The 235,232-nt window shown below is 41.5% G+C and overlaps 2 protein-coding genes, 1 long non-coding RNA gene and 1 pseudogene across 11 annotated transcripts; 1 reads left to right on the plus strand and 3 right to left on the minus strand.

Moving 5' to 3' along the window:
• Positions 1–20,460: 20,460 nt before the first annotated feature.
• On the minus strand, positions 20,461–58,996 carry QSOX1 (quiescin sulfhydryl oxidase 1). 2 transcript variants are annotated; one of them, XM_032463612.1, is made up of 13 exons: positions 58,656–58,993; positions 49,354–49,454; positions 41,208–41,253; positions 40,575–40,677; positions 38,185–38,275; positions 36,034–36,179; positions 34,309–34,443; positions 32,332–32,461; positions 28,954–29,076; positions 28,027–28,174; positions 24,328–24,507; positions 22,097–22,320; positions 20,461–21,266 (listed from the first exon to the last, which is right to left on the minus strand). In XM_032463612.1, exons 1-13 carry the CDS (start codon positions 58,915–58,917, stop codon positions 21,258–21,260), a joined length of 1,698 nt encoding a protein of 565 aa, XP_032319503.1. In that variant the 5' UTR covers positions 58,918–58,993; the 3' UTR covers positions 20,461–21,257. The 2 variants fall into 2 exon arrangements, with proteins under 2 accessions (XP_032319503.1, XP_032319502.1); XM_032463611.1 differs by having other exon boundaries at positions 20,461–22,320; positions 58,656–58,996.
• A 105-nt stretch (positions 58,997–59,101) lies between these two features.
• LOC116658631 lies at positions 59,102–106,082 on the plus strand. 4 transcript variants are annotated; one of them, XR_004313850.1, is made up of 5 exons: positions 59,102–59,234; positions 61,693–61,744; positions 65,378–65,581; positions 88,934–89,102; positions 105,827–106,082. It is a non-coding gene; the product is annotated as an uncharacterized LOC116658631 (long non-coding RNA). The 4 variants fall into 4 exon arrangements; XR_004313851.1 differs by having other exon boundaries at positions 88,934–89,087; XR_004313852.1 differs by lacking the exon at positions 105,827–106,082 and adding an exon at positions 92,688–92,910.
• Positions 91,828–92,488, minus strand: LOC102521142 (annotated as a pseudogene).
• Positions 106,083–106,163: 81 nt separating the features above from the next.
• CEP350 (centrosomal protein 350) lies at positions 106,164–228,818 on the minus strand. Of its 5 annotated transcripts, none has more exons than XM_032463607.1 (39): positions 228,440–228,818; positions 207,323–207,408; positions 206,256–206,299; positions 204,334–204,448; positions 203,333–203,492; positions 199,746–200,368; positions 193,693–193,806; positions 190,894–191,007; positions 187,252–187,398; positions 185,315–185,976; positions 184,407–184,528; positions 180,295–181,349; positions 178,735–178,885; positions 177,207–177,379; positions 171,056–171,242; positions 168,478–168,698; positions 167,838–168,001; positions 164,940–165,050; positions 164,320–164,460; positions 162,996–163,132; positions 162,052–162,174; positions 158,619–158,788; positions 154,100–154,296; positions 153,156–153,340; positions 152,587–152,674; positions 146,460–146,606; positions 143,565–143,725; positions 138,336–138,458; positions 137,024–137,223; positions 132,790–133,001; positions 130,600–130,744; positions 127,000–127,160; positions 124,022–124,158; positions 121,628–121,710; positions 118,605–120,607; positions 117,331–117,738; positions 117,080–117,226; positions 114,409–114,531; positions 106,164–110,033 (listed from the first exon to the last, which is right to left on the minus strand). In XM_032463607.1, exons 2-39 carry the CDS (start codon positions 207,393–207,395, stop codon positions 109,869–109,871), a joined length of 9,492 nt encoding a protein of 3,163 aa, XP_032319498.1. In that variant the 5' UTR covers positions 207,396–207,408; positions 228,440–228,818; the 3' UTR covers positions 106,164–109,868. The 5 variants fall into 5 exon arrangements, with proteins under 5 accessions (XP_032319498.1, XP_032319497.1, XP_032319496.1 ...); XM_032463606.1 differs by having other exon boundaries at positions 185,318–185,976; positions 206,256–206,302; XM_032463605.1 differs by having other exon boundaries at positions 206,256–206,302.
• Positions 228,819–235,232: the final 6,414 nt, after the last annotated feature.

The following is a 235,232-nucleotide window of genomic DNA, read 5'->3' on the forward strand; positions in this document are numbered from 1 at the left end:
GTACTGGGTTGGCATCATCTCTTGCCCTGTTTACCTTCGAGGTAACTCCAGTGGGCAAGAAAAAAGCCAAGAACCTGGTGACATTTTTAGCGTTTACCAAAATGTTTTCTATAAAAATTTAAGTAGTAAATGCGGGGAATTTCTAGCCTCATTAACAGTCAAAAAAATCGTAGTGCATACTTCTTTTTGTCTGTTCAATGAAAAACTGGGTAGAGGGGGAGGGAATCGTAGAACTCAGTGCTGGTGAAGGTGCTTCGAGACTGGTACCCTCACAAATATTGCTCGTGTTTTTATAAACTCTTCAATTCGTTTGGAAAGCAGCTAGGCATTATGTATCAAACCCATACATTTTTTCATTCCCTTTAGCCCATGTAATTCCACTTTTTAGTGTCTGTTCCACAGAAATAATAAAATTTGAAAAAAAGTTTCATTCAGGAAGATGCTTATTACAGCATTTCATCTTGGAGAAAATACAGCATTACGTTTTGGAGAAAAATAAATATTCAACAAAAGAAAAGAAACAATTATTGAAACATTATGAAACCTAGCAACATGGAAATGCTTGTGAAACACTAGATTTTTAAAAAGCAGGATGCAATATTGTATGATTATAAGTATGTAAAAATGTTAGTCAAAGATAAAAGCGGTGATAATACCCATTGTTAGGTAGGGTGTGCGGAAATTAGAAAACAATTTCCTGGTGGGTATGCAAAGACGGACAATGTCTTCTGAAGGCATTTTGGCAATATCTTTTATAGCCTAACAGTGTGATGGATTTGACCCAATCCATATAGAAATGTATCCATAAAGAATAAACAAGAATATTTATAACGATATAGTAGCAAGGATGTTTATAACATTAAAAAAGAGAATAACCTACATGCCCAACAATAGGGGATTATTAAATAGAATTAAATGGAATATTATAGTCATTAGAAAATACAACAGAAGGATATTTAATAATTAGAAAAGTTTGAAATTTATTAGGAAGTGAAGGGGAAAAGAAATCTGAAGCAGTATGCACTTTAGGATAATTTTTTAAAAAGATGCATAGAAAAATTGCTAAAATATAAAAGTGGTTATCAGTACATTGCAATTTTAATTTTCTTCTTTTTGCCTTTTTCATTTTCCTCAATGAGTACATTATTTTATAAAGCAGAACAAAACTAATAAAAATTATTTTCAAGAATACTGGGAGAAAACTGAAAGGAAATATGTCACAATGCTATTCAGAAGTATATTAGGGGGAAAAGTATATTAGGGAGATGTATTTTATGGAAGTTTTTCTTTTTTCCAGATTTCCTGTAAAGTTGTTATATGTTTTCAGTAATATTCATAAAAGATAAAATACTTATATACAGTGAAATGTAGAGCATATGTGGTAATTACTTTTATAATTTAATATTATATTTTTCAAATGCTCTCTGCAGCTCCTGCTCCCTGGTATGAACCTGTCCAGGTCCTGCCCTCTTCCCACTACATGTCACTAACCTGTCACCAGGTCAGGGGCAGCATTACTATGGTAGGGACTCGCTTGTGCCCAGGGCTGATTCAGGGGATGCCACTTTCAATTTCATTCAGTGGCAGAAGAGCCCTGGGAGGTCCACTTGGCTTTCAGTTCTTGACCTTGTGGGCAGCAGCTCCCCGTTACCCCTCTGTGTTCCCAAAAGTACACACAATGCAGCTCTGCCAATAAATGCCCTTTTCACATTGCTAGACTTTTCTAGAGGTATCTACCTCCTGATATGAGCTGAGTCTCATTCTCATGCTCTTCCACTAATATCTACACCTGCTAGGTCATTTCATTTTCCTCCTGGGGCCGCAGCTTTCCCATGTAATAATGGAACCCCTTTAAATAGAGAGCTTCCCTTAAATGTATTTAAGTGTATTTTTAGTGCCTACTGCTACAGATAGCAGTAATAATAATAACAACAACATAATAGCATATGGTGGTAATAATAAGGACCAACATTTATTGAAAGTTTAAAACTGTGCCAGGCACCGAGGTAAGTGCTTCTACCTGTATAATTTCATCTATTGCTCACAACAATCCAGTAAGTGGTATTGGTGGACGAAAAAACTGAGGCTAACAGGGGCTAAGCTACTCCCCAGCCCTGCAGAGAGTGAAAGGATGGCTGATTCCCACAGAGAGCAGGTAATCACTGTGGAACACCCCAGGAAGACCATCAGGATAGATCTGTTTGGACTTAAACCTCCGAGATGACTCAGGGCTTTTCCCATTGAAGGCTGCCCGTGGCTGGCAGGTGACCTCTCAGGAGCAGTGGTCCTCAGAGCCTACATCAGACCTGTGCCGTTTGGCTACAACCTGATGGGAGGGTGGGTACCAAAGGATGGGCTGGTGGCGATGTGGCTTTCCCAGCCAGGTCCACATTCTGTCAGGGCAGTTGGTCAGTAGCCAGTAAAATATCCAGTACTTTCTGAATATTCACATATTACATTTCTGGGAACCAAACCCAACATGTTAGTGGATCCAATTCTGAGGGAAGACTCTCCAGAAACCCAATTTAAGAAAATAATTAAAGCTTGCATTTGTCTAGCACTTTACATTTTACAAAGTTCCTCCACATATTTTAAGCTCATTTCATCTTCATAATCAAGCCTGGGCTTGGGTATGATTATCAGGAAACGGAGAAGTTAAGTGGTTTGTCTAAGGTCACACTGCTAATAAGTTGCAGAGCCAACTGGAAATTAAATCCAGCCTTTGACTCCCAATCTGGTGCTCTTTCCACGCCGCACAGCAGACTTGTGCGTCTTCTAATCCTTGCATTTTAGGAACCTCACAGAGGGGGCGAGTTCACCCTCAGATGCCAAGAATCCTGAACCCCAGCCTCTTTCTCCACTGAGGAAGGAATTCCCTGCCCCTGCTCCTTGTCACCCCATCCCCAATCATCTCCTCCTTGTCCTTACTCCTCTCAAACCCTCTTTTATCATTTGCATTTCGAAACTGTTTCCTTAATTATTCTCCTGCTGTTGGAAACCTGCTCTCCCCCTCTCTGTGGCATCCTTTGATTTATCTCTGTCTGGATAACAGCTCCCCGATTCTCCTTGGGGAATTCAATTTTCATTCATTTTTCTGCTGGGCTAGATTGATATAGACCCTCTGCCCTGGTCCATATTACTCATCCCAGCAGAGAAAACCAGGGAGACCAACCCTTAGCCCAGCCCCTGGGGAGCCACTGTCTTGTTCAGGGAGCCACAAGGAGTTCTCCAATAAAAGGACAGGGGCCTTTGCTCTTCTCCATCTGTCCACCCAGTCCTCCCAACCATTTGTCACAGGCCCCTTTCGTGAGCCCACCACTTTGTCATTTGTCTCCTTCTCTTCCCAGAATCTTCCAGGGATCTCTCCCCTCTGGGATGCTGATCAGAAGGCAGCTGCTGCTCATCTTAAACCTGCCCTGTGTCCTTGACATAGGGATTTAAGGGACATGGAAAAGAGATGGTCCTGTACTTGGGCATCTAATTCTCAAAAAGAGATTCTGAGTCAGTAAGTGGCTGAGAAACAGAGTAAGAAAAGGCACTGGGATCCTTAGAGGAAGAAGGAAATTGACCACGGCTAACATTTATATCACCAGCATGGCTCTGAGTGCTCCACGTGTATTAACTCACTTCATCCTCACAGATCCCTTGAAGCAGGAACTATTATTATCATCCCCATTTTACAAATGAAGAAATTGAGTCAGCACAGAGAGGTCAAATGATGTGCCCAAGGTTGCACAGGTAGTAAGCAGTGGAGCCAGGGTATGATCACAGGTAGTCTGGCTCTATTTTTGCCAACACCACCAGCATCATCAGATAACTTTTATCTGAAGGTCCCTGCGGGTAGTCAGGTGGTGGGTCCATGCAGAGCATATGACCCAGCAAGGCCAAGTCCTCTGAGGTCCATCTGTGTAGCCGTCAACCCCATGGCCTCTGTGTATGGGGAACTGGGGAATGACTCAGGGAATTTGGTCTCATCCTAATCTCAGGATTTATTCTTTTTACTTCCTATCAAAAATCTAGAGTATTTTAGGTTATTGCTTAATTCATGCATGTATTGAACATCTGTTGAATGCCAGCTTCTTGCTAGGCCCTGGAAGACAATGACGGGGAGCTTAAAGTGCAGACAGTCCATAGCTTACTTTGCTCTGGGATTCCCAGCATGCCTGGGAAATTTTGTCAGCAAAGGCCCCCAGGTGCATGTACCTTAGAGAATGAGTTAGCAGAACAGTGGGCTCCAGGCTCAGAGCACCTGCCTTCAAATCCCAACTTGTGTGCATCCTCACTGGGGTAACCTCTGGCAGCTTGCTTCCTTTGCCTTCTCACTGGCTAAATAACGAGAGAACTTGCCTCACAGATGGTCACCTGAAGCACCTAGGAAGCTTTTCTCCAGGAAAGTTGGCTGGCATCATTACTGTACCCACTCTGTAGTGGTTTGCCTGTTTTTCTTGTTTTATATTTCTGGGAGAAATCAGGGGACAGGAAACTCTCTTGGATACTATCAAGCAAGGACAAGAACTTGGGAGCTCTTCTTTCCTGGAAATGTGAGTTGGGAGAGAGAGAACCATGATCGTGGGATCAACCATTGTTTTTCTTTCCCTCTGGGGGTGGAGGAGACCTACTCTCTCAACAAGGTCCCAGGCTGAAGTCAAGGTGCCAAAATTCCTCCTCGGGTGAAATTTTAGCTATCTTGTGAAAAGCTCCTACTCCATTACGGAAACAGGTAGCTTTTGTACCAAGCGAAAGGGACAGGAAGGCACAGCTGGGTGCTGGCTGGGAGATTTTCCTGAAAAGAGTCTTCTGCTGCAATGGGTCAGACCCTCAGGGCTCACCTGACGCCTAGGGAAAGTTACTTAATCTTGCCGACTTCATTTTCCTCATCTGCAAAATGGGGACAACCCTCTCCACATTGTAGGGTGTTTACTGGATTAGAGGTAATGCATATAAACCCCAGAGCCCAGCGCTCAACACACAGAAGGCACTTCAATGTCCTTGTGCTGGTTGTTAATAAAGGTGGCCCACAGTTGGAAACAGTCATTGGGCTCTGCTTCCTCTTCCTGCTCTCCACGTCCCACTGAGATACTCAGTTCCGTACTTTCTCTTCAGAGTTACGCTCTCCTTGCCTTTGTTTTTAAAGTTGACCAAATAGCCAAGTTCATTTAAAGAAAGAACTTGGACTCCAGCTGTAGCAGAGCTGACACCTTTTCTCCTTTCCCTGTCTCCCTCTGCAATCGCCAGGGCTCAGAGGCATCCTGAATCCAAGGATGACCCAGTGGCCAGTGTCTTCATGGTGCATTACAGTTTAACCAACTGTAGGGCCTTCACACACCTCCTCTCACCCAGGCCTCACAAGGTAGGTGGGGCTTATCATACACGGCCCACTTTACCCAGGAGGAGGCAGTGGGGAACGCAGGACCGCCTGCACTACTGCACCAGGGCCCAGTCCCAGAGCCTCCAGCTGGATGATCCATTTTCATAGCTTCTAAAGAGGAGGCTGTAAGTGGGGAGGTGGAGGAGGGGTGGAAAGTCCAGCCTGGCTCCATTTGAAAGTAGCTGCAGGTGTCAAGGCTAATCTATAAAACAACTCCGTCATCATCTTGGCGAAAGATGTTTTTACTGGAGGAGCTTAACTCAGCAGTTTCCTCTCAGGAACTGACTTACAACCAAAAAATGTGAATGTGCTAAATGTGGGCAGAGGCGACGGGAGAAAGGCCCGGGATGGGGGGGGGGGGGGGTTCATGTAAGAAGCAGTGGGGCAGGGGTCTGACACCCAGCCCCGGAACCAGAGGGACTTCAGTGTCACTGCCTGCTGGGAGGGGACCCACTCTGAGCCTCCACTTACTGACCAGTACGTGGAGAGCGACAGCTCCTGCCTGACAGAACTGTCACAGGAGGGCGACAGCTGTGAGCACAGGGCCTGGCACATAGAAAGTCCTGCACAAATGCCAGCCATCAGGAGTGTATAGGGACAAAGAACTTGGCCCCTTTGACATCTCTCATGGCTTGGCTTTCTCTCTTCACAGTTCTGGTTCACTGTGAACGGGCCTGCCCTTGGTCACCAAAGCTTTCTGCTAGAAAACATTGGCTCTCAGTGAAGGGACCAGGGCACACTGTGACTACGGCCACTTTTGATGGTCAAGGAAGAAAGACTGAGAGCTTTGAGGGGGCAAAGGATTTCCCCAAGACCTCATCAAGGAAGCGTTCTGTGGAAGACATACCCTGGATCTACTCTGCATCTGAGCTTCATGGCTGTGAGAAGTCGAACTCTCTGAGTCTGTTTTCCTGTGTTAGTTGGGGATGATAATACTCAGATAATTCTCCTGAGAAGGGGTTGTTGGGGATCATATGAGATCTAACACAAAAAGCCCCTATAGAGGTTTTCGGCAAATGCTTTAGTAAATTCTCTGTGAATGTTCATTCTATTCCCTGGGCCCCCTCCTCCCTGCCCCTAGCCTCTCAGATTTACAATGCTCATAAATCACTTGGGTATTTTGCTTAAATACAGATTCTGATTCAGCAGGTCTGGGACCTGAGATTCTACATTTCTAACATGTTTGCAGGCGATGCTGGCCCATGGACCACACTGTGTGTGGGACTGCTCTAATACGGAAGCTGCGAATCACATGTGGCTACTGAGAAAAGTGGCTGGTCAGAAATGCTGTGTGCTATTAATGTCAATTACATGTTGGATTTCAAAGCTTTAATACAAAGAAAATTGTGTAAGAGTGTAAATTATCTCATTAAGTTTTTTTAACTTTTATTACATGTTGAAATGACAATCTTTTGGATATATTGGGTTAAATAACATTGATTGATTAATCTCACCTCTTTCTTTTATTAGCATGGCTACTGGAAAACCTAAAATTACTCAAGTGTCTGGCATTATATTTCTCTTGGACAGTGCTGTTCCCAGGAGTTTTGACTTGCCTGGACTGTGCACACACGCACACACGTGCAAGCAGCAGTGCTCCCCCACCCCGCCGCAGCACCTAGCACAGACTCTGGCAGCGAGTAAGGGACTAACATGCATTTGTCAGGTGAATGAGTGGGGAGGATGCCCTCAAATGGAGCCCCAAGAGAGGTGGCCCTGCACACTGGTGAGGAGACCTCAGCTGCACAAGGAGTGGCGGGCTGAGCAGGTGGCTGTGCCCGAAGAATGACCATCTCCCCCTTGCAGTTGACCCTGACCTGCCACCCATCCATTCTCCGTCATCCTCAGCCCCCTCCTCTGCTCTTGTCAAGGCTTTGATGACAAAGGAAAAGGAATTCTAGTGTTCCCTCCCCAGCGCTTGCCAGATATGGAGGATGGTCACAGAATTGCCTAAATCCAGCAAACAGTCTGTGCCCCCCAGTCTTCCTGCATTCCCTGAAAGCCACCTCAGCTAACCCCAGGGGCCCCACCCCTTTCCTGTTTTCCTCCCCCAGGGTTCTCTTTGTGATGCTTGTCCCATCCCTGCTGGGAGGGGTGGGTGGGGGATGGGGAGAAGTCCAAGACCAAGGGCACAGGCCCGGTGTGAACCTGCACAGAACTCCCTGAGCCCCCATCGCAGCCTGAGGGGGTCTTAGAGAAAGAGATGGCAAGTAGCTTCTAAAGATACTCCCCCACTTCCACCCTGAAAGTAGCTGGACGACTCAGAGCCTGGATTCCCATATTTTCCGATTCTCCCAATGGCCAGAGTCAGGTTTCAGGACACTGCAGTCTGAGATCTGGGAGTGCAGGGAGAGGAAGACGAGTCCAGAAGAGGCCCTGGTGGGCCAGGGAGGTCCCCAGGGTGCTCAGAGCTGGGCTCTGCCCCAAACCGCAGGGCTCTGAGCCAATTTCTGCCCCCTCCACCGGGGCCCTCGTGTGTGTACACGTGAGCCCATACCCTCCCACTTCAACATCTCCGTCACCCTCCTCCTGACTGCTTCCCCTCCAGGCCTGTGACACTAAGCAGGACAAAGACAATTCTCGAAGCATGTGAACTTACCAGAGGTCGGGGGAAGAGTCTGCCTTCATGGTGAGGATGGAAGGCTGGGAGCGGCTGTTCTCACTGAGCCTGAGCGCAGGCGTCTCTAGAGGAAAGTCAGAAAGTGTCAGGGAGGGGAGCAGCACCCCATCCAGGGTGGGAGCTGGGGGAGGGCCATGGCGGGTGGGGTGGGGGCTTTTCCAGAGGAGGGGGCCAAACAGATCGGGACAGAGCCCAGACAGAGGTGGCCCTTCTCCTCTTTTCTCTGAGAGAAGGTGCTCTGCTCCCCCTTGGAAGCTGGGGAAATGAGGGTCTGTCTGGGGGAGGGAGGCAGAGGGGCTGGAGACCGCCTCAGAGAAAATTAAATTGCACTTGAGGGCAAATTCTATTAGGGAATAGAGCCTGTCTCTCAACAGCCTGCGTCCATTTAGGTGATTAGCTCAGCCCAGCACCTCTACCCCAGGGCCTGGAGAGCTCCTTCCCTCGGCTGGGGGTGCTGGGCCTGCGGCCTGTGTGGGCCCACCGCCCCTGCTCCCCTCTCCTGCCCCCCAGCCCGCCCTGGGAGGACCCTCCTCTCACTACTCACAGCCCCACGGGCTCTTTGAAATTGGCCAAGAGGGCATGAGCACCTGGCTGTTCTCCTAGAGGACAAGCAGGAAACGAGGACAGGCGAGGACAGAGCCGGGATTTATGCTGTTTAAGCCTGGGGCAGGGATGAGGGAGGTCAGAGGTCAGATGAGGGCGACCCCTGGACACCAGGTGGTCAGATGGCTAGAAGACAGGAAGGATCTGGATAGGTGGAGAAGGGAGAAGAGAAGGCGATCTGGTACGTGAAAGGGAGCAAGTAAAAGTGAGGAGGTGGACAAGAGGCAGGGTTTGAATTGGTAGAATTTGGAACCAGGGAGTAGACAGAGAAATACAAGTGGCTGACTTTGGGAGAACGTCCACTGTAACGATAAATTAATGTAGTGGTAAACGGTAAAATAAATTCATCTGTATAATGAACATAATAATAACACGTATCTTATGGGGCTGTTGTGCTGCTTAAGTGCACATACTGAGTTCAACAAATGTTCTGGGTTCTAAGCAGGTGTTGGCTGTGTGTTAATACACTTCACACCATATTCGAGCTTTGGCAGAAGGGTGTAAATTGAGGCCCCCCACCCCGTGATTGAGGTCCACTGACGGCTCCCTATTTCCTAGCACCAGTGGCACCTGATTCACAAGTGGTAAGTCCCTAATTCTCAGACAAGTCTCAACCAGCTGGACCAGCCTCTGGACCCCACTGGCCATCGGGTGCATGGAGAGATGGGCCCTCCTCTCCTTCATATTGAAAGAGTTTGCTGGATTTCCTTCGGTTTCTTGCTGTAAAATTATTTCATTTGCTTGACAAAGGCACCTGAAACGTATCATGAGGAGAGTCAGTGAAGTTTCCAGAACAAAGAGAAACATTAGTACATGCAAAATGAAAATCAGTGCGTAAAATGAGTTCTGAGAAACTGTAACAGTGTCTAAAGCATCATCTCTAACCTGTGGCATGAATTAGTCTAGTGTATGTGGCCCTCCTCTCACAGGCTCGTCTAAGGCTCCTCCAAGTGCCCCGGGGACACAGAATTTCAGCCCCAGGTGAGCTTGATTTTTAAACCAAGTGTCAAACCCTGTATTTATATTGATGGGGAAGTTGCACCAGCCCAAAGAGCAAGAAATTTCAGTTCTCTGGGGAGGGCAGACGAGGGGGTGTTCAGAAAGGAAAGACCCCCAGGGAGAGAAAGAGACGTTGGGTGGTGTGCTGGGTACAGGACGTATGCTGTTTGTTGTGACAGGAAGGGAGAAGCCCTGCACTGCTCTGCGCATGCCCTCCAGCCAGGGCCTCTCTTGGAGAAGACACCCCTGCCCAGGGATGGGCTCCAGTGAGCCCCACCCACCCCTGCCTCCTGCCCGATGTCAGAGCACGGGTTTAGCCGCTGAAGGTGCTGGTGAGCCCTGGGAGCTGGCTAGTATTGCAGATAGCCTGGCACCCTGCCCGTAGAGGCTGCCCGGGTCCCCCAGGGTCCAGGCTTTCTGGCCTCAGACACACCAACTAGTGCGGACAAGGCCCCTCCTCCCTGAGAATACCCTCCCCCATCCCTGTGCTGACAGAGGCAGGTTCCTCCTGGGGTTCCAGCATCTTCGTGACAGCAACATCCCTGGTAATACACAGTCCTGCCCTTGACCACATTTGGGTGCCCCAATCTTGTCCAAGTCACCCAGTCACGGGGACCCTCTTGGGCGACTTGAGAAGGAGTTTAAGGACAGTTGATTCTCATCAGTCTGCTCTCCAAAGGCGACCTTATTTACAAGGGGCCTCAGTGCCAGAGACCTTGGGCAAGTTACTCAACCTCAGGAAATTGGAGAGAGTAACACCTACCTCTCAGGATTGCATGTGAAATGATTGTGCTCAGGGCCTGGCCCTTAACAGGTGCTCTGTGCATAGATGGTAATAAATGTTGTTCTGAAGTCCTCAGGCCCCCCTTTCTTGACACCTCTCTACTGACAGTAAAGAAACTGTCTTGTTGGCCATTCTGTCTCCCGCTCCAAGGGTAGGGGCCCAGCATATGATGGTATCTTAGAAAATTTATGTTACGTGAAAGGATGAAGGAGCGAGGGAGTTTGTACACAATCCACTTCTGCGGCCCGAGGACCGGAGGAGCACATCCTCTCAGCAGCTGCTCCCGGAGTGGCCACGTGGCCCTGTCAGGCCTGGTTAGGCTGCCGGGTCTGCTATCGGTGTGGTCGCTGGCTGGGGACTCACGCTTACTCAGCTGTCAGGGCCCCACTTACCTCTCACCCCTAATGGCCCCTGGCTTTTTATGTACTTCCTGCTCTCTGGTGGCTCTCTTCGAACTTTATTACATATGCCACGTGGTCGCTGTGATGAGAGTTAAAGAAGAAATGGAAGGCCTGGGATTACGACCCCGGACACCAAGGTACAGGAAAAACCACAGCCGCCTCCCGCTTCAGTGCTGTTCCCTGGGATGAGGCGGGGGCGGGGTGGGGGGGTTCCTGCCTGCCAGCCCTCAGGGTGCTTGCTGTCCTAGGCCCAGGGTGCATGCTGCTTCTTTCCTCCTTTCCAAGTCTTGGCCCCTCCTCAAAGCCACCTCTGGCATCGCAGGACCAGATCCTCAGGCTGGAAACATCAGACAGGACTTCTAGCCCATCGCCTGAGCCTGCAGAATTAGGTCTGCATGCCCCTGCCCGGCGGGCATCTGACCTCTGTGTGGACACAGCACGTGTCAGGCGGCCCCCTTTCCAGAGGCAGCCAGGACCGTTTTCAGGCAGTTCTGCTCGGGACTATTACTTCCCACAAAGTTTTGCTTTTGAATAAAATTAGCTGAAAGTGTGCTTTTGCTAGTGTGTGTCACATATGTTTCGTAGTCAGTGCCGAAATTACTGTAAACACTTTCAAAATAACTTCACCACCTGGAGTCACTTGCTTCTCCCTCGTGTCTTTCACCTGTAATGATAAGAGGTGAGCTCCAAAATTCACAGTGAGATCTTTGCCTTTTCAAAGTGGCTTGCGATTTTTACCAATGTTAGGTTCTTGACTATTTCCTGAAAACACAAAAATGAATTGCTCTCAAAGATTCGGTTGCCATTTATATGACCACACCCTTAGAGAGTACACACACCACACCACAGCCTCATGCTTGATGTAGGCCTCTGGGGTGTATACTAGTGGTCACGTGGCCACGTGGTTGTGTGTCCCACAGTGGTGCCTAGTATCTGCGCCCTTGTAAAGTCCCCTCCCCTTGAATCTGGGCGGGGCCTGTGACTTACTTTAATCAATGGAATGCAGCAGAGGTGACACTGGGCCTGTTCTGGGACTAAACTTTAAGAAGTCATGGCATTTTGGGGGGCTTGGGACCCCTGTGTATGTAAGATGTTCAACTGTTCTGCTGGGAGACCATGTGCAAGCTTGCCAAAGAGGGTCTACCAACGGACAAATCTTACGGTGCTTTAGGCCGGAGAACCTAAATCTTTTTTAAAAAATACTTTTTGGCATCTTTCCTCTCCCTGGGGTACTGAGTGCCTGGGACAGAGAGATGAGTCCTCACAAAATCAGGAAGTACCGTACTTACCACGCATTCATTCATCAGTCACTCGCTGAGCAGCCGGGCTGACGAACGAAGAGATGCAGGGATGGACAGGATGCAGCCCTGCCTTCTCGGAGTTCGCAGTCTGGTGGGGGAGGCCATGTGGTCAGCACACACGTTCAGCAATGGGATGGGAGCAACAAGAGAGGAAAAGAATGGTGCTTACTGTGGCCTGCACAGGGAGGGGAGGAAAAGCCTGGCTGTCAGGCAGTGTGGGGAGGGCCAAGGAAGGCTTCTCAGGGAAGGTGACATAGGAACGCAGATTGGAGCTTGATGTGGAAGGATATCGGGCGGGGAGAAGATCACACATGAAGGCTTGTGGAGAGAGAGATCCTGAGACTTGGGGGGCCCACAAGTCCTTCTGTCCAGCCTGGGGAGGGGGTGCCCATGGGGGTGGCCGGAGAAGCAGCTGGAGAGGTGGGCAGGCATCAGAGCATAGATGGACAACTGCACCAAGGCTTCAAGTGTTACTGGCTGAGGTGAGCTTGGACCTCGGGCCGGAACCGTTCCCACCAGGGATATCTTGCTGAAAAATACCCGAGACCATGCCCTCTCCTGCTGAAACACCCCACCAGCCTCTACTGCCTGCTGGATCAGGCCCGGATTTCCAGGCTGTCCCTTCAGTCCCCTGCTTAGGCCACCTCCCCGCTGCTCACCCTTAGTGCTCCCCGCCATCCTTCCCCCACCCCCACCCCTGGCTAACTTCCAGGTGAACCCCGCCCCTCTTGCATGACTCCCGGCTCTCTCCCCACTGAAGAAGAGGCAACTGCTCAGGGCTCAGCAAGCGCCTTAGCCACTCTGTGGCTGAATTATAACGGGACCCTCTCTCTCTCTCTTTTTTTAATTGAAGCATACTCAGTTTACAATGTTGTGTCAATTTCTGGTGTACAGCATAATGTTTCAGTCATACACAGACATACATATATTCGTTCTCATATTCTTTTTTATTATAGGTTATTACAAGGTATTGAATACAGTTCCCTGTACTTACATGGTAGGACCTTGTTGTTTATCTGTATTATACCTAGTAGCTAGTACCTGCAAATCCTGAACGCCCAATTTATCTCTTCTCACCTCCTTTTCCCCTGGTAACTGTAAGTCTGTTTTTTATGTCTGTGAATCTATCTCTGTTTTATAAATAAGTTCATTTGTGTCAATATACAACGGAGACAAGACAGTCTCTTTGGCAAGCGTTGTTGGGAAAACTGGACAGCTGCATGTACATCAATGAAGCTAGAACACTCCCTCACTCCATACACAACAATAAACTAAAAATGGCTTAAAGACTTAACCATAAGACAAGGCACTATAAACCTCCTAGAAGAAAACATAGGCAAAACGTTTTCTGACATAAGTCTTAGCAATGTTCTCCTAGGACAGTCTACCCAGACAATAGAAACAAAAGCAAAAATAAATGAATGGGACCTAATTAAACACAATGAGACTCTCTACCAGTGGGTCTCCCCTTCTAGACTCCATGCTCCTTGAGGGCAGGGCACCATATTCATGTTCACTCTGGACGTTACTGCCTCTCAGGAGAAGCACCCCCAAAGCTCTCCCCTGGAAGGGGGCTGAAGTGAGAGGAGCAGCCTTTCCATAGGAGACTGTCCCCCACTCTGCAGCCTGTGTGGCAGCAGCCTGCTGTAGCCAGTCCCACCTCGTCCCCAAAACACACACACAACATCGATTCAGTCTTTTCAGCCACAGTAACAGGGCGGTGGTGACAGAAAGTGTTGCTCAGGCCACAGGCTGGACACAGAAAGGAATTCTCCCAGGAAGAAACAGAATTAGCCCCACTCTCTCCCTCACGCCTGGAGGTGACAGCTTCCTTTAGGCGGGTAATCCACCATGAAGGCCGCATTCCACACTAGCCGCTCTGGACTAGGCCTGGGGGAATTGCTCCTGGAGAGTGACAAGTGGGACTCGTCTGGGTAATTTGTCCATCGCACCACACGCAATTCAGGCTGGTGCTCCTGGTCTGACCTGGTGCTGGCTGTGAATGAAATTGGCCTCAGACAGGTCGAGTGCTGGACCCCGCTCGCCCTTGGCTGGGAGCGAGCTTGGACAGCTGACTGGCCGACCGGCACGTGGCTGCCGGCCTAGCCCAGTCCTTTGCCTGCTGTGCCGTCTGAGTTGTTCACCTCAGAGCCCTGTCCCTCCCTCATCGGGGCGAGGAGACCCTCCTGCCAGGCCTTCCTCATAGGGTTGTCACTGAGTGCACACCAGATGATGACAAAGGCGGGTGTGGACCCTGCAAGTATGTCCTCTCAGTCGGCAGTCTCTGCTCACTTGCCCGAGGTGCCCTCCGCTGAACAGAAACTGTTCCGTGTGACGTCAGAAGCCTGTTCACACTTCTCAGGGTTGTGGTTTTGGGTCTTTCCCGCCACTAGGTCGCAATGATATTCTCTCATATTTTCCTTTATTAGCTTTGGAATTTTTGATCTTTTGTCTGTAGGTTTTTAGTCTGTCTTGAGTCCATCTTCGCTATGAGACAGAGGTCCAGTTTTCTTTTTCTCCATAGAGTGAGCCAGTTTCTCCAGCACCATCAACTGTCCTGTCAATTTATGTTGCTGCCTTTATCATATCTCATATTTCCATATATTCACGGGTCTTCCTCTGAACTCCTCATTATGATCCATTGGCCTGTTTATGTGGTCCTATGGTAAAATCGCGCTTTAAAAAATTCCTCACCGGGCGAGCCCCTACTTTGTTCTCTCCACCTCCAAACTGACTTAGGAATCCATGGACCATAAATCACCCATAGAATAAAATTTTAGAATAAAGTTGCTGAGATCTACCAAAAGAATCCATCTGGACTTTTGATTGGTGTTACATTGAATTTTAGGTTAATTGGAGGAGAACGTCCATTTCTGTCATGCTGAGCTCCTCATGCACAGCCATAGACTGTCTCTCTGCTTAGTGAGACCTCTTCTATGTCCTTTATAAGATGTCCCCATTTTATTTCCTCCATAGCATTGTCACTATGTGATCATTCTTATTCATTGATTTCTTTACCTGATTACAGTCTGTCTCTTCCTACCATCTGGCCATAAAACATAATCAGAGATCCCTCTTTTATTTACCTGTGTCCCCAGTGGCTACCTATCACTGACCCTATTTTACTGTGGAAAGAAACTGAGGCTCTGAAGGGTTGAACTTCCCAAGGTCACAGAGGTTGTCTGCCACAGAGCTAGATTCACAATGGAAGAGAAGTGAGGAAACGCATCTTGGGGTCAGACAGTGGAGGGCATGGTACTAAGGAAGCATTTGGCCCTTATCCCTGTAGGAAAAAGGAGATTCTAGGAGACTGTGAACAGGGGGCAGGAAATTGGAAAGGGAGAGTCAGACGCTCCAACAGGCAGTGGGGCAGAGGCCAGAGAAGGTGGGGTTCAGGACATGGGGCAGAGATCCCTGTGAAGGGGAATGGAGAGAATTCATCCAGAGGAAGGGAAACAGGCTTCCAGTCCTGGGGAGGGGGGAAAGGAACCCTGCTGGCTGTCAAGACAGGGAACAGGCTTGGGAATGACTTTTAACATTTAGGTGTATACATCCCAGGTTTTCATCCCTGCATTCTGTATCTGTAAGTATATATATATTTTCCTTTTTAAAAATAAGATCATACTATACAGAACTACTTTTGAAATTTCATATTTTCATTTACCAATATAGTGTGGAAATATTTTCAGGTTAAAACATAGACATTCAAATCATTTCTGTTGGCTGCGTTGTATTCCATTGTAATGATGTACCAGAATGCAATCAACCTCCTGTTTTAGACTTTAGGTTAATCTTATTTTGATATTATAAATATTCATTATGTAGTAAATCTCAGTAAACATCATCAAAAAATTACTTCCCTAGGATAAATTCCAGAAATGGAATGGTTGGATCAAAGGTTATATATATTTTTAAAGCTTTTAAAACTTATTATCAGTTACATTAAAAATTACCTATTTCCCAAAATTTGTGTCAGTTTGTACTACCACTAGCAGTGTTTGAGAGTGCTCTGTGGCAGATTGCACTAAGGTGACCTCAACAATCTCTTCCATCTTCCATAGTTTCCCAGAACTTTATCGCTGCCCCATCAAAAGGTGGAGCCTAGGGCTCCCCTTCTTGGACCCATGCAGGGCTTTGTATCTGCATCCTGCGTAAGCCTTTATGAAGTCCGGCAAAAGTTATGCTGTTTGACTTTTGAGACTAGCACCTAAAAATGCCAAGCCCTTCCAGCTTGCTCTCTTTGGATGCTTGCTCTTGGAAACCAGTGCCATGGTATGAAGAAACCCAAACAGCCCATGGAGAGACCCACACAGAGAGGAACTGAGGCCCTCTGCCCACTGCCTAGCTGAGCTTCCAGGTGACAGCCAGCATCGACCTGCCAGATGGACCACACCCAGATACACTGCATGGAGCAGAGATGAGCTGTTCGCTGCTAAATTCTGTTCAAGGTGCAGATTCATGATCAAAGTAAGTGATGTCGTCTCACACTGCTGAGCTTTGGAGTGGTCTGTTAAGCAGCAGTGGATAACTGACACAGCTCATTTCTCCCCGCTCTACCTGCCACTATTTTTTTTTCCCTTTCATTTTTGCCAATAGGATAGAGGAAAGTGGCATTTCTCATTTGGTTTCAATACTTTGGCGCATTATTTTCAGCAGAGTTTTAGTGATTTTCTTATTTACAATAGAACTTTAAGATACTTTAATTCTGTTTATTTTACTTGTCATTTTTTTCTTTTCAAAAGAAATGTTGATAGCAAAAATTAAAAACCATACTTAAGTATTTAAGTCAGAGCCAGGACGAGGGTGAGGCTACAGAGGGACCTGGGCACCACATTTAAGGAGGCACTCACTCTCAGGTGCGGACCTCACTGGTGGGGCCCTGAAGATAAGTGTCTCCTTCAATTTTGCACCTTCCCTTGCTCACACGAGTCGCAGCCCTGTTTTAAGTCCACCCAGCCTCACTTTCTAGATATAACTGCACTGGTCATAGTACGGTGTATATTCTTCAGGACTTCTTCTAGACAAACATTAACACATATATAGCAATGTTACAAATTACACTATTAATATATATGAATTATTATATTACATTTAATAATTTACTACATTTACATTAAATCACATTTAATAATTACATTATTATATATTTAGTAATAAAGATAGTAGTAGATAGTAATATTTATGTTTACAGAAATGTATCCTTGGAAATCTTATGTCAATGCTTGCAGACTAATCTCATTTTAAAAAAATTTATCTATTTATTTGGGGAGGGAGGTAATTTGGTTATTTATTTTTTAAATGGAGAGACTGGAGATTGAACCCAGGATCTCGTGCATGCCAAGCAGGCACTCTACCACTGATCTATACCCTCTCCCAAACTGATCTCATTCTTAAGATGGTATACGTTGTAATAGTTACCCCTTTGCTATGTTTATGGCATATATTTTCCCAATTTTTAAATATGTAGCTTGACTTTCTTTTTAATTTATTTTTAAAAATTAATGTTAAGTAGATTAAACTCTCACCTTAGTTATACTTTCCTTCATTTTTATATTTTTCCCATCTACATATTTTCCATTTATATATTTTTCAAAATTTTTATGCTTACAAAGACGGTATTCAGCTATATTTTCCTATACCTTAGTTTTACATCCCTGGGGTTTATTTTGGTGTATGGTGTGAAAATGGGATATTTCTGGGTTTTCCTTAAATAATCAATATTCTTAATATCATTTGCTGAACTCTGTGACCATTGGAAGTGTTGAGGGTTGAGGACTTGACAGGGACAGTGCAGAGCAGATTCAGGCTGGAGGAGGTTTTCGGTCCCTTCCAACCACAAGTGACAATTCTTGCGGCAGAGGCTTCCAGGCAGGCAGTCACTGGTGAGGGGAAGGACATGCCATCATGATGGTGGAGGAAGGAGGTTAACAGGCAGCATTGAGGCCCACTCTCCTCTGGGAGAACCCTGCCGCCCCAGGGAAAGGCCTTTTGCTCTCTCAGTATAGAGGTAAGCAAGTCTTGCCAAAGAAGCACCTGGAAATTTGCCAGCCCGGCCAGGTAGATTTCACCCTAGACTCTATAAACAGATGCTTCTTGAGTCTTCTTCAACACTCCCAAGGCCAATGCCCCCAGGGACCACCACCTTAGCTTTACCCCGTTGTATTGGCAGAGGTCCCCCACCTTTGCCTTGTGACTTCTAGACTCTTTCTTCCCTGCCTGGTACCCACACCTGGCACACACTCTCCCAGGCACAGAGGGAAGGGGCAGAGAGGGTGAGCAGAGAGACTGAGCCATCTGACCCTCCTGGAGGCCATGGTACCCCACTCACAGGGGTGACTTCTCTTCAGGGCAGAGACCAAGGTCTGGGGAGGAGATCCCCCTGTGAACAGTCTCCACAGCTCCCCTACCCCACTCTGTCAGGGAGGAGCCAGGCCAGAGGTGGACCACCTCTTGGGGACCTCTGCAGCCCAGTGATGGCTTCTGAATGAAGCACCCCATAAGCCTGTGGTCCCTCCAACCCTGCTCATGAAACCCCTTCGTGGTTTTCCTTCCTTCAGGTCTCGGGGAAGCCTCCCCCACCCCCAGGCCATTCTCTATCCTTCAGAGCACTTACCGCAATCTGTCATTTTCTTCTCACTGGTCTGTCATTTCCTCTAGGGTGTAAGTGCCATAACAGCACGTCTCTCTGCTCTGCTTAACCCCAGCTTCCAGCCCAGCGCAGCATTGAAAAACATCCTTGTATTTTTTTAAAAGAGTTTTTCGCTTAGACTTTCTCGTATTCACTGCTTTGCTGGACTTGGCCTGTGCTCTCTGCTCCGCCTGTGGTGCCTGCTTCCTCCTCACTTTCCTTGCTAACACCCACTCATCTGTCAAAACCCAGCTCAGCTGCCTCCTCCTTTAGGAAATCATTCCTGAACTCAGTACGTAACACCCCAGGCAGAGATGAGCTGCTCTGTCCGGCCCCAGAACCAGGAACCTTTGCTTTGCAGGGCTCCTTAAGGACTCTCTCCTGCACAGGAGCTCTTCCAAGGTGCAGAGAACAATCTAGAAACGGGAGGGCAGTGTTCAAGTCACAGAAGCCCCAGCTCCCAGCTTGGCAGCCTGGGTGGGGGAGGGGACCAGCTGGTGGGCGAAGCCGGTTTATCGATGCTGCTGGGAGCCCTAGGGAAATCAAGGTGAAAGGCAGCAGTTCGCTAAGGGGGAGGCTCACCCCTGTTTATCAATCAGAGGGGCTGGGGCAGAGTGAAAAGATGTTCGGCTGCCTGCCAGAGGCCACCCTAACGAAGGTGACTCACAGCCCAGCCACCACCAGGGCCCTGATGGCCTCAAGTAAGACCCTGCCTCCTGCCTTGGGCACTGTGAGCAGATACCGCTGCCCCCGAAGGCTTTTTCAGCCTAGTCCTAATTCTAAAAACCCAAGCCTGGTTTTAGAAAACATGGTCGCTGGAGCCAGAAGGGCTGGCTAGGAGAAATCCCCTGCTCTTGGCATCATGTCAGGTACCAGGTGGCCCGGTGGGCGCTGGCCCCGGGAGCCTCATTCACCCTTTTGTGGGCCTGTCAGTCCCTCAGCCTCTCAGCCAGGGCCTGGTAGAGCAGGGTGGGATGAGCAGAGCCAGCCTAGGAGGATGGAGGAGCAGGTGCGTGACTAGAGCAGGGACACACAGAGGAGACACCAGAGGCCTGCTATCCGCCCGAGGAGCCAGGCAGCTGAAGAGGTAACACAGGGCTAACCCAAGCAGGGAAGGAGGGGTGGACCCTTGCCTGCCCCCGTCTACCCTCCCCACCCAGCTGCACCAGCAGAGGGAGCTCGCTTGGCACCCCACCTGCTCTACCCAGTGCTGGGGCCATCTGAGCAGAGTGAAGATGTCAAAGAGAAAACCCCAAATCGGATTGAGGCTCCTGTTCCCCCTTAATGAGGTTCATTACCGGCTGCTCTGATCCTTGTAAAACCCAGCAGGCCGGATTGAGGGCAGGCTCTCTAATCGGGCTGACTCCTCCCCGCTGAGCAGCCAGCCCAGGCCAGCGGCTCTGGGCTCTCACAAACAAGCCGTCTCCTTCCTGGAGACGTAGGAGACCTGGCTGACGATGGCCAGGCAGCTGCAGGCAAGGTTCCTGGAGCAGAACTGAGAGCCCTGAGGCAGGTGCTCCCCGGGAGGGTGGGGGCAGAAGGAGGCGGGATTGCGGGGCTAGAGGCACAGAGAGCTCTGTGGGCAGTGGAGGGGGGCGCCCATCCAGGAGAGAGGGGCTGGGACAAGGGCACCTTGTTCCCCGCAGGCCAGGGGCTAAGTGAGCTGGCTGGATCCCAGGTGAGGCTGGGTTTTGCGCATTCTATCCAGACCTGGACACTATGTCTCCAAGTAGCAAGTTAAAGAACACACCGGTGCTTGCCTTAACGAAAATAATTTATTCCACAGCCTCCCTAACAGTGGGGTAGCGTGGGAATCAGCATGTGTACAGCGCTGTCCTCCTCCTCTCTGAAGCTTTTAACCTCTACACGATGGCAGGTGGGCCCGCAAGGGGAACACTCCCGTCATTCCAGCTCCCTCCACATTCAAAGATGAGCATCTATTTCGGAGACTAAAATCAAAGGCCAAAAGACCCAGCTCTGAGAAGGGTGGAGACCAATAGGGAGAAACCAAAGCACATTCAAAGCAAACGCTTCACTGGACCTCTCAAAGCTAAGGCACTAGAGGCCCCACCAGCTCTCCCTAGACCCCACACCACCTGCTGGTCAGGGCCCGCTGAGCCAGCCACTCCCCGCGCCCAGTGCCACCACACCAGCTCCAGCCTGTGCCCGTCCTGCAGCAGAGGTTTGAGAAGGAGCCAGCCAGAGGCTCTCCTCCCATAGACCTCACCTGGGAGACCAGCATGACTTCCAGAAGCTTCCATACCCCACCCTAAAGCCAAACCCCGCCCAGGGGGTCTGAGGGGCTGCAGGACAGGCAAGCGCAGAGGCCAGAGGTAGTCCTTCCTTCTCTGGTGCAAAAAGTTCTTCATATCCAGAAGGGAGCAGGATGGACGGAGTCCCGGGATGCGGGGAGGAGTTCCACTCCAGGTCCCCCAGCCCCAGGGCCCCTCCTCGGGAGATGGGAAACTTTGGAAACTGTGGCCTCACTTGCCCCAGTTTAGGGCCAACACCAAGCGGGAGACATTGAAGCTTCAGCGAGAATGAGGCAGGACTTCAAATAAGCTGAAAAAGAGGAATTTGGTGCTGAGAGGCCAAGGATGGAGCCGCCCAACCCCATTGCCCAAGGCTGCCCTCCCCCTGTGCTAGCAGATGACCCTGGGTCCTGTGCATGTCTTCGTGTCTATGGAACACCCCTTTCCAGAAGGTGCCAGGAGGTTCACTAGAGCAACTGGTTTTCCTGGATTTCCTTGGACAAGGAGCAAGGGAGGAGGGGAAGAGGGTAGGGGGCGGGAAGAGTCCCTGGATGGCAGCTCCCTCTCTTGCCCCCTCCCAAGTTGGACAGTTCAGGCTGTGAGGTGGCTGGCATGGCCCTTCAGGGCCCTCATCCTGGTCCGGAAGTAGGTGTACACGGCCAGCAGGCCCATGAAGGACAGGGAGTAGAGCCCCACACAGAGGCTGATGTCCAGGTGGGAGATGTTCCCTTCCAGCACCTGCAGCCACTGGCCCTGCCTGGCCCCCGCCTCGGGCTCCCCCTCAGGGATGCTGGCCAGCTGCTTGGAGCTGCGGCCCACTCGCCTCAGCTCTGCAGGGCCTCTAGGGAGGTTCTTCTCGGCCAGGAACTCAGCCAGCAACACGGCTCCTGTGTCTTGCCTGGTCAAACGTTCCTGCCCTTTTGGCTGCTGAAGCTCTGCTATGTGCTCAGGAGGTCCCCAGTCTGGCTCAGCTGTGGCTGTGCCAAGGCCAGGGTGCACCTCCTGGGGGTGACTTGCCCCAAGTCCCTCTGCTGGAACATCTGAGACAGTGGCTCCAGGGAGCTTTGTCCCTGGGTCCACAGTGGCCTCAGCCTTCTCAGGGCCCAGAGTAAAATTGCCAGTCGCCAGCTCCAGCTCCACCTGCTTTGGGGGGACTCCCATCCTCTGTGCACCCCTCCGGGGGCTCAGCCCAGCTGAAGGAAGGTCCAGGACGATGTTGCTTGGGGAGAAGTGGGTCTTGAGGAAGGTGAGGGTGTTGCCCAGGTCCCACACGGGTGCACCCCGGAGTTCGTTGTGGCAGGCAGAACAGAGCTCGCGGGGCGGCCACTGCACCTTGGGGAACTGGGGGTCCTCGCTGGGGGCACCTGGGGAGGAAGCACACACAGGCTGGCTGTGACCCACTGGCCACCCGACAACGCAGACCTCATTCTTCCATTTAGAACGGTAGTTTCCCCATCTGCAAAAATGGGGCACGAGAGGGCAGATGAAAAACCTAGCACAGGGCCTGGCCCACAGTGGAGCCCAATAATAGGGCCTTGCTGGGCGCCGGGCAAGAAGGACTCCTTCTTGCCCCTCCCTGCCCCAGGACCACTGCAGTTTCCCTTCCAGTCCCTTCCCCGTGTTAACCCACAGTCTCCCTTTGCGGACCTCGCTGCTGGCCTGTACCCCGGGACCAGATGTGGAAGAGAGCAGGGAGACTCAGATGACCTGTCTCCCAGTCTTTGGTTGGTCTGCTAGTATTTATCTTTTTGTGTGTTTTCTGAAATTTCCCAAGTCTTATACAGTGGAGATACATTCATTTTGTAATTAAAGGGAAGATGTTTTTAGAACAAGAGTTCAAGGCACAAGGTAGTTATGAGGCATTCTCCTTTACCCCCCTCTCCCCCGGCAGCCCTCTGGGGTAGGGAAGAGTTAGTGGAATTTCTGCCTCAGGTGGGCCCCAGGGGGTGGGGTGTGGGGGTGTGGGGAGGCCTGGCGCCTGGACGGGGGTGGGTGGGGGAAGAGCACTCAGTCAGGAAGTTGCCCTGCCCACCAGGCTTTTGGAACCCCAAGCAGGGCCGGTACCGTGGGCAGAAGCCCAGGCTGCGTCCCAGAGGGCCTGCCACGGGCCCCTGGCCCAGCGCCACCTGGGGAATGCCAGTCAGCCCACGTCTCTCGGAGGAGGCCCCTCTTCTAGGGAATTTAATAGTGGAGGGAAAGGTGCTGGCCAGAATGAAGCAGCAGTAGCAAGTGACGTGAAAAACAGAATGGTTATTTTGGGGAGGGAGCAACGAGCAGATTCCGAGGCTCTGGCGGGAAGCGATGCTGACCGGGCCCTGCAGTGTGAGCGCTCCGCTTGCACCTGCTCACTGTTACTAGCTGATCTGAAAGGAGCCCTGTAGAGAGAGCAGGCTACCGCCTTCCTTCCGAGCCCCTCAGCAAGCAGCATAGGCGGCAGCAGCTGGGCTCTGAGGGAAGCTGGGAGCCTGCCTGCTGAGGTCATGGGGCTGGAGGGTCAAAGGGAGCATTTGGTGGCAGGGGTGGGGCAGGAGGAGAAGGGGAGGGGGGAGACACAGGCATGTGTCTGCTTTTCAAAGTCCACCAGGAGGCCCCAGGAGATGAAGACCAAGTGCAGCCCCTGCACGGCCACCTGCTCCGCTGCTCCTTCAACCCCAGCCCCGCCCCCGGCCTCACCCCCGCGTCCCACCCCTGAGGGGTCTGTGGCAGCCAAGCCCACTTCCTCTCTCCCCACAGACAAGCCCAGGCTCCCACCTGCAGATGGCTCCCTCCCCACCCACCAGCTTCTGGCCACCCCCATCCCCAACCCCAGTTTAATGCCTTTGCCTGTCAGACCCATCAGACTCCTGTGCACGGGGAACAGAGAACACTGTAAATGAGGGCAACTCAGAAGATAAGGGTCCCCGCTGATATCTCTAGGAAGGACCTGGTTTTTCTTTTCAAGCACATTTTATCAGTAGACCCCTCCCAGGGGGTGGAAAGGCCCAGTTTTCTCCTCTCTATTGGTTTGAGTAAGGGACCAATGGCCAGAAACCTCAGCAGAGGAGGCAGGAAGGGACCCCAACAGGCCAGAGGGAGGGGCCCTGGTGAGGGGGAGAGAGTGAACAATGGCGTCGGCACTGGAAGACCAGAATCTCGGGGTGTCAAAGCTCTGTTTCCTCATCTAGAAGATGGGTCTGATGATACTGACATGCGTCAGCAGGGCTGGCAGAGCGCGCGAAAGGGCTCCGGGCCTGAGGGGCACCGTGAAACATGGGGTGTCACCTGTGGGCAACAAAGTTCCCGTCTCCTGCCTCTGGTCCAAGACTCCAAAGTTCCCCCACCTCATCCTCCCCCTGCAGGTGACCCCAGCCTTGGAGGTGGCCCTTCCTTACCTGCGAGGCGGGCATTGACCTTGTTGTGGCTAGACCAGAACCAGAGGGCGGCGCTGTTGGGACTGGCCACCAGGTGCATGGAGGCAGAGGCCATCTGCTCGAAGTGGCGCGCGCAGTCCCGGCAGCCGAAGAAGAAGCGGACGTAGCCCCGGATGGCCTGCAGCACCTCCTGGGCCTTGGCTGCAGGGGAGAGGACACGCCAGTCACGGGCTGCTTGCTGCTGCCGGCCCCAACGCTGCCCCCGCCACAGGCCCTCCGTGGTCACCCCTGCTCAGGGAACACATACCCCAGCACATCTATGAGGGGCCCAGGGTCTCCGTGCCTACTTCACCTCCCAGGGGTCGCTTTGAGTTGATCCCATCTCCTCCCAAACTCTTAAACCTCAGCCTCTCTTTTCTGGCACTTATCCAGGCCCGCATCACTTACTGACAGGATAAAGTCCAAACCCATCGTTGACATGCTCAGGCTCTTTGAGATGTGGCTGGAGAGGAAGGCGGGGCCAGAGTGCCCACCACCCAAACCCTGGGCCTCTACTCTGCCCCTCCTGCTTTAGGCTTCCTGTTCCAACTTGCTCCCCATCATGCCTCCTCCCCAGGGCACTACAACCAGAGTCCCTCCTGATCTGGCTCTGCACACCCCCTAATTTGTCTCCATCTCCACTCGGCCCCCTATTCCCTCCCACTGGGCCCTCTGGATTGGCATCAGCACAGGCTCTGAACACCCTCCACCTTCTTGCTCTGACACCTGGCTCCTCCCTGAAGACACCGCAGTTCCCCCAACCCACCCCTCCTAAACCCCTTTGTCTTCCACACTTCAAATAGCTCAGGGCTGGAGGTGGTGGGAGTACCCTCCCTCCCTGCTGTTGGCTGCTTCCAAACTCTCTCTCCTTCCTGCTGCAAAACTCCTTAAAAGCCCATCTCCTACTCTCACCCCTCCATCCACTGGGACTCCAGCACCCTGCTCTCTGTCCTGCCTACCCTCATTCCCTGCACCATCAGGCAACTTCAGGGCCCACACCAATCCACGCCTCAATTTTCACCTCCGCGTCCCCCTCGGCTCCTGCATCTACCTCTGCCACCACCCCACCGCCTGCCCTGCAGCTTACAGACTCACCTCCCACCTGCCCTCACGCTCTGGACCTCACCTGCTCTCACCTCCTCCAAGATTTTACTCCTGTAAATATTTTCTTTTGTTATGACATCATCAACTTCTCCCTCGCGTGGAAGAACGTATACCAACAGGGTAAAAACAACTACAATAGAGAAACCCCTTCTCTGATCCCAGTGACACCCAAATCGCTCCCTCATTATCCTCAATTTCTCCCCTGCTCTTCTCTTCAGCCCAATCCACCCAGGCCTTTCTCTCCTCTCATCCACCAGAACAGCTCTGGCCAGGGAGGTCCTCACCTGGCACCCCCCTCCCCGGCGCAGCGCTCTCCCTCTTGGAACTCTCTATTTGGGGAGCCCTCTTCAAACCGCAATGGCTGCTGCTTCTTCGTCGCCTTTGCTGGCCCCGGGTCCCCTAGCAGAGGTCTGGGTGCTGAATGCCCCAGAGCACAGGCCTCAGCATTCTTTTCTGCCCACCCACTAATGGGCTCAGCCAGTCCGAGGCCACGGGATTTGTATCGCTACCCTGGACCTCTCCCCAGAGCTCCAGACTCAGCTGTCTCCATCTCCGTGCAGATGCCCACAGGCACAGACCATTAAACATGCCCTCCCCCATCTACTCCCCCCCACCCCTGAGCCTTCTCATTTCTCGGCCCACAGGACCGGCATCCACCCGACGTTCAGGCCCAACAAGTCCACGGTCCAACCAAAGTCTCTGATCTTGCATTTTCTTCATCACTGAGTCCTATCAGCTCTATCTTTAAAATACCCCCCAAATATTTCATGTGCACACCTACTGCTCTAGTCCCGGCCACCACCACTAGTCTCCTGGGCCAGTTCCACAACTTCCCAATTGGCTGTCCTGCCTCCATCATGAGCCCTGTGGCCCACCCTCCACCCAGTAATCATCTCTAAAGCATTGATCGTCTGTATCACTCCCCTGCTTGAGGTCTCCAGGAGATTCTCATAATGCAGAAACTGAAATCCAGCTCCCTCCTTCACCAGGACCTCCATGTGCCCACCCCTTTTGCCTCCCCCACTCCCAGGCCCTGCCACACCGGCCTCCTGTGGGTGCTGCAAACACGCCAGACACGTGCCCTGCGCTTGCTAGTCCCTGATCTGTGTTTCGGGCTGCACAGCGTCCTCTGAAATTCTCAGGCTGAAGTCCTAACCCCAGTACTTCAGAATGTGACTGCATTTGGACAGAGGGTCTTTAAAGAGGTGACTCAGTGAGAATGAGGTCATCGGGGTGTATCCTGATCCGATGTGACTGGTGTCCTGGTAAGGAGAGGAAATTTGGACCCAGACAGGCACACACACAGTGAGGACCACGTGAAGATGCAGGGTGAAGATGGCCATCTATAAAACCAAGGAGAGGCCTCAGCAGAACGGACCCTGCCAACACTTTCGTCATGGACTTCCAGCCTCCAGAACCGAGCAAATGCATTTCTGTTGTGCAGGCCACCCGGGGTACAGCGCTCTGCTATGTGGCCTGAGTGGACTCAGCCAGGAAGGCTCGTGGCCTGGATGTCCCACTGCTGCCCCCCTCTCACCAGTCGGGTCTCAGCACAGGGGCACTGCCCCAGAGAAGCCTTCCCCAGCCAGCCAGCCTGTCTAAACACAGCAGCCCCTCCCCAGCCCCTCTCCCGCACCACTTGGCTCTGTCTTCTTCACAGATTTATCATCACACCTGAAATGATCTATCTGTGTGTTTACTGTCTGCCTCCTGCCACTGGAATACTGTCCCCTTGAGGTAGGGACTTCTGGCTGCATGCACCGCCATACCCCACCCCCAGAGCAGGTTTGGTTCTCGGAGACACTTCATAAATACTGGCTGACAGACTGATGGCTGTCCGTGTGCCCAGCAGCTCCTCTAATTCCCCCTGCCTCTGCACAGGCTGTCCCCTCTGTTGGGGACCCTGTCCATCAGCTGACTTTTACTTACATCCTCTTGCCCCTCCAGACAGCGTGGAACACCCTCCTCTCCCCCTTGGCCCTGGGCCCTGCAGGGCAGCCCTCGGCCCACCTGTCTCACAGTCCACTGGGAGAAGGGACATTTCCTGTCTACCTCTGTATCCTCCAGGCTGAGCCAGGGCCTGGTCCCCCAGTGAACGTGGACTGAATTGGACGTCCACCTGTTCGGCTGTTACGTGTGGCTGTGAGACAGTGTGGGTCATGGAGAACAGCTGTGTGGTTTGGGGACAAAACAGGGCAAAGAGGGCAGAGTGTTTCCCATAGAAAATGATTTTTTCAGTGGGAAATACAGTAAAATTGTTCAGAGTCCATGGTATCAGCCACATAAATTGTGAAAGAGACCAAATTCTTTTATGGGAGTATAAAAAAATAGAACCACAAATTTTTCATGAAGACTAAAAATAAAGCAAGCTTGCGGCTATGAGAAATCCAGGGATAAGCTACACACCCCCGAGTCTGGTGGCTACTCCAGGCCCGCCCCACTCTGGTTCCACGCTGGTCGTGTGTGGACAGCTGCAAACGCAGACTGCCCTAAGTCCAGGCCTGCAGCAGGGAGCCAGGGGAGGGCAGGGCAGGGCGGGGCGGGCTGAGGCACGGGGTGCACAGGCCCCAGACTCACCTGTCTCTTGTGAGGGGTCGACATTCTGCCGAGCTGCCTGCACGGTCAGGAAGTGGAAGAGGAGCCACAGGGAGCAGGGAAAGCCCCGGAAATGCGGCTCGCTCCCCTGGCAGCCGACCCAGTTCACCTTCTTGGCAATCACACTGCCCTAAGGGACACATCTGAGTGTGAGTGCATATATAGAGAAGAAAAAGGAGCTGGCATGGGGGGTGGGGAGAGTGGCTTGCAGGAGACTCAGAGGTCAGCACACAGTCTGAAGACAAACGGTCCCTCTCTCAGTCTGTCAGTTTGACAGTGGCATTTCCCTTTCACTGGCTACGTCTGTCAAAGGAGCAGCAGATCTGAAAACCCAAGACACAGGTCAAGCCATGTCCTTATTCCAGCCTCAACTTTCCCATCTATAGAAGGGGTTGATCTCCGAGGTCCCTTCAAGCTTTGACATTGCACACGTCTGCAAGGTTTTGTGCCTCTGCTGGCTGACACGGCCCACCTGTGTCAACAGCTGTGTGAGCAGGAGCCCAGAGAGCTGCCCATGGAGAGAACCAGAGCGGATGAGCAGGATGGGCCTGGAGGCAGCAGAGAGCTGTAGTTAAAATCTCTCTCACACCGGTGGTCTCACAATTGGTTCTAAACCTCAGCGCAACCGCTTACGGGCTGTATGATCTTAGACAAGTTGCTGGACCTCAGTGTCATCATCTGCTAAAGGGGGCTATGTCTGCCTTCCCCCAGCGTGGTGAGGATTGCATGAGGTATGCGGAGACAGCTCAGTAAGGAGCAGGTTACTAATTACTAATGGAAGGACCCAACCAAGATCACTGACTCCTTCCTGAATGCAGGCTGGTGACGGAGGAGAGAGGTGACAGGGTTAACCCCTTCCACTCCCAGAGATGGAGATCTTCCTTCACCCCCAGCCCACCCCGGACTCACCTCCTTCCTGTTGTCCAGGGCAGTTTTAAAGAAACCGTAGGGGATTTTCCTTCTCTGCTGTTTCCTCAGCCAGTCATTCACGGAGTGCAGGAAGTTCTGGACTAAGGGCTGGCCAGGGTAGTACTGCAGGAGGAACAGGCGGGCTGCAGGGTGAGACGCCATCCCTGCGGAGTCCCACAGTCCCGGGGAGGGCAGGGGGCCAGGCTGAGCTGGGCTGGACCTGTCTTTTGGGGATGTTACAAAACTACTAGGAACACATTCTGCCTAAGACTCAAACGCGGGCTCCTCCCTACCTTTACTCTGGGGCGCCCAGGAAGGCACGGGGGAGGGGTGGCAGAGGCTCTCAGTGGCCCTCTCCAGGCTGCAGGCGCCTGGGCTGACCCCTGACCACATGCCCACTGGGAGGAAGGCTGAGCACACGGTCCTCTGCTCAGGTGATCTGCTAGAGCGGCCGACTCGCTGGCTAACTGGCCGGCTGGGCTAGGCGGGCAAATGGGCTTTCATTTGCATTCCACGGGCTGCCAGTGGGCACAAGGGAGCCCAGGGGCTTACAGCCGAGATCCAGATCTTGATGGGAACTCCCAACAGTCTCTGAGGAGCATGAAAAGCTACTCTGACAATAAGTCAACCCAAATCTGATTAGTATCAGCGCTTTAAAACCACAAGGACTCCAGGGAGGAGGACGGGTGCGTGTGCACACGTGTGGGCAGGCACAAACACACCCAGGGTGGGGGGCGGGGGAGAGAGAGAGGAGGACGCCTAGCAGAGCAGGTCAGATAAACCACCAAGAGGCAGGTCAGGAGGACAACAAGCAGAAACTTGGAGGGAAAAGAGCAAAGAAAACATTTTCGAGAAGAAGGGTGCTGGAGACAGGAATGATCACTTAACAGAAAAACCTGCCAGGGGACCCAGTCCTCTGAGAAAGCCATGGTGTACTCTTATCAAACCTCCAGGCTGTCCCCCAGCGGGAAAAGTGGCCAGAAGGAGCCCTGCGCTTTGATGTGCTCCCTCTCGGTCACTTACACGAGCCTCGGGGCTCTCAACCCAGATTTACAGCTTCAAGTCAGCGTTTCTCACTGACCTTCACCCACTGTCCTGACTTGGATAGATGACGCCCTTCAAGGCCACAGTGTCAGAAGGAAAGATGAATTAAGGGGCTCTGGACTACGGGGAGTCACGGTCTACCCAGAACAGGGAAACCCTGGTGACCGCACGCCACCCAGTGGCCAGTCGTGCCAGCTGCTTCCATGAGGGAGCAGGGAGACCCCGGCCGCAGGGCAGTGCCACAGCTGACAGTTCCCCAAGGCTGAGTGGGCAGAGTGGGCTCTGTTACCCTCCAGGGTTTCCGTGCCCCACGCACGTCGTGGGTAAGGGCATGGGTTAGACGAGACGTGGGTGCACATCTCAGCTCAGCCGCTCACTGGCTGGAGGACCTTGGACAAGGTGCTTTACCCCTCTGGGCCTCCATTTCCCCTCTCTGTGACGGGGTAACGCTAGTTCCCACCCCCTGGAGTTTGCTCTGAGAAATACAGATAAGCTAAAACACAGAGGAGCACTTTGCAGAGTCTGACACCCTGTGAGAGCTCAAGAAATGCTAGCTGCTACTTATTACTACTCAGCAAGAAGCTACCCAAGCCAGGGGAGGCCGGAGTCCTCGCGGTCTCCGGGCTGTGCTGCACAGCTCAAAGAGAGCCCCCCCAACAGCCCGCGCCCCGGGCCTCTGCTCCTACGTGGCGTACGCCTCTGCCCTGAGGCCAGCCCGGTCCTCTCAGGCTTCTGGCGGGGAGCACGGCTTCACCCCCAACTCCCGTGGGCAGCTCAGCAGGACCACGGAGAGGGTGGTCCTGTCTGTCCCACTCAGACATTTCCTGAGCCTCATTCTCTCCCCTCACGCTGGCTGCAATGGCCCCACTAGGGGCCAGACCAAAACCAGCTTTGAGTCCAGCTGTGAGATGCAAACAGCAGGCAAGAAACAGCTCCCCTGGGGAGAGTCCTTCAGCGTGGACTGGACTGGGGGCTGTGGGTCCCTCTCGGCACTCGGCGGCCCCTCATATGCCAGGAAGGACAACACACAGAACTGCTGGAGGCGTTTCCCTCTGATTCTCTGGGCTGGCCACCCCAGGCCCCAGCGACCTGGGGACCAAGCGGCTCTCAGGGACTCTGAGGAAAGGCTCTAGTATCAGACTGGGCTGAAGAGCAGGGCCCAGTCTGTGTGGGAGGGACGTCTGACTGCCTCAGACTCCACAGCACTATGATGAGCGCCCACCACCCCACGGGCTGGGGCCTCAGTGTAACCACACGTGCGTGTGACTAAGCCAAGGGCGCCAGGGGCGAGGGGCTGGCAGTTCCCAAGGGAAGGCCATAGATGACCCCCAGAGGTAGCCCCAGCTGCCCACAGACCTGCACTGAGAAGGAGGGGCTCAGACCTGGCACCCAGGGCCAAGGGTGGCTGAGTCAGCACTCAGCCTCCGAAAGGGACCAGAGCCCGCATCTGACTCAGCAGTCCTGGGCAGCCAGAGCATGGGCTTTAAGTAGGGCAGCGCTGGCAGTGGACCCGGAGCCAGAGGCTGGGAGGTGGCGGCAGCAGGTGCAGAGGGAAGAGGCAGTCTGCATCTCACCTTCAGACATGAGGGAAGAGCAAGGCAGAGAAAGGGCACAGGCTCTAAACCTGGGACCTCAGGTCAAATCTGGGCACACCTCCTAACCAGAGGCCTAGGGCAGACCATTTGAGCAACCTGTGCCTCTTAACTGAGGGTAACACTTGCCACCCTGTGTCGAGATTAAGAGGGTTAAATGCCTGACACATATCAGGTCCTCAGTAAGCAGGAGCTACACTTCCTGGAGTAGCCATGCTGGCAGGAAACTGTACAGGAATAAGGAAGGCATGGCTAAGGCCAGGGAGCTGGGTCAGACTCTGGCCAGTGTTTGGGATGGAAAAGAGTAGATTCAGAAAAGCCTTCTTTCCTTCACTGTGGGGTCCATGGGTCCTGCTTTCCCAAGGACCACAGTGGGGAGTGAGAGGCCACACTCCAGACTCAGCCTGAGGTAGAGACTCAGGCAGGCAGAGCCACAGGCACTGAATTGGCTGGGAACATCCCCAGACAGGGAATACCTGGCCCTGTGTCCCACCCACCGCCCTGCACAGGGTGGGGTGGGGGGAGGGGGTCGTCCCTGGAGGTGCAGGGCCGGCGTTGGGTGTGGCTGAGGCTGCAGGGTAGCAGCCCGTGGTGGACCGGTACAGCTACGGGTCCAGATGTCCAGCCAGACCACCAGCCCCTGACGGAGGAGTTGGGCTGACTCCTCCAGGCGCCTGCATGCAGGGATGTGCACTGACCCTGGGTGGAGCTGCCGGACAAAGGAGGCCAGGGCCCTGCTCACCTGCGCCAGCACTGCCATGAACTTTTTCAGGGCCACCAGGCGTTGCCCCTCCAGGATGGAGAACTTGCCCACTTCTACCCGGAGTATGTAGTGCAGGGCAGATTCCAGGTCAGCCATGTAGATCTTAGAGCTGAGGACCCAGAGGGAGCCAGAGAGAGAAAAGGGTATTAACCACAGGGCAAGGGCTGGGAAGGTGCACTCAGGGCCAAAGGAGAGAAGAGGAGGCACTACTGATAGTCACAGAGTCCTGTAAGTTAGCACTTGACTCAGACAGTAACTAGCTGTGTGACCTTGGGTGAATTATCTAACTTCTCTGAGCCTGAATTCCTCATCTATAATATGGGGATAATAAATTGCTCACAGGTAGGCTGCTGAGAGAATTAAATGAAAGCACAAATGCAAAACTCTCAGCAGCTCCTGGTACAGAGTGAAGTTCCCCCTCCACAGGTCAGCCCCTCCCATCACTCACTAAAGCTGTTTTAATCAGGCCACTAGTGGAAAGTTGAGCTTCATTCTCTGTTCTGAACAAAGACCCCTAGGGACAGACAAGTAGACTAACAGGGGCACCCACACAACACAGTTCTGGAGAAGCCGGGCCTCTTGGAAAGGCCAAGGGTTTGGCTGCCCACCAAGGCTGGGCACAGGGTGTGGGGGGTGAGCAGAGCACAGTCCCTATTTATTTGGGGGCTGATCCCAGCCCCGATGGAAGGGTTGCAGGCTCCAAGTTCGCTGCTCCACCCCGTGCCCATCATGCTTGTGGGATCTGGGCTCGGGGCCCCGATGGGAATGGCTGCTCCTCTACCCCTGCCTCCTGACGCCTGGCGTGCATTCTCACCTTGTCCTACAGTGGGCTTGCTCTGGGAGCTCAGTCAATTCAATCCAACCCTCCAGCCTCAGTGCCTCACCTGCAAAATGAACCACTCACTCCTGCCCCACCTGCCTCCTGAGGTGGCGGGGAGCCAACAAGCAGCTAAGCAGTGAGTACTGTGGCCACTTGCCCTTCATTTGCTGCCAAAGTCCCCTCTCTCTGCTCCACTTCTGTGTCCTTGGGCCTCAGTTTACCTCTCCGTTCCTGTGTTCTACCTCAAGAGCAGCCCTCTGAGTAAAGGAGAAATTGGACAAAGTACCCAGCAGAGCCTGGCATTTAAGGCTAGAAGTGTCAGCTAGCGTAGCAATTTGAATGACCTGAATAATCATAATGACCATTCCCACCTCTTGGCTTCTCTTTCCTTCTTACCTGATTTACTAAAAAACCTCTTCATAAGCACTTTCCACTCTTAGAGTCCCTCATGCCAGGATGCAAAATCCTTCCCGAAACCAGATGGCCCAGCCCCCAATCCTCTTGTGCAGCCCCCTGATGGGGCCACCTTCTGGACTCAGCTCTGAGCTTCCTAGTCAGCCATGTCCACCTGGCATCCTCGTGTTTACAACTGTGCAGGAAGACACGGGCTACCTCAAAGAGTAGTGAGCTCCCCGACACCAGAGGCATTCAAGTGAGATCAGGTGTCTTCCTAAAAGCGATGCTGTGAAGGCCCTGCATCTGCCCTGCACAACTGATATTCATGGTGTCCAGCGCATTGCAGCTCTTCAAAAGTATTTGAAGAAATACGTGCTTGGTTGGAAAGTTGTTTGGAGGCTGCAGATTATCATTCCAAGCTGATTCTACTTGCTTTTGAATAGAATTAAGCTTAAGGAATGTGGGCATCATAAAGTATTCGTTCCAACATGAAGGGTACAGTCGGCAGACATCGGGGACACTGCCAGTGGACACTGCTGCTCCCACCATATCTAAGACTCTCCTGTGTATGGCTGGCAGCCGGGGGCCCCCAAAGTCCAAGACCAGCACTCAAGCGTCTGGGCTCAGGGTGGCATGTGCCAACTCATGACAAGGAACGGAGTGTGTGAGGAAGGGGAGGTCTGTGATCAGAGGAGGGGGTGGGGAGGGGAAGGGAGGAGGAGGACCAGGTGCCGCCTTACCGATCTGCAACTTTCCACACGGTGGGAGCTACCATACTAGTGGTGGTTGGTGCAGTCGTGGTTCGCACAGCCTCCCGGGTGCCCCTGGACAACCTCTGCAGGTAAGCGGTGTAGAAGGGCCTGGATTCCACAAGTCTGTCAGGGAAGGGAACAGTGGAGGAGCGGCAGTGAGCATGGAGAAACAAAACCTCAGAGCTAACTCACGTCACGAGAGGAAGCGGGTGGCTCATCTGATGAAAATGTTTATTTGAACTTGGTTCGGTCCTATGCTGGGTGAGGTCAAAATCAGGGCACCCCTGCCTCATGTTAATCCTTCTATTCACTGCTCATGCCGTGGGAAGCCTCCCTGATGACAGACTGAAGTGAAAATCCCTCCTGGGAAAGAGGCTGGGCCCGTGAATTCCTCAACCTGCCCCGGAGAGGCAGTGGGACAGGGCACCTTCAGGAACAGGTGGGCCCTCTGGGGACAATGGGACTTCTGCCCAAGGACTGGATGATGGGTGTAGCGACCCTTCCTGGAGACCAGAGGTGCAAAGTGGCAGGGCGCCTCCAGGAAGCTCGCAAGCCTGCTCCAAAGTACCATAGGTGACATCACTCCCCAGGACAGTCAAGGGAGGTTGATACGCAGGTTTAAAAAACAGATAGCAATGACAACACCCCAAAGCCACTAAAATCCTCAAATATGTTATAATCCTTTTGATTTTGTTCTCTGTTCTGATAGAGAGGAGTCCTCAAGGGCCAGAGCCGCCTCCTGGTCAGGGCCACCGGAGGGCGGGCTGTGAAGCCTAGCAGCGCGACAGGACACCCGGGGGAGCTGGCATCGGGAAGCACTGCTCTCCCCTCCGCCACCCCGGCCCCATGTCTATCCACGAGCAGATGGCTCCCAAGTGCGTCGTCACAATCAATTTTCCCCTCCACCAACTCCAAGTGAGGAAACAATGCCTCCCCTCCCTGTCCCTGCAGCCAGCTCGCTTCTGTCCCCAGCAGGACTCCCCCTGACAGGGCCTGGCCCGGTGCCGCAGGGTGACGGGGGCCGGCGAGGGCGAGCGGCCGCGCGGCCCAGCCCCGGTGCAGGAGGGCGCTAATGGCCCTGCGGGGCGGCTCCCAGACATCCCGGGCCAGCCTTGGTCTCCCCGGCCCGCACGCAGGGCCCGGCGGACGTCAATCACCTGCCCGGGTAGGGCACCGAGGCACCATCTGGTGCCATTTAACGGGCCATTCAGCAGCGGGAGCCTGACAGGGGCTGCGGCTGGCCAGATTGTTTTCTCTTGGCATTTTGGAACTGGCTATTGTCTGGCTCCTAATGAACTTTTCTGCAATTAGAAAACCAAAGGGAGGGAGGGTCAGGCATATCTGAGTGCTTGCCAGGCCCGCAGCCTGCCAGCGAGTCCGTCTGTGAGGAGACGAGGATGGGGGAAGAGGGCCAGGGCCGCGGTGGGGATGGTGCAGAAGCGCCGGGACCCGGAGTGCGGGAGCCGGGTAGGGATGGGGGGCGGCCGGGGAGGGGGCGGCGTCCTGGGCCCCGCCTCCTGGCTGCAGAGGCCCTGCCCACCCCCGCAGGCAGACATCCGCTTCTCCTGCAGAGGGCGCTCCTCGCCAGCCCATGGACTCCTCGGGTGACTTGCAGGAGACTGTCAGCCCCTATGAAAGGCTGGCAGCCTCTCCAGGTAGGAAGAAAAGGAGGAACAGCAGGTAGAGGGGAGAGGCAGGCAGAGAGACACTCACACGGGGATCCGGGAGAAAGAGCCGTTCCGAAACAGCAGGTAGCAAGATGGGAAGTCGGTGACACCAAACTTGTTCACCACGGCACGCTCTGTGTTCAGGACCCTGCGCACCGCTATGCCTTGGCGCTGGGACAGGTCCAGAGTCACCTGCAGAGACAGTAGGGCATCTGGAGCGGGACAAGCCATTGGGCAGAGGGAGTCCCAGGCAGGCACCTGGGTGCCGCTGTGCTCTATCCAGGCTCTAAACCTTTCAAAGAGTAGACAGACTCTTGTAATGAATGTCTCCTGCCACCAACCGCATCTACCCCATGGTAGGAGAGCACCCACTGCCTGCTTGAAACTGTGCAGACCACACATCTTGGATCTCCTAGGACAGTCCCGATTTAATATAATTTTCTTTCCAATGAAAACAATTTGTAAAAGGCATAACAAAATGTGGTTTCATTTTTGCTCTTTTATCTGTAAGGCTTTCTATCTATAATACAAACCAGAAAAACATAGATATGATGATTTTATTTTTAGGAGGAATTAAGGAGAAATATAATATTAGCTAGTACTTATTGAGTATGTATTATATTCTGTATATAGATTGCCTCGTTTAATCTTCAAAATAGCACTTACTATGAACTAGGGACAGTTACTAGGAGATCAAACGAGGTGGCAGTGTATACCATGGCTGCTTGGGTGTGAATCCTGGCCCCACCAGACTAAACCTCTACCAGCCTGGATTCCCTTACTTGAAAAGTTGTAATAATAACAATACCAATCTCTAGGGGGCTGTGAAGAGGATTGAATGGGTTAATTTTTATCCAAGTGCTTCTAACAATGACTAGCAAATAGTAAATATGTAAGTATTTGTTTAAAAAAATAAAATTCCTACTGTACACTAGACACAAACCCTGAGGCTTAGCAGTGAAATCGTGAGACTAGGTCACACAGGTATATCAAGTGCCTGAGCTGGGCTATAAATCCCAGTTCCATCTGCCTCCAGAGCCGGGGCTTTTAGCCACTGGGCCCTCCAGCATCTCCAATTACCCATTTGCATGGACACGGGGCCCCTGCCCCTGGTTACCAGGGGACTTGGGGGAGGGCAGGGGGAAGAGTTGATTCTAATGAGCATTTATTAATTACCTCTATTGACAGGCTTGACCCCAGGCCTGGAATGGGACCCCAGAAGGTCAGGGTCAGGCACTCCTTCAGCAAAGCTCCCCGCCCCCTCCCACCACCACGCTTCCCCTCTCGGGGCTGAGAGGTCTGGAGACAGCTCAGAGGGCTCAGCTGTGCTTGGTGAGTTTCAGGAGGAAAACCATTCAGGGCCAATAGCGGCGTTTCATTTCATCCCCGCTCTATCTCCTTGCACTGCCTTGGAATGCCTCCCAGGCACTGGCCCATGCCTTCTCTGTCTGCATCTGGGAGAAGCCCAGTACCATGAGGCAGTGAAGGAATGGCAGTCTCCCTACATTAGACTGAGGATGGATCTTTATAAAGCACCTACTCTGTGCCAGCTGCTCAGCCAGGTTCTTCCCCTAAACTGCCTCATCTAACGTTTCCAAAAATGCTCTGAAGAAAGGTGATAATCACCACTTCATAGGGAAATGAGGCTCAGAAACGTTAAGCAGTATGATCACAGACATTTCTCCTAAGTGATGGAGTAGATTCCAACCTGCCTGGTTTGTTTTCTGCTTCACCTGGTGAGGGACCCCATTTCCTCATAAGGGACCGGATGCTCTCTGATGCTCCCTCCCCACCAAATTTTTTCACTCCAATTCTGCAGGGTTGGGGCAGTGTGGAAAAAACATGGGCTTTGGAGGAAGGGAGACCTGGTTTGAAGTCCTGCTCTATCAATTCACTGGCTGCATGATCTTCGACCTGTTATTTGACTACCTTCATTACATGTAAAATTAGCAACTACATGTGTCAGCAATCTAGTGCAATGCTCAATAAACAGCAGCTGTTACCATATTCAGTTTTATTAAGGAAGATCAAAGCAGAAAAGCTTTAGACAGAAAGGTCAAGTGCCTGCACTTCCCATTTCCCCCAGCAGGGGTCAGGCCAGTGCTGGGCTAAGAGGAACACAGGAACAGCCCTGCACTGGAACTCACTGGGCTCTCTCCCAATAGCTGGAGTTGCCGGAACCCTGCGGGCAGCTCACCTCTCTACCCACGTAGGAGCCTTCCTTTTCAAAGATCAGGGCCAGGTACTCTTCACTGTTTCTTGTAAAGAATCCAGTAATCTCCTCCAGCCTGCAAGAGACAATGCTGGCGATCACTCTCCACAGTCTGGCCGTGGGAATAAAGCAAACCTGCAGGTGACAGCAGACGTGGCTGACCCGCCACACACACCTTCGCCTCTGTTTGCACACAAAGCTTCACAAAAGTCTCTTCATGCCAGGCCTCCGGCCAGAGTAAACCAGACTTTCACTCTCAAAAGACTCTGCCTGTTACCTAAACTGGTTCTTCATTTCACCCACCTGTTTGGGGTATTGTTTCAGAGCCAGCAGGGAGTGTAGGCGGCCTGGGGAGGGGACCTGGGAAGGCATGCTCTGAAGCTGTCTCTATGCTCTGGGTAAGGCCCAGGCTTAGAGGGCAGTTTTCATTGGACCCCTAAGAGACTGGTGTTTACTACCAGCCAGGCACACGCTGTGATCTGTGCCAAGTCACTACCAACTGGGAGGTTTGCTGTTTCCTCTCCTGGAGCAGGCATAAAAAAGGAATGAAAGGATCAGAAAGTCCTCAGGGCAGGAGATCTTAGAAGTCATCTAATCTACCCTCCTTATTTTAAGACGTGGAAACTTGGGCCCCAGGACAAAGGTGGAAATTAATAAGAAGGCAAATGTTATTACCCACCCCCAAATCAAAGAATTCAGATACAAGTGATTTTCAAAACCAAGAGTTTCAACAGAAAACAATTGCATAATATAAAAATGATATTTCCTTATTCCAATTAAAAGCAGAACATCAGCAGACGATTATTGGGACATGGCATCTTCTTTTTATCCCCATCCTGATGACCCATGTCCCACCTCTGGATCCAGTGACAAGGCAACAGTCACCTCCAAACAGAAGGCACAGCACAGGCCAATGAAGCCCAGCCCAGGGATCGTACAAATGGATATGCTAGTGAGGTGGGGGCCAGAGTGTACCCTAGTGGGTGGTGTCATGGATACCGACAGCTTCTGGGGTGGTAGTGGGTGGCCTCTCAACTTCACCAGATCTCCCCTCGGAGGGCAGAAGAGCAAGCCCCATGAAGCAGCTGTCCCTGGAGCCCATCCCCGACCCCATCCACTCCCGCCCGGACTTCTCGGACAGGCGTCCGCCTTTCATCACACAGCTCTGCCTCCACCCTGAAGCTCTTTAGAAGGACCACTTTGAGAGAAGATGGCGAGTTTACCTGCTTGGTTGCTTTTGAGATTCCCTCTGGGCTGAAAAGGCACCATGAGGGAGGTGTGGGTGTAGGAAAGAGAGAGACAGAGACAAGGTCGTTGAGAAATGGAAGTAGTAAGGAGCAGGGGTGTTTCCTGAGGGATGGGGTCTGGCTGTGGAGCTCCAAGCCGCACCAAGACTGTACACCAGGTCCAGGGGCTCCGCGAGGCCCTCTGGGAGGATGGAGAATTGGGGAGGATGATAAAAGAATCATTGTGAGTTGGAACCAACTGCCACTTGGAAACAATCTCTCAGCAGGGCTATGGCTTTCAAGACACCAGCACACAAACTTATAGGGCCTTGAGCACCAGTGCCAGCTTCTCGGCACCTGGAACCCCCGCTGTGTTCTGTGGCTGGGCTCCCTCTAGGAGTCCCAGGTGGTGCTTGGGTTTGTTCCTTCTTGGCCTCTTAAGGTGGGCTTTTCTCCTGCCCAGAATTCTCACCCAAAAGGGCAGGACTTCATGTCTTCAGTCTACCTGTCCCCTCTCTAGGAGAGTTAGGGCAAGAGACCGCGCACCTCATTGTCCTGATTGCCTAGAACAGAGGCAATCCTAGAAGCCTGCCTGGGAGGCAGACACAGGACGTCAGCTGGGAGTAGAGTCACCTCCCCATCCCCCAGTCACAGCCACTGCTCAGGAAAGGGCCACCTTCACTTTACAGGGCTTTGTGCTCCTCAGCCCCCCATCCCCTTTCCTCTAAAGTGCATCTGGTCTCCCTTTCTCCTCTCCATGCCCACCCTTCTCAGTGACCCTTCCTGGGTGAGATCATGTGAAATCTTGCTGCATCCCCCAAATGTACCTGAGCACAGGCTGTAAGCAGCAGCAGCAGGTGTGACCCAAGAAGCCCTGCCGTCCTCTCCTTCCCAGCCAGTGGGATGGGCCCTTGTACTCCCGACAGCCTCAGGAAGCTGGGGCTCCTCGGGTAGGACCTCCTACTCCTGCACTGGGAAGCCCTCCCCCAGCTGCTCCAAGCGGCCCCAGGGTCTGGCCCACTGGGACGTCTGCTACACAGGCAACAGGAAGAATCAACCTGGTCCCCGGCCCTGCTGTCCCCGCCGCCCTCTCTGGGTCAGGCCTGTGACCCTGCCACACTGCCCCGGGCCTGTCCCAACCCCCAGTACCTGGCAGGTTCCAGTGGGGGACAGGCGGAGGGCCACGTGTCACTGTGGGACTCCAGGGCGTCAATGAGCCTCTCCCGCAGCGTCTGCACATCGGCACCAGCCACTGGAAGGGAAGGTGGACACGGGAGGGGTGTGAGGAGGGGAGAGCGAGCCCCAGCACTCCCGCCGGCTTCCCTCACAGAAGCAGAGGGCCCAGGGTGCGAGCTAGTCCTGGGCGGATCAGAGCAGTCAGTCCTCCTCTGCCCAAGGCAGGTGGGGGGGGCGCACCCCAGGGGCCCTAAGCACTGCAAGGGGACCCGTCCCTCAGGGCAGGAGACAGTCCCTCAGACCTGGGCCCCAAGGGCCCTCCCCACGCGCTCTGGCTGCCCCTGTGATGCCAGCCCCGCTTTGACATGAACAGCTATTCCAGGAACGCGGGACCCTCCTCCCTTCCCAGGACGGGTCCGAACGGAAGGGATTTTTCAGCCTTGTTTCCCCAGAGGCATCCACCAGGCTGGCCGGGAAGGACACTTCTAGGAAAACACAGATTTGGCTGTCACGTGGGGAACTCCTCACCCCACGAGAAACCCAGGTGAAAGAGGGAGAGGAAGATGCTGACAAGACCAACGGGCCCACGCGAGCGGGGACACCCACCTGACAGAGTAGCTCCTGAGCCGTCCTTGGAAAAGGCCTTAAAGAACTGGAAGCAAACATACAGGCCAGAGTCAGTGATCCACACAGAGCCCAGCACAACACCCGGCCAGACGGGTCTGCATTTGAGACCCAGGAAGGGGACGGCTGTAGGGGAATCACCCAATTTTTGTAAGCCTCAGTTTCTTCATCTGTAAAGTGGGAACAGGAGGTCTCTGCTCTTGCAGGGGGACACTGGTTCCTCCCCCTCGGGTCCCCACGCCCGATCCTAGCCCCCACAGCCCCGAAGCACCCAGGGAGCTCAGACACTTCACTAATGGTGGGCTGTTTCTACAAAGCATTGGCACCGAGCACGTAGTTACATAACTGGAAAATAGTTATTCTGTGAATGAATGATGTAGATCCATGTGAAAAAATAAAATGAAGTCATTTCATACCTCACCCCCCCAACACAGAAAATGTTAGCTGCCCTCTGAGGTGATCTGTCCTTGCCTCTTATCTTTGAAGTGGGGCAGGGAGGCTGGCGTCTCTGGCCACTGAGGACTCCTGGCCTGGCTCAACAGACACTCCAGAAAGGAGGGGTCTCCAGTTCGGTGCTGTTGAGGGGTGGGCCTGAGCCCCTGAAGAGACCTTGTTACAGATGGTTCAGTGTAACTTTTTCCCCATATCATTGACACCCAGGCCCAGTCTGTCACCTCCCTGGGAGAGAGGACAGAGAAAACAGAGCACAACTCCTTAGAATCTGAGCTCCTGTCTCAGTGGTAAGCACTGCCAGAACGCTGGCCTGTGCTCTCCTGGGCTCAGGAGGGAACCGAGTTCAGCTGTCCTGTCAGACGGCCCCTTAACTGCCTGGGGAAGGGCCTGTAGGCTGGGAAGAGGCCTCTTCCTGAGGCCTAACTTCAGGGCCACCTGTACCCATCTTGGGCCTCTGCCTCCAACAGTGTGGCCATTTGGCCTTATCCCAAGCCGGTGGCTGAGTGTAGGCCCTGGGGTCTAGCTGACCTGGCTGACTGCACTATGCTCTTGCTGTGTGACCTTGGGCAATCAATTAACCTCTCTGAACCTTCTCATCTTTAAGATGAGGATGATACCATCTACCTTGGAGAGTTGCTATGAGGATTCAACAACAATACATCTAAAGTGCTTAGCATGGCACCTGGTGCCTACAGTAAGAAATCAATAAATGTTATCATCATTATTCCCTTCCCCTGATCCTACCTTTTAAACACCAGGAAACAATGATCAGCTAGATTTGTTTGTTTCAGCCATTTGTAGGCAGAAAACTAAAATCTGGGGGCCAGCTGCCCCCCTTTCCCACAAAGATGCAGAGAAACTGCCCACTTCTCCCCACCTGCAACCTTCTCCTGCTGCCTCTGACCTCACCTGGACCCTGACTCCTGCTCACAGCTTTATTCTCTCTCTATTTAGAGCAGTAATATAAACTTTTACTCTGGGTGAAAACCATCCACTGATACAGGTCATGTATATTCATAAAGTGTTCTCTGCAGTTACTGAACACGTTATGAATTAATAAAATTATGTTATCCTCATGCTTGTAAAAACGAGCACAGATTTCCTGGATTGTGGCTTGAGATCAAGCAGATAAAGCACATTAAGGCAGTTATGGACCAATGTTGTTTCTCAGAAACAAAATGAAAGATGCACCTATCTGGGGGTTGGTTTGCTCACAAATAGTAACCCAGAGGAAGATCTTTATATCTGCAGCTTTTCGCAGTGACAGTGCCCTGGCTTCTGTACAGACAGAACAGACTTCGACTTGCTTCCACAGACATAAAAACACTGACATCATGCGGCCTTAAACCACGTGGCTTTCCCATAGCTGCTACAATCGCCACTGTCAGTTACTGAAAAGTAGCACGGTAACTCTTCTTCTCCAACCATCAGGTCACCCAAATCTGAGTAGGTGCCATATTCAAAGGGGCTGGCATTACCTCCATCAAACAGTGGCGTCCCCAGACCCCGCTGAGCCCCGGGCAGCGTGGAGATGGACAGGAGCCTCTGTTAGGGGAGGGCAGGAACTCTGAGAGCTCCCCTCCTTCACGAGATGCAGGGCTACAGGGACGGCCTCCCACCTCCCTCCAGTTGCTTCTGCCATGCAGCCTTCCCTTCTGTCCCCAGAAGCTTCCCAGCCACCTTCCAGAACACTGTCTCCCCCTGAGCTCTGGTTCCCTCACCGCACACTCCATAGAATGTTTTCCTATCAGTTAATTTGTCTTCTTTCTCCTTATCTGCCAGCTCCTTCCTATGTCTACAAATAGATTCAAATCCTCCTGAAGGTAAAAAAAAAAAAAAAGAAAAAGAAAAAGAAAGGACAGGAAGGGAAGGAGGATGGGAACAGAGAGGCTGGCCCTCCTTCAGTTGCTGCATGTCCCCTGTCTATCCGCTCTCACTCCCCGGACGTCCTCTCTCTCCCTTCCCATGAAACGGGCTGTGGCTCATGCCCCCACCACGCAGCCGTGACTGCTCTAGGACAGCCCAGCTGCCCTTCTCTTTGGCGGGTCCCCTGACCCTCCGGCCCCTCCTGCTCTCTCTGCAGTATCTGACGCTGTCGCAGCCTGCTTCTCCCGCCTCGGCCGGGGTTTGTCATTTTCTGTGCCACATCTTCCCAGCGCTCTCCTTCTGTGCCTTCATGCCACCGCCCTCCCGTGGTTTGCCTGACACTTCCCAGCCTTCTTGGCCACCTTCACAGCCTTCCCCTCACCCTTGTCCCAGCCTCGCCCTGGACTCCTCTCCTGTGCTGTGGCCCTTGCCATCTCCTGTCCCCAATCTCTTCTCCAGCCACAAGTCAGGTCATGACACTCTTCTGTTTAAAAAGCCCTGGGAGGCACTGCCACAGATGAGGGGCTCAATCTGTACTACTGAATGAATAAGTGAATGAATGGGTGAACGTACAGACCCGTCGTTTGCCTCCCTTGTCAAAGTCGCCTACTTGGTCTAAACGGTTTGTGATCTGAACCATCTGTCTCAGGCCCTCTCCTGTCTTAACTTCTGTTGCTTCCAGATGTCAGGGGACCCTCCCCCAGTAAACACACTCTCCAAGACTGAGTCGCACCTCCCCCAACCTGTTTCTCCACCTGTGTTCCTTATCTCACGAGTGATCATTCTCCTCCCTGTCACCCAGACCAGCAGCTCCCTCTCCCACGACCCCATCACCCAGTCAGTCGACAGGTTCTCCCAAATTGACCTTTGTGATCCTTCTGCAGTCTCTGAGACCAGTTGCCTTATCTAGACCAGGACCTACTTTCTGGACTCCTGCAATTGTCTCCACCTGTGCTGCCCTCACGACCTCAGCAATGTTAACATGCTCTATCTTTTCATTCTGCAGCCTCACTGCCACCCTGCTTAGGTCTCTAAGGGATTATTCTGGTCTGATCATGTCACCCTCTCCTCAAATCCCTTCCACAACTCCCCACTGCCAGTGAATAATGGCCTTCCAGGGTCTGACACCACTTACCTCCCACTGCCCCTCAATTCCCTTCATTTCAGCTACGGTGGACTTGAACCTGAACATTCCACCCATCCACCTCCCACCTGGGAGGGCAGGACCATAGCTTATTCAACCCTACAAGCCCCACAGCGCCTGGCACAGTGTCTAAGACGTGGAAACACTCAAAGGACATCTGTTCAGTTGAACAGAGAATCTCTGCCCTTTGATCATCTTGGAAACTCATGTAAAAATCACATCAAAATCGAGTCAGGGCACATTTTTGTCCTCTTATTAATATGCATCCTTGTTAAGTCAGCTGTTGGAGGCGTATGCCCTACGCAAGAGAAAACACCACCACTCCTTGGAAACCGGCAATTAAAGCTCCAGCAGTGAGCTTTCTTTCCTCCAGAAGTCAGTGCCCGGTCCCTTTCCTCTCAACACTTTACACAGGAGCTTCTGCCTTCCCCATCCGTGAAGACTCTCAAATCCTCCACGTCTCCCCACAGGCTGGTGGCCAGACAGCATTGGGCAGAACTTTACCAACCTATCCAGCAGCAGCCCCACTCCCGGGGGTCAAGTAAGGCTAAACAGAAAGCACACTTTCCAGTGGTGACCGTCAATGGCATTGAATCCAAGCTCTTAAAACAAGTTTTAAGAAAAATGATCTAGTCTCCAAATGTCTTCTAGGCCTGCAAGGACCTACAAGCTTAAGCATTCCTACCTCGTGGACCGTCAGTGGAGGAGATGCCTGGGAGAGGGCAGGTGACTGCTGAGAGGAGGCCTATTTCCTTTTTCTAGAGAGAGGCAGGAGACGTCTTTCTGAGTCCTGTCCCCTCCCCGACATCTCACCATCTAGCAAGAGCCACATAAAGTAACAGCCCAGGCTCCGTACTCCCCATTCCCAGCCTTGAACTCAAGGACATGCCTTCACTGGGCTCCCTCCTTCCGGAGCCCTGCCTCAGGCCTGCACAGGAGCCTCTGCTCCAGCCAGACCAGCCTTCTCAACACACCGTGGAGCTCCGCCCACATCCTCTGCTCTGACATCCTCCCCTGCCCATGCCCCTCCGCTCTCCTAGCCAAACCCTATCCATCCTTAACACCACGTGGAAGCCCCCCTCCTCTCACATGCATGCCTCTCTGATGTGGGTGTGAAAGAGCTCAGTGAGGCCAGGCAGACCCCTCCCAGTGTTCACATGTGCACGTCCCTCCCTGCCTGCCAACTAGCTGGGAAGCTCCACCTGCCCCTGTGCACAGCACTTTCCTGCCTGGCTGGCCTCGCATATGTTTCTGGCCATGGCTTATGTGCCTGGCCTCTGTGTGATGGAGAGCACAGGGCCGCACCCCCAGCAAACATTCACCCAACAGCGGCTGATGGATGGACTGCTTCAAATGCGGTAGCACACAGGGGCCACCACGAGCCCAGAGGGCAGCAGGAAGAAAGACAGCTAATGTTTATGGAACTGTGAGTGACGCCACAGTGTCTCTCACTTCACACTTGGCAACAATCCCGTTAGACAGACAGTATCATCTCATTTCTCAGACAAGGAAACTGAGGCCTGTGGCTGGGGCACTGTTAAGTGACTTCCTGAGTCACTGTCAGTGAGCAGTGGAGCCAGGATATGGACCCACATCAATTACCTCCTCAGAATCTTGCAAAGGGAGGACATCCGCCCTCTCCCACCCCCATACTGCTGCTTCCTATAAACTCGATCCCAACCAGGTCTTTGGCTACACACAGTCCTGTACCATTACCCACTGAGGGGTATTCCTGGGGCCCATGGCAAAGCTCCTCCCCCAGAGGTTCCAGCCTCTGGGCCCCCAAGCACAGCCAGAACCTGCTGCAAGCTAGGCCCGCCCTCTCTCCTGCCCTCTCTCTGTTCCCTTCCAGCTAGGCACCGGCTCCAGTCCTATGGGCCCTGACACAGCCGGCCCGCCCCGCAGGGCCTGGTGTTTGCTCAACAGGCTGGGCTGGTGGAAGCTCACTGTTTGCTCATGGTGACAAGGGGCAGGAGGCAGAGGAAAGGGAAGATGACACATGTCACTGGGGGTGGCCAGACTCTTGCGTGAGCACGTCCCCAACACACCAGCAATGCTCTCTCTTCCCTTGTTCAGCACATGTCCCCATCTTAGAGCTCTCACAGCCGTTATGGGTATGAGCGAGGACAGGCTCCAGTCCCCAGGGGACAGCAGACAGGGGAACGGGGCAGTCTCTCTGGCCTGCTGGCAGCCAGGCCCACCTCCAGGGTCTGCACTGCTTTCTAGGGAGTCCAGCCACGCGGCCCACAGGCACACCCGGCTCCTAGTGGGTCAGACTCTCTGAAGATCTGGAATCTGAGCAGTGCTTTCCAAACACTAGGAGCAATCCAGTGGTGAGTTGTAAAATCAATTTAGTGACTCAGTAGTTTTGAAAAATAAATAGGACAAAATATCAGCGTGTCCTGCACTTACTAAGAATATTGTTCTATGAATCATTTGTTTTAGGGATAGCAGATACAAACCAACTTCTGGAGCTCACTGTAAGTATTGTAGGTCACAATAACAAGTGTTTGAAAGCCACTGTAGCGGGCCTTAGAGCAGAGCCCCGGCTTGAGCCACTAGCACCCTGGACCGGAGCCCCAGGGACAGGGCACCGAGGGCCTCTCCCTGCTGAGCTCAACTGCAGGCTCTTTGGGAAAGGCAGGGAGGGCTTGGCCGTGGGAGGTCACAACACTGGTCTGTGAAGCTCTTAAGAAGTGGACAGGTGACTACCAGCCCAGCTCAGCTCAGCCAGGTGCCACCCTGTATGGAGGCAGGGCAAGGTCAAGGAGACTGGCTCAGGGCCCTCCCAGCTCCCCTCCCACAGCCGGCCGGGCGGTTGGGAAGATGATTAACCACTCGAGGCATTCAGGCTGCGTGTGCTGCGTGACTCGAGCGGGCGCTGAGGAGCCAGATCTCCTGACGTCCCTGGGCCGCTTCCTTCACACCCACTGGGCCCCAGCGTCTCCCAGGCAGAAACAGAAAGCCCTAGATGCCAGGCCTTGGGGAGGCACCACAGGATGTCCTGACCTGGCCATAGGACCAATGTCGACCCGCCTTCCCAGGGGCTGGGCAGTGGCCCGACCCCTGTGCGGAGTCCCCACTGGGAGAAAAACACCGGCCTGTGAACAGAGACTCCTGCTGTCACAGTGGTGTCCCCCCCCCCCCCACCACCACCCCCTAGCCTCCCACGAGGCCGCTGCTGCTGGGCCAGGCTCCGCAGAAGGAACAGAGTGCCCCAGCCTCCCTCAGGGGAGTAATTTTGAATATTTTAAGTTACACATCTCGAGGCCAAGGAGAGGGCAAGGGCTCTGCCGGGAATTCTTTTACTTGAAAGAGATGATTGATAAACAACATTTCCACTGCCACTTCTAACCGATACTGCTCACAACGTGTCCCCAGGCCAGTCTGGCCCCGGCTGAAAGGGGCCTTGGGCCCTGACCCTAGGTGGTAACAGGAGCACAGGAGGGAGCTCCAAGGAGCCATGGCAACCCTGAGCCCAGCAGGACTTCACTGACTGTGAGAACAGAAAGGTCACATGGAGTTAGAGCTGGAAGACGCTGGGGGAGCCTGGAGCCTTGCTCTCCAGACGAATTTCTCGGCGTCATTAGCCTCAGACAGGGCTCATGGCTCTGCCTGGAAACAGAAGCCCCCGTACTCAGAGCTTGTTCCAGGACAGTTTTCAGAGGCATTTCCTGATCATTAATGGTACAGGGGAAACTGCTTTTCTAGATGCCATTCTGGTGGGAGCACACTAATTACTTATAGCTGGAGGTAGAGAGAGCACAATCGGATTTGGATTCTTCCATTTTTCTAAGGGAACTAATTGGATTACAGCCGGGCCTGAGCCCCGGGGAGGGCGCTAAGTATAACGGCATAGCCTTGCTGCTCTGGGCTTCCCAGAGCCTCCGACATGAGAGCCTTGGAAGTTGTCCAGATGTTAATTAAGTGGTGATGCCCCGCGGTGGGCAGGCTGGCAGGCAAGGCACCATCAGAGACCTCGTGCTACTTTCAGAGCCAGGGTGACGGGGCCTCATGTGTTGGGTGTGACGACTCCCATGATGGGGATCCCTGCAGCCTGAGGCATCAGGGTAAGGCTCTCCTGACAGGTCACTTCCAAGCCACTTGGGTTCAAGGCTACTCACCTGATGAGGACGAGGCTTGAGAGTGTTTCTGGGGTCCTTTCCTAGGGGACCATGAGACCCCCCCTGAGTCTGATTCTGCCCACGGATGTGTCAGAGCCTGAACCCTGGTCTTATAGGGTTTAAATCAGCCCTCTAAGGCTGGGAGGTCAGGTGGAAGAGAACTGGAAAGAGGCCCCTGGGAAATGGGAGCTCTCACCAGCCTGGGTGATGATCACTGCACGGCTGAACTCTGCCCATCCCAACACACCCACACAGCCCCTTGCCCTTAGAAACGGGAGAATGTGCCAGACCAAGTGAACCTCTTTCTCTTCTGCTTCCCAATTCATATCCCTTTCTGCCTCTAAAACAGGTGTCTCATCCAGGCACAGTGTTCCAGGGGCTGTGACTTAAACAAGTTGAGCCCAGACGCCTGGGAGGATCCCCCCACCCCGCCCCTCCCAGAGCTCAGCAGCCAGGTGGATGCCAGGGAGGCACGGGGCAGCTGGCAACGAGCCCCAACAGCGCTGTCCCCCAGGCCCGCTCTCCCCTCCGAGTCACACACCCTCACAGTCGGGAAGCCAAGGATGTTGAAGTCTCTGCAGACGGCACTGTTGGTCTCATCCGCACAGTCCAGGACAGCAAGATTCAGGGCTGGCCTCCAGCCTGGAAGGACAAAGAAAAAACGCCCCCCAAAACCCAAGGTAAGTAAGAGGGACTGGCCCCTCTGCCTGCTCACCCTGCCCCCATGGCACCTGCTCCAAACTCTTATGAGAAAGGCCACTGCTTCCTCAAACAAGGACCTCTGAGATAGTCGGGTTATTCTGCCTTTGGCCCATGCTTAGGACACAGTTAAACAGCACCAGCAACCCACTCAGGACAGCAGTGCTGTCTTGTAATCACATCCGTGTTCTGCATTATTCTACAGTGGGGGAGGGGCGCAGGGGCTGGAGGAGCTGAAGAGAGGTGCGAGATGAGCCTGCCCTCCTGGTGAAAGGCCTCTGGGACACTGCCTCTGTCCCCGCTGTCCTCTACAGAGGATCAGTTCTAGATGGGTGAAGAGCAAGCCTCAGGAGTTTAGGATTCCCCAGGGGACCCTTGGTGAAGACTTCTGCAGCCAGAGGAACTGGCAGCCAGCCCAGCTTGGGTGGATGGGACATAGAGTGTTGGGGACTGGCTCCCTGCCAGAGATGGAGGCAGGAAGTCTAGGGGAGGAAGGGGAAGACACCTGGGATCTAGAAGCCACAGCAAAGAAGCCCTGAGGCCAGAATCTGGAAGGAGGTGAATAGCTCTCAAGGCTGGCTGCCTGGGCACCCTGCTCCTTCATCCCAGCCCTAGGCCACAAGCCCTCCCTCGGCTGGAACTTACTGGCAGAGAGAATAATGGCACGGTCCAGGGCCACCGCCCAGGATCTGGGAAACAGAAAACAAACTCATCTACTGGTCAGGCCTCCTGAGCTCTGGTTCCAGCTCAGGTGCCCCTGGAGCACCCACCGAAGTGCCACGTCACAGTGAGGCTGTTCCCGCTGCCGGGGAACATGCACAGGAAGGCCGCACAGATGTGAGGTGGCTATGGACTGGTGCCATGCTGTGTGGCCACAGGAGAGATCAGCCCTGGAGATCATGAAGGGGCCTGGCAGGAAAGGTGGAAATCAAGCAGAGCCTTGACTGTCAGTTGAGGTGACAGGGGACCAGGAAACCAGGGACCCAGGCAAGCAGTTGAGGAGGGGAGAATGGAACAGGCAGACTAAGGACTCTGACAAGACCTGGCGGGGCTGCAGAGGCTGTCGCCAGCTGGGAGTGGCAGCCCAGGGGTTCTGGGCTGACTCCCACAGGACCCCGGAGCACGGGCATCTCTGGGCAGATGAGGGAAGGGGGAAGCCTACCCGAGGGGTGTGGGGGCACATATGCTCCCCAGAGGGCCGTACTCCTCCCTTCTGGAGTACAGGATGGGGTAGGGGTATTTACACAGGCAGCCAACCAGAACCCACTAATTACAGGAGACTAATATCCAAATAACACCCCTGAGACCACAGCTTCGCGAGGACCTTTTACCTCGCCCCAGAACCTGTCCCTTATGACAACTGAAAAATCACTACTTCCGAAGGCATCAGAGCTCCCAAGAACCTTTTATGCCCAGCGGAGGAGTGTTACCCTCACTTCCACGACAGACACACGAAGAGCCAGGATACCTCCCAGACACCCCTGACCCATCACCATCCCTCAAAGGAAAGGTTCCGAAGGTTCAGAGCAACTAAACTGGTCCTTCTTTGGGCGACACAAGGGAGGGGCTTTGGGGCTGTGAGGCAGGCTGGCTGTCCCTCCTCCTCCTCTCCTTTCTTGCTAGCAGTCTACCCTTGGCACTGAATCCTGGCATGAGGGACGCAGTGGGGACAGGGTGGGCTAGTGGGTGAACGGAAGTGTTCAGCAGAGACTGGTGAGCCACATCCTATGATGCCATTTCCCCAACACTCCCGACCCCTCACCTCAGCAAACCCCTTCTGCGGAGCTCTCCGCTCCCCTGGCACAGGAGGGCAGCGTTTTGAGCTGCAAATACCTGCCAGCCCAACTGGCCCGTGTCCTTCAGCTTTACATCCAGCTGGCAGGGCAGCCTGTATAAACACAGCTGCGGGCAGCGGTCAGGGTCTGCTCCACACCAGGCTTGGACAGCATCCCTCCCACCCTTCCTGACACTCTGCTCTCCCCCCACAGTCAGCACCACGTGGGAGGGGCAGAGTCAGGCCGTCCAGCCACACGGAACCGCTGATCCCAGCCAGCTTCCGTGTCCTGTCCATCTTCCCTCCCAGGTCTCTTCCTGCCCACGCCCACATCTCCTCTCCCTGCTCCTACATTCTCTACCTCTAACCACCCTCCTAGTGAGCTAGTGCCGGGTTTCTTAGGACAGCACCTGTCCAGATGAAATGTCTTATTTCCCTCCTGGCCGAGGTTCCAGTATGCTCTATCGGTAGCCTACCCGGTCCCCGGTGACCTTTTCCATCTGTGGATCTGACTGCATCACTCTCTACTCAATATTCTTTGATGGCTCCCATTGCCTTTAGAAGAAAACCTGCAGGCCTAAGACCATTCTTGATCTGGTCCCTCCCCACCCACCCAGTCTCCTCGTAACTTCCCCCAATTATGTTCCAGGAATCCTGTGGGTCTTCTTCCTTGAAAGCACAATGCTTGTCCAGGCCACTCCCACAGCCACCCTTACCCACCCAACAAACTTCCGTTTGTCAGGTACGACTCAGTCTGAACAAGATTCTTCCCCAGGAAGAGTTGCCTTCCAAGCGCCAGGCTCAGGCCCTGTTCTTGTTTCTACCACTCGGTTACAAACCTGTCCATCCCTAAGTGTCTCTTCGTTCTCACATCCTCACTGCCTAGCTTCACCACTGTCCTGCGCACAAGAGGTGCTCAGTGACTACTGTCTGAATGAGACAGTCCACCCAGCCCAGGGGCTGCTCTAGTGTTGGAGCATCTTCTCTCAGCCTCAGTCTGTCCTCAGATCCAGGTAGGGGGTGAGGCTAATGCCAGTCACCTGCCAATGCAGGAGAAGCGAGCTGCCCAGGGGCAGGGTTTTGCCTGGATCACAGCAGAGCACCCCAGGCCTCCGTTCTATGACTTCTCCCTTGCCTGGAGGCAGGGAGCCCAAGGGAGGATGGGAAACACAGGTCACCCCACAGAGCCATCTGGCACATTCCAGGCTTGGCTGCTTTGGTTCTGCACCCAGGGCTCTGGTCACTTTGTTTGGGGAGACCCACAGGAGAGGCCAGCTGTTCTCAAAAGTCAGTAAATCGATTAGACATACGGGTGGCAGAGAGGCAAGCTTATGTCCCTCCACCAGTGAGGGCCCCTGGCAGCGGCTCTCACAAGGCCAACTTGGCAGGGTGACCAGGGACAGCAGGCCTCAATCGCTCCTGTCCTCCCTGAGAGAGCAGGCACCATCCCTCGGGCCAGAGGGATGACTGGGGCACGGAGACTCCAGAAACGGGAGGGGAGAGGACCGAAAGCTAGCGTCCAGTGAGCTCCGGGCCACACTCTAGACTTTCTCACTCCACCACCCCATTGGGGGTGGCCACCATGTCCCCCACTTTACAAATGACAACAGAGACCAAGAGGTCTCCAAGTTGTCCAAGGGCTACCAGACTCAAAACCCACTTTCTTCCCTCTGCCTCACCAGGGTCACACGCTACCTTTATATTTTTGCTGTCTGCTCCAACCACAATCTTTCCGGTGAGAGAAAGAATGGTATAAACAGTCTTATCTTCTAGTTACATACCATTCTCTGTAACCCACAGCAGTCGGTCAGGATCACAGACTCAGCCCTTTCTTAGATGAGGATGATACCGCGCACACAGAGGGTTTACCGAGTGCCTAATTTACATAGTTTAGTGCCTGCAGCTACACTGTGAGGAAAGTAAGAAGGAATTTTTCCTTTGCCCGGCTTTCCTGGACTGTAAAATAGAGATCAGATAACTGTGCCCAAGGCACATAACTAACCAGCAGTGAATGCGGGATCTGAACCCAGGATTTGAGCCTCCCTGCTGGTCTCAAGAGGGCCCGGGACACAAAAGAGAGAAGCTCTGTTGCTTCCCAACCAGGAAACTCAAGAGGCGGTGGGTGGGGTGGGCGTTAGTAATGGGGGACAAGGGGGAGCTGATGCCTGGGAATTCTCAGCCCCTGGCTCCTGGAAGGTCTTTGATTCCTCTTTATGCCTTGATTCCCGGGACCTCTGTGAAACAGAACATGCCTCCTCTTACCAGCCTCAGCCCCAGGGAGAGGTGGAGGGGGAGACTGGGGCCAGTCAGGTGCTGGGAGATTCCTGGCTGAGGAATGTTTCTCAGGAATATCAATGTCAATACCTTAATGAGCCATAATGACCTACAAAGATCTGGTCCGACACTAATCACGGCGGGCCTGACTATTCATCATGCTAACAGTACCGGGAACAGAGAGCACCCTTATCTGGGTGCTCCACTGCTAAAGCAAAGCTGCATTTCAAACGAAGTGCACTGCTGTCAAAAGAGGCACAGAACTGGGTGAGAGAGGCTTTTTAAAGTGACTTACTACCACAGCCTGCACACCTGACACCAAAAGAATCAGCAGGCTCTTGGGGAGGAAAAACTTTCCTGGTGCAATTACTGCACCAGCGAAGTAATCTCTCCACCGGCAACAGAGTAAATGAGCAAATGGAGGGGGGAGGCAGGGAGGCAAGCGTAGGTGGGACAGCTGTGGGCTTTGGGGTGGTGGGGGAGGGGACACGGTGATGAAGGGGGATGGGATCCTGCTGGAGCCACAGGCAGTGCCCCCACCCCCACTCACAAGGCCAGGAAGGGGCACTAGACTCAGAGTCACAAGATTTGCTTATAGCTATTAGTGGTCAAAGCACCATCAGCTCCACATGTCCCCTCTCTGGGCCTCAGTTTCCCAGGATGGAGGTCTCTCAAGTCCTATCCAGCCCTCTCTGACAACCACTCAGGTGCTGGACGGCAAAACACTCTTGCCAAGAAGGGACGTGAGGCCTCTGAGCATTAAGCAGCCTGGTCCTCTGCTAAGGCAGACGCCGGACCCTCCGCAACCACCAAGAGCCAGTCGGGTTGAGAGACATCTCTGGGAACCCTCCCGGCACAGGGAGTTGGCCAGTGCTACGCCGTCACCATATCCCTTCCTCCTTGTTGCGGGCAGGCTTCTGGGCAGTGAGGTCATGACATGGACAAAATGCCTTCCCTACCCCTCACACCCGGCTGACACCCCAGGTCTGAGTCAAGAGGAGCCACAGCAATAGCAGAAGGCCTGGTTACTCACAGCCTCATCTGGAATCCCTCGAGGCTCACAGCATTGGTCTGCCTGAGTGTTCAGTGGCTGCTACCCTGGACCAGGCCCTGTGCCAGGACCGCAGGGGTACAAGCAGGACAGGTGAACCATGCCCTGGGAAAGAAAGGGGGGCAAACCCACACTGCTCACTGTCACTCAACATCCCTGCCTTACAAACCTCATCTCCACGGCTCTGCGCAGGCCAAAACTTCTCCCACCTGGAGTATCCTTCCTCCTCCCCCAACTCTCCACCTGCCCAGGCTCTGGAGAGGCAGAAAGCTGGGCTCTAGAACCTCCTCCAGCATCTATGTACACTTAATCAAGTTACTTATCTGTTAAAAAAGGCTATCTATTGCTCAGATGTTTTTCACAAAGATTATATATAACAGTGGCCTATAAAGGCCCTTACCTCAGTGCCTGGCGTAAGGCAAGTGTGTAGTAAGTAACTTCCTGGATGAAGGCCTTTGGTGACCAGGCTGTGACTTTCTCTTTCCCTGAATTCCCACAACAGGAAATGGCTGAGCTAACTTCTTTGACCCTTTTCAAACACAGCTTCTCATCGGTGCCAATTTCCCTGCTTTGTGATGTGTATTTACTCAATAGTAATGTAAACAATGCTTTGCACACAGAGGTCACTCAACAAATATTTGCTGATTGATTAGCAAGTGAAGTGGACTGAAGGTCTAAAATGAACACAATCAATTTCCCAAACATATTGTGAGGCAGTAAGAGCTGCTCTGGAATAGGAAGGAGTGAGCCAGGTCATCAGAAACAAGTGTTGGGCCCCAGGGTAACAACTGCCCCAGAGAACCTAGCCCACAGCTACTGAAGAAATGAGCCCTGGCCAATCAGATTAAATGCCTGAGGCCAGCTGGGCAGGACTGAAAAATTCTTCTCTCCCCCCAATGACCTTCCATCATCTCACAGCTCCCACCCAAGATGCCCATACCAACGGCAGAGGGCAGGGGCCACAGGCCCACGGTGGTGTGAGGGCAGCCCTCTGCTGGCCCACAACCAAATGTTCTCAAGGACCCTCAGAATGCAGAGATGTTGATGGGTCTCGCCAGGGAACACCCCTTGGATGGGAGTGGAAGCATTCCTTATCACTGCAGGCCAACACCAGAGCTGGCCAGTGCCCTCCCCCGACATCTTCTTGCTCAGGGGACTGACACCCAATGGCTCATGGGAGACCTCCAGTTTTCACCTAAACCTCCCATTTCTCATGGGCCGTGGTTCATCTCCACAGACATTTTCCTTTCTGAGGTTAAGTTTTAATTTTGCTTTTTTTTTTTTTTTTTGCGGGGGTGGGGGGACTGTCATTCCATGCACTGGAGAGAAGACTCCTTTGGGAAGTGGCAAACCTCAAGCAGGAGCAGGTTGGGTCAGTACCTGGATGTACAGTTCATTGGAAAATTCTGGGTTGCAAGAGGCCAAACTCATGAGTCAGATGTAAGCTAATCTTTCTGTCCAGCACTCTCCAGATACAAGAATCTTCTAGGTTGAGTCCATCAGCAGCCATTAAGGACCTCTTATGGCCTCAAAGTGGAAACTGATCTAGGGATTTTTATGATGTTCAGGCCCACAGTGTCCCTTGAACACCTAGGTGTTTCAAGTCCACATTCTTCCTACCTCCTGCCCTGATCAGATGTGTTGACATCACTGAAATAGTGTGAAGAGCTGCTGAGAAATGGCACATTCAGGTGATGGGACCAGAGAGGCATGCAGACAAACGTCACCTTGTAATTTGGAGGGAAAATGGTTTATCAGTTTTGTTTAAAAATAACTTTTCAATGCTCATTATCTCTAATTATCAGAGAAATGCAAATCAAAGTGGCCATCATTAAAAAGTCCACAAACATTAAATGCTGGAGAGGGTGTGGAGAAAAGGGAACCCTCCTCCACTGTTGGTGGGAATGTAATTTGATGCAGCCACTATGGAAAACAGTATGAAGTTTTTTTTTAACTCAAAATAGAGTTACCATATGTTCCAGCAATCCCAATCCTGGGGATACATCTGGAGAATATTCTAACTCAAAAAGATACATGCACCCCAATGTTCATAGCAGCACTATTTACAATAGCCAAAACATGGAAGCAACCTAAATGTTCATCAACAGATGACTGGATAAAAAAGATGTGGTATATATATACAATGGAATACTACTCAGTCATAAAAAAGAACGAAATTATGCTATTTGCAGCAACATGGATGGACCTAGAGATTATCATACTAAGTTAAGTAAGTCAGACAGAGAAAGACAAATATCATATGATATCACTTATACGTGGAATCTGAAAAATGATACAAATGAACTGATTTACAAAACAGAGACAGGCACACAGACATAGAAAACAGACTTTAGGTTACCAAAGGGGAAAGGAGGGTGAAGGGATAAATTAGGAGTTTGGGATTGACATATACACACTACTATGTATAAAACAGATAAAATAATAAGGTTTTACTATATAGCACAGGGAACTATATTCAATATCTTGTAATAACTTGTAATAAAAAAGAATATGAAAAAGAATATATATATATCTGTATAACTGAATCATTATGCTGTACACCAGAAGCTAACACAATATTGTAAATCAACTATACCTCAATTTTCAAAAAAAGTCACACACAAAAAAATAACTTTCCAAGACCATATGGCTAACAGATGGGTACATTTCTTCATCCAGCCACCTGAGGAACCACTGCGCAAACTGCTCAAGGGAAGAGGTAGCCTAAGTTTGAAAACCAACATCTACAAATGCCCTACTCTACTGCAAACAGCTGGGTTTATCAAGCGCACAGCAGGGGAACAATGGTTCCAGTCCTCCTCTCTTCAGGAAGAGGCCAGTTCCCTAAGATGCCCACAGTCCTCATTCAGTGACCACTGAAGGTCAGAGTTTAGCACCACAATCAGGAAGCAGCTCCATTCAGAGGCAGCAAATCAGAAGCAAACCACTACCACTACACCACACCTGCCCCCCAAATACCTACTACCTGGGCTAGGCAGATGTATGACACCACAGGGATCTTTAACTGGGGAAAGGACACTCTGAGATAATGTATGTCAAGGAAGGTGTCTGATGTACCATATAGTAAGTACTCAATAAATACTGATTATTATTGTTGCCATATTTACTCAGCTCCAAATGTTATGTTTTTTAAAATGCTAACATTTCTGTAATATAGTACACTTTAAATCTCTATACATCTATTAGTGGTCGTCTTTTCCCTCTACCTCTCAGGCTTTTAGTAAATGAACGGTGGGGCTCACAACTCTTAGAATCTCTTAGAATCAAGGAAATACGGTATTAGTGGTCAGGCCAATGAACGGGGAAATGGAGCAAGGGCCAAACACCTGAGTCGCGCCTCTGGGTTCATAGGGTTAAAGCAGAAGGATCTGAGAGGGCGCGTGGACGCAGCGAAGACGGAGAAGGGTGTGACCCAGAAGCAAAGGGGCTGGAGGCAGCAGGTCAGGAGAGGCCTGGAGTCGAGTCAGGGAAACTCTGTCTCAAAGACAAGGCTGAGAAAGAGTCTATGGACCAGCTGGGTCAACTAGGGGTGAAGAAAGAGGCAAGGGAGTAGGGATAGGGCAACGGCGGAATAAGTATCAGTTCCTTTTCTCTCCAGCACTGATCTCACCGCAGCTGGGGAACTTGGTAGGAAGAGGGACGGCCACAAGGTTGGACTAGAGGAAGCCATAAGGTGTCACCGAGGAGGAACAAAGGAGACCACGTCGCAGGGATGGGGGCAGTAAGCCGGCAGAGGAGTGACTGGAAAAGAAGAGCAGGTCTGGGTACCCAGGCCGCGGAAAGGGGAGAGAAACTCCGGGCACTGGCCAAGGGGAAAGACAGGGAGAAGCAGGAGCTAAAGATGGAATTAAGGGCCGCGAGACTGGGCGGGGGAGGGGGAGAAGAGGGGGGGCAGAGAGGAAGACAGGCGGAGGTGATGGGCAAGGGGAAGTGGGCGGTGCCGGAGGGGCCTCCGCCGGGCAGGTGGGAGCATCTGTCCCCGTGGGGCGAGGGGAGCGGGCCTCCCTCGCCTCCGGCTTCTCACCTTTGACGTCGTCGGCCAGCGCCTTCCACGTCGGGGCGAAGGCGATGCAGTGTCCGCACCAGGAGGCGAAGAACTCCACCGCCCAGGCGCTGCGGGAGCCCTGCACGGCGCGGTGCACGGTGTCCGCCCGCAGCAGCGTCAGCGGGTCGGAGGCCGAGTAGAGCGCCGAACGCGGGGCCGCGCCAGCGCCGGGTACCGCCAGCAGCAGCAACAGCAGCAGCAGCGACGGCGGCGGCCCAGAGCCGCGGCCGCAACACCCCATCCTCGGCGACTGCGCCCACCACCGCGCACAAGTTTCGGATGAGTTGGTGTCGGGCGGCACCGCGGCACCTACTGCCTCCGTCGGGAGGCGGAGCCACGTGGCCCCGCCCACCGCGGGCGGGTACCGCCCCTGCCCCGCCCCGCCCTCCCTCCTGTGGGCGGGAGCTGGGGCCCGGAGTTCCCGGCTGGCGGCGAGCGCCTCCTTCGCCGTCCGCTGAGCCCTCAGAGCCAGGCCGGTTCCCGCCTCGGCGCTAGTAGCGAAGGAGCGCAGCCCAGGGGGCGCAGCCCGGAACCTGGAGCCCACCCGCCAGATGAAAGGTGTGAGACGTCCGCGGGGCAGAGCCCGGGACCCGCGTTTCGGCCGCCGCTGGGGACTCGGGGAAGTCGTTTGGCTTCTCACAGGCCCCGTATCCAACGGACAAAGAGTCCGTTGGAAGATTGGACCGATTTATGCTGTCCTAGGGAAGTTCTGGGGATCCCACCAAGCGATAAGATGGTGTGAATTAGAAGCCTGTGGGAGAGAAGAGGGACAGGTGCTGTCTCTGAGTCTGTGACCACAGTGACCCCACGGGGATCAGATGTGCCCACCCCTGGAGGCCTGTGACCGTCCAAGGAAAGCATTATTTCAGGGCTTCCTAGTCATAGATGAGAATCCCTCTTATTTTAAGCTGGGCTGGATTGGCGTGGCCATTGGGTGGAATCAGGGTTTCCTCAGCACACAAGTCTGGCCGCCCTAAGGTTGTTAGAACGATGCCTCCAACTGGGGCTCCTAGCAGCCCGGATCCCCCACACTTGACTCTCCAGCCTACTCACAGAGCTCCATATATTCACCTACGTGGCGCTCTCACAAGTAACCTGATAACTGATCTTGCGTTCATGTGTACTAAGGAGTTAATGTTTAATTTTCCCTGGTCGACCTTGTGTAGCTCCAAAGCTGAGTTATTTTAAGGGGATCAGGCGTTCCTCAGAGGACTGTCACAAGTGATCTTTTTTCTTGTGTCTTCTGGATTAGCCCACCTCACCTGTAAGCCATCTGAGACTAGATTTGCTATTCATTCAACATTTACTGTGTGGTTTCTTTGTGCCAGGCACTGTTCTTGGTACTAAGGATAAGGCAGTAAATAAAACCAAGTCATGGAACTTACATTCTAGTGGGTGTAGGGATAGAGAGATGATCCGCAAGTAAATGTAGCTCTATGGTGACAAAGGCTATGAAGAAATATACAGTAGGGTAAGAATAGGGTGACAGAAGAAGTGGTATTTTATTTTATACAGGGAGGTCAGGGATGGGCCCATCCCTCATATTTGCAGGGCCTGGGCCAACAGGACAAATGGAAGCCCACATATCATATGTCCACATATTTAAAAATTATAAACCAAGTTACACTTATGTAAAATTCCTATCCTTTTATTTTGACAGGTATAACTTCATAATAATATGGAGGGCCAGATTTAAGTTTAGAATTCTTGGACTCTCCTAAGATGTGCACTGGAATGGGGCCACTTAACTGGTCCCTGGCCCTCAACTTTACTGCTGCTCTTTGCATCTCAGCTGTATCCCATACTCAAGATGCCTGCACCTATAACATCCCTGTCTAACATCTGAGCTCCTTTCACACCTACCCCAAATAGCTACTCCTTGACTCCTCAAGAGGACAGATCTTGGGAAAAGGCTGATACAGTCACCAGAAGCTGGCCTGGTGCTATTGGGGCAGTGAAGTTTAGGGTCTCAGGTACCAGCAGTATGATCTAAGAAGAGGTGATAAACAGGAGCTTTGGGTGGGCACTTCCCCTTGGCCCGTGGGCTTCCAGCTCTATGGAAAGGGACGTGGCTGGAAGAGAGCTGGAGAGCTCAGAAACGAAGGCAGAGGCTCCTCTTGCTCCAGTCTTAAGGCAGTTCTAATGACATAACATTTGCGCCAAAGACCCAAATGAAGAATGGGAGGGAAACTTGTGGTGATCTGGGATAAGAGCATTCCAGGCAGAGATCTGGAGGTTGGTGCTTTTACTCCCTTTATGCATTCATATTCTCTGTGCCAAAGTCTTGAACTCCATAAAGAAATTACATGTCGACCAGTTAGTACCTCCCAACCCGGATGCTGGGTGCTCCTGCCTGAGAGTCAGCCCCTGTACAGCTTCTGCCTCCCACTTCCCTCACTCCTAGCAGGCCTGGCCTGGGGTCATCTGGATAGATAGTCCCCTAGCAACCTTAGATTCCAAGGGTTGGAAGTACTCCAGCAGCTAGATCAGGTGCCAGTAAGGGTCAGGTGCCTTCAGTTGTTAAGCAGTGTTGTAGTTACCTTCCCCAGGGGATTCCCTGGGAGTTAAGGGGACAATGTCTGCTGAATGTGCAGAGCACCTGGCAAGAACAGCCCACGCAAATGCACAAAGATTTGCTTGTTCACACATCTATTTCAGAACATCAGAAATGGGAAAGAATGCAAACGACTTGAATGGAGTAGATAAAGTTTCTTGGCAAATGGGGCCAAAGAAATTAGCACTGAGAGTTGTCAAACGTGGGGCTTCAGTATCTCAGAACAGCAATACAGGGATTTTCAACTTGAAGTCTTGGAAGTCTGTTCAAACAGAATCTTAAAAGGAGTCTTAAAGAGACAAAAGAAAGCTGAAGGGTGTGACCTACGGCAATATCCACTTTCTGTGGTCCATGGAGCTTCTTGGGAACCTCAGGGCTCCCCAGGCCACCATTCGAAAACCACTGGTCTAGAACCGAAAGCAGAAAACATAAATATCACAACTTCCCTTCTTGCCTTTCCAGGAGCTTCCTGGGATGAAAAGGTGGCAGAGGATGAAATCTACTCAGGAATGAGGTATGGAGGGGGAAGATGTGCTGAGGAAAGCAAGCATTAAAAGTGGGGCAAAGGGGGACTTTGGAATTCCTACTCAGGTCCCCTGTTGCTCTTCCTGCATACAAGCTGTAGGAAAGTGAGCCAAGATAAATCAGATGAGAGAACAAGAACAATATTGACTAATAGTTTGCACCTGCTGTTCTGAGCACTTATTAGATGTTGCTCATTTAATCCTCACACCAACCCGGAAGTTGAGAGTGTCATTGTCCCATTTTTACAGATGACCGAGTTCCAAGAAACCCTGTTGACTTTCCCACTTGTGAATCATTTGTGTGTTATGTGTGAATAAAAGAGAGGGAATTTGGGAGTCTGTCAACCAAAAATGAGATAGATGGTAAGAGGAATGTAGTTCATACACCAATACAGATAATTATGGTTCACAACAGAATAGTGTTTGGTAAAATGTGTCAGCTGGTAGCAGAGCATTAGATGACCTTCCACCTCCTCATTAGCACCGAGGATCAGAGAGGGGGTGTGCAGCTGGAAGGCAAGTGCCCAGCAGCGGAGAAGGGATCTCAGCTTTGTCTCTTCAGAACTCACCTCTTGATCTTCCAGATGAACCTTCCCATAGCTGGGGTCTGTTAGAATATCAATTCCTAAAGTCAGAAGAGAGTAAGAGTCTGTACTGTTAGATATGGCAGGAAAGAGAAGGCACATTCCAAAATTTGCTGATGGGGATTTAATGGATGGACTATTTACAGAGGGGTATGCAGGGTAGAGGGAACTGACAAGAGATGTGAGGTCCCTAATGACTGAAAACCGGAAGAAGTCCTTTGAGCACTCCTCCACGGAGGAGGCAAGGGGAGCGAACTGTGTGGAAAACCAGTGGGAGCTGAAGTCGGGGAAGAGGGGCCACCCAACCTGAGCCATGACCGCAAAATGCCACCACTGCCAAGGACACAGCAGGGAGGAGAGCAGGGAGGCACCGGGAATGTCTCACTTCCACCTCCATCTCCTCCAGTCCTGGATGTCTTGCCAGCGCCTCCCACTGGCCAAACCCAATCAGATCTAGAGGTGAGAGTGTGCTGATTATAGTCCACAGAAGTAGGCTTCCAAGACAAAAGGTGGGGTAGAGGAGGATGGAGAATGCAGAATACTGTATCCAAACTTGGGCCCTTCAAGACCTTGGAAATGAAAATGGAAGACACGAAAATCCTTGATGGTCCTTCTCTGAGTCTCCTGGGTGGGAGCAGGGAACTAGAAATCTACACGCCCACCAGAGAGCCAGCACAAGAGAGCTGCTAAGCAGTTCCTTCCAGCTTCTCACTCCTTCCTGTTCACACTCAGTCCAGTTGTCTTATTCTTCATCTGTCGAGGAGACTGAAGCCCAGAAAGGTAAAGGGACTTGCTCAAGGCCACACAGCAAGGTGATGGTGGAATCCATTTCTGTCAGGCTTTCCAACATAGCTATTGAAGTATTGGGAGCCTCAGTGCAAGGGATATTTAGGGCAGAACCCCATGTTCAGGTAGAGCTTCCCTGGTCTCCAGGTCACTTGTTGGCAATTCAAAAGGAATAGGCAACCCTCCCTCAATGTCTCTCACCCCCTGTGCACTTACCCTCTTCCCCACCAAAGACGAATTCTTTAAAGTGGAATGAAGCTATGAGACTGTACAGTCAAGGCCTTCTTGTCTGGGCTCTCTGGCCAATACCAGGAGTGAAGCCTTTTGGGAACCTGCAAGTCATCAAATGAGGCCTGAAGTCAAAAGCAAGAAGGCCACATTGCTGGGGTGCTGGGGTGGAGGGTGTCCAATCTTCCCCATAGGAGGCTTCGGGGCCCTGCCAGCTTTGTGATTCTGTGAGATTGATCTGGGGGAACTTTAGGCTTCCAGAGTAGAGGTCCTAATTTTAAATAGTTCCTGCCACGACTTAAGGGTGTCTCCTGGAGTTCTTGCATAGACAATAAATGTACATAACTATAAGTATAACACTATTTCTGTGAAAGGACAGAGTTTATAAACTTTATACATATGTATATATAAAACAGGACCATTCTCAGGATTTGCCTGAAGAGAAATATAATGAGGTCAGCATGTCAGTGGCTGCACTATGCATGTGGGTGCAGAGGGAAAGGGGTGGGAGGAGCAGGGACAGGTTGGAAGTGGGCCATCAGCTGAGGCTAGGATGGGGACACTTCTTCCCCAAAGCCACTGGTTTTGGAACTTGCTTGGAAGGTGCTGGGGTGTGGTAGTTGAACAGAGGTTATTTTAAGTGTGGAGTTCTCATCTATGAATGCCATGGTGATCATATCTTATTCATCTGTGGTTCCACAAGTCCTCAGACCAGTTTTACCAGTCCAAGGGTGAAAATTTTTTTTTCATTTTGAAATTATGTATTTCTTAAATATTTCTTTTAAAGATGAAATAATTAAGAGATGAATAGAGCACAGAAAATTCTTAGAGCAGTGCAACTACTCCGTCAGATACTATAATGGTGGATGCATGCCATTATACATTTGTCCAACATCACCAAGAGAGAACCATACTGTAACCTGTAGACTCAGTGTTATGATGTGTCACTGTAGGTTCATTGACTGTAACAAAGGTACCGCTCTGGTGGGGACACTGGTAATGGGAGAGGCATGTGTAGGGGCGGGGGTATGGAAGAACTCTGTACTTTCTACTTAATTTTGCTGCCAACTTAAAACTGCTGTAAAAAATAAAGTGAATAAAAAATGAAATAATAATGGACAGGTAACTTAAAAAAAGTTATACTTAATAGAAAAATCAAATTTGGTACCCTATTTGATCCCTGAAGTATTTTGGGAAACATTGCTGGCCTATGACAATCACAAAGAGTTTATGAGATTGACTTGTTGAATGTGTAAAGCTCAGGCCACACTTGGCTGGCTCTTGCCATCAGAGTGAGAGCCTTTCTAGTGCCAATTGCCCACCTGCAGAAAGACATTGTCCACGATCTGGAATTCAGAGCTTGGGTGAATTGTATAGAGGGCATTCAACTGTCATGGATCTGAGCAGAAAGCTAACAGCAATCACCTCCCAGTTTGGAATTACTGAGTCTTACTATGGACCAAGCACTGCGCTAAGTAAAGGGGCTTGGGGGGGGGGGTACGGGTGTATGTGTCAGCGAATAACACCCCTGTGTCCCCTCTCAAGTAAGGAACAAGCATAAGAAACAAATAGACTAGAACTCCTCCACTTCCTTACAGATGAAGCTGAATGGAGAATGTGGCTTAGACGTGCTTCCACAGAGAATCCCTAATTGAGCATAAATGCCAACTGCAGGCCCTCTCCGCGGGGGCTGCGCCTGGCTGGGGAGCCGGCTGAACAAATGAGGAGACACCAGGAGGCACCTGCCCGCACGCTGGCAGGTCCCAGGGAAGGAGACTCTGGCAGGGACTGAGCCACACTGTTGATTGAGTGCCTTTCCCTAGATTTACCGATTAAGCCCCCTGTCCTCCCGCTCAGCAAGGTGAGTGAGGACCAGGGAGAAGCCGGGCGTGTCATTCCTTGGCTCGTTCTCTTTCAGGGAGGGGATGGAGTGGAAATCCCACTTGTCAACCCTGAGTGTTTTGCATGTTTTATCTCACTTAATCCTCAGAACTGTCCTATGATGCTGTGATCTCCACTTTGCAGACATGGCCACTGAGTTACAGAGAGCTAAATACCTTGCCCAAGGTCACACAGCTATAAGAGGGCAGAGCTGGATTTCAGCACCAGATCTCTGTGTCTCCAAAGCTCGTGCTTAACCGCAGATCTGCACTGGCCTCCAGGATGTCCTGGATGGAGCCCCTGAGACCATGCCCTCCAAATTCAGCGATGCTGGTCAAAACGGCTAAGGTACATATCACAGTTCTATATCTATAAATATATCTTACAGCTGTACCTGTGCAAATGTCTACAGGCCTAGGAAGGCCACCCTGGGTCCCACATGAAGGGTGAATCATAGGACCCTGCTCTTAATGCCTTATAAACCATCCTGAAGATGTCCCTGCGCACAAAGAAACTTAATACACGTGTTAAAACTGGAAATCTGAATGTCTGAAGCCCAGCTGTCGGTACAGGGCCAGCTCTAGCTGTTGTAGGGGTTCAGGGGTTGCTTTTCTCTTTCTTGTCATACAGCCGTTAAAACAGTGAGGTGGACTTACGTTAATGACACAGAAAGGTACCCAAGATGATTTAAGTGAAAAAAGTAAGTGGCAGGACAATACGTATCACATGATCATGTTTGTGTAAATATTTCAAAGATATGCATGCATATACGTGCATTATTCTTAAATAAATGTGCCTCTGAATTTATAGAAAACCTTTGGTTAACTTACCAGCATTGCCTGTTGTATTACCTCTTGGGTGGCCATGGTAGGAAGGACATTTTTTATTTTGTGACTGTTTTATTTGAAAAAAATTTTCATGCTCATAAATTCACTTTAAAAAAATCAACTTTACTGAGGTATAATTTACACACAATAGAATTCACTCATCTTCAGTGTACATTTCAATGTGTTTTAAGAAATGGTGTGTACCTACATAGCTAACAGTGGAATCAAAATAGAGAACACGTCTGTCTCCACATAAAGTTCACTTGTACACTTTAAAGTTCAGCCTTCCTACCCCTGCACCCCCAAGCCCCAGCCCCAGGCAACCCCTGATCTGCTTTTTGTCACTATAGTTTAGTTTTGCTTATTCTAGAACTTTATACAAATGGGACCATACAGACGAAACTGTTTTGGTTTTAGCTGGTTTTGCTCGGCATAATGTTTTGAGATTCATTCTTCTTGTGGCATTTCCTCAAAAAGTTCAACACAGAGTTTATCCATTTTTCATTTTTCAGTTTTATTAGGTAGAATTGTTACAGTTTGACTGCACATGTACAATATATTGTGTGTAAATACATATACACAATATACTGCACATATTTTTAAACTTACATATATGTACTGTTTATTGTTTCTAAGAACATTTAGAGCCTTAGCTTTTTGAACTTACATAGTTGTCAAAGGAATAATTGCCAAGATAGATCCATTTATCATTTGATGGACATCTAGGTTATTTCCACCTTTTGGCTATTGTGCATAATGAACATTCATGTGCAAGTTTTTTATATGAATTTTTCAATTCTCTTGGATATATTCCTAGCAGTGAAATTGCTAGGATATATGGTAACTCTATGTTTAACTTTTTGAGGAATTGCTATAGTAAGTCTTTAATTAGAAAAAAATCACCTAATTTTGTTTCACTTTTTCAAAATTGTCTTGGCTATTTTAGTCCTTTGCATTTCTTTTTTTTTTTTTTTTATTGAGGTATAGTCATTTTACAATGCTGTGTCAAATTCCAGTGTGAGCACAATTTTTCAGTTATACATGAACATACATACAATCATTGTCACATTCTCTTTCGCTGTGAGCCACCACAAGATCCTGTTCCTTTGCATTTCTAAGTGAATTTTAGAATCAGCTTGTCAATTCTAAAATTTAAAAAAAGCTTGCTGGGATTTTGTTTGGGAGTGCATTGCATCTATAAATCCACTTGGTTTGCTACATTTTAATATTTTTTTAATTTAACTTATTTTTCAAACAATGCTTTCTAGGTGGAGTCAGACTCGTAGCTAGGAAGCAAGGACTCCAGGCTGAGTTGCTGAAACCTTTTGCCACATCTTCAGGGTTAGAGTGAAGCAATTTCAAGATAGCTCGTGCAGTAAGACAGGCCCGCAGAGCCTGGAGTAAGCCAGTGGAAGCCTTCTGTAATCATGTCTGTTTTGTACATTTATTACCTCATTTGTTTGCTTGCTGTTAACCCTCAGAATTTTAGACATCTTTGAAAATTCCAGCCTATCGAAGTGGTGCTAAGAGAAATGTTTAGTCCAGGACTATGAGCTGAAGCCAGTGTGGTGGGTGTAGCTGCAGAGGAAGCAAGAGAATTTCAAGGGGATGTCAAAACTCAGAGGAACAGGATCTGAGCCTCTCGGTCAGCTTTAGAAAGGGCTGCCTGAGATTCTGGGACTTGTCTGAATGAAGGAGAACCTTCGGAGGATTCTTGGTTATACCCAACAAAATCCTAAACTGAACTAACTGAAGCAGGAAAGGGGCATCGATTGCCTCATAGAACCAAGTCGAGGGTAAGGCAAAGCCATACCTGACCTCAGAGATGCCGTGACACCACCTGGCTCTGCACTTCTAGTCTCTGTACGTCGGTTTTATTCTCTCAGCCAGGCGCTTCCACAAGTTCAGAGCTCTAGTCGTTAGCTTTTGTCTTTGAGGTCAGAGGGAAAAAGACATAACTTCTCTCCCCTACCCTAGTTTGAAAAATACTGAGGGAAAACTCTGGCTGGGCTGGGATTACATGTTCATTCCTAGATCAGTCACTGTGATCAGGGAGGTGGGGTGTCACCACTGGCTCATCTGGGCAATGCGCCCATTCCTATCAGTAGACAGGTGAGCGTGGTCATTGGCGTCCCCAACCAAAACTACATTTTTGGAGTAAGAAAGGATCAATTTTCCAAAGAAATAGGAGTACTGTTATCAGGGGAAGAGGGAAGGTGGCGCGGCGCAGACCACAGTGGATGATGACCAGGAGGAGAGGTGTAGGATCAACCGGGAGAATGTGAGTCTAGCACCATGTCCGGGACAGCAGGGCTCAACTAACACTTTTTTTTTAATAGTAGGAAAGGCTGAGGTCTGAGTACCTATGGAGGTCACAATTCCTATGTCAAGACGTGTCATGAATGCACCAGAAATTTTCAGGTGTCCAAATAAACTTGACTTAAGCCATTTAGTTGCAAAAAGGGGGAGAAACACATATGACGAAGAAAGGATATCTTGCAAGAATTTGCCTAGCCCACAGTCAGCACTCAATTAATGCTTGTTGCATGAATTGCGCAAATGAAATGCTGAGTGTTTTTGTGTTCCCAGGTGACCATATCAGCATCCAGATGTTGCATTCTTATTTTATGATGACTTTGCTCTCAGCAGACACCCTGAAGGACTTCACAAGGCTCTACCCCTCCTTCCTTGTGAAATCTACTTTTCTCCTTGCTGTTGTCCATGGTTCAGCCACATGGTTTCTACCCTCCTGCCCAGCCCCTTGAGAAGATGCTTCTGTTGGGAAGATGGGTGTTCTAGATTGGCTGTGCCAGACATAGCCACCATATCTCCCGAGGTGCCAGGCTTTGCGGTTTGGTGGCTGGCCCTGCCTCACCTGTAGCCGGGCACTGTGACCTCTGGACTAGAAAGGGAGTTGGAATGCATTGTCTGCTCCTGAACTTTCGTAGAAACATAAATGCCCAGTCAGCTACTTGATGAGCCTGAATTTTCTGAGCCGACCTTCACGGTCTCCTCTTCCCAGCTTTGTCTTACCATCAAACAGAAGTTACCCATCTTCCAGTCCTTTCTGGAAACATGTTTATATGATTGTCTTAAAAGTAATCATGCTTGTGATGGTCTCCTTATTCACTGACCGTGGGATGTGAAATCTCTCTCCTCCTCTCTTGTCTCTGCATCTTCTGGCTGGTGCTCAGGTTGTCAGTAAGAGAAAAGATAGTCATTATCATTATTGCAGCTATGAATCATTGAGCACCTACTGTATAACCAGCATGGCGCTAGGTGCTGGGAATATGGCGATGAACAGAGGTGGGCACACTGGGCAGCTAAGGAAGATGAAGCTTCAGGAGCCTCACCCGCACCACCTGTGTGAGTGCTGGGAGTTGTAAGGTGTTCTGGGCAGGAAGAGGAAGCCTGGTGACCATCAGGAAGCATTTCTATGTGAGTATTTCTACTAAATTGTTTCAATGAGCACCTCAGAAGGGACTTAGATCTCCTAAGCTCTAGGAATTAGTGGCAATTTCTCTTCTCACTCTAAATGAATATTCATTTATAGTTAATTTTATATTTATAATTGTATATTTATTTTCTTAAAGAGGCCCCCCTCAAATGATAAAATCTTCAGCCCCCACAAAACCTGCCCCTGGTAGTGAACACAAGACATGATCCTTGCTCTCAAGGAGTTTACAGTTTAGAGGAAGAGACACTGATCAAAGAATTGCACAAGTAAATATACAGTATTAAAGTGAGAAAGGGTATGAAGGAGAACTGCGGAGTGTCATGAGTGCAACAATAGAGAAGGGGTAGGAGGGGCTTCCCTGGCTGAAAGCTGAAGAGGGAGTAGACTGAAATTAGGCAGCGGGTGGGGGCGGATTCTTAATGCTTCTGCTGCACTGGCCCTGATCTGAGGCGCTGTCCTGGACAGAGGCAGAGGCTGTCCTAGCCGGTCAGTTATAGACTTCTTCCTGGTCTTGTTCCTGGTGGATGATGTAGCTGGTGTCCAGGCTCTCCTCCTGTCCCAGAAAGAATTCAGAGACAAGATGCAGAGGTTAAGAAAGTAAAGTGGGGATGTATTAAGGGATGGATTGTACACTCTCAAGGGGAGAGCGGGCAGACTCAGGTGAGCGGCTGCCCTGAGTTTCTTTGGCAAGTTGGTTACTTAGGGTGTAAAAATGAATGCGTGGAATATTCACTGGGGAGGAAAGGGCTTGGGGTCATATTCCCTGATTTTCATCCCAACTCCACCTTCCCGAAAGGAGGAGGGAATTTCATCTTTATTTAACCTGGATTGAAATTGTCCTCATGTCGGTGCATGATAGGAACTTCTAATCTGCAAGGCTTATTTTATTGAAACGAGGGCATAATGAGCAAAAGGTTACACTCAGACACTGGAAATTCCTGCCTTTTCCCACTTTTCTTTGTCAGCCTCCAGGCCGCTCATCACCCCAAAATGTGTGACCACTTATCAGCCCCAAATTTCCTGCTTCTCTTTCTCTGCTCAGGGACCCCTGGTGCTTACATGATGTATGGTTTCCTGTACTTGACCTGTGCCCCTCCTTTCTGCCCAGTTCCTGCCATCTGGCCTCTGTCCCCCTTTCTCTGCTCATATCTATCTATCTGCCCGCTCTAACAGTCTCTCTCCTCTAGATCCTTTCTCAGAACAACCTCATTCCCTGCTTAAAACCTTCCAGTGACTTCCCGTGCACTTAAAATCCACATTCTGTACCGCAGCCTAAAGGGACTGCCTGCGCCTCAGACCCCAACTCCTGTTCCTGCTGCTGTGCCCCTCACCTACCAGGCCACAGGCCTGTGCCCACCGGGGTGGTTTTAAGACTGTCATTGGCCCAAGTAGCATTAATGTTGTAGGCATTACCCCATGTCATATCAACTGTATTTAAATGCACAAACATCACTGAATACCTTTGAATAAAATCTTTGGAAGCAATGTCTAGAATTTTGCTTTGGCAATCACCTGACCACAAGTAACTCCTTTGTTTTATAATGTGTTTTGATTTCTCAGAAAGTAATATGCATTCTGAGAAATTATTATAAAGTGAGAAAGTCTAACCAAAAAGTCAAGTTCAAATGTAGTAGTTTTTATGATTAACAAGTTGAACAAGTAGTGAAGACGTAATTACACTTATATCATTTAAATAAACATTTATTAATATTAATTTGCAGTTTCATTTTGATTTTGGAACCAGTCTCATGCCTCCCCGCGACCTTCCCCTTCAGACTAGCAGGCGTTTTTTAAAGACCTAGAAAAGTTCGTTGGCCTGGGAGCTATGCCTGTACCGCCTGCGAGGTAAAACAGTGCTGGCTCCTGACGCGGGCCTTTGTTCTCACTGCTCTTGTCTGCCTGGAGCCCTCGTCCTGTGGCCCCTTTAAGGAAGCTGGAGAGGAGGAGTCCCAGGTGCTCCTCTCCTAACTTAGCCACTTACCTACTCACTCACTCACTTCCATACGCAGTGTCTCAGTTTCTTAGGGCTGCTGGAGCAGAGTACCACGAACTGGGTGACTCGCAAAGCAGATTTAATGTCTCAGTTCCGAAGGCTACAAGTCCAAACTCAAGCAACTGAGGGTTGCTTCCCAAGGCTGTGAGCGAGAATCTGCCCCAGGCCTCTCTCCTAGCTGCTGACAGCCCGGCACTCCGTGGCTGGTGGAGGACTGTTTTCTCCCGGTGCTTCGCATCATCTTCTCTCTGTGTATGTCTGTCCCTGTGTCCAAATGTCCCCCTTTTTATAAGGGCACAGTCATGTTGGATTAGGGCCCACCCTAATTACCTCACTTTAACTTGATTACCTCTGTAAACACCTTATCTCCAAATAAGGGCGCATTCCGAGGTGCTGGGGGTTACTACTCCAAGAGCTTTTTGAGTGGGCACAATGCAACCCATAACAATGCATATTTACTTATTTGGTTCTGCATCTCCTTATTATCCAGGTCTTAGCTGGAATGTCCTCTCCAGACAGCTTGTCCTGATCAGCCTTCTAGGGCCCTTTTGTGGGATCCTATAGGGCCTTCCCGGGACAGACCCATCCCCCATATCCTCTGCTGTAGCTCCTCTCTGAGGTACCCAGAGAATAGTATCTCACGCATATTTACTGAGTTTCTCAGATGCTAAAAACCGCCACCAAATGGAAGAAATTAACGACTTGATAATCATGAGCACATAGCGTCTAGACCTGGTGCCTAAGGATTGATCACCAGCAACCAATCTGAGAACTGTGCGCAGCTGATCACATACCCTGGGACACCCTTCCCGAAACTGGCCTTTAAATATGCTCAACTGAAAACCTTTCAGGGTGTTAGGTTTTTTTTTTTTTTTTTTGAGCACGAGCCACCCTGTTCTCTTTGCTCTGCCCTGCAATTAACCTTTCTCTGCTCCAAACTCCAACATTTCAGATTGTTTGGCCTCACTGTGTGTCAGGTACTCAAACTTGTGTTCAATGAGAATTTTGGTGAGGCCGGCCTAGGAGTTTGTGTCCTTGGCAGGTCGACCTTGCCTAGGGCAGCCCCTTTCCTGAGTCCCAGCAGCTGCTGGAGCTCGCTTCTCTCCGGGGAACTGAACGAGATTCTCCCTGACAGGATCCAGCCGCCGCCACCACCCCAGGAGGTCTGGAGCCGAGAAACATCCAGAGCTGTGGTCCAAATTTGATGTCGCCTTGGGGTGAGTCACTCCAGCTTGTGAAGGCATGGCATTCTCTCCACTTCATCTGGGCTCACTGTGAGCCACTCTGGGTCTGTTCTCTTGGGAGAGCTGAGTCAGTCTGTTTGGAGGCTTCCATCTGGCCTCTGGGAGTGGAAGTGGAATTTTGAGAAGACACCTCCTCTGATTGTCTGCCTGTGAGATCAAAGCTTATTTATTGGTTGTGGTTTTGTGTGTATCGTTTTGGGGTGAGCCGCTCCAACCTGCGCAGGATGGGAGAATTCTACCCGTTCCACCTGGGCTCCTCCTCTTTCAGGAAGTGAACCATACTGCGTTCATTGGGAGCCACTCTGGGGCTGTTCTCTTTCAGGAGCCAGGCCACTCTGGAAGCCTCCATCTGGGAGTGGAAGTGGAATTTGGGGGCTACACCACATCTGATCTTTTGTTTGTGTAACGACGTCTGTTAGGGTGTGTATCTGTACTTGCATTGGCCGGCTGAGACGTCTTTGGTGGGGAACGGGGCTCGTGTGTGACACTAGGGTATCTTTCCTTATTGTGGAGACTTGGTTGGGATTTTCCCTTCCTAGTCTTGGCCACTCATTTCAGCTTCATCTCTGATCGTGCGTTGGTCGGCGTTCTCCAGTTTTAGACTGATGGGGCACTGGTTGGAATCCCTCTTTTTAGGGCTAGGGAACTGAGACCCTGAGAGACTGTTTCAAATTGTTTGCTTGAAAACTTGGTAACATCGGCCATGAATAATTAAGTATGGATGAGCAGAACTCTGTTCCAACTTTTAGTCCCCCTAGGGTATATTTTACAAAACTGGGAGGTCTTTAGCTACGCTCCCATAAATGAAAGGCAATAAAAAATATCATTTTGACACTGTGTGGGCTCCGTATCCCTGAGATCTGGAGAACAATGGCCCCTAATGGCTCTGATACTATATCAAAGTGGGTCTTTTGCAATTGCTTCGGCTTTTACCTTGGGTGTGTATGAGCGTCTGGGTGCCTGAGTCCAAATTCTGTCCTCTCTTCCTTGTTTTGCTGAAAGTCAGTCAAGTGAATGTGAGTGAATAATGTGCATATCATTGTCTATTATTGTTCTTTCTCTAAACTGAAGTGGATATTTGGGAACTGGAAAAAAAAATTCCTGAAAATAGCCAAGATGGCTGGGGTTTGTATAAGCAGTTAGAGGAGGAATTTGCATTTCTCACCCTTTGCCTTTGAGATGTAGATGATCTACCTGGGCTGTCAAGGAAAAAAAAAAAAAAAAAAAGTTAAAAAAAAAAAAACTCAAGTAGAAAAATTATGGGATCTCTGGTTCTGCCTGTCTTTACATGAAAAATTAACTTGTTAATGAGCTCTATTTAACTGACTTAAAAATAAGTGCTTATGAATTAAATACTTCTAAGTATAAAAGAAGCTAGACCAAATTTCAGGTTCATGTGATCTAGGAAATATTCAATATTGAATTGTTATCTGATAGTAAAGCCAACTCAAGCTTGTTGATACAATCAATACAGACATATCTTTTGTTGTACCTAGGTTTACTGAAGGTCAATAAGTTCATATTCAGAGTTTGTCAGCAGAAAGAAAAAAAATTAGTAACTTGTTATAATGAAATTCTTATTTTAAAATTTTTTCTTTCTTTTTTAAAAATTTAAATTAATTTTTTGGGGGTGGGGGAGAGGTAATTAGGTTTATTTATTTTTTGTAGAGGAGGTACTGGGGATTGAACCCAGGACCTTGTTTATGCTAAGCACTCTCTCTAACACTTGAGCTATGTCCTCCCCACCACTTGAGCTATGTCCTCCCCACCGATGAAATTTCTTGTAAGCGAATTGAATGCAAATGAGATAAGAGCCTTTGGGTCAACTCTTTAGAAATAATTTTGTTTTAGGAATGTATACTTACAAATGATGGTGAATGAAAAATATTGCCAGCCATATCAGTAAACAAAGGATGCCGTGACCATCAAGTCATCAGCCTTTGTTGCCTCCCCTCCCCTGACAGTGAGCGGAGGGAACTCAGGATGCAGACAAGGAGGCAGCCCAGTCTCTGCTGCCACCCCCAGTGGTGTCCCCGAGAGGGACTCAGGATGTGGAAGAAGAGGATACTGGCCCTAGACAGCTAGGAGCATATCAAAGGAATGATTTCAATAAGCCCAGATCTTTGCACCTTCCCATACATAGAAAAGCGCTAAATTCCTTAACTTGAGATGTCTAGTTTTCTTTAATTAACAGTAATCTTTTGATGTTCTGGCTAATTGGTCTTTGTGGCAAAACTCCTATATATCCTGCCTTCTCCACTGCCTCTGTGGAACAGTCCCTTAGAGCAATCTCAGAGGCTGCCTCCCGGGCTCAAGTCCTCAAAGTCTGCCAAATAAAACATAATTCTCAACTTCTAGGTTGTTCATTTTTTTCAGTTGACATGATCTTTCCAGATATTTGGTAACTGGAAATTTTGGAGTTGTGCTGAGTTAAATGATGGGAGTTTATTGAATAGCTGAATAGCGAGATCATTCTCAAACAAAAGAAGATACTGAAACATTCACTAGAAGTTGAGATTTTTTTTTTAAGAATTGAGGATCCTAATTTAAATACATAATTGAAGCTACTAAAAATAACAGGGGAAACATTACAGTAGGAAAATAGGATATGTGTTTTGGGTTTAAAAAAAAGATATGAGGAATGGAATTGCATTTTGTTAAGGGAAGGAAGAGTGGGTCCTAGAGCTAATTGTTTCTAGATGTGAAAAGAAAAAAGGGGGGGACAAACTAATATGGATACAGAAAGTTGAGGAAATTTTTTAGAAAGGGAGCCCTGAAAAAGGAGTTCTGTGCATGATCGGGCTGAGCTTAGATTAAACTTGACTAGGTAAATGGATTTTGTTATTAAAAGTAGTCTGGTGCTGAGAAGGAAAAGCCGTGCTGGGCCAACTCGCAGATCTAAGTTTAATTAGTGTCAGTAACTGATCTGTTCTTATTAGAAAAAGTTCTAGTTTACTGATTCCCTGCTTCCCTTTTGTGATATTGCTGAAATGTTTACGCCTTATTGGCCAATATACCCCAAGCTTGTAATCTACCCTTTAAAGCCTCACGCACGCGTCTTAGAGGTGCTCGGAGCCCCGAGTGTTAGTCCCTCCGAGCCTGCTGGCGTAATAAACCTGAGTACTCCAACCCTCCGAGTGCTGTTTGTTTCTAGGCTGGCCTGTCGTTTCTGTAACAGTGCAGGACTAGATTTGGTTCCTCTTTGCTAAGAAAACAAGTTTATTTAGAATGCTTCTGATAACAGATTGTGTGAAACTTTTTGTTATTTTTGACAAACTTCCTATCAAATTCTAATTAAAGTTCTTTTGACTTCAGCTAACTTTGGGATGCTCCAGAGGGCCCCTGAGACATCTCAGAGAAACATACTTAACTGGGATTGGTTGATATGTTGCATTGCATAGGAAGCATTGTCAAATGAATGATAGCCTCCTTTGACTTTACGGTATGGATAAATGTTAACACAGACGTTCTATATAAAGTTTCGGAAATTTAGGTATGTCCTGGTATAATGCTGTCAGTCAGTTCTGGTCGTTATCTTGGAATGTTGCGTGTCAGAGCAACTTTATTAAGCTTCTTTGTCAAAAATATTGCAGTGAGATCTTTTATCATGCCTTTTTGGGTCTTTTGTCATTCATAGACAGTTAATGCTTTGCAAAACTACTTCATCTTTTAAGAAGTTTCACAAAAAGGGCTTTTTGACAAGTACAGGTTTCTTTTAAATCATACTGCTGAGCTGGGTAAGATATTTAAGAAGTCTAATGAAAAACTGATTTCATGACACAGTGAAAGGGATTGATAGCATAGGATTGAGTGAACTGACAAATACGGTTATAATTTTTTTATTGAAGTATTGCTGGCTTTTAATCAATGGTTTCTAATTGAACTATTTACCAAATGTTTGTCTCCCTATCAATATCGTCCCCAGTGTGTAGGATAGAAAGAGAATTCTCTAATGGATTTGTCACAGAGTATAACTCCTCATAATGTACAATAATGCTTGCTTTAAGTCTGTTGCTAAAAGCATATATACCATGCTTGTGTAACAATTGAGCATCAGTGATAAAACGTATAGCCTGTGAAGTGTTTCCCATTAACGTCCCTCTGAGCCTGCTCGTGATAGCTGATTAGTTTCCCCCCAGTGTGGGTAACTAGGCAGATATAAAGGAGGCCCAGCACCGAGGGACATGATCTAAACCTGGGGCAGGAACTACCATCCCAGCAGAGAGGGACAGATGTTTTGATCATCAGTGCTTGCTATTGAAAGATTTGCAATCAAAAAGGGACATGATGGGAAAATCTGCACATGTTGAGGTGTGAGGAAGTCATACTGGCTTATACGTGGCTTCACTTTACTGACCAAAGCAGCCTGTTTTGTGGCCTTTTGGACGTGCCTTGTTCATCTGCTTTAGCCCTGAGGAGGGGAATGCATTTGAAAGTCAAAAGGGAGCAGCTGTGGGTCAGACTTCAAAGGCAAATCTAGGTGGCCATTGTGGACGTGATTTCAGACACTTTCCTGTATTGTTGAGAACTCTCATATTCTGAGCTGTGTCACACTGGGGACGCCACCAGCCATTCTCAAAGCAGTGTCTGCTGGCAGGTGGCAGCTGCAACCTTATGACCTCAAGATCTCCTCTTATAGCTATTACATTTTTAGACAACAAATTAGATCAGAGTTTAGCAGGAAAAAGGAGACGTGTAATAGCCAATATCTCTTGTTATATACATATGTTAATACCATATCAGACGTTAAAACCTACTCAGATAAAAGTAGACAACTGGCTCCCTGGCTATGAGTCTCCCCCAAAGTGCTTTCAGGCTTATTCTCCTGAATTCCTCAGGGAATGAGATTTTATTCATACAAGACTTGGATCTAGGACTTAGAACTTGGGAACATTTCCAACTTGGTGTTCATCCCCCAAATCGAAGTAGGACTATGCCCCATTTCAGCAGAAAGTAGCCAGAGTGGTTGTCACTTCATTTGCTGAAAGATTTGGGTAGGGACAAAACAGGATTTTAGATTGAAACCAAGGTCTTCTGCTGAGTTTTTGATTAACCTCTCTACCCAAAATATTATTCTCCTTTTTGTCCAATACCTGTTCTCCTCAAGATTGAGGGGTATTAAAGAAAATGGGGGAATTGTAACTGAGCAAGACCCTGTGATGCCTTCCCAGGCTGTCCCCTCCCCCCATCCTCTCCTGCAGCTCCTCTCTGAAGTACCCAGATAATAGTATCTCACACACATTTCCCTTTCTCAGATGCTAAAAACCACCACCAAATGTAAGAAATTAACTACTTGATGATCATAGGCACGTAGCCCCCAGACCCTCTGGTGCCTGAGGATTGAGCACCATCAGCCAATCTGAGAATTGTGCACAGCTGATCACATACCCTGGGAAGCGCCTCCCTCAGCTGACCTTTAAAGATGCTCAGCTGAAACCCTTTGGGGAGCTGGAGGGGGTGGCTTGAGTACGAGCCTCAGGTTCTCTTTGCTTGGCCCAGCAATAAATCTTTCTCTGCACCAAACTCCAACACTGCAGTTTGTTTGGTCTCACTGTGTCCAGAACACGAACTTGGATTTGGTAACACTTCTCTCCAGCATTACCATATCTTAGCAATGTCACTTTGGTAAGAAGCCTATCCATCTGTATCATGAATTTCTAATTCCACGTTTAGTTGTATTTCCTCCCAACTGGCTTGGAAAATGTTTGTTCTAATTTTCCTTGTGGTATTTTCTTTGACCCATTATTATTTAGGATTATTCAGAAATGTGTTGTCTAATTTCTAAATGTTTGCGATTTCCCCAAATACCTTAATGTTGTTGATTTCTAACTTAATTTCATCAAGGTCATACTTGAAAATTTGTATGGTTTTAATCATTTTAAACTTTGTTTTACGGTCCTGCAGATGGTCTCTCCTGGTGAACATGCCACGTGGACGTTAAGGGAACATGCCTCCTACAGTTGCTGGGGGTAGAGTTCTGTAAATATCAGTTAGTTCACGGCAGTTTACGGTGTAGTTCAATCCTCTTTATTGACTCTTTGTCTAGTTCCATCAATTGCTGAAAGACAGATGTGAATCTCCTACTGTGACTGTGGAATTATTTTTCTCTACCATCAACTTTTGCTTCATGTATTTTGAGGCTCTGTTATTAAGCTTGTACACGTTTATAGCCGTTATTGCTTCCTTTTACTCTTTACCTTACACAGCGTCCATTTTTATCTTTAGTCATACTCTTTAAACCTTGGATTCTATTTTACCTGTTAGTAATACATCCTGCACAGTCTTCTCATGCCTACTGTTTGCAGGGTTTACTTTTTCTTTTCATTTACTTTGAAGTTATTTGTGTCTCCATATTCAATGTGGGTCTCTGAGACAGCATAGAATTGAGGCTTCCTTTCTTTTCTTTTTTTAATTGAAGTATAATGAGTTTACAATGTTGTATCAATTTCTGGTGTACAGCATCATGTTTCAGTCATACATACACATACATATGTTCATTTTCATATTTTTTTTCTGATAAGTTACTACAAGATACTGAATAGAGTTTCCTGTGTTATACAGTAAAAACCTGTTGTTTATTTTATATATGGTTGTTAGTATCTGCAAATCTCAAACTCCCAACTTATCCCTTCTCATCCCTTCTCCCTGCTGGTAACCATAAGTTTGTTTACTATGTCTATGAGTCTGGTTCTGTTTTGTAAATAGGTTCATCTGTGTCTTGTTTGTTTGTTTGAATTCCACATATGCAACATCATACAGTATTTTTCTTTCTCTTTCTGGCTTCCTCCAGAAATGATGATCTCCAGGTCCATCCATCTTTCAGCAAGTGGCATTATTTTATTCTTTTTTATGGCTGAGTAGTATTCCATTGAGTATATATACCACAACTTCTTTATCCAATCATCTGTCAATGGAGAATTGAGTCTTGCTTTCTCATTTATCCTCATAGTCACTGTTTTTGTTTTTTTATTGAAGTATAGTTGATTTACAATGTTGTGTTAGTTTCTGGTGTACAGCATAGTGATTCAGTTATACATACATATATATTTTCATTATAAGTTGTTACAAGTTATTGAATATAGTTTCCTGTGTGATACAGTAGGACCTTGTTGCTTATCTATTTTATATATATAATAGTTTGTAACTGCTAATCCCAAACTCCTAATTTATCCCTCCTACACCTTATCCCTTGGTAACCATAAGTTTGTTTTCTACGTCTGTGAGCCTGTTTCTGTTTTGTAAGTTCATTTGTGTTATTTTTTTAGAGTCCACATATAAGTGATATCATATAATATTTGTCTTTGTCTGACTTCACTTAATATGATAATTTCTAGGTCCATACATGTTGCTGCAGATGGCAATATTTCATTATTTTTTTTATAGCTGAGTAGTGTTCTGTTGTATATATATATCACAACTTCTTTATCCAATCATCTATCGATGGACATTTAGACTTCTTCCATGTCTTGGCTATTGTATATATTGCTATGAACATTGGTGTGCATGTATCTTTTTGAACTCCAGTTTTCTCCAGATATATGCCCAGGAGTAGGATTACTAGATCATACGGTAAATATATTTTTAGTTTTTTAAAGTAATTTCCACACTGTTTTCCATGATGGCTGCACCAAATTACATCCCCACCAACAATGTAGGAGGGTTCCTTTTTCTCCACACCCTCTCCCACCATTTATCATTTGTAGACTTTTTAATGATGGCCATTCTGACCAGTGTGAGGTAGAACTTCATTGTAGTTTTGATTTGCATTTCTCTAATAGTGATATTGAGCATCTTTCCATGTGCCTATTGGCCATATGTTTGCAGAGAACCATGAAACATTGATAAAGGAAATTAAAGGTGATTTAAAGAAATGGAAAGATATCCCATGCTCTTGGATGGGAAGAATTAATATTGTGATAATGGCCATACTACCCAAAGCAATCTACAGATTTAATGTGATCCCTATCAAATCACCCAGGACATTTTTCACAGCACTAGAATAAATAATCCTAAAATTTATATGGAATCACAAAAGACCCAGAATTGCCAAAGCAACAGTGAAGAAAAAGAATGAAGCTGGAGGCATAACCCTCCCAGACTTCAGACAACACTACAGGACTACAGTAATCAAAACAGCATGATACTGGCACAAAAACAGACATATGGATCAGTGGAACAGGATAGAGAGCCCAGAAATAAACCCACAGGCCTATGGTCAATTAATCTTTGACAAAGGAGGCAAGAATATACAATGGAGAAAAGACAGTCTCTTTGGCAAGCGGTGTTGGGAAAGCTGGACAGCTGCATGTAAATCAATGAAGTTAGAACACTCCCTCACACCATACACAAAACTAAACTCAGAAGGGCTTAAAGACTTAAACATAAGACAGGACATTATAAATCTCCTAGAAGAGAACATAGGGAAAACATTCTTTGTCATAAACATAAATAAAGCCATGTTTTCATAGGCCAGTCTCCCAAGGCAATAGGAATAAAAGCAAAAATCAATACACAGAACCTAATTAAATGTATAAGCTTTTGTACAACAAAGGAAACCAAAAACAAAATGAAAAGACAACCTATGGTCTGAGAGAAAATATTTGCAAATGATGAGACTGGCAAGGACTTAACTTCCAGAATATACGAACAGCCCACACAGATCAATGGTGAGAAAACAAAAAACCCAATCAGAAAATGTGCAGAAGACCTAAACAGACATTTTGCTGTCTTTTAGTTGGAGTGATTACCCATTAACATACAAAGTAATATCTGTACAGTTGGATTTATATTTATCATTTTGTTATTTATTTTCTATTTTTCCTCCCTTGTTTGTTCCTCTCCCTTTCATTTCTTCCTTTTGGATTATTTGAATGTTTTCTAGAATTTCATTCTCATTTACCTATTGGATTTTTAGCTCTACCCCTGCAGTTTTTAGTGGTTGTTTTAGAACACTGGCTTTTAACAGGGAGGCATTTGCCCCTCAGGGGACAGTTGGCAATGTTTGGAGACATTTTTGTTTGGTGACATTTTTATTGCAACAACTGCGAGAGCGATGCTACTGGCATTTAGTGGGTTGAGGCCAGGAATGTTTCTCAACATCCCACAATGCCCAAGGCAGCTCCCCTCAAAGAACAGTGTGGCCAGAAAGTCATTCCTGCCTCTACTGAGAGACATTGACTTTTCACAGTGCATTTAGAGTTAGCGTTATACCACTTGTAAAATATGGAAACTCTGCCACTGTGTAAGCCCTTTTGCCACCCCCCGCCTCTGTCCTTTATACCGGAGGATAGCAAACCCATGTTTAGTGGGTCAAAAGCAGCCTGCTGCCTATTTTCATACAGAGAGTTTTACTGGAACACAGCCATGCCCATTCATTTGCTCTTTGTCCACACTGCTTTCATACGACAGTGCAAGGTTGAGTACTTGTCCCAGAGATCCTATGGCCCTCAAATCCAAAATATTCTTATGTTGCCCTTTATAGGAAAAGTTTGCTGTCTCCTGCTTCGTGTTATTTTTGTCATGTGTATTAATTATATCTAGTTATAAAACCCACCTTTGGGATTCTGTCTTCATTTTCCAGTGGCTTTAGGTGCCCTAAACTATGTCTCCTGGTTCTTTTGGCCAAGAAACATTGCTGGTTTCCTATCAAAGTTTTAGCTGCTCTGCACGCAGTACCAACTGCAGCCTGCCCTCAGACTACATGCCGTAAAATGGAATACTTGATTCCATTTTGTTTCCTTCTCCCAAGCATTCACCTGCCTCCAGAATCTGCCTACCTTCTCCACTCTCCAGTGCCTACATGCAGTTCTTTTTTTCCTGGAGATTATAGCTTACTTATAAAAGGATAAATTCATAGTTTACTGGGTCATAGTGGAACACATCCAGCTTTAAACATTTTAAAATTTGTTTTAATTTAAAATTTGTTTTAAAAGACCATAGCAATAAACAGAACTCAATACAAAAGAAATCATTTATCCACAATAATCTTTTTTTCCCCAGTTTGCTCAAAGTCCCTTCCAGTTCTTGTCTTTATTCAGATCCAGTTTTAACATTGTGATGATAATCATACACATGTAATTTTGTTTCCTCTTTTATATAAAATTTTAACCAATGGTGTGCTGGAAAATGTCTAACTACTTGCTCTCTGGGGTTAGGAGTGATCCTTTATTGGTAGCCTTTGCCAATTTCCCAGGCAAAATACGGCCCCAGGGCTCATTTCATACCAGTATCACTTCATTGAATATGGAGTTGGGAAGAATGTGCGTAATTGACTCTCTCCAGTCAGTGTGGGCTGGCTCCAGCACACCGCTAACTATAGTGGGTGCATAATATTCTATCATATGAATGGATAACAATTTGCTCTGTTATTCCCCACAACACTGAATATCGTCATTGCCTTTAATGTTTCATAGTCATAAACACTTATGTGTATCTTTCGTGTTTGTATTCTTTCTTCAACAAATTAATTGGGTTAAATATATAAACAGTTTTATGGTTCATGATACACACTGTACTTTCCAAAACTGTTGTTTCAATTTCTATAAGACCACGGCTTTATACAAATGCACAAACTTTTTTTTGAAAAAGTACAACATCTTCTACCAGGGATCCCACTGTGAATATAAAATTTACACTATTATCAGCACATTCCTTCTTGTTCTATTTATTAAAATTCTAACATTAAACTTTATGCCAGAGGAAAGTTCAGTATTCAACATTCTGTTCCTCCCAGCTCCTTTTGGGAACCTTGGCCTTGAACAATATAACAAGTCCATAGAGCTGCCACATAACTGGTTTATGTCATCTAGAAATATAAAATAAATGAATAAAAAAACAAAAATGGAGGTTTTTTTAGAGATACACGTTGGAGGGGCTATCTCCTTGCTTCTTTTTATATCCCTCATCCAGTTTCTTTTATATGTGTTTCTTCTCCATTTGAATGTTTCTGTGAGATTTGAAGGAGTTCTATTTCAGCTTCATTCTCCCAGTAATTTTTCTTTTGTCTCCTGTTTCCTATTTTGGAGGGAAAAAAAAATGGTGTCATTTTCATGGCATGGGACTGGGAGGAGGAGTAGAGAGGTATTTGCAGAAGAGATCGTGGTGCCCTGTTGTTATTTATTTCCTGGTCCTTCTGTCTTCAGTGACCAGGGTCATATGTTGAGCACAGCCTGGCTTCCATGCCAGAGCATCCTCGTTTTCTATAGACCTCTGATTGCCAGTGGTTAATCACAAAAGAGCCTCTGTCCCTGTTACACTGAGGACTCACAGCCATCCAGGGGTGCACCTTTCCCCCTCCCCTACTACAAAGAGCGCCAGAACAGAAGCATGACCCGTGGTATGCAAGCACTCTGTGAAAGCTGGCGCCTTCCTTCCTCTTCCCTTTCCTGGGAAGCAGACAGGCTTGTTGGATCCCAGGAGGCAGTGCTATAGGGTAAGGGAAAAATGAGCTTGGAGTCACATAGGCCTGATTTGGACCTGCAGGTCCTCAGCTGACTTGTGTCTGACCTTGGCTGGTCAAGGTCCTCTTGCCCTGTGCTCCCTGAATTCCACTGGGAGAAAGCTCCCTTTTTTGCTCACAATGAGGTTTATTTATCTAATTTATGTAAAGTAGCCCTTCTCCAAACCCCCTACATGACATGTCCTAATCCACCAGACAGCTTTCGCAGGGAACCTGAATTGGAAGAGTTACTGTCACCCTGGGGCTACCCTAGAAAGCAGACATTCACAAAACAACAGGGCAGAACCAGCCGGGTGACAGCTGCAGATAGTATGGCTGGAGGAGCTCCCCCAGGAGAGGGAGCGCAGCACGGATTTTTACCATCTTTGCTCCAGGTACCAGGAGAAAAAACGCAAGCCTGAGCATCTCAGGCCTCCTGGGACTGGGTGGAGGTGGAAGGAATTGCTCATCTTTGGAAGGGAGTGACCTCAGAGTGTGGAGGCTGCTGCTAGACGGGCACCCTCCCCTACACTCAGCTCCGGCCTTCAGGGGATCTCCGCCTTCCCTGGCCAGGAATCATAAGCTGGGCCCCGCCCATATTGCAAGAACGCGTGTCACACTTAGACAGGGCTGACAGTCCACGAAACACTTCGGCACATGCCACCTCCTTTAATGGGAGCAGGCGGGGCCAGCCTGATGACAGTGCTGAAGCAGAGCTGAGGCTCAGGTAGGCTAAGACGGTTGCGCCAGGTTATAGGCATTACAGTGAGGAACATATTCCGGAGTCCATCCTGGACCCGACAGCCCATCCACAGCCCCGGTGCCAGGAGGAGAAGTAAGAGAAGCAAGGGCCCCTTCCTTCCTGGAGCAACACCCCGCCCCCCACCCCCGCTTCCGTGGTCAGGTGGTTTCCCGCGTTGTAAGAGAAACCATTTTCTACCTTTTTCTCTCTCAGACCTCCACCATGTCTCTCTCGGCCTCCTCCCATGCTCCCACCGCAACCCTTATGTGAGACCTCGCTTCAGTTATTTTGATGACAAAATAGAAGCCATCAGACGGGCCTTTTCCTCCCACTGTCAAACTGCAAAACCCGTGCCCCTGTGCTTATCTTCTCAGTCTCCCTTCCAGCCCTTCCCACCCACGACCCCGAATAACCCCAACCCCTCCACGTGCGCTCGGGGTCGCCCGGCTCGTGGCTCCTGACTTTGCTCGCGATCCCGTCCACCCGCCCCCGCAAGCCTCTTTCTCGGTACTAGATCGATTCCTTCAGCAAACATGCTTTCTGGCTGCCACCGAAACCCACAAAGCAAAACTCCTGGATGGACCTACACCCTCCTCCCTATACGGTCCCGTTTCCTTCCTTAGCTTCACGACCCAACTTTACAACAGAGTTGTCCGTGTTCGCCGCTTCCGCTTCCTCACCCCGCCCTGCACCCCTCAAGCCTTTCGGGTCAGGTTTCTGGTCTCACCGCGAGGCTGAAACTGCCCATCAACTGCCCTCCGCTTCGCCGGGTCCGGCGCTCCGCCTGCCTTCCTCTCACTTACACCCTTTGACTCCCTCTTTCGCGAAGCACTTTCTTCTTTGGGCTTTTAGTTGAAACCACATACATCCATTTTCTACTGCTGCAGTAACAAAATGTCACAGACTTAGTGGTTTCCAACAGTGCGCCAAATTGCTATAGTACATTTCCATCCATCAGGAGCCCAACACTTGTATCACTGGCCAACATCAAGGTGCTGGCAGTGCTGTGTTCCCTCCTGGGGGCCCTAGGGGAGAATCTGTTTTCTTGTTCCTTCGGGTTGTTGGCAAAATTAATTCCTTGCAGTTGGAAGACTGACATCCTACGTCTTGGCTGTCAGGAGAGTGTCATTCCCAGCGTTCAGAGGATACCACGTTCCTAGGGTCATCCATCTTCAAAGCCTGCAGTGGTGGGACAAGTCCCTCTTGTGTTTCACATCTTTCTGCCTCTTCCATGATCGTATTTCTCTGACCCCTTCTTCTACCTTTCTTTTCCATTTTTAAAGATTCCGGAGTAAGATTGGGCTCACCCAGATAATCCAGGATAATCTCTCCATCTCAAGGTCTTTAATCTTAATTGCATCACAGAGTCCCTTTTGCCACATCAGGTGATGTGATGCATTCACAATTTCCATGGATGAGGTGTGGACATCTTGGGGGTCCTCCCCTTCTCTCCTCCTACCTCACCAGTGCTTCCTTCTCAGTCTGCTTTCCTGGCTCTTCACCATCCTACACCCTCCCATGTTAGAAACTGCTCTCTTCCGTATCTCCTACACTTTCTCCATGAGCAGTCCCATCCACTCTTGGGCCTTTTAAATATCATCTGCAAAACAATGCTCCTAAATATTTATTTTCAACCCCAGATTCACTTTCTGACTCACATTTCCACTTTACGTGTGAGTGTCATCTCAGATCCAGCAGAGCCAAACAAACTGTGGGTTGTCTTTATAAGCCCTATCCCCCCCACCAGCCTTGGCCAAGTTAGTAAGGTGTCACCCCAACTCCTTGCTCTAGTCCCACACCTAGGAGGCATGCTCCATCCAATCAGTTAGCCAGGCATGTTGACTTGCTCTCCATCCACTTATTTGCTTCCCACTTGGTGTCCAGCATTCACTTTTCCATTCTCCACCCTACAGCCAGAGCAAGCTATAAAAATACAGCCAAATCAAGTCACGTTCCAGCTTAAGGTCATTTAAAGTCTTCTGAATGTAGTTACGATGAATTCTGTTGCCGAGAGCCTCGCTTCTCTAAGAGTGGTCCTCGGACCAGTGGGACTGGCCTAACCTGGGAGCATGTTAGGAAGGCAGTATCTCAGCCCCACTTCCAACCTTCTGAATCAGAACTTTAACAAGATCCCCAGATGATGCTTAGGCATGCTCAGTTTTGAGAAGTGCGTGATCTGGTCCCCTTCTACCCTTCTGACTTCTGTCTCCTATTACTCTTCCCTTTGTGAATTACTTTTAAGCCACACAAGTCTCTCTGTTTACATTATGTCAAGCACATGAGGACCTCAGGGCCTTTGCACTAGCCATTTTCTTTTCTTGGAACACCTTTTCCTGATCATTAAGCAGCCAGTCCCTCTTCATTGAGCAGGTCACAGTTTAACATCACCTCCTCAGAGAGGCCTTCTTAAGCATCCTACAGAAAGTGGCCCCCCCACTACCTCTCTCCCCTCACCTCCCCTCGCTAGTCATTCACGTGCCATTCACCCTGTTTGATTGCTTTCACTCTCCTTTCTCTATCTGTAATGATCATGTTTATTTATTTGCTTTCTTGTTAAATAGCTTTCTTCTCTCCCCTCCCCCTGCCCCAAGAAGGTATGATGAATGAAGGCAGGCCCCTTGTCTGTCTTGCGCACTCCGGTTACCTGGGGCCTGGAAAAGTGCCTGCCCAAGACATATTTTTTGAATGAATTAGCCAATGCTGTCACCCTTTCCGCTCCCTCCTGTTCCTGCCTTTCCAAAATTTCTGTTCTATTACATGCTCTGGCCTGAGGGCAGATCAGGCTGCCAGAGTGCCTGGCTTCTAGAATTCTCCAGGTCTCCAGGAAGAGCTCTTGCCCATCACCAGTCAAGAAATGAGTCTTTTGGCAGCACTGAGTCTGTTAACAACTTTGAGGATGCCTGACTAAGTCCAAGTAATAATTACACTTAATTGATGGCATTTACTTAACCCTTGCTATTTGCCCAGCACTGTTCTAAGGGTTTTACCCATACTGAATAAGCTACCTTATTCCTCACTTATTCCTTACTGCAATGATTTCCTTTTTTATAAATGTAGGAAACAAGGAACAGAGAGATTAGCTAATGTGCTCAAAGTTTCACAACAAGAAAGTGGCATCCTCCTTAGACCCAGATTGGAGGCGCCTCTGCCCTGGGCCTCATGGTAGAAGGCCGTGCTCTGGAGGTGTCCCTCCACACAGGGCAGAGAATCTGCTGGCCAAGGAGAAGGCCCACCCCTCTTCTAGATCACGCTTGGGTACCTGGGACTGTCTGTGGAATTCCCAACCCAAATGGCCATGAGTCTGCTCCCAGGGCCTCTCTCCAGGGTTCCTCCTCCTGAAGGTGACAGTGGTCTTGAGTAGGCCCAAATGGTGGCCAAGTGGCAGCTTTTTGCAAAAGCCATGGCCAAGCTTGAATATACAGGCCCAGTGTCCACACACATAGGGGAAGGCCCCTCACAAGGGGCCTGGGAAGAGGCGGGTTTGCCCCCCAGTGCTCCCAGCGGGATTCTGTGGGCTGTCAGGATCCATGCAGTCCTGGGAGGCGGTGGGCCTGGCCTCCCACTTCAGAATCCTCTACTTTCCTCTAAGATCATTCCACCTGTGAGCTATGCCAGTCTGTGGCCTTCCCCTTTGCTGAGAATGATTGCTGCACACACTTAAACCCACACACAGACATAGCCATGCACATTGTCTTAGGTGGTTTTTCATGGCTCAGTATCGACCTCCATTTGACAAGAGTTTAATGTTCTTATTGAGAAATGAAGGCTGCCTTTCCTCTCATTATGAAACCCATCTCAAGCAAGATGTTCCTGTGGGTAGGGTAGGATTTCTAGAGAACAGGAGGTTGAAGCTGACCTTCCTTCCTTTGTCTTCTTTGGGCGGAAGTGGAGTCTGAGTTCATAGACAGGAATCAAACCTGCAGGGCCCTAACCCAGACCCAGCGACTTTCTGAAGGACCTGGCCGTGGACCCAAGTAGTTGCTCTCTTCTCTGACGACAGGTGGAAGTGAGGCCTCAGCAGCCTGTTTTCAGAAAAAAACAAGCACCAAAATTCAGGACCTGGGCCCTAACCCTGGAAGGTGTCCACGGACAGATGCAATATCTGGCTCCTGACTTGATTATTCGGATTCAAATCCCGCTCCACCACTTACAAGGTGAATGACATTTGGGTGAGTTTATTACCCTATCTATATGCCAATCACTTTATCTATTAAATAGATTACTAGTAGTATCTATTTCATAGGATAATTTACAGATGAAGTAAATTAATGTACATTAAAGTTCTTCTAAGAAGCTGCAAAACACTTAGAAGGGCTTCTAAATACTCTGTTGTGTTGCTTATCATTATCCCTAACCATCCAAGGAGTCCAGGCAGAGGCTTGGGAAATGGTGCAACCACATTATTTTTTTTTTTAATTGAAATGTAGTTGATTTACAATGTTGTGTTAGTTTCTGATGTACAGCATAGTCATTCAGTTATATGTGGAGTTTTTAATGACGGCCATTTGTATGTCTTCATCAAGAAATGTCTGTTTATGTCTTCTGCCCACTCTCAGATTGGATTGTTTGTGTTTTTGTTATTGAGTTGTGTGGGCTGTTTGTATATTCTGGAAGTTAAGCCTTTGTCAGTCTTATCATTTGCAAATATTTTCTCCCAACCCCTAGGTTGCTTTTTTGTTTATGGTTTCCTTTGCTGTGCAAAAGCTTATAAGTTTAATTAGGTCCCATTTATTTTTTATTTTATTTCTACTGCCTTGGGAGACTGACCTAGGAAAACATTGCTTTATTTATGTTTATGACAAAGAATGTTTTCCCTATGTTCTCTTCTAGGAGATTTATGATGTCCTATCTTGTATTTAAGTCTTTAAGCCCTTCTGAGTTTATTTTTGTGCATGGTGTGAGGGAGTGTTCTAACTTCACTGATTTACATGCAGCTGTTCAGCTTTCCCAACACCACTTGCCAAAGAGACTATCTTTTCTCCATTGTATATACTTGTCTCTTTTGTCAAAGATTAATTGACCGTAGGCCTGTGGGTTTATTTCTGGTCTCTCCATTGTGTTCCATTAATCCATATGTCTGTTTTTGTGCCAATACCATGCTGTTTTGATTACCGTAGCTCTGTACTATCATGTGAAATCTAGGAAGGTTATGCTTCCAGCTTTGTTCTTTTTCTTCAGTGTTGTACTGGCAATTCTGAGTCTTTTGTGTTTCCGTATAAATTTTAGGGTAATTTGTTCTAGTGCTGTGAAAAATGTCCTAGGTAATTTAATAGGGATCACATTAAATCTGTAGATTGCTTTGGGTAGTATGGCCATTATAACAATATTAATTCTTCCAATCCAAGAGTATGGGATATCTTTTCATTTCTTTAAATCACTTTTAATTTCCTTCATCAGTGGTTTATAGTTCTCAGCATATAAGTCTTTCTCCTTCTTTGTCAGATTTATTCCTAAGTATTTTTGGTTTTTGATGCAATTTTAAAAAGGATTAATTTTTTCCCTGTCCTTTTCTGATATTTCACTGTTAGTGTAAAGAAGTGCAACAGGTTTCTGTCTGCGAATCTTGTAACCTGATACCCTGCTGAATTCGTTTATCAGCTCGAGTTGTTTTGTGTGGAGTCTTTAGGGTTTTCTATGTATAGTATCATGTCATCTGCATTTACTGACAATTTGACCTCTTCCTTTCCAGTTTGGATCTCTTTTAGTTATTTTTCTTGTCTGATTGCTATGGCTAGGATTTCCAATACCACATCACAGTTTTAATCATCCCCTAGTGAGCCCAATGTTGACCTGAGTGCAGGTGGATGATGAGGTCCTGAGCCCAGGCTGTGGGGCTTTGCAGCCTGTGCTGATGGGTTTGTTTCTCTTCTGAACCAGTGGGAAGATATTTAAAGATTTTAATTTTGCTGTTGACAGTTCCTGGGGTCTTCTCAGGATGTGGTGAACCTCAGTTTCCTCACCCCTAAAGTGAAGCCTACCTCATAATGTGGTTGGGAGGACAAAATCCGATGATGTCTACACAGTGCTGAGCACATAGGAAGCTATTGTTCAATGAACTGTCCTGTTTGTTGTTATGGCTTTTGTTGGAGAGTCTGAGAAGCAAACTCAGCATTGTGGGGCTCAGTGCTGTCGAGGAGGGAGAGGCTGAATGGAGGTGGGGCCAGTCCAGGCATCAGGGGGCGAGCATTTTCTGGGCCCCCAATGCCAGCATGGAATGTCCCTCCAGACTTCAGCTCCCCTCCACACTCACCAAACTCACTTTTTCTTTTTCCTTTAAAAATAACTTATTAGCTTTGGATTACAAAACAGAGGGAAGTCACAAGGGTGAGGCCTGTGACCCCCTGGTGGCAGTTTCTTTCCATAAACACATCTGTAGACTCCAGACTCCTGCTGCCCAAGCATTCGCTCTGGTCCTAACAGCCGTGCAGCATAGTACCCGCCCTGCGGGGGGTTTGAAAAGGGGCCCCTTGCTGTCAGTCTCCCAGCCCCTTGTTACCGGTCCTGACGCCGCGCTGGTGGTTCTGTCCCAGATGAGTCGGCCACAGCCCAACTATGCCTGCACACCCTTTAGAGCTCTCTCTGTCCAGTTTTAAGTGGCTTTTCCTAAATAAACATGGCACGGGTAGTGTTGCCCATGAGGCCAGCTCCTCCCTCTCCCTTCTGGAAATGCGAACCAGGGAATTATCTCATTTTGGCTTAGGCTACGTCCAGCTGAATTTCTATCATTTGAATGGAAGACAGTAAATAAAATGAAACCCACGAATGAATGAATGAAAAAAATAGCCTTTCCTAAGCAGCACTAGGGTCCCTTTGGTGTCCCCACATCCTATGGTGGCAATGGACGAAGGGCAGGCCAGGCCAAGTGTGGAGAATAAACAGTCAATTTTACTGGGCTCAGACTAGCAGTCCGTGGGTCTTGGGGACCTCTGCAGATTTGTCAGCTTTCCCCTCTCTGTTCTTTTTGGCCTGCTTCCGTAGCCTTGTGAGCTGCTGCTTCTTCGGTAATGGGTCTTGGCCTTCTCCTTCCTCTTCCCCTCCAGGGTGGCTGTTACTGCCTGGTGCTTCTAGCCAACCTCCTGAGCCCGGCGCCCTAGGTAGGCAAACTTCCGTGTGGGCTTCAGACGCACGACCTTGAGGGCGACAGGAACCACCATCCGCCTTTTCTTGTCATACAGTGGCAGGATCCCATCAGACACCTTGGGGCAGTCCGGGGCGGCCTGGCCTCGCTTGGTCTTGTGGGGCAGCATGCCTCACACTGTCCGCCAGAAGATGCGGTGGTGGGCTCGGAAGTGGTAGGGGCCACAGGAAGGGTTGGTGTTCATGAGCTTGTAGAGGAAGGCCAGGTACTTCAACTTGTTTCTGTAGAAATTGCCAGAAATGTTGATGCCCTCACAGTGCATGACCACCACCTTCTGGCCCAGAAGCACCTGCTAGGCCACAATGGCTGCTCAGTGGCCCAGGAGATGGCCTCAGCCGTCGAGTACCAGGACCTGCCCCTCCGCCATCTTCAGCAGCCACTTGGGAAAGCCAAGCTCACTTCTGATTAACCCTGCAGCTTCTGGGAATGGGGAAGGGAGGGGGCACGGCCTTGGATGGAAGATGGAGGTGTTCGGCTCTTTGGAAGATGATACCCCTTTAAGTCAGTAAGGAGGCTTTCTGGTTTATGCTTCAATTTATGAAACTTACCCTAATTTCTCTGGAGAAACTGCTCATCTCTGGGAGAACTGATACATTCCTGTTTCTCCACCTCTCAGGTTGGGGAACAGACCCCTGGCTGTGGTCAGTTACCCGAAGTGATTAATGCCCCTTCATGAGGCCTCTTGGCAGGGGCCAGTGGACCCTCCCCTGAGGCTGCCCACCGTCCAGATGCTCCTCGCTGCCGCACAGTGGTCACCCTGTGCTCAAGAACTGACGAGAGGAATCGTTTACTAAATGAAATTAAAAATGGCCAGTGTGTGGTCTCATCACGTCTCTCCAACCCCATCCTCCCCACTTCGGTGAACCCTGCTCCAATTCGGCAGCCGCCTTTCCACTTGTGCTCATGTTTTCCTGCTGCGTGAGGCTTCCTTTTAGCCCTCTCTTTGTCGGGACCCACTCCCTTCTGAGACGTTTCTTTGGTAGCACAGACCACGGTTGTCCTCGCCACCTCTGAGTACCTGAAGTGACAAGTGCCTCCAAGCCCGGCCTTCCTCATCTCCGTCAGTGGCCCACCAGCCACGGACGTCAGGCCAAAGCCCGCCTTGCCATCAGCACCCCGTTTTGCCCAGCAGCAGTCCTGCAGCCTCTGCTCTAAGAGGCGGCCCCTCGCTCTCCTGATCTCCCTTTACAGCTCACTCTCCAGTCCACGTCACCGTCTTCCCCTGCGACAGCTTCTTAATTCGTTGTTCGTCTTCACCACTTGCCCCATTAAAATCCATCCTGCACCCAGCAGCCGGAGAGAGCTTTTAGCTATCAGGTATAAATAAGCTACAAGGCTGTGATGTACAACACGGGGAACACAGCCAATACTTTATAATAACTGTAAATGGAGTATAGCCTTTAAAAATTGTGAATCACTATATCACACACCTGTAACTTACATAATATTGTACAGCAACTATACTTCAATTAAAACAATTTTTTAAGTGGGGGGAAGGTATAGCTCAATGGTAGACTGTGTGCTTAGCATGCACATCTTGGGTTCAATCCCCAGTACCGCCATTAAATAAATGAAGAAAGAAATAAACCTAATTACCTCCTGTCCCCCCCAAAAAGTAAAATAGACCAAATTTTTTTTAAAGATTTGATTGTGTCACTCCCTTGGCTACAATTGTCCAAGGAGATGTACTGTTCCATGAATAAATCCCAGCCCAGAAGCACGGCCTGCAAGGCCCTTTGTGCGACGAGCCCGTCTCGGCATCTCCCACTCTCCCTTGCTCATGGTGCTGCAGCCACACCTGTCTGTTTTCTATTCCTCATTCCCACCTCAGAGGGCTGCTCCCTCTGCCTGCAGTGCTTTTCCCTTAGGTCTCATGGTGGCTCTTTCCCGTCATCCAGCTACCCTCATAACACATGGCTTTTCTTGTTTATTATCTGTCTCCTCACGCTAGAATGTAAGCAATTAGAAAAGGGACCTTCTTGTTTTCTGTTTGGATCCACAGTGCATAGAATGGTGCCAGAAAGTCATGGACATTTGCAGAATGAATGAACGGGTGGATGAACCTAGCTGTGGATGGGCATTATCTGATGGTGTTCTTTACTTAACACATGTGTGTTTTGGCTTCACACCCTGATCAGAGCCCATGCAAGGGAAATTTGAAGACCTGGATGATGAATGAGACCAGGAATAATGGCTTCTTCTCTGGTGCTTTTCAAGCTGGAGAAGTTGCTCCATTTGGGGGCTATCTGGCATGTGGCTGTGCCCCAGGGTGGAGGGATGGAGAAGTCGAGTGCTCAAGGCCTTCTGGTCATAGTAGGGCACAATGGTGACACAACAGTCAGCAGGTGCTACTCATTTACACCTTTATTTAGTCACAAATTCATCATTTTGTCAAGAAAGTCAGCAGCTTGTGATACACACATTCACAGACACCACTGGTTGTGAAATAAACAGCTGCAGCCCCATTCCTCTCCCTTACCTGTGCAGCCCGCCCTCAGAAACTGAGAATTCCGGATGCTCGCTTTCTGAGTCTCACTTACAATTTGAGGACGGCGTTGTGGCCGGTGACACTTTGGGGGAAGTTTTCTTGGACTTAGGGGAATCATTTACAATATTTTTTAAGTTAAAAATGTTGAACTTTGAACTTTCTTTGCTCACATAAGCATGTGTTTCTTTTTTGCTTATATGGGTAACTTCTCAGTTCTTTCTTTTCTCACTGAAACATTTAATGGACAAAAAAGTTACAATAGCGGAGAAAATAATAACAATAAAGATAAATTAGAAGAAGTGGGAGTCAGGGTGGAAAAAAGTACAAAGGCCTTGGTCCCTTGGCTTCAGGGAACACGTATTCATTCTCTAACATCATTTTAAATGAATTACCCACTGTAATCTCTGGGAATAATTTCACTCACTGACTAGAAGAGAATAAGGTTACATAGTGTCCTTTCCCTCCCTTCTCACTTTGAATGTTGTGTGAGGACAAGGTACTCAGAGCTGCTCTGGCTACCCAGCCGTCATGAGCAAGAGAATCAAAGGGAATCAGGTTGACACAAAGCTCTGACATCCTGCAGCCTCTGACCCCCTGGTGCTGTCTGCCTCTGGATTCCTCGTTCTGCGAGAAGTGTAAGCCCCTCTCGTTGATCTACTCTGAGTCAAGTATTCTGTTATTGGCAGTCAAATGCATATTAGCTGCTGTTTCTTCTCAGTAAAATTCATTTTTCATATTGGTTATTCCATACACTGAGATCTTTAGCTCTTTTTATAAGCAAAGATGTAGGTCTTGTTTCTGATCATTGGGCCCTCTTTGAAGAGCAAAACTCTTAAATGGTTCATCATCTGCACCAGAAACTAGCAGATTCTCCTGTCTTCCATTCTAAGCCCCCCAAAATGATAAAAACAGGACAGATACTTCTTAAGACAAACTCTGATACTATGTATATTTGGGGCAGATCTACTGTGAGGAAAGTAGAATTAACAAGATAAGGATCTCACTAATTTATATAAAATAGATGAACAATAAATTCATACTGTACAGCACAGGGAACTATATTCAATATCTTGTAGTAACTTATGGTGAAAAAGAATATGAAAACAAATACATGTATATTCATGTATGGCTAAAGCATTATGCTGTACACCAGAAACTGACACCACACTGTAAGCTGACTACAGTTCAATTAAAAAAAATATATTTTATATATATACACACACACACATTTAAAAAAGAAGATGAGGCTCTCAAAGGCCAGAAACAGGGATGATCAATATTGCTGCTCCCAAAGAATTCTTGAATAAATGCCTTTTCTACCCCTTTTTCCCTAATTGAGGAAATGCCACCTTGAGACTCACGGTAGGAATTTGGCGTTTTAAAATTCCACTTAGATCATCTAATTGTTTAAATTAATTTTCTCAAAATAGTAGTAATAACACTGACAGACCAGTTAGGGAAGTTATTTAGATGATTATTATTTTTCAAAATATTTTGACTGTGTTTAAAATGGGTCATCACACCTGCCTCTTTGTGCTGTGGAAACTCAGAAGCCTGGAATGTGTTTGGAGCTTAAAGAGTGGTTTTGAGTTTCCTGATGTGTATTCTTAAGACAACTTGCATAAAATGTGTTTTTAAGTGATACTCTTATTCAAAACAAAAGCACAAGAAAATTTGATACCTGCTTGCTGAAGATGCCAGTATCAGGACAACAAAATAAATTTTAAGAGGTTATAGAGTCATAGAGCCGAGGGAAGCTTTGGCCTCCTGAGTATAGTTCTGCACAGGTTGACACACTGAGGCCACTAGTTGGTGACATAATGAGACGATTCTTTTCCCTACACTGTCCACCTACAATCAAACACACATCTTTAATCTTTTGTTATAGACAAAACTACCAAAATAGTTTAAATTATGTTAAGTGCACTACTCAAATTATGCATGACAGCAACACTTTTTAATTACTTTGAGTCTAATTCTTAGCTGAAATGATAAATATTTAGGTTGAAAAGCTGTGGCTCAAAGTTAACTTCTGTAGGCAACAGTACTGACTAGTGTTGAAGTTATAAAATGAAAGGGGATATACAATTCTGTCTAAATGTGCCCTGTGCACATTTAGGGAAGCAAATGAAGAGAGGCTGAATATGTCCTTTCTGGTGATGCTTTATTTTTAGGGAAAGAGAATATTAGTTTTCCTTACCAAGGTGATACTTGTTCATAGGGAAGAAAGACTTTTAATTAAACACACACACGGAGCAGTCTTCCGTCTCATTCTGCTTTTTCCATCACCCAGAGGCACCCTTTGTCCATCACTTCATTTCAGCATCTTTGTGCTGGTCTTTACCTTGGTATTCTTATCCTTTAGCTATTGACTTCCTGTATTCCTCAGGGTTCTCCAGAGAAGTGGAACCAATGGAATGTGTGTGTGTAGAGAGAGAGATGGACTAAGGAATTGGCTTGTGCAATTGTAGGAGTTGGCAAGTACAAAATCTACAAAAGCAAGCCGGCAAGCTGGAGACCTAGGGAAGAGCTGATATTGTAACTTGAATCCAGAGGCAATTTTGGGGGCAAAATTCCCTCTTCCCTGTGGGACCTCAGTCTTTTTCCCCTCCTCACTCTTAAGTCCTTCACCTGATTGGACAAGGCCCACCACATTGTGAAGGATAATCAGCTTTATTCAAAGTTTACTGATTTAAATGTTAATTTTTTAAAATTGAAGTACAGTCAATTACAATGTATCAATTTCTGATGTACAGCACAATCCCACTTACACATATACATCCATATATTTGTTTTCATATTAAATGTTGATCTTATCTTAGAAATACTTTCATAGAGACATCTAGGTTGGTGTTGGATCAAATATCTGGGTACTGTGGCCTGGCCAAGTTGACACATAACCATCAGACTTGCTGATATGGTAGATGCAGATTTCGCTCTCTGATATATCCCTGCCCTTCCCCCATCCACTCAATATGATAATATCACAATATTCAATGTTTACATTATTGTAACTGTAAATATTGTTCATAGCTGAGCCAAGAAGTGTATCGTGATTTTTCCCTATTTGTACCAAACTGTTTTTCCTCATTTTTTCATTACTCACTCTTCTTTGAACCTACTACCAAGTCTTCCCTCACCTTCCAACAGCTTCCCAATTAGGTTTCACGTTGTTAAACCATCAGGTTATTTACTCATCTCTCTTCCCTCTTCCTTCCCACCTGTAGACCTTCCTTCTGGAGCTCTGGCCCCTCTGCTCCAGTCTGGACGGACGGCTCCCTGGGTGTGCAGGACGCCTGTCATGCTGGGAGTGCCCTTCCACGTCATCCTGGGAGTCTCCCTCAGTCTTCCTGGAGTAGATCCCTTGTTTCTGGGTCTCAGGTCTTTACCTTTCATGGTTTATGAAAAAGGACGCTTGAGAGGTAGAGACCTAGCGTTTCTGAACGTGTCCGCATTCTGCTTTAACACGTGATTCATCATTTGGCCGAGCACAGACTTTTGGATGAAAAAAATTTTCAGTCAGTTTTTGAAAATTCTGCTGTATTTTCTTTAGGACTCCAGTGTTTTTTTGCTCAAGAGAGTGGTGACATTTTTGTTCATCATCTCTGATATGCAATGTTTGATTTTTCTCTACAAACTTTTAGAATAATTTCTTTACCCACAGAGTCCTGATGGTTCCCAATGACATGCATTCCTGGGGGGTTATTTATTGTGCTGGGCGCTCACTGGACTCACTTCCAACAGAAAACTCAGATATGGAAGTTCCAGAATATTTTTTGTATAATTTCCTCCTGTTTCCTCTGTTCTTACTAAATGTCCAATTAGTTAGATGTTGCATTTCCTGGATTGGTTCTCTAGTTTTGTTTCTTTCCTGTTTCTTAGCTACTTTTTGTTTTACTTTCTAGGAGATTTCCTCAACTTTATCTTCTAACTTTTTTACTGAATTTAAAATTATGGCTACTATACTTTTAATTTCCAAGAGCTGTATCTTTCTGTCTGACTCTTTTCCTCTTTTACAGCATCTCATTCCTATTTTATGGATACAGGAGTGTTTCTGCTATCTCAGGATTTTAATTTTAATGACAGTTTTTGTTCCGTGTGATGGTTTCTTCTGTGCCATGCATTGTCTCACCAGAATTCCTTTTTTTTTCGTTTGGTCTATTTCACATAGGAGGCTTCCTTCAGTTGTCTGGAGATGATTGGCTGATGGTTCACGTGTGGGTGATGCGCTAAAAATGTGATGAGTAACTCAGGGTGCGTGGGTGGGTCCTTGGACTGGCCAGCTTTACTGGAAGGAAATCGGGTAGCTGTCCAACTTCTTCTCAGGCGGAATCTCCAGACGTCAGTAACTATGGGTTTTTCCTCCAAGGCCATTCCGTCTTCCCAGAGGAGGGTCCTCCCCTCTTCTTCCTGGGGCGGGGGCTCTGAATAAACCTCACTGGATTCTTCCATTCAGTTCACAGACTTTAATCCTTATTTTCAGGCTGTTGCCTCATTTTTGTGCTTTGTTGTACCCGGAGTCCTCGAGTCCAGGGCCTCTCCGGTTCAGTGTCTGCAGAGAATAATCTTCCCCCGAGGGCACTGACAGGGGGATCATCAGTGACCCGGGTCCTCTAGGTAAAGGCGGGCAACAGGGGAGTCTGCCCGCTCCTTTCAGACTTCATTCGGTTTCTCTGTCTTCATCCTTGTTGGGAAACAGAGTCACACAAGGCTTCGCGCCTCCTGCACGGTCACAGAAGAATGGGCCTCGGGCCTGGAACACTTCCTTACCAAGAGGTGGAGTCCTCACAGCCAGTGCCTGGCTTATCACATTGCGGCAAGTCCCCTTCCCTGCCTCAGACTCAGGGCGTGCTCCTTCGCTCTGCTTAAGCGCATGCGTCAGTGGCCCCCAGGCACGCCCCCAGCTTTCAGTATTTCAGACCCCACAGGGGCCATTGGGGTCCTTCCACTGCAGCACCGAGTGGGGTGATACTGGCTTCAGAGTGGACCCACTGGCCGCGGGGAACCAAGGGACTGGATCTTGTGCACTTTATCTCCGCTCTTTCTGTAGGGAAACGGTGCCAATGAGCCTTGGGTGCAGTTGTCTATTCTCCGCAACCTCCTTGATTTCTTCCCCGGGTGGCACTTACTTGCCTTTGACCTTGGCCCCATGGTCTGGCCACTCACTGAGTGAGCAGGTGAAGCAGATCTGGTGCTGTGAGCAGGGCTGCTGAGAAGGCATGGTGGAAGCGGAAGGACTTGTCCCCCGTCACCCCGTTCCAGAGTAATGCCAGCTCCCTGCGGGTCCTGAGGCTTCGGAGGAGGTCTTAGGTACCCTTTGCCAACAGAGCAACTGGGGTCCCACGAGTCTGCCTGTGCACCTTGATGCGTTAACTGGATGGATGAGGGTGGAGACATAAGAGGTGGCCCTAGAAAGACAGGAAAACTACACCTGGGCTCTTGGCTGACTTCACACTCCCACGCTACCTGCCAACCCCTGCGGTTTCCCAGAGGTCACAGAAGACGAAGACCTCCCAGGGAAATCAGGGGCCCCAGGGAGCTGCACCGGGTCCAGGTCACTTGCAGGCCTCAAGTAAGATCTATTTTCTCCGAATACAAAACCACTCATGGCATTGCTGGAAACAATACTGGTTTTTTTTATTGGAGTATCATCAATTACAATGTCAAAGTCAATTTCTAGTGTACAGCATAATGTTTCAGTCATACATATACATCTATTCCCTTTCATATTCTTTTTCATCATAGGTTACTGTAAGATATTGAATTGATAATTCCCTGTACTATACAAAAGAAATTTGTTTTTTTAATCTATTCTATATATAGTAATTAATATTTGCAAGTCTCAAGTTCCCAATTTATCCCTAATTTTTGTTTGTTTTTTTTGGGGGGGGTTATTAGTTTTATTTATTTGTTTATTTTAATGGAGGTATTGGGGATTGAAACTTGTGCATACAAAACTGTTAAGATGAGGTCTTTCTCTGAAAATAAAATACAAAAGCTGAAACACAGATATGGATCAGAGCCAGGGAGTCTGCTGTAGCCTAGTTGGTATGTCTGTTGCTAAAGGAGCGCTGAAACCCAAATGGCCCAGGCCGGATGGCACGGCTAGGGATGGGCCAAGGTCTCTGTCCCCATCGGGGATAAGCAGCCCTATAGCCCTGTTAGGATGAAAAAAGGCGGGGATTCAGACGTTCATGGAGTTTTTAAGATACTGTTGCCCAAATTTTAATAATCACAGGTTCCCGCAGGGGTGGCAGTAAGCTGATGGATTTGGGGATAAACTTGGTGACCACAGCAGACGGGTTCACATGTGCTTTGGGCCATTTCGAATGCTGGTGACCATGGCTCCCACCACTGATTGTTATTGACATTTTGGGAGCTCGTGACACAACATCTCTGCTGCTGGAGGGTCGATGCCCCTTCACAACAAAGAACTGTTCAGAGACGTAACAGTGGAATATCACCTCCCACCTGCCACCTGTTACCCAAACTCCAACGGAATATTCAACAGAAGCAGTGCTATATACCAGGTGGGGAAAAAGACATTACTTTGTTATTCATGTCTTGCTGCAGGCAGGGATGTTACACACCAGTTCATTGCAGCTTAACAGCCCAGTCTGGCTGGTAAAAAGGGGCCTGGAGGCTGGCAGTGGACAATCACAAATTAAATGCCAAGGTGCCACCCTTGGCCTCTCAGAACCCACCATCACTGCCGCCACCTGGGTGGCGACGGAGCACATGGGAGCCTGGTATACCTTTACTGATCTGGATGATGCCTTTTGTCAATCCCTCTGCAGGGCAAGGATCAAGGCCAGCGTGTGTTCACACGAAATGGCCTGCAGTGTACTTTGGCTGTACTTCTGCGGGGAAAGCTCACATGCCCTGCAACACGCCAACAGCGGTAGGGCTAGATCTGGAACGAGCCCAGCTACCCCCCCGAGTGCTCGTCATCCACTCTGCTGATCAGCCATCGTCACCGCCAGCTTAGCTAAGAAACAAGTTGACCAGGTCCTGCAGAAGGTCATGGGCACTGACACATGCAGGCTGGGCCATCGACCTACTGGACAACTGCTGTTCCTGGAAGCCCCAGGGCAGTAATCAAAAGAAAATTCCCAACAGGATTAAGCTAACATTGCTGTCCCTGACAGTTCCTACCCACAAAAATGAGACTCGGCAACTGGTAGGCCCACGTGGCTACTGAAGACAACGTGGACCGCGTCTGCGTATTCTTTTGGCCTCTCTTGTCAGGGTTACCCATGTTGTGGCCCTTCAACAATAGCAGGTCCCAGAGACCACACAACAAACTGTGATGCAGGCCCTGCCATTGGGCAGTGAAGCCCACCAGCCCCGTGAAAATAGGGCCTTTGGCAACTCCTACCCATGAGGGTTGGCCCCTTGGGTTTGGACACATAAATTATCCAAGGCAGCCGCCAGAGACACTCCCTCCAAATGTCAACTTCCAGGCTACTGTTGGGCTTTACTGAAAAGAGTGCCTGACCCCTGAAGTGCCCTTTGGTTCCTTGCAACCTAATCGGCCTGTCCTCACGTGGGTGCCCACCAATCCCAGTAATAAAACAGGACAGGCTGAACTAAACTCCATCATCAAATAGAAACAGCGCCTCCAAGACGGAGCCTGTCCGGGACCCTGGGGTCTGGCTGACTCCATAAACAAGGAGCTGCTTGGCCAAAGGGGGCTCTACAGCGGGAGGGGGTGCTTAATTAGGTGGGGCCCGTGGTTCAAAGATGTCCAGCTGTGGAACCCAAAGCTGGTAGAGTCTTCCAGGCCATGGTGGCCACCTTCTCCAAGGACGGCCACCTTTCCACCGAGACCAGACAAGACCACTCTGCCCAGTGGGCCAAGCTCCTTGCGATGAGGATGGCTAACAACAGGCCACTCCAACAGCGACTCCCTGCTACTTATTTGCAGACTCATGGGCTGTTACAAATGGGCTACTATATGAGCCAGTAACTGACAAATTAATAATTGAACTACTAAGGGCTTCCCTGTGTGGGGACAGGGACTGTGACAACAGTTTGTAGACTGAAGAAAAAACCATACTCATCACTCATATTAATGCTTATAATGAAGAACAAATGAAAAGACAAAACAAAACTCATGAGCTAAACTAACATGCACTCAGCAAATCACCATGGCTGCCCGTTGGGACCATATGGGGACGGAACATAAAATTCCACCTCAAATACAAAAAATGGACCAAATCACAATGACTCGATCACCAAAATGAAAGCCAAAGTCACAACAAAGTCGTGTGATTCCTGCCAGCGAGCACAGGCCGTGCAGCACGACAAACTAGGCCCCACTGAGTGGGCTTAGGCCCCACACAGATGTGGCAAATTGACCACATTGGACCACGACTCCCCAGTCATGGATTCCAGTGACTCACCACGTGGACACATATTCCACACCGTGTAGACACAGAGACCACTACTGCGGTTACTGCTGCTGAAAAAAAACACCTTTGCCATATGATAGCCAATGAACTTCCCATCTAATCAAGACACCACATTCACAGCTCCCCAAACACAGCGGTGGACCTGTTCCTGTGACCTGGCTGGAGCGTTCATGCTCCCCATCACCCTGGACAGACGGGGCGAGAAAACACCGAAGGGAGCAGCTCAAGCAACAACTACATACACAAAGGCCATCAAAAAACCCCAACTGGCTGGATGATACGCCCGCTTAAGAAAAATCATTTGAACATGAAGCACTGACTCTCCGACACATGGCAGGTGACACTGAACTTGGAGTGGGTGGAGGACCAGGCAGTTGCCTGATTAGGCTGCACCGGCTGAATCCCAACCCCAGTAAACCCAATCATCCTTCTTCTCCGGCTGGAGCACACTTCCTGGGGGTGACTTGTGATCGGGGCCACAGGGACGTCCCCAGTAGGGCCCCTCCAGTTCAAACGTGGAGACACTGCTACCTTTGGCACCTCCCTCCTGGGAGACACCACGGGGTTGGGGGTGGGATGACAGAACCTGGGGCACTAGGATTTCCCCTCGTCATGCTGGGACCTCTGACTCAAGAGGGCGGCATTACAGGGTATGGCAGGTTCACGCAGGTGTGGCTTCCTCCCCGGGTGGATGACTGGGCTGAAAGGTTTGGGTCAAGCAACAGGGGCGGTGGATTCCACAGAAGTGGTAAAGGAGAGCATCTCTGGCTTCCGGAGATTCCTGGAGCGGAGTGAAATGGGAACTCTGACCTGTCTTCTGGCTTCTAAGATGCCTCTGAGGTGCCTGCGCGACATGCTGATAAGAATCAGCGCGGCCAGGGGGAGAGGCGGCGAACTCAACAGCGCCGGGCTTGTTGTCCCAGAACAAGGTCCCTCTTGTCCCACAGTCCCATTTAAATGGCTCGGCTGGTACACAGTGACTTGGACTATCCTCTAGACCAATAAGAATCACGACACAGTAGCCATTAGCCCTGAATGGCCCTCAATTCTCTGCTGGCAGAACGGGGTGGCGTTTGTGTTATTGCCAATGCCTTTTGCTGCAGGTGTATCTGCAACATGGGGAAGGAGAAGCTGCTTGCTCGGGAGGGATGGTTATCGTCTGTGCACGTGCAGCCCCCTCCCCCCGCCCTCAGGCTCAATTTTTCTCCTCTTTGGTTGGCTTAGTCCAGGCACGGGGGTTTCTGGTTAAGGACGGTCCTCCAGGAAGGCCTGATCATTGTCCTGGGTCTGGTTCTCTTAGTGACCCTGGTAAAGAACCGTCTCAAAGTGACAGGGAGGCTCTGCGAGCAAACTGTATCCATGCGGGTTGTTCAGGGGCCCATCAGCCCAGCTCCACCTACACGTTTGGGGCAAATGACGGCCCTACCGGATCTGATGTGCTTTATCTGCTATGTGGGTGGCTGAGCGGTGTGGGTGGGTGCACCGTTGGGGAAGGCAGTCACGTGCAACTTCTCGCCTCCTGCACAGTCACGTAAGAACGGGCCTGGGCTGCTGCTTTATCGAGACAGAGCCCTCAGCCCGAGCCGGGCTCATTGCCTTTCCCGTTTCAGGCTCAGTGTGTGCTCCTTTCGCCTGCATCGGTGGCCCTCAGGCATGCTCCCAGGGTTCTGTATTTCATACTCCATGGGAGAGGCTGGTGTCCCTCCCTGCAGCACCGTGCTGGGTGTGTTCGCCCCCTGAGGCTTTGGATGGACCTGCCAGCCGCGGGGGAGCCGTGCGTTGTGAGGGGCTGGATCTCGTGCGCTTCCTCTCCGCTCTCTCTGTAAGGAAACGTGGTACTTGAGCCTGGGCTGCCATTGTCTGTTCTCAGGGGCCTTGATTTTGTCCCTGGGTGGCACTTACTGCCTTTTAACCTTGGTGCCACAGCCTGGCCACCCAGTGAACAGTGAAACACTCCCATGCTTCACAACTCTCTCTGTGGCCGTCACTGCCTGCACTTCCAGAGTTTTCTGGGATTTTGTAGGACACTGGCTTAATTTCTCCAGCGTTCACCTCTGTCGGCCCTCACCATTGCAGGTCTCATCAAGGTTGGCCTCACCATCCTTGGCTCTGCTGTATCAACTGCCATCCTCCCATCTCTTAATTTTCATACATGTTGACTCAAGGATACAGTGCTTTGGTCTTTTCCCCAAGATTCAAGCTGACATTACTACTGTGACTCACCAACAAACATAGTACCTGGCACATAGTGGGCACTCAAATCTGTTTGATGGGTCAAAGCATTTCTTAGAACTGGCTGCTGTGTGGGATGGGACCTTTTCCTGAGAATTTCTTTAATGTTCACAGTTGTGCTAGGAGTTAAAGGTGTAGTGAAGACAGCCACGAGGAAGCTACCAGAGGAATTTAGGTGAGATGATGGTGGTTACTTCTTACTTGTTGGACCAGAGATGATTCATTGTCCTGAACGCCACCGAGTCCCACCTTTGAAATTCTGTTATTCTTCTGTATTTCTAGCTCCATTCTTCTCCAAGCTCGTATTTCTAGAAACTATAGCCACCATGCCTTGTCATCAGATGGTTGTTCTTCTTTGTGACCCGCTTAATTGTGTGACTGTCCCATACGTGTTACTTTGTAAGGGCGATCAGAATTCAAGTCATTTGGGGAAAATTTGCCATGAATTACAGGGAAGAAGCCCACAGATACAGAACACGAAGTAACAATTTATCAAGGAACTCTTCTCTGAGCCACCCCCCCACCCTTTCTGGGTCCTTTTATGATGTATTTCAACCTGTGACTGCCTCCTTTGCAGCACGTACTGCAGTTTGTCATGCATTGGTTTTGAAATTATTTTAGGTGACTATCTTTCATTAGACCTGAAGCTCCACAAGGTCAGGGACCACGTCCGTCGTCTGCTCTCTCCCCAGCCCTGGGCACAGCGCTCAGAACAGGAAGGTGTGCTCAACGGCTGCTGAGTGAGTGAGTGAGTGGTCACTGCCAAGGCCCAGGCTGCTCGGGTGGACTTGTGGGTGGCATCTCCATAAGCAGCTCCTGGACACAGCTCGGCTGACTCTCTTGCCTGAGCAGCAGCCCTCTGCTACCCAGTAAGAAATGAGAAGTAAGTGAATCTTAACGGAGACTAGCTTTCTAGACTTGGCTCAAAGGGTGAAAAAATGAACACCTGACGTGAAACTAAGTTATAAATCAGTTTATTTACAGATTTTATCTTTCCTTAAAGTACATTTCAGTTAACAAATCTATTTACACAGGTGTACATGGGAGCGCATCCCAGTTATTTTACATATCATACTTACAAACCACACCCTACGTCTTCTGTGCAAAGTTGCACTGGATGTGTCTATTGGCTGAAAATGGCCTGATGATCAGGCTATTTACACATACACAGTAAACGGGTTTGTTTTTCATGTCTGCACAATACAGTACACACACGGAGGCCAGGCCTCCCAGGGGACGCTTTGCAATGTGTTTACGGAGAAGGCTTTGCAAAGTTCGGAAGGAAAAGCTATTAAACACAGGTTAATTAAAATGACAGTACCTCCTTTACATCGGTTTACATGTTTTTCTTCACATTTTTATAATACAAAGATACTTTATTGAATTGCTGCACAACCAGTTTAAGATGATTTGTAAACATGTAAATTTCTACAATTTGCATTAAACATCATTGTAGTTTCTATCATTTGCTCTTTGAATTAATGTTTTATTCACTAGTATTCTTAAGGTAGTAAAAGAAGATGTAAGTTTGAACTTCTTGCAGAAAAGTTATGAGTCTCTAACGCTGTGCGAGTACACACTTTATTCAAGTATTGCAAAAAGCTAAGGCCACTTTTTTTCAAGACAAGAAAGTGAACAAAATTGTTTTCTATCAATAGGCCACAACACTCTTATGAGCAATGAAATCTCTTTTGAAAGATAATTTCTCAGAGACCTGTAGTCACAGAAGGAATTTTCCTTTCTTTTCGCTAAAAGAAAAACAAAGTACCTTCCTCATTAACTACTTTTGAGCTCTTCCCACTTTTTCCCTAGAGTAAAAATTCCTGTTTAGACCTGAAGAGGGACTCTATACCCTGTACTTGTTAACCCAGAGTGCAGTACCCTGGATAGCACAAATTATTTCGGACTCAGAAATAAATCTGAAGCCTGTATGTTGGTTTACTACTAAGTTCTGATAGTGCTTTTCTAAAAGATATTACTGCTGATGCAAAGATCTTTTTCTTAGAGGAATTATGAAGAAAGAGTAAAAGGATGGGAGTGTGGGGAGAAGGAACGAAGGTTACAAAGAGGGGTTGTTTAGATTCTTGGTTAAGAGGCAGAACTTGATTAAAAAGATCCCAGTATGGAGCGAGTGGCGGGGTATCTGTGTGTTATCCCTAATCCTCGCAATAAACCGCTTTTTAATGATAACCAAATAGTTAAAATAATAAGAAATCTGCTAATTATAGATTCTTTTCTTTTCTGCTACCAAACTATGGACAATCTTTTCTAGCAAAGAGTAAGACTGAGCCATCCCTGCCTCTCATCTGGAACCCAGGGTCCTCAAGAGAGTCAAGACACCTGGGGCACGTCAGGACTACCCCCGCCACATGCTGCGCCGCATTCTGACCAGGGAACTTGGAGTCCAGACTGCTGATCCCACAGACTTCTATCACTTTTTTTCCTTTTCTGGAATCATAATGTCATAAAGAGTAAAGACAAACTTTATTAAAAATTGACTTAGGGCCAAACAATGAGGATGTAGAAAAACAACCTATATTCCTATTATATTATTTTTATATTCATTTATAAAAAACTTACAGCAGCTGTAATCATAAGGACAGTTTAATCCTACAAATAGCCAAAGGATGTAGACAAGACGTTTCTCCGCTTTCCAAATAACATAGACTGAAAAGAACAGCCTTTGCTTTTCCTTGGCCACATGAAAATAGTATCTCCACACTACTGGTTAACAACCCCAAGAAACCCTAGCTTCTCTTAGTTTGCTCGTTATGGCTACAAGGCTAGAGTTCAACAGCAAAAGCCCAGAAGAAATGCTGGCGACATCGATCTGAGCATCTCTTGAGACCCAATCACATTTCAGTGCTTCCCTTATTTGTCAAGAGCTATCACACCAGTCATTGTGCAAAATGCAAATATTCCAATGATTATTTCAGTAAGTTTCTCATAATGACAAGATGAAACCAGAGAGGAAGTGTGCATAGTGAAACACTAGAGACGCAAAGGCAAGTTTGGAGGAAAGATGCAGAAATGAATGGATGTGCACACTTAAAGATTATACCATCTTTGGGGTTTTCCTAACACGTTTTGAAGCGAGATTAACATTCCAGGATGTTTTTAAGTATGAATCCAGTGGATGTCTTGTATCATGCTTCTAATCAGGACCTTCAATGTTAAGGCATTTACATTCACGCCTAAGATTATCCACATTCTTCTAGATAACTTGAAGAAGGATGGGACTGATTAAGAGAAACCAGTCAAGAAGGCAGGTTACTGAGGTCCCAGAAGAGCATCAGATATGCTCTGATGTAGCAGCTGGAGTCTGTACTTTTTTTCCCCAGGTAATAGTTGTGAGAAGCAATGCTGCAAGAGAGGCAGAATTGGATTTTACAGTGTCTGTAAGTCATGTTATCCCATTCCTGCTACTGCAGGTGATCTTGGAAGAGCTCATCTTCGTTTCACTGAATTAAACTGCTTTCTTCAATATGTGTATGGGCTTGTTAAAACCATAGATTTCCTGTGCAAAGACTACGAACCATAGAAGCTTCAAGACAGAAGTTTTACTATTACAGGAAGAATCTTTCACTTCTGAATAGGGACATACATTTTCAACTTAATAATTTATCTTAAAATAAATTAAAAAAATGCTCTGTAGCACAAAACAAGCACACAAACAATCGACAGTATCTGTTTGTCTTTGGTGCACACACTCATTTCCCAAATCATTCAAGTAACAGCGTCTCTGACTTCTTGGGGAGAGATGGGAGTTGAAAGTTTGAAGGCCAAAATGAATTATCTCCACTTCTGCCGTGCCTGGATGCCTGAGATGGTCCTGAGGATCTGTGATTCTGGGAGCAGCTGGTAGAGGTTCAGAAGGAGTAAGAAAAGTGCAGGGGCAGACAAGGGGTAGAAGAACCAGCCCTGCACCAGTCCCGTGAGCCCAGTCTTCAGCGGGGGCGCTTTTCTGTTTCCATGCCCACAGAGAGAAAACGAAAAATAATGCAAAAGTTTGAAATTCTTTAGATGGTGCTCAGAAAGCAAGGCTACCACTGACTTCTGTTAACTTGACAGTCCACTTGGTGCTGCTCAAATTGCAACAATGGAAGAAAATGGTCTTCAAAAAGAAATGAAATGAACTCCAGAATGTGGAAGAGGCGCACACGATTAAGCCTGCCTATCTGAAAGCGGTTCAGGCGTTAATACTGCCTGGAGACTATCATGTCTACTTAGCGACTTTCGTGGTATAAACCAGGATTACATTTCAAAAACGGTATGATGCACTTATCTGTAAACCTCTGTTGCCTGGCTTCAGACTCAAGGTAGGTGATACCCTAGTCTAAGCTAAGAGGTAAGTCTGGTGTTTTCAGCCCTCATCGGAGACCCGGCAGGGATGCTAACAAGAGGTGTAGGAATAGGCTGTGTCAACATCAGGAGTGCAACCCTGCCCACCAAAAATACCCAATTAATCCAGTGGACGTCTCTAAAGGCAAAGGCTGTAATACCAGATATACCGCATTGTCCCGTGAACTCCAAACCAGTAGTCTTTAAGAACAGGTACAAGGTCCGGAAGCACTCTTGCTGTGATGGAGATGGGGTGTGTATCAGGAGGCAGAAAGGCCCAGGACGCATATTAGCACTCAGTGTTCGATTTATTTGCAAGATGTCACACAAGTAGCATTCTCCCCTGTTTTTCACTGATCTGATTCAGAACATCAATAGTATCTCGGATCAAGGTCTCAAAGATCCCATCGGCTAGCTGCATCTTCACACACAACTCGTCCTCATCATAGTTCACCCACTGTGCCTCCTCCTCGTGGAGCTCCTGTACCTAGAATTCAGAAAACAAAAAGGTTAGAAAATTACTCTCACACAAACGCTAGGAAACGCATGATATTTGCCCCATCCATGGAACTACAGTCCCAGGAAATAAGAGAAAAAAGGTAAGATATGAGGACATCAAATACCCCTTTAAAAGTTGCAAAAAGTTAGAAAAAATTCAACTGTCAAATAAAAGTGGCTTCAAATCTGCCAAAATGGAGTCTGACAATACTCCAGGATTTTATAGACATTAAGGATTACAAGTACGCTGTCTATATCCACAATTACATGCTTCTCAAGCTGTGCTGAGCGAGAAGCATGTCTGGGAAAGCTAAGAAGCATGTGCCCTATAGAAGATTCACGTCTCCCATGAATTTATCTGTTCAAAGTTGCACAGCTTTCCTTTTTACGAGTTCTCTCAGCCTTCAGTATTAAATCTGTTCTTTGACTAACTTCCTCCTCAATGATAAAATTTAGGAAGCACTGTCCTAATGAAATCATTTTTGCCCCTATGGCAGAAACATGTACGCTCAGGACATTACCCATTATACCTCTCAGCGAAACCGAGATGAGCCCCCGCCAGTGCCCTTGTCGATAAGCAAAAGCTTGGCTCCTCTATAAGAGCAGGAAACGTTTTCCTCTCAGCCGGTGAGAACTAACATCACATTTTCTTTTTCACGTTGGCCATCAGAAAGCATAAAGCCCAGCCTGCGACCTCAGTTACGGCAACTGAAGAATCTCACAGCCTGAAAATCTGCCTCCATTTTCTTCTTTTAGTTTTCGGAGTCTGTTCCATTCAATGACACATTTCCCCTGCTGCTGCTCCTGAAGATGTGTGTATGCATGTATGTACATTAGTATATACTATGTATTAAAAAGTTGCATTAAAAAGTCAGTCTAACAATAGCTTTTTTTTTTTTTTGGACAGGGTCTTAGGCTGGTAGTAAAGAGAAATATAAATAGAATGTGGCCAGATTTAAGCAAGTATGTATGTCAGGGCCTTTCATCATATTCTTGTGAACAAGATGGGGAAATACAGATAGATGTAGCAGATATACGTATTTTTTGGATTAAAGGACAACTAGCAACCTGGAAGGAAGTTCCTGCCTGGAAGAAGACTCAGGAGCTTTTTCCTCTGTGATCTCAGTCCATCTTGTTCATATTCCACTGCAGTAATTATCCTGCAGAATTTTGTATTTGATGTATTTGTTCTCCCAATAGGCTGTGAACTCAAGATTTTTCTTTTTATTTTCTATTTATTAATTTCCAGTGACCATGACAGTGCAAATAGAAGGTGTTGAGTAAATAACTGACATACAGATTTTTTAGTGAGTGTTTTAAAGCTTGTTTTTGGCTCTGTCCAGTTCATTTTTAGCAGTGACTTAGATGAAGGCTAGATGAAGGCAGGTACCTCAATTTTAGAGGTAAAATGAAAGTTGGGAAACATAATAGCAATATTAAAAGAAAGAACCTTAAAAATGTGTTGATAAGCTTGAAATGATGGGCCAAATTTAACAAGATTAAGGAGTGAAATAAGGTCCTGTACTTGGACCAAAAAAATAACTACAAAAGGTTGAGATTTTAATCTTTAAATTTTCCTAAGCTTTTGTGAGTCCCATGGGAATGATATAACTAAAAATAAATGAAACAAATGTGATTATAAACTGCATTAACCAAAGCACAGTATCCAGAAGGAAGAAGGAGGTTATACAATTTTACTAATTAAGCAATGCACAAAATATTACAGGCATACCTCAGAGATATTGTGGGTTCAGTTCCAGACCACTTCAATAAAGCTAGTCACACAAATTTTCTGGTTTCTCAGTGCATGTAAAAGTTATGTGTACATGATACTGTAGTCTATTAAATGTGCAATAGCATTATGTCTAAAAATCAATATATATACTTTAAAAATACTTTATTAAAAAAACTTAATTGCTAAAAAAAAATCTAACCATTATCTGATAATGCAGTTACCACAAACTTTAAATTTGTAAAAACAAAAACAAAAAAAAACCCACAAAAGAAACAAAATCCCCCCCAAACCATACCTATGAAGCACAATAAAGTAAAGTGCAATAAAATGAGCTGTGCCTGGACATGGTCAGCTCCGAGCACCGGAAGAGCTAAAGCGGACGATGCTGAAAATCAGACAACGGGGGGAGAATCCTAACGGTGAACAGGGAGAAAAAGGCTAAGACTCAAATGAAACATTACAGCCACTTCAAAGGTGCGTCGGGAAAATTAAAATGGTTACATAAAGTCTCAAAGCTATAGAAGCAAATTATAATTAATTACATGAGAACCAATTTACACTTAGCATGAGAGAGAACTTAACAGTTACGCAGAAACTCGGGAGCTACTGAGTACCTTACCAGGTCATAAGCTGTAAAGGAGTTTCAATCATTAGCCATGTGGTTTCACTACAGGATTTGTCATTTTAAGTGCAATTTTACCTCTAGTAGGGAGATTTTCTGTACATAAAGGATATACAAAAGTTGGTCTAAATACTTGTTACTCATTCTACATCATGTATACTTTGGGAATGCGTTGCTAAAAATGTCTCATAATATTCTTGGCTAACCTAAGATGTAAATTAATATCTTTGTGAAGTGGTAAAGGAACAGTGACTGGGAACTAGAGCTGAAAGAAGATTTCTCTGCTCTTCTGACTAACAAGGCCTTAAATGTTAAACGCTCTTCATACTTTACTTACCTCAAATGATGCCTAAAAACACAAAGACTGATTAGGGATTTTCCTAGTCCAAGCAGCAACAGCTAAATTATATACCTTTTCCTAATCTGGAAGAAGCCACGGTTTATTATGAAATATTTAATGTAATAGTTGATCATGTTAGCAGTGTTTTAAAAGGGCAATACCCAGTGCGAGGCCAGCCTGCCCTGTGCGGCCTCCCTCCGTGTCTGCTCAGGGAGACTGCTCCAGCAGTGCTCCTCGCTCCTCTGCATCGCCACAATTTCTCTATGGAATTATTCCCATCAGCATATTTCTTTCCAACTAAAAGAATCCTCTCGTCACCATTTCATCTCCATTTTTCTCTTTACAAAAAAACTCCTTTGAAAGTCCCAGTTTTGCTCTCTTAATTTCTCTCATTCTCTCTTGAAATCCACTCAAATCAAGTTTTAACCTCATTCATGCCACCAAAACTACTTGTATTGATGTTAAAACAAACACCTCCACATTGCTAAATCCAGTCAGAATTTTTCAGTTATCTCACTTGACTACTGAGCAGCACGTAACACAGCTGATTGATTCATCCTTCCTCCCTGAAGACTTTCACCTGCTGCCAGGACCGCACACTCTCCTGGCTCTACCTCACTAGCAGTTCCTTCTTAGTCTCTTTTGTTGGTTTCTCGTCACCTTCTTAACCCTTGAAAGACTGGAATGTGTGGAATATGTCAAGACTCAGACCTTGGGCCGCCTCTCTATTGGCCTACACTCTTTTTCTTGGTCCCATGGCTTTGACTACCATCTGTATGTTTGCCACCCCTGAATTCTTATCTCCAGCCTGCATCTCTTGCCTGAGCTCCAGACTCGTATACCTAATTACCTGCTCAGTATCTCCATTTGAAGGTTTATTAGACATTTCAAATTAAACACATTCAAAACAGAACTCTCGATATTTTTTCCGAACCTGCTTCTTTCAGTCTTCCTCAAATCAGCAAAAGGCAATTCCTCAGCTACTCAGGCCAACCCAATGGAGTTATTCTTGGCACCTCTCTTTCTCTTACATTCCACATTCAGTGTATCAGCAATTCTGTTCTATTTTGAAAACTGTTCTCACCACCTCCAATACCACCAACCTGGTCGTAGCCACTATTATCACTTGCCTGGATTATTCCAATAGCCTCCTGGTTTCCTTACTCCCACCTGTGCTACCCTTACTTCAGTATACTTGCAACACTGCAGCCAGAGGGATGCTGTTAAAATGTAAGTCATACAGAATTAATACACAGAAATCTGCTGTATTTCTATACACCAACAACAAAATAGAAAAAGAAATTAAGGAAACAATCATACTTACCATCACATCAAAAAATAAAATACCTAGGAATAAACCTACTTAAGGAGGCAAAAGACCTGTACTCCAAAAACTGTAAGATGCTGATGAAAGAAACTGAAGATGACACAAACAGATGGAAAGATATACCATGTTACTGGAAGAATCAAAATTCTTAAAATGGCCGTATTACCCAAGGCAAGATACAGATTCAACGCAATCCTTACTAAATCACCAAATGGCATCTTCCACAGAACTTAACTGTCATAGACTTAAGATTAATTATATTCCTTTTCTTAGAATCTAACTACATTCTGATTTTTGAAAAGATGATCAAAATAAAAATAGTTCAGTTATATACACTGACCAGGATATGATCCACTCGGTCTCTTTTCTTTCTTCCAAATTTCATCATTTTCTGCCAATCTGTTTTGTGGTTTGGCTCCTTTTTAAGACTGAACAACTTGAGTACTTCTGTTGCTATAAAGTTCTGTGAAAATAAGAGGAATGAATGAAACACAGCAGAGTTCTTGTGATTTAGTGCTTATGATGCAGTAAACAGATTTATGCTAAGAATACAATATTTATAAAAGATCATACAAATTTCTTCCATTTATAGTACAACTTAGCACAGTGAAGAGAAAAGCATGCCAAAATGCTCAAACTTTATTCACTTACAGAATTTCTGTTTACACAACATACAAAAGTAAAACCCGTTGATGAATCCGCAAAGAAAAATCACTTTGGAGTCCCTGCTACTCAAGAACCACCATTAGCTAACTTCAAGCTGGCAAAAGAAAGCATAAAATAAACGGCTGAACCTGAAACATGAACTTTGCCTGGGATAGTTTACTCTGAAGCAGCAAGATTTAAATACATTAAAAAAAATTAATTAACACTTCAGTATGAGAAGCATGGTACTTTTATTGCTAACAATATTAGAATGCTCACCCTTAAAAAATACTTTTAAAAATGCTATAGCAATATTAAAATTGGTAGGCAGCATCACCGAGTGTTATATTGATGTATGCATTCTGATGATTGCTGCTATATATTATGTATCTTGTCTTATTTCAACATATTTGTTCTTTATTATTAATAAATAATTTGGGGTTTTATTACTTTTTATAGTTATTCTATTAAAGATAAACATCATCTTAATGGGGAAAAGGACACATTTATGAATCAGAATCACTTGAGAAGATTCTCAAACCACCAGTGTGCCCCCAAACTGCACTGCTCCCCACCTATACACACACATGTTGATACATTCAAGGATGTGTCAACTGCTGGGAGCTGAAAGAAATGAAGTACACCAATGTTCTGAAAAAGTTCCCCAGGTGGTTCTGATGCTTTATTCCTCAAAGTTGAAAATCATTTAAAAAGTCTTTTTAAAAAATGCATCAAGTCAATATTTGAACACTTTTTTTTTCCTGCTTACTTTAAGCAGGAGTCAGCAAACTTTCTCTGTAAAGGATCAGACTATAAATATTTCAGGTTTTGCAGGCCATATGGTCTCTACTGTGACTACTCAACTCTGCTGTTGTAGCAGGAAAGCAGCCACGGACAATACGTAAACAACCAGGTACGGCCGTGGTCTAATAGAACTTTACAGAAACTTGGAGGGCTGGATTTGGCTGCTTGGCCATAGTTTGCCTACCTTTGATGTAAGCACAGATTACATCTCACAAATTCTGTTAGTGCAAAATATTTTTAAAAGCTTTCCATAGTTAACAACACTGTAGTGTATATTTCAAAGGCGCTAACAGTGGAAATCTTAAAAGTTCTTATCACACACACAAAAAATTTTAACCATGTGTGGTGATAGAGGTTAACCAGACTTATTGTGGTGATCTCTTCACAACATACACAAATATTGGGGAAGGATGTAGCTCAGAGGTAGAGCACATGCCTAGCATGCACGAGGTCCTGGGTTCAATCCCCAGTACCTCCATTAAAATAAATAAATAAATAAACCTAATTACCTACTCCCCACAAAAAACCCCCACAATACATACAAATATCAAATCATTAACGTTGCATACCTGAACCTAATATGTTATATGTCAATTATACCTCAAAGAGTAAATCATTTAGACAATGCCTCCATGTTATATACCAGAATAATGTATATATACCTTTAATGTATTTTGATACTCCACATATACTACTGGATGATTTAAGAAAATACACCAGTAACGTAAGTAATTGGAAATATGTTCCCCGCGGAGAGAACAAAAGCCTTCTATGATCAAGTAAGTTTAGGAAACATACTCTAGAGCCTTGCTACTCAAAGTGTTCTAGGATCAAAAGCATCAGCATCACTTGGGAGCTTGTTAGAAGTGCAGAATTCTGGTCCTACTCCAGATCCACTCAGTAAGAACCTCCATTTTACCAAAATCCCCAGATGACTCAGATGCACATTAAAGTTGGAGAGGCACGGCAAGGGAAGTATAACCTTCGCTACATTAGGAAAATAGGTGAGTAGGCTGAGACACGTCCACCAATGTGACTTTAAAATTGGTTTGCTGAGAGTCCTTACAGCCTCCGGCACTTCTTAGACAAGCAATATTTTTTATATATCGTGTTACTATCCCACATATTTCAAAACCACATTATCAATTTGAAACCTCCAAAATCAAAGGTGGAAAGGTAACACCTATGGACATGTTTTCAGGTGTACTTCTAGACTACCTACCTCTAAATTATTAAAAATTCACCTAAAACTTCTATGAGTTGCAATAATGTATCTCCCTGAGTATTTGCTAATTTTTTCTTAAATATTATAAAATATATATATGAAATGACTTTTGTTTTGTAAAAATTGAGGATTCAGAATTTCCTCTCACCCCTATCCCTCCACTGCTCATAGATTCAATGAATCAACAGGAATTTATTAAATACCTACAATGGGACAGCCCTTGAGGACAAAATGGTGAATAAACAGAAGAGCGCCCGCTTTTACCTCAAGCATTTATAGATCCGTATAAAGGAACAGCAAGTTAAGAAAGGAGATACTCTATTAGTTTGCAGTTTACCTTGATTTCATCAAGGTTATTTGGATTTTTCACTCGTCGGAAATAACTAGAGTTCATTCTACATGGCTTCATCCAGACAGGTTGATTCAAGTTGGGATCCTCAGCAAATATTTCCTCAAAAATCTCTTTTGTTAAATCAAAAACCGCCTTGATAGAGAAAAATAGAACAAAATAAAAATGGCTAAGAATCCAAATTTCAGACAACAGAGAGAAGTTTAGAAAAGTGAGAACCACCCCGCCATGTTCCATACCTGTCTGTACACCCTTTTACTAGTGCTCTCTATGTCCAGACCCTTGCTGGCACAGCCCAGCAGCTTGGCGGGGATGCTGATGCTATGAAGATCATGACCTAATTCCTTCCATTTCCAGAGTTCTTCTGCTGCATTGTGTACAAGAGTTTCCACTTCCTCCACAGTATGCGGGACTGCCAACAATGTTTCACACGGCTTTGGGGGAGCTCTTTTAGGTTCTGCCATTAGAGGTACAATGGTTTCTTCTGCCTTATTTTTTTGGATCTTGTGAGAAGAGCTCAAACCAAAGTCTTCATCAAACCAGTCTTGATCATCTCCTAACACGCTCAGGAACTCTCGGCTGATCTCAAGTTCAGCAAGTCTCTTAGCGAGCTCTTCCTGCCCACTGGCACCGAATACTGGACTCTCCTATAGAAAAGGAACCAATCAAACAACACTATTCAGTGACCTCAGATCACTTAACACGCTTGGGGTTTTTGTTTTTGTTTTTTAAGAAAAAGCAAATGCATTACTTGTATACTTACTATTTCTCTATAAATAAACAAAAGAAAAATAATATGGTGGCTATTAATGAATGATTTAAGAAAAAACTAGCCTGTTTCCTGTAATTCTGCTTACATAAGCCTTATAGCTGAATTCTTATAAACTGCTTATTGACTTATTTTATTCTTTTTTGTATCATCATTATTCTGTTTCTGAAGGACTGTCTTGCTTCTGGGATATGGAAATGAGACATACAACTTCTCACCTTTGGTGATTATCTGGCTCAAGTTACTCAAAATCATTACTGTTGTTCCACTGTCCATAGGCAAGTTAAACAAGTTGATGGGCTAAGCATATGTCATAGTGGATTTATTTCAGTTTTACCAGAACCAACATCACAGCTGATAATTTCTGCAAGGCAACTATGACTGAGGAAATATGTTAACAAATAATTTCATACGCAAAAAAGTACTGGGTTGAGAACCAGTGGGAATCTCCATGGAATAAATTTGTTCACTGCATCTGGAAGGCAATCTAGTCTGTGGACAGTATACAGGGGTTTTCAATTTAATATAAGCCTGTCAGTGTTTGTGACAACCCTATAGTGACCACTCATGACATAACAAAGGACAATGATACTTCAGACAGAAAAACAGCTACATGGCCTTTAAAAACTAGTGGAGTGATTTTTAGCTAATAAACAACCCATCACCAAAAAACTTACCAGGATCTATGAAATGAAAATGTACGATAAAGGGAAGGTTGACACTTTTTCTGGACAAGATACTTACAGGTCTGGGACACAGATCTGGTGAGGAAATCTCTTCTTTCTCATCTTCCAGTTCAGACCTTACGAAGCAGCCTAGAGCCCTTGGTGACTGTTCCTCAAGATCTGGGGACAGGTCTTGGGGTGGTACTTTCTTTTGATCATCATCAAGAAGCTCTTGATTGCTAAGCTGGATTTTCTCATTCCTAGCTTTTTGGATTTGTTGTAGTTGACTGACTGTGTCATTCAAAAAGACTTTTAGTAAACTGTCTGTCAGTAAGCTGACTGTTTCTAGCTGTTCCTTTGACTTTTTTTCCTCACTTAGTGATGACTTCAGCTGGGCCTCCAATTGGTTCTTTTCTCTTGTTAAAAGATCCAGAAGTGGGGTAGAAAGCTTTTCTGAAACTTCGGGATATAGGTTCTCTTCCTTTTCTATAAACTGCTGTTGCTTCTTTAATTCTTCAGAAAAGGTATTATCTAAAGTATCATCTTCTAGAGCAATGGAAACCTCTTCTGTGGCTCCGGAAACAAGGTCTTTGTTTTCCTTTGAAGAAATCAGTGAATCCACGGAAGACTGCTGGTGAATATGGGCTTCAAGTGCCCCAGAAATGTTCTGTATATTGTCTGCTTCTATTTTAAGGCTTTTATCAACTGAGGCCTCTGTGTCCTTCATACTAGGGAGAGATTTCTCATAAAAATACTCAACTGCATCCTTTTCTCTTTCAAACTTGGGAGCCTCTGTATCTTTTTGTTCTTGATTATAGTATTGATATTGTTCATCTGAATAAGAGTCTTCATCTTCATTTATGTCTATATAGTCATCGAAGTTTTCTGGAATGTGAGATATTTTTTGAGGAGGAGCAAAAATCCCATGCTTCTCTCTGCACACAAAGTATACAATGCCATCATATGTTCCATTGTTATTTCCTTCAGGTTTATCCAATTCCACTCCAGCCCAAAATCCTTTAGCAAAGCTAGTCACACCTTTGAATCGAAGAGTTCCCGGCTGCACATTGCCAATTAACACCCTATCACCAATGTGGAAATCAAATAACTCATCTGCAGCAGCAGCTGACACCAAGGAAGGCGATTCGGTAACTCCCTGTTCATGCTCTACATCGCTGCGCTCCTTACTTTTCATAAGCTCAGTGGGGGATTTAAGTTCTAACAGCCTTTCAGAGTGAAGACTGCTGTGAACAGAAAGGCTTTTCTCACTGAGGCACTCACTGATTTCATCATCGCTACCCAAGCTAGTGGCTCTACTTCTAGAGCTCCTTGCTGGCTGTGACTTCTCTCTGCAAGACTGAGAGTCTCTCCTGAGTGACAACAAAGATGCCACCTCAAAGTCATCTTTGTACAATTCAGCTGAAATGTCTTTCTTACAAGAAGATACTTCAAAATCTTCAGAGTATGGTATCTCTTTAGGAGCAAAAAGACGTTCTGACCAAGACGAGTCCCTATCCTTGATGTTCTTTTGTACATGAGTGTCTTTTTCTGATTGGATGTTTGGACTATGATCCACATCTTGATCTGACTGTCTCTCTTCCAACTCTTCTTTATGAAGATTTCCCATGGCTAATCTAACTAAGTCTTTCTGAACATTTACAGAATCTAAAGGAAGATCTTTCCTTGAAAGAATTTCAGGTGAATCTCCCTGTTCCAGGTCTAGTTTCAGGAAGACATCAGACTTCCTAGATTGTTTAGAATAGGCATCTTCAATTGCACTCTCCTCCAATTTTGCATATTCTACTTCCTGTATTTCTGATTTTTTACTAAATTCTTCTTCAACCTTGGCATCAGACACATCCAGAATTCTATTAGAGGTATTTAATTCTTTGAGAAGAGGTGATGAAGGGACATTTTCTAGAGAATCTCCAGACTCAGCTCTGGTTTTCCTTGATGATCTGACAATTGGAGAGGAAGTCTGAAAATGCTCTTCTGTTCGACTGTCCAATTCAATCATTCTCTTTGTATATGAAGATAAAGACCTTTCTGATATTGATCTCTCAGAACCTGCTAATGCAGCATCTTAAAGGGGAAAACAAAATCACATCAAAATTATCAAATCACAACTTTCAATTTCTGGAACCAAAGTTTAAATAAAAGCCAAATATTAGAAAAACTCTGGTCAATAAACATGACCTGTTTTGTTTACCATATTAGGTAAGTTTTTCCTTTTAATGGAATATACTATACCAACAGAACATTTTAAATGACTAAAAACTTACAGTTTGGAATAATTTTTTTAACTATTATGTTAACTTATAAAGAAAAATGGCTCAAAGTTTATGGAGACACTGATTTTCAAATCATGCAAAAACAGAATTGTATGATGGGTATCACATACATTCTTCAAATAGGAAAACAATGAAAGAACAACAAATGTACTTCTTTATTTACTTCTAAAAGAACGAACTTTCCCAGGGGCTTCAGCTAACCTCTTGAAAGTAAAAAAAAAAAAAGGCAGGGGGAATCAATTGTTTCTGCAAATATAGCACTTTAAGAGCTAACATTACAAAATAATAAGAAAATAAGACTTGAGGAGCTAACAAACCAAGAATTAAAAGTTTTGAATACAAATCTCTATTATGTCATTGTTACTAGGTAAGTTTTTTCATGCCTCAGTTTTATTTCCTTATTAAATTTATACTTTATTTTTAATAATTCTTACCTTTCTCTGGATTAAATTTTTTTTAAATTTATATAACTACCTACCCTGAGAAATAGTACAGGCTAAAAATATACATAATCAGATACAAAATCTGATTAAGGGAGAATTTAGAGATGCTGACGATATACTCACAGCCATTTTAGACCAGTATCTCATGGCCTTTTTCTCAGTTATTGGAACAATAAAAACTGCTTCACATAGCTTAGGCATAACCAATAAATCACTTTAAAATATAAAAGTAACTTAAAATGTTAAACAAGTTATTATCTTTAAGAAATTCATTTTAAAACAAAAGCTGTAGAGGTAGAATTGTGGCGGCATTTGTATAAATCCTTAGTCCACGTAGATACAGTGTGATTATTTTTCTAGTTACTCACCAACATGTTCAGCAATAGACTCCAGGGATCCTCTGGAACGTTCTGACTCTGTCAGTGATTTCCAATTCTTTGTTGTTTCAGATCTGGAGTGGAAAAATTAATGAACAGAAATAAATGTACTGTTGATACCATAATTAACTGGTTACAAAAGGTAGTCAATTCTTAGACAACTACTTCTTTCTTCTCCACGGGAAGAATTCCAACCTTCGCCACTTTCATCAAGCCTATTTCTGGCTCTCATCACTCTCGGCAGATGATCCTGCCTCTTTTAATGAGAAAAACAGAGGCCATCAGCATGAACTTTCTCATCTTTAACTTGATTACCTACAAATTTATCTATATTCACAGCTATCCCAACTGCCTTTCCTCCTGTGTGCAGGGAAGAAAAGGGTGTATCTCTCAAACTTGTTCAATCCATCTTTCTTTCCCAAATCCCATACACTTCCACAGCCTCACTGATGGTACTCCTCAACTGTCCATTCTTTTTCCTACACTCTTTAGTCCTTCAATCTGCAGATTTTTTCCTGTCGGCTTACATGTATGCCTCAAGCCTCAAAAAAAACTTCCTTCCTCAATTCTTCATTCTTCCACCTCATGCTGTCTGTCCTCTCTTCCTCTTTAACAGAAAGAGCTACATTCATCATCTTCATTTTCTTGCTTTCTTTTTATTTGCTAAGTCATAAGACTTGGCCTCTATTCCTACGTCCTTACAATGCCCTTAAATGTTGCCATTTTATCATATTTAGTATTTGGCTCCCATTTATTCTCTCTGAGTGGATACCTTCTCTGGGTGAAGACGGTTCACCCAGCTGTTGCTGTATTTATGGCTTCCATCACCATCTACATGCTGATCATCCCCAGATATCTAACCCTGACATCTTTCCTGAATAATTCCACTTAGATGAACTACAGGTACCTCAAAATTAACAATTAAAAAAAATCAGAAGCTTCCCACCAAAGAACACCTATCTTTCATTTTGGTTAGTGGAACTCTGACCCAGCCAACTACTATTGAAGAGAAACATGGGCGTCATCCTAGCTTTCCCCTGCTTCCCTACCTAGCACTTTAATTAGTCTAGTACACTCCTTAAGTATTCCTAAAATCTATCTCCTGCTCTCTGTTATCATTACCGAGGATTATTTGAAGCCTGGCTTAGACTACTGTTCTCCCTGCTTCCAAACTTACTCCTTTCTAGCTTGTCTTCATAGCGTGGTCAGAAAGATCTCTCTAAACAGAAATCTGATTCTATCATTCTCTGGTTAAAATCCCTTAATGATGATTAATACATAGTGCTGTGTGCTAGGCCCTGTTCTAAGTTAAGTCCTGTAGCCCTCATAACAAGTTTATTAGTCAGGTGTTGTTACAGGGACATAAATCCCTATTAAAAAACTAAAGCACAGGGAAGTTAAGTAACTCGCCCAAAATTAAATAGCTAGCTCGGACCCAGGTAATGCTAAAGTAACTATAATGAGCCTATATAACATCTGTAAGAAACAAACAAAAAAAACCCTAAATATGTTTTATTTAAAGAAAACTTTAAGGGCGTCACACCAGCTAAAAAGTAAATCAGAAACTACTAAGAATGAGTGAGTATAAGGTTATCACAATTTGTTCTTTATTTTTCCAGTTTCTTCTAACTCCAGCAACATCCTGTCATGTTCAGTTTCTATGATATGCCAAGCTCTCTGTTGCTTGTGGTCATTCATGAGTTCCCTTCTCTCCGAAATGTTCCCTATTCTCAGTCCCACTGACCTACCTAACCTCCACTCATTGTTCAAAATTTAGTTTAAATATTAAAACCTGACTTTTTAACATACCGTATATATATTTAATGTTGCTACATTGTATCTTCTGTATTTGCATTAACTGGCTGCATAATATTCTACCCCTGGAACAATCATTTACTGGGCTGTTCATCCATTTTTGGACATAAAGACTGCTTCTAATGTTCTATTCATATAGAAGGTATTATGATAAACATATTCATGCAAACAGGTATTTTTGGTAGACCATATTTTCTCAAGCTAAATTTCCAGAAGTGGAATTACTGAGGCAAAGTTACAGATTGTTTTTGACTTCTGAAACACTGCCAAATTGTTTTTCGAAAGAACTATACTAACTTATGACACTATTACCAGCAATGCTGGAGAGTACTGTTTTCACTGCACCCACCAGATTTCAGGATTCAAAATATATTTTCAAACCTGTACTTATAAAATGATTTGTGATTATATCATACATGATGACTTTACTTTAGTAAAACTAAAGATATAAACCAGTAATTTTTACTTCTTCAATTTCACAGCCACTTAAAAGATAGCTTCTACTAAAAATTTTTCCTTATTCCTTTCTCAAATAAGGCAGCAAATAGGTAAGTCATCGAAAATTTCTACCTGTGCAGTGGAAGGGATTTGATCTTGGGTTTTTCAGAAGCTGAGGAGAGCGTTTTAATCTGAGGCTTGGCGGTTGGTGATGTTTCCAAATCTCGGCTAAGCTCGGCTTCAGTTTTCTTAATGAATTCATCATATGACTAAGTGTAGAAAAATCAGAGTCACTCTACAGAATTTTTAAAAACTGTCTTAAATTATACAATAGTATATTATGGTGAAATATCCAAACAGAAAAGAAGATGTGAAAATCTTCCCCCAGTATCAGTATCATTCCCCAGAGCTCTATAAACAGTTACTTGTATGTCCCTTCTTAAAATAGTCTACACATTAGCAAGATGTATAATTGTAACACTAGTATCAACTAGGAAATGATAGGCTCAATCTACAGGAGTTTAATACTTACAAAGCAATAATTCAGGCCCTGCTACACTAATAAACTTCTTTAGCTGATTATATAATTACTCTTTAAAGAGTATCCTAATACTTGCCTGGTATTTTTAGGAAGTTCAGCCATTACACTGAGTTTCAATGGCAGTAAGCTTAAGGGGCAAGCACTTTAGGAACACAAACCTTGAGCAGAGCAAAGGGTATGGTTGGGAGTATGACAGTACAGAAATGCAAAAAGCCTTTCCTAGTTGTTAGCCATTTTGTAAGCAAAACTTCACTAATTTATAATTTGTATGAAATTTAAGGGAAGTTCTTCTATTAGAAAATTCTCCTTCATTTTCCCTACTTTTATGTCTCTCACATTTAAGTGATATCTTAAATATCTCTCGCATTTAAGACTGTTTTGTGCAACACTGTATGTGCAATACCTATTCACAGTGTCTGGCACAAAGCAGGCTGACAACCAGTATTATAGAATGAAAGAATGAGCAGATGGATGTTTGTCAATTGCTACAGATCCCTAAAACTTGGCCTAAAATTCCTACTTTTACAACTTTGACCATCTATGTTACCTTTTTCTGAAATCTCAATGTTTTGATAAAGTAACTTCTGGTATTAAGTATACTACAGCTAGATGATCTGACTAGCTAGACATATATGAAGACTATGACTGAAAAGCTACACTTACACGAGTATAGTTCATTTTTAAATGTGTGATCAAATAAAAATCCAAAAGCTTTTTTTTGCATGACTTTCTATGTATTATTTACTTTCTGATCATATGCATAATTATAAAATCTAAATACAGAACTTTCTTTTGTCTTTACTTAAACCATTTAATAAAATGTTGACTGAGTTGAATCCTTATGGCATTTCTCTAGAGATCTTTCTGCTTGACATAACGATTAATGAACATTTTTGAACAACGCTATTCAACCCAATAGTGTTTCATTCAGTTTTCAATGGCTCCTCATGACCTACAGTAGTTTTTCTAAATCCTGGCTCCCACCCTAGACCAATTAAATCAGAATCTCTGGGAGTAAGCGTGGATATTTTTATTTCTCAAAAATTTCCTCAGTTAGCTCTAATGTACAGTCAGGCTGAGCATCACAGACCTGCAGACTGAAGTCCAAGCTCATCAGGCTTTTTTAAGGCCCTGAGCAGGATCTCCATTTTTAAATTTTGTTGCCACAACTTTCTAACACAGACTTCTCAGTAAGGCCACTGAATCTTAATCACTTTTCTTACTTCTAAACATTTGTGCAAGTTAAAATCCCTGTTCCCATTTCTGTCTTTCATGTACCTATGTAAGTGTCTGTCTTCTCCAGATCTGTTAGCTGGCCTAACTTCTACGTGGAAGATGGTGCAGTAGAGCGGTAAGGGCACAGAATCTGGAATTTGGGCCAGACTAAAATCCTAGCTTTACCACATGTGAGCTGTGTGTCCCTAGATATTACTAGTCTCACTCACAGTTTCCTCACCTGTAAAACAGGGATAGTAACAGTCACACGTTGTTGCTTTGAGGATAAAATGAAAAATATGTGTAACGTAATTAGCAGATTTCCTAACACATAAATAGGAGCCTAAATATTTAATATTAATAAATCCAGGAGGAACACAATTAGTGTTACCACACAAGGACAATTAAAAGGACAGAAATTTTGGCTAAACGTACAAGGAGCTTTCTAACACTTAGAGCACCTAGAGTCCAACAATGATACCAACTGTCCTGAAAATCTGAACTTCCCTATTACTGGGAACGTCTGGGTAGAAACTGAATGGCCTTCCCTGGTGACGCCACAAGAAACCGTTCCCATGATGAGTAGGACGTTCAGACTGATTCTATAACGAGTGTGGTGTTTAGGAACACGAGGCTGGCAGACCGTATGTAAGCAACAGGGAAGCAACCAGAGGCAGGGACATCTAAGAGGCTCTGCAGGTAACAGAGACAAGAGGTCATAAGGGCCCCAAATAGCTTGACAGCAATAAGAATGAAAAGGGACAAGAAGATTTATATAAAAAAAAAGTCAATGGGATCTGGTGACTGAATGGACAGGAGAAAATAGAATGAGGAAGACATAAAAACCAGGTCTCTAGGGAAGAATCAAGGAAATCTGCTAGAGCTTGGGAGGAAAGTCAAGTTTAGAGTTACCATTTAGAAGCCATTCAAACAGTACAAAGAGTCATGTTAATAAGTTGTGAGGCATGCAGCATCATTTTGCCAAAAAAGAAAAAAAAAAGGCAGTAACAGTTCCAGTAGCTAGGATTATTTAAATGGGTCTTTGCTTAGGAGGGCATGGATATCAGACTTTCTTTCGCAGACCCAATCTTTCCTATTTAGAAAAATACTTTATTTAAATACCCTTTTTATTATTTACTTTAATACTTGATATTATAATACTTAATATTTTAATTTAATATTTAATGTTTCAAGCAAGAGTTTGTTTAGATAGCCTCAGATTTTTTTTAAAGAAGTAGGTTAAAACGTGGCACAAAACTAACATTGAAAAATCTTAATCCATTACTTTACTAAAAACATGAAAAACATTTTAGACTTCACATATACATTAAAACCCCTTCTTCCCATGTCTAACCTCCAGCTGTTTGATCAGACTGGCTTCTTGGGCTTTCAGTCTTTCCTTTTGCCTTTTTTTCTGTTCCTTCTTCAGCTGGTCCACAACTGATTTTCTTTTCCGCAGCTCATCCTTCAGGGCTCTGATCCTACCTTCAATGTCACTCTGGTCAGATGTAGTTTCTGAAAGAGATATACAATCTTTTTATTTAATTTCAACTTAAGACTAAAGTTAACTCAGTAACTATTAATAAAAAGTAGCAATGTAATACTCCATTTAAATAAAGTCAATCTAATATTTAAAACTTAGAAATACGAGCTTCTGAAAATTTTTTTTAAGTGATTATCGCATCCCTCCTGTCCCCTAAATCCCTATGGGGGGAGGGTCCCCCTATTTGTCTTCACTTTCTAGTCGCACCATTTAAAACTGTAAATAAATATCAAGGTGTGCTGTCTTGATAAGATAAGCTGCTGGAAGCTGGAAAACTTTTGGTTAGTGAAATCTGGACATTCCGTAAGGATTTATTTCCTGGTGACAAGACAGCCATATTTAAATGTACCTCCTCTTTGTTATTAATAGTTTGATAGTTTTTAAGTCATATTAAAACCAAATGGAATTTTACCATTTTAAACTGATTGTGAGTCATCAGCTGGTGTCTTAACATCACATAAAAGGAGACAGAGACATTACAAAGAAATATACTCTGCAGTAACCTTTCTCTGGAAGTTCTTAAAATATTTAAAATAACTGAAATGAAGCTAGTTAAATCTTACTCTCATCCTCCAAGTTCATACACATATATGCACACACACAAAGCAGATGTCCAGTCACTGCACAATTATGGAAAAGACACCTCACTGTGTCATGCTCATCCTATGAAAATAAGCATCATTTAAAGACACTGCTTATACTCCAATACACATGGAAATTACACTGACTAAAAAATGACTATTCCTTACACCTCCTCCTTGAATCACCCAGTGGTGTCATTTCCACACACTAACGATGAATGTGACATTTAATAGCCTTACAAGAGAAATACTATTATATACAAGCCTGAAGACTGAGATGTACACTACAACATTACATCATAAACAACAAGGCTTTTTCCAAGAGCCTCAGATTAAATTGCTTAGAACTAGTTACAGCATTTATTTAAACACAGAAGAACAACAGTCTTTTTTGCAATGTGATCTAAATGTCTGGATAAGAAATGAAATCTAAGTTCCTGTCACTTCTGTGTCCTGACTTAAGGTATACTAGGGAAGTTATACCCATCTTGTAACAGTAGCGGCATCATACTGAGCCCTTAGCATGGGCAAAGCTCACTACTGATCAATATTCATACAATGAAGCAGTAACAAAGCCCATTTTCAACTCTGGATCTACTACTAGTAATCAGCAACATGTTTTGATGCTTACAGATTTCCCGAATTGATGTGAAAATTAAGTAAGGTATACAAGGCACATAGCACAGCACCTGGACTAGTATAAAAGCTCGACAAATGGTGGGAGCAGTGATACACATGAAACAAACATGTTCACGTAGCCTGACTTTATGGTTTAAAACTGAAAAAGCTGGTGATAAGGAGAGAGCAACTGAATATCCTCCTCATGCTTTCTTTTCATTTCTGAAGAAAATAATCAATTGGTTTCAGGGTTAAAAGGCTCTGACCCATGGTGGTAGGCTTTATAGTGATTTAATTGGTGATTCTAGTACAATGATTGTGGGTAGGAGAGCAAGCTGAGCTAAAAACATCTAAGCAACATCGAAGAGAATCTCTAGAAATTTTTTTTTTTTAACCCAAGCAACTCTCTAGATGAATATATTGTCTTTATGGAATTCTATCCTGTAGGGTTTTTTGGGAGGTGGGGGAGAGGGGCGGTGGCAGATAAATGATACTTCAGTTTATTGAAATACATCAAGACAGAATAACCTGATGGACAGAATAACTTAATAACTTAATCAAAAATTAAGTTTCTGATAATTTTATATATTCTGACTGTATTAATTTGGCTGACAAACTCTCTATCACTTGAGAAAGGTAGTATATAACTCCATTACATTAAAATTCACCACTTCCATAAACACTGCATATAATATCATCAGGAATAGGTAGATGGCACCTGCAGTTTAGAAATCTTAGAGCAATTTTTCTAAAATTGTTCTTACTTGAATATGTTTTACTAATAAAACAGTATTTTATAGATATTATCATTAATCCTTGTTGTACAGCTCATACAAGGATGGTTAAGACATTATTCCATTGCTACAAATAGAAAAGATTATCTTATGGGAAAGAAACTTGAATGGTCACCAGTAAGAAACAGAGCCATGGTGAGAATCCAAGTTTCCAAGTATCAAGTTTATGTCCACTGACATGGTACTCTACTGGCAGTAACTTTTCACCAGAGTACATGAAAGCAAATATATAAAATATTAGTCATTTTCAACAGATGAACATGACAGACAAAATTCTTCACCTGACTTGACCTAGTAATTCCAGGTCTAAGAATTTACTCCTAGTGAAATATCCAACAGGAATGTATCTAAATGAAGATGTCCATTATAGAACTATTTGAAATTTTGAAAATTTTGAGAAAATGTATACAACCATCACCAGGGAAACTGTTAAATAAATTATGGTATATCTACTCCTTGAAATATTATACAGTTACTCAAAGAATAAGGGAAATCCGTAAATATGGGCATGGGAAAACCTTGACTTATCATTGTTTAAAACACTGAAAACAAAGGGGGTATAAAATAGGATCAAAGACCAAAAAACAATATTTTTCACTTTTCCTTTACTAAATGTCTACTCTCAAAAGAAAACTGAAAATGAGCTCAAAAGACATATATTCAATACGGTATTAATCTTCCCCAGAACCCTACATAAACCAAGTATTGCCTGTCTAGATATGTTTCCCAAGGTCAGCTAACTCCTTGAATCAAGTCCTTTAGAGTAAAGGCTGTTCATGCGTTCATCTATATTACTACACAGATTTATAGTAGGTTGAGGTTATGGGAAAACATACAATACTGCCATTTGCAGTCTCTTCTCTACTGTTCTTCCTTTGAAATTTATACTGTCTTGTTCTACCACTTCCTATTTCTTCTCATGACCATTATTAAATCATTCAAGAAACATTTAATAAATACCTACTGTGTGTAATGCTAAGTACCTGCTAGGGTCTGGTGTTACAATTGTTAACAAAATAGACTCTCTTTGCACCAGCCTACATTCTAGCAGGTGAGACCTGCTGGGTAAAGTTTGGTTACAATTTATGTGTTGCCTGGTATGACAAGTTGAAGCACAGAGCACTATGGGAACACATAAGCAGTGCCTTATGCGAAACACAGAAAAAAATTAAATGATGTCTGATGAATAAATGACTATCCATTAACACCCAAGTATATAACAATTTGTCATAGTTTATATAATTAGAGATATAAGTAATTATCAATAAAAAGCAAAGAACTGTGCAATTTAATCTTATCAAGAAAAAAGCCTTTACAAATGAAACAAAGAATAAGACTAGCATACAGTCAGATGAAGCTTATTAAAGAGGAATTCAAATACAGTACAAAGAAAACTAACTCCTCTGTGTTAGTCTTACCTGACTGTGTCATAGACAATGACTCATCTGACCAACTGTAACAGTGCTGATGGGACTTGGTGGATAGACGACACTGTCCTCCATTCCTATGACCTCCTTTGCTAGACTCCTGCTTTGACAAAGATGTGCAGCTTTTGGGAGGTGACTGTTCAAACAGAAAATCAAATGGGAACTGTTTTGTGATATAGTTGTATGTAAAATTCTATTTAAAATTCAAGATACTAACCAGTTAAAAGATAATATTTACAAAGAGTTTTAGATAATTCTATGAAAGAAAGTGAAAAAAAAACAGTTTGCAAATTATACAAAGGATAGGATCTCAATTTTTTTAGAGGTACAGAAAAAAAGTTGTAAAAAAGCATACTTTTTAAGATGTTTATAATAAACTAGGAGTGGCTATTACGTAAGTGATATTTACCCCCTTTTTCTTTTTAAAAATACTAAATACGGGAATGCAGATATCCCTTTGGCAGAGTGACATCACTCCCTTCAGATATATATCCAGAGGTGGAAGTGCTGGACCATCTGGCAGTTCTCCATGACAGATGAGTGGACTAAGAAGATGTCTCACACACACACACACACACACACACACACACACACATACTATTCAGCCATTAAAAAAAGTAAGTCATTTGAGACAACATGGATGGATCTTGAGGGTATTGTGCTAAATGAAATAAGTCAAACAGAGAAAGACAAATACTGTATAATTTCACTTATATGTGGAATCTGAAAAAAACCTAAACTCATAGGAAAAGAGATCAGATTTGTGGTTACCAGAGGTGGGGGTCTGGGGGGTGGGAGAACTGGGTGACGGTGGTCAAAAGCTACAAGCTTTCAGTTATAAAATATTTAAGTACTGGGGATGTAACGTACAGCATGACTATAGTTACACTGCTGGTATGGTATATTTGAAAGCTGCTAAAAGAGTAGATCCTAAAAGTTCCCATCACAAAGAAAAAAATTTTTTTTCTGTAGCTGTATAAGGTGGTAGATGTTAACTAACTTTACTGTGGTAATCACATCACAGTATACGTGTGTCAAGTCATTAAGCTGCACACTTTAAACTAATATAGTGCTTTATGTCAATTAAATCTCCATAAAACTAAAAAAAATTTAAATATTAAATACGTACTACTTTCATGGAAGGAAGAAAGGGAAGAGGGAAGGAAAGAAAATAGAGCATAAGAAGACTGCCCACAAGAGATTGTTACAAAGGGCATTTCTACCTTGCTATTAAGTAGAAGTGAGAATGTCTGATTTGATTCCTCGCTGTCATCACCTTCTATCCCTGTGACTTCAGGTAAGCTTTCTAGCCTGCTAAGCTTCAGACTGAGGCTTAAAACAGTATCTAAAGAACTGTTGTGAGGACAACTCACATAAGGTATTCAGCATACTACCTGGCAGTTGATAAGTAAGTGCTCAATAAATAACACTTTTCATTATAAAAACATTTAAGACATACTGGTTTTGATTTCCTTGACATGTTCTATTCTAAATTTAGGCAGGTTATTTTTTTTAAACACAAAGAGGCTTTAACAATGTTTGTGTTCACTTATAATATTTAATATTATGTTAATCCCCTCATATACTTTATAAAATCAAGTCTAAAAATAAAGACAGTCACATTTCTAGCTTAAGTTTTTACCAGATAGTTTTTTAATGACGTATAGGATTAAGGATAACCTGGAAAACGTTCTTACTCTAATAGTGACCTTTATTCTAATTTAGAATCTATATCCATGTAAGATCTGCCTTAAAGAGATGAAACCACTACTTTATTCTGATTAAAAGTTATAGAGCAGTTACTAAACTATAGAAAAGGCAAACCAGTATTGTTTAAGGCCTTATTGTTTCTATTATATGACAAAACACACTTTAATAAGAACTTGTGTTGTCCCACATACTATCTTCATTAAAGTCTTCAGAAGTTCCTGTTCCCTAAAAATTAAAGACTTAATAGCACACAATTTTATAACTGCCACTAAAGTTAAAATTCATATATTTATAAATCTTTAGACATCAATGAAAAGCTTTATTTCTACTCAAATATCATACACTGTATGTTACAGGTATGGGTGATAGTCAATGCTATCCTTTAACAGCAGAAATATAAATGTTAATAACATACCTTTCAGATATGTTTTCTTTCTCAAGAAGCTTTAAGATAAATATACATTAACTTACATGTTTACCAGGAGAGGTAGAGGATTCCAGTTCTTGTGAAAAAACCATTTCTTCAGTAAGTACACTGTGATCTGGACTCCCCGGCTGCTCCTGAACTATAGACTCAGATGGTAGATATTCCACGGCAGGGCTACCTAATTCTTCTGGAATAGAACTTTCACTGTGTAGATGAGAGTAGGAAGGTACTGGAGATTCTGTCTCACTCGCTATTTCTAGAAGAGGGGTTGAAAACAAGAAAAAGTACACAATCTTGGTCAGGGGAAATGTATCTGTTACACTTTACATTTGCTTTTAACATAATCTAACTAGTTGCATTTAGATATAATTTTTAATCCCATCACTCAATAAGTCACATTTACTATAACGTCTGTTAGTCTAAGAATTTTGCCTGACACAAACGGAAAGAAGGTATCTGTAACACATAATCAGCAATGACAGTGACTGACAACCTGAGTGTTTGTGAAGACGGTGAGAAATTACAACTCATATTTGCTTAGGGATGGAAAGCTGGTCCAACCACTTTGGAAAACAATTTGGTAGTATTTGGCAAAGATGAAAATACTGTATGATCTAACAATTCCACTCCTAGGTTTACATCCTAGAGAAATCTTGTACATATGCAGCAGGAGACACGTACATGGTTACTAGCAGGATTGTTACAATAGTCAAAAACTAAGAAAAATGAATAAATGGTGGTATATTTATACAATGCAATGCTACACAGCAATAAACATGAATGAACTAGAGCTGCATGCATCGATGGAGATACACTATGAGCTTTATTGAGCACTTTCAGAATTTGTAGCACTGCCTTGCCTCCGGAATTTCCTGTCCACTGTGGCCTCTGCTCTAAGAAAACAAATATTTTTGACACTAAATAGAAAATTCTTGACATTATACTCGCATCTTAAGAATGACACTGCTTTCTTTGTTTGTCTCTATGGATATAATGCCCCACAAAGTTTAGGTTATATCACACTTTGGGTCAATACTGATAACATTCAATATACTCAATTCAAAAATATCACTTAAGATGTTGGGCCTGAAATCTGTAAAGTAAGTTTATTTAATGCAGGAAATACCTATACCCCCAAGAATGTTTTACTTTAATAAACAAAGATGACCTGACATTTAAAAGCACTTCAGTTAAAAATTTAAAAACACATATTTTTTATATTATGTATGTGTGTAGTATAATTAGAATGACTGAATGAATAATGAAGGAATTCTATGAAGGAATTCTAAAAATCCTCAAGGATATTCACCTATTCCAAGATAGAATGTGGATACAATTTAAAATGATTAAGAAAATGATTTAATTTTTAGGTAGTAGGGAATAAAAGAATCCTCTACATTTCTGCTTTATACCCCTCAATGTATTTTATTTGTGTTCAATAAGTAACATATACTAATTTTAAAAGTTCAAACAATATAAAAATTGTATAAAGAAGAAAATGGAAGTCACATGTACCCCTACCTCCTGAGAGATAACCACTGAATCTTCTCCAATCTGATGTCTTTGTGGAAGACTTCATTTTGGAAATCTTCATTTTTTGCCCTTTCCCCTTTTTAAAATTATAAAGTAGTACAAGAATGTCATTTTTAAACAAATTTAAAATAGCACAGAAGGCTGTAAAGTGATTACTTCACATGCCCGTCTCCACTTCCATCTGCCCAGTTTCCTCCGTCAAAGGTAAACCGATGGCAGTCAGGTATGACTGGTGTGTGTCTTCCCAGACCTTTTCTTATACTCCCTGACTTTTCAAAAATGCATTTTTAAAAACTGTGGTAAAATACACATAACATAAAATTTACCATCTTGACCACTTTTAAGTGCACAGTTCAGTGGCATTAAGTACATTCACACTGTTGTGTGACCATCACTTCCATCCATCTCCAGAACTTTTTCATCTTTCCGAACTGCAACTCTATACTCATTAAATAAGAACACCCTATGCTCTCCTCTCTCCAACCCCTAGCAACTAACACTCTACTTTTTGTCTCTATGGTTGACTACTCATGTACCTCACATAGGTGGAATCATACAATATTTGCCTTTCTGAAGACTTAAAACATGGATGAACCTTGAAGACATTATGTCAATATGTGCCAGAATCTCCTTCCTTTTTAAGGCTGTATACATACACCATATTTTGTTTATCCATTCATTTGTTGATAGAAACTTGGGCTGTTTTCAACTTTTGCTACTGTGAATGCTACTATAAAAAATACAGGTATACAAATTATCTATTTGAGAACATTTCAATTCTGTTCAGTATATACCCAGAAGTGGAATTTCTAGATAATATGGTAATTCTATTTTTAACTTTTTGAGGCACTGCTGTCCTATTTCCATAGCAGCAACAACAATTTTTACATTTCCCACCAGCACTACACAAAGGCTTGCTATCATTTCATTATAATGTATTTTGTTCTTTTCCTTAATTTTTCTTTTATGTCATTTAACTTATTATAAATAAACTACTACTCCTAAGCTCTAATTGATGAGATTAAAACTGCATTAATATTGCCTTTTTTAAATCACATTAACCCAGTAACACTTTCCATGACTACGTAGGCCAACAGTTCCTGATAAAATGGAGGCTTGAACAATGACAACTAGTCTTGATTTGTCTTCTACTTATAGTCAGAAATGTTTTCTACTTCTAGTACAGCCCATGATGAAATCTGAGAAATTCAATCTCTTTTCAAGATGGAGAAGTCTGTAGAAGAATATGAGGCTACAGAATGAGAATGAGTTAAGGTGACACAGAAGTAAACCTCTGCTGAATAAACTAAAAAAAAAAATTGAGGAAAAAAAACCTTCACGTGAACTATTTACTGCATCATTGGTTTTCCTTATGTGTGGTCTATACCTCGCTTGGTATGTACAGCTAAATAATGTATTACTTAGATTTGTATGCTTTTGAATTTTCTGTAAAAATAATCAAACTGCTTGTAGTCTTCTGTGATTTGTTTTGAGATTCTTGTATGTTGATTTGTATAGCTATAACTTTCTTCTTCACTGAGCATGCTATAATACATAAATATACTACAATTTATTTATCCATTCTCCTACTGATGGGGGTGGTTTCCTTTTTTCTCCTGCTATTTCAAATATTGCTGCTATGAACAATGTCAGTATACCTCCTAGTATAAATAAACATCTGTAGATATCTTCATGTATATATCTCTACAAGTACAGGTATTTACAGATAGATATACTTATATCAATCTACTATCTATTTATCTCTCTATGTAAAAGTTCTCTAAAACAGTGGCTTTCAGATTTTTTACTTTAATCATAGAGAATTAACATCTTTATGACCCTGAATATATCTGTGAATATGGAAAAGATCTATTTATTTTGGTCTTCTCTAATGTCTCCTAATAGAAAAATTGTCTAAATTTTTCTCCATAAAGATCTTGTATACTTTTCATAAAATTTATTCTCAAGTACTCCATATTTTTTATTATAAATGGCAACTCTTAAAAAAATTAGGTTTTTCTAACCAATTTCTGATGACCTACAGACATGCAGTTAGGTTTTGTTAATGGATTTTATACCCAGCAACCTTGCTAAACTCACTTATTAATTCTAATAACTGACATATAAATGCTGGATTTTCTATGTGCATAGCCTTAACACCTGCAATAATGACAGTTTTGCTTTTTCCCTCCTTTCACTCTGTAGGTGAAAATAAGTATTTTCGTCTTATCTACAAATTCAAAGGGAAAACTTTCTATGTTTTATCATAACATATGAAGTTCGCTGCAGGTTTGGTTTTTCTGTTTTTGTTAAAAGATATCCCGTATCAGATAGAGAAAGTCCCCTTCTGTCATTACTTTGATCTGAGATTTGTTTTATTACAGATGCTTTTTTGGGTTTTATCAGGTGCCTTTTCTGAATCCACTGAGGTATCATGTAACTCTTCTCCTTTAATCCGTTTAAGTAATTCACCACATTATCAATTTTTAGTATGTGTTAAATCCCACTTGGTCCTGGAATAATCCACTTCCATTTCATGGAATTTATTCATTTCTTCTAAGTTTTCAAGTACATTAGAATAAAGTTATTCACAATATTCTCTTGATCATTCCAATTTCTGTAGCATTTACAGTTGTATCACCTTTTTCACCCTGAATCATTCACATTTTTTAAAATCATGAAGTAAATCTTTCAGTTATGTTAGGCTTTAGTGTATAGTCTGAACAGAGTTAGAATTTTTTTTACCTTTCTGTTCTGTTCTCTGGTCCTCCAGTTCTTTCTTAGGAGTTTTAGGTTTTATCAATTCTTTGTCCCAGGCGGCCAAAGCTTGTTTTTCCATTTGACGAATTTCTGCTTCTTCTGCATCTAAACGTCTCTTCCACTCTAGTAGCTCCTCTGCGTGTTGTCGCCGCTGCATTAGTTTTTGCTCCCGCTTTGTCAGAAACCTATGGTCACACCATGAAGAACAGTGAGAGGACAAATCTACAGGCAAAAATTACTTTGAGAGGTCTATTACTCATTACCTCATCAACAGGCTGTGTAAAAACAGGACATTCATAAAACTCCTCTGAAAAAAGTTTGAGATCATAGAAGCTTTGATAAGTGAACTTATTCAGAAAATGAGAGAACTTATGCTTTACTTATAATTAACTGTAAGATTAGCAAATTGAAAAATACTGGTAAATTCAGAAAAATGAAATCTTCAGACTGTCTGGTCAACCATGACTGATAATACTTATGTATTCATTCTTCATAAGTAATTCTTTCTTATAACAGAAGATATAAGGAATCTATTCTGAAGGCTCAGACCAGAAGACACACAAACTCAAAACAACAAAGTCAAAACAACAAAAAACAACCTCCAAAGCATCAAACAAGCAAGCAAACAAAAACATGTTCCTGTCCCTTTTTGACTTTTATTTTCAAATTCAATCTGGTTTTGCTTCAGGTATGGTGAGTTTGGTTCCCATTACCTAACAGATGCATAGTCACGTGATAATCTGTTTTTCATGGAAAGAACACTGAGCACCATTGTCAGATGCCTTATGTGTATAAACATAACCATTTATTTACTTGAGTAAAAGGATGCAACAAATGCCTCAAATTTTTCAATTTAACCCAATCTCTGAAATTAAATAGCCTGATATATCTTAGCTCCAAAGGGTTAGGAGATATTACTGATTAAGGGAAAGCTATTTGAGTAGCTAAAAAGCCACTGCTAAGCTCTCCTCAAATGCACACGCCCCAGCTAAATAAAAGGTGGGCTGCTCATTTTACAAGTGTTAAATCTGTAGTTGTAGCTAAGCAACAAAAATGCATTCACACATCCAACAAACACTTAATAAAAAGCACAAGAACTGTCACTCCACCTCTTACACAATCAGCATGTCAAATTAATGTGGGAACAGAAAGGTAAAATTTATGGGACATTTGACAAGAGGCCTCTAGGATGTTAGGGAAAAAAAAGAAATAAACAACAACGACAAAAAAACCAAAACAAACAAAAAGAACAGAGCATGCTCTATCAAAGAGTGCACTGAAAAAGGTGCAAAGTTACCTGACCAACTGGTTGTAGATATACAGCTGGAATTTGGGATGAAGGTTGGGAAAACAGACACTGAGAGAGGCCCAGTGATGAGACGTAAAGACAGAGAAGAAGTAGTGAACAGGAGAGCAGTGTCTACAAAATAAGGAGGAAGATTTTAAAACCAAGAGATCAAGAGGCAGAAAGAATGAGAAAGGGAAAGCACAAGAGCTAAGAGAAGAAATTTTCGTATGCTTCCTGAATAACATTATAAGCTACCCAGTTAAAGCAAGCGTTACACTTTGTGTGACGTATAAAACATGGTACTTTTATAGATCTTACCGATGATTTCTGAGTAAACTTGCCTTTCTTCTCAGATGTCACTTAACCATCATCTATATTTTCAGGTAAATTTATTTGTTTGTGAGTGAAGTAATGAGAAGTAGAGTGTGGAGCTAAGTAAGTTATGAGAAACTTTAACATACAGTACAACAATTATGGCCATGAACCTAGCACATCAACAATTCTATACACATAAGTAATTCTGGACAAGTAATTTTTATATCTGTACCTTGTCATATATTTTAAGCTTTAACTTAAATTAAATTTAAATTTAAATTAAAAAAGCACTACATTTGCCTTATTTAACCTTACCATCATAATCTAGCTTGAAAATAGTTATATAGTTTAAAATATCAATTTATAGTAAAAACACCTTGTTCACCTCAACAATATAAAACTTAACTGCTGACAGGGACTACTGGAGGCATCTTGCTTTATATTTAATAAAGGCCCTCTTAATTAATAATATGGAAATACAATACCCATTCGAAAATACAATACCCATTCTACAAAATATCAGGATGCATAATTAAGAATAGACTAAGCGACTTCCAATAAATACTGCCAGTGGTAAAATTTTTTAAAAATCACGCTGTGGACAGTTCAATCATAAGGTTAAAAGTAAGAAGAAAATTCCGCATGTTAAACTTACAAAAGTAAAAAAAAAAAGAAAACCACTGGTTTCTCCCCTTTTTAAATAGTTAACAGATCACTGTATACAGTAAATGATAAATATGTCTAGTAATAGGTTTGGAAAGGTTAATTCTCTTTGACAGAGCATGCTCCTGTTCACATGCACACAACAGTAACTTGTAGATCAAGGCAACATTTTTTTGCCTTGGAAGGGCAAGGAATAATACCAGCAAGTCAGAAGTGAGAAAATCTAGGTATAAATCCAGCCACTCATTTGGATTTTTAAAAGTATGCAGAATCTTGACTACACATGTATCTTTAAGCAGACTACTTCAATGTCTGTTTCCCAATATACAACTTAATATTTCACCTCCTCTTCATTTACTTATAAACACACACACACACCCATATTCCTTCTCTCTCTCTCTCTTTTGTATCTGGATTGCCTTGATTTTCTGCGTTGATGTTCAAGGAAAAACAACTTGGCCAAATTCCAGTAAGACACTGCAATCTTCCTTGCCATTCTTTATGAATGTATAATAAACTTATTTTCATGCCAATTATCAAAATACTATGCAAAAACAAGTGTACTTGGAAAAAAGTCCAAAAAAATCTATTCATAACATTCAAATATCACCCACCCTCTTAAGCATACAACTGCTAAATGCATGCATGACCTAGTACAAAAAGTAGAATATTGGAACATGTGAAATAAACTGTAAAATAAATACATATTAAATTTTTTTTGCCTAGCCCAATATAGAGCATCATTTTCTCTATTGGAACAAGTATTGATCATTTACTTTTCATTTCTAAAGATTAGGCATATTCAAGAGCTCTAGGTTAGAAATGCACAACAAAAGAAATGGCTAAGAAAAAATGGAAAATAGTTTAAGAAATAGTGTAAAAAAAGGTTTAACTTAAAGTTGGGACTTCTTCCCAGAAACACGTTCCTTATTTAACATACGTACAGTCTGGAAATCAAGTGTCCTTTAAAGGCTGAATAAAACTGAGATAAAAGAAGCAGTAGTACTTCACACTAGAGTTAACAATCTTTCAAGATGCTGCACAAGTAAGAAATAAAATTTGTGAATGATGGAGACATAAATGCCTACTAATAGCATGGATAGCTGTCAAGGCATTCCCCAATAAGGCCTCTGATGGTAACAGAACACTGGACTTGGATTAGATATATAACAGATTTAATCTAGTGTGGCAATCACTACGGTCCTATAATGTTTAAGCTTAAGAAATTCAAAAGCAATTAATTCACTTTTAAAGTCACACTCTAAACTAGCTGTGCAGCTATTCCTTCAACTCTCGTTATCAGCCACCAGAGCACTTTTCCAGTTTCAATAAATACTATTTAGAAGGGTCATTTTTTACTGAGGTAACTTTAAGTCATCAATGTAGTTTAAAAAAAAAAAAAAACTACAAGGTTAGAAGCAGATATGCTAACTCAGTTTTGACTTTAGCTGGCTGAAGTCCAGAGGGCAGGGTTCTAGTTTTAGCTCTGTCATTATGCTACATGTGGTGACCTGGGACAAGACACCATCTCTGTGGGCCTCAATTTCTTTCTGTAAGACCAAGGCACTATACTAGATGACTTCTCTAAGAACTCTCTAGTTCCAACAGTGTATAATTCTTTCTTTCTGCATGTAAGTACCTCCTCACAATTTTTAAAATACACACGTCAACACACTGCCAGACCACGTGACATAAATGAGAACTCTTTTTTCCCACAGAGCTAACATAATTGCTAAATATGCTATAATTTGAAAAAGCAAAATTATGATCTAAATTTTAAGTAAGCCTTCCAGGTCTAAAAATCATTTGATTCTGAAAGGCAGTAAACAAAACAAACAAAAACCTACTACCTTAAATTATTTTAAAATTCTTTTCAATCTAAACAGTTCTTTAATTCTATACTGTTATAGGTAAAAATAAAACATAGCACTTTTAATTTTCAAATGGATCAATTCTTTCAAGTTCTTAAACATTTTTAATGATGCTCCAAAAGGAAGATAAATGAAGATATGGACAGTACTGACCTAAAGGAAAATGTGATCTATTTTTTCCTACAGCAAAATCTACTTTATTACTTTACACTAATAATTTGCATATAATTAAGTAAACAAAATAATACAGGTACATTATCCCTAATCTAGGAAGTAAAGAAAATAAAAAGACATTATCAGACAAGCAGGATGTATTCATCTACTACACTTAGTCTAGAACATTCTCTAAGAAAATTATATTTCTACCTTAAGATAATGATCTTAATATGTTATTTAAAATCCTAATAAAAAATGTCTTCTTTAATGGAACAGTAAAAGCTTTCACTTGCAAATCCTTAACTTTCTTTTTTTTTAAATATATTTTTATTGAAGTATAGTCAGTTTACAACGTTGTGTCAATTTCTGGTGTACAGCACAATGCTTCAGTCATATAGGAAGATACAAAATTCGTTTTCATATTCTTTTTAACCATAAGTTACTACAAGGTATTGACTATAGTTCCCTGTGCCATACAGTATAAACTTGTTGTTTATCTATTTTATATACAGTAGTTAGTATCTGTAAATTGCAACCTTAACTTTCAAATCCTTAACTTTTAAAAATGAGCAGAGTAATGGTGAATATTTCAATGCTGATCAGATAATATCATAAATATTTTTAGATAGAGCTATGACACACAGCATTTATCTGTTTAACTTTTTTAGTATTTGAAACCAAATAAGTTAACTTGCTCCTTTAACAATTTCTAAGCTAACTGGAAATATTTTTAAGTATTTAAAATATTTTTAAAAATGTTTCAGAAGTTTTGTGACTATAAGCTTTATTTTTCCATGTTCCTTGGTCTGTAATGATCAAACCAAAAAATAACTGTTATGTTTGCAGGGTGTTTTTTTGATTCTTCTTATGCTATACTTTCTAATTCAAAAGTATTTTTAACTCTGAACCCTCATTCATGAAAATTTCTTTGATATAATCTTTTCAGTAAAAATTTCTTCCTCTTCTGAACCTCTTAAGCAACTGATTATACTTCTCTAAAGAAGTCTGATATTTGTTCCTTTTTCCACCTAGATTTTTAAGATTTTCAAGGGCAAGGTTTATGTCTCCTCAGAGCCCTCGAAAATTAGCATATTCACACATTTCCCAATAAATAATTGCTGAAAGAGTAGTATGTAATTAATAAATAATATGGAAGAACAAGTGCTAGTAACAAATGAAAGAAAAAATGCACTGTGTCCTATTTTAAGACTAAAGAGGAAGGTAACACCATCCTTCCAGTGTTTCATTTGCTCAGTAAATAATTTTTATAAAACAGAATGCAATTTCAGTTAAACAATGAAGTGCCAGTATACAACCCTGTACCTATAGTAAGGTTTGACTTACAATTGCTTAACTGTTCAGAAACTAATTCAATCATAGGTTGCTGTCACATATAAATACAGAGCATTATTAAATTTGGTGTTGGGTGGTACACTGCCAAGGATATCAAAGTACAACTTAAGTTCAATCTCTTGTTCAAACGGCTAACTTAAAATAGCAGTCAACAAAAATTTTAATGGACTTCTCTTCCATGTTTAAAGAAGGTAGGGAATAGTCCACAAGCAGCTACTTCATAAGCGTATTTAATTAAATGCATGCCCAAAAGAGTAAACTCTCTTGTAAATGTCATTTGTATGGTCAAAGCTGACATACAACTAAGCTATATCTAAGTAGGAGTAGCTGTATTTAAAGAGCCTTTAAAAAGTAATAGAAATGTTTTAGAATAGTGGACTGCCAAATCATTCAATATCTCAGGAGAATTTCATACTTTCTGGTTTCATTTGAGCAATCCAGACCCACTCACAAAGTTAAAATTTCACTCTTCTATTTGAATAAGCCTGAGAGCTGTCAGGGAGTCACAGGATGAGATATCAAGATGTATCATTAAATTGCTCCTCCAAGTGAGTAGACATGTCTTCAGATTTCAGAGAAGGTAAAAATTTCACACTTAGTCATAACTTTAAATAAAGGAGAAAACACTGTCATGGGTATATGCAAATACTACATTGGTTTTTTAAAATAAGAAACCTAGCTGTATTTAAAATCAAGAAAATCTGTTTTAAAAATAAGATCTGCAGTTAACTGACTTCTAGGTTGGTTTAATAACTCTGCTAAAGTGCAACTGAATCCGTAAAATACACTGTACCCATCTAGTCTAATCAAATACATTAAAAACATTACTTGTTGCTACTACTTTCAGTGTAAACAGGAGATATTTATAAAAATGAATTACTTTTCGTCCATGCGGCTTCTCATTTTCTTCAGTTTCTGCATAATGCTGCTAGTTTCACTGCTGGAGATTGAAATGGGGGAAGGACTGCGGGTCTCCAAGTCAGTCGGACCAGGACTAGTTGTTGCCTTATTATCCTTTGTATCATCATCACTATGAGAGTCCTGTAAACAGAAAGGGGTAAAGTGTTATAATTTGGTGGAATTTAAGATCTCAAAGTGATTTGAACGTTGTCATTTCAAAATTTAGTTTATCTTCAAAACAATATTTGTAAAATAGCTGAAATTAAGGACAAAATTATATCACACATTTAAAAATGGCTAATACATAAATTTTATGTTTATATATATTTTATATATTATCTAATATAAATCACAAAGTATAATAATTTTTTAAAAGATGTTAAAAAAATTCAAAAACCTTCTGCTACCAGTAACCTAGTAACTGAAGTCCTCTCTAATTACTTAAAACTGAACCATTCAAAAGGAATATAAAATGACAGACGCTATCACTACATAAAATATACATGGACAGGCACAAAGAATGAAGGGAACACAAAACTCATTTTAGTCATACTGAGGGATGGACTTTTTTTTCTTTAAATATTTCTTATGGAAAACAATTATTTCCACAAATTATAAAGTTTATAATGAAAACATTTACGAACCACTGGCTTAATCAATACATTGTTTCTGATGAACAACAACAAAACTTTAATTGCTTAGTAAGCCTGTTCCACAAACAGTTGTTTATTCTCATAACTTTTTAGGAAGATGAACAACACAAACAAAGCACAGTCCTTCTTTCCTTTCTACTTCCTGAATGATTCAGTCCTCAAGTCATTAGATGGAACAGAACTAGGTGAGTGTCCACGAAGAGGGGGGAGGGAAACAAGGCAGGCAGGAGCGGGGTACCCAACTGGAGCGGGATGAGGAGAGCATCTAATGCAGGAAAGCGGCCTGTGTGGAGTGAAGAGTCCAGGCTGGGTGATGAGGATGTGCACATGGGAGTGGTCCTACATGCAAGCCGTAAGCCCTAACAGTGAGGTGGCCTTCCCACAGAGAGCAGAGTAAGTTACCCAAACAGGGTAAGGAGGGCATGGGGGGGTGTGGTGAAGAGCTTGACTGGGGAGTCAAAGAGCCCACGTGGGATGAGAGGGTCATTCACATGAAGAAGAGGGGGCAGCGGTTATGGGAGATGGGCCAGTCAGGAGAAATGACCAAATCATTAACATTATTAAGAGAAATGTGAATCAGTTATCAGTCAGAGAAGGAAATTCCAAATGAGAGATAAACTAGAATGAACTTTGTGGTGCTGTATTGAAATTGGAAGGATCAGTATGAACTCCTGATTTATCAGTATGAACTCATGATATATGCACACTTTATATGTGGGTGTGTGTGTACATATATATATAGGAAAAAAATGCACGGGTAAAATGTACATACATGTATTTATATAGTCCCTAGATTTGTTGCTTAGGAGGAACAAAACCTGAATAGCAATAAGCCTGCCTAGCACCAGAGCTTGGTTCCTAATAAATATTCTCCTTGAAGAAATGGCTGAATCCAAGGCTGAGGTAAAAGATGACCCCGAAACATCTTGTTCCAGAAAACAAGGAAGTGCTCAAAGATTGATGGGTACATGTCAAAAGGACACAGAAACCTGCTCAAAGAGGCCTCCGTGGCCCAATTTGGGACAAAGTGAGCAACAAAACAATGATAGTAACAGATTATAATGCTGAGCAAAATAGGAATGAATCTGTGAGACCCTAATGATATAAACAAAGAATAAATTTAAGTTTGATTAAGAACAGAAATTTATGTAGTCTTAAAATACCTTCTTGCAAAGTACTTATTAATTACAAAGGGAAAGAGCAACTTTACAGTGAAGTATAAGATGCCACCTTAATCAAGTGATTAAGCCATCATCAGTAACAAGACAAATCAAAATCAGGCGCCACTGATCCATTGCCAAGAGAAGAACACAGCATCACTTGTGTGATATTCCTGCCAAAGATGCACAACCTGAACCTAATTATGAGGAAACATCAGACAACCCAAGTCGAGGACCATCCCATAACAAAATAACTGGCATGTAATCTTCCAAAGTGTCAAGGTCATGAAAGTCAAGGAATTTTTCCAGACGGAAAGAGATATGAAAACTAATTGCCACATATGCTTCTGAACTTAACTTCTGATATAAAGAACACTATTTTGACAACTGGAGAAATTTGAATGATACCTGCAGATTAAATGGTAGTAATGTATCAATATTAATTTGTTGGCAGCATACTCAATGCAGGAAAACAGTTATTTGTACTGTGTTTGAAATTTTCTATAAATTTGAGACTGTTTAAAAATTTAAAGTGTATTTTAAAAATCAAAACAGTGAATATTAGAGATTTATTTAACTATACTGCTATACAGTCTGGGTTTTCCAACAGTAGATTGACACTTTATAGTAATTCAGAGTAGGTCCAAATTTTGTTCTTGTCTGAGTATTTCCTTTGAATCTTGTATCATTATATTAGACATGAGACAGCTGAGATACATATCATATAAAGAGCAAAAATAGTCTCTTCTGTTAATTGTTAGAATACATTTTTATTGATAAGCAAAAGCAAGGCTCTCTGTTTAACTGTGTTAATAAATGGAAAACACTTTTAAACTAATATATGAGCTATGTTTCTTTCAAAACTTGAATATTCCATGGGGAAAAAAACTAAAAACTCTCACTTTACATAAAGGCACATACATAGAACTTTATCTTAGTACAGTATTGTATCATAGTGCTAGAATGAACATACTCATATTGGAAGATGAGGTCGGGTTAGGTATCAATTAGCAAGCAACATGAGGCAGAAAATAAAACTAATAATAATCTCATGTAATTTACCAATTTATTCTCCCCTGCAGACTTCAACTTCTCCTGCAGTTTTATGGTGGTCTGCCGGATCCTTTCTATCTCCTCCTGCTGTTTCAGAATCAGCTGTCTTTCCTTCCGAGCTGCCTTATTGGCTTCTTGAAGACGTTTAATTTCTGCCTAAAGTTTAAAGAGTTAGGAGAAGGACTGAAATTTGGAGACAAGTCCAAAGTAATATTTTAAAAAGAAAATCCAATCATCATATGTATCAAAAATACATGCAGTCTTAGAAGATAAAAGTAGTAACACTAAGAAATTTTTAAGCAGTGAAGAAGGAAAACAGTCACATAACTCCATCACTCTAAAATAATTCAACATGATCCCTTAATTTAAATAACTATAATTATAACAGACTAATAATTTCATATCCCCTTTTAAACTTAACATACACTTCATATTTTTCCATAGTGCCATTCAGTCTGCATTATCAAGTAAACTAATTAATGTAACCAGTATTTTATTGCTAAACTCTATCCCCCCAAAATGCTTTAATGCCTATAATTGTTTCATATTATGGATTAGTTCCTTAGGAGAGATTCCAAAAAGTAAGAAAAATAAGTCAAAGGGAATGAATTATTTCATGGTCCTTAAAATAATTTTTTAAACTGCTTTCAAAAAAGAATTGCCTCCATATAAAATGCCACCAGAAATATTTAAGACTACATTGCACCAAATTCTCTCCACTCAGGATTTTATTTTGTTGCTAATTAAGTGGGCAAAAGATGAAACAGTTCACTGTTAACAATTGTAAAATTTAAGAAGGACTATCCTTTGTTTCCACAAATTTATTGTAATCTGTTTCCTTGCCAATAAAATAAGCATAATAAAGATATTAATAACTTGTTACTATAATTTCTTTTTATCATGTTTTGAAGATTTTTGAAACTATCTGAAAATGCAGAAAAGTGCATAATAAACATCTAATTTCCAAATCCCAAATTAACAACTGTTAATAGTCTGTCATATTTTCTCCTAGTCTTCAATTTCATAAAGAAATAAAAACATTACATATAAAACCAGTCTGCAGTCCCCTGTTCCAACTCCTTAGAAGTAACCACTATCATGGTACATATCCTTCTAGCACATTCTTTTAAAATTCTTCTACAATCATTTGTACTTAGCAGCAAAAATGTATGTACACTGTTTGGTCTGCATTTTTTAAAATATTTTATAAATAATATCATAATACACATTTGCAATCTTCCTTTATTTACTAAACGTTGTTTTTATACATCTCCATGTTATTTATACCTAAATGTTGCATAACATTACACTGGAGATTTATATATTTCCTTTATCTATTACCTCTATGGCTAGATAAAACTGCTGTCTACTATTACAAACAATGCTATCATCAACAGCCTTACACTCTTCTCCTTTGGCACATATGTGAATTCCTCTCAAGCACCAGTTCTCAAAGTGTGGCCCATGGATGTTTAAGGGTTCCTGAGACCCTTTCAGAAGACTCTCGGGGTCAAACTATCTTCATAATACTAAGACATTATTTGCTCTTTTTCACGCTCATTCTTTCATGTGTATACAATGGCACTGTTTGCATTTTTAAGAAAATAACTATATTTTCCCAAACAAACAAAATTAGTGAAAAGAGCAGCATTTGAATGTTTGCAGATCTCTTTGTCTGGCTTGATTTTTGTTTGTTTGTTTGTTTAATTGAAGTATAGTTGATTTACAATCCTGTGTTAGTTTCAGGCATATAGCAAAGTGATTCAGTTATATATTTATATTTTTTCAGATTATTTACCATTATAGGTTACTACAAGATATTGAATACAGTTCCCTTTGCTATAGAGTAAATACTTGTTGTTTATGTATTTTATGTATAGTAGTAGTTTGTATCTGTTAATCCCATACTTCTAATTTATCCCTGCCTCTCCCTCGCTTGATTTTTTTAACACCATGTATTGGTCATTTGGCAAATGTTTAGTTCACTGAGTTATGCAGATCTTCTAAATGTTGACATATTTCACTATACAATACCAAAAAATCACATTCATTAATATCACTGTGATCTCAAAAGAAAAATTATTTAGTATTAGGTGGTAGACAGAAATTTTTCAAAATTCTGACATTTGCTTGAAAGTTTGAATTTTATCACTGACAACAAACACTGTCAATTGCCCTCTTTAAAGTAATAAGCACACTTTGTTCATTTTTGAGAAAATGTTGAATACCCTACTCTGAATAAGCACAGTTTGTCTCTGAATAACTCTGAAGTAAAAATGGTATTTCACAAGAAAACGTGGCTAGTTCAGTTTGCAATTCAAACAAGGGCACAAATGCTCTCCCCTGAGCTCATCACCATTCTCTGGTACCTAGCAGAAGTGCTTCATTGTGGGCTTCCCATTCCCATCACACAGAATATGCAAACAAGTACTCAAAGGTCAACACAATAAAATTAACCATTTTTACTACTTAATCAGGACATTCGTTAGTGAAACTAGCTTTTTTTTAGCTGGAGGAGCGTGGCAGTGATGACTATTAATAGTTTGGTGCCACTGCCTTGATCTGTGCTAAGGCACCAGCAATTTTACCCACCATTGTTTCTGCACGATTTAATACAAATGTCAACATATAAAAAGGGCAAATTCACAACTCACTATCATTAGGAAAATAGTTTTGATCTCCCTGACCCATGGAAGGGTCTCAGGGACGCCCAGAGCTCTACAGAACACATTTTGAAAACTGCTACCAGCTTAGGCTTGAGTTTCAAAACAAATTAATGTATAATTTACCCAATCCAAGCCTAGAAGAAAAGACTTTTAAAGAGGATTCTTTAGAAGAGGTTTGCATCTCTCGTAATAAGCCATATGATTGTACAAGCAAATTGTTCACCTTAAAATAGTTAATAGTGTATTCAATTTAAAATGGTTATTTTGTTATGTGAATTTCACCTCAAAAAAAAAAAAAGAATAGGGAAAACATGGGAGTTTTTTCGACACAGTTGTGCAAAGATATGTGGCCAAATTGCTTATAGCTATCTCACTACCTGTCAAAATAGTTCCTATTGATACAACTGCGGTATCTTAGTATATATTTTTGTCCTCAAACTCTGCTGCTTTTATTTCTGTAGGGCGACTTTCTAGGGGTAGCCAGTGGATCAAAGAGTGTTTTTTACATATTTACTTAAAAAACATTCTGAAGTACTATAAATATAGTTTGCAGAAAAATTAGTCACTCAAATCCTCACCACTAGGATTGAACAGTTTGCCATATTTATTTCAAATGTTTCAAAATTAAATCATTACAAATGAAGCTAAATCCTGCCCCAATCTCTTCTTCCATTTCCTCCCCTGATGTATATATCATTCCTACATGTCTGTCTGATTTTGATGCATGAGTGATTCCATGGAACATGTATTACTAATTGGTGACTTAAAAATCTACAAGAATGGTATCATATGCTGCGTATTCTTTTGTATCATGCTTATCTGTAAAAACTAGTAGTATGAATTCTGATAAGTGAATATCTACTGATGCACTGTTCAATATGGTAGTCAAAAGCTACATTTAGCTATTTGAAATTAAGATTAATTAAATTAAATGTAATTAAAAATTTCAGTTTCTCAGCTGCACTAGCCACACTTTAAGTACTCAAAAGCTACATGTGGCTAGAAGCTACTGAATTGGAGAGCAGAGATACAGAACATTACCATTATTGGACAGTTCTGATGTTCAATGTATTCATTTTCCTGCAGTGGTACATTTTCTTGCAGAAATGTGCTTTGTTTCCTCTATTCTCCTACTAAAGAATTTAAGTTGTTTCTCCTTTCTCCTGCACAGTGTGAAAGGTTCTCTGGGATATATACCAAGACAAAGAACTGCTGAGTCACAGATTACATGTATCTTCAGCTTAACAAAATAAAGTCAAACTGCTCTGAAAGTGGTCACACCAGTTAACACTCCCACCAGTTAACAGAGAACCAAAGTAACAAAACTGGAGACCTAAGACTTAAAACATAAGACTTAAGGCTTCAAACTCAGTCTCCTCCTCAGAGTATTTGCCAATTCTGAAGCAGCATAGACAAAAAGGCTAAGGAGCTAAGCCTGAAACCTCTTGATGGGACAGCAGAAATCCCCAGTCTCCTGTGCTGGTAATAAAAAGGTTTACCTGGCTTTCATTGGAAATCCCTGCAGGGTCACAACCTAGGGTCAATGCAAAACAGAAGTAGACTGAGCCTTACCAACTCTACAAACCAACGCTAACCTAACTCAGCCCTTAAGTGGAATAAAGTGAACAGCTGACCACTTTAACTGCTTAGCAGAGAAAAGGATAAAGGATAAATCTTCCTTAGGGGAAGATAACATTATCTGGATCCTTTGCAGTTGTTTATACACAGTGTCTAGCATTCAATAAAAAAAATTACTAGGCATGCAAAGAAAAAGGGTCATATGATAATAAAAAATAAAAACAGACAATAGTAGCAGATACACAGATGTCCAAATGATGGAGTCAGCAGATAAGGAAGTTAAAATAACTATGAATAATGTGTTCAAAAATAAATAAATAAATAACAGGAAAAGACAGAAAAATAGATGAAAAGACAGAGAATTTCAAGAGGAATTAAAATTTATTAAAAAGAACAAAATAGATACTATAGAAGTAAAGATAAATCAAATTAAGAACTCATTAGAGACACAACATTGTAAAATGACTATAACTCAATAAAAAAAAAGTTAAAAAAAAAAAAAAAGAACTCATTAGATAGATTTAGCAGTATACATCACAGTGTAGAAGACATAATTAATGAACTCCAAGACAGGTCAATAAAAACTTCCCATGTGAAGGAAGCACAGTGGGTTTTTTTTTTAAATTATTGTTTTAAAGAATGATATAAGAACAAAACAGGGGGGAGGGTATAGTTCAGTGGTAGAGTGCGTGCCTAACATGCACAAGGTCCTGGGTTCAATTTCCGGTACCTCCATTAAAAATAAATAAATAAAAACCTAATTACCTCCCCCAAAACAAAACAGAGCAGAACAGAGATGTGGTAAATGGTCCAAAGGTCTAACATTTGTCTACTTGGAGCCACTGAAGGAAAAGAATGAAAGAATAAGGCAAAAGCAACGCCTGAAGACATAATTTTCAAAAACTGGTGAAATACAACAAACAACAGACTCAAGTAGCTCCAAACTAAACAGTATCACACCTAGGCACATCACAGTGAACCTCGTTTAATCCTCACAACCACCATGTGAAGCATAATCTCACTCCTACAGATGAGGAAATTAAGTCTCTCAGAGTTACTTAAACTTGACCATAATTACACAGTTGCAACTGACAAAGCTGGAATTTAAATAATAACTAATAACTAACATTCATTTATTGAGCACTTATCATTATGCCAAGGTCTGTTTTAAGTTTAGTACATATATTAACTCATTATTCCTCTCAACAACCTTACAAAGTATGTCATCATTATTATGCTCAGTTTATAAATAAGGAAACTGAGGCACAGAGAAGTTAAGTAACTTTTAAGATTATAAAACTAATAACTGGTAGATTTGAGATTTTAACCTAGGCAATCTGACTCTAGAATCTGAATTCTTTTTTTTTTTTTGTATACATATTTTTATTGAAGAAAGTCAGTTTACAATGTTGTATCAATTTCTGGTGTATAGCTAAAGCCTGCATTCTTAACCACTACACCATGCTGCCTCTCCACAATTCAAATCCCAGGTCTTTCTGAGTTCACTAAGCCTAAATATTAGTCCATTTGTGATTAATATGTCTTAAAAATCTATTTGGGGAAACAATGACTAAAAAATTAATCCAAATAGACTCATAAATACCTTAATTTTTAAAATATGCATTTCAAAACACAATTTTATTTTACATACTAAATAAAGGCAGAAGTTTGCCTCTATATTGTATTACGATAGCAGTGAAGCACAATCCTAATTTAGGAGAAATATGGTAGACTACTAAGCAACTCCTGTAATTACAGTAGTAGGCAGAAAGAGTGGTAAATATTAACTAAATCTCATTTACGGTGATAATATGAAAAAGAGCTTAGACAAAATAATAGATTCCACAATCTAAGTTGTCACTTCTCTTAAAGGAGTGTTTTTCCTAACATACCTTTTCTTGCTGCAACCTTAAGAGCAAACCACGCTGTTTCTTCCGGAGTGGGGGCATTTTATCATCTTCTCCTTTATCTCGTAGATGTCTGCAATTATTTCCCATTGAGACAAAGATTACATTAAATTTCTATTTTAATGTCAAGAACTCTCAACCACTAAAAAGTGTCTTAACCAGTTTAACATTTTCAAATGTGGAAAACAGTTGATGTACGCAGTAATTCCTACCCCAACAAATATTTCACTGTGTACATAATGTATGCAAGCCCTAGATATGTTCTTTAAAGATAAAATAGGTTTGAGAAATTCACAATGTAGTAAAGGAAGTAAGTATAATATAACAATATAAGAGTCAGTTACGTGATAAAAGAGAAATGCAAAGGAAATGTTATATGAGTAGGTCTTGAAAGCAACATGACTCAAGGACGGCTGCTCTATTTCTAACTTCAGAAACTGAGCTGATCAAATCAAATTAAATGAGGAAACAAAAACATCTTTAAAAACAAAGCATTTCCTTTTCATGAAAGGAGAAACTGAACAGTCAGAACTATGCTCACTGAAAGAACTTACTTTTTCTGATGCTCTAACCAGGCTAATTCAGCTTTCGTTTTCTCCTTCAAGGCCTTTTCCCGGAGACGCAGGAGTGAGGACTGGTGCGCTGCCCTCATCTCCTCTTCTTTCATATACTGACGAACCATCTCCATAGTAAATTTAGAAAAGCTGTCTTGTCCTCCTGAAAATGGCATGCTTAGCTCCTAAAGCAGAGAGTTTATGTCATGTTTATCACCATCCAAATCTTTTGGAACTTAATTAACTTCATTAGAAGAGGTATGTATGCACTTATAAAAATAAATTATGTATGTAAAAAGGCTGCCAACCATGAAAGAGAGCAGTCTTCAAAAATAGCCACATGAAAGGTAGTAACATTCATCTGCTAATTTATTCACCCAATAAAATTTAAAAAAACGACTACTGTAAGCCAGGTACTGTCCCAGGGATGTAAAGCTGGGTAAGAATTTGTTCCTGTTTTCCAAAAGGCTTGCAATTTAATAAGAAGAATGATACAAATGCAATTTTTAATTACTTTTTTATTTTGGGGGGGGTAATTATATTTACTTATCCATTAATTTTTAGAGGAGGTACTGGAGATTGAATCCAGGACCTTGTGTATGCTAAGTATGCACTCTACCACTGACCTATACTCTCTCCCCCAAATGCAATTTTTTAAACAAAATAAGGTGTTCTAAGAATGAAGTGAGTGAAAAAGCTGGACATAACTTTGGCTCAGTTCCTCAGAGGCCCTATATATCATTTCAAGGAATAAGTTTGTATTTTACTTTATAAAGAAAGCAAAACCATTTTCTATACCAAAAATGTAACATAAAATTGGTATCTTAGGAAAATCATTCTAGTAGCTGACAACTGAGTTCAAGTACAAAATGATCCCTCATACCTTTGAGAGAACACATCCACAACTATTTATGAAGTATCTCCACAGGTAAACTGAAACACACCTTGGCAGAGGACAGTGCAGTCTTTTCTGGGGAAGTTTCTTCATCAGAGTCATCATGATGGCCTCTTTTCTTTTCCATGTTAAATCTACGATGACTCTCAGAAGGTAGTAAAGATCGAAATGATTTTTCTTCTATTTCATCTTCTGTCATGGATTCGTCAAATTTTAGGGAATATTCTGTTGCAACAGAAGTTGAATCTAAAAGAATATGGAGCAAGTAGATTTTATCATTATAACAGTTCTCAGTAGATATTCAATTAGTAGCCCTTGCTGAATCTTTATGGAACAACCCAACAGATTCACAGAACTGATCACTAGTAATAGGCACGGAATAATAAGCAAAATTCACTCACCTTACAAACAAGAAACAGAAAAAAAATCTAAAAATACTAGTATAAAAAATATGCCAAAAGTGTAATGTACTTCATATATAAAGAGCTCTTACAAATCAATCAGAAAACCACTAATACCCCATAGAAAAATGATCATGATCAGATGCTTCACAAAGGAAATACAAATGCCCAAAATAAAGTTTAAAAAAAATTAACATTACTAGTAGTCAAAGAAATGTAAATTAAAACATTTTTAGAAACTCATCAATCCTATGCTTAATTAAAAAATGACAGCTCTTTTAGGTTGGTTCCTGTGTATCTTTGACATGCCCCATCCCCCGCCCCAATCTTTTTGTTTATTGAACATCCTTACTTTCTGGTACAAGATACTCCAGGTTCACTTTGTATTTTCCCTGCACAGTCCTAGAATCAGTTATCTCTCCAAAAAGCTCTGATTACTTTTACTGGAGAACACTTGGAAGTTTCAGTCTGGATACTGGTTGTCCTTGTAAGCACTGAGGTATTGTTGCTTCTTCACTCTATCAGTGGCCAGAGCTAAGTAATATATGCAGGTATTCTAATATCATGTACACACACACACATTGTTTCTGTATTCATCCATCCAACCAAATATGGATTCATACTGGTATTTCTGTTGTTTCTGACTCTAATCTAGTACCACAGGGTTCATTCTAGTCTTCTTTTCTCATGTATTACAAACTTTCATCTTCAACGCAGAAACCTAGCTCCCACTATCCAACATCCATTTACTTGTTTGTTCAACACCAATATATATGTAAAGAATTGTTCATCCATCCGTGAAAAACAAATTTACCAACTAGAATACAGTGTTTATACTGTTCTTTTTGTATTTAGGTTTATAGTTTCTACTGAAAAATACCATTTTCCAAAATTATTTGGGTCAGCTCCTTTTCCCTCCACACCCCCTTCAGTATGGTTATGCCATTCATCTGTACTACAGTTAGGTCCATTTGTCACAGGCTGCATCCTGGGACCTCTCCACTTCCAACACAATTAAATCTTACTCTTTGTGATGTACAGCTTTAGGGTTGTGACAAATGCACAGCATCAGACAGTACATTCAGAACCATACAGAACATACAATATCTTACTTACATAACAGCTGCTTCACACTAAAAGTTCTCCTGTACATCCACTTTGTAGTCAACCACTTTGTCTTCTACCTGACACCTGGGAACCATTGATTTGTTTTCCATCCCTATAGGTTTGCCTTTTCCAGAATGTCATATAAATGGAATTATACAATATGTATGATTTAGTGGGCTTTGGGGGCTTATTTCCTTCAATTAGTAAAATATGCTTAAAATTCATCCATGCTGTTGCATGAATCAATATAGACTGTTCCTTCCGTTGTTAACAGTAGTCTATTGTATAAATTTACCAGTCTGTTTATCCATTCCCCTCATAAGACATCTTGATTGCTTCCAGTTTTTAGCAATTATGAATAATGGCTCCACAAACAATAGTGTATAGATGTTCGTGTTGACTTCAGTTTTCAAATCACTTGGGTAAATACCTAGACATGTGATAGCTGGGTCATTATAAAATACTGTGAAAATGTCTTCCAAAGGACTCGTGCAATGCACTCTCATCAGCATTCTTGTTGCTCTGTATCCTTGCCACTAATTCGTTGTCATTTTAGATTTTAGCCATTCCAACAGGCAAGTTATAGTACCTCATTGAGATTTTAACTTTCATTTCTCTAATAGTATATGATATTGAAGACCCTTCCCATGTCTATTTGCCATTTGTATATTTTCTTCAATGAAGTGTCTGTTCAGATCTTCCGCATATTTTTTAACTGAGTGTTGATTTTCTTGTTGAGTTTTAAAAACACTCTGGATATGTCTTTTATCTGATATGTGATTTACAAATATTTTCTAACAGTCTGTGACTTTTTATTCTCTTAATGATGTCTTTCACAGAGTAGAATTTTCTTAATTTTAACAAAGTATACCTTAACAATTTTTTCCTTCACAGACTGCACTTTTGGTGTAGTATCTAAGAATTCACTGCCAAACCAAAGTGGCCTTGATTTTCTCCTATATTTTCTTCTTCATACTGGTTTTTCAGTGGTTTCTTTGGATGTTGGTTGTCCTGTGAATTGCAGCCACCTTAGCCTTCTTGAAGGATAGGCATGTTTACAACTGGATAACTCTATTGTGTCATCCCACACAGTCCCCGAAGCCTTTCTATATTTCATCCTGCCTCCTGCCCTTTAGTCCAAGCTGGCTGTGTCTCTGCTGGTATAGTCCTATCTCTGTTTCTGGCTTCTGCTGAGATGGCTGGTTAAATCCACGGATAATCTCTTTGTGGAGTAACGAGCTAGTCATTTTTTACAGTATGGATAGGTTGAGAATTTTCCAGATCTTCAAGTTATGGCTCCTTTTTGCTTAATAAAACTTTCAATTTATTTCTTTTCGCACATTTTACTATACGGAGTAAGGAGAAACCAGGTCATGCCTTCAACACTTTGCTTAGAAATCTCCTCAGCTAAATATCCAAGTTTACCACTTTTTTTTAAAAATTAAATTGAAGTATAATCAGTTTAGAATGTTGTCAACTTCTGGTGTATAGGACAATGTTTCAGTCATACATATATTCCTTTTCATATTCTTTTTCATTATAGGTTATTACAAGATATTGAATATAGTTCCCTGTGCTGTACAGTAGAAATTTGTTGTTTATCTATTTTATATACAGTAATCAGTATCTGCAAATCTCGAACTTCCAATTTATCCCTTCTCCCCTGCTTGGTAACCATAAATTTGTTTTCTATGTCTATGAGTCTGTTTCTGTTTTGTAAGTTTATTTGTGTCATTTTTTTTAGATTCCACATATATGGTATTTTTCTCTCTTTCTGGCTTACTTCATCTTAGTATGACGATGTCTAGGTCCATCCATGTTGCCACAAATGGCATTATTTTATTCTTTTTTTAATGGATGAGTAGTATTCTATTATACATGTATACAACAGAACTTCTTTATCCAGTCTTCTGTTGATGGACATTTAGGTTGTTTCAATGTCTTGGCTATTGTAAACAGTGCTGCTGTGAGCACCAGTGTGTATCACTTTAAACTTTGACTTTCCACAAAGCACTAGAACAAGTGCAGTTGAGTTCTTTGCCACTTTATAACAAGGACTGCCTTTCTTCCAGTTTTCAGTAACATGTTCCTCATTTCCATCTTCATCAGACTTCATCAGCTTTAATGTCCATATTCCTACCCACAATCTCTGCAAAGCAATGTAGGCTTCTTGTTGCATGCACCTCAAAACTCTTCTAGCCTCTACTCATTATCCGGTTCCAAAGCCACTTCCACACTTTCAGTATTTGTTATAGCAGCACCCTACTTCTAGGTACCAACATCTGTATTATCAGCTAGGGCTGCCACAATTATACACTGCTATACCCATATATTATATTCATTATAAAATTTATTTTAAAAATTTAAAGGATGAAAAAAATTAAAATTTAAGTATTTTCTTCTTACACTCCAAAGAGTCAAAGACTGTCTTGCCCATCCTGCTTTTAAGACTATAGTTCTAGACTATCAATCAAAAACACTGCTCAAGAGCCAGTTATTTTAAAAATTAATTCTAGAATTTCTAGCTTACTGTCTTAAAGGTGTCATTTGTTGCCAGATTCTGTTTTCTTTGCTATATTAATTACACTCCATGATTTGATAGGAGTACAGGTTTAGTTTATGATCTAGGAAGAGTTAAGTAATGAATTTTAATCTATTTAATATAACTGATGTTGTATTATTTATAAGAAATTGTATCCTTACTATATTGTTTAAAGTTCTAATAGTGTATTCTCCTCTTTGTGATCATGGTACATATCTATAATAAGATAAAAGTAATTTTTTTCAGTGTTGAGTATATATTTTCCATTCACATGCATGTTCTCCTAGATTTAGTTTTGCCTCCTCTTAGGATCATGACACACAATCGTATAAAATATTAGCAAAATTACTGGCATGGTGTATGGCCTTGAAGTAGCTTCACCCGGATACATTTAATATGAGACCTATAACCTTGTTGTCAATATTACCATGTTGTAATGATATTAATTAGCTCAGTCACAAATATCTCCAAGGGTTGTGGAAGCCTCCCAAAATAGTTACATGTGCAAAGAAAGTTACCTTTCTCATCAGGAAGAGATGGCACACTATCACTTCGTAGAGAGTCATCTGCAGCAGTCTGAACCTGTTCATCAATAGAACTCTCCATTTTTTCACTGTGAAGTTTCTTCTCATTTTCCTTAGAAGATGGGACTGAAGGACTTTCTTGATGGCTGCTACCACTACTACTCCTGTTTATGGATATTATGGAAATAAATCGGGGGGGGGAAAGAGTGACAAAACAAGGATCACAACTTCAAAGTAAACTTACAACTTATTTGGCCAAGGGAAAGTGCCTTATGATCAAGATATGAAATGATGAAAGATACAATGTAAAACATAAAAATGCTAAGTAGACATAAGTCTAAGAAGAAACTTTTAGGAAAGATGAGTAGGAGAGACTTTTAAATAGTTATGATGGGCAACCACTACTCTCAGGCTATCACTACCTTTTTTCCCTTTCATTTTTAATTCATTTTACTGGGAAAAGGGGCTTCTACTTCCTGTTTCCACTTTCTTAGTTTTCATCAACCTCACAGTTTATCACAATCTGCTTCAATCCCAACTACTCTACCGGAAGTGTTACTGCAAACTCTACCTAAACTCCAATTGTCAAATCCAATAGATAATTTCTTTTTCTGCAACATCAGATGGTAATGACCTCTTATATCCTTCCTTAAAAGTTCCACTTGCTAAAGTAAATGCAGCACAATGTTAACACTAGGGTAACCTGGATGAAAGACATTCAGGAACTTTGTATTATTCTTGCAACTTTTCTGTAAGCTTGAAATTATATCAAAATTAAATGTTACATAAAAGAGCTCTCCTTTTTTATATTCCCTGACTCTACTCCCACCTGCCTCTCTTTCTACCTTCTTAGCAAGTTTTCCTGTTTTTCTTTCATTCTTACTCTTTCTATCTTTCCTAGGGTTTTGTTTTTGGTCCCTTTCTCCTTTACACTGTATACTCTCCTTGAACAATCCTATGCATTTAAAATTTCAACTACTATCATTTGGATTGAGCTTCGTATCTGTATCACTAGCTCTGCCCTTTCCCTGTCTCTAAGCCTCAAGGTTCCAAATGATTAGTGAATTTGTTTTTAATTCAGTGTTTTCCTTCCACTTCTTTGCTTTCCCTAACGTATCCATTCACTAAATATAAGTATATAGCCAATCATGAACCACGTTTTAAGATCCTCTGAATAAGCTGTTTCCTCTTGTGACATGTCCCCTTCCTTCCCTTTCTGCTTCATGAACAACTAATTCAAGACTCAGATAAAGTATCATTTCTGCAAAGTGTCTGTGGACCCATTCTCCACTCCCAAGGAAAGTCTGGTCACTTCTGTCTCTGTGTTTATACTGGTTTTTGTATAGTATTTATCAGAATATTATGCAATTATTTGACTGGCTTAATGTTTTTGGAAGAATAAATTGTATAATAAAGCTGTAAGGTAAAAGAATTCAGGAGACAGCACATGCTTTGGAGTCAGAAAAATATGGGGTTAATCTCAATTCTTCCACTTGGCAGTTAGGTGCCAATCATTCACTCAGTGAACATCTAGCTGACTTCCTACTGTGTGTTAGGCAGTTTGCTAAGCTCTGGGGATACAAGGACGACAGAGTCCTCAAATAGCCACCTTAAGTAGTTATTTAAGATAGACAATCACAAGTGTTGGTGAGGATGTGGAAAATTTTTATATTCCTGGTAGGAATGTAAAGTGCAGCAGCTGTTTTGGGAAACAGCTTATCAATTCTTCAAAATGTTGAACAGAATTACTATTATGACTCAGCAATCCCTCTCCTAAGTATATACCCCAAAGAAATAAAAACACACATCCACATAAAAACTTGTACGTGAATGTACATAGCAGCACCATTCATAAGAGCCAAAGAGTGGAAACGATCCTAATGTCCATTAACTGACGGGTAAGTAAAACGTGGTATATCCATGCAGCAGATTACTTGGCTACATAAAGGAATAAAGTACTGATATCTGATAGATGAACCTTGGAAACATTATGCCAAGTCAAGTCAGTCATAAAGGAGCACACACTGTATGGTGCCATTTATGTGAAATATCCCAAATAGACAAATCCACAGAGAACAGAAATAGGAAACAGACTGGAGGTTGCCAGAGGCTGGGGAAGAAGGGGCACAGAAGTGACTGCTAATGGGTATAGGCTTTCTTTTGGGGGTGATGAAAGTGAAGCCCTCAAAGAGCCTGAAGTCTAGCCTACAATCGACAAGCAAAGGAATAAGGACATAAAAGGTGCCAGACTGTGGCAGTCACATTCGCAGAGCTGTAGGAGAACGTAAAGGAACCGCTACAGTAGACTGAGCGTAGTGCTGATTCTTAAAGGGGAAGTAAACGTGAAGCAGACGAAATGGAGAGGGGAGGGTCTAGAGAGAAGGTACATCACAGGTAATGGCACAGGAAACACAAGGAGAGCGTGACTCTTTAGAGAACGGGAAGCTGTCAGAACTAGTGGAGTACAGTGAGAGGGGAAATGCCAAGTGACAGGGCTGGAGACAGACCAAAGTCTCAGTAATAAAGGGATTTCATGCTATGCTGAGTGGCCCTGAGGAAACACCAAAGGTTCGGAACACGTGAATAACCAACTGGCTGCAAATTTTAGAAAAATCATTCTGTTTGCCAGGTGGTTAATGGATAGAGTAGGGAAAGGTTAGAGGACAGAGAAACCTATTAGGAGAGCACTGCAGTGATGCAGATGATGGCTTAAGTAAGTGTAGGTGAAGGTTAAATGCAAGCCACATAGTTCCAGACACATAGACACTCAGTGACTATTGGTATTTACCCCACATTAATTTTCATGTATTTCAGTCTCATGATTAAGTTTTTTAAATTGAGGTTTTACTACACTTGGACAATGTAGGTATCCTACTTCTAAAAATCCTGGAAAGTAGTCTCTAAAACCTTTTGACCCAGGGACAAACCATAATTAAAAACCATAGATGTTAACACCATGCCAAGTGTGAATGACAAAGTACTCCTTTATAATGATAAAAATAATACACACAGTAATGTCAAGCAATATGGATGGCAGCAAAGCACTGTGCAATAAACATAGGCTTTGGAGCCATGGTTCAGTTCCTTGGTGCGCAACTAGCTATGTGATCTTGGGTGAGTTTCTTAACATCTCCCTGAGTTTCAGTTCCCTAAACTACAAAATGAAAATAGTATCTGTCTTGGAAGGTAGTTGTGAGATTAAATGTAGGAAAAACAACTTATATAGTGCTTGTCCTATGCAGACTGTCAAGGAATGGTAGTTATATTATTATGTGGAACAAATATTTTATAAATTAACTAATTAAATGGGGGAAGCCAGAACAGAAGGGAAGATACTATTTCAATTAAACAGATGAGATTCAGGAGTCAAAAAAAGGCAATGTCTAAGCCATTCATCAGACTTTACTAAATCAAAATCTTTTTTCACCTTCTATCATGATTCTTGTATCTTGAAGATTCAGAATAACTATCATATGAAGGGGAAAACTTCTGATGCTTTGAGTCAAGGGTTCCCTCTTTACTCTGAGAGAGTGAGACAGATTGATTTTTCCTACAAAGAAAATAAAAACTGATTAAAACATTGAAAGTCTCTATTAAGAGAAACATTTTAAATACTGCTTAACATTAATATGAGATAAAAGCTTGAATGAATAGAAATTAAAAAACTGTTACAAAGTATTTGTACAAAGCGATTCATTCATAGAAAAGGGTGTACAACACATTAAAGAATATCTTCCATTTATTATCAGAAATAAACACAAATCACCTCAAGTATCAACATATAGGAATAGTCTTAAAATGTATGAATTAGACACAGCCAAAATGTGATGTTAAAAAAAGATACACACACACATAATGACATCAACTAGCCCCACCAAAAAACCTCTCTAATGACTTTTCATTGCTCCTAGGATAAACTCCAGAATCCTAAGGTCTGCAAAGTTCTACCATGATCTGATCCCTGATCAACACCTACCATTCTCCTCTTGGCTCTCTGCCTCCAGTCACACTGGCCTTCTTCCATTTTCTCTTTCTACCTTTGCATGTATTGACCTGCCTGTTCCTTAATTCCTTTATATCACTGACTCCTTTTCACCCACTAGATCTCACCATAAGCTTAAGAAAGCTCCTAACTTCTTAAGGAAAACCTTCTCTGACATCCTTGCTATTAAAATTCCTTTGTTGTGTATCTCCAAGATATATGTTCCTTTCTTTTATAATACTTATCTCAGCTTGTAAGTGCTCATTCACTTAAAGGAGTATTTGATTAATGTCTCTCTTCTCCACTAGAATGTGTATTTCCAGCACCAACAACAGTGCCTGGGGCATAAGAGATACTCATTACATATTTGTGAATGACTCGATATTAACCTATCTGTTTCAGCTCTGTTCCTCAGTTGTTTCACAAAGTCTGGAACATGTGGCCGCTGGTGATCATATAGTGTTGCAAAGGGAGCTCCTGAAGCAGCGAAGGCATCTGAGATATGAGTTCGAGTCAACTCTGCCATCTAAATACAAACACAAGGCAAAGTAATTGTAAAAAGATAATGTCACAGAAGAACTGAGAGGGAGCAGGATGTCTTTGAAAGATCACGGACGGACAGTAAGCAAACTGTGCCGTAATAAGTAAAATATTGTGGGAAAGTCATTTAGACTCTTTTAAGTTTCAACAACTTTCTCATAAAAATAGGACTAGACCACAAGATTTAAGGTTTCACCCAGCTGTAACAATCTATGAATTACTATACAGAAAATCTTCAAGTTCTACAATAAGCCAGAGTAAACCAAAAATTAAGTCTTCCTTCAAGAATCAGTTCAATTACAACTTTCTAAATCTTTTCTGACCAACGTGAAGTACATTTTCCTTACTCTTAGCCACTATTGCCATGTATTATTCACTTGGTATTCACTCAGTCACTGCTTTGATGAAGTGTTTTTGAAACGGTTATTAATAGTATTCTAACATTTTCTTGAGAAGAGAGAGTTTACATTTGCACAACCCCATGGTACTCAACATACAGTAACTTCATGGCTTCTTAATAACAAATATTTCACAAACAGTCCTAAACTCTAAGTTCTAAAATAAACTGAAACTATATCTATAGATTATGATATCCTATATAGAGACAGCAGTAGAACTATTTCCAGCTTTATCCTTGGTACAGTAAAAGAAAAGAGACTAAATATCACTCTGAATAACAATATAACATCTTCATACAAAACAGACCTATGGCTCCCGGGGACCAAGACAGGGGACTGACTGCAAAGGGGTGTGAGGGAGCTTTTTAGAATGTTGGAAATATTCTATTTCTTGATTATGGTGTTGTTTATAGAGACAGATTAGATAAGATAAAGATATACAGATACTGTCAAAACTCATAAAACTGTATGTTTAAAGTGGATACATTTTACTGTTTATAAATTATACATCAATAAAATTGGTATTTTTTAAAAAAGCTTGCTTGGGGTAGAAATTTAGAGTTCTTCTGCATCTTTTTTTCTGCTTCTCTACCATCACATGTACAACAGCTACAATAAAGAGTGCCTCTTATTTCAATAGGGTATGCCTCCCACTGAAAGTCACTAATCAAAAGTATGCAATTACCAGATGTTAGAAGCCCTTTACTACTAAGGCCAAAGATGCTCAGACTAACTAAAAAGAAGTAAAAAGAAAGGGGTTCTAGATGGCTCTGACCTCACAGATTTGACGTGCTGCATCTGTGGTCAGGCGAGCAGTCTCTGTTTGCTGAGCAGCTATCTTACAAGTTGCTTCCTGTAGGACTTCAGTTACATCACGTTGTGATTTAACCACCTGCTGTAATGATTCTGCATGGACCTGTAAATAAAAGGGGTAAAAAGAGAACTTACATTATATCTCACTCTCTTCCGACTCAAATTAATTTAATTTGTAAGTTTGTTTCACAGACCAAATGCCTTGTTTAAAAAAAAAAAAAAACACTTGACTACAGTTTGGATTTCATGTCTTAAAATTTACAGTTTAAAATCTGGAATCTTAAAATCACTGCTACAGTTTAAGTCCTAACTTCACTGTTCATAAGCTGCTATGAATGTAGACAAGAAACTACCATATACCTCAGTTTCTACTTCTCTAAATTGGGGGTAAATCTTGACAACGTGATTTCACGGGGTTGCTACAAGAACCAAATGACATGAGATGAACCCATATGGCATAATGTACTAAAACATGATTATTTACAGCTTTCCTTTTTACTCCTACATAATTAAAATACTAAAATGATCTCAAAGATAGAAATTTAGGTTTAAAGAACCTGTACTTGCTGCAAAATAAGTTACCTGAGCTGCTTTGCTTCGGGTTTCTTCTAATTGTCTCTGACATTCCAGAGCCTCTTGTTCAGCCTTCAGCTTCAAAAGGGCCAAGTCTCTTTCATGGCGTTGCTGCTGTGCCTTCAAAATAGAGAAATGATCAACTATTAATTCTAAGATACTAAACTATTTTAACACAGTGACTATATTAAATGGGATGCTGTTTTCCTAACATAAATCTTCTGAAGCAACCAATCAGAGACAGTACATAGGACAGACATCAACCATTTATCACTTATCTAAATATTGAATGACCACCTACTGTGTGTCAAATAGTGTCATAATATAAAAAATTTCCAAGGCATATAGGACTAAGAACTGATACCAAAAAGCTGGTTTAAAAACAAAAGCTATAGCGTCTAATTCTCTGGAGGAGATGAAAACATCCTATGTGTTTTATGTCTTATGCTTTATGTTTAATGTCTCCTTTTAACAAGACTGTTTCTTATAATTATTCCATATAATGCTATCTATAAATTTATTTATTTTCATTTCTTCTGAAACAGTGCTAAATAATATAGGTTTTTTTTAAAGGTGGTAAGGCTGTATATAAAGTAATACAATGAATGCCCTGCCCAAATCTGGAAACCTAGAATTATAAAGTACCCTTAAAAAGGTAGATAATCTCAGTGGTTTTTCAGATTTCAAGATAAGGATGGCCAATGCACTGAGGCCATTTCCTCAATCCACTGTCTATAGGTATTTTAAGATGGACAACTAGAAAATGAAAGTGAGAAAAGTATGTATCACTTATCATCAAAATATGTAAAATAATTACAAATAACTTTTAATATGTGTAAGAACTCTACATTGAAAATTACACTGAAGGAAATACTTAAAAACCTAAATAGAAAAAAGTATTATGTTCATGAATTAGAAGATGCAATATTGTCAAGAAGTGAATTCTCCCTAAACTGATCTATAGATTCAATGCCATTCAAATCAAAACCCCACCAGGCTTTTAAAACTTTTTGTAGAAACTGACAAACTGATTCTAAAAGTTACAAAGAAATGCAAATATCTAGAAGAGCCAAAACTATACTGAGAAAGAACAAAGTTGGAGTAATTACATCCTGGTTTCAAAACTCACTATAAAGCTACAGTAAAACAGTATGGTACTGGCATTAAGGATAAACAAATAGGTCAACGGAAAAACACAGAAATAGACCAACACATAAATGATTACTTAACTGTTGATAAAGGTGCCAAGGTAATTTAAGAATATGGTGCTGGAACAACTGAATATCCATATGGGGGAAAGGATGAACTCTGATCCCTTCCTCACACCTCATAATTAACTTGAGATGGTTCACGTACTTAAATATAAAAGCCAAAACTATAAAGCTTGGGGAAAACCATAAAAAAAAACCTTTGTTACAGTATCTTTAATCTCAGGGTAGGCAAAGATTTCGTGGAATATAAAAAGCACTATTCATTTAAAAAAACTTTTTAAACTAGAGCTCATCAAAATTAAAATCTTCTGCTCTTCAAAAGACAGAGTTTAAAAAGTGAAAAGGCAAGCCAAGGAATGGAAAACAATCTTTGAGATATATCTGAAAAAAACCCATTTCTAGACTACAACTCAATAATTAAAAGACGAACAACTATGCAATAGGCAAAAGATCTGAATAGATATTCACAAAAGACATAAGACTGGTCAATAAATATACCAAAAGATCAATCTCATCAGTCATAAAAAATGCAAATTAAAACCACAGTAAGATACTACTTCACCCTCACTAGAATGATTAGAACACCAAAAAGAGCAAAGACTTAAAGCAACCAGAACTCTCATGTATTACTGTAGGAGTGTAAGATGTTACAACTATTTTGGAAAACAGTATAGCAGTTTCTTATAAAGTTAAACATATATTTAACCCAAACAATTACACTCCTAGGTATTTAAGCAAGAAAAATAAAAACACATGTTGCATACAGAGAAATGTTAAAAAAAAATTCATAGCAGGGATATTTATAACGGCCCCAAACTGGAAATAATACAAATACACACCAATAAGAGAATGGACAAATTGTGATATATTCATCAATATACTCGGAAAAACAAACAAAAACAAAACCATGGATGTAACAACATGGATGAATCTTAAAAACGTTATGCTGCATAAAATTAGCTAAATACAACAGTGCACAAAGTATACTCCCATTTATATGAAGTTCTAGAACTGGAAAAAATAAACCATGATGATATGAATCAGAAGAGTAACTGCCTCTGGGAGGGAGGGTTAATGGAGAAGGGGCCCTGGGTGAACTTTCTGGGGTGACAGAAGTTCTCTATGTTTTGATTATGGTGGTTGTGTGGTCAAAACTCATCAAACTATACACTTAAAATCTGTGTATTTTATTATATATAAATACTACCTCAGTTAAAAAAAAAAGATGCCAATAGTACCCCTACTCAGGAACATTGGATTTTTGTTAGCTAAGGAAAAGTCCATGTTATCCTGGCATTATCAAATATTTGGATCTCAGAAACTTTTCTTTCTACTACAAACAGAACATTAAAAAAAAAATTCAGTCATCTCTGACTTGTCATGAAAAGAGAAAATGCTGAAAGTGTTTGATAAGCTGATTTTCATGCTGTCACTAAAAAAGATAGAGAATGTGGAAAATGAAGTATCTGAGAGAGAATGATTGTATTATTGTTCTGCTGCCAAATACCGCATGTTTAATTTTCTTTTTAGTATATGATAGCTTTTCCGAGGGTTATTTACAGATGCTGCATGGCAGACTATTTTTTTCTATTTGACAGGTTAAAAAAATTTTTTTAACTCATCACTAAGACTTTTAAATAGCAAAGAAAAGAGAAAAAATACAGAAAGCTAAGGAAGAAGAAAACTCCACAAATACCTTTATGATCTGAGCCAGGGACACACTCTCCTGCTGAGCAAGTGAAATGCCTCTAACTCTTTCTACATCTGATAGCTGGCGTACCGACTCCTCAATGGCACTCAAGTAACTGAGTTCTGCTGCCATGCGATGCTGGAGGCCAGCAGGAGAAAAGCGCTTAGAGCCTGGAAGGCAAACAATTGTCAAATATGAAAGTTCACATGAAATTACATCTAAGATTTCTAAAATTCATTTTGCATTTTAAGGGCCAAAACTAAGTCTGCTTTCCTTTGTAGGAAAGATAGTTTATTAGTACAATGTATTTTAATAATTACTTCTTTTGTGCATGTATGTGCCTGTGCACATGCATACACACATCCGTACATACATATATACACCTATAAAGGCTTAGGAGTACATGTATGGGATACATTTTTCAGGTGTCTTTTGACTAATGCTGGCAAGATGGGAAAAACCACCACTATTGTATCTCCTGTGCTTTTCAGTATTTATTTGCCTGCACAAATTTTGCTTAATACTTCAAAAAGTAAGCACATTCACTTGAAATAACATTTCCCTATGGTTCAACTGAAAGAAAAGAAATTTTCAGAAGAAAATTATTACCTTATTTTAAAAATTACAATTGCATGGATCTACTTGCCTGGTGTTGAAGCCATCTCTGTAGCTGTTCTGCTGGCAGCCAGGTTCACATCAGCAAAAGCTGCATTAGGCTTCAATCCTGTTACGGTTGGAGTCACTATTGCTGAGGATTTAGATCTTTCTAATGAAGTTCCTGGAAGGTCAAACTGCAACAATTTCTGGGAACTTGGAGACAGGGGAGAAGTTGGAGTTTTCTGAGATCTTCCCTTGTCTGGTGAGACACTAGAAGTTTTGTTTCATAAAGACATTAAGAAAGGAAAACTACTGCAAGAGTGAATTAAGCAATTAATAAGAACACCATGTATTACTTTATTAACATTAGCTTTAAAAAGCTGTGATTCAGACATTTATTCATTCAACAGAGTCGCTAGGCTGAGTCAATGACTATGAGTACTTCTCTTATTGCTAGATTTACCATGGTGAGCAAGCTAGGGACAAATCCTGCCTAAAATAAAATGAAAAGGAGTCTCTTGATTAAATTGGCACTTAACTCTTTCCTCTACAATGTACATTCATCATGAATCATTTACTGCAGTACCAGGCAAAATCCTCTAAAATATTTAGAACTTATATAGCAATACAATTACAACCAAATATAAAAGGTAAGGTAAAGCCTATTTTAAAAAAAATCTCTTAAAATGTCTCTGAAAAGAGAGTAAAATCTCATTTTGTGCTAAAAATTAAGAAATGACAAAAATTACTCCTGTTACTTTTTAACCCGAGTCCAGCAAAAAGTTATTTTTCATGCTAACCATCTGTAAGTATTTCCCATATGTCCATTTGTTTCTACCCACTTGTTAATGCTGTAGTTGTTTTCTAAACTTTCTAATAAGAAGCAACCCTTCATAGCGGTTTGATTGGAACAACTCAAGGCATTTAATTCAACACAAGACACGTCTAGTTCCTCTGAGAAATTAAGCTCATTAAAGGTATTGCTTCTCATAACAAGAAGCATGTTGCTTTGCATCATTTACTTATCGACTAAATTACTCAAAGATACTCTATAAAGCATGTTAGCGCAGTTAGCGTATTTCTAACATATTAATGCAAGCTTACTTTCAGCTTTAACAAAATTACAAGATGGTTTTCAAAAGTAAACATTTCTCTTATACTAGAATGTAAATACCTGAACAAAAGTAGTCTTGAGAGGCACCCACTTGTTTACAGTGACCTTTAATTTTCTACTGATGGTTTAGAGAAATACTATTTTTAATAGTCTGACAATTTCTTTTATGGAACACAAAAGGAATTAACATTACTTCTGTCTCCTAAAAGATTTCCATGAAAGAATTTCAACACAGCATCAAAACAAAGTACTTTCTCTGAATCTCATAGTATGATTTTATAAGATGAATTTGTATTTGCTCTGCATTGAGAAGACTCACCTAGACTAGCATTTCCATTGATGTTAGTAAGTTTTCCAAAAAATAAAAAGGAAACAAAGGGAAAGAATGTAGAGGCAGTGTCTACAGCCAAATAAGTTAAGAAAAAAAATAGCTTAAATATTTTTTTACAAATCTGGACTCCTTTGTATCAAAGTCTCAAATTAATTTCACCACTGTGAATCTCCACAGGTGAGGAATAAGAGGTCTAGACTACAGTATGGAGAATTTATCAACTTATTTGGGTATGAATTCTGTTTCAGAAATGTTTAACTTTGTAGATTTTTCCAATTAAATCATCAGATTATCTCTTAAGGAAAGGCAAAGTTTTCTGAATTCCAAAAATCACTGACAAAGAAAATAAAATTCAATTTTTAAATATAGCAATGATGATATTAATGATGCAGCATTATTTGCAACATGAAAGCATTAAAAATGACTATGTGTCACTATACTAGAAAAAGCACCCTGTTAGTTTTACAAGAAAAAAAAAATTCCTGTCTTCTCAGAGCTTAAATTTCCAAAAGGACAAAAGCACTACAGCAGATAAAAAATCATGTGAACAGAGCAGGACTGCACATGAAGCAATAGTTATTTGTAAGCAACAGGCTAAGTGCATATGATATTAAAAAGAAGGAAAAAAACACAGTGTGCAAGCTCCATGACCAATATAACAGTGAGATTTCAAAACCTGCTTGAATCATCCAGTAAGCTGAGCAGGAGAGAAAGTTCAGAGGTGTAAATAATGCTATCAAAAGGAGGATAAGTCGTTGTGGTGAAAGAGTGGAAGAATATAGCTGGGAAGCAAAATGACAGACAAAGGAAATGAGACAGTCTTTGGTAGTCTAGTGATAATACTTCAAATAAAGTTCAGCTCTTAGTGTTGCTCTATGGGGTAACTGCGAGCTCCCAAAGCACCCCAAGTTGCTTGGTCAAAGGACTGAGTCAAGAAAACTGTGGCAATGGCATTTAGAATAGAAAAGTGGGTTGTCCCAGAGGCAGAGAAATCCTGTGGGAGAGGTTGTAATAGTTTAGGTGAAAAATGACCATATTCTAAAATACAGAAAAAAGACTAGAGCTATCGAGCCACAAAAAATATAGAAAATACAGAAATTTATTAAGTGGATTCTCTGGACATTAATGATATTATAATTTCAAATAAATATGAATCACAGTATAGAATATACATTACTTTACCTCAAAGAATGCCCAGAAAGATCCTCCAAAGTGCTGTCAGTGTCAGGAGTCTGCTCATAATCTTTGACAGAAAGTTTGCTACTGGTCCCCGATTTCTTTCCTTGATGAGAGCCACGTTCTGAGCCAGACTGTGCTTTTTCTTCATCAAGAAGTGAGTTCTGAATACTTCCAGTGAGTGAATCCAGCCCTGCAAAGTAAATTTCTTACAAAACTGATTCCCAATATTAGAAGCTACTGAGAGATAGCTAATACATAGATTTCAATAAAATAACAAAGAGTACAGACCAGAGTATTTTTAAATGGACTTTTAAAGAAAATTGTTTTTCATATCTAAAATAAAGCAGTTCATTCTTCACTTCCATTTAAGGAATGCAAAGCTTCATCCATTAATAATACTTTTTAATAGCATGCCCCACATGCTATTAAAAAATAAACTGTTTTTAGAGCAAATGGTTAAAAAAAAGACAAACATATTAACCAAGGATAAATTACTACTCTATCCCTATTTTAAAAAAGTACATGAAAAGAAGTTTTTAAAGGATAAACCCAGAGGTGAGAGAAAAATGGTACCAACTGCCAACTGAACTTACACAATCCTTCTGAAAAACTCTAATGGCAAGAACTATGTAGCCAGATTCATAAAACTGTCCATATTCTCTGGCTCAGAATAATCTTACTTACAGAGTTATCTTAAGGAGATTAATGAAAACATTCAATGTATAACTTTATAATTTAAAATATTTCAACCTACATTTCCAATAATAGAAGAAATGTCTAAATTATACAATGACAGTAACTTGAATATTTACATAGCACTTTGTAATTTAAAATGCACTCCATATATATTACCTTATTGCTCAAACACTTTATGAGGTTTGTACCAGATGCTTGATTTACTGACGTAACTAGAGATCATGAGGCTAAATAACTTAAAGATACACAGTCAATAGCAGAAATAGGACATAAACTCAGACATCATGACTCTAACTCTAAGGCATTGTTCACCTTCATGACATGTTTCAACAGTAGCACAGAAAAATACTTGCTACGTTAAAAAAAGCAGAAAAAAAGAGTTGTGTACACATGTTAATGGCAGCTAACAGTTTTTTTCAATGTAGATATATGGTTAAATATCAAAAGAAAATGGAAAAATGAAAAAACAATTATGCTGCACACTCATGTTCATAGCAGCATTATTCACAACAGCCAAAAAGTGGAAGCACCCTAAATGTCCTTCAACAATGATTGCATAAACAAAACATGATGTATACACACAATGAAATATTATTCAGCCTTAAAAAGGAAGGACATTTTGACAAATGCCACAACATTGATGAATCTTGAAGACATTACGCTAAGTAAAATAAGCAGGTCACAAATATTGTATGATTAAACCCTAATATGAGGCACCTAGAGTAGGCAAATTCATAGAGATACACAAAATAGAACAGTTGTTACCAGGGGTTCCAAGGGAGGGGAGAATGAGAGCTATTATTTGATGGATATAGAGTCTCAGTTTGGGATAATCAAACAGCTGTGGAGATGGATAATGATGACAGTTGCACAATAATGTGAATGTACTTAATGCCACTGAACTGGACACTTAACAATGGTTAAATTTCCTAGTCAAACTCATAGAGACATAAAGTAGAATGGCGGCTGCCAGGGACAGCGGGGAGGGAGGAAAGAGGATTCACTGTTTAATAGGTACAGAGTTTCCATACGGGATGATGAAAAAGTTCTGGAGACGGATAATGGTGATGGTTGCAAACAGTATGAATAAATTTAATGCCACTGATTCGTACACTTAAAAATGGTTAAAAAGCAAATTTTATGTTAGGTATTTTTTTATGACATAAAAATAGATAAATTTTAAAATAATGCTATATTATGCTTTAGTGATAGTAATAAGGTAACAATTTTTCATTAAAATTTAGTTTAAAAAAGAAAAAATGAAAACGATCTTACCATATGAGAAGTATTAAACCCAACTATCAACTAAGGAACTGCAAATCACTTCAATAAGATACCATTTTTCATGATCAGATTAGCAAATATTTTTAAAGTAATGAAACTGTGAGTGTCATTCAACACACACACAGGAAATAATACTCATACACCATTTCCAAGGGAGTGCAAAATGATATATCCTTCCTGGAGAACAACTCAAAAAACATATAAAAATAATTTTCCATCACCCTTGACTCAGAAATTCCACGTGACTCACAGTAATTCATACTAGGAAGCTACATGAAGATGTGTACCATGAATTAAACACACTGATTGCATTATCACAATGGGGAGAAAAATGCACAAATAATCTACAGGATTATTAATCAATTAGAAAGGATTCTATAATCTAAAATTTATGATCCCTAGGCTAGAAGCAAGCTGTTAATACTGTTTATCTCTAATTTTTCCATAATAAAGATGGATTCATTTATAAGAACATTTAATTCAGTTACTATTGTTCTTTGAAAATACAGAATTTAAAAACTGCCCTTGACTTCAAACAACTAGAAATTATAGACAATACAACAGTTTATGCAAGAAAGAATGAACTACTTATAATTTATAACTTAGATGACTGATTTCTTGAATACGTGTAAAGCACATTTGACTGTCCTTTATGACTGGAGTACTGCATTCTGTTGATTCTTATTTTGTGGTTGGCTTTATTCCTTTGATAACTAGGTAAAGCTAAAAAGCTAAAGCTCTAAACTTTCTTAGAAACAATGAACAGTACATACATGTACATTAAAAAATATGTGCAGTATATTGTATGTATCTACATGCAATATATTATATATGTACAGTCAAATTGTATCAATTTAATCTAATAAAACTGAAAAAAAAGTCATGGGGATGTAATGTACAGCATAGTGACCACAGTTAATATTTAAATATGTATCATAATATGAAAGTTGCAAAGAGAGTAGGTCATAAAAGTTCTCATCACAAGAAAAAAAATTTTTGTAACTATATGGTAACAGATGTTAAGTAGACAATATATATATACTCTTGCAATATATACAAACATCAAATCATTATATTGTACACATGTAACTAATAGAACAGTGTGTCACTTTTACCTCAATAAAAAGTTGTCTATTAAAAAAAAAATCTAAACTCCAATCAAGAGACGCATATGCAAAAAAAAGTTTGGCCCTAGTTTAAAAGATTAGCAAATGAAAGTATATTTATATGTTTTAAACTTAATTGAGATAAAAAAATTTTTCTTATGTTTACTACTTGAATCTACCAACTATTTTCAACTACACTGAAGAGCTGAGTGAGCATGTAGACATTCTTTTTCACCACCAGATGGAGTATACACAACAAAATTCACACTGATTTTAGAACTTAGGGATGAAGGAGAAACTAAGTTTAAGTTGATGCTGTGGAAAGTAGAACATGTAGGTTTCTTCTAAGGCACTGTGAGAGGGAATAAGGGAAAACAGAAAGCCACCAAATACCACCTATATTTCATCTAATCACGTTTTAGAGTATAATTTTTAAAAACCTATATTGAATCATATTATTTATGCTCATATTTTCAATACATCATAATATCTTAAGTTGTATAGAATACTGTAATAGAAGGTGAACCAGATTTAGGAGTCAGAAGTCAGAATCTAGGCTTTACCAATAACTAGTCAGTGATCTTAGGTGAAACACTAACAGAACAAAACATGACAACTGCCAAATACAAGGACTGAGCAAGATCAGCAGTTCCCAAAATGCATTCAGCTGAATTCTATCTAATGTTGTAACATGCTGGCTGAAGAAATGATTCTGTAGGCAAATAACTTTGGAAAATACTTCAAATTATAACCTTATCCTAAAATAAATAATGCATATTAGCATACTAAAAGTATTACTGAATCCTTTAAGAAAAAAGTCTATAAAAGCATTCCCCAAATTTATGGAGCCATGAAGCTCTTTTATCTTCAGAACACCTATGAGACAGCCTATCACAGTGAATCAGTATTCCACAAGAAAAGACAGACTTAGGAAAGTGTTGGTAAAATGACATCTAATGTTCCTACCAAAGACTTTCAGAACACTTCCAATCTGCAAGAGAGTTATACTAGGTCAGTGATTAAGAAATAATTTCTCCCAGCACTCTCACACTGGAAGTATAAAGTGGCACGAGCTTTCTGAAGAGCTTTTTGGCAAAATATTTCCAAATTTTAAGCATGGCATAATCAATGCCCCATTATCTCACTTCTAGGATATTTCCTTAAAGCAAAGAACCAGACCAATGCATAAAGATGCATTTATCAGGACAGTCAACGCAACAGTGTTTATAATAGAAAAAAAAAGAAAAGAACCTAAATGTCCAGCAATGGAGAATTGCCTAAATAAATTACAATATATTCAAATAACAGAACACTAGGTAGTCATTACCAAAGGGTAGTTCATATTTACTAACAGAGAAAGGTATCTGAAACCCACTGACAGAACAAAACACATAAAATGTGATCCCATACATGTACCATTTCCTATTTCCATATGTCTACAGATTGTCTGGAAGGATTCTTACTAAAAATGTTAACATTTCACACCTATTTAGATATCTATTATTTAAAAAAACAAAACAAAACAGAAAACAACAAGTGTTAGCATGGATGTGGAGAAACTGGAACCCTTGTGCATTACTGGTGAGAATGTAAAATGTTGACCTGCTACGGAAAACTGAAGGCAGTTCCTCAAAAAAGTAAACACAGAAATGCCTTTTGATCCAGCAAGTCTACAACTGGGTATACACACAAAAGAACTGAAAGCAAAGAGTCAAATAGTATTTATATACCAATGTTCATGGCCACATTATTCACAATAGCCAAAAGGTCAAAACAACCAAGATACCCATCAACTGCTGAATGAATACACAAAATGTGATATATACATATAATGGATTATTTAGCCTCAAAAAGGAGATTCTAACACATGCTACAACATGGATGAAATTTGAAGACACTACGCTAAATGAAATAAGCTAGACACAAAAGGACGAATACTGGATGATGCCACTTACAAGAAGTATCTAGAGTAGTCAAATTCATAGAAACAGAAAGTAGAACAATAGCAGGGGCTGGAGGGAGGGAGGGAGGAAAGGGGTGTTATTGTTTAATGGGTTCAGAGTTTCAGTGTGGGATGATGAAAAAGTTCTGAAGTTAGGTAACAATGATGGTTGTACAACACTGCGAATGTGCTTAATAGCACTGAACTACACACTCAGAAGTGGTTAAAATGATAAAGTTTATGTTATGTATATTTTACCACAATAAAATAAAATCTGGCTATCTCTAGATGGAAAGAATACAGGTAATTTTTTATTTTTAAACAGTTTTCTGTATTTACTGATTTTTGCCCCCTGTCTTTTTTTGTTGTTGTTAACTCAATAAGTGATTTTTCACTATTAGGAAAAATAATTTTGGAAGCAAAATTACTCCCTAGGGACCATTCTGTGAGCTTAAGTGGCCTCTGCCTAATCACTGTGTCTTCTCACTTCTAGGCTTACAGAGGTCATTACAGCCAAGAGCAGAACGGAGGGGACTGAAAGGTATTCTCCTCAATCAAAACATTTAAGAGTGCCAAAGGGCCGGCTACTGTGCTAAGCACTGAGATGTACACATTATATATGTAAGCTTCAAAATTACCATCTGAAGCATCGAGTAATCATCTTTATTTTATAAATAAGAAAATTTGAGTATTACACTTAATGACAGACATATTATTATATAAATTTTTTAAAAAGAAGTTGCAGAATAATATGATTTCATTTCTGATTTTAAATAAAGATATATGTGGGACTGTGTATAGTTTTATGTATATATTGGAAAAACAGGCATCAAAAACCTTACAGCAGTTATCTCTGAGCAGAGGAGTCAACAAGGATTTATATTTCTTATTCGATTATTTACCTATAATCCTTAATTTTTTATCACTGTAAATGTATTCCTTTTGTATTAAGCAAAGGATTCATAATGTTATATATCAAAAGGTATTGTAAATGATAAATATGAAAGCTAATTACACTATCATAAAGAAATTAATCTAACCTATGGAATCAAATCATAACTTCAGATCACTATCACAGAATCATTGGTAAGAGAGAAAAATCACCATGTAGTAGGATTCCACTTACATTCTGTCTTTTCCTTTTTTCCTTTCCTTCCTTTAGAAGAAGTAGATGAACGAGATGATGCAGCAGACTGGGCCCCTGATGAGTGCTGGGAGGTAACGTCCACAGAGGAAAGATCATAGGCAGACTTCCTGCTAGCATGGTCCTCCTGAAGGCCTAAACTGTTACTACCAAAACTGTCAAAGAATGAGTAATGGTGGTTAAAGAAAGAAGTTCTAAATCACAGCTAAAATTATATATATTTTAAAATTTATTTAGTCGCAAGGAGAATATAACTGTAATCAAAGATGTCTTCCACTTTTGTTTTCTTACTACTATAAACCTGGATTATCAGACCTCACCAGAGAGAATATCTTCCCTAATTTCATTTAATATCCTCCCAATATTTTATCATATAAAATAATCTGTAATTATTCACATTCAATATAATTTTCTTCACAACTTACAAATTGTAATGCACAAAAAACTATTGGATGTTCTTTTAAAAATTGTCTAGCTGAATTACTGAAAATAAGTATTATTAAAATTATCACAAAAGTATAGCTTTAAATTTTGAGCTTTAAATAAAAGATTAAAATTTTCAATTAAGACTTGTAAGGATTTAATGTGACATTTAATAATATCATCAATCAGCACAATTTATTACGTCTTATTTCTAGGCTGAAGTAGAACACATTAAATTATTGTTCTCTATAATATGATCAGAAGGAAAATAATTATACTATATTAAATTATCAACCTGAAAAGAAATTAAGGCCACATTTTTCAATGTATATTGAAAATGTTATAAATATTTGAAATATGAAAATGAAAAAAATATTATATTTTTTCTCTTATGTGTCTAGATTACCCATTTTTATTGGTTTCACTTCAATAAAAAAACTGCCTGAGTTTTTTGTTTTTAATCATAAGATTGAGTTAATACAGGTAAAGCCCACTCAGTCCTCTCAGTGCCTTGTACATTAAGTGTTCAATAAATATTAATATTATAATAGTTATGTTTCAAAGCTTTGTAAAATTTTAGACATTACCCCAATTATAAAAAAAAAAGTACTAACTACTTGGGATCAGGAATCAAAGATATATCTAGTCATCTTCAATTAAATCACAGAAAACCATTTCTTAATCATCCTACATTAATATACAATGGGATAGTTTTTCCAATACTAACCTCTACTGGGAATTCACAGATTGATTTAACAACCTATATTTTTGGCTTACCATGGGCCAGGGGCTGTGAAAGCACTTTGTATTTCACTGAACATTCGTTAACACTTCAACAGAGAAGGAAACTGAGGTACAGGGAAATTAAGCAATATGCCCAAAGACTAACAAGTAATAATCAGGAGAGCCAGCATTTAAACCCACACAGTCTGGATCCAGAGCTCATAGTCTTAGTAACCACTATGCTATGCAGCTTCTACTTATATCTTTAAACAAGCAAAATTTGACTAATATGCAGACCACAGTTCTCATTCGTGCATTTTTCTCACTCTTCAGATTTTATTCTATATTGTTAACATAGTCTTACTTGGGCTCAAGAGCTGACTTTTTTTCTGTCAAAGTCCCACTCCCTGTAGAGGAGACAAAATCATCTTCATATGAAACACTGCTTAGAGGGGTTGCAACAGCATTAAAAGGACGGGGTGCTGACGTTCCTCTTTCCAGCCTGTCTTCAAGCCCTGGCAAGTGTAATAAATGAAATGTGTTTTAAAACAACAATTAAATATGCTACAAGCAAAGCACTCTACAGCATGGTTTTAGGGACATTTTAGTTTGCTTTTTATTAGTGCTTCTTTTCAAGTTATCTTTACACCTAACAGTGTATTTTTAACTTTTTATTAGAGAAGTTATCAAACATACATAACAGTAGAAAGAATTGGATAATGAAACCAATGCATCCATCACCCAGCTTTAACAATTATCAACACACGACCAATCGAGTTTCAAAGTTCCTATTCCCTCCATCTCTTAACTCTCCCCCAAAGATTATTTTGAAGTAAATTTGAGATACATTTCAACTTTAAATATTTCAGCATAACTAAAATATCTTAATGAAAATCAAATAGAAGGATTTAAGAACAAATCCAATTTTCTTGTGGAAAAAAATTGAGGGTGTTGATTTAAAAAGCACTTTGCTTTCATCAGAATTTGAAAATCCAAAGAACTTTTAAAAGTACCACCTATAGAAATAAGTGTTAAACAGAAGAGATCAATAGCACATACAGACCTGCACAAAACCATGATGAAGTGGCTAAATATGAACTCTAGGAAAACACAATGTGATATTCAATTAAACGTAAGATGAACAGATGAAATCAACTCATTTGTCAAGCTGTTCACTACGCAGAATGGAAATAAAAAACCAGGCTGTCCACAGGCTTCGTAAGGCTCAGCCTCACTCTCCAACCTGGGAGTTCTAAGGTTATGTTAGCATAAGGTGGGTAGAATCCACCTATGGTAGGAAGAACAGAGAAAGGGCCCTGAAGGAATTGAGTCCATCATAGAAAAGGAAAGCTGTGTTGCAGGATTTCAGGGGTAAGAAGGGAACTTCAGAAGTTAATGTTTCAGACCCCAACCATATAGATACTTTACTGTTCAAAGTCTGTTTTTAAAATTAGTTTTGACAAACAGTAACAGATTTATTTCCATATTAGAAATGTTACATCAGTTGCCCTTCTCAATTCTTCGCTATCGTATTGCCAACTGATCCACAAGTCACTGTATTAAGAAATATACTTATTTTCTATCTAAATACATAACTCTGGTCACAGCAAACCTAGTATACACTTGATACATACCAATCCTGAACATCACCTATGAATTTCTCTAAATTAGACCAAAATTTCTACAACTACTAATCAAGTAGCAGTATATGACAATATCAGCTAAAAATTAAGATTTTAAAGATTAAGTGACAATACTCTAGTTGAAGCTTGCAGATAATCTGGATTAATTTGGACAATAATAAATCTCCATTATCCTCATAACGAACAATGAAAATTTGTAGTTAAGAATTATCATGTACAGAATTGCAAAAAAAAATCTACCTTAACATACAAATATTACAAGGCTTACTTATTTTTCTCACCTTTTCCATATAACTTATATGATTTTGTAAAAATATTAATGACACTATGTGGACTTCCCTTTGCCAGTTCTTCCCACGGTCCTTTGCTTTGTGTACCACCTATGTGCCCAAACAGAGGCAGGAATTTTTCAGCTTCCTTTTGAAATTCTTTGATGGGTTCATAAGCATTTCTTTCTCCAGCACAAAATTCCTTTTCTTTTAAGATTTCTGCTAACTTCAAAGAGGGCCTTCCATCTCGGACTCCCTCTTCTTCAGACAGACTCCCCTCACTAAGAAGAGGCCCTTCACTAACTGAATCTGTGCTGGAACCAAGAGACATTTTGGCTTTGTCTTGAGAACAAGCTTGCATATCAGAGCTAGAGGAGTCGGTCTGCCTCTTACATAGCTGTGCCAGCAGCCCTTCCGGTTTGGGGCCAGGGGATCTCATTCTGAAGTTTGATATGGCACTATGAGGTCTTATCATCTCAGGAAGCTTTTTAAATTCACTAAGATTGCCTACACCAGGAAGATCATCATCAAAAGTTGCATGAGATACACAGGTTCCCAGCATCTTTTGAATTCGAGCAGAGAAAACATCTTCTGCATCCTCTTTCACAGGTGGACTTATAGCTTTGGTCCAAGGTCCATCTTCTTGGGGTGTTTGCTGCACATCAGTGTTCCATACTGACCCATAGTTAATGTTAGCCCCAGCTAATTTCTTGGCTTCACTTTCAATCCTGCTAGACAAAGAAGCAGCTGTTGCTTTCAAGGCTTCAATACGATCCAGTTTACTCTTATACTGGCTAGCACTAGGTTTTAACAAGGCATCTGGATGAGCAGCTGGTGAGGTCAGATATGGTTGAGGTGTAAAAGTTAATGGCCCTGAGGCCATATTATGATTCTTCCTAGTTGGTAAAATAGATTCAAAATCCTTATGCAAAATTCCTACATGCTCTAGACTCAAGAGATGGGACAGTAAATTTCCAGCTGTTCCACCAAGAGGCTGTGGCTGAGAATGGTGGACTCGTGGACTCAGTCTGTCAGGCTGCATCCACGTAGGATCCATCAAGTCTCTCCTGGAAATGAAAGTCACAATATGTTAGTTAAACAGGACCTTATAACTAAGCCACCTTTTTTTTCTTTTAAACTTCAGGGTTTTGTTTTTTTTTTTTTATTAGAAGAGCAATGCATAGCCACTGCAAAGCAAACAAACAAACAAACCAAACCCCCAAAGGATAAAAAGGATAAAGATCACTCATAGCTAAACAATGAAAGAAGCACTATTACTATTTCATTTAGAATTATGTCTTACCAAACATTTTTCTACATGTATGCTGTGTTCGGTGTTATTTTTTCACAAAAATGGAATCTTATCATACATACCGTTTTTTAAACTGCTTTCTTCAACTAAGACATTTTTTAAACTATTAAAGAGAAGGCATTATAACTTTAAAACTCTGTTAGCAATTCTTTACAATACTGGCTCTACCCTTCCCTTTAAAAATAATGTTATATAAAAGAGAAATGCTTAAGATTGATAAATATTAATGTAGGCATGATATTATTCTAATCAACAAATATTTAATAAATGCCAAACAGTTATGTTTAACATTGTACATACTAAAGAAATGAGATTATTACAATCTCTAAGTTCTAAGAAAAACTGATGAACATCAAACGAGTACCAATAGAAATACAGAATACTGGGTAGGACACCCATAAAGTTTAGAAACAGAATAAAGATATCCTAGATGACATTAGATAATTCACTTATGTTTCCAGACCATAGACAACCTGCATATTAAGGGATACTATACAAAGATAAAAGGCTGGTGTTAAATGTTAAGAAGATCCTTAGAAAAAATAACATGAGGTTTTGTCCTTGGTCTTGTCCATTATTTTTGGATGATGACATGAAGATATGCTTATCAAATTTATAGATGACAGAAAGCTGGGAGGCATGGCAAACCCAACAAATTATCAAATTATGATTCAAAGTTATTTAGACAGGCTGCAAACTTATACCAAACTAGTATGAATAAATGTGAAGTCCTACTAATTGGGTTCAAAAATATCATCTGGAGGAGAGTAACCAGGGTGATAAGGGAACTGAAAAGCATGTTATGCAAGGTTTGGTTGCAGGTTATGCTGCAGCAGTCTTTTATACAGAAGGGCTGCTATGACAATGGAGTAAAGGAAGGAAGACCAGTGCAGAGAGTCTATGCCACAGAATATAGACTATTACAAATGCAAAATGTGAGGTTATTAGGGTCCAAACCAAGCTAGCAGTAATGAGAATACAAAGGAAGTTATAGATGAAAAAGGTATTGCTGAGTAAAAATCCAAGTATTTAGAATGACAATTTTGACTGTAGAGGAACAGTGGTAGTCAAAAATGGAAAGACTTAAACCACTTAAGACTTAATCCTTACTCTTCAGTTTCTCAAGATCTAGGAGGAAGAGAGAGACTAACCAACAGCTAAAACATGATGCCATAAGCACTGATACAAAGATATATATAGTTCAGTGGGGTGTGAAAAGGGAACAATGAACTCTGCTAGCCAAGGAAAGTGACTTTTGAGCTGGATCTTCAAGATCTTCAAGGTCAGATATGTAATTTGGAGTTTTCCAGGTAGCTAACGCAAAATAATGGAACGTGAAGGGTAATAAAAAGAAATATTGTATTTTTAAGCATAAAGTAACCAAGATATGTTAAAACTATTAACAGGAATAGGGAAGCTAAGAAACAAGTAGAGGGAAAAGTGGAGGCAAGAGGTTCTTTGATCTCAAGTCAAAGAAGTCTGATATTAAAAGAAAGGAGAGAAACAGGTGCAAGGTAATCATGTCTAGGAATAGTCTGATTTATATTTGGTTGTTTTTTAATATTGGGTAACTTGTTTAGAGTTAGAAGGAAAGAACTGAATACATGAAGCCAGCAGGATATGTCTGACAATAAGAACAGGACAGAGATTAACTGTAGAGTATATGTACTTAAAGGTGTTCAAATTCAAAACAATTTTTAATTTATGCTTAAAATTTGAAATGTATTTACAACCTTAAATAAATCATATGAAACATTTCACTTATTGGGAGACAGTGTGTAGAGCGGTTAAAAGTATAGGCTTCTAGAACCAGATTGCTTAAGTTCAAAGTGATCTCAACTTTAAAGTTTTGACCTTTGAGAAAGTTAATTAAATTCTAGGTCTTAATTACCTCTTCTATAAAACAAGAATAACAGTGCCTAACTCAAAGAATTACAAGGATTACATAAAGTAATACATGCAAAGCACTTAGGTCAGTGCCTGAAATCTTACAAACACTCAATAAGTGTTAGCTATTTTTATCAATATCATTATTCTCTTGGTGTGGAGGGGTACAGCAAGAGGGGCAAGAGGACCATATGTATCAACCCAAAACTGGAAAGTGATCAGAATTGTTTTTTCTTATTTTTTTAGATTTTTATTTGTGCATTCTCAAAGAAGAATTTCAAAATCTTTGTCTTCACAAAATGGTTATTTCAAGGAATAATTTATAATCATGTAATCTGAAAATCACCTTAACTTTCACGTACAAATAATTTTTTTTTACTTTATTGCAAACATTACAGCAAAAAGTATTTTTTCTTAGAGTAAAATAGCCCTCAATCACCGATCTGAAATCAGATCAAATCCCTTCTTAGTCCCTGTCCATGTGTTCATATGCATATCCAAATACAGCTTTTGAGAAGTAAGATGCATTGATATACGAGTCATATGAAGAAATTTTCCATAGTAATGGATAAGGGAATGCCTTTTGAAAATTATTCAACACAAATACTTTAAAATACTAATTTCACTGTGATTCATTTATCCAACAACTTCCATCATGTGATTAGGTCAGAGAAGGCAAGCGTGCTTCCAATGGCAGGTGATCCCCAAGAGGAACTGACATTTACACTAGATATTAAAGAATAGGTAAAACTTGAACAACAGAGTAGGGCATGCAGTAAGCAACCATCAGAAGATATTAACCAATTTCTAAATAAACCTCTTGTTCACACAGAAGGTCAATCAACAAAATTCACTGAGCATAGACACTATCCCAAATTTCACGGGAAAGACGAATCTTAATCATCTTGCATTCTCCCCTTTTTACCTTGCAAGAGGCTGTGGAGGTTCTGACAGAGACATGTCACTACTGGAAGATGCACTTGGGGGACGTTCCTGCACTTTGTTCTCTTTGTCAGATTCTCCAGATGGCTGATACCCTGGTCTGGTCTAAGAAAAAAAGGACATCAAATTTACCTGATTCCCCCCATAAAGACATATTCAAGGTGCACATAAGATAAATCTTAAGTCACTTCAACTTTAAAAAGATCATGAAATGCAGGAGGTTTTCTCTCTCAAATAAAACCAATTCAAATTTGTCTGTCTTAAAAACAGCCATTACAGGTAGCAGCAAAATTACACATGAAATCCAACAACTAACACTAACTGCATAGTTTGGAGGAAGTTAATACTCTTTCCAAACCTCAGTTTTTCACCTAATGAGTGGAAATACTAGTAGTACCTACCCTTCTCAGGGTTTTGAGGAGTTACTGAAGCTTCAGCCTGTAAAGCCTTTAAAACAGTATGCGGCATATGGTATATACTCAAATGTAATTCTTACTATCCTTAAAAAACAATAGCAATACTTGTAAAATTAGCACACTAAAGTAGGATATTCTCTAATTTCAGAACAGATAATAAAACTAGGTTTTTCATTAACACAGTCTAACTTTATCTGTTCAGTAATACAATAGAACCAGGCAAGGATATAACTAACAGCAACGAGGAGACAAACATACCAGTAACAAGCACTGTAGGAAACTGGGTACTTATTTTTAATCATATTTCTCAAATTACTCTGCATATAGAATAAACTTCATGAGAGGCCATCATTACTATAAATATTGTCAGAGCATACACCTGAATATTAGGAATGGTGAGTAATTTTTAAATAGTATAGCAAAGAAGTATTTCCTAACCACGAATTACTTCCCTTTGTATTTCTGTCACTACCACTACCTGTGTTTCCTGTGTAACAGGTTGATGAGCTGGCTCTTCAAGCAATGACTTTTCTATTAGCAATTTGGAGTAAGTGTCCTGCAGCCGCCTACTTGCTGATGGCTCAGAAGGCGGCACAGTTTTTACTTTGGTGAAGGCTTCTTTCTGTTTCCGGTAGAGCTCCTGTAATCGTTTGTTCTTCTGTTCAGTGGCCTCCTTTTGAGCCTTCTTCTCTTCATTTTGCTTCCTCTTCCTTTCTTCCTGCTGTCTAACAATGTACTGCCGTACCTCATCTGTGTCATAGTGGCGCTTTTTGGAAATAACGGGGGGCTCTTCGTTAGCTGTTGTTTTGTCAGGTTTTCTTTTTATTGGGCTATGACTCCGAGGAGCTTGTACTGACGCTGATGACTTCTGATTCTGTAACTCTCCTGTCTCCTGCCTTGCAGTCTGAGCTGTAGAATCCAGCTGTAGGTCATCAAGAATTCCACGAATTTCAACAGGTAAAAAGTCCTTATTTAAGGCAGCATTTTCCTCCTGTTTATTATCTGGAAGAGAGGGAGCTAATTTCTTTACGTTACTTTCTGACCGAGCTCTACTTCTTGAACGTTCTGAGTTTCGTGGAAGATGTCTGTGTGAAACATCCAACCTAGGATCCGATTCTGCTCTTCCAATATGACCCCCTGCAAAGTATGAACTGTTAGTGACATACTAAAATTCTACATCCATGCCTAAGATTTACTGCACTAAGGAGAAAATTAGGGAATTCTGCTTTATCTTAAACTCAAATTCAAACATCCTATAAAATCTTCTAAAGAATATTTTAAAGGAAAGAAAAACATCCTTTTTGCAGTAAGAGAGGAATTTCAATATTCTTAGAAACTATATTTCCTTGGCATTTTAAAAAAAGTACATCTTTTAATATTTCTGCAATAAGGACAGATCTTGCTATTGTCATGAATGTTTAACTATTAATATTAACAGAGAATTACTGTTTCTCTCCCATGTGCATATTTAATGTTACTAGTTCTCTCCCTCCCTAAGCCTCCAAACATTGTTTAAAAACCAACGTTATACTGCCACAATTCTCCAATGAATAAAGAAAGAACTGAATATAGAGAAACAATCATTTTATCATCTAAATGTTTGTTGATGTGGCTAAATTTTAAAACTGAGAATGTATGTAAGTTTATTTATAAGCTAGAGGAAAGTGAAGAGGAACAGATACAAAATAAATATTGACTGCCATACACCAAATGGCATTTTTTACTGAATTCACTTCAGAAGCTCAAATTATTTGAGGCAAATTTTAGCTATTGAAAAGAAAAGCTGGCTTGTAGGTATCTATATTTCATTTCCCAAAATTAATGTTCATGAAAAAGTATCTAGTTATTTCAAATGATATAAACTAGTTATTTCAAGACATTTCAAAAAGAGAAAAGCAATGGACTTGAGGGTCAAACTAAAGAGCTGGGGATCTATATCAAATATTGCCACCCACTGACTATATAACCTCAAGAAAAATCACTTCTCTCCCAGGGCCTGTTTCCTAATCTGTCAAACAAAAAGAAATCCAACCTTATGAATGTCCACCTGTGTTTGCAAACGCAGAGATAAGACAAATTAGACCTGATTCTCTAAAGGTCCCTAAAAGTCTAATAAGAGTTGATTAAATGATGCTCTGCAATTTATTCACAATGACAGCTAAATATAGTTAATATAACACAAGCAAACTTGTTAATAAAGATCACCGTAACATCTGTTTATGTGGAAATTATCCAGACAAGCCCAATAGAATATTTCTTCCTTTTTTGAGCTACATTTACAATTAGAAAGCAAAGTTCTAAAGCATTCTTAAAAGAGTATTTGCACCTCTCAAAGTACTTACACAAGCAACTTTTAACTGCTTTTCTCAACAGTTTTAATGACTGAGATAATTTAATAACTTAGTTACTCACCAGATTTAGTAGCTCTTTCTCTTCCACCTCTGTCACTTGACGCTGTTCTTCGCTCTTTTTGCTCTATTCTGGGTGCAGGTCCCAGAATTTTCTTTACCAATTTTTGTCCATCTCGCCAAGAAGACGTACTTATCAGATGACTGCTACCTAAAATATATTAAATTTAAAACTTAAATTTTATCTCTAAGAAGTACATCTTACTCAACCATACAAGTATTTGTAATTAAACCTTCACTTATCTTACGCCAAAGTCAAAAGGTTTACAGTCTAATTTTATTTTTAAACTTTGAGTCCCCAAAAATCAATAAACAGTTTGTTTAAATATTGATTTACCCACACACTTCAAATACTAGGTGTAAAATGCTTTGAAAGTGAAATACCAAATATTAATAATTTCTGAAACCTCAAGAACTAGGGCACTGAATCCAACAATTTTAGCTTAAAACAAAAATATGTCTTAACTGTACTAAGTGTTTGGTTTACAAAAACCAGCACAGTACCTGACACATTCTAAAATGTATGTTTGCTGAGTGAACAAATGACTTAATCTAAGCATAGAAAAAAATTTGAGGAAACACATAACAAACCGTTCACAATGATTACCTTTGAAGGGGATGGCATTACAGGGAATTGCACAGTGTATTTTACAGATATATACCAACAATATATACTACTTTTTACTGCATAAAACAATGACATTTCACAAGCAAATATCATCAACACTTTAAATTGCCCTCATTATAAAAGTTCATAAAAATAAAAGTATATACCAATAAATACAGGTGTTTACCAAGAGAAAAACTTTTCATTTACTAGTTTCAGATTGTAAAAAAGTTAAAATTAGAGCATTATTTCAAAATAGTAACTTAAACATAGCCAAAGTTGATAAAATTACAATAAATTCACTCTACTTATACAATGCTTGTTGAAGGTTAAGTGGATATAGTTTCTTTAAAAAAAACCAACAATGTAGTATTACATGTCAGGGGCCCCCAAAGTGTTCATTTCCCTTGAGCAAAGAATCCAAGTAATACAAATGTATCCAATAGAAAGAAAAAATGAAAAATTTCACTGTATAATCTTCTAAATATCAGAAGTAATCGAAAATACTGAGTGGTGAAAAATTAATTAAACTATATTTCTATTTGATGGAGTACTCACAGTACTCAGAAATTTGGCCATTACAAATTACAATTTCTATAAGAAATGTTCTTGTGGTGAGATGCTAAAGGAAAAAGGTAAAATTTTATGTACACAATGATTACAATCACCTGTTATGATTTTAAAATTGCTATAAGAAAATACACAAAATAATACTAACATTTTGTTTAACGGCGGTAGTTTTTATGTTTTCTATTTTTCAAGCTTTCTGTGATGCTATTTTATTGTATTTATAATTTTTAAAAATTCCACTTAGAGTTTCTTTTAAAAGGGCTTATTTAAAAGTTTAAATGGAAGCACAGTTTTGATGAAAACATCTATTATTAAAAAAATACAAAGCGGGAGGGTATAGGTCAGTGGTAGAGTGCACATCTATTCAAGCACAAGGTCCTGGGTTCCCCAGCACTTCATTAAAAAAAATAAATAAAGCCTAAGTACCACCCCCACCAAAAAGTATACAGTGCTGTAATGTCAATTATACCTAAAATAAAACTGAAAGGAATAAACATTTTTTAATTAAAAAAAAATCTGAATCACAAATGTGTGCTATTTACTTTAGAAATGTTTTTGCACATTGTTATTAACCTTATACAGTCTATCTAAAATATTTTAAAGGTTTAAAGTCTATTATTTAATCTATTTATAAGAAATTTTATGGTTTTTTTCTTTTGGGGGGAGGGGAGGTAATTAGGCTAATTAATTAATAATTAATTAATGGAGGTACTGGGGATTGAGCCCAGGACCTCATGCATGCTAAGCACAAGCTCTGCCACTGAGCTATTCCCTTCCCCTCGAAATCTTATGTTCTTAAACAAAATGGAGAACAGGCTTCTCTTCGATTTCAGATTAATTTTCCGAATCAAGAGCAAACAACCATGAATAGGTAGTTATTTATAAATGTTGGCTTCCAAATATGCTGGGTGGTTATTTCTAAATTCTGGCTTTGTGGAATAGTCTCATGGAGTCATTGGTACAAAAAGAAGACTTTCGTTATAGATAAACTATTAATACAGCTTAGGTGCATTTAATGACTGCCTCCGTCATTGCCACAGTACATACACAGGGATTAGCACATCACAAAGCTGGATAAATACAATCCAAGATCAGTATTTGTAAGTTTTAGTGGTCTCAGTGCTTCATTTCAAAATATGCCCCTGACAACAGTATTACCTAACAGCATGTGAAAAATAATACTTTATTTTTTAATGTAAGAATTAGTTTCATTTACATTCAGTTAATTCATGTTCCTATAATATTTTAATTTTTATTTGTATACAGCTAGGATCATCCTTTTATGACATCTAGAGTTAACAATGGGTGTCACAAAATATGTTACTTGCCACTCTTTTGATTAGTCTATCACCACAAAAATAAGCACCTGGTCAAAAACCAGTGCCCTATCATTCCTATTTCATGTTCCCTTAAGACCTGGTACATTCCCTAACCTACATTCACTACCCTTTATTGTAACTACATATCTACTGTTTTCCTGACCAGATTATAAGTTCTAGGAAGGCAGAGGCTATGGGCAACCTGCTTACTACTGTATTGCCTAAACTTGGAATAGCCCAGTGTCTCACATACAGCAAGTGCTCAAAAATATGTGCATAAAGAATGAATGTATGAATGACTGATTCAGAATGTCTCCAAACTGAAAGTGACAAGTTCCCAGCTTTCTCCACTCTTGGCCCAAATTACTCACTGACTTAAATATGACAAACTAAATAGCCACTATCGGTATAGCCAGAAATGATAATAATTAGTAGTAGTGGAATTATACCTAACATCTGAGTGCTTACCATGTGCCAGGTACTACATTGAGTGCTTCTGTTATTAACTATTTTAGTTCTCACCACAACCTGTGAAAGAAGTAACTACTGCTTTCCCACTTACATCTGGGGAAACCAAAGGATACTAAAATCAACTCATTTACCAAAGGAACAAAGCTAGACATGACAGAGCCAGGTTACTAATCTGCACAACATGGCTCGAGCCTGAAATGTTAACCACTATGGAACTAGGGAATTCTCTTTTTCCCTGTCTTGATTTATGCGGAGTCCAGCCTGACTACTACTGCCATACTTTTTGTGTAACATTTTTTCTCTTATGAGAATAAGTGAAGGGACTTAGCAATAGTCATAAGTCATCCTTTTGTGTATAAAAGTTCACTACATAAAAATCATTACCCTTAATCTGGTTAATTTCTATTAAAAATGATAGAAAAAAATATGGGAAGGTGTCAGAAAACACATGGCTTCATGAATATATACATAAATGAAAACTTATCAAACTATACATTCTAAATATGTACAATTTACTCTATGTCAAATGTACTTCAATAAAACACACATATACAAAATAATGACACATAAAATATACTGTATTTTCATATGTGCCAAATAATGAGAACATTTATTTCCATGTAGATGCCATCTCAATAATATGTAACTTTAGAATGGGCCCGATATTGAGAAAACTAACCTGTTTTGCATTCTGGACTGGATAACTGTGTTACCTTTTGGACTTTTCGTACTGGCTTGACTACTTTCTTCTCTTTACTTTTTTCAGCAGGTTTCTGTTTCATAGAGCTATCATCTGAAAAGCAGAAACATTTACAGTAAATATAATAATGATTGCTACCTGGATACCCAACTAATCCTCCCCTCAGTATGAAAAATCTGTATAAAGTATATGATTCAGATAGGGAGAGAGAAAGCTTACCTGAGGCTATTTCTATGACCCAAAAGCTACAATGCCAAATCCTCTTGCAGAAAGGTCTAAAGACCATTACTCCACTGTTAGGTTCCAACTCTTTGTTATTTTTTTCAGGAAACCCTTGAGAAATTCACCTCACTTTCACAAACTGGAAGAAGCTACAATAGCAGTGCTTTCCAAGCCAGAATCACAGCATTTATAGAACCTCAGAGGTGAGCACTTTCACAGATACATATTTCATTTAAAAATTCCTACTTAACTGAAGATATTCATGAACTTCTGGAATAAAACTTCATAAAAAATTCAATATAATATTCCTAAATTAGGCCTTTTTATGATTATGCTAGTGAAATACGTCAAGGTACTTCACAAAGAAACTACTACTCACTAATTTTTAAATTCCAGCCTGGGGAAATATACTGACTATAGATATAAATTTGAAAATTAATTTCAGTTACAGCTGTGAATAATTGTACTTTAAAATACATAAAGAAATCTGCATTGTGGGAAAAGCAGAATTACGTGTAAGTCAAAGGCTGTAAAGCAGGCGCATGCTTAGTATCTAAGAAACAGCAAAGAGGCCAGTGTGAGTGAAGTGGACAAAGAAGAATATTAAGAAGCAGAGTCGAGTCGAGAGACAGAACTGAGGGCCAGATCATGTGACGCTTCATAGGTCATTATATGAACTTAAGGTTTTACCCAAGAACGAGATGAAAAGTTTTTAGAAGATTTAGAGCAAAGGAGTGATATGATCTAAATTAAATTTTAACAAGCTTACTCTCCCAGCTGTGATTAGAACAGACTCATCAGAAGAAGGGCAGAAGAAGGGTAACCAGTTAGAAGGCTACTGCAGTAATTCTGCCAAGAGACTGATGGTGGGTGACCTGGACCTAGGTGGTAGAGGAAATCCATTATATTTTAGATGTATTTCAGACAATTATAGATATAAGGTATAAGAGAAACAGAGGGGTCAAGGATGACTAAAGATTTGGGACCCGAACAAATGGAAGAATAGGATTAACTAAGATGGAGAGACTACCAGACGAGTAAGTTTAAGGGGTGTATCAAGAGCCCATTTAGTTAGTTAGCTAGCTGCATTTTGGATATATCAAGTTTAAGAAGTCTATTATACAACCAAGGAGAGATGTGGAGTTAACAGCTAGATAATGAGTCTGAGTTCAGGGAAATCTGGCCAGGGACATACATTTGGGAACCATCAGCAACAGACATATTTAAAGTCCTGAGACCAGAAGAGCTTGCCTAGTTTGTATGTAGATAAATTTTTTTTTAAAATTTTAAAGGAAAAAGAAAGGGGAAGGGGAGAGAAAATAAAATAAAGAGAAGAAAAGAGAAAGAGAGATCCAAGTACTGAGACTGTGGCATAGCAATGTTTAGAGATCAGAGCTGATTAGAGGAAAAAACAAGTAAAAAGGAGAAAAACTAAACACTTAGAGTATCCTAGAAAAATATCAAGTGACGAATTTCAAGGAAGAAGTGATCAGTCATGTCCAATGTTGCTGAGAGATCAAGTAGGATGACAAATGAGAATTAAATACTGGATTCAGCAATGTGGACACCATTAATAATCTTGGTAACAGTAGTCTGCAGAGAAGTAAGAGCAAAAAACTAATAGAAAGGATTCAAGAGTAAAACAGAGGAGAAAAATTGGAGACAATGAATATAAGGCAAATTTTTTAAGTTTTGCTGTAAGTAAAAGGAGAGAAGCAAGGCAGAAGCTGAAAAGAGGGGTTCTTTTATGATGGCTGAAATAACAGTATTATAACAGTATGTTGAAGTAACAGTATGTTGAAGTAACAGTATGTTAATGGGCATGGCGTCATCCAGAGGGAAAACCTGATGATGCAAAAGAAAGAAAACGGGGCTGAAGTAATGTCCTTAAATACATAAGAGCAAATGGAATCTAAAACACAAGTAGATGGGTTTGTTTAAGGCAGAAGCACAGGCAGAGTTCATCCAACGTAACAAAACAGAAGGCAGACCATGATAGGCAGACCTCTCTAGGAGTTCTTTGACATACATCATTCCACTAGCCTATAATGATACTGTCCTATGAGGTATATTGATACCAATTTTACAGATAAGAAAACCAAGGAAAAGAGGTTATATAGCACAGGTAATATACACAGCTAATAAGTGGCAGAGCCAGAATTTGAACCCTTGTAAGCTGACTGCCTTCTTGTTAGTATGTTTATCTGCTGCTTGACAAATTACTGGCCATTTCAAAGATCTCAGAGGTCTAGTAGAAGTAAATTCAAGTAGACTCTGCTATGTTTCCTTCAAATCAGACAAGCCCAACTATGAAAGTCCCTTAGTTTAAAAATAGCCTAGTTTCTGTCTCATCAGCTATAAATGCTAATTTTAGCCCTGGAACAGAGCCTAGTGGCTAAGAGAGCCTTATGACTGATACCACCACAACTTTGGTATATGTACCATGCAGTTAAAAAAGGAAATATCTTCAGTTTGGTGACCCTTTTAAATTTAGTATTACAAGTTAGATAGTAAGTATGATAAAACACTCAAAACCTAAGAAAGCTCCACTCTCACCTGCAAAATGAAGTGCTAAGTCTCGATACAGTTCTCTACTCATGTTTTGAAACTCAGCCTCCTGCCACACTTTCCCATCAGGTGTTCGAATCTTGGTCTCTGAAGGATTGAAGCCTAATATACAACCAACAATACAGAACATTCTTATCAAAGTTGCATTGGAAGTTTTGTTATACCCTGTGAAATATAACATACTATAACATTCATTCTTTTAAAGTGTACAACTCCATGGTTTTTAGTTATTCACAAAGTTATGCAACTATCACTGCTATCTAACTCCAGAGCACTTCATCACCCTGAAAAGAAACCCTGTACCCATTAGCAGTCACTCCCCACACACTCCCTCTACTCCTTGGCAACTTCTAATCTATTTCTATCTTTATGGATTTGCCTATTCTGGACATTTCATATAAATAGAATGACATAATATGTAGCCTTTTGTGTCTGGCTTCTTTGACTTAACATTTTGTTCTCAAAGTTCATCCACCTTAAAACGTATCAAAGCTTTCTTTCTTTTTACTGTTGAATGATATCCCATTGTGCAGATATATCAACATTTGTTTCTCCATTCACTAGCTGATGGACATTTGGGTTGTTTCTACTTTTTGGCTACTATTTATAATATTACTATAAACATTCATGTATAAGTATGTGCGTGTATGTATGTTTTCAATTCCCTTGGGTATCATAGCTAGGAGTAGAATTGCTGGGTCATACCATAACTCTATGTTTAACTTTTTGAGGAACTGCCCAACTGTTTTCTAAAGGAGCTGCACCATTTTACATTCTCACCAGCAATGTATGAGGGTTCCAATTTCTCTATATCTTCACCAGCACTTGTTATCCTCTGTCTTTTTTATTACAGCCATTCTAGTAAGTATGAAATGGTACCTCATTGTGATTTTGATGTGCATTTCCCTATAACTAATGATGCAGAACAGCTTTATAAGCTTTTAAAACAGGAATGCATAATTAGCTACCACATAATATATTAACAAATACTGTTTGGAAAAAGTAAGCTTCAGTGAGATAAAGCAATACACACTTGTTCAAAAAGACTAGAAATGGATAAGTACTAAATTAAATGCTAAAAGAATGTCAATCATACATTATGGATTTCAGAGATACAAACTACCCTTCTCGAGACTAGAGGGAAACAACACTACTCATTCTTTGAAGACAGGCATTAACTGCTACCATCTGTCTAATATGGTTTTGCCTATGGCCAAATGGACAAGCTTCTGTCCACATAGGTAAAATGCACTCAAAGTGTGAAAAATAGGTCTTTATAACATACTTGTTCAAATTCTCAACAAACATTACATGTGTGCTATTTCCTAGGAATCACCATTCTAATGTCCTACTTTAAATTTATCGCTATTCTTAAAGAAATACACTGAACTTGGAATGCTGTTTTGCAAAATAATGAATATGGATGATAATCAGAGCAGCAAAATGATTTATACTTTCAAATGGGCTCAACTTACCAAACAACTGCCAATAAATATTTTGTAAAATTAAATCAGTGTAAAGAATAGAGTCAAAAATTGGTGAAAGCACATTAGAGGTGTTAGATAAAATGTACTAGTAAATTAATTAAATGTCTAACAGGAAACAATCTATTCAGCTCTTAGGAACAATAGCATAAGCTTAATTTTACCTGGCATTTGGGTCATGGGGCCCAAAACTATGTCTACACCTTCATAAAGAAAAAGTTTATAAACTATAGTTTGTAACAAGAAAGTGTGGCAATTCCATGCAAATCTATCTCCCTCCCCTATTCTCTCTCTCTGTATTCAACTCTACCATTTTTTTCCTCCTCACTTCTTTAGGAAACATTTATCTCTATAGAAACCTTTCTTTATATTTGCATCTTTAAGTTAACTTTAAGAAGATTTCAGTATCTACATCAGTTTCTCGTTCTGTTCCCCAGTCTATTTCCATTATTTGTCTACATTTTTTCTTACTAGTTAAAATTTACTGAATAGAATAAAAGTTATACTGTGGATTTACTTGTGTCCAAGATACTGTACTAAGCTCTGAAATAATAGGGATGACCAATACAAGCTCTTAAACTTCTTGGGGATTTACACCAGAAAGAAAAAGATATGGAAACAACTAGATATAGGACAAGAAAGAATCACATAAACACCACTGTGTTTACTACCTCAAATTTTAAACACACACACACACACAAAAGAAAAGCCAAAGTTTAGAATGGATTTCATATGCTAACAACTATATAAAAGGATAAGAAAATAAACACACACCACATACACACTCTCTCTCTCGTTTGTGTATAAAAAGTTATCTCTGGAAAAATACACAAATTTTTCATACAAGTAACCTCCAGAAAGGGGACCAGGTGGCTGGAGTACAAGAGTGACAGAGCTTTTCAAGGTATACCCTTTTCATCTTTTGAATTATGAATCAAGTGAATCCATTAATTTCATTTAAACAAATTTAAGCAAATGTCACTTTAGAATACAGTATATTAAGACGCTTTTAATATACACTGACAAAAAAATTGGCAGAAAAACAATTCTTCACTGTTGGAAAAAATAAATCCATTGCTCAGGACATTGGAAACCAAATTCTGTCATGATTTCTGAAATGTATGCTACATTTCATAAGTTAACCTCCCAGAAGTTGTATTCATAATATATTTTAATATGAAAACTAATGTGTTAAAAATGAATAAGTAAAAGGAAGATATGAAATCCAGTCACCAACTCAAAAGAAAGTTGTATTTAACATTTTCACTCTGGTTCTTTAGGTTGTTTTTTTCTTTTTTAATTTTTAGATTAAAAAAATTATTAAATAAAATACAGATTCAAATTGCCCATCTTAACTTTGCCTTAGTGGAATAACTTGAGGAATTTCAGAACCTTGACTTTTAGAATGAAAAGACCTTAAGTGTACAATGTGCATTTAATAAGTCTGACATAAGTATAGACAAAGTTTTGGATAATCGCTATCTCAGAACCCACAAGAACACTTTGATCCCACCATTTGCTATTTGTTCTATCAACAAATCCTACATGGCACACAAATTACTACAAGGCTATGAAAGAATTTTAAGGGAGCTGCCCATAAGTTTATCACAAATTATCTAGAATAAAATGTTAATCATCCATCTTTTATCTAATTCACAATAAATATCACTAGCAAAACATAATAAGCAAAACAAAATGAAACTGGTAGTTGTTCAAACTGTTAAAATTAACAGAAGAAACAAATCTTGGCAATATTTTGATCTTCATACATTTATCTAGAAAAACTGAACTTGAAAAAAACATCCACAAAGAAAGGCCAGAATGGCATAAGTTTTAGTGATAAAAGTCACATAGAGTAACTTATCAATGAATCAACTCTTTATTAAAAACTTTACATGGATAATCTTGTGAAAATAATTTCAGGAACATAAAAATGCAGACTTCTTAAAACCACCATATATAAAAACTGGAGTTGGCTGAAGACAGAAATTCTCTCTGAAAAACATCTTCTCAATGAAAAGCTATCAATGGTGGTATAAATATGATTTAAATATTTCTTTTCTTAAACATGGGAGAAAAACCCTAATGTCAAAACTCAAAGGTTAAAATAAAAGGATCAAAATGTCGGTGCTATATGCAGAGAACTATAAAACACTGATTAAGGAAATTAAAGATGATTTAAAGAAATCAAAAAATATCTCATGATCTTGTATTGGAGAATTAATATTGTTAAAATGGCCATACTACCCAAAGCAATCTATAGATTTAAAGTGATCCCTATCAAATTTTTCACAGAACTAGAACAAATCATACTAAAATTTATATGAAATAACAAAAGACCCAGAATTGCCAAAGCAATACTGAAGAAAAAGAACAAAGCTGAAGGAATAACCTTTTCAGACTTCAGACAATACTACAGAGCTACAGTAATCAAAACAGCATGGTATTGGCTTAAAAACAGACACATGGATTAATGGAACAGAACAGAGAGCCCAGAAATAAACCCACACACAGTCAACTAATCTTTGACAAAGGAGGCAAGAACATACAATGGGGAAAAGACAGTCTTCAACAACTGGTGCTGGGAAAGCTGGACAGCCACATGTAAAGCCACAATGAAATCAGAACACTCCCTCACACCATACACAAAAATAAACTTAAAATGGCTTAAAGACTTAAATAAGACAAGACACTATAAACCTCTCAAAAGAAAACACAGGCAAAACAGTCTCTGTCATAAATCTCAGCAATGTTCTCCTAGGGCAGTCTACCCAGGCAATAGAAATAAAAGCAAAAATAATCAAAACGTATAAGCTTTTGCACAGCAAAGGAAACCGTAAGCAAAACAAAAAGACAACCTACAGAATGGGAGAAAATATTTACAAATGATGTGACAGACAAGGGCTTAATCTCCAGAACATACAAACAGCTCATATAACTCAACAACAAAAAATAAACAACCCAATCCAAAAATGGGCAGAAGACCTAAATAAGTATTTCTCCAGTGAAGACATACAAATGGCCAATAGGCACATGAAAAAATGCTCAATATCACTAATTATCAGAGAAATGCAAATCAAAACTATAATGAGGTATCACCTCACACCAGTCAGAATGGCCATCATTAAAAAGTGCACAAACAATAAATGCTGGAGAGGCTGTGGAGAAAAGGGAACCCTCCTATACTGTTGGTGGGAATGTAGTTTGGTGCAACCATTATGGAAAACAGTATGGAGATTCCTTAAAAAACTAAAAATAGACTTACCATATGATCCAGCAATCCCACTCCTGGGTATATATCCAGAGGAAACTAATTCAAAAAGATACACACGCCCCAATGTTCATAAGCAGCACTATTTACAATATCGAAGAAAGCAACCTAAATGTCTATCAATAGAGATGACTGGAAAAAGAAGCTGTGATATATATTTATAAAATGGAATACTACTCAGCCATGAAAAAGAATAAAATAATGCCCTCTGGAGCAACATGGATGGACTTGAATATTGTCATACTAAATGAAGTAGGCCAGAAAGAGAAAGAAAAATACCATATGATATCACTTATATGTGGAATCTAAAAAAAAAATGACATAAATGAACTTATTTACCAAACAGAACCAGACTCACAGACACAGAAAACAAACTTGTGGTTACCAGTGGGGGGAAGGGGGTGAGAAGAGATAAATTGGGAGTTTGAGATTTGCAAATACTAATTACTATATATAAAATAGGTAAACAACAAGGTTCTGTATAGCACAGGGTATCTCGTAATAACCTATAATGAAAAAGAATATGAAAAGGAACAAATATACATATATATACACACATATACATACATAACTGAGTCACTATGCTATACGCTAGAAATTAACACAACACTGAAAACCAACTATACCTCAATTAAAAAAAATAAATAAAAATAAAGTATGCAGGGAAAAAAATTGTCAGTGCCAAAGTATTTTTTGTTTGTTTCGTTTTTCTGGGTTTTTTTGTTTGTTAATACTTTTTATTTATTTTTCAGTGGAGGTACTGAGGATTGAACCCAGGACCTTGTGCATGCTAAATATATGCTCTACCACTGAGCTATATACCCTTCCCCAATGTTAAAATATTCTGTAACCAAATATTAACTGGCATTGACTGAATTATCTTTTCAACATCACTTTTGAAAGAATTCCTAATAACAATCCAAATATAATGGCTGATTAAGAGCAATATTCTTTCAGTTCTCTGAAAATTGTACTAATTTCTGTTTTCTCTTTTGTTCAACTTGTTAAATGTTCACATAGTGGTCCTCAAACTATAAGAATCTCCTGAAGGGAATTGTTAAAAATTCCAACTCCAGAGTCTATCTCCATAGAAATTCTGATTTAGGTCCAGTGTAGGATGCAGGAATCTGCATTTTTAATTTGTACCCTGAATTAATTTCGTATGCATTTAATTTGAGACTCACACCTTGTTCTAAAGATGATCTTCTGTACTCAAATATATCCTAGGGAGAAAAGTGGACAAGGAGGCAGGAATAAAGAAAAAAATACAAAGACTGATTACAAACCTTTATATGCTGGAGCAGGTGGTGCTGCTGCTACTTTCCTGACTTTTGCAGTCACTGAGTTATCAACATTAACAACCATTACTGGATGGTCAATATGACCCAGATTTTGGCCCCGCCCATTTGTTTCTTCTGAGTGTTCCCACTGTTTCCTAATCCGCTCTTTGAGTTTTTCCAGTTTGACATCATGTTGTCGCCGCTTTAGGATATCTAATCTTTGGGAATTACAAGTACTAGTAGAAGACGGAGAAGAGTCAGTTAGCCGCAACACTTTTGGATCAGTATCATGGCCCATGTTACTCATAAAAGCCTTCAAATTGTTCTCATTTCCTTTTGCTCTATTAGGCTTTTCTTCCTCAGTTCTCATAGGAGCTGCCATCTTAATCAAACATTCAGAATTTTGCAATGCATCAATTGTTGGCCGATCATTTAAAAACCTAACAACTGTATCATTGATGACAGATGATTGGGAGCTCTCAAAATCACAGCAACGTATATTCCGATCCTCTCGATTGCATATTATCCGGTTCCCACTCTCAGGCTTCTCTTCATTAACATCCACACAATACACATGCTTTGACTCTAAATGGCTGGGACTTATATTAGAAGGTGTGCCATGGACTTCCCTGTTATTAAAAAACAGTAAGCTTTGAATAAAGAGTACAAAAACCAGTCATACAAACTAAATGGAGAACTCTAAGCTAATATTAGAGAACCAAAAAATACCTAGAAATTCCAGTAGGCTAAAAATAACAAAATAACCATTACTAATATTAAAACTCAACGCTCAGTGCCCCATGTGTATCAAGTTACATGGCAAATAATCCAAATCATAATCTGTATATTAAAAAATAAGAAATATGCAAAAGATGCATGGAGAGATTTCCTAAAGAGCCTCAGAAAAGAGGATTACAATCTAAGTTCAGATACTCACTTTATGTCTATTACCAAAATGTACATTTTACTTCTCCATGAAATCTTAAGTATGAGAAAAAAAGTTCTCAAATACTGGCATTTCATATGTATAACTTCTAAATAATGTACCAAGTTAACAAATAGATTGGGAGTAGAAATAAAGTGGAAATACAATAAATATCTTCTTCCAAATAAATGTGGTTAGTGAAGTTAAACCTCTCTGAACCACAGTAACTTTCTTGGCAGGTTCAAATTACGTAAAGCATATCTAGAAACTTCAAAGTCAGCAAAGATGACTGGACATGGCCAAAGAACCTATCACAAAATCCATAATCTCTATTCATAAAAACACTAGCAAAAATCTTCCTTCAAAGACTATTTTTATTTTACACATCATTCTAATAAGTTCTATTTTAAGAACAGAGGCAGTTTATTAAAAGAGCAGTTAATGAAGACAAGCCTCAGTAGTAAGAAGAGCACATGAAAAAATACTCAAAATTATAAAAGCAGACATAACAACAATCTGGACCTGCAATGTGTGAAAGAGTAGACATTAGCCACATGTGGTAACTGAATGCTTGAATGTGGCTAGTCCAAACTGAGAGGTACTATCATGCAAATTATATACTGGATTCTAAAGATTTAAGACAAAAAATAAATGAATAAAGAATATAAAAATCTTTGTGTATGTGACTACCAAAAACGTTTAAATGACATGTATGTGGCTCACACTAATGATTCCATCACATAACAATGATCTAGATGTTTCACGTGTAGGCATAAAACTATGATACCACAAAAATTCTTAGGGCCGTGACTCTGTAACAGCATACTGTGGTAACTCTGTTTATCATGAGTGCATGAGTACGCACATTTTTCTAAGGAGAAAGTCTACAGTTTTCATCAGATTCTCACTGGGGTCCATGACCCAAAAAATACCGGACCCTGTTCTAAGTGGTTGATTATTAAACAAGATGGGGGCTGAGAATTAAGTTCTGTAGCTTCCACTACAGATCAAGGCTAAATTATTTTCACTATCTTGACCAGACTGCAACAATTCACTGTCAAAGTGATTAAAGTCTAAAATGAGTACATGCAGAGAATAAAATAAAGCATAAAATGGCAGGTTTCATATCATGCCTCAATCTTAAAAGAGGACAATTGACCAAAAAAAAAAAAGTAACTTCATACAGTCTTTCATTCACTCACTCATTAAATATATACTGAACCTGTATAATGGTGTTCGCTATACAATTCTTTCAACTTTTCTGTAAATATGAAAACTTTCATGATAAAATATTGGGAAAAATATTTATGGAATACTTAGCAAATAGGCATTAAGATAATGCTTTGAGAATAAGACAGATTTATAGCCTTACATAAACTAATGTAATGTGTAGAGACGTAATCAAAATAGAATGCAACATGAAAATGCTCTAACAGAGGAAGTTAGAGTATTATGGGAGCACACAGAGGAAGGGTAATAAGCTGGGGAATGAAGATGGATAGAAATGTTTCATACAGAAGGTAATAAAAGTTTTAAGTGATAAACGGAGTTGGCTAGGTGAAGGGTGTTTTGTTCACAGCAATCCTATGAGTACTTTTTTCTTTTCTTAAAAGATACATAATTTACACAATTTTAAATATGAGGTGTATTCTTTGCAGGAAAAACAATAGAATATAAACAGTAATTCAGTTTCAATTCTGAGAATGATTATGTTTCTAGGCACCTCATTATTCTTCGAATTTTTCCTTCCTCCTTTTTCTAACCTATGAATTTTTACCCAGATTAAATCCCTGGTCTTCTCTCTACATTTTCACCATTTTATCACTTCAACACTAGTGATAACTCCCAAATTTATATTCGCAGCCCTGACCTTTCCACACACATTCCTACCCAAATTTCCAAATGCCTACTCAATATTTTCACCTGGATATTTCAAAATTATATCAAATTGAATATATTGAAAATTGAATTTATAATCCAACTCCATCATGCAAATTCTTTATCTCAAATTTAAGAGTATAAACATACGCCCAGTACCACCATGCACCATCATTAAACTCCTTGATTTACTGACACTTTAAAATACTGAAAATGCTTATAAATGAAACAAATAAATATACAATCTAGTGTTTATTACTTTTACTATTTGCTTTCCCAAGAGTGTGAACATATTATTACCATTAATAAAATGTCCTTCAAATATCCACTGGCAACAAAATAAAACAATAAACCAACTCGTATCCTCAAGAAGAAAGACTTTTGGGTAACTAATTAATGTTACCAAAAAAAAAAAAAAAAAAAGAAGAAGAAGAAGAAGAAGAAGATAAACTAAGCTAACAATACTTATTATGTAGAATACCCAATCTGAAATACTAAGGAAAAAAAAGCCACACTTCCAAAGAGTGAATAATTTGTAGGAAACATTTATTACAATGATGGTGGCCTGGGCAAATATTACTACTTCTTCTCTCCAAGTATTTAATCTGTAAAAGAGTAGAAAGTCAGCATTTCATAATATAAAAGATTTTGCTTTACCTTCTTAGAAAATGAAAAAGGTAGTAATAATAATAGATCCAGAGTGCTATGGAAAACTGGGAAAGTAAACTATGATCTTACTGTAGATACTACAGGCTAACTCTATTTGATAATTTTTTTAAACAACACTAACCTGTAAGAAACTAAAGGTTCACGAAACTCCACATGATTAATTTTCTTTACATTACTCTCCAGGGTGGTAGCTCTGAGAGGACTACGAGATTTCTCTTTTCGTGTTTTAGAAGATTTGGAAGTGGGGGCATTAACCCCAGAATCATCCAGGTATCTACCATCTGAAGAGAAAGGAAATGTATGAAAATATGATATAAAACATGATTGTCTGAATTTGGCTAGTATTTAAGAAAATAACTTAGGTATATATTATTTCTGGCACCTCTACTTAGAGATTATGCAAACAAATGGAAAAAAATGGAGGTTTAAATCATTACAGTAACTCAATCTATAGAGAAAGACTGTAATATTGAGCAAACAATGCAAAATAAAATTATACCTATAAAATTCTTTTTTGTCAAAAGCTCTCATTCACTTAAAAAAAGAAGTATCAGATAAAACATAACAGACAGATTTATTTTTTTAAAATCAATTTCAGTGGAAAGTACTAACCTGCAGGGGGTAGCCCACTAATTATAATTAAATATACAAAAGGTAATCAAAGAAAATATTCACACTGTGTCAATTAATGATGGTATCTGTAAAACAGATATTCCAATTTTGATTTTAAACTCCAACAAAAACTATATATCTTAAGTCAATTAAATTTCAAAGTGATATATCTGTGAATTAAAAAAAAATAAAATAAAAACATCTATAACCCCAAAGGCTCAAAATCAAATTCTCACTAAAAACAAATGAAAACTCACTGTCAAAGGTGATGCAGTGATGCTAACATCACTGGTCAAAAGATGGTAAAAATATCATTTACAGTCACTGAATACAAGGCTGCTTCAAATTACTCAGATCCAAGAAAAAAAAAAAAAAAACACTAAATGCTGGTGAGGTCGATAGCCTCTGACAAAAGAGCAAGCAAATGCATGGGACTATAAGAAATTAAGACAAAACATCAAAAACTTATATTTAACATATTTATATCTTTGGAAGTAACCTCATACATACCTTTTCTACTTATTTTTCTGGTAGCACTTGCAGAAGACTTCTTGGTATCCATGACAGAATCAAACACAGCTGTACTCGTAGGAGCTACTTCTAATTTGTTTTCAATGTGCCTCAGCTAAAGTTTAAACACCATCAAGACAATCAGGTTAATTCTGTAAATAAACCAGCTACCACTGATTTACTTAGTTATTTAAAATTATATTGTCTAACCAAAGTAGAAAAAACTCAGGAATGCTTTATTTTAATAAAAAAAATAAGTTTTTCCATTATTTACTACTTCAGCTATTTTAACAACTGGCTCAGTGCTGCCCAAATCTGGACATGTAAATCAGAAAGATTCTGAAGAATATCGAAGAGTTTCTATTTGTTCTGTTGACCCATTTTTTTAATTGTTGAGTTTTTTAAAAGCTGTAAATTTTCTGACGCTGTATGTTGCATATCATTGTGCTACATATTTTGTGCAATTTCTTTGTATTTTGTGCATTTTACATGCAAAAATGAGGAAAGAATCATTCAAACAGACTGAAATTTAGGCCTACACAAACAGCCACAACTTTATACAGTTTTATGTCTATAAAGTAAGTTTCACAATAAGAACAAAATTCAAAATTCAGGTTTCTGTACACTTTACAATTTAAGTCAACTTTTGATATAAGCACCAATGTTCTCAATGATTTTAAAAAATATTTTCCCCTAAAAAGCAGAGTATTACATGCTTACAGGAGAAAACTGGGAGAAAACAGAAAAGGTAGAAAAAAATAAGATTAAAATCATCAAAACACCACACAGAGATAAAAACTTTGTGTAAAATTCTGATTTATCTTCTTTTGGATTTCTGCAGTGCAAGTACTAACAAAATTGGAACAATCCTTTATATATTAATAATTCTGTATCAGGCATTTCACCCAATTTATATTATGAGCCACTTCCGTCCCTAAAAATTCTTTATAAAAGCCCAACAGGCTTGTTTTGTTTTGTTTTGTTTTGAAAAACAACTATTAACAGTTCAACTCTAAATTAGTTTGGGGATAAAAACTATTCTTACAATATAGATATATAATGCTCATGTAGAAGAGATAGAATATATATTGATTGCTGTATTCATGGGGCTAAAATTTGTGCATTATGACCAAATTTAGGTTATAGTACCTTTTCCAGATTGATTTTTAAGCCAGTTAAAAAGGTTAAGTGACAGAAAATATATTCAAACAGTAAAGAAATAAGTCATTCAAATTCAGGTAGAATACAAAAGAAAACAAACAAGAAATAAATATATTAGGAGAATAATTTCTGAGAGAGAGAGAGAGAAAGGAAGGAAGGAAGAAAGGAAGAAAGAGGAAAGGGTCTCCCTTTGAAGGAGCTATGCATCGCTTGTCAAGTTTGTATTCCTAAACTCCAGACAAGACTGAACAGAACACAAATGAGAACAGTTGCCCATAGGCATTCTTCTTCAGCAGTGCTAAGAGAAAATACTCTGTTACTGCCACCAAAAAAGAAAAGATGTTATAGACACCAAAAAAGAAGAGGTAACTCACAGTCCATTCAAGAAGCTATTTCTTTCATTTCCTGACTCAGAACCTTCTACAGAGCCCCACATTATCAAATACATTGTTTAAAAATTTCATGTCAACATACCAAATGAGCAAATTTATTAAAGAATAAATAGCACAAATTATTTTAATTTTTATATGCCATAGTGTTAATGTTCCTGATATTTAAAGCAGTGTCTTAATTATTGCTTTACTATTTAATAGTCGTCATTAATGTTCATTTTGTTAACATACGGTTTATAATTTCTTACCAAAATGTTTAACTTTATTTTATCAAAAAAGCACTATAGAAAAAAAAGTTTAATCTATTCCATCATAACAGGAAATCAATTTTAAACCAGAAAGAAATAAATGAAAGCTGTAACTACTTACAGCAGCCTTGGTCTGAGAAAGTGCATCCCATGGTGTGGTTACATCTGCTAGACAACATTGGTATTTACTGAATTAGAATCTCTGAAGTGTACCTTGGAATCTGCATTTTAATAAACTCCCAAATGCACTCAAAAGTTTGAGAATCACTTTACTAGGCAGAACTATTCCCCAGCAAGTGCATTATTAAACTGAGCAAAAACATGATTCTTCTCTCATTCTGTAAAACGGAGCTTCCCAATACATGGTTTAGAGCTGTATCACACACTGACCCTGTTGGTCCTTAGGAAACCTGGACTAATCCCCCACCCCCATCTCCATTAGACATCTCCAGCAATAAGCAGTATCCTCCTTTTATCCCCATGAGCCGAACAAATACAAAATTTAGTATTGTGTTGTATTTCACATTATGACATGAAAAGATTAGAAAACTACTCCAGATTTCAATCTACCAGTAGAAAAAAGGTAACATCTATTTAGTCTTTAAGATAACTGCTCTTTGAAGAGTGTAAGGCCATGTATTTCCCTTAAGTCATTCTTCTCTAGGATAAATATTTTCATTTCATCCAAATGTTCCTCATGTGACATGATTTCTAGATCCCTCACAAACCCAATAATCTTGCTCTAGACGTACTCCACAGTTTGTCAGTGCCCCTCAAAAACTATCATGCCTTAAATTAAAGTTACCCGATACAAAGTTTAAAAAAAAAAGTTCAATGAGACTATTATTTTTGCTATCTGTGCACTATAGGTCTATAACTATATTAGGAGCTACATAATACCATTTACTGATATTAAGTTAGAATTTGTAAGATATTGTATATAACTAATTTTACATTTACTGATTCTTTTTTTAAAAGGATGTTTTCCTTTACAAAACAGTTTATACTATTGTTTGCCTTTGAAGGTAAGGTACTTTGTATATTTAAAACAAAACTGAATTTTAAAATTTATCTACTTGTTATAAATCAAAGCACATGTACAATTTCTACTTACTGACTAGCCCAGAATTTTATGCACATGACCTAAATACAGCATTAAGTTCAGTATATTAAAAAAAAAAATCATACCTTGAACAGTATTCGTGCTTTGAGAGCTCCTTGGATTTGGTAAAGGCACCTCTTTTGATTTGCTGCTCCTCATCCTGCCAATTTACCTGCAATCACATCATCAGCGTTCACTGAAAATCAGTATTACAATATCAGTAAAGAAAACGCCCTGATGTATCTTGCCTTTAGTGAAGGCCAGAAAAGAAATTTTGCCATCTCTAAAAGTATCATTATATCCTCTTAAGAGTTCCTGATAATCTAGTAACTTTATTTTTGCTTAGAAAACTAAACCATTGAAAATTATATCATGATCACCTCACAAGAACTACGATGGCTGCTATCAAAAACACACAACAAAAAACAAATGTTGATGAAGATGTGGAGAAATTGGAACTCTTGTGCACTGTTTATGAGAAAGTAAAATGGTACAACTGCTGTGGAAAACAGGATGGCAGTTTCTCAAAAAATGAAAAATAAAATTATATGATCCAGAAGAACTGAAAGTAGTATCTTGAAGATATATTTGTATATTCATGGTCACAGCATTGTTCACAACAGTCAAAAGATAAAAGCAACCAAAGTATCCATCAACAGATGTTAAAAAATGGTTAAGATGGTAAATTTTATATTTTACCACAAAAAATTATAGAAAGAAAAAATTGTATCATGACTCACAAAGATCATGATCTACTTATGCTGACTAAACAGCTTGATGACAAAATTCTGTTATAAGAGTCACATAACAACACAAAAAGTTTGCAAAATATAGGAGAGGAAAACTCATCTCTGCTCCAAAATCCTAACACTATTATTAAGATATTATGCATAATCCCTTCTGTTCTACTGTTTTTACTGCAATCACTATAATTTCAATTTTGTGTCCTACTTAACCACTGGATATCTATAATGATTTGAGAACACATCCACAAATTCTTTGATACTCGTTTCTTCGAGAAGCAGAGCTTAATCTTCCTCTCATTGAATGTAGGCTGGACTTAGTGGTTCACTTTTAACAAACCAAGTGTGTGGAAGTGACACTGTATGACTTTCAAGACTAAGTAATAAAAGGCAATGCTCATTCTCTCTCTCACTTAAGGATCCAGCTGCCATGTCATGAGGACAGTCAAGCAGCCCTATGAAGAGGTCCATGTGGCAAAAAACCCAGGTTTCCTGCCTACAGCCATGTGACAACTATTTGGGAAGTGAAGTTACATAGCAGTAGATTACCAATATTATACCTCATTTTCTCTAAATAACACTGAAATGAACACATTCGTGTATGTGAATTTTTGCTCATTTGGATTATATATCTAGAACAGGAGATCTACAAAGCATGTTAAAACTGAACTAAAGAATGTACAGAACATGCTGCTCTTGAGAGCCAATGTTGAATTGTTTTCCAATTTACAATAATATGAGCCCATCAGTTTCATTAATGTATTTTAATATTGAGCATTATCTATACTTTTTACTTTTCTTGATTATTAATGAATATTGATTATATTCCCATTAGGGAAGAAAATCATTGCTTCGATTTGAATTCAGTAGACTGCTAGCAGGACTAAACATTCTGTCATAGATCTTAATCTTAGTTCTTCATTTATGAATTATCTTTTCTTGACCTTTACCCACTTACCTACCAGAATATTACAGCTTTTCTTATCAATTTGATGAGTTCTTACACTATAAATATATTAAACCTTTGTCATATCTTATAAAAATAATTTTCTTCAAAAGTTGTCTGTAAAGGTGATTCAATATAGTGAATATTGAAGACCCCAAATTAAATTTAAGAAAAGGAAAAGCCTACTTACTAAGTCCAAACATGTAAAACTAAAGGCATAATTAATGTCTAAGATAGTTATTTTCACCTACAGTAAATAATCCTGGTTTATAAATTTCTTAGAAAAAAACTTGCAAAGTGTTCTAAAAACAAAATTTTTCATAGAGTATACAATATGGCTCTAAGAAAAGTCAATCTAGGTTTTTAAAAATAGACAGGAATAGTAGAAAAGCTAAAATCAACAAATATGCCAATCACTTAAAATTTTTCCAACCATAAAAACTTTAATCAGAGCTGCCAAAACATTCAAAAAATTAATTCACTTTACTCTCCTCATAAAGATACTTTCAGTATAGCCAAATGTCAGTGATAACTAAACAAACATGAGTTATTCTATATTACTAAATAAAATCTGTCACTGATTTGACAAAGTTTTCTTTGGTCAGCCTTCTCTCCACTTTAAAACTGAAATACATGCTAACATATATAATAAAATTTTCCAATGATTAGGAGCTAATGCTGATAAGGTTGAGACAGGATAGGTAAGTAAAAAGAAGGAAGAATCTACCTGCTTCAAAATAAAAATGCTATTATTAATTAATCATCTTCAAATGCAAATGACTAAATATTAGGAGTGTGACATTTACATAAAATTTCATCCTGCAAATATATTATATTCACCATTTAACAAGAATGAAATAATTACAACTACATACAACCAGATAGCTGAACATCACAAACATGTTAAATGAAGAATGCCAGAAACAAGTGTATATGCTATATATTTCCATTTTATAAAGTATCAAACAGGCAAAAGTAGGAGTTACAAGTGAGGATAGTCACTACGTATGTTTTCTGGGGGAAGGATGACTGGAATTGGAGCAATGAAGGGTTTCTGAAGTACTAATAATACTGTGTACTGATTTTGGTGCTGATTTTACAGGTTTGTTCAAGTTTATGAGACCTCATCAAACTGTACTCGTATACACTTTATCAATGTATATTTTACTTCAGTTAAAAGTATTTTCAGGTAACTTGAAATAATTATACCTTGGTTTAGATTTATAATTATAGTTTCAATTCAGTTCTATAATGAATTAAAGCATCTCAATTTTTCAATAATCTCCTCTTCAAAATCCCTGATTATCCCATGCCCAATAAGTGAGTGTTATTAATAGAATGTATTTAAGTAGGTCTATTCTTTATGTAAGTATATATAATATATATAAATCACCATTTTCCATAAAAATGGAAAAAAGAATTATTGTGGAAAAAGTACAAAGAAAAAAATCTCTTCATAGAAAGAAGAGAATCTAATCTGTGAAAACTCTATCTTCCGTAGTTCCATACACATTTTAGGATTACTTGCTGTAGTTGTCAAAATGCCATGGGTATTTGGATAGGAACTGCACTGAATCTGTAGATTGTTTTGGGTAGTATGGACTTTTTTTTAACAATATTAATTCTTCCAATCCATGAACATGATATATCTTTGCATTTATTTGTTCTGTCTTCAGTTTCTTTCATCACTGTTTTATAGTTTTCAGCATATGGGTCTTTCATTTCTGGGTTAAATTTATTCCTAGGTATTTTATTCTTTTTGATGTAACTGTAAATGGGATTGTTTTCTTAATTTTTCTTTCTGATAGTTCATTATTAGTATATAGAAATGCAACAGATTTCTGTATATTAATTTTGTATCCTGCAACTTTCCTGAATTCACTTATTAGGTCTAATAATTTTTTGGAGGAGCCTTTAAGGTTTTCTATATATATGTAGTATCACATCATCTGCAAATAGTAACAGTTTTATTTCTTCCCTTCCAATCTGGATGCCTTTTTTCTCTTTCTTGTCCAATTTCTGTGGCTAGAATTTCCACTACTATGTGAATAAAAGTGACAGGAGTGGACATCTTTATCTTGTTCCTGATCTTAAAGGAAAAGCTTTTAGCTTTTCAGTGTCAACTATGATGTTAGCTGTGGGCTTGTCATATATAGCCTTTATTATGTTAAGGTATATTCCCTCTGTACCCATTTTGTTGAGAGTTTTTATCATTAATGGATGTTGAATTTTGTCAAATGCTTTTTCTGCATCTATTGAGATGATCGTGTGGTTTTCATCTTTCATTTTATTAATGTCATGTATCATGTTGATTGATTTGCTGATATTGAACTATCCTTGTATCTCTGGAATAAAGTCCACTTGATCATGGTATGATACTCAATGTATTCTTTAATTAGGCTTGCTTATATTTTGTTGAGGATTTTACATCTATGTCCATCAGCAATACTGGCAATGCAATCTTTTCTTTTTTCTTTCTGTAGTGTCTTTGTCTGATTTTGGTATCAGGGTAATACTAGTCTTGCAGAATGAGTTTGAAAGCATTCCTTCTTCAATTTTTTTGGAATACTTTGAGAAGGAAAACGCTTCTTTAAATGTTTAATAGAATTCCCCTGTGAAGTCATCTGGTCCTGGACTTTTGTTTGTTGGGAGTTTTTTTATTACTGACTCAATTTCATTGCTAGTAATCAGTCTGTTCAGATTTTCTTTTTCTTTCTGGTTCCATTCCTAGGCATCATCTATTTTAGCTCCTTCTTCCCAGGCAATCTCACTCATTTTCATGGTGTCAGCTACTTTCTAGATGTCATCATATTTGTGTCTTGGATTATTCTTTGAGCTCTGGACCCAAGTTTTCAGTCTATTTGATGGTCTATCTCCAAGTCCCACTGATACTTCAAACATATCACGCTCAGAACCAGATTCTTTATCTTCTATCTTCAAAATTGTCCCCCCTTCTTGTTCTCTTAGCAAATGGGATTACCATGCATCCAGCTCATCTCTGACATTCCTGCCTCTTCCTCACTCCATTATTTACTGAGTTACCAACTCAATACTAACTTAAAGATGTTTCTCTGTTATGATGTATAAAACATGCCTCCATAAAGCTGCTGAAAAACAAATTTAAGACATTTCTCTAATTCCCTCCCTCTCTTCCCCTTGCCTCTGTTGGAGCATCATTTTTAGCCTAAACAATGGTAAAAAGCTTCCTAAATTATTCTGCTCTTTATTGATTCTCCATATCAAAGTTATCTTTCTAAAACAGAACCTAGCAACTCTGCTTTTACAACTGTCCAGTGATAGAGAGAGAGAAGCAAGATGGTGGAGTAGAAGGATGCTTGTAGCTCACCCTCTCCCACAAATACACCAAAACTCACATCTACAGACCCACTCAGCCAACCAGAGCACCTGCCAAACTCTGACAGAACATCGATCTCTTCGAAAGATAAAGACGCCAAAAATCTGGTAGGAGAAAAGGAAAAAAGAAAGAAGAAAAAGCAAAACAGCATGGGACTGATCCCGCGGGGAGGGAGAGGCAAAGGAAGACTAACCCTCGTTGCCTGGGTCTCCCCACTCCAACAGAGAGGTCAGCGGGACAGAGTGGGAGCCTCTGAGGCTCGGATCTGTACAGAGAACCCCTTGACTGACAGAACTAAGTTAAACGGGCTCAAAGGGTCCCTGTGACACCCAGCCTGAGATGCGAGCTGGCAGCTGGGGGCCGGGACAGGCTGCCCGAGCCAGGCAGAGGACTGGGCGGCTGCACTGAGGCAGCCCGAGGGGACTGCAGGGGGCTGTGTGCCGTGGCTGGGAGGGGGCACAGAGCAGAACCACCTCGGTTCCCCATAAATTGCAAAAAAAAAGCAAAGCAACACGGTTGGTGTGCCCTGGGGGGACGGGCGCCATAGCCATTGTCTCCTCAGACCCATAGCGCCATTACTGGAGATTCTCCTGAGAAGAGAGGTGGGGCGCAGCCATAGCCGCCATCTCCTGTGCGCATGCCTGGGCGGGGGCGGGGCCAAAACCTGAATCTGCACCCAGGGGCTCCCCGACCTCCTGGGCAGGACTGAGACTTGTTTACAGCCCAAGGCAGATAGGATCTTTCTGCCCTGGCACCTCAGAGAACTCGCACCCTCAAGACAAACAAGGAGCTGAGATTTGGCACAGAGCAGGGGCAGGACTGTTCCACAGTCTTCCCTGAGCCCACCTACAGAGCGCCAACCTGAGGCGGAGCGGGCAGTTGCACAAAGCAACGGAGTGACCGGCGCCGGGAGAGGGCAGGTGGCCACCCGCCTTCCTGGTAGGAACACAACACCTGACCACGGTGCTGGGAGGGGGCGCGATCCACCCATCTGCCTCGCCCAAGCGCAGCACCTGACTGCAACATCAGCAGGGGGAGTGACCCGCCTGCCCACCGGTGCCAGAGAGATATGAGCAATATGAAGAAGCAGAGGAACCACTCCCAATTAAAAGATCAAGAGAAATCTCCTGAAAGCATGATCAAGGAAATAGACATTGATGGCCTACTAGATCAAGATTTCAAAAAGGACTGATCAAAGTACTGAAGCAACTAAAAGAAATAGTGTTTAGAGATATAAAATAATGTCAAAAATGAAACAGAAGCTATAAAGAAAAACCAAGTAGAATTAGTAAACTCATTTGCTGAGATGAGAGCTGACCTAAAGGCTGTACAAAGCAGGCTAGATAACGCAGAGGAACGAGTAAGTGACCTAGAAGACAGGACAACAGAAAGCACCCAATCAGAACAGATGAGAGAAAAACAAATAAAAAACAACGAAAACAATATGAGGGACCTATGGGATAATATAAAGCATGCCAATCTACGCATAATATGGGTTCCAGAAGGAGAAGAAAGAACAAAAGGAGATTGAAAAGGTATTTGAAGAAATCATGACTGAAAACTTCCCAAACCTAAAGAAGGAATCAGATATCCAAGTACAGGAGGCTCAGAGGGTTCCAAACAGGAAGAACCCAAACAGACCCACACCGAGACATAGCATAATCAAGATGGCCAGAGTCAAGGATAAAGAAATGATTCTAAAGGCAGCAAGAGAAAAACAAAGAGTGAGTTACAAGGGAACCCCCACAAGGCTCTCAGCTGATTTCTCTACACAAACACTACAGGCCAGAAGGGACTGGCCATATATATTCAAAGTCCTGCATGAAAAAAACATGCAGCCTAGGATACTCTGTCCAGCAAGGCTATCCTTTAGAATAGAAGGAGAGATACAGAACTTCACAGACAATCAAAAACTAAAAGAGTTTAGCAACACTAAACCCATGCTAAAAGAAATACTGACAGGTCTAGTCTATACAGAAAAGCAGCAGGATGCTACAAAAATGAGAAACTCATAACTGGAAAGATGATAACTACCATGAATTACAAATAGAATAAACACAAAATTGTAAAAGAAGACATCTAAATCATTAAAAGTGGGAGAGGGAAGCAAGGAAAGCCACTGTGGAAAACAGTATGGAGATTCCTCAAAAGACTAGGAATAGACTTACCATATGACCCAGGAATCTCGCTCCTGGGCATATATCCAGAAGGAACCCTACTTCAAAATGACACCTGCACCCCAGTGTTCATAGCAGCACTATTTACAATAGCCAAGACATGGAAACAGCCTAAATGTCCATCAACAGATGACTGGATAAAGAAGATGTGGTATAATACAATGGAATACTATTCAGCAATAAAAAATGACAACATGATGCCATTTGCAGCAACATGGATGTTGCTGGAGAATGTCATTCCAAGTGAAGTTAGCCAAAAAGAGAAAGAAAAATACCATGAGATCACTCATATGTGGAAACTAAAAAAAAAAAAAAAAAAAAAAAAAGAACATAAATACAAAACAGGAACAGACTCATAGACATAGAATACAAACTTATAGTTGCCAAGGGGGGGTGGGTGGGAAGGGACAGACTGGGATTTTAAAAATGTAGAATAGATAAACAAGATTATACTGTATAGCACAGGGAAATATATACAAGATCTTGTGGTAGCTTACAGTGAAAACAAAATGTGACAATGAATATATGTATGTTCATGTATAACTGAAAAATTGTGCTCTACACTGCAATTTGACACAACATTGTAAAATGACTATTACTCAATAAAAAAATGTTAAAAAAATAAAATAAAATAAAATGACTCTCCAATGACCATCATCTATGGGATAAAGTTCCAAATCCCTTAGCGTGACGTAAGTTGGAACCCTCCACTACCTTAATTTGGTCTTACCCCTTGCTATTGCCACTGTATATCAATTGTTCCTGCTATACCTAGAGTGCATTCTCTGAACATTCAGAAACTTTCATTATCTCCACATCTTCTTTTCCTACATTTTCCCTGGGAGTAATACTCTTCAGGGCCAAACTCTAATGTCCTCTCCTATAAATCTTTCCCAGACTGACCCTTAACAGAATTACTGCTTCATCTGTTTCCCATAGCAATCTGTTCACTTTTTATAGCCCTTATCACCTCCCTCTCCCTCTCTCTCACACACATACACATTCATTCACTTACCCAATGAATATTCATTGGGCACTTAATGCTCACAATCTAGTGAGAGGAGACACACATATAAACAAATAGAAACAGAAAAGAATAAAAAGGAGTCAAAGGCAGAGCTGCCAGTGAAAGGACAGATAGGGAAAGGAGTGGAGTAATTAACAGAAGTGACAAGCAACACGATCACAGAAGCAGAAGAAGTGGTTAAAAAGCCAGGCTGGGAAACTATTCATACGAAAGGAAGAGGAACACAATGAACACGCATCGCTAGGCCAGAAAGCTAGGGGGGAAAAAGAAATGGGAAACAAGGGAATGGAATTCATATACCATTTTGCAAATAGCCTGTAACAATATATGGTAAAAATAAACTACAAAGCACACAAACACAAAAGTATAAGTGACCTTGCTAATGATAAAAGGGTAAAGAAGAGGGATACACAGGTGGCCAAATAATAAGTTAAATGTATGATTCCACGGAAACAATGCGAGTCATTTGATAAAAGCACATGATCATTAATGTGCAATGATCAGAAGACTGGAGCAAAAGACAATGCTATTACTCTGGCTATAACCAAGTAAAAGCCTTATTATGATTAGGCCAAAAAAAAAATAGTGTATAAACTATACTGGAGGTTCATTTATTCATTCTCTGGACATGAATAAAGTAATGAGTAGTTTAATTGGAACAAGAAAATATTGCCATCGACATTCACTGAACAGCAGAAACTACACAGAAAAAGGACATTTCTCCCAGCTGCTAGACCCATGGTTTCAACCTCACAAAAAAAAATCTTAAGTGTTTCTTAGAGGGGGGTGGTCCATTCCAGCTGAATGGATTTTTTTGTGAAAACTCCTAGAGAGGTGCCACTGCTAACTATCAAGTTACAATTTGGCAAACATATCTGCCTTGTTGAGAATTCTGTGTCTATTGGCAATCAAGTTCCCTGATTCTGGAAGTATGATGGTATCACTGAGTACCCATCCTCAATAGACTTGAACTCTATCTGAGCTATACTGAAACTCAAGATACAAGTCTCCAAAGGACAGCAAGAAGCCAGAATCCTAACATGGAAGCTGAAATGACTGGAATTAGAAATCTAGGCCCACTGTCCTACATCATATTCAATTAATTCAATCGGGGAACAGTATATTCCTTCTCCTAAAACCCATACCATATCATTCCTTCTCCTAAAATCTCACAGGTAAAAGTGAGTTAAGAGGGGCAGGTGGGGTTCCTAATACTTCTTTTTTCTCTATTATCATTTCTGGTTCTTTCATTCACTAGTACAGTCTCACTTAAGAAAATCTGCTTAAAATTATAGAAACATTTATATTCATTCCTTAAAAAACAAATATGGCATATTCTCTTCAAATAGTAACAGTGTATTTTCCTGTTTTCCCATTCATCTATTTTCTTCTATGATATTTTTCCCTCTTACTTTTCTGTTTTCTATATTAATCTCTTACCTGACTTCCTGTCCTTCCCTCCTCACCTTTAATTTCCCTATTTTATGTCTACCATTCATATTTATACATGTTGATAATCAACTTTTCTAACTAAAAAAGGTATTCTCTATGAATAAACCTGCAACATAAGAAAATTTCTCTCAAAACTCAAAAAGACCTTTACTACACAGAGATATGCAATATAATCATATAGATGCACACACACACATATATATACCTATATAAGAATACGCATTTATTGAAACATAGTATGATAATATGCTTGACTTCTTTTTTTAAAATGTGGGCAAGTGGCGTGAACTGGTATTAAGGATAATGCACAAAATACTAATCTTAAGATGCCAGTATAACCATACGATCCAACAATCCCACTCCTGGGCAAATATACAGAGGGAACCTTAATTCAAAAAGACACATGCACCCCAATGTTCATAGCAGCACTATTTACAATAGCCAAGACATGGAAACAACCTAAATGTCCACTGAGACATGACTGGATAAAGAAGTTGTGGTATATTTATATAATGGAATACTACTCAGCCATAAAAAAACAATAAAATAATGCCATTTGCAGCAACATGGATGGCCCTGGAGAATGTCATTCTAAATGAAGTAAGCCAGAAGGAGGAAGAAAAATGCTACATGATATCATTCATATGTGGAATCTTAAAAAAAAAAAAAAAAAAGACAAATGAACTTATATATAAAACAGAAACAGATGCACAGACCCAGAAAACAAACTTATGGTTACCAGGGGGAAGGGGGTGGGAAGGGATAAACTGGGAGTTTGAGATTTGCAGATACTGACTGGTATATATAAAATAGATAAACAAGTTTATACTGTATAGCATGGGGAACTATATTCAATATCTTGTAGTACCTTACAGCAAAAAAAGAATATGAAAATGAATATATGTACATTCATGTATGACTGAAGCAATGTGCTGTACACCAGAAATTGACACATTGTAAACTGACTACATTTCAATAAAAAAAAAAAAAAAGATGCCAGTATAACAGTCAAAACGCACCTTTAGTCATAGAGTCATCATATCCGCTGTTTAATCCATGGCAAATAGGGACACACAGAAAGCATCCTTTGTATTTAAATTTCTTTTAAATGTAATACTTTAAAATCATTATTCCCCTACTCAACCTCTGCAGCTAGGTTTTAAGCCTAAAGATAACCTCTCCCAAATAACCCACACCTACATTCCTAAACATTCCCACTATTTCAGAGCAGCCACACAATACCTTCTTCCAGGAGCTGCAGAGCTCTTATTTCCTAAGCTTGCTTTCTCAAGCAGCTCTAAAAGGAGAATCATATGGATAACATGTTAAAAACAGAGATGTCAAGGCTCTACCCCCAACAGATTCTGAATCAGTGGGTCTGAGAAAACGCCAAAAACCTGTATTTTTAAAGGTCTACAGGGATCCCAATACCCAGTGAGCTTTGAGAACTGTAGCTCTAGAGGTCATCTTCAATTTTGACTCTTCGAAGCCTGAAGCCTCCAAAAACACTGTTGATTCCATAAAGATAAGAATCCACTGGGGAAAACGATTCCCCAACCACCTGAGAACATCTCTCTTCTGAAGCTCCAGAACCCTTGACAGCAACAATCCTTTCAAACCAGAAGCCAAAATTAAAGACCTCTAACACTATAGGGAATGACCATGAGAGCAGTTAATAGATAATAATCATAGCTAGTATTTTCTGGGTTCTTCTATATGGGCCAAGGACTATATTGTTTTCTATATATTATTTCCAATCTCATGAGGCAACTATCCATATATCCATTGTACCCATGAAAAAACAGTATCAGACAGACTATGGAACTTGTCCAAGGTCATTCAGCTATTAAGAGACAGAACTGGAACTTAAATCTAGATCTCTCTCTCAAACCTCTGAAAGCCTCTAATAGTCATTCACATAATGGCAGTCATTGGCATATATGATTGGCAAGCCTTGGGCATGGGTGAGGACACCCAGAGAGAGAGTATAGTGTTAAAAAAGAAAAGAGCTCAAGGTCAAACCCTCTTGAATCGAAAGATTTAAGACACAAGGGCTAGCTTGCAAAGGAGACTGAGAAAGAGAACTAGAGAAGAGGTGGAAAATTGGAGTGTAGTATATGGAAGCCAAAGGATAATAGTGTTTCAAGAGAATGGTCAAATGTGATGACCAAAAGACCAAGCAGGTTGAGGACTTGTTATTATAAAATGCCCATTAGATTTAGAGACAAAGAGGACTTTGGTGATTTTAGGGAGAGCTAAATGTGGAGAAATGGGGGTGGAAATTACACTGGAATTACTTGAAGAGTGAATGAAAAGTATCTCTAAATGGAAAGTGTATTCAATCAACTTTTTTGAGAAGTTTGTGAAGGAAAAAGATCAGTAGCAATGGAAGGTGCTGGGTTGAGGGACTTTTGTGTTTAAGTAAGAAGACTTTATTAAGTACACATGCTGATAGAATTTCAGAGAGGGGAGGAAGCCAGAGACACATATGAGAGAAAATAATTCATGGTCGAAGTTTCTTGAGTGAACCTGGAAATGGGGAAATCTTGAAACAGGTGAAGTATTCTTATGGCTCCTTTCCTCTGAAAGTTACTTTTTCTGTTCTTTTCCCATTCTCCCTATTTATGAACTTTTATTCTGCATGATAAAAGGAAAAACTTTAAATGGTGAATATCATTCTTTTAAATTTCTCAGCTACCGTTTGTGTTCTCTGAGCCTTTGTACTTCTCTTATGAGGTGGATATTTTGATGACTCTTGAATTGTGGACACCTTGTTGGCTTTAGATTATGTTTGCTATTAAGCAAATAGTCTTCTGAAGTTGCATCCTTATTTTTAGGTGCTTCTGCTTTTTACTGACATGACTCTTTTAAAAATGATTTTTCTAGTGTCACTGGAAGACTTTCATTTATTTTAGTTTTTCAAAATTCTTTTCTCTAGTTTTTTTTTGGGGGGGGACATAATTTGTTGTTGTTGTTGTTGTTTGAATATTTTTAATTTTAGAAGAGGTACTAGTGATTGAACCCAGGACCTCGTACATGCTAAGCATGTGCTCTACCACTTGAGCTATATCCTCCCCCTTATATCACTTTTATTGGATTCTTCTTATACATTTATTAAAGCTTTAGTGAAATTGTTCCCATTTTCTATGGATGTTAGAGCTGTACTTAGCTAACTTTTGGAAGTTAGCTATCTGTCCCTTCACCCCACTGCTCCCCACTGCTTTTGCACCCCTCTCCTTCCCGTAGACACACATACAAACCATTCTTATTTGGGGGGCCAATGTCTGAAGCTTTCATTTCTATTTTACATGATGCAAATAGAACCCTGTTAAATATAGTTTCTTTTCTAGTCCTCGTGATACTTGATTTTAGTCTGAACAAAGCAGTATTGTTCATTTATGCTTGAATTTAATGTGAAATAACTTGTTTCTCTACAAGATGTCAGTTAAACTCACAGTAAAATGGACACTAAAATAAAACTCTTGAGTCACTTAAGTGAATAATAAAAGTATTCTTAAGTTTTCTGAAAAGTTTACAGTCTAGTAAGGAGACAAAGTGCAATACAGTGATACAGATTCTACGTTATTGGTTTCTTAAACTAAAGTCAGTCTTATCTCTGATATCCTAACCCACATATCAAACTGCTTATTCAGAAATCTCAAAGGCACATCAAACTCATCTCCAAAAGCCAACACGTGATTATTCCCCAAAAACAAACTTGAAGTATTCCCTATCTCACTCCAATTGCACAAGCAAGAAATATCCACAAGAGGTGATTATATGACCTTAAAGGTCCTTTCCTACTGTGAATTTATAATATATACCACCAGTTCCCAGAGTGTAATCCAGGCATCTCTGAGGGTCTATGAGACACTTTTGGGGTGTTTTTAAAGACAAAACTATTTCCATAATAATATTAAGACCATTATTTGTCTTTTTCATTCTCATTCTCTTAGGGGTGCATTTAGTAGACTTCCCCAAAGGCTACATGACATATGATAACACAACAGATTGAATTCAGAAGCAGATACAAAAATCCAGATGTCTTCTATTAAGCTAGGCATTAAAAAGATTTGAAAAATGTCAAACAGTGGCACTCTTCTCACTAAATTTTTTTTGGGTTTTGGAAAATGTATTTTATTTAAAAATATGTGTTAACATCATTTAAAATTTCTAATACAGTAAATATCAATAGATATAGCCCACATAAACAAAGACTCTTGAGTTTTCAATAACTTGAGTATAAAGCGTCTTCTTGACACCAAAAAGCTTAGGAAACTCTGATCTATACCTATCGTATGTATACACAAATAAGATAAAAGAAAACATTTTGAAATAGCCAATTCTCAAGTTATCTTATAGCAGCAAATTTTCCTTTCACATTTATTAATACTGCTCTCATTCGGTCACATAGACTCATTCAGCTCAAATATTTATTGGGCTTGTACTATGTGCCAGGTACAAGGGATAAAAGATTTTAAAAAGAGACTTCATTCCGGCTTCTGTGGAGAGTATTTTCCAAACCTGTGCTACATTTCAGTTCTCTCATCTCTTTCAGACCCTATGTAACAACCATGTTGGTCGGAAAGGTTGAGAAAAAACAACTCTGCAATAGTATACTATCAAGCCTCAATATAAAATGGACAAATTTAGTAGGGACTGAGCTAGGAAAAGTGGAAAACATTCCAGCTCTAAAAATCAGAACTACTACACTGTTCTATGTAAATTCTCAGAATAACCAACACTCCTATAATATAGAATAATATACAGAAACAACTTACCTGAGAATTTAGCCTCACCTCTTTTTATATATAAAATACAAACCTCTACAATTACTTTTATAAATACAAGGCTGATCTATTATAATCCAGAAAACCCATAATAAACTGTAACATTTGGTACCAATTTGGCCCCTGGAGGATAGGAGGCAGAGTAAGGATCACAAAGAACCCAACGTCCCCCACTGATACGAAACAAAGAGCTAAACTAGAGCCCGACTAAAGGTGCCCCTATGCTTTTACTTAAAAAATCCTAAAAATAGGAACCTTTATTTTCTTTAGCCACTATCTAGTTCCTCAATACTTACTCTTCTAAATTAGTTTCAAGGAAATCCTCCTAAAAGTGTCTTGTAGTTTGCAAGTCAGGATTATTTTTTGCCCTAAAGTATGAAATTTTCACTCTAGAAGCTTTGCTAATACACAAGAAACCATTAACACTGGTTAACTCTGAGGAAAGGGAGTGAGGGGCCAGCAAAGGAAGATTTTTCAGTGGCTATGTTTTCAAGTTTTTCAAAAGCAGATACATTTATCACGTTTTGAGGGAAAAAAACAAGGAAAAATCATTCTGAAAAGTTTCATTTCACAGTCAATAACCTAGCTAATTTAGAGACTATTAAGGAAACAAATACAACTACTTTTTCTTTCACTGGAAGTCTTTGACTCCTTGACACAGTGGAGTTGCTCCCACTTTGTGGATCCACAGCACTTTATCTTTCCTCTTACCTCCCCGCTTCTATACTATTAGTTACACATCTGTCTCTAACATGGGGCTGTGGGGATGTTTTATTCCTCCTTATACCCCTAGTCCGTGCACAGCGCATAGAGCACACATTAGGTGCTCCAGACCTGTTTGCTGAATGATGGTCCCATTGGTAGGTGTTAGAATCCAATTCTTCAATACAAACGGGCCATCATCATCATCATCATCATCATCACAGGCATTTTATATAATATGAAGAGGTTAACTATTGGTAAGCAGAAAATTTCTCTCATGGTAACATGTAAAAAATAATGAAATAATAGTTGTATGTGTACATGTGCGTTTTATATTTTAAAACAAGCCCAAAACTAAAAAGAAATTATTTAATAAAACATTCTTGTAGATTTAGACATGAAAATCATGAATGAAATGAAGCCTTAAATTAACTTGTAGCCAGTGCTATTACTCGTGAATGGTTTTCAAATCTAGTTTTAAAAAGGGAAAGATGCCACAATTCCAAAGTGGCTTTTACAAGTCTACTTACAACAACAAAAACTTTTATGTGGTTAACTTTTTTAAAAAAGCACCAAATCCCAAACTTATCAGAGATAAATCGGTCTTCTGGTTGCAAAAATATTCATTGTGTAAAAAGATCTCCTTTACATCATTATTTCCCTACAGAATTTATAACAATTTATCATACAAAAAAAGTAGCATCTACAGAGATTTTCAGAGCTGCATCTATTATATAAATGTAGTCCAACTTCATTTATAACTAATCAGAGAACAAAGCATATTAAAGCTGGAAGTTAGAGGTCATCTAGCCTCATGTTTTTCAAATATGTAGTAACAGTATAATGTAGTAGATCAAAATGGTAGGCTGGTACTAGCAATTTTTAATAAAACCAAATAGAACTGAGTTGAAAATATCAGGGTGTATTAAAAGTACTAAGGTTTTTTTTTAATTGAAACTTTCGTTTTATATAGAAATATATACATAGCTCTGTGCATTATGTCTCCATGAAAAATATATTTTTTACTGTTACTAGTCAAAGAGGATTCAAGAGGTTCCCAAGCTTTCTCAGTTCACATAACCCTCAGTGTCTCAGTAATTTTCTCATGGTACTCTAAGCCAAAAAAAGACCTAACAGTTCCACTTACTAGACAGTTACGTCCCTACAACCTAAAAAGTATTTATGTCCTTTACAACTTAGTAGCAGTCTGAAAAATACATAAAAATTAAAAGATATATTTTGATTACTAAATAACCATAATTATTTAATAAAGGGATGTATGCACCTAATATACATTACATAACTTCTCAAACCCTGAAATCACTTCAAACACTGCCACTTTCTTTTACTGTCTCACAGTTTTACTGATTTTTGCACAGTACTTGCTTTTCATCACAGTAACCCCCAAAATCTAGCTCTTTGAAGACATACTGACATCGAAAGGAATGTAACACAATTTCGTGAGCACTACCTCAAACTAACAGTTTGAGCAGTGTCCCACAGCTGTCAAATAATACTGTTTCCCTCTAAAATTTAAAAATATTCCACAGTGCTCATGTGAGTTTACTACCTCATGGCAGAGTCTGGGAATCCTGGGTTTAAGAAACACTAATCTAGCCTACGTGTTTACTTTGTAAATTAAGAAATGAGACATAAGGTCATAAAGACAGTAAAAAAAAAAAAAAAAGTACATTTATTAGGAATTTTCATACACTAATTTTAACCTTTTATCAACAAGTTTTGAAATAGAATCTAATCATGTGATAGTCTGTGGATGCAATCTGAAGCTCTCTAAAAATCTATATTCAAAAATACATGTATATGACTGTATAATAAATGAAAAACTCTGCTTCAATGTTTTTTCAGAAAAAAGTTTCAAAAATTATAAAAGTGGGGCTTACAATAAACAACACAAGTGTCTCAATTAAAAAAAAAGGAAAGCATCCACTCTCCCACAGATAACACAGCTAACAGTTTAATGTCTATCCTTACAGACCCTTTCCTATGCACATACAAAATCAAAACAAAATCAAACTACATATCTTTGACTACATGTTTGTTTTTACAAAATTGAATCATATTCCACAGTGTAGTGCAACTTCTTTTTTTTTCACTCAATATTGTATCATGAACATCCTTCCACGTCAGTAATGGTAATTGCAAATACTTATGTGGTGCTTATTATGATTACTTAGGGCTTAAACATTAACTCACTTAATTCTTAACAACAGCCCTGTCAGGTGAGAACTGTAATTATATCCACTTTACAGATGAGTTTAAGTAACTTGCTAATGGTCATAGCTAATAAATAGATGTGAACCCAGAAAGTTGGCCGCATTGTTCCTGTGCTCAATAATACACTCAGCTACTTCTTATAAAGTAAATATAGGTATCACTCAATCTGTTAACAAGCGCATTGTACTTCACATCATAAATATACCATAATTTTAACTATTCCCTTACCAATGGACATTTAGGACCTTTTTTTGTTAATTTATAAATGTTATTGACATTTATTTGTAATAATGATAAAATAAACATCCTTATAAATTTGTTCTTGTGCTCGTGTGTTAAAATTTCTGTAAGATAAACTCCTAAAAATGAAATGACTCTATCAAAGAGTATGTGTACTTTTAATTTTGATAGGTAATGCCAAATTTCCTTCCTGAATCAGCTGTACCAATTTCTAACCCCAATGACAGGGGAGAGGGCTGAGATTCATCTTCAAATTAAAAAAATATTTTTGCTTCATAAAAAGAGAGGCCTGTTTTGAGTTTTTAATTAACACTGATTTAGAATAAACTGCCAGACTGTTCATAATTATCTTCTGATTTGGTATTATCTGACACGTTAAACAAATGCAGACTTAACAGCCGTATAGTGGAGTCTTCATCCAGTTATGAAACCAACTATGGGCGAGAGATTTCCTCTACATGAGCTTCTATTTACTTATGTATAAAACATGAGAATTGGACTAGTTGGCCTTTAAGATTTAAAACTCCCAATGCTGTAATTAAGAAATGACTTAAAGTTATTACAAGCCTATAATTACAGTACTAGTATAACAGGTCAGGGTCTTAAAGCTTCCATTTTCTTTAAATTACGATAACTATTGCCAGAGCACCTAGGCAAATCATTAAAATAGTCAATAAAGTTTTTCAGGATCCACCTGTGGCTTATTCTCAGCAGCTTTTAAATCCCAGGCTGTCATTCCCTTGCTACCTAACAAACTTGAACTCACCTCTGGAGTATATTCCTAAGAAGACCTGATGTGTGCCTGGGAACCATCAACTAGTATTTTGTTTTGTTTTTAAATATTATGCCACAACCATTTTCTTGTCAATTTATTCAGCCAATATTGATTGACTATTTTAACTATGTGGTAGGCACTGGGTGCAAAAACAGTTAATGGACAATCTCTGCCACCATGGAACTTACAGACTAGATGAGAAAGGCAAACAATAACCCAAAAGAACCACTGGCAAATGTGAAGTTATATTTGTGATAGCAACAAAAATATTAGCGCAAAAAAAGACTATGCAATCTTTTGATCATTCAGGTTTGGGGGACTATTTGTAACACCAGAAATTGACACGGGAAAAGTCAACAGAGAAAATTACTTCACAACTTGCCCCACAGTACAAAAACAGCAATCACAAGTGTAGGTGGCAAATTAACTTTTCAAATCATCAATTCTATAATAAAATTACCAAGATGTAATTACTTTTCAGTTATGTTACTGACCATGTGGCTTGAATATTTTACTTAACCAAGAATATAAATGATTTGAAGTACCAAAGGTGACAGAACTATGAATATCAAAGTGAGACAAGAAATGAACTACAATTTAAGAACATTGTTCAGGCAGAGTATATACAAAAGTAAAGCAATTCATTACAACAATTCATGACTTGTGAATAATGAACATAATGCTATGAAAATACTAATGTTTTTAAAGAACCAACAGTAACCAGCCTAAAGAGCTAGTGGCATGTCAAAAGGAACATAAAGATAACTTTTTTTAGATTTAAAAAAAAAATGCCAGAAGTACCTATATTAATACTCAATTTTAAATAAAATTAATTCCGTGACATTAACTAGATTTATTATGATCATTCCATAATTTATACAAATATCAAACCATTATGTTGTGCACCTGAAACCAATATAATGCTATATGTCAATTATTCCTCAATAAAAATAAACAAAATAAAAATTTATAAATTCTACATCATCTGCAGAAATAACAGCATCATTCACATAAATAAGTGAATTTCCTTGTGTGTCAATTTCCACAACTGCAAAATAAGGACACTTGTCAAGTCTACCTCACAAAATTGCTGAGGACTAAATAAAATACTTTATATGGAAGCACACCAAAAATGATGTAAGTTACTTTAGACAGCAGCTTCTTTTTGCTCTCACTGTAACGTACAGCAATTTAACAAATAACAAAATTCGCCAGATAGGGACTTCATCTCCTTCCTTCTATCCATGATATGGTATTAGTGTTATAACATTATAACATGGGCAAAAGACTAGCAATCAGAAGCATTAGAAAAAAATTCAAAACTTTGTAACTCATAAACTGATTACCCTACAGGAGGTTGGCTGTTCAAGTATTAATGTTCTTACGTAACACTACACACCAGTATATCTCAGAATCAGAGAAATTCTTCCACATATGTATGACATTGTTTACATATTATAACTTACCATCACTACAAACAAAAGCCCTGCTACTCACTATGAAAAGATGAGATACACATGTATTTATCCACACATACAATGTATTCTAGCTTCATGTTTATTTTTCTGATTCAAGTATCTTAAATCCAGTGCAATGACGGTTCAGTGGTTCAGACTTATTTTATTACACTGAGTGGAGTTTGTCAATTTAGCACACCAAAACTAATTATTACACGCCCAAGGGCTTAAAGTAACTTCTACCATAGGTCTAATAACAAATCTCCCAAAGTCACACGCTCATGTTATCACCAGCACATTGCCTTGCTTAAAAACAGTATTTTAAACTAAGAAAATTTTGTTAAATGGAGAGCAGCTTTCAATATTTTATCACTATTTCTGCAAAGCTTTTCAAGTTGTTACCAGATCTGCCTAAGACAGCCATTCCTTTAAATCCCTTAAAATACAGGGCTGGAGGAGGTATCGTTAACATGGCAACCTCACCATTAACGACTTTTCCAAATTCAAAACAAGGATCACCATCAAAACAAATCAGGTGGAGTACATACATGGATACTGATTACTATTTCTGACAACATGTTTTTTTCCTATATGAAGGATTTGTTACTACACTAAGCATATGAAAATCTATACTATGTGCAACACCCTATCCGAAAATCCAGCTAAATTCCAAACCATGTTTGTGACATTAGCTAAATATTATTTAGCATGCTGGGCTACACTTTTAAAAGGGCGGTGGGAAAAACTGACAACTTTCAAAGAGTACAAGCTTTTTAAATCGCCCCCTAATTCACCTGTGAATAAATGCTAGACTATACACAGCAACTACTAGACTGGAGCAAAAGATCAAAGTTTTCCCTATACTTGAGACTGTTTATCTCCAACAAAAAGGAACAGAAACTAGTCATCCCTGCCACTGGAGCCAGTTCCCCGGAATTTCCCAAAATATGCCTGATCTCCAATGAAGAAGGGACAGTTCTCCGGAGACCAACAGCGAGAGGTATCTCACATCTTCTGCAGACCAGAGGAGGGGCGGGGGAAGGGGGACAGGCAGTGGCAGGTAAGGAAGGAAATCCCGTCTACGGCAGGCACCGGTGGGACCCGAAACCCAGGTCTCAGAACGGCTCTCCCAGCAAAGGCTCAGGACCCAGGGAGGCTCTCCGAGGGGGGACGCCAGGCTGGGCCAGGGTTCCCCGCGCCCCGCCCCGCCTCTTTCGCCGCCGCCAGGGACCCGGGACCGCGGACAGAGGCAGCGGAGGCTAAGCGAGTGTCCGCGGTCCCTGCCAGGTCCTCCCGCAGCTCACCTGAGAGTGTCACCTCCGCCCTCGGCTCCCACGGTGCATCCCGCGGGGCCTGGCGGAGGGTGCAGTGACGCCGCCCCGACCGGCCCCAGGGCTGCCCGGCCTGGCCTCCCCGCTCCGGGGACGCACCGGGTGCCCGCCTCGCACCGGCTCCCGGGATCCGCCGGGCTGCAGAGAAAGAAGGAGAGGCAGAAAGGCTGCCTCCCCTCCCCCACAGCAAGCCACCCCCCTGAGCTGCGGCTCTCTGCAGTTCCCTCTGGCGCAGGTCTGGCCCGGCTCCCCCACCCGGGAGTCACTTCGGCAGCGGCGGCCCAGTCGCCATTACAGCCCAACAACTGACACGGAGGAGGAGCGGCGCCGGCGGCAGTGGCGGTGGCGGCGGCGCGAGGCAGGGCGGGAGCAGTCGGGGTCCGGGCAAACCTCGCGAGAACTGTCCCGAGACCATTCCACAGGAATGCAACCTTCGGTTAGGGCCATGTTGAGTGTGGCCAAAAGGCTAGTATGAGATAAAACAAGAAGGTGAGATAAAACAAGAAGGACTTTGAGGGCGCCATGTTTGGTGTGGCGAAGTTTGAGCCTTGCAGGACTCGGGAGGAGCCAAAGTAGATCCGCAGTGGAGACCTCCCCCCGGCCTTCTTTCATCTGACGCTAATTGGGCCTTCTGTCTGCGCATTTCACCCCCGGTCGGAAAAAAAAAACCAACAACAAACTGGGGTTGTGACAAGAATGAACTCGAAGTCTGAAAAATTGCAGCTTCTCAGAGTTTACGATGTTTCACCAGTTGTCGTTCAAATAAATCTTTACCCCAGTTTCAGAGTAATCGCAGCTCTGCGGCTGCGGCAGTTACCCAGTGCTGTCACTGTGGCCGTTTTATTCGCGAGGGTTACAATTCTGTTCAGCATGCACTCTGTCTAATGGCTTAAGATTCCACAGAAAGTAAAAAGGAGTTTCCTCCTGTTAGGTATTGGCATTGATATAACTGTGCATTAGGAGAGTCTGTGATCACCATCTCTTCCAGTATCTTTATCGTCTTTCCCCAGTCTCTGCGGGGCGAATTCTGTCATCTGTCAAGACTTGGCTTGAATGACATCTCTTCAGCAAATAGTGCTACCTTCCGTTAGGTGCTCACTGCACCAAAGGTCTCCACCCATCACTTTCCTCCACCTTCTGAACTCATGTAGTTCTTTATCCAGAGACTGTTTCTCATCCTGACTCTTTTTTTCTCTCCCTCTGTCTCTCTCTTTATACCCCACCAGGGCCTAGCACAGTAACTGGAACATTGTAGATGCTCAATAAATGCTTGTCGAGTGGATCTTACCAATAAAAACGGAAGGCCCCCTCTATGTAGGCCCTACAGCTGTGCCTGAATAAGAGGTAAATTGATGTACAAAAATCCTGCACATACGTAAAATGTGTACGGTGTTCCCAGGAAGCAATGCTGGAGAGAAGAACAGGAAATGTGGGTATCCCAGTGATGCAAATGGTAGCAAGAAAAACAACAAAAGGAAAGAATTGTTTAGGTTTCCCCCAACTTTTCTATGTAAAACATTGGGTTAGATGATTTTCATATGTTATTTTATTGAATTTATACAACCATCTTATTAAGTATTATACTCACTTTTTTAAAAAGAGAAAATGGGTTCTGAAAAACTTAATTTTCCTAATATTATACCATCAGTAGAAGGAGGATATAACATTTGAGGTCTTCCTTACTCCAAAGGCTATTTATATTTTTTCACCTTCATGCTACCTCCTGAGCAACAAAGAAAACACCAAAGTTTCCTGTCACTGTGTGGGGAGCAATTTTACCCTCATATCAGCCTCTGCACAATTTCCACCTCTTATATCTTGTGTTGATCTTTGCCCTCTCCTTTGCCTGGAAAATACCTCAAACACGTTAAGTTCTATCCCTTTCTTTTGTTTTCTTTTTAATGGAGTTACTAGGGATTGATCCCCAGATCTCATGCATGCTAAGCATGTGCTCTACCACTGAGCTATTTCCCTCCCATCTTCTCTCAAAAGCTACCTACTACAGGAAAAATTCCATGACTGTTCATACTTTACAGGTACTCAGTGTGCCCCTGAACTCCACAATGCTGTGTGTATCTCCCATCAATAGTTCTGCATTTATCTTACACATCTTTGTCACATTCAACTGTAAAGCCCTAATTGTCTCCTTCATAATGGATTAAGAACATAAACTTTGTAGTCAAGTAGGCCTGGGTCAAATCAAATAACTTTGGTCAAGGTTCTTAACCTCTTTGTGCCTCAGTTTCCACTTCTATATAGTAGAGATTACAACAGTACCTACTCCTCCGTAAAGTTTTGTGAGGATTAAAAGAAACAACACTTGTAAAGAACATAGCATGGTACTTGACATGCATAGTACTTGCTCAAAAATATTGGTTATTTTACTATTTTTTATAAGCTGAATATGTGCCTTGCATTAACTAGGCACTCAATATTTGTTGAATTAAATTGGATGTTTGTTGGATTTAATTAAACTTGGGGTGAATAGCTACATGCTTTCTCTCCTGAGAATGTGAAACCTGACGTTGATCTCTAGACATAACAAATTGAGAAATAGAGATACAGGTATGGTGGTGTCATTCACAATCTGAACTTAATTGAATGAAATTATGTGTCAGGATTGGTTGAAGACATCTCTATTGAAATGTCAAGCCTAGGTGTCAAATCTGATCTGTAATCTTGTCCACCACCTTTTCAATAATAAATTCAACCATTCAGACTGCAATCTCCCTTCAATTCTAACAAACTATGCAGACACCAAATTTAAGGTTGGGTTTGGGGGGTTACTTTCTTTTTCTAGATTCAGTCTTTTGTCTTAGTCTTGAATTTTCTAAGGCACTTGGTGTTGTAAGGAGCAGAATTATGGAAAAACTAAAATTTATCAACAAGAACTTTGACAAGAAAATAGGAACATAGTCATTTATCTTCATGTATATAAATATTTGTGTGTGTGTAAGTGTGTGCACATGAGCACACAAGCCAAGGTAATATTGGTCAGAGAAGTGTCTGTGACAGCAAATCTATAGAGCAAAAGGAGAATAGGAATACCTATAAAGGCAGCATTTAACCATATTTGACTGCTATTAGCAGGGATATTAAGTCGCAATTTTTAATTTCATCGTTGCTTTTTAAGTTGAGATATAATTGACACACAACATTATATTTGTTTCAGGTGTACAACATAATGACTTGATATTTGTACATATTGCAAAATGATCACCACAATAAATCTAGTTAATGTCCATCACCATACATAGTTATAAAATCTTTTTTTCTTGTGATGAGAAGGTTTAAGATTTACTCTCTTAGCAACTTTCAAATATGCAATATAGTATTATTAACTGTAGTTACCATGCTGTACAACTCCACGACTTCTTATTTATTTTGTAACTGGACGTATGTACCTTTTGATTCCGTTCACCGTTTCTCTCACTCCCACTTCCCCACCTCTGGCAGATATCATTATGTCCTCTGTATCTATGAGTTTAGTTTTTCTTTTGTTTTTGTTTTTAGGTTCTATGTATCAGTGAGATCATACAGTATTTGTCTTTCTCAGTCTGACTCATTCATTTATCATAACACTCTCAAGGTCCATCCATATTGTCACAAATGCCAAGATTTCATTCTTTTTATGGCTGAATAATATTCTCGTGTGTGTGTGTGTGTACCACATTTTTTTTTAAACCAGTCATCTGTTGACATACAATTTGTTTCCACATCTTGGCTACTGTAAATAATGCAGCAATGAACATGGGGGTGCATATATCTTTTCGAGTTAACTGTTTTCATTTTCCTCAGATAAATACCCAGAAGTGGAATCGCTGGATCATATGGTAGTTCTGTTTTTAATTTTTTGAGGAAACTCCATCCTGTGTTCTGTAGTGGCTGCACTGAATTTACATATTCACCAACAGCATACAGGTGTTCCCTTTTCTCCACATCCTCATCAGCACTTGCTATCGCTTAGCCATTCTAACAGATGTGAGGTGATACGTCACTGTGGGGTTTTTTTGGGGGGGGGATGGTGAGGAGGAGGTAATTAGGTTTGTTTGTTTGTTTGTTTGTTTGTTTGTTTGTTTATTTATTTATTTATTAATGGAGGTACGGGGGATTGAACCCAGGACCTCATACATGCTAAGCATGCGCTCTACCACTTGAGCTCCCCCCACGCAGTTGTACTCTGTTATACTTTTAAAATTTTGAACTTTTTTTTAAAGAAAATGTTCATGTCTACTGTATCTTGAGGCACTGAAACATCTGAACAAATCAGTATCTGGGTGGTGAGGCAGCCACTTTCTCCTTCACTTCTTTGGGTTACTAGAGCAACTTGTCACTAAAAAATGTGAATATACTAACCATTCAAAAAATAAATATTTTAAAATAAAGAATAGGATTTTCCTCTAAGAAAAAAATTAAAGTGGAAGGAATCCTCCCAAGAGGGCGGCTTGAGTGAGTGGAACCCAGAGGAAAAAGAGTATTTGTCTGAGAACCCAAAATGTGGGGACGTTGGGAGTGGCCAGCTGAAGGGGAGGCAATGCACACACCCAGGGAGTTGCAGCTGCAGCAGCCAGGCAGGAGGACCTTTAAAGACCCAAGGAAATACTCCAAGAGAAAGAATTGGCTTTAAACATCCTTCTTCCAACAGTACCAGTCAGGTGAGAATGTTCTTGTAAGACTTACAGCTCTTCCCAGCCTCCTCAACTTCCTGCCCTCCACCCTGGGTAGGGCGGCAGTTGTAATTAGCAAACCGGAGGAAAGGCAGATAGTCCAGACAGAAAAGGAAAAGAAAGACCTTGCTCCCTCCCTGGAAGGAGCCAGCGCAAATGCAGGAAGCCCTCCATAGGAGAGGGTAGAAGTCACACCTCTGGGTAAAGACAGAAATGTTGATTCATATCTTGGGCTAGACATTTTATTACTGAATTAGCATTGTGTTTGTTAGCTAATGTGCTTTAAGACTTTCTGCTAGCTAATCAGAAAAATCATGGGAACTTCCTGAGTTTTATCTGGGAGTAAAAGAAGGATCTCCCTCACAGAACAGATACATGACAGCAGTAGAAAAAAATAAAGTGGCTTTTATTATCACAACCCTGAGTCTTGCTTATTCAGCATGCAGTTACATGACCTTTACCAAAAGTAGAGCTCCTGAGAGAACTTGAGCCAGCAGAGAGTGACAGAGGAGTTAGAAAAGCAGAAAGTCAGTCATAGGTGCATCAATAACATTCCACAGGCAAGAATGGAATGATTGACAGTGGCGAAAGCAAGAGAAGAAGGAGATTAAAAAAGCAATAAGCGGACGTGGTCTGCCTTTGGAAAAAGGAATTAAAGAATAAAGAAAAAATTAAAGATTAGTAGTAATAGTCCAGAAAAGTTCAGTGATTAATAAAAACCAATTTTTTAAAAATTTTAATTGAAGTATAATCAGTTACAATGTGTCAATTTCTGGTGTAAAAACCAATTTGTGAAAGTGGCAACCATTTGCAACAATATGGATGGAACTTGAGCGCATTATGCTAAGTGAAATCAGTCAGAGATACACAAATACTGTATGTTCACAATAGATACAAATACCAAATAACTATATGGTGTGCCTAAAACTAATACAGTGTTATATGCCAATTATATGTCAATACAAAATAATTAAAAATTTTTTCTAAATGGCAAGATGCTCTATATCACTAGCAATCAGGAAAAGACAAAATGTAACCATAATATGAAAACATTTCACACCCACCATACTGGCAAAAATTTAAAAGTCTGATAATACCACATATTGGTAGAGATGTGAAGCAATGGGAATTTTTATTCACTTCTGATAACTGTGTAAAGTGGTGCAACAATTTGCGAGAACGGTTTGCAGATATGCAGTCAAGCTGAAGATGTGCCTATGACCCAACAATTTCACTGAAAATGGTCCATATTCTCAAACTCGTTGTTACTGGACCGCAATAAGATAAAGAGCTTGTGCAAGGATGTAAATCAACTACATCACTAAGCACACTGCTTAGGGGAGCTGACTTGTTTTTTTGAGATAAGACTTTCCTTTTTTTTTTTTTTACATTTTAAACATTTTTTTATTGAGTAATAGTCATTTTACAATGCTGTGAGATAAGATTTTCTTGATGAAAGAAGAGGTATGTTGATTTATATTCTGATACAAGATCCTTATCTCATCCCACTCTCGTATTAAATAGTTAACTTCTGGAAGAAACCCAAGTGCACAAAGAGACAAATAGAAGAGATTTTATGAAAGTGTGGCTTATAATCTCAAAAACAGGAAATAATAGGTCTATCAGTAGGAGAATGGGTAAGTAAGCTGGGGAATATTCACACAATGAAATACTAAGCAGCAATTAAAGTAAGTTAAGGGATAAATCTCACAGATATAGTTTAGCGAAAGCAAATACAAAGGATATATATGTGATATTTCTTCCATAAAGCTTAAAAATGTGTGATATTGGTATAGCTTATTTAAAAATACATACAAAAGTGAAAGACTTATACACAGAGAACTATAAAACATTGATGAAGGAAATTAAAGAAGACTTTAAAAAATGGAAAGCTATCCCATGCTCCTGGATTGGAAGAATCAATATTGTTAAAATGGTCACACTGCCCAAGGCAATCTACAGATTTAATGCAATCCCTATCAAATTACTGAGGATATATTTCACAGAACTAGAACAAATCATAATAAAATTTATATGGAACCACAAAAGACCTAGAATTGGCAAAACATTACTGAATAAATAGAAAGAAGCTGGAGGAA

Source organism: Camelus ferus, chromosome 21 (assembly GCF_009834535.1).
Source record: "Camelus ferus isolate YT-003-E chromosome 21, BCGSAC_Cfer_1.0, whole genome shotgun sequence".
Taxonomy (NCBI): domain Eukaryota; kingdom Metazoa; phylum Chordata; class Mammalia; order Artiodactyla; family Camelidae; genus Camelus; species Camelus ferus.

Excerpts from the sequence above, each read along its gene's own strand:
- QSOX1 (XM_032463611.1), bottom strand. The coding sequence starts at position 58,917 with ATGGGGTGTTGCGGCCGCGGCTCTGGGCCGCCGCCGTCGCTGCTGCTG. Across the intron at positions 49,455-58,655 it reads GCTGGCCGACGACGTCAAAG|GCTGGAGGCCAGCCCTGAAT; the intron begins GTGAGAAGCCGG and ends TTGTCCTTCCAG. Across the intron at positions 34,444-36,033 it reads TCTTTCTCCCGGATCCCCGT|ACTTGTGGAATCCAGGCCCT; the intron begins GTGAGTGTCTCT and ends CTTCCCTGACAG.
- CEP350 (XM_032463605.1), bottom strand. The coding sequence starts at position 207,395 with ATGAGGAGCAGCAAATCAAAAGAGGTGCCTTTACCAAATCCAAGGAGC. Across the intron at positions 163,133-164,319 it reads CAGCACGTCAAATCTGTGAG|ATGGCAGAGTTGACTCGAAC; the intron begins GTCAGAGCCATC and ends GTTTGTATTTAG. Across the intron at positions 133,002-137,023 it reads CCAGAGAACAGAACAGAAAG|AAATAGCGAGTGAGACAGAA; the intron begins GTAAAAAAAATT and ends CCCCTCTTCTAG.